The 288,358-nt window shown below is 47.1% G+C and overlaps 7 protein-coding genes across 16 annotated transcripts; 4 read left to right on the top strand and 3 right to left on the bottom strand.

Annotated features, from left to right (window-relative positions):
- The first annotated feature begins 115,563 nt into the window (after positions 1–115,563).
- Positions 115,564–181,334, top strand: USP24 (ubiquitin specific peptidase 24). Of its 3 annotated transcripts, XM_072128702.1 has the most exons (68): positions 115,564–115,970; positions 129,461–129,626; positions 130,146–130,213; positions 131,052–131,195; positions 131,274–131,396; positions 131,857–131,892; positions 132,049–132,114; positions 132,474–132,539; positions 133,137–133,211; positions 134,510–134,668; positions 135,625–135,739; positions 135,824–135,927; positions 136,371–136,478; positions 138,060–138,155; positions 138,230–138,391; positions 138,572–138,679; positions 138,775–138,924; positions 139,099–139,230; positions 140,457–140,568; positions 140,697–140,773; positions 141,138–141,278; positions 141,360–141,413; positions 141,571–141,686; positions 141,875–141,941; positions 142,152–142,262; positions 142,982–143,080; positions 146,019–146,189; positions 146,302–146,387; positions 146,478–146,571; positions 146,659–146,808; positions 148,918–149,015; positions 149,144–149,239; positions 149,693–149,921; positions 150,001–150,163; positions 150,294–150,449; positions 151,506–151,576; positions 155,024–155,184; positions 155,298–155,359; positions 155,894–156,085; positions 156,171–156,288; positions 158,748–158,892; positions 159,021–159,140; positions 163,823–163,948; positions 164,240–164,338; positions 164,434–164,516; positions 164,922–165,063; positions 166,621–166,740; positions 166,824–167,041; positions 167,134–167,258; positions 167,345–167,486; positions 167,739–167,886; positions 168,182–168,277; positions 168,706–168,809; positions 168,931–169,044; positions 169,234–169,330; positions 169,420–169,536; positions 170,124–170,216; positions 170,302–170,404; positions 170,481–170,590; positions 170,671–170,784; positions 173,888–173,953; positions 174,045–174,108; positions 175,223–175,301; positions 176,022–176,097; positions 176,329–176,415; positions 176,508–176,618; positions 177,944–178,012; positions 179,860–181,334. In XM_072128702.1, the coding sequence occupies exons 1-67, from the start codon at positions 115,725–115,727 to the stop codon at positions 178,004–178,006; spliced, it is 7,710 nt and encodes a 2,569-aa protein (XP_071984803.1). In that variant the 5' UTR covers positions 115,564–115,724; the 3' UTR covers positions 178,007–178,012; positions 179,860–181,334. The 3 variants fall into 3 exon arrangements, with proteins under 3 accessions (XP_071984803.1, XP_071984804.1, XP_071984802.1); XM_072128703.1 differs by having other exon boundaries at positions 115,565–115,970; positions 146,662–146,808; positions 177,944–181,334; XM_072128701.1 differs by having other exon boundaries at positions 115,565–115,970; positions 177,944–181,334.
- Positions 181,335–181,493: 159 nt separating this feature from the next.
- PIF1 (PIF1 5'-to-3' DNA helicase) lies at positions 181,494–200,565 on the bottom strand. Of its 2 annotated transcripts, none has more exons than XM_072128706.1 (13): positions 199,779–200,565; positions 188,486–189,059; positions 187,312–187,441; positions 187,072–187,197; positions 185,745–185,898; positions 185,549–185,663; positions 185,233–185,339; positions 184,354–184,493; positions 184,043–184,149; positions 183,008–183,095; positions 182,730–182,875; positions 182,462–182,653; positions 181,494–181,632 (listed from the first exon to the last, which is right to left on the bottom strand). In XM_072128706.1, the coding sequence occupies exons 2-13, from the start codon at positions 189,053–189,055 to the stop codon at positions 181,591–181,593; spliced, it is 1,917 nt and encodes a 638-aa protein (XP_071984807.1). In that variant the 5' UTR covers positions 189,056–189,059; positions 199,779–200,565; the 3' UTR covers positions 181,494–181,590. The 2 variants fall into 2 exon arrangements, with proteins under 2 accessions (XP_071984807.1, XP_071984806.1); XM_072128705.1 differs by having other exon boundaries at positions 199,963–200,565.
- Positions 200,428–207,742, top strand: CFAP144 (cilia and flagella associated protein 144). Of its 3 annotated transcripts, XM_072128709.1 has the most exons (5): positions 200,428–200,734; positions 200,970–201,029; positions 203,504–203,607; positions 203,913–204,071; positions 207,607–207,742. In XM_072128709.1, exons 1-4 carry the CDS (start codon positions 200,572–200,574, stop codon positions 204,024–204,026), a joined length of 441 nt encoding a protein of 146 aa, XP_071984810.1. In that variant the 5' UTR covers positions 200,428–200,571; the 3' UTR covers positions 204,027–204,071; positions 207,607–207,742. The 3 variants fall into 3 exon arrangements, with proteins under 3 accessions (XP_071984810.1, XP_071984809.1, XP_071984811.1); XM_072128708.1 differs by lacking the exon at positions 207,607–207,742 and having other exon boundaries at positions 200,430–200,734; positions 203,913–204,196; XM_072128710.1 differs by lacking the exon at positions 207,607–207,742 and having other exon boundaries at positions 200,467–200,707; positions 203,913–204,196.
- Positions 204,761–215,992, bottom strand: EBNA1BP2 (EBNA1 binding protein 2). Its single transcript, XM_072128707.1, has 10 exons — positions 215,858–215,992; positions 213,949–214,030; positions 213,442–213,525; positions 211,243–211,406; positions 209,680–209,803; positions 209,370–209,459; positions 208,501–208,576; positions 207,908–207,989; positions 207,578–207,743; positions 204,761–204,972 (listed from the first exon to the last, which is right to left on the bottom strand). Exons 2-10 carry the CDS (start codon positions 214,015–214,017, stop codon positions 204,922–204,924), a joined length of 906 nt encoding a protein of 301 aa, XP_071984808.1. The 5' UTR covers positions 214,018–214,030; positions 215,858–215,992; the 3' UTR covers positions 204,761–204,921.
- On the top strand, positions 215,942–237,739 carry CFAP57 (cilia and flagella associated protein 57). Its single transcript, XM_072128704.1, has 23 exons — positions 215,942–216,037; positions 216,474–216,653; positions 218,298–218,614; positions 218,734–219,026; positions 220,510–220,669; positions 220,763–220,915; positions 221,122–221,261; positions 222,381–222,546; positions 222,733–222,846; positions 223,449–223,661; positions 224,298–224,471; positions 224,800–224,961; positions 225,803–225,958; positions 226,182–226,275; positions 226,561–226,751; positions 226,860–227,033; positions 227,662–227,820; positions 228,325–228,468; positions 229,162–229,278; positions 230,144–230,278; positions 230,877–231,020; positions 232,706–232,841; positions 237,511–237,739. The coding sequence occupies exons 2-23, from the start codon at positions 216,497–216,499 to the stop codon at positions 237,696–237,698; spliced, it is 3,687 nt and encodes a 1,228-aa protein (XP_071984805.1). The 5' UTR covers positions 215,942–216,037; positions 216,474–216,496; the 3' UTR covers positions 237,699–237,739.
- Positions 237,740–254,890: 17,151 nt separating this feature from the next.
- On the top strand, positions 254,891–270,215 carry TMEM125 (transmembrane protein 125). 3 transcript variants are annotated; one of them, XM_072126637.1, is made up of 3 exons: positions 254,891–254,935; positions 260,838–261,029; positions 264,847–270,215. In XM_072126637.1, the coding sequence occupies exon 3, from the start codon at positions 265,238–265,240 to the stop codon at positions 265,892–265,894; it is 657 nt and encodes a 218-aa protein (XP_071982738.1). In that variant the 5' UTR covers positions 254,891–254,935; positions 260,838–261,029; positions 264,847–265,237; the 3' UTR covers positions 265,895–270,215. The 3 variants fall into 3 exon arrangements, with proteins under 3 accessions (XP_071982738.1, XP_071982739.1, XP_071982740.1); XM_072126638.1 differs by having other exon boundaries at positions 260,838–261,044; XM_072126639.1 differs by lacking the exons at positions 254,891–254,935; positions 260,838–261,029 and adding an exon at positions 262,690–262,933.
- Positions 270,216–272,453: 2,238 nt separating this feature from the next.
- On the bottom strand, positions 272,454–285,961 carry C10H1orf210 (chromosome 10 C1orf210 homolog). 3 transcript variants are annotated; one of them, XM_072127666.1, is made up of 6 exons: positions 285,829–285,869; positions 284,189–284,247; positions 281,805–281,898; positions 281,231–281,699; positions 278,721–278,849; positions 272,454–273,867 (listed from the first exon to the last, which is right to left on the bottom strand). In XM_072127666.1, the coding sequence occupies exons 3-6, from the start codon at positions 281,811–281,813 to the stop codon at positions 273,545–273,547; spliced, it is 930 nt and encodes a 309-aa protein (XP_071983767.1). In that variant the 5' UTR covers positions 281,814–281,898; positions 284,189–284,247; positions 285,829–285,869; the 3' UTR covers positions 272,454–273,544. The 3 variants fall into 3 exon arrangements, with proteins under 3 accessions (XP_071983767.1, XP_071983765.1, XP_071983766.1); XM_072127664.1 differs by lacking the exon at positions 281,805–281,898 and having other exon boundaries at positions 284,144–284,247; positions 285,829–285,961; XM_072127665.1 differs by lacking the exon at positions 281,805–281,898 and having other exon boundaries at positions 285,829–285,961.
- Positions 285,962–288,358: the final 2,397 nt, after the last annotated feature.

The following is a 288,358-nucleotide window of genomic DNA, read 5'->3' as shown; positions in this document are numbered from 1 at the left end:
ACTATAATACTGCCCCCTATGTACAGGAATATAACTACTATAATACTGCCCCCTATGTACAGGAATATAACTACTATAATACTGCCTCCTATGTACAAGAATATAACTACTATAATACTGCCCCCTATGTACAGGAATATAACTACTATAATACTGCCCCCTATGTACAAGAATATAACTACTATAATACTGCCCCCTATGTACAGGAATATAACTACTATAATACTGCCCCCTATGTACAAGAATATAACTACTATAATACTGCCCCCTATGTACAGGAATATAACTACTATAATACTTCCCCCTATGTACAGGAATATAACTACTATAATACTGTCCGCTATGTACAATAATATAACTCCTATAATACTGCCCCCTATGTACAGGAATATAACTACTATAATACTGCCCCCTATGTACAAGAATATAACTACTATAACACTGCCCCCTATGTACAAGAATATAACTACTATAATACTGCCCCCTATGTACAAGAATATAACTACTATAATACTGTCCCCTATGTACAAGAATATAACTACTATAATACTGCCCCCTATGTACAAGAATATAACTACTATAATACTACCCCCTATGTACAAGAATATATCTACTATAATACTGCTCCCTATGTACAAGAATATAACTACTATAATACTGCTCCCTATGTACAAGAATATAACTACTATAATACTGCCCCCTATGTACAAGAATATAACTACTATAATACTGCCCCCTATGTACAAGAATATAACTACTATAATAATGCCCCCTATGTACAAGAATACAACTACTATAATACTGCCCCCTATGTACAAGAATATAACTACTATAATACTGCCCCCTATGTACAAGAATATAACTTCCATAATACACTGGCTTCTCCTTGTTTTTGGCATTTTTACTATTCATGGCTGACATTATAGCGGTGCCTTTTTAGTCCTGCTAATAACTACTATAATACTGCCCCATAGTGAAGACCATATAATACCTAAAGTAACAGAATCTTCTCCTATCTATACAGAATGTAACTTCTATAGCTGTATGACAGTCCTTGCTATTTAGTACAGTATGTTTGCTATATGAGTCTTGTCTGAATGATTACATTAATAAATGGGCCTCTAGTAGTGACATGCACGTCTCTGGTTGCTCCTCAAGTGACGCACATATGTAACATGTAGTTATCGCTGCTCAATAAAAACAATCCCTGATTCTCCACATAATTACACTCAGTAAATACAATAATACTGTCACATCCATCCCACAGCGACACTTACTCCAGTTTACACTGCAGAAGCGACTGATATCCTGATAAGTACAAACATATGGAGCACGTACACATCTGCAGGACTAAAAAGGCACCGCTATAATGTCAGCCATGAATAGTAAAAATGCCAAAAACAAGGAGAAGCCAGTGTATTATGGAAGTTATATCCCTGTACATAGGGGGCAGTATTATAGTAGTTATATTCTTGTACATAGGGAGCAGTATTATAGTAGTTATATTCCTGTACATAGGGGGCAGTATTATAGTAGTTATATTCTTGTACATAGGGGGCAGTATTATAGTAGTTATATTCCTGTACATAGGGGGCAGTATTATAGTAGTTATATTCTTGTACATAGGGGGCTGTATTATAGTAGTTATATTCTTGTACATAGGGGGCAGTATTATAGTAGTTATATTCTTGTACATAGGGGGCAGTATTATAGTAGTTATATTCCTGTACATAGGGGGCAGTATTATAGTAGTTATATTCTTGTACATAGGGGGCTGTATTATAGTAGTTATATTCTTGTACATAGGGGGCAGTATTATAATAGTTATATTCTTATACATAGGGGGCAGTATTATAGTAGTTATATTCTTATACATAGGGGGCAGTATTATAGTAGTTATATTCTTGTACATAGGGGGCAGTATTATAGTAGTTATATTCTTATACATAGGGGGCAGTATTATAGTAGTTATATTCTTGTACATAGGGGGCAGTATAATAGTAGTTATATTCCTGTACATAGGGGGCAGTATTATAGTAGTTATATTCCTGTACATAGGGGGCAGTATTATAGTAGTTATATTCTTGTACATAGGGAGCAGTATTATAGTAGTTATATTCTTGTACATAGGGGGCAGTATTATAGTAGTTATATTCTTGTACATAGGGGGCAGTATTATAGTATTTATATTCTTGTACATAGGGAGCAGTATTATAATAGTTATATTCTTGTACATAGGGGGCAGTATTATAGTATTTATATTCTTGTACATAGGGAGCAGTATTATAGTAGTTATATTCTTGTACATAGGGGGCAGTATTATAGTAGTTATATTCTTGTACATAGGGGGCAGTATTATAGTAGTTATATTCCTGTACATAGGGGGCAGTATTATAGTAGTTATATTCTTGTACATAGGGGGCAGTATTATAGTAGTTATATTCTTGTACATAGGGGGCTGTATTATAGTAGTTATATTCCTGTACATAGGGGGCTGTATTATAGTAGTTATATTCTTGTACATAGGGAGCAGTATTATAGTAGTTATATTCTTGTACATAGGGGGCAGTATTAAAGTATTTATATTCTTGTACATAGGGGGCTGTATTATAGTAGTTATATTCCTGTACATAGGGGGCAGTATTATAGTAGTTATATTCCTGTACATAGGGGGCAGTATTATAGTAGTTATATTCCTGTACATAGGGGGCAGTATTATAGTAGTTATATTCTTGTACATAGAGGGCAGTATTATAGTAGTTATATTCTTGTACATAGGGGGCAATATTATAGTAGTTATATTCCTGTACATAGGGGGCAGTATTATAGTAGTTATATTCCTGTACATAGGGGGCAGTATTATAGTAGTTATATTCCTGTACATAGGGGGCAGTATTATAGTAGTTATATTCTTGTACATAGGGGGCAGTATTATAGTAGTTTTGTATTTGTACTTAGGTGAAATATTCTATTAGTTGAGATACATTTTGGAGTTGGATGTTGGGGATCTAGCATTCTGTGTGCTGTTTATGGCAGTGTGTGTAACCCTCCTGTAACATGATAGCGCTGCGGTACAGTGATCCTTCTGTGATCTGCCATGTGTGCGCAGCAGACGCCTCATTATCGTAATGTAACAATCTTTCTTCTTTGTAGTAAATTGTTTCAGGATTTATTAATGTGCTGGAGCGTCCACATATTCCTGTAAAGGAGAGGACGACTATGTGCAGTATCAGCAGCAGAGAATGTTCTAGATCACCAGATGATACATTGTACACACTGTGCACAGATCCTACTGTTCTGGTATCTGATAATACTGTCGGGGGAGGGGGAACTGTTTTGAGACTATAAACACCCACTTTTCTGACATCAATAATTGATTTCTCAAAATAGATTTTTAAAAACTTCTTGGAAAACATTTTAATATGGCAAATTTTGTTAAAAATTTCTCTACTGGTTTCCTTTAATATGTAACTTATTTTATTGTGTCATCATTGCTGGATCTTCTTTAACACAAGGGTTCAAATCCCCTTTACAGAGACAGAGCTTCATTATAACATTGTCTGTCACCAATAGGGGGAGCTCAGGAGCTAACTGTGTAATCATAGAGTTCTACATATAAACTGTCTGCAGGATGCTTGTGAGCTCCCCCTAGCACAAACAGATGGAACTGCAATCATTTTTACGGCTCGGCAGAGGATTTATAACTCTGTCTTATAATCAAAGTCCAGTCTGCAATACACTCATGAGCTCCCCCTAGTGGTGGCTCTAGGAAATAGAGCTTTATTATTTGGCTGTAGGATTAATTAGCTCCCATCACTAAGAACAAGTTGATTTTTGCTGTGGAAAAACACATTGGGGCAGATTTACTTACCCGCCCCATTAGCGATCCAGCGGCGCGTTCTCTGCGCTGGATTCGGGTCCGGCCGGGATTCATCAAGGTAGTTCCTCCGACGTCCACCAGGTGGTGCTGCTGCACTGAAGAGCAGCGGAACGCACTGGAGTACACCGAGCCGGGCTGAGTGAAGGTAAGTAAGTGCCGAGCGACCAATTTCTTTTTAAAAATGCAGCGGTTTTTCCGAATCCGTCGGGTTTTCGTTCGGCCACGCCCCCCGATTTCCATCGTGTGCATGGCAGTGCCGATGTGCCAAAATCCGATCACGTGCGCCAAAATCCCGGGGCAATTCAGGGGAAATCGTCGCAAATCGGAAATATTCGGGTAACACGTCGGGAAAACGCGAATCGGGCCCTTAGTAAATGACCCCCATTATTTGTAAAAATTTTATTTTTTTGGGGGGATTTTATAAACAGGTTTTTTTTTAACTTGCTGTGAATTTTTGGTACACCGCTGCCATTTGTTGTCATTTTTAAGTTTATTTACTTTTGGGGGAGGGGGGATTAAGAATGAAGAATGTATTAGAAATTTCTCCAATGATGTGTGAGATGCAGCACCCCTAGTGCATGTAAGCAGTATTACACCTCATTTCTGAAATATCTCAGCACAAAGTCACAACTGATCCAGTTTGACAGCTAAGTTTTAATTTGGCTCAGCGGGGGGTAATCCTCCCATTTACAGGACACCCAGAGGTCACCGCAGGTCAGCCGCAGCGCCTCAACTTGACTATGACCTTGCCGGGGCCCTGCCTGATGCATCTGGAATGAATTTTGGTTTCAAGTGCAATAAATAGGAATCCTGAGCAGAAGATGATGGAGGTGGCGCTGCCTGCGAGGAGGGTGACCCATCGGGCCGGGTTCTTACCCCAGCGCCTGGAGGTAACGGCAGGAAGGAAGGAGAAGCCTTAGGACAAAAAACTTCCAGCGAGTTAGATAGAAATAATCTAAAAATGACAAAAAAGTCTGCACATTGATACAATGTAACAAAAATGATATATTTTGGAAATGTGAAAATTGAAACATTTTAGTGGATGTTTTGCACCGTTTTCTGATACATCTTCGTAGGTCGCTGGTGAATCTGTTATCAAGTGTGACCATACAGACCTTTGTGTATGTTGTTAGTAGCAGCAGGACTGTGATATATGGATTTCTATTTCCTGATTGTAGCTTCTCCAAGTGCATTGGGGTTGTGTCCTCACACTGCTGTGCTCTGTGCAGTCAGTGTCAGGTATTGTCACTGGAAAGATGTGTGTAAAATATGGATTTATGTAGCAAGTTGGATACTACAGCAGATACTCAAAGCAGAGGGAAGAAGCAATGGAGCTGCTCAATGCAGAGAGCTAAGAGCACAGCAGTGTGAGGGCATAACTCTGGGGTACAACAAATATATATAACAATTGCTGCTGTGCAATCTCTTACAGGTGATGGGGTCTCAGCCGCAGAACATCTTTGATGCACTTATCATAGTGGAAAATATTATGGGGGAACCTTGAATCCAAAATTTATTAAAAAATTCTACATATTGGGGGTCATTTACTAAGGGCCCGATTCACGTTTTCCTGACACGTTACCCGAATATTTCTGATTTGCGCTGATTTTCCCTGTATTGCCCCGGGTTTTTGGCGCATGCGATCGGATTGTGGCGCATCGGCGCCGGCATGCACGCAACGGAAATCGGGGGTGTGGGCGAACGAAAACCCGATGGATTCAGAAAAACCGCTGTATTTAAAAAAAAAAAAAAAAAAAGTGTCGCTGGACATGCGCTTACCTTTACCAAGTATAGGATGCTGCACTCCGGCGGACCTCAGGAAACTTCAGCGCATTAGCGACATCTGGTGCGTCGGAGGAACTGCCTTAGTGAATCCCGGCCGGACCCGAATCCACCGCAGAGAACGCACCGCTGGATCGCAAATGGACCGGGTAAGTAAATCTGCCCCATTATAACACATTTTTATGTTGCAAAGGATCAGAGCAAAGCTGGATGAGGGCACTGTAGCCAGTCATAGCTGTGTCACCTAGTCGGTATATAAAGGGTTAAGGTTGGTAGTTTAGAAAGTATCAGAGGCTTTTGAGATTTAATTATTGAGTATTTCAATAACGCGAGCCCCGGGACGTGCAGAGCGGAGCATCGCGGACCCCGATTACTCTCCAGATCTCATTGAGATACAGATCACTTATCACATCCAGCGATCTGAGAGCAGAGCGCAGCCCTTCCCCCGCACCGACACATCTTGATCCATTTATGGCTCCCCCCTCCCCGGCGCTCACGTGAGGTTACGGGGGCAGCCATCTTTTTTTTTTTTCATCACCTTTTAAATCCTCTGTGATTGGAAAGAGCCAATTAATCTGACAATTACTGGCGGCAGTGATGGGAGATTTAGGTTGTGTTATGTTTATGTTGTGTGAAATCAGGAGAGACCACCGAATCATGAGTAATGGGAGACCCTTGATGTGAAACAGAGCCCCCCCCCCTCCCAAATAGGAAACTTAGGAGCAACATAGATCATTGAAGGAAAGAGAAAGTGCTACAAAACAAATATTTATATCATGTCCTATTATGTTATAAAAATAAACACCACATTATTGTAAAGTCCAACATTGTGTCATAATATCAGAATCAAATAATAGTAAGAGATCAGTTTTCCTATTACAGAGCACCAAATCCTCTGCATAGCCACAGAGCGGCATGGTGGCTGAGTGAGTAGCGCTTCTGCCTTGCAGCGCTGGGGTCCTGGGTTCAAGTCCCGCCCAGGTCAACATCTGCAAAGAGTTTGTATGCTCTCTCCATGTTTGCGTGGGTTTCCTCCGGGTCCTCCAGTTTCCTCCCACACTCCAAAAACATACTGTTAAGTTGTTTAGATTGTGAGCCCCATTGGGGACAGGGAATAATTTGTCATGCTTTGTGCAGCGCTGCGTAATCTGTGTGCGCTATATAAATAAACTATTATTATTAATTATAGAGATACAGTTACAGATACAGATACAGTTTCACCTGCCTACAGCAGGGGGAGCTCAGGAGCTTACTGCAGGCTGTTTATGCATTAAATTGTGTATACAGTAAGATCCTCAGCTCCTCCTAGTGGACACAAATTATTACAACACCTCTGCTTTCTGTCTGTAAATAGGAACAATCATTCTTACTTTTTGAGATGGTAAGAACGAGAAAAAAATATTACTACAAAATTGGAATAAAATTTTTTTAATAAATTTGTCTAAATTCTTTGGATTCTCCAGTCAATTCTTTATATGGGTTTAATTTATAAATGGGTTGAATTGAACATGTATATAATAATTCACTTGATTTCATGATAAGTAGTGAAGGGGTTAAGGCAGTGCCCACCATCATCCTCCTGGGGGTCTTCTGCTCTGGTTATTGTGACAGGGCAGAGGTAGTGGAGGGACACTGAGACCCACATTTATCATGGCTGTCCGCAGGTCATAGGGTTATCAGGAGGCTTGTGAGGTCCCACCTGCTTCTGGAAGGAGGCAGCAGATTCTCCCTTACACTTGGACTGGAGCAAAGTTGCTAACGCTTTACCTCCTATGAGGATGTAGAGGCCCCTCACTGGTATCTGTGATGCTAAAGGTAATGATGATGGAGTGGCGCCCCCTAGTTACTTGCTGTGCCGTGCACTACACTGACAATGTTAGGGATCCATAACCCGCCTCGCCTTAGTCCAGACATTCAGGCATGAGGCTGAAACCATGAACTGGACCTTAGACCCTAAACAACAGCACTTTTCACTTTTGGGTTGGGAAACCCCTGGAATGTGTTTAGGTCAGCCCCCCGCCAGCGATGACAAGTCGCCCGTATAGATGATGAGCTCCATGTAAAGATGATCCCTATAAATATTTACGATCATTGTGTTGTGGAATGTGGTGGATACATTGTATCTCTGATGTTCTTGTGAACACAATAACATTCTCGTTGGCAGCGACGCCGATAGACACTGGAACGTAAAAAGTCAAATAAAAACATAATTATGAATGTGGATAAAACTATTGTGAGGTTATGAGGAGGCAGAAGAGCTCCGAGGTCTCGTCTTCACATCCATGTCCCACCTCCTATGCAGCACAATGTGTAGTCCACTGCTGGAAGGACCCCAATAAATCCAGCAGGTTCTGGGTGATCCCATAACAACCCCATCATCAAGATGAGCAGATCCATAGGAGAGGTGTCCCAGCTTAGGACAGAGACAAGTGTATGTCGGGTCATCCGGGCTCCATCATGGGGAGGGGGGAGGTTCCTGGAAATAGTAGGGGGAGAGAGGGTCAAATCTGATGCAGAATTTGCTGTTCTCAGGTTTGAGGTCTGTATCAGACAGGTCTGTGTCCATGTCCTTACCCGTCCCACCACGAGGGATGTCTATGGCTCTCGCTTTGCTCATTACAACAGGAGTTTTAATAAACTTTAAAAGGAAATCTACCATTTATTTTCATGCATTATGAATCAAACATACACTGATGCAGAAACATATCTTGTTTAATCCCTGATCTGAGTGGTTTTGCTCAAAAAACAATTATATAATTATGATAATGAGGCTCTGTTACTACTCTGGCAGCTCTGGCGCTTCTCCTCTTTCCCTAATTATGTACTGCTCCAGAAAATGCTGTATTCGCTGTGTTGTCCCTGACAGGCAGAAGTAATTAAACGCTGCACCATCCCCCAGCTGCTGTGTATGAGTCATCCAGCTCAGGTTGATTAGTCCTGTCTTGACAGTTCAGGAAGCTCTGTGTAATGTGTTCACCATTCTGCACCTAGCTTTCACAAGTTTCTGAATTTTATAATAGTTTTTTGAGCAAAACCACTCAGGGATTAAACAAGATATGTTTCTGCATCAGTGTAGTTACAGCAGTCTCAAGGTATGTTTGGTTCACAATGCATAAAACAAATGGTAGATTTCCTTTAAGGAAAACAAAAGCCAAGAGCATCAAACAAAACAAAGATATTTGGCCCTAAAAAGGGCCCTATTCTGCCAATTGTCGGGGGTCCCGTGACCGGTGACCCAAACTCATCACCAGTACAGATCTCTCTCTACTGTCCTGATAGTTTGTTACAGAGTATCAGGTCTGGTAACATGTATCTGTATGTAGAATGGATTCAACTGTAACAAATGCTCAGCTCGTAAAAGTCCAGGTTGTTACAGGTTTTTCTTGTCTGGATGGAACAGCAATATTCTCATTTCTTTCTAGAAAGCCGATGCCCTGTGACAAGTGGATATGTGAGAGGATGTGGCGCACGGATCGTATGTGACCGCGTATCGCGTGGAGGAGAACCAGTGATGTCCTGATGGGGATCTTGTTGTTGTGCTGACAGATGATGTTGTGTCTCCCCTGGTGATAACATTATCAGGACTCATTGTTATTACATGATATATTTATAGTACAATGTATCAGTAGCGGGGTACATCATGTCCTCCCCGGTGACCTGCACCCCTGGACCTGATGGATGGAGCTGCTCATTCTCTGAATCTCTGCAGGTAAACACTTGTGTCAGACAGAATTTCCTTCCTCCAGGGTGGGAGCCTCGTAGGGATCACCAGGTCCACCCTTCCTGCCCCGACATTCCTGTCCTGTATCAAGCAGTAATAAGATGTGATGGAGCGGAGGAGGACGCCCCCATCTGAGCTAAAAATAGAAGTGCAAGCTCTTCACATCTTAAAGCTACAGCGAGTCCAGAGAAAAGCTCTGCCCCATATTCTGTATTTTCAGGGGAGCCCTAAGAACTGGGGGCCCCCCGTGTCATTTATAGTTTATAATATGGACTCCCAGGACACTGAGTTGAAAAATGGAATCATCTCATTGTAATAATTCATTATGGAAACAGACTCCAGGCTGCGGCACATTCTCTGCTACAGAACTACATCTCCCAGTGTGAATTCTGGCAGGGCATGCTGGGAGTTGTAGTTTTTCAGTAGCTGTAGAGGCACAGCTGGCAGAGACCCCTGATACAGCCTATCCATAGCAGAGGAAATAATGGAGGCGGTCAGGCCACGGCCTCTGGGACCACCAATGATAATAAGAGCAGGGGTCCTATTTTGGTGCAGCCCCTCCATTCAGTATATGAAGCAATGACACATATGTTACAAGCTCTTCTGATTGTTCAGGGGTACAAGGGACCCCAGTCCTTTCTACAGGTGAACAGAGAAATGCTTGTAAACTCATGAACCCGGGAGCTCAGGATGTTCATTGTCCTAGCGCTGCACTCATGCAATTTCTATAAGTGACTACATCATCGTATAGTCACTTCTGGCCAATACTGCGGCCAAACAACCCAGTCCAAACCTGACACACAGACTGGTAGCAAACAAAGGGGCTCATTTACTAAGGGTCCGAACGACGCACTTTCGTCGAGTTTCCAGAATATTTCCGATTTGCGCTGAACTGCCCTGGGATTTTGGGGCATCAGCGCCGGCTTTCACAGGACAGAAATCGGGGTGGCGTGGCTGTCGGACAACCCGATGGATTTGGAAAAACCTCAGAATTTAAAAAAGAATTTGTGTCGCAAAATCAGCACTTACATGCTCCGGGAAGAAGCAGGTGAACTCCGGCGGACCTCAGCGCAGCAGCGACACCTGCTGGATATCGGGCGCACAAACCTTAGTGAATCCCGGCAGACCCGAATCAGCGTCGGACAACGCGCCACGGGATCGCGACTGGACCGGGTAAGTAAATGTGCCCCAATGTGAGGAGACCATAAGCAGGCAGGTTAACCCCTTGGGTGCCAGGTGCAATATGTTAATATAGGGATCACATCAGAATTACTTAATTATAATCATTCTATTTATACTCCACCAGTGATAAGTGGGACCCTGGTCCTTGTCTCATGGTCCCATCAATAATCAGGCACACAGCCTGGATGCAGGGGAGAGGATAAAGCCCCTTTAAATCTTCCATTACTGAGATAGTTACCAGCGATATTTCTCAGAATTCCGAATTTCACATTATTCCGTGTGTTTTTCCAATTAAACCCTCCGATCCTAGGTAAACATTCCGCTTCCAAGCCAGAAAATATTTTTTCTGGAAGAGGCCGCTGCTGGTCTATTAGAGTTTTATTGCAGTTCCTTCTTTAATCGAATTATAACCAATGGAAGATCTGGAACACCTAAAATCAGACAATAGATGAGGGCAGGGAAAGTATGCGCCCCCCTCCGAGGCCACAGCGGTCACAGCTAGGGAGGGGCACGAAAATAGAATTTTCAGAAATAACCTGAATTTTATTCTATTTTTGTCGCTGTAATTATATCTGAAGATAAAGGACAAGATCAGGAAAAGTTTAAGATAGATAAGTTTAAAGGAGCCTCAGTATACACAGAGTAACATGGTAAAATCCGACTACCAGCATCCACCACTAGGTGGAGAGCAAGAGCCCACTGCATACTGTGATATCAGAGTACAATGTACTACAGTGAGTCCCCCTAGTGGTGGCTGCAGGCAGCGGATAATAATTTACCTCTATAGATATTTGGAGCTTTGTGTGAGGAAAATTGAGATCTATCCCTTATGCTGAAATATTAAAGTGTTAACTGGTTCTGACAATGTGTCATAACAAATGTATTTACTGATAATGTTTCAAAACCTTTTCAGAACGTTATATAGGATAATATAATAGCCCACTTCATGTGGACAAAATATGGATGTTAAAGGATATCTACCACCAGGATGAAGGACAGTAAACCAAGCACTGACATACTGGTGTGTGCCCCCTCTGGCAGGATCTGCTTTTTTTATATCTTCTTATTTCCTGTTTTTTTACGAAAAAACGCTTCTACAATTATGCAAACAAGCCTAAGGAGCTCCAGACTCTATAGGTGATAATGGAGCCTGGAGCCCCTAAGGCTAATTTGCATAATTTTTAAAGGGAATAAGAAAATAAAAGAAGAGCAGATCCTGCCAGAGGAGTCACACACCAGTATGTCAGTGTGCTTGGTTTACAATCCATCATCCTGGTGATAGATGTCCTTTGAGGGTGCGGTCACACGTTGCGTTTACCGCATACGTTTAAAAACGCATTGGAATAGCTGAAGAGTGATTTGCCTAATTAAACATCTGTTAACACTTGCGTTTACAAAGCGCTAATGTTAACGCATGCGTTGACAATGTGTTAACGGTTGGGTTTTGTAAACACACATTTTTTGTTTTTTTTTAAATGCGGCGGTTTTTCCGAATCCGTCAGGTTTTCGTGCGGCCACGCCCCCCGATTTCCGTCACGTGCATGCCAGCGCCGATGCGCCACAATCCGATCGCGTGCGCCAAAATCCCGGGGCAATTCAGGGAAAATCGTCGCAAATCGGAAATATTCGGGTAACACGTCAGGAAAACGCGAATCGGGCCCTTAGTAAATGACCCCCACAGTGTTTACTATGTGTAATAGGTGGGAGCTTTGACCACGTGAGCTTGCAATCAAAAGGGGATAAAAAAAGGATTAGGAAATTATAAGGAAATGGAAGAACTAAAAGAAGACACTCATTACTTTCTTTTCCTAGTCCGCTCTCTTGATGGCAGCTATTGCATTTGCATCCCGTTGTAGTCAGACAGTTGTAGTCAGAGGGGAGGGGTGTACAGACACATCTTTTTGCGTGAATACAAAAAAACATTAAAGGGAATGTCTGACCAAAAAAAAACAAAGCCCTCACTGATCCCTTGCTGCTCCAGTTCTCATACTGGTCTTGGACCTTTAAGCCCCCCTAATCCAATCACTGGCCCCAACCGTGACCCAAAACCAGAGACCAGTGATGGAGGGTACCAAAGGGAAATTGAAAGGATATTGTTCTGTGGGCAGGACTCGGTTTCTCTATTTATTCCTATGAGAATCTCAATGTGCGGCTGATTAGGGTCTGCTCTCCATAACTGGCCGTTAGAGAGTCGCCCCCTGCTGGATCATCTTCTGTAAGAGTCTGAAGTTATTATCATGGATTTTGCTGTTGTCTCAGGTTTCCACGATGATAACAGGATTGTAACTTGTCAGTGATATCTCAGTTTTTAGGATATATAGAAGTCTGTGCCTTACACTTTCTTCATACTAGATTCCCCACAACCAACTACTGCTGCATCAGGGTCTGGAGGGTCAAATTTACATATTTAAAGAGACAGTGCCCACATATAATAAAAATGGTGCCCATAAGAGCAGAGGAGGGAGCGGCCCGATCAGTTATAAGAAGAGGGTTTATGGAGATTGAAACCCAATCCAGCAGGACCCTCTATGACCCGATATTCCTGGGGTAACAATCCTACATGCAGGAAGGAATACGGACACAAAACTCCAAAACTTTCTCATGTGAAGCCAGAAATGACTTACAAGAAACTTTCTCCTCTGTTACGGCATCTGCTATAAATTATCTAACTATAAGTCATAAAATAAGAACTGAATAACAATGAAAAAACGTATAAAATAAAAATGATAAAATAATCATAATAATAAATAACAACAATTATAATAATATTGATAATAACAATGTATCTCTGCTCGTCCTTTGTAGCAAATTTGCAAATGTTACAAAATGACCTAAAGTGAAGACTAAGAAAAGAGAATCTATAAAAAGCCTCCAAGCCCCGGGGGGACGCCCGCACCCACCTCAGCCACAAAACACTTTACAAGAATTTTTTTGTTCCTAATTTTTAAACCAGCCGGATCCCTCCTATGGAATGCTGGGACGGAAGCCACAGAGAGAGGAGAACGTGTGAGGTAGTGGGAGAGAATGTAAGAAACAATGGAAGGAAGTAATGAGGAAAATGACCATAAAAGATGAGAAAACCTCAGAAACATCTGAAAGTATTATAGTAGTTATATTCCTGTACATAGGGGCAGTATTATAGTAGTTATATTCTTGTACATAGGGGGCAGTATTATAGTAGTTATATTCCTGTACATACGGGGCAGTATTATAGTAGTTATTGTCTTGTACATAGGGGCAGTATTATAGTAGTTATATTCTTGTACATAGGGAGCAGTATTATAGTAGTTATATTCTTGTACATAGGGGGCAGTATTATAGTAGTTATATTCTTGTACATAGGGGGCAGTATTATAGTAGTTATATTCCTGTACATAGGGAGCAGTATTATAGTAGTTATATTCCTGTACATAGGGAGCAGTATTATAGTAGTTATATTTCTGTACATAGGGGGCAGTATTATAGTAGTTATATTCCTGTACATAGGGGGTAGTATTATAGTAGTTATATTCTTGTACATAGGGAGCAGTATTATAGTAGTTATATTCTTGTACATAGGGGGCAGTATTATAGTAGTTATATTCCTGTACATAGGGAGCAGTATTATAGTAGTTATATTCCTGTACATAGGGGCAGTATTATAGTAGTTATATTCTTGTACATAGGGGGCAGTATTATAGTAGTTATGTTCTTGTACATAGGGGGCAGTATTATAGTAGTTATATTCTTGTACATAGGGGGCAGTATTATAGTAGTTATATTCTTGTACATAGGGGGCAGTATTATAGTAGTTATATTCCTGTACATAGGGGCAGTATTATAGTAGTTATATTCTTGTACATAGGGGGCAGTATTATAGTAGTTATATTCTTGTACATAGGGGGCAGTATTATAGTAGTTATATTCTTGTACATAGGGGGCAGTATTATAGTAGTTATATTCTTGTACATAGGGGGCAGTATTATAGTAGTTATGTTCTTGTACATAGGGGGCAGTATTATAGTAGTTATATTCCTGTACATAGGGGCAGTATTATAGTAGTTATATTCTTGTACATAGGGGGCAGTATTATAGTAGTTATATTCTTGTACATAGGGGGCAGTATTATAGTAGTTATGTTCTTGTACATAGGGGGCAGTATTATAGTAGTTATATTCTTGTACATAGCGGGCAGTATTATAGTAGTTATATTCTTGTACATAGCGGGCAGTATTATAGTAGTTATATTCTTGTACATAGGGGGCAGTATTATAGTAGTTATATTCTTGTACATAGCGGGCAGTATTATAGTAGTTATATTCTTGTACATAGCGGGCAGTATTATAGTAGTTATATTCTTGTACATAGGGGGCAGTATTATAGTAGTTATATTCTTGTACATAGGGGGCAGTATTATAGTAGTTATATTCTTGTACATAGGGGGCAGTATTATAGTAGTTATATTCCTGTACATAGGGAGCAGTATTATAGTAGTTATATTCTTGTACATAGGGGCAGTATTATAGTAGTTATATTCTTGTACATAGGGGGCGGTATTATAGTAGTTATATTCTTGTACATAGGGGGCGGTATTATAGTAGTTATATTCTTGTACATAGGGGGCAGTATTATAGTAGTTATATCCTTGTACATAGGGGCAGTATTATAGTAATTATATTCCTGTACATAGGGGGCAGTACTATAGTAGTTATATTCCTGTACATAGGGAGCAGTATTATAGAAGTTATATTCTTGTACATAGGGGGCAGTATTATAGTAGTTATATTCCTGTACATAGGGAGCAGTATTATAGTAGTTATATTCCTGTACACAGGGGGCAGTATTATAGTAGTTATATTCTTGTACATAGGGGGCAGTATTATAGTAGTTATATTCATGTACATAGGGGACAGTATTATAGTAGCTATTTTCCTGTACATAGGGGGCAGTATTATAGTAGTTATATTCTTGTACATAGGGGGCAGTATTATAGCAGTTATATTCTTGTACATAGAGGGTAGTATTATAGTAGTTATATTCTTGTACATAGGGGGCAGTATTATAGCAGTTATATTCTTGTACATAGAGGGCAGTATTATAGTAGTTATATTCTTGTACATAGGGGGCAGTATTATAGTAGTTATATTCTTGTACATAGGGGGCAGTATTATAGCAGTTATATTCTTGTACATAGGGGGCATCATTATAGTAGTTATATTCTTGTACATAGGGGGCAGTATTATAGTAGTTATATTCTTGTACATAGGGGGCAGTATTATAGTAGTTATATCCCTGTACATAGGGGGCAGTATTATAGTAGTTATATTCTTGTACATAGGGGGCAGTATTATAGTAGTTATATTCTTGTACATAAAGGGCAGTATTATAGTAGTTATATTCTTGTACATAGGGGGCATCATTATAGTAGTTATATTCTTGTACATAGGGGGCAGTATTATAGTAGTTATATTCTTGTACATAGGGGGCAGTATTATAGTAGTTATATTCTTGTACATAGGGGGCAGTATTATAGTAGTTATATTCTTGTACATAGGGGGCAGTATTATAGTAGTTATATCCCTGTACATAGGGGGCTGTATTATAGTAGTTATATTCTTGTACATAGGGGGCATCATTATAGTAGTTATATTCTTGTACATAGGAGGCAGTATTATAGTAGTTATATTCCTGTACATAGGGGGTAGTATTATAGTAGTTATATTCTTGTACATAGGGGGCAGTATTATAGTAGTTATATTCTTGTACATAGGGGGCAGTATTATAGTAGTTATATTCTTGTACATAGGGGGCAGTATTATAGTAGTTATATTCTTGTACATAGGGACAGTATTATAGTAGTTATATATTCTAATACATACAGGTAAGTAGTTGGACCTGAAGGCCATGTGTAATCTGGTTGGTAACCTTTATATAATGTAGATATATTTCCCCGCACAGGATTGAGCTCTGAACCTACAATTTTATTGGTATTTTTGTTTTGCTTCCATCTGTTGGGACATCTTGTTGTTATCTTTCTCTGACCACAGATAATGAGTGTCTCTCACTGAGCAGAATTCTTGGCTCCGTCACTTGGCATCTTCTCTGCCTCCGAAGTCCAAGTAGAACAGATAGGAAAATCAGAAGCAGATGAGAAAATGCCTTAAAATGGAGATGTGTCCCGCTGCGTTGCGCTATATATGGCTCTCGTCTCCTCGCAGCCTCTGGTGTAGTTATTAGAACATGTTTAGATTTTACACTAAACTTTGGCAGCAGGAATGTAGGTGCACGAGGCTGCGCCAGGTCTGCGCTGCCTGGGACAATGTCTCCTGGCTCAGGGCTCGGCTATTGTTCATAGATACAACCACAGAAACTGGGAGAGACATTGCCCTATTAATGTCTTATTTTTCCATGAACAAGAATTAACTTTTATTGTTGAACAAATAAATAAACATTTATTATTATACTGTATTCCTGCAATCACATCAGAAGAAAGAGGATAGGAGTAGTAGTACTGTGCTGCGTCCATGTATACACGATAGGGGTAATAGTAATGTGCAGTAGCCTTATGTAGAATAGGTGTAGTAGTGGTGTCTAATAGTCTAGTGTAGGATATTATTTTTTTATTATTATCATGATGGCGGCACCCACTCCGTTGACGCTGGCGTCCATTAATGTCGCCAGCATTAAGTCTGATGCGGCTAGATTTGCGGCCTTTGATTTTCTCGGCCGCGTTGAAGCAGACATTTTATTTTTGCAGGAGACCAGGCTGCCAGATTTGGCGGCCGTGTTTAAAGCTAAGAGGGAATGGAGACACGGGCCTTCCTATTGGTCTCTTGCGGCCGAGCCGTATAGCGGAGTGGCGGTCCTTTTTACCGCGCCGGTAGAATGCCGACGAGTTATTGAGTTAGAAATGGGGAGGTGCCTGATCCTGGATGTCCTCATGAAGGGACAAGAACTTCGCCTAATTAACATCTATGGTCCCCAGTCCAAGTGGGACAGGAAGTGTCTCTTTATGAGGATCAAGCCCTACCTATTTACAAGTCGGCAGGTGGTCTTTGGAGGGGACTTCAATGCTGTCACGAGGTCCCAGGATAGGGGAGGTTCCAGAGACAAGCTGACTTATGATAGCGTCGCTCTTAATAGCATAGCTAGTGAGGCTCGCCTGGTGGATGTCCACATCCGGCACACCCCAGGCCACGCGGGGTTCACCTATTATAGGGGTAGCTGCAGGTCTAGAATAGACAGGTTTTATTTAAAGGAGGAAGCCATTTCTTCAGCAGTGTCCGTTGTTGAGGTGGAGTTCTCCAACCACTGTCTAATTTTGTTTTCTCTGAATGTTACAGAGACCCCCCGGATGGGAAGAGGCTACTGGAAGCTCAATTCGTCTCTCCTGGAGGAAGCGGAGATAAGACAATCCTTTGAGGACTTTCTTCAGAGCCAGGTACCATTGCTGGGCCTTTGTAGCAGTAAGTCAGAGTGGTGGGAGATGCTCAAAAAAGGGTGGCGAGATTCTTCCGCCAGCTCTCGAGCCTCAGGAGCCTGGACAGGTACCGCCTGTATCAGGGCCTGAGGAGGAAACTCGAGCACCTCGTCTCGACTGGAGGTAGTCGTGAGGACATCTCCAGAGTGAAATCCTTGCTGAAGAGGTGTCAGTACGATAGACACGCATCTTTGGTTTTTGAGAGGGATTACGGGAAATACCGCTTGCCCGACCCTTACAGAAACTGCAAGATGTCAGTGAATGGTAAAGTTGTCACAGGACTGGTTGACAGTACGGGATCCCTGAAAAGGTCCAGATCAGGGATTCTGGAGGTCGTCAGATCCTTCTACTCGCACCTCTTGGGCAGGAAGGATCTAGATCGGGATGTGATGTCGGCTTTCCTGGCTGAAACTGTCCCTGAGCCAGGAGTAGACCCCTCTCTTGATGTTTTGACAGAGATGATCAGGGAAGAGGAAGTCAGCCGGGCGATTGAAGGGCTCGCCCTCAAGAAATCGCCAGGTCCGGATGGCTTAACATCTGAGTTCTATAAGACCTTTAAGGACGCCTTGGTTCCCCTCTTGACTGAGGTATTCAATGAGTGTCTTTCCTCGGGCGCTCTGCCGAAGTCAATGAGGAGGTCAGCCCTGATCATCCTGTCAAAGGGTAAGGACCGATCTCATATTGAGAACTGGCGTCCCATAGCGCTTCTCAATACGGACAGAAAGGTTTTGGCAAAGGTGCTGTTTAATCGGCTGGTGCAGTTTGCTCCCCGGCTCCTTTCTGGGACCCAGCACTGCTCTGTTCCAGGCCGCAGTACATTTAGTGCTGTGCTTTGTGTTCGGGAGGCAGTGGAACAGGGCAGGGCTGGTAACTGGAAGGGGTACTTGCTGTCCTTGGATCAGGCAAAAGCGTTTGATCGGGTTAACCACGAGTACCTCTGGTCTGTCCTTCTGAGGTATGGCCTGCCGGGTGGGTTTGTCAATTGGCTGAAACGGTTGGATTGGCCGCTCTTTTGAGGTTGGGTCTGGTGTTCGCCAGGGTTGTCCTCTGAGCCCACTTTTATACGTGTTCGCGATTGACCCATTCCTTAGGAGGGTCGATCGTGGGCCGTTGGTGGGAGTCGGGATGGACCGGGCAGCACCGGAAGCCACTCTTAGAGTGGTAGCGTATGCCGATGACGTCACTGTTTTTGTGTCCTCGAGAGGGGAGACGCAATGGGTGATGTCAGAGGTTGACCGCTTCTCAGATCAACCGGGATAAGTGTGAGAGTCTCTGGCTGGGAGAGGGAGGTCCAGGCTTTGATCTCCCGGACACTCTTTCAGGACCCCAGGACTCTGCCAAAGTTCTCGGCATCGAATTTGGCCAGGGGGATTACCCCATGCAAAACTGGGACGGCAGGCTTAAGATCGCCGCTCAGAGGGTGGACCAGTGGAAGGGTTGGTCTATGACCCTCAGAGAAAGGGTCAATCTGATCAAAACCTACCTGCTCCCATTGCTGATATATCTGGGCAGTGTGTGCATGTTGCCAGAACCCCTCTGGACTCAGGTCTACAGTCTGTTCTTCCAGCTGTTATGGGGGAATAGGCTGAACCTAATCAAGAGGGAGTGTAGTTAAGAACAGAACCAGGGTCACGACGGGAAATCTCAATAATAGTGCAAGGCATAAGACACAGCTTTCTCTAAGGCACGAAGATCCGACAGGGTGTGATGGAAGACGCAGGTTTAAAAAGCCTTCAGGGGAAATGGCCAGCGGCTGTTAACAGTGCGCTGGCCCTCTAAATTTCCTGAAGCCGCTGCACGCACCCCCTAGGAGACGGGGGCGCACGCACGGGCCGCGGACGAGAATCTGGAATGGGGACAGGTGAGTGGTGCCGGCGCTGCGCCAGTGGTCACCTGGGGGACACGCATGAGCCTACTACGGGAGCACCCTTGACAGTCGGCTCCAGGTTTCAGTAGGCCCCTGGGTGACAGAGCCTCAGTGGGCCCCTTTGCAGTGCTCTCGGCGGCATTAAAATTTCAGTAACTAAAACAGCCCCTCATGGTTATTTTATAAACAGTCTCCCTCTCACTCTCAAGAATTCCTTATGTGCGCCCCCCGGCTGCTCTGTGCCCCGGCACTTGCCCAGGAATGCCCAGTGCTGGCGCCGGCCCTGGTTGCAGGTCATACATCTCCCATTGAATGATCAGAAAACTGAACGAAATGTGTATTTTTATTGATGGGAAAATAATGAAGAGTTACAAATAATATGAAACTATTTCTGAGTTTTGGATCTTATAACGTCTCTTAGATTAGATAAGTGACTGTTCCATCGTTGATCCTGAATACCAGGAAGATTCGCTGATGGTGAAGGAGAGAACCCACTGGGAATTTCAAAGCCAAACTAATGACTACATCAAGCGTCTCTTCCCCATCCAAGCCTGAGTCATCGCAGTCACAGATAAGTCACAGATAAGTCACAGATAAGTCACAGATAAGTCTCCCTGTCATGTTACAGATGGAGGACGAGACGCTGGGGACAGAAGATGCCAATTTCCCAACGTGTTGATCTGTTTTTCAGCTCCTCCAAGACGGGACAACGAGTTGTAGATAGTAAATTCATCATAACAACACAAACAGAAAATATCTATTATATTATCAGGTTGGGGAAACATTGGTCACATGACTCCCCCCCCCCCTCCGCACCTGAATTCTTCTTCTTGTGATGTTTCTACCCTTGATCTGCATCTTGTAGGTTCTGTGACTCTGATATTCCCTGTTACTGTATGGTGTCTATAGAGCAGCAGCTCAGATAGATGGATAGATAGATAGATGTGCAATGTTTGTATGTGCTGTTATGTAATTCAAGGGTTAATTTATACTCAGTTTGTTCTAACTTGTAAACATATTGGGGCTTATTTACTTTCGTCGGATTTTGGAAATTTTCGGGCTTTGCGCCGCTGTGACAGGTATTTAGAAGGGGATTGTGTCGCACGCGATCGGATTTCGGCCCATGCGACAGAAATCGGGGGCGTGGCCGTCGGATGATCCGACTGATTCGGACTGAGAGCAGAATTTAAGATTGAAATTGTGTTGCAAGACAATGCCCTTACATGGACAGCGGTGAACTCCGGCAGAACTGAGCGGGGAAGCGACAGATGCAGGAAATCTTTGTGAATTGCGTCGGAGTGCATGATCATCGGACACACCGTAATTCGGGAACTCCGTCGGCCGGGTAAGTAAATGTGCCCCATTGTATCCTCCCTATGGTGTGTCATTGTTTGGTAGCTCAGAAACGTAACTAATGACCAGGATGATATAAGGACCTGATCTGCAGCTCTGAGTCATGAGTAAGTCTGTGGAGATAGGGTGTCTTCAAAAACTATTCAGACATTGCTGAGCTGCTCATGCAGCAGAGCTAAACAGGCTCCAAGGGAGAGCAGCCAGCCTAGCTGACCCGCAGGCACTATCTACAATGCTATGCCCCCCAGCCCCACCCTGATGGCCCAGACAGGGGAGGACAAGGTCTAATTTAGCATAAAACCAACGTGACAATGGCTGTGAGGCCTCTACCCAGTCAGACCCTCTGGTCCGAACCACCTAATAGCACCTCTCCACTGATGGTCCCACAGGGCAGGGCCGCATCTGCCATGAGGCAGGATAAAGGTACAGACTTGCCTATCAGGAAATAATTTGCTTTGACGCCTTAAAGCCACTGATGCAAATGATGAGCGGCGTAGCACTGACCGGTCACTTGTGTCACCCTGTACGACACAGGTCGGCGTCCTCAAAATGATAGCAATGAAGAACACCACACACAGCGCCGTACAACGAAGTATGAAAAGTTATTAGCGTCAGAAGATGGAAAGACAAATTTTTTTTGTACACAGTGGGGCACATTTACTTACCTGTCCGACAAGTGCTTTGTCCGACGATCATGCACTCTGCCTCGATTCACTAAGATCGTGCACCGATATCCTGCATGTGTCACTTCCCCACTCAGGTCCCTGGAGTTCACCTTCTTCTTCCTGGTGCATGTAAGTGCATTGTCCGTGTATAATGCGCTGTGCGGGGAGTCACTAAGATCCTGCACCCGATATCCTGCATGTGTTGCTTCCCCGCTCAGGTCCCCGGAGTTCACCTTCTTCTTCCTGGTGCATGTAAGTGCATTGTCCGTGTATAATGCGCTGTGCGGGGAGTCACTAAGATCGTGCGCCCCATATCCTGCATGTGTCGCTTCCCCGCTCAGGTCCCCGGAGTTCACCTTCTTCTTCCTGGTACATGTAAGTGCATTATCCGTGTATAATGTGCTGTGTAGGGGGTCACTAAGATCGTGCACCCGATATCCTGCATGTGTCGCTTCCCCGCTCAGGTCCCCGGAGTTCACCTTCTTCTTCCTGGTGCATGTAAGTGCATTGTCCGTGTATAATGCGCTGTGCGGGGAGTCACTAAGATCGTGCGCCCGATATCCTGCATGTGTCGCTTCCCCGCTCAGGTCCCTGGAGTTCACCTTCTTCTTCCTGGTGCAGGTAAGTGCATTGTCCGTGTATAATGCACTGTGCGGGGAGTCACTAAGATCGTGCGCCCGATATCCTGCATGTGTCGCTTCCCCGCTCAGGTCCCTGGAGTTCACCTTCTTCTTCCTGGTGCATGTAAGTGCATTGTCTTGCAACACAATTTGAATCTTAAATCCCGCACTCAGCCCGAATCAGTCGGATCCTCCCACAGCACACACAAGTATTTCACTTTCAATTCAATGGGGCACATTTACTTACCCAGTCCCTCGGAGTTCCCAAAAGTGCATTGTCCATCCGGAATGCACTCTGCTGCGATTCACTTAGATCGTGCGAATCCACATTATTTGATGTGAGGTGCAATTTTAAGATTTCATAGTTTCATAGTTTCTACGGTTGAAAAAAGACACTTGTCCATCAAGTTCAACCAAGGAAGGGAAGGGATTGGATGAGGAAGGGATTTAGGGGAAACAATTCTAAATAACATAACCATCAATGTTATTTAGGTGTAAAAAGGCATCTAGATCCTTCTTGAAGCTCTCTGCTGTCCCTGCTGTGACCAGCGCCTGAGGCAGGCTATTCCACAGATTGGCAGTTCTCATAGTAAAGAAGCCCTGTCGCCTCCGGTGATTAAACCTTGATTTCTCCAAACGGAGACAGTGCCCCCTCGTCTTTTGATTTGATCTAATCTGAAACAACTTACCACCATATTTTTTGTATGGACCATTCATATATTTAAATAAATTAATCATGTCCCCTCGTAGTCGTCTCTTTTCCAGACTAAATAAATCTAGTTGTTTTAATCTTTCCTCATAACTGAGACCCTCCATACCCCTTATCATTTTTGTGGCTCTACGTTGAACCCTCTCCAGCTCCAGGGCATCCTTTTTATGGACCGGTGCCCAGAACTGGACAGCATATTCCAGGTGTGGCCGAACCAGTGCCTTGTATAGTGGTAATATTACATCCCTATCACGAGAGTCCATACCACTTTTGATACATGACAAGATCCTACTGGCTTTAGAGGCAGCTGATTGACATTGCATGCTGTTATTTAATTTATGATCTACTAGTACCCCCAGGTCCTTCTCAACAAGGGACTCTCCCAGATTTACTCCCCCAAGGACATATTTTGCCTTTGGATTATTAGCCCCCAGGTGCATAACCTTACATTTATCCACATTAAACCTCATTTGCCAAGTGGATGACCAAACATTCAGTTTGTCCAAGTCACCCTGCAGCCTATGAACATCCTCCATAGACTGTATTACACTACACAGCTTGGTGTCATCTGCAAAAATAGACACAGTGCTATTAATACCTACCTCTATATCATTAATAAATATATTAAATAGTAATGGGCCAAGCACAGAACCCTGGGGTACACCACTCATAACTGGTGACCATTCCGAGTAGGAATCATTGACCACAACTCTCTGGATACGATCCTTCAGCCAGTTTTCAATCCAATTGCAAATGATTTCTGCCAAACCAATAGTCCTAATTTTACCCATCAGGCGTCTATGTGGGACAGTGTCAAATGCCTTTGCAAAGTCCAAGAACACAATATCCACAGCTGCTCCTCCATCCAGGCACCTGCTCACCTCTTCATAGAAGCAGATAAGGTTAGTCTGACAACTTCTATTCTTAGTAAACCCATGCTGGCTGTCACTTATTATACTATTTGATGTCACATACTCCAGTATGTAGTCTTTTACTAACCCTTCCAATACTTTCCCCACAATGGAAGTTAAGCTTACAGGCCTGTAATTGCCTGGCGAAGTTCTAGAGCCCTTTTTATATATTGGCACCACATTTGCCTTGCGCCAGTCACTTGGCACCACACCAGACATTACGGAATCCCTGAAGATTTTAGCCAGCGGTACAGCAATAACAGAACTGAGTTCTTTAAGAACTCTGGGGTGTAACCCATCTGGTCCAGGAGCTTTGTACACATTGATTTTATTGAGCTTAGATTGGATAATGTCTACATTTAGCCAGTCTAGTATATTACAGGATCCATGACCCGCACTGACACCACCCAAGTCAGAAGTTCTCTCTTCTATTGTATAAACGGAGCTAAAAAACCTATTAAGTATCTCCGCCTTCTCCTGGTCTCCAGTCACCGATGCCCCATTTTCAGAATAAAGGGGTCCAACCTGTTGTGACCCATTTTTTTTTGCATTGATATACCTAAAAAATTTCTTGGGATTTGTTTTGCTATCTTTAGCCACCTGTCTTTCATTTTGTATTTTGGCTGATTTGATTTCTTTTTTACAGATTTTGGTAAGTTTTTTGTAAGTATTGAAAGCCTCTGGTGACCCGTCAGATTTATATTTTTTAAATGCCCTCTTTTTCTCATTAATTGCCCTTTTAACTGTAGGTGTAAGCCACGCGGGGTGTAATCTCGCCCGTCTATACTTGTTACCTATTGGAATAAATTTAGAAGTATAAAAACCCAGGATAGATTTGAATTTCTCCCATGTAACATTAGTATCACCATGTGACAGTATCTGATCCCAGTCTATATCCTGTATTGCAGCCCTGAATTTTTGGAAATTAGCCCTCTTAAAATTCAAAGTTTTCGATTTTCCCACCTGTTTCTGCTTTTTAAAGTTTAAGAGGAAAATAATTATATTATGATCGCTGTTCCCAAGGGGTTCCCGGATACTGACATTTTGGACAATCTCCTCATTGTTAGAAATCACAAGGTCCAACAATGCGTCACCTCTTGTGGGATCTTCTACAAGCTGCACCATAAAATTATCGTGAAGAATGTTCATAAAATGTCTCCCCTTCATAGATGAAGACGAGCCCTGACCCCAATTTATATTTGGAAAGTTAAAGTCTCCCATTATCACTACGGTCCCCTCCTGTGCAGCCCGCTCCATCTGTTTATATAGGTGACCCTCTATTTCATCAGAGATGTTAGGGGGTCTATAAATTACACCAAAAATAATTTTCTCAAAGCTCTCTTGGCTTTGAATTTCAACCCACAAAGTTTCAGCCTCCTCACACTCTGAGACCACTGACTCATTCACAATCGCTTTTACCCCTTTTACCCACGTAACCTAGAAGTTGCCCTGGTGGGTTTTTCTCCTGGGCTGAAGCTGCAGGTGGAGAGCAATCAGTGTCTGCAGGGCTCAGCCGCTCACCCACCGCTGCCTGTTACTGGATCCTGTAACTGGAGGCTGTTACTGTGGGATACAGCCCCCTGATGTAATGACCAGGGCCGCCCCCGGGTGGCGCTGCTGTGCACTGACCCCAAGCTGTAGAGTTGTTACACTTCGCTACATACTTACATTTCATTTATCATGATGTGAGGGGGTATTTATTTTAGATCTCGCCCCTCCCATGATTTTATGTATGGGGGTGGCAGAGGTTGCGCTCGTGGGGTGTCAGCAGGGTCTCCCCTCCGTGTCACGGCTGGGAGCAGGTACCAGGGTCAGCAGCTGTAGTTATTGGCCATGGACCAAGTATTTGGTGAGGTGGCCCCTCCAGCCCAATGCGAGGACCTGGTGGGGGATCCTTCATCATGGCAGCATCGTGTTTATTCTTATCACAAGTATGTGGGGGGGTGGGGGTCCGCACAGTGGGATACGTCTCGGGGTACCCGGACTCCACCGCAAACTGCAAAAGAGATTCTCTAATTCCTTAGTAAGTGAAAAGTTTACAAATATTCTCAAACTCCATGTCAGGGGCCAATGGGGGCAGAGAGCCGACTGTGACATGTGACAGGCTTAGATACACCAGAAGACAGTATCACAGAAGAGAATGAGATACACAGCTCAGCAGACAGTATCACACATGATAGGATTAGATACACAGCTCAGCAGACAGTATCACACAAGATAGGATTAGATACACAGCTCAGCAGACAGTATCACACAGGATAAGATTAGATACACAGCTCAGCAGACAGTATCACACAGGATAAGATTAGATACACAGCTCAGCAGACAGTATCACACAGGATAGGATTAGATACACAGCTCAGCAGACAGTATCACACATGATAAAATTAGATACACAGCTCAACAGACAGTATCACACAGGATAGGATTAGATACACAGCTCAGCAGACAGTATCACACAGGATAGTATTAGATACACAGCTCAGCAGACAGTATTACACATGATAGGATTAGATACACGGCTCAGCAGACAGTATCACACAGGATGGGATTAGATACACAGCTCAGCAGACAGTATCACACAGGATAGGATTAGATACACAGCTCAGCAGACAGTATCACACAGGATGGGATTAGATACACAGCTCAGCAGACAGTATCACACAGGGTAGGATTAGATACACAGCACAGCAGACAGTATCAGACAGGATAGGATTAGATACACAGCTCAGCAGACAGTATCACACATGATAAAATTAGATACACAGCTAAGCAGACAGTATCACACATGATAGGATTAGATACACAGCTCAACAGACAGTATCACACAGGATAGGATTAGATACACAGCTCAGGAGACAGTATTACACATGATAGGATTAGATACACAGCTCAGCAGACAGTATCACACAGGGTAGGATTAGATACACAGCTCAGCAGACAGTATCACACAGGATGGGATTAGATACACAGCTCAGCAGACAGTATCACACAGGGTAGGATTAGATACACAGCTCAGCAGACAGTATCACACAGGATGGGATTAGATACACAGCTCAGCAGTCAGTATCACACAGGATGGGATTAGATACACAGCTCAGCAGACAGTATCGCCCAGGATAGGATTAGATACACAGCTCAGCAGACTGTATCACACAGGATGGGATTAGATACACAGCTCAGCAGTCAGTATCACACAGGATGGGATTAGATACACAGCTCAGCAGACAGTATCACATAATTAGATATATCACTGGTTTATTTAAATAAATTTGCATATTTTTATTGTTAATTTTGCTACAAAGTGTCGCTCTCTCCCTGATCTCTAGGATAACATTTCATCTGATGGAATTTTTGAGACTTGAATTGAATTGACTTTGTAAATGACACAGAGATCTCTATAAAGGGGAACCGCGTCGCCACAGCCCGGAGACCTTCCAAAAATAACAGCCCCCCCCCCCCCACCATGGAGATGGAAAGATCCGCACACGAGCCCCTGGAAATAGAAGCTACTTTGAAAAATTGTGATTTGAGCTCAGCATCACTTTCTCAAATTGCGGCGATCATTAAAGGCGCGGTGATTATCTGCACCTGTGTAATCCCGCTATAATATATGACCCGGGGCCAGATACATGACAGCAGTAACTCAATACAACACCCAAAGTATATAACACCGCCCTCCCCATGGAGAAAAAGTATACAATACTACAACCAGAGGCAGAGGGGGGGGCATATAGATGATAACACAGATGTAATAGGCACCAGCACTAAATACATGGGGACAGGACAAACATAGGAAATGTATAACATGTCACCATAGGACTAGCAGGAAACTGGAGGGGCAGTATTATAGTAGTTATATTCCTGTACATAGGGGGCAGTATTATAGTAGTTATATTCCTGTACATAGGGGGCAGTATTATAGTAGTTATATTCTTGTACATAGGGGGCAGTATTATAGTAGTTATATTCTTGTACATAGGGGGCAGTATTATAGTAGTTATATTCCTGTACATAGGGGGCAGTATTATAGTAGTTATATTCCTGTACATAGGGGCAGTATTATAGTAGTTATATTCCTGTACATAGGGGGCAGTATTATAGTAGTTATATTCTTGTACATAGGGGGCAGTATTATAGTAGTTATATTCTTGTACATAGGGGGCAGTATTATAGTAGTTATATTCCTGTACATAGGGGGCAGTATTATAGTAGTTATATTCCTGTACATAGGGGGCAGTATTATAGTAGTTATATTCTTGTACATAGGGTGCAGTATTATAGTAGTTATATTCTTGTACATAGGAGGCAGTATTATAGTAGTTACATTCCTGTACATAGGGGCAGTATTATAGTAGTTATATTCTTGTACATAGGGGGCAGTATTATAGTAGTTATATTCTTGTACATAGGGGGCAGTATTATAGTAGTTATATTCCTGTACATAGGGGGCAGTATTATAGTAGTTATATTCCTGTACATAGGGGGCAGTATTATAGTAGTTATATTCCTGTACATAGGGGACAGTATTATAGTAGTTATATTCCTGTACATAGGGGGCAGTATTATAGTAGTTATATTCCTGTACATAGGGGGCAGTATTATAGTAGTTATATTCTTGTACATAGGGGGCAGTATTATAGTAGTTATATTCTTGTACATAGGGGGCAGTATTATAGTAGTTATATTCTTGTACATAGGGGGCAGTATTATAGTAGTTATATTCTTGTACATAGGGGGCAGTATTATAGTAGTTATATTCCTGTACATAGGGGCAGTATTATAGTAGTTATATTCTTGTACATAGAGGGCAGTATTATAGTAGTTATATTCTTGTACATAGGGGGCAGTATTATAGTAGTTATATTCCTGTACATAGGGGGCAGTATTATAGTAGTTATATTCCTGTACATAGGGGGCAGTATTATAGTAGTTATATTCCTGTACATAGGGGACAGTATTATAGTAGTTATATTCTTGTACATAGGGGGCAGTATTAAAGTAGTAATATTCCTGTACATAGGGGGCAGTATTATAGTAGTTATATTCCTGTACATAGGGGACAGTATTATAGTAGTTATATTCTTGTACATAGGGGGCAGTATTAAAGTAGTTATATTCCTGTACATAGGGGACAGTATTATAGTAGTTATATTCCTGTACATAGGGGGCAGTATCACAGTAGTTATATTCCTGTACATATTGGGCAGTATTATAGTATTTATATTCCTGTACATAGGGGGCAGTATTATAGTAGTCATATTCCTGTACATAGGGGACAGTATTATAGTAGTTATATTCTTGTACATAGGGGGCAGTATTATAGCAGTTATATTCTTGTACATAGGGGGCAGTATTATAGTAGTTATATTCTTGTACATAGGGGGCAGTATTATAGTATTTATATTCTTGTACATAGGGGGCAGTATTATGGTAGTTATATTCTTGTACATAGGGGGCAGTATTATAGTAGTTATATTCCTGTATATAGGGGCAGTAGTTATATTCCTGTACATAGGGGGCAGTATTATAGTAGTTATATTCCTGTACATAGGGGGCAGTATTATAGTAGTTATATTCTTGTACATAGGGGGCAGTATTATAGTAGTTATATTCCTGTACATAGGGGGCAGTATTATAGTAGTTATATTCTTGTACATAGGGGGCAGTATTATAGTAGTTATATTCCTGTACATAGGGGGCAGTATTATAGTAGTTATAGTCTTGTACATAGGGGGCAGTATTATAGTAGTTATATTCCTGTACATAGGGGGCAGTATTATAGTAGTTATATTCTTGTACATAGGGGGCAGTATTATAGTAGTTATATTCTTGTACATAGAGGGCAGCATTATAGTAGTTATATACTTGTACATAGGGGGCAGTATTATAGTAGTTATATTCCTGTACATAGGGAGCAGTATTATAGTAGTTATATTCCTGTACATAGGGGGCAGTATTATAGTAGTTATATTCCTGTACATAGGGGGCAGTATTATAGTAGTTATATTCTTGTACATAGGGGGCAGTATTATAGTAGTTATATTCCTGTACATAGGGGGCAGTATTATAGTAGTTATATTCCTGTACATAGGGGGCAGTATTATAGTAGTTATATTCTTGTACATAGGGGGCAGTATTATAGTAGTTATATTCCTGTACATAGGGGCAGTATTATAGTAGTTATATTCTTGTACATAGGGGGCAGTATTACAGTAGTTATATTCCTGTACATAGGGGGCAGTATTATAGTAGTTATATTCTTGTACATAAGGGGCAGTATTATAGTAGTTATATTCCTGTACATAGGGGCAGTATTATAGTAGTTATATTCCTGTACATAGGGGACAGTATTATAGTAGTTATATTCTTGTACATAGGGGGCAGTATTATAGTAGTTATATTCCTGTACATAGGGGGCAGTATTATAGTAGTTATATTCTTGTACATAGGGGGCAGTATTATAACAGTCATAATATTGTATATTATGATATATTTTTCATTACTTTCCTTTAAATTTTTACATTTTGGTGGGTGAATTATGTGACAGAGATTTCTTTGTCTTCGTTCCCATCTGCTTTATGTTTGCATTGAATTCTCTTTTCTCAGTCGTCTTTGAGTATAAAGTGTTTGAATCTTTACAAATAAAATCCGTATAATAATATACAGTGTCAGGGGCGGTGATGAAACTACTGATCTGTTTTGGTGAATTCTCTTCTATCTTTGCATAGATAAGGACATGGGGGTTTTGTCAGTAATGTTCCCCCTGAGTCTCTTTCCTTCGATCCCTTTAGGGTGTGAACGCAATCCAAGAAAAACATACTGTACAGTCATTCGGGATCCCAGCACACGCAATTTGTGACTTGGTGTTCCCTTCTTCAGGCACTGACCCCCCTCCCCCTAGTGTTTGCCCCCCCAGCTGCTGGCATTTAGCAGGACCCATCAGGAAATAATTATGACAAGCAGTAATGTATACGAGCTAATTACTGAGCTTCTCCCCATCAGTCATTGCAGCGCAGCTCCGATTGGGATCCCGATAAGATACAACATCACAACCTCCAAAAGCCTCAAGTATGTAGTAATGGCGCAGGTCTCCCAGGCATTAGACGCTCTATAGCGCTCAGTATCTGACACTCGGGGTTACACACCAGAAATATGCTGCAAGTAAATGGTTTGTGGTACAAGGTTCAAAGAGCAAATGTTTGTGCTGAAAGACGGATGAAAGTGGAGCAGCCAAGAAAATGACTCCCAATATCACACTCCTCAAAGACTGAGAAAGGAAAGTGCTAGGTAATATGGCCGAGTGACAGAGCACAGCAATAAAGGAGATTTATAGGATGTGGACTCCAGATGAAAATGAGACGGTCACGCTGGAGGCAGAGGATGAAAACATTATAAAGTCTACGAAAACGGAGAGAACTTTGCAATTGCTTCACATAAAACTGCTCCCATGTGAAAGAATATAACTACTATAATACTGCCCCCATGTACAAGAATATAACTACTATAATACTGCCCCCTATCTACAAGAATATAACTACTATAATACTGCCCCTATGTACAAGAATATAACTACTATAATACTGCCCCCTATGTACAAGAATATAATTACTATAATACTGCCCCCTATGTACAGAAATATAACTACTATAATACTGCCCCCTATGTACAAGAATATAACTACTATAATACTGCCCCCTATGTACAGGAATATAACTACTATAATACTGCCTCCTATGTACAGGAATATAACTACTATAATACCGCCCCCTATGTACAAGAATATAACTACTATAATACTGCCCCCTATGTACAGGAATATAACTACTATAATACTGCCCCCTATGTACAGGGATATAACTACTATAATACTGCCCCCTATGTACTAGAATATAACTACTATAATACTGCTCCCTATGTACAGGAATATAACTACTATAATACTGCCCCCTATGTACTAGAATATAACTACTATAATACTGCCCCTATGTACAGGAATATAACTACTATAATACTGACCCTATGTACAAGAATATAACTACTATAATACTGCCCCCTATGTACAAGAATATAACTACTATAATACTGCCCCCTATGTACAAGAATATAACTACTATAATACTGCCCCCTATGTACAAGAATATAACTACTATAATACTGCCCCCTATGTACAGGAATATAACTACTATAATACTGCCCCCTATGTACAGGAATATAACTACTATAATACTGCCCCCCATGTACAGGAATATAACTACTATAATACTGCCTCTATGTACAGGAATATAACTACTATAATACTGCCCCCTATGTACAGGAATATAACTACTATAATACTGCCTCTATGTACAGGAATATAACTACTATAATACTGCCCCCTATGTACAGGAATATAACTACTATAATACTGTCCCCTATGTACAGGAATATAACTACTATAATACTGCCTCTATGTACAGGAATATAACTACTATAATACTGCCCCCTATGTACAGGAATATAACTACTATAATACTGCCCCCTATGTACAGGAATATAACTACTATAATACTGCCCCCTATGTACAAGAATATAACTACTATAATACTGCCCCCTATGTACAGGAATATAACTACTATAATACTGCCCCCTATGTACAGGAATATAACTACTATAATACTGGCCCCTATGTACAGGAATATAACTACTATAATACTGCCCCCTATGTACAGGTATATAACTCCTATAATACTGCACCCTATGTACAGGAATATAACTACTATAATACTGCCCCCTATGTACAAGAATATAACTACTATAATACTGCCCCCTATGTACAGGAATATAACTACTATAATACTGCTCCCTATGTACAGTGTGCTGTGTTTCTTTTGTCTGCCTGCCTCTGTGTCCATATCCTAGCATGTGGGCTAGTGATGTTTTTAACTTTGTTGAAAAAAACCTTTTTGGAATACTTTTTTAAGAAGTCGTTTTACCCTTGGACATTCTTGTATGGCTGCCGGATTCCCGACCTTTTTTCCTTCGTTTTCCTTTCATCATGAAGCTTATCACTGTGGACTGCCGGACCAGTGAGTGGGAACATTCCGTGCACCTGGCCTGATCTCACGTCGAGCACAAGCTGCTGCTACATTTGGGTGAGCCGATACCACTACTTTTTTCTCTCTTTTTTCCCTATAACTACTATAATACTGCCCCCTATGTACAAGAATATAATTACTATAATAACACAGGACACTGCACATAGTACACAATGCACATAGTACACACTACACATAGTACACACTGCACATAGTACACACTACACAGGACACTGCACATAGTACACACTACACAGGACACTGCACATAGTACACAGGTAACTGCACATAGTACACAGGACACTGCACATAGTACACAATGCACATAGTACACACTACACATAGTACACACTACACATAGTACGCACTACACAGGACACTGCACATAGTACACACTGCAAATAGTACACACACTACACATAGTACACACTGCACATAGTACACACTACACAGGACACTGCACATAGTACACACTACACAGGACACTGCACATAGTACACACTACACATAGTACACAGGACACTGCACATAGTACACAATGCACATAGTACACACTACACATAGTACACACTACACATAGTACACACTACACATAGTACACACTGCACATAGTACACAGGACACTGCACATAGTACACACTGCACATAGTACACACTGCACATAGTACACCCTGCACTGCTATGATGATGAATGTGCTGCAGTGTCTCACCTCAGCCCTGGACCATCCATGGTGTTTTCCTGTTGTCTTCAGATACTTGTCCTCCTGCCGATGTGGAGGCTCTGACACACCACATGTGCCCCCCATTACTGTGATTTGTGGGGTCTTGGGTAGATCATTATTATGATATTATTGGAACCAGCTGTGTCAGTAAAGAGATGGAGATCCATGAGCAGATAAATTATGTCATCCAGTCCTAACCTCTGGTGTCCACCAGGGACTTACCTCCGCTGCCCTCCCCTGGCTGTAAACATCTCAAAATGTAACTACAATAGGTTAGAAGCTTTCCAGATCTCCATCCATCACTGGGGGGCGCGTCATTCTGGTGCTAGCCGATCCTGAACGCTCTGCTCTGAGGCGCCGATCTCTGACCTTTCAGCTGGTATCTGTGGAGTTCAATGTCCCTGCAGCGCTCCCACAGGGCAAGTGAGGTATTACACCGTGTCCATTCACAGCAATATGCAATGACAGGATCCCACATCATGTCATTAGGCTTCATGAAAGTCATGCTTGATGTTAAGGGGGGGCTTCTTTCAAAGTAGCAAAAAGAATTGTGGTTTCCCTTGTACATCCTGGAAAACCTATTTCTATATTTCCCAGAATCCCCTAGTGGAGCATCAATGGCTGTAAGTCTCCACACACCTGCAAGGCGGCCTTAGCTTCTTCATGCTCCGAGAGGTTAATAATGTATGGAGAGGCTTTTCATATAGATGTGGGGTTTGCTGCATATTGCAGCAAACACTCACCTTTAACACCTGCGATCGGTGCTATCACCAATCACGGGTGTCAACCCTCTGATTGCCACGTGATGGTGGAACGTGGGCGCTGCCATCTTTGTTTTGATTGTCACTCCCCGCGATGTCATCGGGGAGCAGCGACCAATTGCCATGGTAGTCTTTGTATGACTCGAGGCTGCAGATTCGTTACAATGTGCCAGTGGCAAAGCCCTATATACTGCTATACTGCAGTTTGGCAGTATATGGTAGAATCAATCAGACAACCTAGGGTTAAAGCACCCTAGAGGCTCTAAAAAATAGTAAAAAAAAAAATGTAATCAAAATTTGAAAAATGTATATAAACTTTTTGTTGGTCTAAACTGTGGGCCAGAAATTTGGGCACACGGGCGATTTCCCCAAGCCACGCCCCTTTCTCATGAGGCCATTCCGTTTTTCCGATGACCACGCCCTCTTAGTCGGACAAGTCGAAAAAGTGCCAGTGTGTAGTGTGCAGGGGGCGCCAGATTCAGGATTTGTGGTGCACGTTCTTCATGAATCTGGCGCCCCCGGTAGAGTGCACCTCTATTTTTGGTGCACATTTAAAATTGTCAGACGCCCCTTTATGTGCAGAATTTTGCGCCATGTCGGGTATAGTGCAGCCGCAAAATTTATAAATATACGGGCGAGTAGTTTACACTGAAAAGAACATGTAAAGTTCAGCATAGGAGTGACTGATGTCAGGGCATTTACTGCCCCCTACAGGGGTAAATCTAGGGGAGCAGACTCTATGCCATTTACTGCCCCCTACAGGAGTAAATCTAGGGGAGCAGACTCTATGCCATTTACTGCCCCCTACAGGGGTAAATCTAGGGGAGCAGACTCTATGCCATTTACTGCCCCCTACAGGGGTAAATCTAGGGGAGCAGACTCTATGCCATTTACTGCCCCCTACAGGGGTAAATCTAGGGGAGCAGACTCTATGCTTAGTAAGCTGCCAGGGGGCCCATTGGTCACATAAGGCACATGGAGGTTCTCGTGGTCACATTATGAGCACTACAATCCATTGATGCCCCTGGCCGGGGCATTAGCCTGGGGTCAGTAGCTTGTACTGTAATGTGTGTTATCCCATAGATCTGATACAGATTGTTCCCAGCTCCCGGCAGTGACGTCCATCGCCGCACATCGTGTTCCTCTCCGTCACATTTTATTGTAGATTAGAAACTAGAAGTAATCACATTACAGTCAAAGCCAGCGCCCCCCGGAGGATTGTGCCTGCGACACCGCGGATTACACAAGAACCTCCAGGTCCAACATATCAAAGAGACCGGAGAAAAGACAAAATCACCGCAACGGGAACACGAGAGACGGAACCACAGCCAAAACCTAAGTCATAAAACTGAATCTTCATATCAAGACCCTGACATTGAGCTGCTCCACATCCCCTCCCCCAGCGCTGAGATAAAGCTTTAGCAGGGGCTCCAGGAAGCCCCCAGAATCAAGGGGAGAAGAGCAGGACTGGGGTGCACACCTCAAGTGCATTAGGAGAAGTTGTATTTCTGGAATATAAATCCTTATCTCACAGTCCTGCTGCTACTAACAATTACTAACTTTACATCTCCAGGGACAATACATAAGACTGGCTGCAGAGAGCACAGAGCACAGCAGTGTGAGGTCTGACTACACATCTCTCCATGGACAGTACATAACACTGGCTGCAGAGAGCACAGAGCACAGCAGTGTGAGGTCTGATTACACATCTCTCCATGGACAGTACATAACACTGGCTGCAGAGAGCACAGAGCACAGCAGTGTGAGGTCTGATTACACATCTCTCCAGGGACAATACATAACACTGGCTGCAGAGAGCACAGAGCACAGCAGTGTGAGGTCTGATTACACATCCCTCCAGGGACAATACATAACACTGGCTGCAGAGAGCACAGAGCACAGCAGTGTGAGTGCACTTGGAGAAGCTTCAATCCTTGAATATAAATCCATATATCACAGTCCTGCTGCTACTAACAACATACACAAAGGTCTGGTTACACATCTCTCCAGGAACAATACATGGTCACATGTGGACAGATGCAGGAGATTTGAGGAGGAAAGATTTGGGGAATATCATGTGATGATTTAGATGAGAGATCACTAGGCCATCCAGCAACATTGTAACAAATCTATCATTCCATTTATGGTTGTGCTCCAGGCATCACCAGGGTCCCAAGGCCCCCCATGTTGTCATATAATAGTGATGTTGCTGTCATCATCACAGTCAACCCGCAATGGTTGTCACATGTCACAACTATCCCATCACTGAGTAATTGTATTATTAACAGGCGATAGATGATTGACAGAGAGCCTAACAATATTCTTTTTACCTCTAGTGTCACCCTCATCATCATAGACTGTAAGCTCTTGTGTCACCCCCTCATCATCATAGACTGTAAGCTCTTGTGTCACCCCCTCAACCTCATAGACTGTAAGCTCTTATATCACCCCCTCATCCTCATAGACTGTAAGCTCTTGTGTCACCCCCTCATCCTCATAGACTGTAAGCTCTTGTATCACCCCCTCATCCTCATAGACTGTAAGCTCTTGTGTCTCCCCCTCATCCTCATAGACTGTAAGCTCTTGTGTCACCCCTTCATCCTCATAGACTGTAAGCTCTTGTGTCTCCCCTTCATCCTCATAGACTGTAAGCTCTTGTGTCACCCCTCATCCTCATAGACTGTAAGCTCTTGTGTCTCCCCTTCATCCTCATAGACTGTAAGCTCTTGTGTCACCCCCTCATCCTCATAGTCTGTAAGCTCTTGTGTCCCCCCTCATCCTCATAGACTGTAAGCTCTTGTGTCTCCCCTTCATCCTCATAAACTGTAAGCTCTTGTGTCCCCCCCTCATCCTCATAGACTGTAAGCTCCTGTGTCCCCCCTCATCCTCATAGACTGTAAGCTCTTGTGTCTCCCCTTCATCCTCATAAACTGTAAGCTCTTGTGTCCCCCCTCATCCTCATAGACTGTAAGCTTTTGTGTCACCCCCTCATCCTCATAGACTGTAAGCTCTTGTGTCACCTCCTCATCCTCATAGACTGTAAGCTCTTGTGTCCCCCCTCATCCTCATAGACTGTAAGCTCTTGTGTCACCCCTCATCCTCATAGACTGTAAGCTCTTGTGTCACCTCCTCATCCTCATAGACTGTAAGCTCTTGTGTCACCCCCTCATCCTCATAGACTGTAAGCTCTTGTGTCGCTACCTCATTCACATAGACTGTAAGCTCTTGTGTCACCCCCTCATCCTCATAGACTGTAAGCTCTTGTGTCACCCCCTCATCCTCATAGACTGTAAGCTCTTGTGTCACCCCCTCATTCACATAGACTGTAAGCTCTTGTGTCACCCCCTCATCCTCATAGACTGTAAGCTCTTGTGTCACCCCCTCATCCTCATAGACTGTAAGCTGTTGTGTCCCCCCTTCATCCTCATAGACTGTAAGTTCTTGTGTCACCCCTCATCCTCATAGACTGTAATCTCTTGTGTCTCCCCTTCATCCTCATAGACTGTAAGCTCTTGTGTCACCCCCTCATCCTCATAGACTGTAAGCTCTTGCGAGCAGGGACCTCAGTCCTTTTGTTAAATATGACTGTTTGTGCTCTATCATGTCCTCTATGATTTGTAAAGCGCTACAGAATATGATGGAGATTATATATCAATAGAGATTATAATTATTATGTTTCTGGCTCCACCTAGTGCCCATTTATGAATATAACGTGTATCCAGGGACACACAGCTTCTACCTCTCCCTCCGCTAATATATATATATATATTTAATAAAACAGGAGTAAAACATCAGAATGTAATCCCTGATCCACAGGAACGTCATAAAATACATGGAAGAATATTTTATATCAGAGCAACCAATTATATCCATAGTAACAGACTACAAACAATCTTTATGTAGTCAGATCAGGTGTCATGTGTTACTCAGAGATTCACTGTTCATAATATCCTACAGGAAAAAAAAGAAATACACAGGTCTCCAGGGACAATACCCAACACTGGCTGCAGAGAGCACAGAGCACAGCAGTGTGAGGTCTGATTACACATCTCTCCAGGGACAATACATAACACTGGCTGCAGAGAGCACAGAGCACAGCAGTGTGAGGTCTGATTACACATCTCTCCAGGGACAGTACATAACACTGGCTGCAGTGAGCACAGAGCACAGCAGTGTGATGTCTGATTACACATCTCTCCAGGGACAATACCCAACACTGGCTGCAGAGAGCACAGAGCACAGCAGTGTGAGGTCTGATTACACTTCTCTCCAGGGACAATACATAACACTGGCTGCAGAGAGCATAGAGCACAGCAGTGTGAGGTCTGATTACACATCTCTCCAGGGACAATACATAACACTGGCTGCAGAGAGCACAGAGCACAGCAGTGTGAGGTCTGATTACACATCACTCCAGGGACAATACATAACACTGGCTGCAGAGAGCACAGAGCACAGCAGTGTGAGGTCTGATTACACATCTCTCCAGGGACAATACATAACACTGGCTGCACAGAGCACAGCAGTGTGAGGATACAACCCCAGTGCCCTTGCAGAAACTACAATCCTGAAATATAAATTGATCTATCACAATCCTGCTGCTACTAACAACATACACAAAGGTCTGATTACACATCTCTCCAGGGACAATACATAACACTGGCTGCACAGAGCTCAGCAGTGTAAGGCAAGCCTCCAGTGCACTTGGAGAAGCTACAATCCTGGAATATAAAGCCATACTTAACAGTCCTGCTGCTACTAATAAAACGCACAAAGGTCTGATTACACATCTCTCCAGGGACAATGACTATCACTGGCTGCAGAGAGCACAGAGCACAGCAGTGTGAGGACCCACTCCCAGTGCACTTGGAGAAGCTACAATCTTGGAATATAAATTGATCTATCACATTTCTGCTGCTACTAACAAAGGTCTGATTACACATCTCTCCCGGGACAGTACATAACACTGGCTGCAGAGAGCACAGAGCACAGCAGTGTGAGGTCTGATTACACATCTCTCCCGGGACAGTACATAACACTGGCTTCATGACATCCGTTACAGAAAGGCAAATATGCAATCCTAAATAAAACAAATCCTCAGCTGTGAGAAGTAATCAATTGCTTTCATTTGCAATTATCAGATTCCAGTCACTGACAGCAAGCAGTGTTCTTGAATGCGGTGATACACAGCCTATTATTAATGCAAGACCCCCATCCCCGATGATTGAGCGCTGTATACATTAGAACAGCAAACTCCTCGCAGCTCATTTCTGGTTTCTATAAGCAAATCAGATTCCTGTCAGCACATCAGACACATAAACAAACTGGGGGGAGGTCTGGGGGTCCCCCCCTGCGGAGAGATGTGGTCCGGGTCATCATTAGTGTAATGTGTAAATCCGGGGGGTCATCCAGCTTGTGCTTACTGGTTACAAGAAGTAGATGAAATCTGTGCGATGCTCTGCAGAGGTCAGGTCCTCAGTCTTCCCGGGATCCCCCCAGCGGCTGCGGAGCCCCCATTAATCTCTATTAGATTGAGAGTATTTACTGTCCTGTACAATACACAGGGAATGGTTCCAATTACATCTGCTCCAAGTCCTCATCACTAAGTGGAGCAGAGGTTATGGGGGGTGTAGTATGAGGAGCCAGCACAGCGCTCAGCTCTGCTACATCGCACAGTGTGGTGTCAGAGGAGAGGCTACGGTGAAGCACAGCGCTCAGCACTGCTACATCGCACAGTGTGGTGTCAGAGGAGAGGCTATGGTGAAGCACAGCGCTCAGCTCTGCTACATTGCACAGTGTGGTGTCAGAGGAGAGGCTATGGTGAAGCACAGCGCTCAGCTCTGCTGCATCGCACAGTGTGGTGTCAGAGGAGAGGCTATGGTGAAGCACAGCGCTCAGCTCTGCTGCATCGCACAGTGTGGTGTCAGAGGAGAGGCTATGGTGAAGCACAGCGCTCAGCTCTGCTACATCGCACAGTGTGGTGTCAGAGGAGAGGCTATGGTGAAGCACAGCACTCAGCTCTGCTACATCGCACAGTGTGGTGTCAGAGGAGAGGCTATGGTGAAGCACAGCGCTCAGCTCTGCTACATCGCACAGTGTGGTGTCAGAGGAGAGGCTATGGTGAAGCACAGCACTCAGCTCTGCTGCATCGCACAGTGTGGTGTCAGAGGAGAGGCTATGGTGAAGCACAGCGCTCAGCTCTGCTGCATCGCACAGTGTGGTGTCAGAGGAGAGGCTATGGTGAAGCACAGCGCTCAGCTCTGCTGCATCGCACAGTGTGGTGTCAGAGGAGAGGCTATGGTGAGGCACAGCGCTCAGCTCTGCTACATCGCACAGTGTGGTGTCAGAGGAGAGGCTATGGTGAGGCACAGCGCTCAGCTCTGCTACATCGCACAGTGTGGTGTCAGAGGAGAGGCTATGGTGAAGCACAGCGCTCAGCTCTGCTGCATCGCACAGTGTGGTGTCAGAGGAGAGACTATGGTGAAGCACAGCGCTCAGCTCTGCTGCATCGCACAGTGTGGTGTCAGAGGAGAGGCTATGGTGAAGCACAGCGCTCAGCTCTGCTACATCGCACAGTGTGGTGTCAGAGGAGAGGCTATGGTGAAGCACAGCGCTCAGCTCTGCTACATCGCACAGTGTGGTGTCAGAGGAGAGGCTATGGTGAAGCACAGCGCTCAGCTCTGCTGCATCGCACAGTGTGGTGTCAGAGGAGAGGCTATGGTGAAGCACAGCGCTCAGCTCTGCTGCATCGCACAGTGTGGTGTCAGAGGAGAGGCTATGGTGAAGCACAGCACTCAGCTCTGCTACATCGCACAGTGTGGTGTCAGAGGAGAGGCTATGGTGAAGCACAGCGCTCAGCCCTGCTACATCGCACAGTGTGGTGTCAGAAGAGAGGCTATGGTGAAGCACAGCGCTCAGCTCTGCTACAACGCACAGTGGGGCTCATTTACTAAGGGTCAGTTGGATGTCAGTTGGGTTTCCCGACGATTTCCATTTTGCCCCGGGATTTTGGCGCATTGGCGCCAGCTTGCACTCGACAGAAATCGGGGGGCCGGCCGTCAGACAACCCGACAGATTCAGACAACAAGCAGGATTTTAGATTTAGAAATGTGTCGCAAGACACGCAGTTACAAGCACCGGGAAGAAGCAGGTGAACTCTGGCGGACCTCGGAGTGGAAGCGACGGATGCAGGAACTCGGGCACACGATCTTAGTGAATCACTGCAGACCCGAATCCTCATCGGACAGCGCAGCGCGGGATCACGACAGGACCGGGTAAGTAAATCTGCCCCATTGGGGGTCATTTACTAAGGGCCCGATTCGCGGTTTCCCGTCGTGTTACCCAAATATTTCCGATTTGCGCCGATTCTCCCTGAATTGCCCCGGGATTTTGGCGCACGCGATCAGATTGTGGCGCATCGGCGCTGGCATGCACGCGACGGAAATCGGGGGGGCGTGACCGAACGATAACCCGACGGATTCGGAAAAACCGCCGCATTTAAAACAAAAACTCTGTCGCAGAGCTTGCACTTACCTTCGCTCAGCCCGAGCCGGTGAACTCCTGCGCGTTCCGATGCTTTTCAGCTCAGCAGCGCCACCTGGTGGACGGCGGAGGAACTACCTTAATAAATCCTGGCCAGACCCGAATCCAGCGCAGAGAACGCGCCACTGGATCGCAAATGGACCGGGTAAGTAAATCTGCCCCAATGTGTTATCACAGGAGTCTACAATGTATCCAGTATAAGCGAAACATCCAGCACTGCTACATCGCGGGATATGAAAGGCTATGGAAGAAATGTATCCATGTGATTGTCACAAGTCGATACAAAGTCGATGACTCTGGAGAATGGAGAGCGCTGTACGGGGGGGCAGGGGTTGGAGAGCTGAGCATGTATTTAGGCTGATGACCCCGGCTGCTGCAGAACATCGCTCTGCTCCTCACATTTCATACATTGAAGCTTAATGTAACATCTATTTTCCTTTAATATCCCTCCTCCCACTGGACCCCTGCAGAATATTTATTTAGCAGCCAATGAAAACATGGACCCTGTGGAGCACCTCAGTGTAGCAGAGCGCCCCCTCATGGGTGACCGGGGGTCTGCAGGTCAGTGCATGGTGCACCTGGAGAAACAGCCCCGCAGGTCACACATTCTGTATGTACAGGAAGCTTCTCCTCCATATGTAAGTGGCTGCTCCATGGAGGGTCCTGGCAGCGGGGGTCCCCTTAACCCTTGTTGGACCTTTGATTGAAGTTATTCTTTGATTTGACATTTATAACCATAATACTGAATGTTTCCTATGGCTCTTCTGAGAAAGAGAGGGACAGCGAGCCCAGAACCCTTCTGCAGGAGAGGAGATTGGAGAAGCCAACCCTTGGTTCTGCTTGTATTGTAATTGAATTTCTTCAGTACTTCAGGATTTACTTCCCATTGGGTTGCACCACGACATCCCTTCCCTTCCTTTCCCAATAGCAGCAGCAGGTGGTGACACCTCGACAATGTCCGGAGAACCAAGTGTAGCCTTGAGGTCACCCCTAACCCTAACCCTGGCACTGCACTTCCTGATCTATTCTCTCTATTTACCGCTTCCTCTCCCACCGTGTATCTTCTCTACTTCCTTCATTCTTCCCTCTTTTCATTCCTCATTTCTCTCTTCCTCCGCCCTCCTATCCATATTCCTTACACTTGTTCTTTCCTTACTTCTTTCTTTCTTACTCCCTTCATCATTTCTTGATCGCTGTCTATAATGTTATTTGTACCAGAACCTGTGGAGTTCTATGTCTTTGCCTCCATCACTTCTTTCTTTTCTTCCTTCCATCCATCCATTATTTTCTATTTTCCATGTTTTTCCATCATTCCCCTCCATTCCTTCCTCGTTCCATTCTTGCCTCCTTCCTCCGTGGTGACTCTTCTAAAGGTTCCTCTAGATCAGTGGTGGCGAACCTATGGCACGGGTGCCAGAGGTGGCACTCAGAGCCCTTTCTGCGGGCACTCAGGCCATCACCCCAGGACAGAGATCACCTGCAGTACCAGACAACGTAAGAGATTCTGGGCTCAGCGCTATTTTAAAGTGACACTTCATTGGCTGTTTTGAACTGCAGGAACTGTGAGAAGGTTTTGACAGAACTGCATTATATGTAGGGTCCTCCTACTGCACCCACCATTCTTCCTGTACAGAGACCCTGGAGAGAAGCTATAATGAGAGTCTGAAATTGCCCTTCTTTTTTCAACTGTATTGACGGCCGATACGATTGGAAGATGTGGAGGAACAGGTAGCAATAAGTTACTGCTTAAAATTCCATGGTGGCACTTCACAGTAAATAAGTGGATTTTGGTTGTAGTTTGGGCACTCTGTCTCCAAAAGTTTAGCCATCACTGACCTAGATGTTGTGGACCTCCTCAGGTTCTGCTCGCACAGTCTCATGTCTATGGAGATCCATTAGGCGAATCCTCCCCCCACTCCGGTCCCCCCAGTCATGACCAGTGATCCCTGGAGATCCTGTCATCTAGAATATTCCATTACAGAGAATTAGAAGTCTCTTCTCTGTGAACTTTTTGAAGCCCTGGTGATGTTTTTCCATTTTTGAGTATTTTACATACATTTTCCAGAATTGCTCTTTTTTTCTTATAACTCTTGTTTATTGGAGACTCCAGCGTTTCCACGGCTCAGAGATCACAGGCGGCCGCCCCCCTCCCCCTCCCTCCTGTCATTTACTAAATCCACATGTTGCGTTTTAAGTCTAAATTACATTAGTTTGTGGTTGAATAATCGGACAGTTTATGGCTCATGTTATGGCTGAACCTTCCCGGCACCTGAACCGCGGACACGAGACGTAGGAGCAACAGGTCTGAAAATATGTCTCAGATCTTCTCTGTGATCAGCGAGTACATCCTGCAGCCCCGTCCTCATGTCCAGACCCGGAGTACAGTCTATGACCCGCCAAGAACCAGCAGACCCGGAGTACAGTCTATGACCCTCCAAGAACCACAGACCCGGAGTACAGTCTATGACCCTCCAAGAAACAGCAGACCCAGAGTACAGTCTATGACCCGCCAAGAACCAGCAGACCCGGTGTACAGTCTATGACCCTCAAAGAACCAGCAGACCCGGAGTACAGTCTATGACCCTCCAAGAACCAGCAGACCCGGAGTACAGTCTATGACCCTCCAAGAACCAGCAGACCCGGAGTACAGTCTATGACCCGCCAAGAACCCACAGACCCGGAGTACAGTCTATGACCCACCAAGAACCAGCAGACCCGGTGTACAGTCTATGACCCCCCAAGAACCAGCAGACCCGGTGTACAGTCTATGACCCCCCAAGAACCAGCAGACCCGGTGTACAGTCTATGACCCCCCAAGAACCAGCAGACCCGGTGTACAGTCTATGACCCCCCAAGAACCAGCAGACCCGGTGTACAGTCTATGACCCCCCAAGAACCAGCAGACCCGGAGTACAGTCTATGACCCACTAAGAACCAGCAGACCCAGAGTACAGTCTATGACCCGCCAAGAACCAGCAGACCCGTTGTACAGTCTATGACCCTCCAAGAACCCACAGACCCGGTGTACAGTCTATGACCCACCAAGAACCAGCAGACCCGGTGTACAGTCTATGACCCCCCAAGAACCAGCAGACCCGGAGTACAGTCTATGACCCACCAAGAACCAGCAGACCCGGAGTACAGTCTATGACCCGCCAAGAACCAGCAGACCCGGAGTACAGTCTATGACCCGCCAAGAACCAGCAGACCGGGAGTACAGTCTATGACCCGCCAAGAACCCACAGACCCGGAGTACAGTCTATGACCCGCCAAGAACCAGCAGACCGGGAGTACAGTCTATGACCCGCCAAGAACCCACAGACCCGGAGTACAGTCTATGACCCACCAAGAACCAGCAGACCCGGAGTACAGTCTATGACCCGCCAAGAACCCACAGACCCGGAGTACAGTCTATGACCCACCAAGAACCAGCAGACCCGGTGTACAGTCTATGACCCGCCAAGAACCAGCAGACCCGGAGTACAGTCTATGACCCACCAAGAACCAGCAGACCCAGAGTACAGTCTATGACCTGCCAAGAACCAGCAGACCCAGAGTACAGTCTATGCCCCGCCAAGAACCCACAAACCCGGAGTACAGTCTATGACCCACCAAGAACCAGCAGACCCGGAGTACAGTCTATGACCCACCAAGAACCAGCAGACCCAGAGTACAGTCTATGACCCGCCAAGAACCAGCAGACCCGGTGTACAGTCTATGACCCTCCAAGAACCCACAGACCCGGAGTACAGTCTATGACCCACCAAGAACCCACAGACCAGGAGTACAGTCTATGATCCACCAAGAACCAGCAGACCCGGTGTACAGTCTATGACCCCCCAAGAACCAGCAGACCCAGAGTACAGTCTATGACCCACCAAGAACCAGCAGACCCAGAGTACAGTCTATGACCCCCCAAGAACCAGCAGACCCGGAGTACAGTCTATGACCCACCAAGAACCAGCAGACCCGGAGTACAGTCGATGACCCGCTAAGAACCCACAGACCCGGAGTACAGTCTATGACCCGCCAAGAACCAGCAGACCCGGAGTACAGTCTATGACCCGCCAAGAACCAGCAGACCCGGTGTACAGTCTATGACCCGCCAAGAACCACCAGACCCGGTGTACAGTCTATGACCCCCCAAGAACCAGCAGACCCAGAGTACAGTCTATGACCCCCAAAGAACCAGCAGACCCGGAGTACAGTCTATGACCCGCCAAGAACCCACAGACCCGGAGTACAGTCTATGACCCGCCAAGAACCAGCAGACCCGGAGTACAGTCTATGACCCGCCAAGAACCAGCAGACCCGGTGTACAGTCTATGACCCGCCAAGAACCACCAGACCCGGTGTACAGTCTATGACCCCCCAAGAACCAGCAGACCCAGAGTACAGTCTATGACCCCCAAAGAACCAGCAGACCTAGTACAGTTTATGACCCCCCAGAACCCACCACCCCATATCCTCCCCCTCCAGCAATGTCTCAGGTCTTCTCTGTGATCAGTGAGTACATCCTTCAGCCTAGTCCTTATGTCCAGACCCGGAGTACAGTCTATGACCTGCCAAGAACCCACCACAACCCCATGTCTTCCCCCTTCCAGCAATGTGCAACACCCCTACCAAAGCGCATGGCAGAGGAGTAGTTGCGAATAAGCCCCTTGTACCATTTAGTACATACAGAGGTAATATGCAGCGGTAGCTACTGCCTGGATAGGCAAGGGTTAATATTGATTTGACTGTTAATGTTATCATCCAATGATATGCCTCAATGCACTTAATTGTGAACTGAAGTGTGATTGGGGAGTGAGCCACCACCTGACCAGAGGAAGTAACAAAACCTCTGGACAGGAAGAGGCCACCTCTCTTAGGAACCAGCTTCTGACAGAGGAGCATCGTCTCTTAGAGCACATGCTCTTACTACAGGCCTCCTAGGCCTCAGCTCTCACTATAGAGCTACAGAGTGTCAGTCCACCTTCAGGGCTGATACTGAACATTACCCAGGATTAACAGCTGCAGCTTCCAGCATTGGACACAGCTCCATCCCAGCCTGCCCCTGCATCCAGGCTGGTGACCCAACTCCTGAGGTTCCCTCTCCAAGATCACTCCAGTAATCTGCCTTTGTACAGAATCGTTTGGCCTGTTGCTGCTGTTGGTTCGAATAAAGAACTGTAAGTTACTTTTACGCACAACATTGCCTCTGTCTGGTCCCTGCTACGGCTGTATCACCACCAAGGGCGCCCCATCTATCATCCAGGGACTCATACTACAGACTCTAAGGGCTGCCCCAGGGAGAAACAGTACCACAGCCTCTCCCTCATCTAATTTCTTGCACACACCACCCGCTGGAGGCCTGCCAGGCTGTAGGACAGCCCGCCGGTCCCCATACCAAGCACCGCTACACTAGCATGCCTAGGTCGCAACCGCCAGCCACTCCGGTATTCCGGGCCCCGGGTGTCTCCAGGCCCCAAGAAAAGGCAAGGCCCCGGTGGGGGATGTTGCAAATGTCTCAGATCTTCTCTGTGAGCAGTCAGTACATTCTGCAGCCCAGTCCTCATGTCCAGACCCAGTCTATGACCACCCAGAACCCACCACAACCCCATGTCCTCCCCCTCCAGCAATATCTAGGATCTTCTTTGTGAGCAGTCAGTACATCCTGCTGCTCCGTCCTCGATGTCCAGACCCGGGGTACAGTCTATGCCCTGCCAAGAACCCACAGACCCAGAGTACAGTGTATGACCCCCCAGAACCCACCACAACCCCATGTCCTCCCTCTCCAGCAATGTCTCAGATCTTCTCTGTGAGCAGTCAGTACATCCTGCAGCCCAGTCCTCATGTCCAGACCCGGAGTACAGTCTATGACCCCCCCAGAACCCACCACAACCCCATGTCCTTAATGTGAGTTTTTAAACCTTCCCCGGGAGCAGCCAGTACAGCTGTTAACCCTTACCCTGACCTCCAATAACAATGGAATAATCTAACACTACAGAGATGACTCTGGTGACCCTGAAAATGTGTCTCGGATCTTCCCTCTGAGCAGTCAGTAGGTCCTGCACCTTTGTGTACAGGCCAAGTCCCCTTACGACCCCCCTCCCCATATTCTCTAACGACAATGGAATAATCTAGCAAATAGAGAGGACTCTGCTGACCTTACCCTCTGGTGAGAAAGGAAGGAACTACTTACCTATTTTTCACTCCGCTGACCCTGACCTCTAATGCTGGAATAATCTGACCACATTGGGACTTCTCTGACTCCCCACAATCCGGTCTATGAGTGTAGGGTTATCTACTGGAAGTCCTAATTGCCCCTCGCAGGAAGGGTTGGCCTTGGCTACAAGGGAGCTAGGTCGCCCCTAGGCTGAAGATGTCTGACTGAGTGCCAAAGGTCACAGTTTGCCAAGTCCGAGCCAATAACCGGCAACAGACAAGGTCCTAGTCAGATCTGAGGACTGTACAGGATTCTGATTCTGGTCCAGCGTCTCAGGTGTCCAACAGCTGAAAGAAGGAGTCAGGACAATCTTAAAGGGATTTTCTAGGAATCTAGGGGCCTGGGGTGTGAAAATGAAGAAGGCAGACTTACCCTGCTATGGCTCCTGATTCTTGCATTGCTCCAGTACTTCTGGGTCACAGGTTCAGCCAATGAGTGGCTTCCTCAGACCGCGTGACCTCGGTACTGTTTTCCAGGGGACTTCACTTCCTTTGTTGTCCCCTTGTCCCAGGAGGCCACTCCTACATGACACCGGATCTGCAGAGAGATCACAAGAAGGATTGTTCATGGAACCATGGAAATGAGAACCAAAATGGCCGCCTACATGTGTTGTCACCTCTCTACTTCTTGCTCTTCTAACCAGGGAGACAAACCGCTCTTGTTAATATATTTTTCATGGAACATCCCTTTAAGTGAAGTTTTGCAGTAAATGCACTTTGTGGCTGACTTTTCATCGCGTTCAGTTGACGGTTAGGCGCCCACTTAGAGGGAATTCTTCGCAGCCCGTGTGTGCGGATACATCCAGCCATTCCCATGAGGTCAGCCAGTGTGCGGTTATCCTTGGAAAACATCTCCTGCCTTTGGTTGGTAAGAAAAAGAAAATACAAGGATTGCGGTTCCAGAAAATACAAAAATCACCTTCATGTGTAAATGTTCTCAGAGAAATTGCAGGTTCATTTCGTGGCTTAGACGACGCGACCGTCTGGGTCAACTCTCGTTTAAATAAGTTACAATTTGCAATATGTTAAAGGGATTTTCCTCAAAGGCAACCGGTCATCCGAATCCATCCTGATAAACCCGGGACATTACTCATAGATCCGGGCACCGGGACTGTGGTACCTTCTTATATTTGTTATCCATGGTCTCCTTCCTTATAAAATCAACTTTTAAAATTATGCCAATGAGCCTCAGGGACTACCCTAGCCCCTCTGTGATCTGGCTTTACAGACTGTTACACTGTCTCACACAAATGTTGAGGAAGCAGGGGGAGGGTGAGACAGTGTAGCAGCCTGTAAAGTCAGATTACACAGAGGCTATGGTACCCCTCAGGCTTATAAGCATAATTTTAAAATTTGATTTTAGAAGTAAGGAGGTCATTGACCACAGTCACCAGGCCCGGCTCCAGCACCCGGCTAACCCGGGCAAGTGCCGGGGCCCCGGGGTACTGGAGGGGCCCACGGATCTCCCCGGGTCAGCAGGACATCTGCCCCGCTGCCCGGGAGATTCCTTTCCTCTCTCATTGCGATCTGTGTCCTCCGGACACAGATCGCAATGAGAGCATTTGCACTCACTGCTGAAGGCTGAAGGACCTTTGATGATGTCATGGTCACATGACATGCCGGGGAAAGCAGTAACAACACGGAGAGAGCTGCATCAGGTGAGGGGGAGACATGACAGGGGCCAGGGAGGGGGTCAGTGTGTATACAGAAGGGGTCAGTGTGTATACAGGAGGAGGGCAGTGTGTATACAGGAGGGGGGCAGTGTGTATACAGGAGGAGGGCAGTGTGTATACAGGAGGGGGGCAGTGTGTATACAGGAGGAGGGGGGCAGTGTGTATACAGGAGGGGGTCAGTGTGTATACAGGAGGGGGTCAGTGTGTATACAGGAGGGGAGGCAGTGTGTATACAGGAGGAGGGCAGTGTGTATACAGGAGGGGGGCAGTGTGTATACAGGAGGAGGGGGTCAGTGTGTATACAGGAGGGGAGGCAGTGTGTATACAGGAGGAGGGGGGCAGTGTGTATACAGGAGGAGGGCAGTGTGTATACAGGAGGGGGGCAGTGTGTATACAGCAGGAGGAGGGGGGGCAGTGTGTATACAGCAGGAGGAGGGGGTGCAGTGTGTATACAGCAGGAGGGGGGGGCAGTGTGTATACAGGAGGAGGGGGGCAGTGTGTATACAGGAGGAGGGCAGTGTGTATACAGGAGGGGGGCAGTGTGTATACAGGAGGGGTTCAGTGTGTATACAGGAGGGGGGCAGTGTGTATACAGGAGGAGGGTCAGTGTGTATACAGGAGGAGGGTCAGTGTGGATACAGGAGGAGGGTCAGTGTGTATACAGGAGGGGGGGCAGTGTGTATACAGGAGGGGTTCAGTGTGTATACAGGAGGGGGGGCAGTGTGTATACAGGAGGAGGGGGGCAGTGTGTATACAGGAGGAGGGGGGCAGTGTGTATACAGGAGGAGGGGGGCAGTGTGTGTGTATACAGGAGGGGGGCAGTGTGTATACAGGAGGGGGGGCAGTGTGTATACAGGAGGGGTTCAGTGTGTATACAGGAGGGGGGGCAGTGTGTATACAGGAGGAGGGGGGCAGTGTGTATACAGGAGGAGGGGGGCAGTGTGTATACAGGAGGAGGGGGCAGTGTGTGTGTATACAGGAGGGGGGCAGTGTGTATACAGGAGGGGGCAGTGTGTATACAGGGGGAGGGGAGGAATGTGTACACGGGGATGGGGGGGGCAGTGTGACTACTGGAGGGCGGCCCATAAAGGGGCCCACTAGGGCTCTGTCGCCCAGGGGCCCACTAAAACCTGGAGCCGGCCCTGACAGTCACAAGCTGTGGAGCAGCTATATGCAGAGAGGTCAACAGTGTGAGGACACAGCCCAGTGCACTTGCATAATATACAATCCTGGAATATAAATCCTTATATCATAGTCCTGCTGCTACTAACAACATACATAAAGGTCTGATTACACATTTCTCCAGGGACAATACATAACACTGGCTGCAGAGAGCACAGCAGTGTGAGGACACGCCCCTAGTGAACTTGGAAAAGCTACAATCCTGAAATATAAATCCATGTATCACAGTTCTGCTGCTATTAACAACATACATAAAGGTCTGATTACACATCTCTCCAGGGACAACACATGACACTGGCTGCAGAGAGCACAGCAGGGTGAGGACACACCCCAAGTGCACTTGGTGAAGCTACAATCCTGGAACATAAATTAATATTTTACAGTCCTGCTGCTACTTACAACATACATAAAGGTCCGAATACAAAACTTCCCAGATAATAATGCAGAACACTGGTGGCATTTCACTGCAGAGAGCTAAGTGCCCAGCAGTGTGAGAACCTGTTTAGGAGAAGCATTATGGTTACTACTACCTGGTGTATATGTGGTTTATGCCCCAGGACACACAGTGCACCCAGTGGACTCTGAATCTGTCTGCAGCTCTGGAGGTGACTAGAGCATAATTCCAAGCGAGAGAAGAAAACAGCGATCAGCACTTTTGCAGCTTTAGAATTTCCCTTGGATTAGATTTTGCTTCTACATTTGATATAATCCCATTTTCTTCCCCCGCTGACATGGAGACGTTTCCTACAGTCTGAGCCATTATGGAGAATTACATGTAATGATGGAGTCCTGACCCCAGAACTCTGCACGATCACAGCCCGCACCCCGCGCTCTGCTATTTATCTATCACTCCCACGGCCATATAGTGCACTCCATGTTACCTGCCAGACTGCACCGCAATAACATGTCACAGGGGCCATGCCCTGATCCCCTCTCCGGAGAGCCTCCTCCAAGACTGAGCAAGATCCTCTGCAGAAACCAGGGGTTAATATAAGCATGTGTGAAACAGCGCCACAACTGTGCAATGGTGGTGTTTGGTACTGCAGCTCATTTTCAATAACAGGTTCTGAGTACAAACTACAACACGACACATATCTCAAAGACAGCGCCGCACCTCTTCATAGGTCATGTCTGGTATTGCAGCTCAGGCAGTGGAAATGAGCTGCAATACCAGACACGACCTATGAAGAGGGGCAGCGCTTTTTTTTTAGATATGTTTTGTGTTGTATTTTCTGTTTAGTTCTTACTCAGAACCTGCCCCGACCCCTATCTAAATCCTACTGATTGTAATTGTAATACGTTATATTGATGAAGAATTAATAATATATGTAATAAAAAAGTGAAATAATACAAAATCATCTACATCATACAGGAAAGTCTTTACGACAGCTCCCTGGCATTGAGCAGCACACTGGATGGATTCATCAGGGATCTTTCACAACAGTTTTTTGGGGTAAAGGATGAACAATCCGGTGCAGCACGGTGGCTTAGCTTTGCAGCGCTGGGGACCTGGGTTCAAGTCCTAGGGTCAATATCTGCAAAGAGTTTGTATGTTCTCTCCGTGTTTGCATGGGTTTCCTCCGGTTTCCTCCCACACTCCAAAACATACCGGTAGGTGGATTAGATTGTGAGCCCCATGGGGACAGAGACTGATCTGCCAGGCTCTGTGCAGCGCTGGGTAATCTGTGTGCGCTGCAAAGAGTTTGTATGTTCTCTCCGTGTTTGCGTGGGTTTCTTCTGGGTCCTCCGGTTTCCTCCCACACTCCAAAAACATACTGGTAGGTGGATTAGATTGTGAGCCCCATGAGGGCAAGGACAGCTCTGTGCAGTGCTGCGTAATCTGTGTGCGGTATGTAAATAAAGGATTTATTATTATTATTAGTGATGAGCGCAGTAGAAAACTTCCAAAAGCTGGGAAATAAAGATTAAACCCCATGGGGCAGGTTACATGTTCCGCAGTGAATAGAAAGAGGGATGCAAAAGTCTTTATCCTCAGCCACAAACTGAAGGTTATTTTAATAATATTTTCCGTAAAAGAGAGACAAAAAGTATCAAGTATTTGTGAAGTAGAAAGAAAATGATATAAACAAATAAAAAAAAGATACAAATGTATCAGCCTCCCCCTTTACTCTGAGAGCGCAAAGCAAAATCCAGCATAAAATGTAGAAGTCTCAGGGTATAAAGAGAGAGAATCTAGAGGTCAGTTATTCTCAGTATAATGATACATGATCTGCACAGGCTACAGAGAACATTAGTGAACAAACAGCATCATGAAAACCAAGCTCAATCCCAAAATAGATAGATACATAGGAGATAGATAGATAGATAGATAGATAGATAGATAGGAGATAGATAGATAGATAGATAGATAGATATGAGATAGATAGATAGGAGATAGATAGATAGATAGATAGATAGATAGATAGAAATGAGATAGATAGATATGAGATAGATAGATAGATAGATAGATAGATAGATAGATAGGAGATATATATATGAGATAGATAGGAGATAGATAGATAGATAGATAGATAGGAGATAGATAGATAGATAGATAGATAGATAGATAGATAGATATGAGATAGATAGATAGATAGATAGATAGGAGATAGATAGATAGATAGATAGATAGATAAATAGATAGGAGATAGATAGATAAATAGGAGATAAATAGATAGATAGATAGATAGATAGATAGATAGATAGATAGATTGGAGATAGATAGATAGATAGATAGGAGATAGATAGATAGATAGATAGATAGATATGAGATAGATAGATAGATAGATAGATAGGAGATAGATAGATAGATAGATAGATAGATAGGAGATATATATATGAGATAGATAGGAGATAGATAGATAGATAGATAGATAGGAGATAGATAGATAGATAGATAGATATGAGATAGATAGATAGATAGATAGATAGATAGATAGGAGATAGATAGATAGATAGATAAATAGATAGGAGATAGATAGATAAATAGGAGATAAATAGATAGATAGATAGATAGATTGATAGATAGATAGGAGATAGATAGATAGATAGATAGATAGGAGATAGATAGATAGATAGATAGATAGATAGGAGATAGATATGAGATAGATAGATAGGAGATAGATAGATAGATAGATATGAGATAGATAGATAGATAGATAGATAGATAGATAGATAGATATGAGATAGATAGATAGATAGATAGGAGATAGATAGGAGATAGATAAATAGATAGGAGATAGATAGATAGATAGATAGATAGGAGATAGATAGATAGATAGATAGATAGATAGATAGGAGATAGATATGAGATAGATAGGAGATAGATAGATAGATAGATAGATAGGAGATAGATAGATAGATATGAGATAGATAGATAGATAGATAGATAGATAGATAGATAGGAGATAGATAGATAGGAGATAGATAGATAGATAGATAGGAGATAGATAGATAGATATGAGATAGATAGATAGATAGATAGATAGATAGATAGATAGATAGATAGGAGATAGATAGATAGGAGATAGATAGATAGATATGAGCTAGATAGGAGATAGATAGATAGAGGATAGATAGATAGATAGATAGATAGATAGATAGATAGATAGGAGATAGATAGATAGATAGATAAATAGATAGATAGGAGATAGATAGATAGATAGATAGATATGAGATAGATAGATAGATAGATAGATAGATAGGAGATAGATAGATAGATAGATAGATAGATAGATAGATAGATAGGAGATAGATAGATAGATATGAGATAGATAGATAGATAGATAGATAGATAGATAGATAGGAGATAGATAGATAGATAGATATGAGATAGATAGATAGATAGATAGATAGATAGATATGAGCTAGATAGGAGATAGATAGATAGATAGATAGATAGATAGATAGTAGATAGATAGATAGAGGATAGATAGATAGATAGATAGATAGATAGATAGGAGATAGATAGATAGATATGAGATAGATAGATAGATAGATAGGAGATAGATAGATAGATAGATAGATAGATAGATAGATAGATAGATAGATAGATAGATAGATAGATAGAGTCCAGGAAGAAATTCCCACATGAAGGTGAAACAAGTGGAGATTCTTTATTCCATGATGAGACGCTTGTCTTGTTTTTTCAAGGTAAATAGATAGAAAATAGACGTATATAATATGGCTGGAAACATTGATAGATAGTAGATAACATATAGAACTTTAGAAGATGTTTTCTTTTCAATTACAATGGATTTTTCCAGGATCTATTGCTGATTTTGTATAAATAGCGCTTTGATGATCGAATGAAATTCTATCCTGCGGCACCAGAAATATCTGGGCTTGGAATGATCCATTATTTACATTCTGCTGACTTGTGTATGTTCAGAGGGTGAGGTGCGAAAAGCGGCCTGTGCTCAACTGACTTTTCTAGAGCCAATCCTAAATCTGGAGTCAATCAGTAGCGCGGCCTCAAAGCTTCACTACATCTAGAATAACCAACGTGAGATCCTGAGCAAACTACAACTGTATGTGTCCTAGAGACGCCTCTAATCCAACACAGGTGGAGACTCTATAAAGAACCGATTGTGTGTTATTACCGACCGATATAGAGAGATATTTCTATAATCCTATTAGATGTGAGATCATGTTATATCACGAAAGAAAGAAAGACAGATGCACACGACAAACGTGTTTCCACAGGAACTGTCTTTGTCAAGGTCAGACCTACTATAACTACTATAATACTGCCCCCTATGTACAAGAATATAACTACTATAATACTGCCCCCTATGTACAAGAATATAACTACTATAATACTGCCCCCTATGTACAAGAATATAACTACTATAATACTGCCCCATATGTACAGGAATATAACTACAATAATACTGCCTCCTATGTACAAGAATATAACTACTATAATACTGCCCCTATGTACAAGAATATAACTACTATAATACTGCTCCTATGTACAAGAATATCACTACTATAATACTGCCCCCTATGTACAAGAATATAACTACTATAATACTGCCCCCTTTGTACAGGGATATAACTACTATAATACTGCCCCCTATGTACAGGAATATAACTACTATAATACTGCCCCCCTATGTACAGGAATATAACTACTATAATACTAGACATTGCTGTATACATTAGACACTTTGCTGCACATTTATTTAAGTGTCTGCACCAGTTTTCTCTAGAACGTGTAAACTGCCTGTACCTGTATTTATAAGATGTCTGCGTCTGTTTTGTGTTGCGGCTGTTACTGCTTAGTCGGAGTTTGTGCCACATTTATTACTGATGGCACCACAATTCTGCAGCATGAACAAAGTGCAGCAAAAAAAGTGGAGCCCACTTCCCGAGCAGTGCAGGGGGGGCACTAGTATAATGTAATCTGGCGCCCCCTGCACACTCCACAGGTAACTGCACCCAGTACGGACTGCTGTAGTTCTGGTAAAGGTGCGCAGTATGGCGGTGCACAGTATGGTGGTGCATAGTATGGCGGTGCGCAGTATGGCGGTGCACAGTATGGCGGTGCACAGTATGGCGGTGCGCAGTATGGCGGTGCGCAGTATGGCGGTGGGGTGCACTATTGTACAGTATGTGATGTGGATTGCAGGTTGCACATATGTTCCCCCCGCTATATAAGTTTATGATGTTTTTGCGGCTGCTGGATGGGGATTTGTTACCTCTGGCAGTGATGTTATTTTACGGGAAGGATTTACAAGCGCTGGTTCAGCAGTGTCTCTTCCTGGGGTTCCGCTCCCTGCACCCCACTTCTACAATTATCAGCAGAATAAATAAATGAATGGAGGGATCGTCCTGATACATGAGGCTGCTGCACCGGGGGGACCAGATGTTCTAGACTGCGCTCCGGAACACGGCGCTGCACAGGATCTGCCCCCAGTACAATCAGCCCCAGTGTCCACCACCTCCTGCTGCTCCCAGTCTTATCTACAATGTATGTGAGGCCATGGCCTGGGATATCAGCGAGGCACAGGACGCCTCATACCTCTTAGCGAGCCACAGGATGCCTCATACCTCTCAGCGAGGCGCAGAATAGCTCATACCTCTCAGCGAGGCTCAGGACACCTCATACCTCTCAGTGAGGCTCAGGACACCTCATACCTCTCAGCGAGGCGCAGGAGACCTTATACCTCTCAGCGAGGTTTAGGACACCTCATACCTCTTAGCGAGGCGCAGGATGCCTCATACCTCTCAGTGAGGCTCAGGACACCTCATACCTCTTAGCGAGCCACAGGACACCTCATACCTCTTAGAGAGGCGCAGAATACCTCATACCTCTCAGCGAGGCACAGGACACCTCATACCTCTTAGCAAGGCGCAGGACGCCTCATAGCTCTCAGTGAGGCTCAGGGCGCCTCATACCTCTCAGCAAGGTGCAGGACTGGAATAATTTTATTATACCTGTATTAAGTTACACTATTATAATATATAATTTTTTATAATTTATCATCATATACTGATTATTTTAGTAGAATTATTTAGCATATAATAATATATTTATTTAAAGTGTTATCATTTGTTTATTTTATTCTATATTATTTTGTGGCAAATTATTTTATTTTGTATTTTATTTGAATCATTTTATTTTAGATTTTTGTATTTTATTGTAGTCTATTCGCATATTTTATACCTTATTACACTACTTTATGTGACTTTATGCTGGATGTTTATGTATTTATATTACATTTTCTATTTTCTTTTCTATTTTGGATGAATATATCTCATCATTTTAGATTATTTTCTGACATTATGTGATGGAATATTACACTTTTCTATACAGTAATAACACAATTGTTATGCTGGAGAATTTCTTGCCCCTCCTCAGACCTATGCAGGGGTCCCTGAAGCTCTGACATGTGTTTCTCTTCTTGTCTTGGTTTACGTTGAATTCCCGTAATATCTAAACTACCAGCGAACTGGAACATTGGCCACTCATGTAGATGCATGGATAGAACAACGCTGCCCCCTAGTGGCTACATAAACATGGAACGCTACTTGGAATATTTAAAAAGATATAGGGGCTGATTTAAGGGTCTGCGGACTGCACAGAAAATGAGCCCCATAAAGTTGACTGCTTTCAGACATGACCTTTAAAAGATTTCATTTCTATCATGTGAAGTGGGTCCACGCCCCTTTAAGGCGGCCTTGTATGGGGTATTCTTATCAGTGCTCCTGGTGGAAGAGAAGATGTCCCAGGCTATTTTGCATAAAAATAAAAATGTAGTTTTCGGAGACTTAAAAAAAACAATGGGGCAGATTTACTTACCCGGCCCATTCGCGATCCAGCGGCGCGTTCTCTGCACTGGATTCGGGTCCGGCCGGGATTCATCAAAGCAGTTCCTCCGCCGTCCACCAGGTGGCGCTGCTGCGCTGAAGTCCGCTGGAATGCCTCGAAATACACCGGCCCATCCAGGATGAAGGTGAGTGAAATTTTCGCGACACAATTTTTTTTTTAAATGCGGCGGTTTTTCTGAATCCGTCGGGTTTTCGTTCGGCCATGCCCCCCGATTTCTGTCGCGCGCATGCCGGCGCCGATGCGCCACAATTCGATCGCGTGCGCCAAAAACCCGGGGCAATTCAGGTACAATCGGTGCAAAACGGAAATATTCGGGTAACACGTCGGGAAAACGCGAATCGGGCCCTTAGTAAATGACCCCCAATATCTTCCACTAAACTCTTAGATTACATACATTTTATGTTCACCTTAGGAATCTGGAGGGGATTCTACACCAGGTCTTGGTTTCATGTTTGGATGACCACCACTAGAGGGCATGTACTAAAGCTGCACAAGAGACTGGCCCACATTTACTAAGAACAGTGCAGTATGTACTATGTGCAGTTCCATGTGTATAGTGCAGGGGGCGCCAGATTCAGGGTTTCTGGCACATGTTCTTCATGAATCTGGCGCCCCCTGCACTGCTCTGACAGAGGGCACCACTTTTTTTTGGTGCACCTCTAACATGGGGCGTGCAACAAAATTCTGTCGGACTTTGCATGATAAATGTGGCTGAGCACCGGAACGCCCCTTGCAATGCAGATATTATTTGTCACGTCGGGTACAGTGCAGCCGCGCCACAAATGTGTCTACGCACTTTTCCACTTTATTAGAAAAACTTGTTTAAAAACAATGAAGACGTCTCATAACAAAAAGAATCTGACGCGTTTCGAACTACAGGCAGTCCCCGGGTTACATACAAGATAGGGACTGTAGGATTGTTCTTAAGCTGAATTTGTATGTAAGTCGGAACTGTATATTTTATCATTGCAATCCCAGCCAGAACTTTTTTAGTCTCTGTGACAATTGGATTTTAAAAATGTTGATCGTCCTTTCTCCCTTCTGTAAGGCCTGCAGGAGGCGCCGTTGCAAAAAGCCGTCCCCAGAGCCCAAAGACGAGGATGATGGAACCCTACGTCCCCCAGCAGCGACACCGGCATAGCTCTTAATAGGGGCCGCCACTGGGGGAGCAGTCAGACTTTCCCTGTTTTCGGGTTTTGCACAGCTGTGACAGATGTTTAACAGGGGATTGTGTTGCACGTGATCAGATTTTGGCGCAGCTGCGCTGCTTTTATGCAACAGAAATCGGGGGGGGGGGCAGCCGTTGGACGATCCGACTGATTCGAACTGAGCGCTGGATTTAACTTTCAAATTGTGTTTCATCCAATGCACTTACATGCACCAGGAAGAAGAAGGTGAACTCCGGGGACCTGAGCGGGGAAGCGACACATGCAGGATATCGGGTGCACGATCTTAGTGAATCGCGGCACAGGGCATTATAAACTCACCGGCCACTTTATTAGGTACACCTGTCCAACTGCTCGTTAACACTTAATTTCTAATCAGCCAATCACATGGCGGCAGCTCAGTGCATTTAGGCATGTAGACATGGTCAAGACAATCTCCTGCAGTTCTCCCGAGCATCAGTATGGGGAAGAAAGGTGATTTGAGGCCTTTGAACGTGGCATGGTTGTTGGTACCAGAAGGGCTGGTCTGAGTATTTCAGAAACTGCTGATGTACTGGGATTTTCACGCACAACCATCTCTAGGGTTTACAGAGAATGGTCTGAAAAAGAAAAAACATCCAGTGAGCGGCAGTTCTGTGGGCGGAAATGCCTTGTTGATGCCAGAGGTCAGAGGAGAATGGGCAGACTGGTTCCAGCTGATAGAAAGGCAACAGTGACTCAAATCGCCACCCGTTACAACCAAGGTAGGCAGAAGAGCATCTCTGAACGCACAGTACGTCCAACTTTGAGGCAGATGGGCTACAGCAGCAGAAGACCACACCGGGTGCCACTCCTTTCAGCTAAGAACAGGAAACTGAGGCTACAATTTGCACAAGCTCATCGAAATTGGACAGTAGAAGATTGGAAAAACGTTGCCTGGTCTGATGAGTCTCGAGTTCTGCTGCGACATTCGGATGGTAGGGTCAGAATTTGGCGTCAACAACATGAAAGCATGGATCCATCCTGCCTTGTATCAGCGGCTCAGGCTGGTGGTGGTGGTGTCATGGATCCATCCTGCCTTGTATCAGCGGCTCAGGCTGGTGGTGGTGTCATGGATCCATCCTGCCTTGTATCAGCGGCTCAGGCTGGTGGTGGTGGTGTCATGGATCCATCCTGCCTTGTATCAGCGGCTCAGGCTGGTGGTGGTGGTGTCATGGATCCATCCTGCCTTGTATCAGCGGCTCAGGCTGGTGGTGGTGGTGTCATGGATCCATCCTGCCTTGTATCAGCGGGTCAGGCTGGTGGTGGTGGTGTCATGGTGTCTTTGGGCCCCTTGGTACAACGCCACAGCCTACCTGAGTATTGTTGCTGACCATGTCCATCCCTTTATGACCACAATGTACCCTGTAACATCTGATGGCTACTTTCAGCAGGATAATGCGCCATGTCATAAAGCTGGAATCATCTCAGACTGGTTTCTTGAACATGACAATGAGGTCACTGGACACAAATGGCTCCACAGTCACCAGATCTCAATCCAATAGAGCATCTTTGGGATGTGGTGGAACGGGAGATTCACATCATGGATGTGCAGCCGACAAATCTGCGGCAACTGTGTGATGCCATCATGTCAATATGGACCAAAATCTCTGAGGAGCTTCCAGCACCTTGTTGTATCTATGCCACGAAGAATTGAGGCAGTTCTGAAGGCAAAAGGGGGTCCAACCCGTTACTAGCATGGTGGACCTAATAAAGTGGCCGGTGAGTGTACATGGACAATGCACTTTCTGTGAACTGCTCCGGACTGGTAAGTAAATGAGCCCCAATGTTTTGCCTCCAGCCTGTGACATGTATAGATTCCTGGAATATATTGGGCTCCTGCTGGGGGATCAGCGGTTGTGATGCAGCTGGACAAATAGAAACATCTCCTTTCTTCGGTGTCCCTCAGTGAGAGGCGGCAGATATGACGCAGGGCACCTGAGCTACACATACAAATACAGGGGCGCCCACCCTGATATACAGAGTGCTCCCCTCATGTACTTACCTCCTTCCAAGAGCAGGTTCCAAGTCCTCTCCTCAAACACTCTGTGCTGCTGATAAACCTGTTCTTTGCCATATTTTTCTTTACAGAAAGTGATTTCAGCTCATGTGACTACAGGATTAAACCCTAGATGTTGGGGGTCTTCATGACGTCTTCCATGTGTTTGTGCTAATGTCCTGGGGGTCCGGGCCAAGAAGCAGATCTGCTGCCAAGCCTATTGTCTGGGGTCCTGGATGATCCTTGGAAGGTCCTGCCAGGAGAGGCGGTGGCTCTGTGATCAGGGTGAGACGTTACCAGGTTGTGTTCAGAGGGGAGACTCTCAGTGGGGGCCCCACAACCTGAGGACGATGTGTGGTGGACAGATGAGAAGACACAGGATAATTAGTCTGAATCATAGGGACCCCGCCAAGCACAGAGCGGGGGGCTACAATAACAACACGTTTATCAAAACAGCATGTGACTCCGCCGCCCCCAGAGGGACATTTGCATTGAAAATTTGGGGCAAAAGGATCGTTTTACCGTTTCCACATTGTGCACTTGGCCGTGACTTTGAATAACCAAGATCTGGACCGCGCTCTGTTGTCCTGGGCACCGACACAAAGTAACAAAAACAACCTCTATGTTAACTCTTTATCTGCAAAAATGTGTATCTGTGTATCATCTAAATGACAGCATCCGAAGACCAGCAAAGGTTGAGATATCCTATAGGGGGCGACACTGAGGTCATAACAATTTCCTGGCAGCAGCTGTCCATGAAAGGGAAACTTACAATACAGACTGCAGCCAGTGTTATGTATTGTCCCTGGAGAGATTTGTAATCAGACCTCACACTGCTGTGCTCTGTGCTCTCTGCAGCCAGTGTTATGTATTGTCCCTGGAGAGATGTTTAATCAGACCTCACACTGCTGTGCTCTGTGCTCTCTGCAGCCAGCGTTATGTATTGTCCCTGGGGAGATGTGTAATCAGACCTCACACTGCTGTGCTCTGTGCTCTCTGCAGCCAGTGTTATGTATTGTCCCTGGAGAGATGTGTAATCAGACCTCACACTGCTGTGCTCTGTGCTCTCTGCAGCCAGTGTCATGTATTGTCCCTGGAGAGATGTGTAATCAGACCTCACACTGCTGTGCTCTGTGCTCTCTACAGCCAGTGTTATGTATTGTCCCTGGAGAGATGTGTAATCAGACCTCACACTGCTGTGTTCTGTGCGCTCTGCAGCCAGTGTTATGTATTGTCCCTGGAGAGATGTGTAATCAGACCTCACACTGCTGTGCCCTGTGCTCTCTGCAGCCAGTGTTATGTATTGTCCATGGAGAGATGTGTAATCATACCTCACACTGCTGTGCTCTGTGCTCTCTACAGCCAGTGTTATGTATTGTCCCTGGAGAGATGTGTAATCAGACCTCACACTGCTGTGCTCTGTGCTCTCTGCAGCCAGTGTTATGTATTGTCCCTGGAGAGATGTGTAATCAGACCTCACACTGCTGTGCTCTGTGCTCTCTGCAGCCAGTGTTATGTATTGTCCCTGGAGAGATGTGTAATCAGACCTCACACTGCTGTGCTCTGTGCTCTCTGCAGCCAGTGTTATGCATTGTCCCTGGAGAGATGTGTAATCAGACCTCACACTGCTGTGCTCTGTACTCTCTGCAGCCAGTCTTATGTATTCTCCCTGGAGAGATGTGTAATAACACCTCACACTGCTGTGCTCTGTGCTCTATGCAGCCAGTGTTATGTATTGTCCCTGGAGAGATGTGTAATCAGACCTCACACTGCTGTGCTCTGTGCTCTCTGCAGCCAGTGTTATGTATTGCCCCTGGAGAGATGTGTAATCAGACCTCACACTGCTGTGCTCTGTGCTCTCTGCAGCCAGTGTTATGTACTGTCCCTGGAGAGATGTGTAATCAGACCTTTGTGTATGTTGTTAGTAGCAACAGGACTGTGAAATATGGATTCATATTCCAGGATTGTATCTTCTCCTTGTATACTGAGCGCATGTCCTCACAGTCCTGCTGCTACTAACAACATACACCAAGGTGTGATTACACACAGCGACATTACATAACACTGGTTGCAGAGAGCACAGAGCACAGCTGTATAAGGACCCCCCCCCCCCCCCAGAACTCAGCATCATGAGATACAAAGTTTCAGTCTCTACACTGTACACAGCCCATAGTCCGCCAGATGCTGCTACCTGCCAGCGCCCGCAGCCCCCGCATCCATCTCAGTAATAATCCGTCTCTTCCTGTGTCCTGGCTCTGGCAGATCTTCAATCTCTCTGACTTTATCTCCATCTTCCGCCGGTATCTCCAGCCTCAGAGTGACGGAAAGCAGAGCGCAGCGCCATCCGGCCGGGCAGCAGCGATGCTGCAGTGAAACTCCTCTGGGCCCTGAACATCTGCTCTGCTGACCGTATACCGGGGGTTCCTCTTGGTGGAGAATGTCCACTCTTACCTTTGGGTCTTGAGGCAAAATTATTTATCTAGTTTCCACAAATTTTAGGACTTCAGTGAGAGAGGAGAGATAGCAGAACAAACAGAGGCTGCTGGAGATAATAGGAAGTGTCTATCTCACCCCAAGTGATTTGTTACTATCAGTGCAGGTTAGTACTGAGAGACAGAGAGATATGGAGCAGATTCTCCTCTTCTTTCTGTGTGCAGAGTAGCCATAGAGAGTGAAGATAATCAGGCGATACCATTTTTGATATATTTGATGGGGAGCCTTCGAGAATACCAGCTCTCTTCATCAGACATGATGTTAGTGTGCAACACCCCTGCCAATGCATGGGATGGGTCGGTGTTGCAAGGATGCCCTTCTCTATGCCAGTAGCTGCCTGGTAAGGCAAGGGTTAATGTGTGAAATGTTATTAACCAATTATTTCCTTTTGTGGAAGCTGATTGGAGAGTGATGCCACCTGACCAGGGGAGTATAAAAACCGCCGGGAGCACATGGTCAGTCTGGTCTGAAGCACATGTCAGCAAAGTAAGCGGAGGAGTGTGCTGCACCTGCCAGCGTCATAATACCAGGAAGAAGAGGTGTCTCAGGCCAATGCCTGACACCCTGGGCAAGTCAGGAGGCTAAGCCCCAAAACAGAGGTCCACCATCTCAGTGGGGGCCCCACAACCTGGGGACGATGTGTGGTGGACAGATGAGAAGACACAGGATAATTAGTGTGACCATAGCGTGCCCTAGGCCGCACTAGCCAGCCACTATTGGACTATTCTGAAGTGGCTTCTCTAAGCCTGGACCAAAATCCTATTGAGCATCTTTGGAAAGAGCTGAAACCCTTCACACCCCGGAGACTGGAGCAGCTGATGAGGAGAGGCACCCAAATCCCTGCTGAGAGGGAATGATGAAGAGAAGTCTGATTGCAACAATTGTCTCAAAAGGTTCTGCAACAAATTATTAAAGCGTAACTGTAAAGTTACTGATAAAAATAGTGTTAGCACAGCCGGAGAGAGACTTTGATAACAATTCCAATGATACCTGTATCCTGCTGCTGGCTTCTTCCTAGCCTGAGATATAGCCTGGTATATATAACGTTATTTCTTATTAGATCAGAATCAGCTATTCCTGAAGTGGGCGGGGACTTCCTGGTTGTGACATCAGCTCAAGGCACTGAAGCCAGAACAGGACATCATGTTTTTAATTGGCTGATCTGAAGCATGTAACGGGTCACATGTTTGTGACATCACTGAAGGTCTTTTGCCAGAACACTAAGGACTTTCAAATGATGCAGGAGAGAATGTTTGTAATTGGACGACCTGGAGCATGTGATGAGTCACATGCTTGTGACATCACTAACTGTCCTCCAGTCCCTTCTAACAAGCCTCCTGACGTCTTTTGCTGTTCTATATGGTTTCCCATGGTTACCAGATAGCAGGACAAATAGAGGTTAGCCTGGGGGGCAAGATAAAACCTCTGCTAGCAGCTAAACACCTGTAGATAGCTAATTAGAGTAAATTAGAGAATTGCTTATTTTTGCAAATGTTTTTATACTTTACAGTTGTACTTTATGTTAAGGGAACCATCATTTCTGTCCAGGCCCATATAAATCATAAATGATGATAGTGAATGTTAAACTTCAAGATGGAAGCTTTGACTCACCTAATGAAGCCTACGGTAGTCTGATTGTGTCCATGTATATGAGATGCTGCCATGACTCCACCAGTGACCATCTTTCGTAGTCTAACTTAAAGCTCCCATGCCCCCATGCTTTACACAGCAGTCCTGTAGCTTTAAATTCATCTTAGAATAGAATTCACAAACATGTCTTCTAGATAGGAAAGTCATTTCCCGGGGATCAGCCATTGTTATTTTCAACTTTCAACAAAAAGTTAAAACTTTATTTGGAAACCAATTTTAGCCTTCTCCAAAATCCAGTTGTTTCACATTCATAGTTGAACATTCCGGAGCTGGAAACAATGTATCTCTTTGTTACCTTGGATGACCTGGAGACAATAACTGAATAATCCTTCTATTGTGTCTGCCTTGGATTATCGTTTATTAACTCCCCCCCCCCCTTGTGTTTTCTCATTAGTTTCGGAGCACAGAGGAGCAGTGTTAAAATGTTGGTAAAACACGTGGATCCCTGCGCTGACCTCACTACCGGGATCCGGAACGTTCCACTGATATTTGCTTCTCGGAAGATGCTTCATTTGCCAAACTGTTTCCTTGTATTCCTGGACAGATACTCACAACATCCCCCTCCATCCCCATCCCTGTTCACACTTTCTAGAGGGGAAAAATACATTGGGGGATATTTACTTACCCGGTCCAACGAATTCCCTGAAAGTGCATTGTCCGTGTATAATGCGCTGTGCCGCAATTCACTAAGATCGTGCGCCCGATATCCTGCATGTGTCGCTTCCCCGCTCAGGTCCCCGGAGTTCACCTTCTTCTTCCTGGTGCATGTAAGTGCATTGTCCGTGTATAATGCGCTGTGCCGCAATTCACTAAGATCGTGCGCCCGATATCCTGCATGTGTCGCTTCCCCGCTCAGGTCCCCGGAGTTCACCTTCTTCTTCCTGGTGCATGTAAGTGCATTGTCCTTGTATAATGTGCTGTGCGGGGAGTCACTAAGATCGTGCACCCGATATCCTGCATGTGTCACTTCCCCGCTCAGGTCCCTGGAGTTCACCTTCTTCTTCCTGGTGCATGTAAGTGCATTGTCCGTGTATAATGCGCTGTGCGGGGAGTCACTAAGATCCTGTGCCCGATATCCTGCATGTGTCACTTCCCCACTCAGGTCCCCGGAGTTCACCTTCTTCTTCCTGGTGCATGTAAGTGCATTGTCTGTGTATAATGCGCTGTGCGGAGAGTCACTAAGATCGTGCGCCCGATATCCTGCATGTGTCGCTTCCCCGCTCAGGTCCCTGGAGTTCACCTTCTTCTTCCTGGTGCATGTAAGTGCATTGTCCGTGTATAATGCGCTGTGTGGGGAGTCACTAAGATCGTGCGCCCGATATCCTGCATGTGTCGCTTCCCCGCTCAGGTCCCCGGAGTTCACCTTCTTCTTCCTGGTGCATGTAAGTGCATTGTCCGTGTATAATGCGCTGTGCAGGGAGTCACTAAGATCCTTCTCCCGATATCCTGCATGTATCGCTTCCCCGCTCAGGTCCCTGGAGTTCACCTTCTTCTTCCTGGTGCATGTAAGTGCATTGTCCGTGTATAATGCGCTGTGCGGGGAGTCACTAAGATCCTGTGCCCGATATCCTGCATGTGTCGCTTCCCCACTCAGGTCCCCGGAGTTCACCTTCTTCTTCCTGGTGCATGTAAGTGCATTGTCTGTGTATAATGCGCTGTGCGGAGAGTCACTAAGATCGTGCGCCCGATATCCTGCATGTGTCGCTTCCCCGCTCAGGTCCCTGGAGTTCACCATCTTCTTCCTGGTGCATGTAAGTGCATTGTCCGTGTATAATGCGCTGTGTGGGGAGTCACTAAGATCCTTCTCCCGATATCCTGCATGTGTCGCTTCCCCGCTTAGGTCCCTGGAGTTCACCTTCTTCTTCCTGGTGCATGTAAGTGCATTGTCCGTGTATAATGTGCTGTGCGGGGAGTCACTAAGATCCTGCACCCGATATCCTGCATGTATCGCTTCCCCGCTCAGGTCCCTGGAGTTCACCTTCTTCTTCCTGGTGCATGTAAGTGCATTGTCTTGCGACACAAATTTAAATTAAAATTCTGCGCTCAGTCCAAATCAGTCAGATTGTCCGACGGCCGCCCCCTGGTGTCTGTCGCATCGAAGCATCGCAGCTGCACCACAATCCGATCGGCTGCTACACAATCCCAGCGCGAACCCTTTTTACATACCTGTCACAGCTGCGCAAATCCTGAAAACAGCGAACAGTCTGACGAATGTGCGCTCCACGAGCCTTAGTAAATAAGCCCCATTGTCCGCGCTGTACCTTTAAATAATTTAACAAGAACAAACAGGTCTCATTGTCTAACCCAATGGTCCAGATCTATTATTGTGGCTGCGCCAGTTTTCTGTTGCACTTTGCCCTGAATGTCTTTGTATCTTGGATGTATTTAAGAATTGTCTGCACTGCGTCTAATGTGTAGTGTGCGGAAGATTATTGACTGCTGGCACACAGATTCCATTAATCTGGCGCTCTCCCTTCATGCGCCAAACCTGCTTATATTGAGCGCACCAGTTTTTTCTGCTTCACTCAGTTTAACGGGTGTGAGCCACAATTACATTGCACTTTGGACATAACTGTGGCACCCGTTGCGAATCGGCACCAGAACGCCCCTTTATGTGCACAGTTTTGTGTTACAGCAGACACAACAGCAACACAAAACTGGCACAAACACTTCATTAATAGACGTGCAAGCAAGTACAAGCACATGTACTTGTGTAAATCACACCAATCCTGGGTCAATGGGTTGACATGTTGGTTATTAATAGGCATTCCGAAACTATGGATGTCATGGAATATGTGAAAACTTTTAGGAATCTATAGGCTTCCACAAAGAGATTCTTCCAGGCTAACGAAAACTGATGTATGGATTGTATGAGGTAGAGCAGCCTAGAATATGGGGCAGCACTAGAGAAGCCTCATAGATGGGAAAAGGAAATAATGTAAGTGCAATCTGTAATTTTCATAACCGAGATCATGAGCCGGCTATAAGAAGAGATGTGAGAAGGTAAAGCAAGGTGGAGAGCATTGCCGCATCACTTATTGTAATAACTTCCCAGGGGACATTCGTTGCCTGAAGAGATGACAGTCAGCAATCCGCAGCTACTTTCATGTAGGATGATTTATCAGGACATATTTCTCCAGTTGCCTCAGTGTTTGGAGTAGTGATGTCTGACTGCGTCAATGGCCCTTTAACGGCGGGAGAGGGGGTCTGTGAGGAGGAGGCGGGGGCTGAAGCTTTCATCCATTGCCTGATTGCAGGATGCAGAGGTCTGTAGTTTATTGTGCAGAAGATAACTTGTAGCAGCGTCACAGACTGAAGGTCCAGCAGAACAGGTCGCCATAAATACGTAGTCTGGGGGGAGGGGCCACCATGTGTCAAAGGTCACTGAAAATACAGAAGACTGTTACACCACAAAGTCAGGATGGCTTCTTGTTCTAGCAACCTGCAGACTATTACTCTAGGGATCCGCTGCGTGGCTTCTTACAGAGATGGATCCAAAATCTCTGCTTTGCCAGGATGCACTTTATTTCCACCATTGTGAATAAAGATCCAGTTTCTCTCCCTGTTTGTCTTTGCCGTCTTCATTCCTGTTCTTGTCATTATTTGCCTATTAATAATTCTAATATTAATAAAGCCAATGGGGCACATTTACTTACCCGGTCTTGTTGCGATCCCCGATCTGGACTGTCTGACGAGGATGAAGTCCAGTGTGAATCACCAAGATTGTGCGGCCAATATCCTGCATGTGTCACTTCCCCGCTCAGGTCCCCGGAGTTCACCTTCTTCTTCCCGGTGCATGTAAGTGCATTGTCCGTGTATAATGCGCTGTGCAAGGAGTCACTAAGATCGTGCGGCCGATATCCTGCATGTGTCACTTCCCCGCTCAGGTCCCCGGAGTTCACCTTCTTCTTCCTGGTGCATCTAAGTGCATTGTCTTGCGACACAATTTGAATTTTAAATTCCTGCACTTACTTCGAATAAGTTGGGTTGTGCGACGACCGCCCCCTCCCCATTTGTTTTGCATGAAAGTCGATGCGATTGCGCCAAAATCAGATCGTGTGCGCCAAAAACCCCTGTTAAATAGTTGTGTGGAGTGGGGTCTAACGATAATGATTTGTAAGCATCCAATGAAAGCATTGAAATTGAAACAAAGAGATAGGGATGCCCAAAGTATATAACAATTTGTAAATATTTATTGAAAAATAAAGTGCGTATATTTAAAAACAATTAAAAATGCACAGATTGTGCAAAAACAGACCAGTAAGTCCTGTGCCTAATTCATATCGGCTATACACATCATCAACAATATATAGTGGTAATAAAAAGTGTATACATAGATACTAAATATGCAATCCACTAGTGTGGTATAAATTTCAAAAGTTGTATAGTAAGTTATATCATAATTACCTATATAGCATAGATATAAAAGCCGGGCACCGGGACCTGGAGAAGTCCCCACGCGTTTCGCCTGTTAACCAGGCTTCCTCAGGGGTTAAAAACCCCTGTTAAATGCGGCGGAAATAGTCGGGAAACAAATCACTGAGAATACAGCCTATCCCTCACTAGAGAGCAGTGGTGACATCACTGAGAATACAGCCTATCCATCACTAGAGAGCAGCGGTGCCATCACTGAGAATACAGCCTATCCATCACTAGAGAGCAGCGGTGACATCACTGAGAATACAGCCTATCCATCACTAGAGAGCAGCGGTGCCATCACTGAGAATACAGCCTATCCATCACTAGAGAGCAGCGGTGCCATCACTGAGAATACAGCCTATCCATCACTAGAGAGCAGCGGTGCCATCACTGAGAATACAGCCTATCCATCACTAGAGAGTAGCGGTGCCATCAGTGAGAATACAGCCTATCCATCACTAGAGAGCAGCGGTGACATCACTGAGAATACAGCCTATCCATCACTAGAGAGCAGCGGTGCCATCACTGAGAATACAGCCTATCCATCACTAGAGAGCAGCGGTGACATCACTGAGAATACAGCCTATCCATCACTAGAGAGCAGCGGTGCCATCACTGAGAATACAGCCTATCCATCACTAGAGAGCAGCGGTGACATCACTGAGAATACAGCCTATCCATCACTAGAGAGCAGCGGTGCCATCACTGAGAATACAGCCTATCCATCACTAGAGAGCAGCGGTGCCATCACTGAGAATACAGCCTATCCATCACTAGAGAGCAGCGGTGCCATCACTGAGAATACAGCCTATCCATCACTAGAGAGCAGCAGTGCCATCACTGAGAATACAGCCTATCCATCACTAGAGAGCAGCGGTGCCATCACTGAGAACACAGCCTATCCATCACTAGAGAGCAGCGGTGCCATCACTGAGAATACAGCCTATCCATCACTAGAGAGCAGCGGTACCATCACTGAGAATACAGCCTATCCCTCACTAGAGAGCAGCGGTGCCATCACTGAGAATACAGCCTATCCATCACTAGGGAGCAGCGGTGACATCACTGAGAATACAGCCTATCCATCACTAGAGAGCAGCGGTGCCATCACTGAGAATACAGCCTATCCATCACTAGAGAGCAGCGGTGCCATCACTGAGAATACAGCCTATCCATCACTAGAGAGCAGCGGTGCCATCACTGAGAATACAGCCTATCCATCACTAGAGAGCAGCGGTGTCATCACTGAGAATACAGCCTATCCATCACTAGAGAGCAGCGGTGTCATCACTGAGAATACAGCCTATCCATCACTAGAGAGCAGCGGTGCCATCACTGAGAATACAGCTTATCCATCACTAGAGAGCAGCGGTGCCATCACTGAGAATACAGCTTATCCATCACTAGAGAGCAGCGGTGCCATCACTGAGAATACAGCTTATCCATCACTAGAGAGCAGCGGTACCATCACTGAGAATACAGCCTATCCATCACTAGAGAGCAGCGGTGCCATCACTGAGAATACAGCCTATCCATCACTAGAGAGCAGCGGTGCCATCACTGAGAATACAGCCTATCCATCACTAGAGAGCAGCGGTGCCATCACTGAGAATACAGCCTATCCATCACTAGAGAGCAGCGGTGCCATCACTGAGAATACAGCCTATCCATCACTAGAGAGCAGCGGTGCCATCACTGAGAATACAGCCTATCCATCACTAGAGAGCAGCGGTGCCATCACTGAGAATACAGCCTATCCATCACTAGAGAGCAGCGGTGCCATCACTGAGAATACAGCCTATCCATCACTAGAGAGCAGCGGTGCCATCACTGAGAATACAGCCTATCCATCACTAGAGAGCAGCGGTGCCATCACTGAGAATGCAGCCTATCCATCACTAGAGAGCAGCGGTGCCATCACTGAGAATACAGCCTATCCATCACTAGAGAGCAGCGGTGCCATCACTGAGAATACAGCCTATCCATCACTAGAGAGCAGCGGTGACATCACTGAGAATACAGCCTATCCATCACTAGAGAGCAGCGGTGCCATCACTGAGAATACAGCCTATCCATCACTAGAGAGCAGCGGTGCCATCTCTGAGAATACAGCCTATCCATCACTGGAGAGCAGCGGTGCCATCACTGAGAATACAGCCTATCCATCACTAGAGAGCAGCGGTGCCATCACTGAGAATACAGCCTATCCATCACTAGAGAGCAACGGTGCCATCACTGAGAATACAGCCTATCCATCACTAGAGAGCAGCGGTGCCATCACTGAGAATACAGCCTATCCATCACTAGAGAGCAGCAGTGCCATCACTGAGAATACAGCCTATCCATCACTAGAGAGCAGCAGTGCCATCACTGAGAATACAGCCTATCCATCACTAGAGAGCAGCAGTGCCATCACTGAGAATACAGCCTATCCATCACTAGAGAGCAGCAGTGCCATCACTGAGAATACAGCCTATCCATCACTAGAGAGCAGCGGTGCCATCACTGAGAATACAGCCTATCCATCACTAGAGAGCAGCGGTGCCATCACTGAGAATACAGCCTATCCATCACTAGAGAGCAGCGGTGCCATCACTGAGAATACAGCTTATCCATCACTAGAGAGCAGCGGTGCCATCACTGAGAATACAGCCTATCCATCACTAGAGAGCAGCGGTGCCATCACTGAGAACACAGCCTATCCATCACTAGAGAGCAGCGGTGCCATCACTGAGAACACAGCCTATCCATCACTAGAGAGCAGCGGTACCATCACTGAGAACACAGCCTATCCATCACTAGAGAGCAGCGGTGCCATCACTGAGAATACAGCCTATCCATCACTAGAGAGCAGCGGTGCCATCACTGAGAATACAGCCTATCCATCACTAGAGAGCAGCGGTGCCATCACTGAGAACACAGCCTATCCATCACTAAAGAGCAGCTGTGCCATCACTGAGAATACAGCCTATCCATCACTAGAGAGCAGCTGTGCCATCACTGAGAATACAGCCTATCCATCACAAGAGAGCAGCGGTGCCATCACTGAGAATACAGCCTATCCATCACTAGAGAGCAGCGGTGCCATCACTGAGAATACAGCCTATCCATCACTAGAGAGCAGCGGTGCCATCACTGAGAATACAGCCTATCCATCACTAGAGAGCAGCGGTGCCATCACTGAGAATACAGCCTATCCATCACTAGAGAGCAGCGGTGCCATCATTGAGAATACAGCCTATCCATCACTAGAGAGCAGCGGTGCCATCATTGAGAATACAGCCTATCCATCACTAGAGAGCAGCGGTGCCATCACTGAGAATACAGCCTATCCATCACTAGAGAGCAGCGGTGACATCACTGAGAATACAGCCTATCCATCACTGGAGAGCAGCGGTGCCATCACTGAGAATACAGCCTATCCATCACTAGAGAGCAGCGGTACCATCACTGAGAATACAGCCTATCCATCACTAGAGAGCAGCGGTACCATCACTGAGAATACAGCCTATCCATCACTAGAGAGCAGCGGTGCCATCACTGAGAATACAGCCTATCCATCACTAGAGAGCAGCGGTGCCATCACTGAGAATACAGCCTATCCATCACTAGAGAGCAGCGGTGCCATCACTGAGAATACAGCCTATCCATCACTAGAGAGCAGCGGTGCCATCACTGAGAATACAGCCTATCCATCACTAGAGAGCAGCGGTGCCATCACTGAGAATACAGCCTATCCATCACTAGAGAGCAGCGGTGCCATCACTGAGAATACAGCCTATCCATCACTAGAGAGCAGCGGTGCCATCACTGAGAATACAGCCTATCCATCACTAGAGAGCAGCGGTGCCATCACTGAGAATACAGACTATCCATCACTAGAGAGCAGCGGTGCCATCACTGAGAATACAGCCTATCCATCACTAGAGAGCAGCGGTGCCATCACTGAGAATACAGCCTATCCATCACTAGAGAGCAGCGGTGCCATCACTTAGAATACAGCCTATCCATCACTAGAGAGCAGCGGTGCCATCACTGAGAATACAGCCTATCCATCACTAGAGAGCAGCGGTGCCATCACTGAGAATACAGCCTATCCATCACTAGAGAGCAGCGGTGCCATCACTGAGAATACAGCCTATCCATCACTGGAGAGCAGCGGTGCCATCACTGAGAATACAGCCTATCCATCACTAGAGAGCAGCGGTGCCATCACTGAGAATACAGCCTATCCATCACTAAAGAGCAGCGGTGCCATCACTGAGAATACAGCCTATCCATCACTAGAGAGCAGCAGTGCCATCACTGAGAATACAGCCTATCCATCACTAGAGAGCAGCGTTACCATCACTGAGAATACAGCCTATCCATCACTAGAGAGCAGCGGTGCCATCACTGAGAATACAGCCTATCCATCACTAGAGAGCAGCGGTACCATCACTGAGAATACAGTCTATCCATCACTAGAGAGCAGCGGTGCCATCACTGAGAATACAGCCTATCCATCACTAGAGAGCAGCGATGACATCACTGAGAATACAGCCTATCCATCACTAGAGAGCAGCGGTGACATCACTGAGAATACAGCCTATCCATCACTAGAGAGCAGCGGTGACATCACTGAGAATACAGCCTATCCATCACTAGAGAGCAGCGGTGCCATCACTGAGAATACAGCCTATCCATCACTAGAGAGCAGCGGTGACATCACTGAGAATACAGCCTATCCATCACTAGAGAGCAGCGGGGCCATCACTGAGGATACAGCCTATCCATCACTAGAGAGCAGCGGTGCCATCACTGAGAATACAGCCTATCCATCACTAGAGAGCAGCGGTGCCATCACTGAGAATACAGCCTATCCATCACTAGAGAGCAGCAGCCCCATCACTGAGAATACAGCCTATCCATCACTAGAGAGCAGCGGTGACATCACTGAGAATACAGCCTATCCATCACTAGAGAGCAGCGGTGACATCACTGAGAATACAGCCTATCCATCACTAGAGAGCAGCGGTGCCATCACTGAGAATACAGCCTATCCATCACTATCTTGTTAACTTCGAGTTTGTTGCCATAATCGAAAAAAGCAACAACAATGTTTATGAAATGTTTCGGTTTAAACTCATTAGAGCTTCAAAGTGATTCCCTTCTGGAAAAATGACAATATCCCAGATTTCCATATTTTGGAATCCAATATCCTCTAACGATGCAATTATCCAGAGATTGTGTCACATTGCAGTCCGGGCGCATCCTCACCCCAGCATCTGTTTATCCTATATGGCTACAAATGTCTCCAGGCTGCGAAGCCTCTTCCTGACTTTGGTAATTAACTTCTTACCAACTGCCAAGAGAACATAATCCGCTATAAGGCCTCATCTCTGCCCAAGAGCTTACAATCCATGTCACCGTGCCCAGAACAAGAACATCAGAAATTTCCAGGCATTGTTCAAATTAAGAAGTAAACTAATTACAGACCACACAGAAATCAGCAGAGAACATTCAGAGACCAAACCAGGAGGTTTAGCAGGTCCATAAGATGTCACTTTGCCTACAAGACTAGTACTATAACCTGACACAGAGTTTGCACTGGGGCCTATTACGGTAGCTTAAATAGCTTATTATACTAGTTATATTCTTGTACATAGGGGGCAGTATTATAGTAGTTATATTCTTGTACATAGGGGGGCAGTATTATAGTAGTTATATTCTTATACATAGGGGGCAGTATTATAGAAGTTATATTCCTGTACATAGGGGGCAGTATTATAGTAGTTATATTCTTGTACATAGGGGGCAGTATTATAGTAGTTATATTCTTGTACATAGGGGGCAGTATTATAGTAGTTATATTCTTGTACATAGGGGGCAGTATTATAGTAGTTATATTCTTGTACATAGGGGGAAGTATTATAGTAGTTATATTCTTGTACATAGAGGGCAGTATTATAGTAGTTATATTCTTGTACATAGGGGCAGTATTATAGTAGTTATATTCTTGTACATAGGGGCAGTATTATAGTAGTTATATTCTTGTACATAGGGGGCAGTATTATAGTAGTTATATTCCTGTACATAGGGGGCATTATTATAGTAGTTATATTCTTGCACATAGGGGGCAGTATTATATTAGTTATATTCTTGTACATAGGGGGCAGTATTATAGTAGTTATATTCTTGTACATAGGGGGCAGTATTATAGCAGTTATATTCTTGTACATAGGGGGCAGTATTATAGTAGTTATATTCTTGTACTTAGGGGGCAGTATTATATTAGTTATATTCTTGTACATAGGGGGCAGTATTATATTAGTTATATTCCTGTACATAGAGGACAGTATTATAGTAGTTATATTCCTGTACATAGGGGGCAGTATAATAGCAGTGATATTCTTGTACATAGGGGGCAGTATTATAGTAGTTATATTCCTGTACATAGGGGGCAGTATTATAGTAGTTATATTCTTGTACATAGGGGGCAGTATTATAGTAGTTATATTCCTGTACATAGGGGGCAGTATTATAGTAGTTATATCCTTGTACATAGGGGGCAGTATTATAGTACTTATATTCCTGTACATAGGGGGCAGTATTATAGTAGTTATATTCTTGTACATAGGGGCAGTATTATAGTAGTTATATTCCTGTACATAGGGGGCAGTATTATAGTAGTTATATTCCTGTACATAGGGGGCAGTATTATAGTAGTTATATTCCTGTACATAGGGGGCAGTATTAAAGTAGTTCTATTCCTGTACATAGGGGGCAGTATTATAGTAGTTATATTCTTGTACATAGGGGGCAGTATTATAGTAGTTATATTCCTGTACATAGGGGGCAGTATTATAGTAGTTATATTCCTGTACATAGGGGGCAGAATTATAGTAGTTATATTCCTGTACATAGGGGGCAGTATTATAGTATTTATATTCCTGTACATAGGGGGCAGTATTATAGTAGTTATATTCCTGTACATAGGGGGCAGTATTATAGTAGTTATTTTCTTGTACATAGGGGGCAGTATTATAGTAGTTATGTTCCTGTACATAGGGGGCAGTATTATAGTAGTTATATTCTTGTACATAGGGAGCAGTATTATAGTAGTTATATTCCTGTACATAGGGGGCAGTATTATAGCAGTTATATTCGTGTACATAGGGGGCAGTATTATAGTAGTTATATTCCGGTACATAGGGGACAGTATTATAGTAGTTATATTCTTGTACATAGGGGGCAGTATTATAGTAGTTATATTCTTGTACATAGGGGGCAGTATTATAGCAGTTATATTCGTGTACATAGGGGGCAGTATTATAGTAGTTATATTCCGGTACATAGGGGACAGTATTATAGTAGTTATATTCTTGTACATAGGGGGCAGTATTATAGTAGTTATATTCCTGTACATAGGGGGCAGTATAATAGCAGTGATATTCTTGTACATAGGGGGCAGTATTATAGTAGTTATATTCCTGTACATAGGGGGCAGTATTATAGTAGTTATATTCTTGTACATAGGGGGCAGTATTATAGTAGTTATATTCCTGTACATAGGGGGCAGTATTATAGTAGTTATATCCTTGTACATAGGGGGCAGTATTATAGTAGTTATATTCCTGTACATAGGGGGCAGTATTATAGTAGTTATATTCCTGTACATAGGGGGCAGTATTATAGTAGTTATCTTCCTGTACATAGGGGACAGTATTAAAGTAGTTATATTCCTGTACATAGGGGGCAGTATTATAGTAGTTATATTCTTGTACATAGGGGGCAGTATTATAGTAGTTATATTCTTGTACATAGGGGACAGTATTATAGTAGTTATATTCCTGTACATAGGGGGCAGTATTATAGTAGTTATATTCTTGTACATAGGGGACAGTATTATAGTAGTTATATTCCTGTACATAGGGGGCAGTATTATAGTAGTTATATTCTTGTACATAGGGGGCAATATTATAGGAGTTATATTCCTGTACATAGGGGGCAGTATTATAGAAGCTATATTCTTGTACATAGGGCGCAATATTATAGTAGTTATATTCTTGTACATAGGGGGCAGTATTATAGTAGTTATATTCCTCTACATAGGGGGCAGTATTATAGTAGTTATATTCTTGTACATAGGGGGCAGTATTATAGTAGTTATATTCTTGTATATAGGGGGCAATATTATAGTAGTTATATTCTTGTACATAGAGGGCAGTATTATAGTAGTTATATTCTTGTACATAGGGGGCAGTATTATAGTAGTTATATTCTTGTACATAGGGGGCAGTATTATAGTAGTTATATTCTTGTACATAGGGGGGCAGTATTATAGTAGTTATATTCTTGTACATAGGGGGCAGTATTATAGTAGTTATATTCTTGTACATAGGGGGAAGTATTATAGTAGTTATATTCCTGTACATAGGGGGCAGTATTATAGTAGTTATATTCTTGTATGTAGGGGGCAGTATTATAGTAGTTATATTCCTCTACATAGGGGGCAGTATTATAGTAGTTATATTCTTGTACATAGGGGGCAGTATTATTGTAGTTATATTCCTCTACATAGGGGGCAGTATTATAGTAGTTATATTCTTGTACATAGGGGGCAGTATTATTGTAGTTATATTCTTGTACATAGGGGGCAGTATTATAGTAGTTATATTCTTGTATATAGGGGGCAATATTATAGTAGTTATATTCTTGTACATAGAGGGAAGTATTATAGTAGTTATATTCTTGTACATAGGGGGCAGTATTATAGTAGTTATATTCTTGTATATAGGGGGCAATATTATAGTAGTTATATTCTTGTACATAGAGGGCAGTATTATAGTAGTTATATTCTTGTACATAGGGGGCAGTATTATAGTAGTTATATTCCTGTACATAGGGGGCAGTATTATAGTAGTTATATTCCTGTACATAGGGACAGTATTATAGTAGTTATATTCCTGTACATAGGGGGCAGTATTATAGTAGTTATATTCTTGTATGTAGGGGGCAGTATTATAGTAGTTACCGTATATGCCGGCGTATAAGACGACTGGGCGTATAAGACGACCCCCAACTTCTGCCCTAAAAATATAGAATTTGGTATATACTCACTGTATAAGACTACCCCTCTCCCAAATAGGTGGCAGTATTATAGTAGTTATATTCTTGTATATAGGGTGCAGTATTATAGTAGTTATATTCTTGTACATAGGGGGCAGTATTATAGTAGTTATATCCTTGTACATAGGTGGCAGTATTATAGTAGTTATATCCTTGTACATAGGTGGCAGTATTATAGTAGTTATATCCTTGTACATAGGTGGCAGTATTATAGTAGTTATATTCTTGTACATAGAGGGCAGTATTATAGTAGTTATATTCTTGTACATAGGTGGCAGTATTATAGTAGTTATATCCTTGTACATAGGTGGCAGTATTATAGTAGTTATATTCTTGTACATAGGGGGCAGTATTATAGTAGTTATATTCTTGTACATAGGGGGCAGTATTATAGTAGTTATATTCCTGTACATAGAGGGCAGTATTATAGTAGTTATATTCTTGTACATAGGGGCAGTATTATAGTAGTTATATTCTTGTACATAGGGGGCAGTATTATAGTAGTTATATTCTTGTACATAGGGGGCAGTATTATAGTAGTTATATCCTTGTACATAGGTGGCAGTATTATAGTAGTTATATCCTTGTACATAGGTGGCAGTATTATAGTAGTTATTTCCTTGTACATAGGTGGCAGTATTATAGTAGTTATATTCTTGTACATAGAGGGCAGTATTATAGTAGTTATATTCTTGTACATAGGTGGCAGTATTATAGTAGTTATATCCTTGTACATAGGTGGCAGTATTATAGTAGTTATATTCTTGTACATAGGGGGCAGTATTGTAGTAGTTATATTCTTGTACATAGGGGGCAGTATTATAGTAGTTATATTCTTGTACATAGGGGGCAGTATTATAGTAGTTATATTCTTGTACATAGGGGGCAGTATTATAGTAGTTATATTCTTGTACATAGGGGGCAGTATTATAGTAGTTATATTCCTGTACATAGAGGGCAGTATTATAGTAGTTATATTCTTGTACATAGGGGCAGTATTATAGTAGTTATATTCTTGTACATAGGGGGCAGTATTATAGTAGTTATATTCTTGTACATAGGGGGCAGTATTATAGTAGTTATATCCTTGTACATAGGTGGCAGTATTATAGTAGTTATATCCTTGTACATAGGTGGCAGTATTATAGTAGTTATATTCCTGTACATAGGGGGCAGTATTATAGTAGTTATATTCCTGTACATAGGGAGCAGTATTATAGTAGTTATATTCTTGTACATAGGGGGCAGTATTATAGTAGTTATATTCCTGTACATAGGGGGCAGTATTATAGTAGTTATATTCCTGTACATAGGGGGCAGTATTATAGTAGTTATATTCTTGTACATAGGGGGCAGTATTATAATAGTTATATCCCTGTACATAGGAGGCAGTATTATAGTAGTTATATTCTTGTACATAGGGGGCAGTATTATAGTAGTTATATTCTTGTACATAGGGGGCAGTATTATAGTAGTTATATTCTTGTACATAGGTGGCAGTATTATAGTAGTTATTTCCTTGTACATAGGTGGCAGTATTATAGTAGTTATATTCTTGTACATAGAGGGCAGTATTATAGTAGTTATATTCTTGTACATAGGTGGCAGTATTATAGTAGTTATATCCTTGTACATAGGTGGCAGTATTATAGTAGTTATATTCTTGTACATAGGGGGCAGTATTATAGTAGTTATATTCTTGTACATAGGGGGCAGTATTATAGTAGTTATATTCTTGTACATAGGGGGCAGTATTATAGTAGTTATATTCTTGTACATAGGGGGCAGTATTATAGTAGTTATATTCTTGTACATAGGGGGCAGTATTATAGTAGTTATATTCTTGTACATAGGGGGAAGTATTATAGTAGTTATATTCCTGTACATAGGGGGCAGTATTATAGTAGTTATATTCTTGTACATAGGGGGCAGTATTATAGTAGTTATATTCTTGTACATAGGGGGCAGTATTATAGTAGTTATATTCTTGTACATTTTGGGAACTTTTATACTACTGTTTGTTACATGTTGCTTAGTTGGTGGATCTGACATTCTATGAGGGACTCTTCTGGTTTGCGTCATGTCAGTCCCTCCATAAATCTATACATTGGCAGGATACATGTTTGTACACACAGAACAGTCTGTTTCCATTCATTGCCCCGGCAGCTCATATGTTCTGGTCAGTTTCTTCTTAGATCTATGGATCCCGCTTGCTGCAGACTGACACCTATCAGATTGTGTTATCTGCCTGCATTTATACAGCAGAGATTTATAATCCGGGGGGCTCTGGACATGGGGGGGGGGGTAGCTCCAGGGTCCAGATGGTTGGAATGAGTCTTGTGTTCTGTACATAAGAAGCAGAAGCATGGAATGACTTATTGATCTGGGAGATCAGAGCGGGTTTGGGCAGGGGATGTGATATCTTCTGGATACCATTAGGGATATCAGCGAGACCCTCGGGGAGAGCCCCCTCTGAGGCCGAGCCATCACTATGTATTGCTGTGAGTAATACATTTATGAGAAGTCCAATGGCTTCACTGCAATAAAGAAGATTTGTTTTGTGCCACATGTTACTTAATATGTAGCAGATCATGTTCTGCTCATGTAACGTTCACCAGGCGCCCCCCCCCCCCCTCGCTGCCACCATCCTAAACCCCCCGTGACCCTCCTGCACCTACACTTTATGTTCCTCTTCTCTCATATTCTAGAAGCTTTATTGCTGTTTGTGATTTAAAATATGCAACAAAATACAACACAGCTGAGATCTGTTACAATGTATTAGTTCAGGTGATGCTTATCAATCTTAGAGGGGCTCTCCAGGAATACTAAGATAATACTGAATTATTTCAGAAATAGCGAAACATCTGTCCACAGGTTGTCTATGGTACTGCAACGTATTCTGGACATCCCCTATAACAGTGATGGGGAACCTTTTGGAGTCTGAGTGCCCAAACTTCAACCAAAAGCCACTTATTTATTGCAAAGTGCCAGCGCAGCACTTTAAGCAGTAATGTATTTCTCCTTGTTCTTTGACAACTTTCAATTGTTCAGCCTCCTAAAGACACCAACGCAGTTGAAAGGAGGAGAGCAAATTCATCTATCATTGTAGAAAGACTCTGTAGCAGTGATGGCGAACCTTTTGGAGACAGAGTGCCCAAACTACAACCAAAATCCACTTATTTTCCGGTGAAGTGCCAACGTGGAATTTTAAGCAGTAACTTATTCCTACCTGTTCTTTCACATCGTTCAATTGTATCGCCCCCCCCCCCCCCTGAGGCCACCAATGCAGTTGAAAGAAGGAGGGTAAATTCAGACTCTCATTGTAGCTTCTCTCCAGGGTCTTTCTGTAGAGGAAAAATTGTTGGTCCAGTAGGATGAGCTTCAAAGATAATGCAGTTCTGTCAACACCTTCTCACTTTTCCCACAGTTCCTAACAGCTAATGAAGTGTTGCTTTAAAAAAGCACTGAGAGAAGTATCTCTGAAGTTACCCGGGACTTGGTGGATTTGGTCCTATTTGGTGAACTCTGTCCTGGGGTGACGGTCTGGGTGCCCACAGAGAGGGCTCAGAGTGCCGCCTCTGACACCAGTGCCATAGGTTCGCCACCACTGCCCTATAACCTTCTCTGGATCACACATTGTTTCCTGTCACTGAAAGCAAGGAGAGTTTTCTAGCTCTGAGTCCATCAGCGATCACATGTCTGGTCTACAGTCTGCTATACACATTGGGGCTCATTTACTAAGGGCCCCGTGGAGCGCACTTTCATCGGACATCCCAGCAAATTCCCTTTAGCGCCGCTGGGACAGGGATTTAAAAGGAGTTTTTGGCGCACGCGATCGGATTTTGACGCAATTGTGCCGGATTTCATGAAACAGATATCGGGGGCGAGCCAGGGGGACAATCCAACGGATTGGGACAAACCGCGGGATTTAACTTCAAAATTGTGCTGCAAGTCATGCACTTACATACACCGGGAAGAAGATGGTGAACTCCGGGGACCTGAGCGGGGAAGCCACACATGCAGGATATTGGGCACACAATATGAGTGAAACGCCGCACAGTTCATTTCGGATGGACAATGCACCTTCGGGAATTCCGATAGGCCGCGATTCATGAAGATTGTGCGCCTGATATCCTGTATGTGTCTCAGGTCCACCGTCTTCTTCCCGGTGCATGTAAGTGCTTGGATTGCGACACAATTTTTAGGTTAAATCACGCGGTTTGTCCGAATCCGTCGGATCATCTGTCGCCCCGCCCCCGATTTGTGTTGCATGAAAGCCAGCACAATTGCGCCAAAATCCAATTGTGTGCGACACAATCCTCTTTTAGATCCCAGTCCCAGCGGTGCAAAATGTAATTCGTTGGGATGTCTGACAAAAGTGCGCTCCCGGGGGCCCTTAGTAAATAAGCCCCATTGATCAACATATGTTGCATATTACTGATTTATATTTTATTATTATCCTGTATATTTTAAATATTTTTCTAATTATTATAACTATTATTATTTGTAGCTATTATTAGTCGCCCTTCCGGCTCCCTCTAGTGGATGTCGATTATACAACTTTTCTCTATATTAAATGGAAACAAATATTTGCCTTACCCTATATATATATATTGTAGTAACATTTGGATACATTTTTGGTTCTACTGATGGGATGTGACATCACTTGCAGTGTTTCCTTTACAGAAGGCGCCTGTACTGACCATGTGACCCTTTCTGTGAGTGATGTTTAAAGAAAAGTGGCTGCAGCCCCTGGCGTTGTCCAGGATAGTAAATTACTAGACCTGGCGGACTTTTCTGCTATAGTGAATACTCCTTGCCCAAAGGGATGGGAAAGAAGCCGAACTGGCGGAGAAAACACATAGAAGAGTCTATGACGTTCCCTGAGTCATAGGGAGCGGATGCACAAAATTTGGTGATGGTAAACGCGAAGAAACTAATTCCTTTAGCGGACATAGATACATACACACACAAACATACACAAACATTCATACATACATTTATACACACAAATACATACATACACATACACACATTTATACGTACATACATTCATACACACTTTCATACATACATACATAGACACATACATTCATACATACATACACACATACATACATTCAAACATACATTCATACATACATACACATACACACTTTCATACATACATACATAGACACATACATTCATACATACACAAATACATACATACACACTTTCATACATACATACATACATAGACACATACATTCATACACACATACATCATACATTCACACATACATACACATATACATACAAACAGTACATACACACACACACACTTCCATACACTCCGCTTTATATATTAGATGGAGGATGGGAGTGATAGTAGATGCCTGTATACAATATAAGGGTGTAATATAACACACTGACAGCTCCTGTAGTGACAGTTTCTCTATGACACTTCTCTTCCTCCGACATCCATCATTCTGTGTTAGGCTCGGAATGCCCCCCCCCCACACACACACACACACACATGTTTTATTACTCCATTCTTGAAAAGCCCAAAAATTTGAAACAAACTTTTCTTCCAGGTTCATACAATATAAAACTGTTTCTGCTTCTGACCCGTAACAGGCGGCAGGGGCCCCGCAGAGCCCGGGAGTCGCGCTGCATCACTGGCTTTAATTAAAGGCACATTGCCCGAGGAGGATATGGCCCTGTGTTATCTACATATGGAGGGGCAGCAGGTGAGGGGGGTGTGGAGCCCCTCCCCAGCCTCATGTACCACGTCAGTGTTTTTTTCTTCTCCATCTTTGGATGCCTGGACACATGCAGTGGTCCCTCCAGAAACGCTGGACCCGGCCATGTGCTTCCCAGTAACATCCCCTCAGGTAGAAGACAAACTGTTCCAGGGGAAACTCCTAACCCCCCACAGATTATATATATTGGGTCCCCCCTATTTATGGTTGTATAAACTGGATGTGAGGAGCTCCTCCTAGTGGTGGCTGTACAAACTGTAAGTAGTAAACTTCCACTAGTGGTAGTTGGATAATGTTAAGAGTTCCCCCAGTGATGGCTATAAAGTCTGTATGTAGTGAGCTCCCCCTAGTGGTGGTGTATAATGTGTATGTAGTGATCTCCTCCTAGTGGTGGCTGTATAATCTGTATGTAGTGAGCTCCCCCTAGTGGTGGTGTATAATCTGTATGTAGTGAGCTCCCCCTAGTGGTGGTGTATAATGTGTATGTAGTGATCTCCTCCTAGTGGTGGCTGTATAATCTGTATGTAGTGAGCTCCCCCTAGTGGTGGTGTAAAGTCTGTATGTAGTGACCTCCCCCTAGTGGTGGTGTATAATCTGTATGTAGTGATCTCCCCCTAGTGGTGGTGTATAATCTGTATGTAGTGATCTCCCCCTAGTGGTGGTGTATAATCTGTATGTAGTGATCTCCCCCTAGTGGCGGTGTATAATCTGTATGTAGTGATCTCCCCCTAGTGGTGGCTGTAAAATATGTATGTAGTGATCTCCCCCTAGTGGTGGTGTATAATCTGTATGTAGTGAGCTCCTCCTAGTGGTGGTGTATAATCTGAATGTAGTGATCTCCCCCTAGTGGTGGTGTATAATCTGTATGTAGTGATCTCCTCCTAGTGGTGGTGTATAATCTGTATGTAGTGAGCTTCTCCTAGTGGTGGTATATAATCTGTATGTAGTGAGCTCCCCCTAGTGGTGGTGTATAATGTGTATGTAGTGAGCTCCCCCTAGTGGTGGTGTAAAGTCTGTATGTAGTGACCTCCCCCTAGTGGTGGTGTATAATCTGTATGTAGTGAGCTCCCCCTAGTGGTGGTGTATAATCTGTATGTAGTGATCTCCCCCTAGTGGTGGTGTATAATATGCATGTAGTGATCTCCCCCTAGTGGTGGTGTATTATCTGTATGTAGTGATCTTCCCCTAGTGGTGATGTATAATCTGTATGTAGTGATCTCCCCCTAGTGGTGGTGTATTATCTGCATGTAGTGATCTCCCCCTAGTGGTGATGTATAATCTGTATGTAGTGATCTCCCCCTAGTGGTGGTGTATTATCTGCATGTAGTGTTCTCCCCCTAGTGGTGGTGTATTATCTGTATGTAGTGATCTCCCCCTAGTGGTGGTGTATAATGTGTATGTAGAGATCTCCTCCTAGTGGTGGTGTATAATCTGTATGTAGTGATCTCCTCCTAGTGGTGGCTGTATAATCTGTATGTAGTGATCTCCCCCTAGTGGTGGTGTATAATGTGTATGTAGTGATCTCCTCCTAGTGGTGGAGTATAATCTGTATGTAGTGAGCGCCCCCTAGTGGTGGAGTATAATCTGTATGTAGTGAGCATCCCCTAGTGATGGTGTATAATCTGTATGTAGTGAGCTCCCCCTAGTGGTGGTGTATAATCTGTATGTAGTGATCTCCCCCTAGTGGTGGTGTATAATCTGTATGTAGTGATCTCCCCCTAGTGGTGGTGTATAATCTGTATGTAGTGATCTCCCCCTTGTGGTGGTCTACAATCTGTATGTAGTTATCTCCTCCTAGTGGTGACTGTATAATCTGTATGTAGTGAGCTCCTCCTAGTGGTGGTGTATAATCTGTATGTAGTGAGCTCCCCCTAGTGGTGGCTGTATAATCTGTATGTAGTGAGCTCCTCCTAGTGGTGGTGTATAATCTGTGTGTAGTGATCTCCTCCTAGTGGTGGTGTAAATTCTGTATGTTGTGAGCTCCCCCTAGTGGTGGCTGTATAATCTGTATGTAGTGATCTCCCCCTAGTGGTGGTGTATAATCTGTATGTAGAGATCACCTCTTAGTGGTGGTGTATAATGTGTATGTAGTGATCTCCCCCTAGTGGTGGTGTATAATCTGTATGTAGTGAGCTCCCTCTAGTGGTGGTGTATAATGTGTATGTAGTGATCTCCTCCTAGTGGTGGAGTATAATCTGTATGTAGTGAGCGCCCCCTAGTGGTGGAGTATAATCTGTATGTAGTGAGCATCCCCTAGTGATGGTGTATAATCTGTATGTAGTGAGCTCCCCCTAGTGGTGGTGTATAATCTGTATGTAGTGATCTCCCCCTAGTGGTGGTGTATAATCTGTATGTAGTGAGCTCCTCCTAGTGGTGGTGTATAATCTGTATGTAGTGAGCTCCCCCTAGTGGTGGCTGTATAATCTGTATGTAGTGAGCTCCTCCTAGTGGTGGTGTATAATCTGTATGTAGTGAGCTCCCCCTAGTGGTGGCTGTATAATCTGTATGTAGTGAGCTCCTCCTAGTGGTGGTGTATAATCTGTATGTTGTGAGCTCCCCCTAGTGGTGGCTGTATAATCTGTATGTAGTGATTTCCCCCTAGTGGTGGTGTATAATCTGTATGTAGAGATCACCTCCTAGTGGTGGTGTATAATCTGTATGTAGTGATCTCCTCCTAGTGGTGGAGTATAATCTGTATGTAGTGAGTGCCCCCTAGTGGTGGAGTATAATCTGTATGTAGTGAGCTTCCCCCAGTGGTGGTGTATAATCTGTATGTAGTGAGCCCCCCCCCCCCCTAGTGGTGATGTATAATCTGTATGTAGTGATCTCCTCCTAGTGGTGGTGTATAATCTGTATGTAGTGATCTCCCCCTAGTGGTGGCTGTATAATCTGTATGTAGTCATCTCCTCCTAGTGGTGATGTATAATCTGTATGTAGTGATCTCCTCCTAGTGGTGGTGTATAATCTGTATGTAGTGAGCTCCCCCTAGTGGTGGTGTATAATCTGTATGCAGTGAGTTCCCCCTAGTGGTGGTGTATAATCTGTATGTAGTGATCTCCCCCTAGTGGTGGTGTATAATCTGTATGTAGTGATCTGCTCCTAGTGGTGGTGTATAATCTTTATGTAGTGAGCTCCCCCTAGTGGTGGTGTATAATCTGTATGTAGTGAGCTCCTCCTAGTGGTGGTGTATAATCTGTATGTAGTGAGCTCACCCTAGTGGTGGTGTATAATCTGTATGTAGTGATCTCCCCCTAGTGGTGGTGTATAATCTGTATGTAGTGATCTCCTCCTAGTGGTGGTGTATAATCTGTATGTAGTGAGCTCCCCCCTAGTGATGGTGTATAATCTGTATGTAGTGACCTCCCCCTAGTGGTGGTGTATAATCTGTATGTAGTGAGCTCCCTCTAGTGGTGGTATATATTCTGTAAGTAGTGATCTCCCCCTAGTGGTGGCTGTATAATCTGTATGTAGTGATCTCCCCCTAGTGGTGGTGTATAATCTGTATGTAGTGATCTCCCCCTAGTGGTGGTGTATAATCTGTATGTAGTGAGCTCCCCCTAGTGGTGGTGTATAATCTGTATGTAGTGATCTCCTCCTAGTGGTGGTGTATAATCTGTATGTAGTGAGCTCCCCCTAGTGGTGGTGTATAATCTGTATGTAGTGATCTCCTCCTAGTGGTGGTGTATAATCTGTATGTAGTGAGCTCCCCCTAGTGGTGGTGTATAATCTGTATGTAGTGAGCTCCTCCTAGTGGTGGTGTATAATCTGTATGTAGTGAGCTCACCCTAGTGGTGGTGTATAATCTGTATGTCGTGATCTCCCCCTAGTGGTGGTGTATAATCTGTATGTAGTGATCTCCTCCTAGTGGTGGTGTATAATCTGTATGTAGTGATCTCCCCCTAGTGGTGGCTGTATAATCTGTATGTAGTGATCTCCCCCTAGTGGTGGTGTATAATCTGTATGTAGTGATCTCCCCCTAGTGGTGGTGAATAATATGTATGTAGTGATCTCCTCCTAGTGGTGGTGTATAATCTGTATGTAGTGATCTCCTCCTAGTGGTGGTGTATAATCTATGTAGTGAGCTCCTCCTAGTGGTGGTGTATAATCTGTATGTAGTGATCTCCCCCTAGTGGTGGTGAATAATATGTATGTAGTGATCTCCTCCTAGTGGTGGTGTATAATGTGTATGTAGTGATCTCCCCCTAGTGGTGGTGAATAATATGTATGTAGTGATCTCCTCCTAGTGGTGGTGTATAATCTGTATGTAGTGATCTCCTCCTAGTGGTGGTGTATAATCTGTATGTAGTGAGCTCCTCCTAGTGGTGGTGTATAATATGTATGTAGTGAGCTCCTCCTAGTGGTGGTGTATAATCTGTACGTAGTGATCTCCTCCTAGTGGTGATGTATAATCTGTATGTAGTGAGCTCCCCCTAGTGGTGGTGTATAATCTGTATGTAGTGAGCTCCTCCTAGTGGTGGTGTATAATGTGTATGTAGTGAGCTCCCCCTAGTGGTGGTGTATAATCTGTATGTAGTGATCTCCCCCTAGTGGTGGTGTATAATCTGTATGTAGTGATCTCCTCCTAGTGGTGGTGTATAATCTGTATGTAGTGATCTCCCCCTAGTGGTGGTGTATAATCTGTATGTAGTGAGCTCCTCCTAGTGGTGGTGTATAATGTGTATGTAGTGAGCTCCCCCTAGTGGTGGTGTATAATCTGTATGTAGTGAGCTCCTCCTAGTGGTGGCTGTACAATGTGTATGTAGTGAGCTCCCCCTAGTGGTGGTGTATAATCTGTATGTAGTGATCTCCCCCTAGTGGTGGTGTATAATCTGTATGTAGTGAGCTCCTCCTAGTGGTGGTGTATAATCTGTATGTAGTGAGCTCCCCCTAGTGGTGGCTGTATAATCTGTATGTAGTGAGCTCCTCCTAGTGGTGGTGTATAATCTGTATGTAGTGAGCTCCCCCTAGTGGTGGCTGTATAATCTGTATGTAGTGAGCTCCTCCTAGTGGTGGTGTATAATCTGTATGTTGTGAGCTCCCCCTAGTGGTGGCTGTATAATCTGTATGTAGTGATTTCCCCCTAGTGGTGGTGTATAATCTGTATGTAGAGATCACCTCCTAGTGGTGGTGTATAATCTGTATGTAGTGATCTCCTCCTAGTGGTGGAGTATAATCTGTATGTAGTGAGTGCCCCCTAGTGGTGGAGTATAATCTGTATGTAGTGAGCTTCCCCCAGTGGTGGTGTATAATCTGTATGTAGTGAGCCCCCCCCCCCCCCTAGTGGTGATGTATAATCTGTATGTAGTGATCTCCTCCTAGTGGTGGTGTATAATCTGTATGTAGTGATCTCCCCCTAGTGGTGGCTGTATAATCTGTATGTAGTCATCTCCTCCTAGTGGTGATGTATAATCTGTATGTAGTGATCTCCTCCTAGTGGTGGTGTATAATCTGTATGTAGTGAGCTCCCCCTAGTGGTGGTGTATAATCTGTATGCAGTGAGTTCCCCCTAGTGGTGGTGTATAATCTGTATGTAGTGATCTCCCCCTAGTGGTGGTGTATAATCTGTATGTAGTGATCTGCTCCTAGTGGTGGTGTATAATCTTTATGTAGTGAGCTCCCCCTAGTGGTGGTGTATAATCTGTATGTAGTGAGCTCCTCCTAGTGGTGGTGTATAATCTGTATGTAGTGAGCTCACCCTAGTGGTGGTGTATAATCTGTATGTAGTGATCTCCCCCTAGTGGTGGTGTATAATCTGTATGTAGTGATCTCCTCCTAGTGGTGGTGTATAATCTGTATGTAGTGAGCTCCCCCCTAGTGATGGTGTATAATCTGTATGTAGTGACCTCCCCCTAGTGGTGGTGTATAATCTGTATGTAGTGAGCTCCCTCTAGTGGTGGTATATATTCTGTAAGTAGTGATCTCCCCCTAGTGGTGGCTGTATAATCTGTATGTAGTGATCTCCCCCTAGTGGTGGTGTATAATCTGTATGTAGTGATCTCCCCCTAGTGGTGGTGTATAATCTGTATGTAGTGAGCTCCCCCTAGTGGTGGTGTATAATCTGTATGTAGTGATCTCCTCCTAGTGGTGGTGTATAATCTGTATGTAGTGAGCTCCCCCTAGTGGTGGTGTATAATCTGTATGTAGTGATCTCCTCCTAGTGGTGGTGTATAATCTGTATGTAGTGAGCTCCCCCTAGTGGTGGTGTATAATCTGTATGTAGTGAGCTCCTCCTAGTGGTGGTGTATAATCTGTATGTAGTGAGCTCACCCTAGTGGTGGTGTATAATCTGTATGTCGTGATCTCCCCCTAGTGGTGGTGTATAATCTGTATGTAGTGATCTCCTCCTAGTGGTGGTGTATAATCTGTATGTAGTGATCTCCCCCTAGTGGTGGCTGTATAATCTGTATGTAGTGATCTCCCCCTAGTGGTGGTGTATAATCTGTATGTAGTGATCTCCCCCTAGTGGTGGTGAATAATATGTATGTAGTGATCTCCTCCTAGTGGTGGTGTATAATCTGTATGTAGTGATCTCCTCCTAGTGGTGGTGTATAATCTGTATGTAGTGAGCTCCTCCTAGTGGTGGTGTATAATCTGTATGTAGTGATCTCCCCCTAGTGGTGGTGAATAATATGTATGTAGTGATCTCCTCCTAGTGGTGGTGTATAATGTGTATGTAGTGATCTCCCCCTAGTGGTGGTGAATAATATGTATGTAGTGATCTCCTCCTAGTGGTGGTGTATAATCTGTATGTAGTGATCTCCTCCTAGTGGTGGTGTATAATCTGTATGTAGTGAGCTCCTCCTAGTGGTGGTGTATAATATGTATGTAGTGAGCTCCTCCTAGTGGTGGTGTATAATCTGTACGTAGTGATCTCCTCCTAGTGGTGATGTATAATCTGTATGTAGTGAGCTCCCCCTAGTGGTGGTGTATAATCTGTATGTAGTGAGCTCCTCCTAGTGGTGGTGTATAATGTGTATGTAGTGAGCTCCCCCTAGTGGTGGTGTATAATCTGTATGTAGTGATCTCCCCCTAGTGGTGGTGTATAATCTGTATGTAGTGATCTCCTCCTAGTGGTGGTGTATAATCTGTATGTAGTGATCTCCCCCTAGTGGTGGTGTATAATCTGTATGTAGTGAGCTCCTCCTAGTGGTGGTGTATAATGTGTATGTAGTGAGCTCCCCCTAGTGGTGGTGTATAATCTGTATGTAGTGAGCTCCTCCTAGTGGTGGCTGTACAATGTGTATGTAGTGAGCTCCCCCTAGTGGTGGTGTATAATCTGTATGTAGTGATCTCCTCCTAGTGGTGGTGGTGTATAATCTGTATGTAGTGAGCTCCCCCTAGTGGTGGTGTATAATCTGTATGTAGTGAGCTCCCCCTAGTGGTGGTGTATAATCTGTATGTAGTGAGCTCCCCCTAGTGGTGGTGTATAATCTGTATGTAGTGATCTCCCCCTAGTGGTGGTGTATAATCTGTATGTAGTGAGCTCCCCCTAGTGGTGGTGTATAATCTGTATGTAGTGAGCTCCCCCTAGTGGTGGTGTATAATCTGTATGTAGTGAGCTCCCCCTAGTGGTGGTGTATAATCTGTATCTAAATCTATTTACCCAGGTTTGGATACATAGCCATTTTGCAGAAGGATATAAACTATCCTTAATTTAGGATTTTTCCTTGCATTTCACATTTTGCTGAATGTGCACTAATGCCCCCAGGCACAGATTGTCTCAACATGAGGCCAGGGGTATGGGGTAGACTTCGCTGGTATTGTGTTATTTCCCAGAATCTCCTGGCATTCGTATAATCTGCAGAGCGGCCGCCGTGTACTGGAATCCCCCGGCTCTTCTTACTGGAATCAGGAATAGTAGAATCCTAGAAGAGGAATGTGCCTCAGTGACGACGCTCCTTTCTTGTAGGTTCTGTGCACATGAGCTACTTTATTATGGTCATAAATAGAAACTGGAGCGCAGTAGTAGAGTCTTCATATGCTGGGAGCTGCTAATGGAGCCGGCAGCATCTGTATATGTGTGAGCACAGGGAGATGTGGAGGCTGATTCTGAATGTTCTGATTCTGAACCTTTACTTATTTTGCAGGGTACAGATTTTCACCTATGTAGAGACTATCTTTAAGTGTAGCTTTGTGTAGCTCTGTGCTCTCATTTGCATTTCTATGCCTAATTCTAGAGAGAACTGTGCAGCCATGTCAAGAACTACACAGTTCTCTCTATCCCCTCCCTGTATGTCCAAGGCAACCAAGTTTGCTAGCATTAAGCTCATCAATCTCTTAGACTATGTAGTATATTAATAATAACCGTGTAATTACTAGGGATTACTACTACCATTTACTACTGCCCCTGACCACCAGGGATGTAGATCGTGTTCCTCACTCACCCAGGTGTCCATGCTGTCTGCCTGTTTGTGTGTTGGTAGATTGGGACTCCTGTTCTGTGACTCTGTCTCAATCTTAAATCTCTTCCCCCCCCCGGTGACTCGGATCAGTGGTTGCGGAGTGACGATACGTTGTTTACACATCATCCGAACGCGGCGTCCATCAGATACGAGTAATTGGAAACAGAGCAGAGAACAATGTATCACCCAATGATCCTCAGAACATGTGCTGCCGGAAAACAAGCTGCATCCCATAAACATCATCCTTCCTCTGGGGGTCCTGATGGACCGCACTACCGTTACGCAATGCGGCCCGTGACGCTCAAGCGCTGCCACGGAGGCCTCTCTGGCCGTTACATCCCGCTCACAGGGGAGGCCTCCTACCTGGTACACGGGGCTAATGCTGTTATATCATGGCCGCTATGAGACCTCAACCCAAAGTAAAACCAGGTGTCACCTCTCTTCATTCATCCCCGACAGAGACCGAAACATTGGAACAAACTGTACGGGAGGATCTGAGCAACTTTCTCCTTACTTTCTGACTTTATAATTTACATCACAAGGTTATAATGTGCCCCGTCTTACAGGGATTGCTGAGGGTCTGGCAGGTTGTTACATTGCATCAGTGCAGATAAATTGTATCAATAGGACTCCTAGACTGGACACAATTGAATATTACAGGACATGCAGGCCCTTTGATTGGGATAATGGTTGCACATATTTGGAAATGTATTAATTCATTTTCTGGAGATATTCTGGAGGAACAGAACATTGCAGGGGACAAGGGAGGAGAAAAGGGACAAGTGTTACATCTCCCTGTGCTCAGGAGCCTGAGGGTAACATCTCCATGTGCTCAGGAGCCTGAGGGTAACATCTCCTTGTGCTCAGGAGCCCGAGGGTAACATCTCCTTGTGCTCAGGAGCCCGAGGGTAACATCTCCCTGTGCTCAGGAGCCCGAGGGTAACATCTCCCTGTGCTCAGGAGCCCGAGGGTAACATCTCCATGTGCTCAGGAGCCCGAGGGTAACATCTCCATGTGCTCAGGAGCCCGAGGGTAACATCTCCATGTGCTCAGGAGCCCGAGGGTAACATCTCCTTGTGCTCAGGAGCCCGAGGGTAACATCTCCTTGTGCTCAGGAGCCCGAGGGTAACATCTCCCTGTGCTCAGGAGCCCGAGGGTAACATCTCCCTGTGCTCAGGAGCCCGAGGGTAACATCTCCATGTGCTCAGGAGCCTGAGGGTAACATCTCCCTGTGCTCAGGAGCCTGAGGGTAACATCTCCATGTGCTCAGGAGCCCGAGGGTAACATCTCCATGTGCTCAGGAGCCCGAGGGTAACATCTCCATGTGCTCAGGAGCCCGAGGGTAACATCTCCCTGTGCTCAGGAGCCTGAGGGTAACATCTCCATGTGCTCAGGAGCCTGAGGGTAACATCTCCCTGTGCTCAGGAGCCTGAGGGTAACATCTCCATGTGCTCAGGAGCCCGAGGGTAACATCTCCCTGTGCTCAGGAGCCCGAGGGTAACATCTCCATGTGCTCAGGAGCCCGAGGGTAACATCTCCCTGTGCTCAGGAGCCTGAGGGTAACATCTCCATGTGCTCAGGAGCCTGAGGGTAACATCTCCCTGTGCTCAGGAGCCCGAGGGTAACATCTCCCTGTGCTCAGGAGCCTGAGGGTAACATCTCCCTGTGCTCAGGAGCCTGAGGGTAACATCTCCATGTGCTCAGGAGCCTGAGGGTAACATCTCCATGTGCTCAGGAGCCTGAGGGTAACATCTCCATGTGCTCAGGAGCCCGAGGGTAACATCTCCCTGTGCTCAGGAGCCCGAGGGTAACATCTCCCTGTGCTCAGGAGCCCGAGGGTAACATCTCCCTGTGCTCAGGAGCCCGAGGGTAACATCTCCCTGTGCTCAGGAGCCCGAGGGTAACATCTCCCTGTGCTCAGGAGCCCGAGGGTAACATCTCCCTGTGCTCAGGAGCCCGGGGGTAACATCTCCCTGTGCTCAGGAGCCTGAGGGTAACATCTCCCTGTGCTCAGGAGCCTGAGGGTAACATCTCCCTGTGCTCAGGGTCCTGGGGGTAACATCTACTTATACTCAGGAGCCCAGGAGTAACATTCCCTGTGCTCAGGGGCCTGAGGGTAACTTTCCATGTGCTCAGGTGCCCGGGGGTAAAATCTTCATGTGCTCAAGACCGTGAGGGTAACATCTCCATGTGCTCAGGGGCCTGGGGGTCACATCTCTTGCAGTTACATCACCTTTTGCTCAGGGGCCCCAAGGGTTACGTCTCCCTGTCCTGAGGGTAACATCTCTTGCGGTTCCATCTCCCTGTGCTCAGGATTTACATTCCAGTCTCACCTGAACACTGAGCCTCCTATGACGCCCTCTAGCCCCCCGGACCCCCATAATCCTAATTCTTTGTAACTTTCTGTCTTTGGTTTGCATGCAGCACAGCACATTCATGTCAGTTCCCCAGGATCCAGCCGCTGGCCCCCGGCCCATACCCCAAGGCAATTCCCAGTCTGTGTTTATTAGTTGCACAATAATTGGATTTTCTTCCATGTTTGGATCCCCAGAAGTCTGTGGTGTGAAGCCGCGCACATTTCGCTCTTCATATCAGGGAGTTGGCAGAAGCTGTGACGAGTGAAGGCGTCTTATAAGGAAGGTTTCCCTCATTGTAGGGGCGGCCGCCACACCCAGGGCTAATTTGCTGATGAAATGAGAAGCTTCGTAGCAGAACCTTTGATTTGGACTTTTATTTCCAGTAAGACGTCAGGAACGGCGCGGTGCGGAGCCAGAGGAGGTAATATCCTAGTGGAGGTCCATGCGGGGGGCGCACTGGACACAGCGAGGGGGATACATTGTAACTATATCATATAATAACACAATATAATCCACCGCTTCCAGGGATCACGTGTAGCGGGGAAATGAAATGGAACCAGAACCTTTAATGGGTTTTCCAGTTTCATGTAATAAACTTCAATTTACATAAAGTGAATTAAATCTCTTCTGAATTTCCCAAATGTTTTGTATAAACCTGAAACTTCTGTGTCAGAGCTACAGGACCCTGCAAAGGGGAACAGGAACCTGGTACCACTGTCCACGACTTCCGAAAATCATCCTACTGGGCGGTACAAAGAATCGGAGAAGCTGTGTCGCCAGACTGGGTCAGAGCTTCAGGAGGTGGAACTGGACCTGACACTGCAGGCCATGGCTGAGGACAAAGATGGACGAGTCACCAGAGACTCTGGAGGGTTCAGCAAGATGAATGGAGGAAGTCAACTACAACATTCCCCTCCAACACGGCCTTGGAAGAAAATCTCAGACTTTTATACCCAATTCTTACAGCAGGAACTTTGCTCTTCTCCAATTTTACTGTATAATAAAACTTTTTGCAACTATTTAACATAAAGACACTACTACTCTGCTACACTACTACTACTACTACACTACTACTCTGCTACACTACTACTACTACTACACTACTACTACTACTACACTACTACTACTCTGCTACACTACTACACTACTACTCTACTACACTACTACTCTGCTACACTACTACTCTGCTACACTACTACTACTACTACTACTACTACACTACTACTCTGCTACGCTGCTACTACTACAGTACTACTCTACTATACTACTACTACTACTCTGCTACACTATTACTACTACTCTGCTACGCTACTACTACTACACTGCTACACTACTACTACTCCTCTGCTACACTACTACTACTACACTACTACTCTGCTACACTACTACTCTGCTACACTACTACTACACTACTACTACTACAGTACTACTCTACTATACTACTACTACTCTGCTACACTACTACTACTACTCTGCTACACTACTACTACTACTCTGCTACACTACTACTACTACTCTGCTACGCTACTACTACTACTCTGCTACACTACTACTACTCCTCTGCTACACTACTACTACTACTCTGCTACACTACTACTACTACACTACTAACCAGCTACACTACTACACTACTACTCTGCTACACTACTACTACACTACTACTCCTACTCTGCTACACTACTACTACTACTCTGCTACACTACTACTACTACATTACTACTCTGCTACGCTACTACTACTACACTACTACTCTGCTACACCACTACTACTACTACTACTCTGCTACACCACTACTACTACATTACTACTCTGCTACGCTACTACTACTACATTACTACTCTGCTACGCTACTACTACTCTGCTACACCACTACTACTACATTACTACTCTGCTACGCTACTACTACTACACTACTACTCTGCTACGCTACTACTACTACACCACTACTACTACTCTGCTACACTACTACTACTACACTACTACTCTGCTACACTACTACTACTACATTACTACTCTGCTACGCTACTACTACTACATTACTACTCTGCTACACCACTACTACTACTACTACTCTGCTACACTACTACTACTACATTACTACTCTGCTACACCACTACTACTACTACTACTCTGCTACACTACTACTACTACTACATTACTACTCTGCTACGCTACTACTACTACACTACTACTCTGCTACCCCACTACTACTACTATTCTGCTACACTACTACTACTACACTACTACTCTGCTACACCACTACTACTACTACTCTGCTACACCACTACTACACTAGTACTTTGCTACACTACTACTACACTACTATTACTACACTACTATTACTACACTACTACTACTACTACTACTACTACTACTACTACTACTACTACTACTACTACTACTACTACTACTACACTACTTCTCCGATATCTAATACCAAGCCATGCAGCTGGGTGATAAGGACGGTTTATTTGTCGTTCTATTCACTGACAGCTAGCAGAGGTAACAAAATGAAGTATATAATATTTAGCCAGAGTCAAAGGAGACCCCCGGGGTCCCGGACCAGATCCTATAGACAATCACCATGGTTTTCCACTATGGGTTGACTATATTTGTTCCTGTTTTTCACCTCACAGTTCTGTGCCCCCCCCCCCCAATATCCTAAAACTTTATAGGCCACAGAACCCAATAGCAGGATCACAGATACATAATATTTCATATGTTCCCAATTTAAACAACAGATGAATGGAATTAATATGCAGCCCCCACAATGTACAGGCAGCTAATGAGGCCAGAACCAGAAGATTATGGGCCCCAGGGGCTCCATGACCACATCCATCTACCTGTAGTGAAGCCTTGGTGGCCCCCATCCTGCTCTCTCTCTATGGGCCCCAGGGGATCCATGACCACATCCATCTACCTGTAGTGAAGCCTTGGTGCCCCCATCCTGCTCTCTCTCTATGGGCCGCAGGGGCTCCATGACCACATTCATCTACCTGTAGTGAAGCCTTGGTGCCCCCATCCTGCTCTCTATGGCCCCAGGGGCTCCATGACCACCACCATCTACCTGTAGTGAAGACTCGGTGCCCCCCATCCTGCTCTCTCTCTATGGGCCCCAGGGGCTCCATGACCACATCCATCTACCTGTAGTGAAGACTCGGTGCCCCCCATCCTGCTCTCTCTCTATGGGCCCAGGGGCTCCATGACCACCACTATCTACCTGTAGTGAAGCCTTGGTGCCCCCCATCCTGCTCTCTATGGCCCCAGGGGCTCCATGACCACATCCATCTACCTGTAGTGAAGCCTTGGTGCCCCCCATCCTGCTCTCTATGGCCCCAGGGGCTCCATGACCACATCCATCTACCTGTAGTGAAGCCTCGGTGCCCCCCATCCTGCTCTCTTTATGGGCCCCAGGGGCTCCATGACCACATCCATCTACCTGTAGTGAAGCCTTGGTGGCCCCCATCCTGCTCTCTCTCTATGGCCCCAGGGGCTCCATGACCACATCCATCTACCTGTAGTGAAGCCCCGGTGCCCCCCATCCTGCTCTCTCTCTACAGGCCCCAGGGGCTCCATGACCACATCCATCTACCTGTAGTGAAGCCTTGGTGCCCCCCATCCTGCTCTCTATGGCCCCAGGGGCTCCATGACCACCACCATCTACCTGTAGTGAAGCCTTGGTGCCCCCATCCTGCTCTCTCTCTATGGCCCCAGGGGCTCCATGACCACATCCATCTACCTGTAGTGAAGCCCCGGTGCCCCCCATCCTGCTCTCTCTCTATGGGCCCCAGGGGCTCCACGACCACATCCATCTACCTGTAGTGAAGCCCCGGTGCCCCCCATCCTGCTCTCTCTCTATGGGCCCCAGGGGCTCCACGACCACATCCATCTACCTGTAGTGAAGCCCCGGTGCCCCCCATCCTGCTCTCTCTCTATGGGCCCCAGGGGCTCCATGTCTCTCTAACTGGGGTCATTTCAGCTTCGATGACTATTACATTTACAACCCTGCATCTAATTTAGAATAAGCAAAATGCTGGAGCACAAGCTAAAACATCACAGAGTAAGAGCGCCACCTGTCTGCAAATACTGCAAAATCCATGTTTGGTTTGTGGAGATTCAGTGCAGAAACAAGATGTGTAAAAACATGGAAACCATCAGTAAGCAGGTGTCAGCTGTAGACAGATCTCATGCAAAACAATTGCACGGTCTAATTAAATCTGAATGCAGATGATCTCATCACATGCACTAATTAGAATTGATCATTATATTGTTTAGTCATATGTTAATGAGCTTGGCTGCAGGAGATAGAAAAAGGTTAAAAAGCCAATTAAAACCTTAATTTGCCACCAGACAAAGTTCTAGAGACACAATTATGATTGGCAGAACAGTTAACAGCAAATTGTTGGTTGTTTCCAGGTTGGGGAAGTTTATGTAGAATAGTCCTGGAAATCCCATTATAAAACTGCTGCATCTCTGGAGCTCGGGGTTCTTCCTTACCTTTCTCACCAAGGCTCTTCTTCCACAATTGCTTAGTTTGGCTGGACAGCCAGGTCGAGGAAGATTTGTGGTCGTCCCAAACTTCTACCATGTAAGGATTATGGAGGCCACTGTGCTCTTAGGAACCTTGAGAGCTGTAAAAATTCTTTTGTAGCCTTGGCCAGATCTGCGCCTTACCACAATTCTGTCTCTGAAAGGTAACGCCTGATTTCTGCACTCTTCTTCTGCTCTCCATGGCTATCAGAAGAATGGAACTGAAAACCCGGCTTAATAAGTTTGCACTGCCTAATGTGTTTAAAATGCTGTGAATTTTTTGTTTCATGCAAAACATTGGGGCAGATTTACCCCAGTCCATTCCCGATCCAGCGGCGCGTTCTCTGCCGCAGTTCCTCCGACATCCACCAGGTGTCGCTGCTGCACTGAAGTCCGCATAGGTCCGCCGGAGTTCACGATCCATTGCTGGGTGAAGGTAAGCGCGTGCCCAGCGACACTTTTTTTTTAAAAAATGCGGCGGTTTCTCCGAATCCGTCAGGTTTTCGGTCAGCCACGCTCCCCCCCCCCCCCCCGATTTCCGTTGCGTGCATGCCGGCGCCGATGCGCCACAATCCAATTGCGTGCGCCCAAAACTCGGGGAAATTCAGGAAAACAAATCGGCACAAATCGGAAATATTCGGGTAACACGTCGGGAAAACGCGAATCGGACCTCCATTATGTCTGACGAAGAAAACTAATATTCTAGAAAGCTCACCCTCAAATATACTCAGTTAGCGTCAAAAAGGTATCGCCTGAGTTCTTCACTCTTCTGCTGCTCTCCATGGCTAACACGGTACAAGTGTACACTTTGAGCTCCTTGGGCAGTTGCTTAGACCTCCTGATTCTCATGTGCTCCGACATGCACTGTGAGCTGTGAAGTCTTATATATACAGGTCTTTGCCTTTCCTAATCAAGTCCAATCAGTTTAATTAAACACAGCTGAACTCCAATGAAGGAGTAGAACCATCTCAAGGAGGATCAGAAGGAAATGGATAGCATGTGAGTTACTGTTAATATGAGTGTCATAGCAAAGGGGCTGAATACTTATGATTATGTGATATTTTAGTTTTTACTGTTACAGGGATCAAAGGGGTTTTCCCACGAGCATAAGTTAGGCCTTATCCTGCGGCGATTGGCAATTTTCGTCAGCTCCATAGAGATTAATGGAGCAGAACAGTCATGCGCGTGCGTCTGCTCAATTACGCTGATGGAGCAACAAGGGGTCAGACCAGGGGACGCCATCAAACCCTTTGTTTTCATGCTCTAAGGGGGTCTCATCACTGAGGCCCCCACTGATTAGCAAGTTAGGCCCTATCCTCTGAATCACCATCAGCTGCTTTCTCTGTACCATAAGACCTCTACAACACCATCAGCTGACCCGCGTCCCCAGGTCATAAAACCTCTGCAGCACCATCAGCTGTTCCCTCCATGCCATAACACCTCTGCAGCACCATCAGCTGCTCCCTCCGTGCTGTAAGACCTCTGCAGCACCATCAGCTGATCCCCCCATGCCACAACACCTCTGCAGCACCATCAGCTGATCCCCCCATGCCATAACACCTCTGCAGCACCATCAGCTGATCCCCCCATGCCATAACACCTCTGCAGCACCATCAGCTGCTCCCTCCGTGCTGTAAGACCTCTGCAGCACCATCAGCTGTTCCCTCCATGTTATAACACCTCTGCAGCGCCAACAGCTGATCTCTTCATCTTATAACACCTCTGCAGCGCCATCAGCTGATTCCCCATGCCATAATACCTGTGCAGCATAATCAGCTGATCCCTCCATACCTTAACACTTCTGCAGCGCCATCAGCTGGTCCCTCCACGCCATAACACCTGATCAGCTGATCTCTCTATGCCATATCACATGATCAGCTGATCCCTCCATGCCATAACATTGTTGCAGTGCCATCAGCTGATCCCTTCATGCTTTAACACCTCTGCAGCTCGATCAGATGATGCCTCCATTCCATAACACCTCTGCAGTGCCATCAGCTGGTCCCTTCATGCTATAACACCTCTGCAGCACCATTATCTGATCACTCTGTGCCATAACATCATTGCAGTGCCATCAGCTGATCCCTTCATGCTATAACACCTCTGCAGCTGGATCAGATGATCCCTCCATGCCATAACACACAATTCATTAATCTGGCGCACCCTGCAGAGTGCAGCTTGTCTCGTTTTTGATAAGTCTGGCCTGTTGTCTGTAAAGTTGGGTCTATATATTGACGGAGGCCTGTAGATGATATGAGTGTCAGCTCCTGGGCTCACACCTCATCACTAGTGATACCACATCTATTGTACACATGACGCTCTCCAGAGAAGGCGCCACATGGTGACTTCCTACATTCCTCAGATTCCCAGTAAGACATAGGCCGGAGTCCCCGGAGCCTCCATCAGGACGTTCCTGGAATCGGCAGGAGGTGACGCTGTCATGTCAGTAATTGCCGGCGCTTGTGACATGAGACGCCTGCAGGAACCTGAGCTGTCAGCATGAAAATATGGAGGATTCTCTATGTGAATATATATATATATATATGTGTCTCCAGCGCTTGACCTGCGACACGCGATTTAGTAAATTGCTTGTAATTCCAGGAGAGACGCGTTTCAGGTCCCTGGTCATGGGACATCACACTCCATACTACCAGGCACGGCTGTGCTTCTGGAGCCTGGGGGGCTTCTTTCCACTTGGGAAGGGCTTGTTGTTCTCTGAATACAACTCCAGGAGTGGAGTGAAAATGGGCACAAAGGCAGTGCCAGGGGTAATAGCAGGAGAGGAGGAAGGGTGGCTGGAGAGGAGGGGGGGTCATGGAGAATTGCACTGAGGCCCAAAAACCCCAAACTATATTCAGGGTTTATGGAAAGTTGAGTAACACTGAGGAGCTAAAACATACAGATCATCTTCTCTGGTGACTTAACAGTGTGTGCCCCCTATATGTCATAAGCAGTATGTAACATCCAAAGTCTTCCTCTGTCCACAGAGCGAGGCTTAGGAGGCGTTTATTTTCCTTTGTGTGTGAACTGTGGCCTAGGTTGATGCTGTTTTGGGATTGGTTGAGCCGCACCCAGTTCTCTGCAGTTCAGCCCTGCCCAGCAAGGGTTACTAGAGTGATGCACGGCCAATCCATTCAGCTGCTGGGGACGGCATCCAGGAACTCCTTTATACACACGCCCAGTCCCGTTACACCATGCTGGTCCTACAAATCTCATTATACCTTTCCTTATTGCTTATTGTTATTGCTTTGCTATTTGGTGTATCCGACCTCTACTGCGTTTACTTGACCTCCCTGTAGTGACGAAATTCTGTACCCTTTTGGTTTTGACAAGGTTCTGTCTGACTCCGCTTGTTTTTCTGTATTTCTGAGTCCTAGTGTGAACACTGTTCTGTCTCTTACCTCTTGTGACATGTCCATCCATCAGCTGCCAGGGGAAGTAAGTTTTCCCTGTTGTCTAATTGTGGTTGCGTCGTTTTTTGCAACCCTCTAGTGGTGGTGTATAATCTGTATGTAGTGATCTCCTCCTAGTGGTGGTGTATAATCTGTATGTAGTGATCTCCTCCTAGTGGTGTATAATCTGTATGTAGTGATCTCCTCCTAGTGGTGTATAATCTGTATGTAGTGATCTCCTCCTAGTGGTGTATAATCTGTATGTAGTGAGCTCCCCCTAGTGGTGGTGTATAATCTGTATGTAGTGAGCTCCCCCTAGTGGTGGTGTATAATCTGTATGTAGTGAGCTCCCCCTAGTGGTGGTGTATAATCTGTATGTAGTGATCTCCCCCTAGTGGTGGTGTATAATCTGTATGTAGTGATCTCCTCCTAGTGGTGGTGTATAATCTGTATGTAGTGATCTCCTCCTAGTGGTGGTGTATAATCTGTATGTAGTGATCTCCTCCTAGTGGTGTATAATCTGTATGTAGTGATCTCCTCCTAGTGGTGTATAATCTGTATGTAGTGAGCTCCCCCTAGTGGTGGTGTATAATCTGTATGTAGTGAGCTCCCCCTAGTGGTGGTGTATAATCTGTATGTAGTGAGCTCCCCCTAGTGGTGGTGTATAATCTGTATGTAGTGAGCTCCCCCTAGTGGTGGTGTATAATCTGTATGTAGTGATCTCCTCCTAGTGGTGGTGTATAATCTGTATGTAGTGAGCTCCCCCTAGTGGTGGTGTATAATCTGTATGTAGTGATCTCCCCCTAGTGGTGGTGTATAATCTGTATGTAGTGATCTCCCCCTAGTGGTGGTGTATAATCTGTATGTAGTGATCTCCCCCTAGTGGTGGTGTATAATCTGTATGTAGTGATCTCCCCCTAGTGGTGGTGTATAATCTTTATGTAGTGATCTCCCCCTAGTGGTGGTGTATAATCTGTATGTAGTGATCTCCCCCTAGTGGTGGTGTATAATCTGTATGTAGTGATCTCCCCCTAGTGGTGGTGTATAATCTTTATGTAGTGAGCTCCCCCTAGTGGTGGTGTATAATGTGTATGTAGTGATCTCCCCCCTAGTGGTGGTGTATAATCTGTATGTAGTGATCTCCTCCTAGTGGTGGTGTATAATGTGTATGTAGTGATCTCCCCCTAGTGGTGATGTATAATGTGTATGTAGTGATCTCCTCCTAGTGGTGGTGTATAATCTGTATGTAGTGATCTCCTCCTAGTGGTGGTGTATAATCTGTATTTAGTGATCTCCCCCTAGTGGTGGTTTATAATCTGTATGTAGTGATCTCCCCCTAGTGGTGGTGTATAATCTGTATGTAGTGATCTCCCCCCTAGTGATGGTGAATAATCTGTATGTAGTGATCTCCTCCAAGTGGTGGTGTATAATCTGTATGTAGTGAGCTACCCCTAGTGGTGGTGTATAATCTGTATGTAGTGATCTCCTCCTAGTGGTGGTGTATAATCTGTATGTAGTGATCTCCCCCTAGTGGTGGTGTATAATCTGTATGTAGTGATCTCCTCCTAGTGGTGGTGTATAATCTGTATGTAGTGATCTCCCCCTAGTGGTGGTGTATAATCTGTATGTAGTGATCTCCTCCTAGTGGTGGTGTATAATCTGTATGTAGTGATCTCCCCCTAGTGGTGGTGTATAATGTGTATGTAGTGATCTCCTCCTAGTGGCGGTGTATAATCTGTATGTAGTGAGCTCCCCCTAGTGGCGGTGTATAATCTGTATGTAGTGATCTCCCCCTAGTGGTAGAGTATAATGTGTATGTAGTGATCTCCTCCTAGTGGTGATGAATAATGTGTATGTAGTGATCTCCCCCTAGTGGTGGTGTATAATGTGTATGTAGTGATCTCCCCCTAGTGGTGGTGTATAATGTGTATGTAGTGACCTCCTCCTAGTGGTGGCTGTATAATGTGTATGTAGCGATCTCCTCCTAGTGGTGGTGTATAATCTGTATGTAGTGAGCTCCCCCTAGTGGTGGTGTATAATCTGTATGTAGTGAGCTCCCCCTAGTGGTGGTGTATAATCTGTATGTAGTGATCTCCCCCTAGTGGTGGCTGTATAATCTGTATGTAGTGAGCTCCCCCTAGTGGTGGTGTATAATCTGTATGTAGTGAGCTCCCCCTAGTGGTGGCTGTATAATCTGTATGTAGTGAGCTCCCCCTAGTGGTGGCTGTATAATCTGTATGTAGTGAGCTCCCCCTAGTGGTGGCTGTATAATGTGTATGTAGTGAGCTCCCCCTAGTGGTGGCTGTATAATGTATATGTAGTGAGCTCCCCCTAGTGGTGGCTGTATAATGTGTATGTAGTGATCTCCCCCTAGTGGTGGTGTATAATGTGTATGTAGTGATCTCCTCCTAGTGGTGGTGTATAATGTGTATGTAGTGATCTCCTCCTAGTGGTGGTGTATAATCTGTGTGTAGTGATCTCCCTCTAGTGGTGGTGTATAATCTGTATGTAGTGATCTCCCCCTAGTGGTGGTGTATAATCTGTATGTAGTGATCTCCCCCTAGTGGTGGCTGTATAATCTGTATGTAGTGAGCTCCCCCTAGTGGTGGCTGTATAATGTGTATGTAGTGAGCTCCCCCTAGTGGTGGCTGTATAATGTGTATGTAGTGAGCTCCTCCTAGTGGTGGTGTATAATCTGTATGTAGTAAACTCCCCCTAGTGGTGGTGTATAATCTGTATGTAGTGATCTCCTCCTAGTGGTGGTGTATAATGTGTATGTAGTGAGCTCCCCCTAGTGGTGGTGTATAATGTGTATGTAGTGATCTCCCCCTAGTGGTGGTGTATAATCTGTATGTAGTGATCTCCCCCTAGTGGTGGTGTATAATCTGTATGTAGTGATCTCCCCCTAGTGGTGGTGTATAATCTGTATGTAGTGAGCTCCCCCTAGTGGTGGTGTATAATCTGTATGTCGTGATCTCCCCCTAGTGGTGGCTGTATAATCTGTATGTAGTGAGCTCCCCCTAGTGGTGACTGCATGTACACAGAATCCCCTTTATACATCTAAAACTGTATGAAGACTACACATTGGAGCAGTACAGAACCAGAGCCCTATTCATCATGGGTTTGGGTATGGTACCTCCTATGCAATGAATGCCTCAGTCTATTATTTTCTCCTCTGCACTTTTTGAAGGTCAGAAGGTCTGGGTCACGTCCATTTTGTTTTCGGAAGCCAAGTGATTTCCAAAACCAACATGGGCCATTGGCGTGGGCGGTCCATTTTATCTTTGCCCCGGAACCAGGATATATTTCTAGGAAGGAGCGAGAAGATAAAGTCTCTAATTTGTCAGTGATATCCGAAGCCAAAGCTCATAGCGGACTGTGTAATAAGTGAGAAGTGTCTCTTTCATGTGTCGGCCAACATTGTGCGCAAACTGACACACTGTCACGACACAGCGCGAGCACAGCCACCGCTTCCTGTCCAGCGTCAGATAACATAGACTCAGACGCAGGAGGACCCGCTGGATCCGGCAGCGACTGGTGAAACTTTATTTATTCAGGAAACTTAAGATAAAGTTTATCACAAATGAACGATTCCAACACGACAGGAGCGCAGTACAACGAGCAGGACCATGAGGTGAGCGCCAGAGAGGAGGGGGGAAGACAAGTCACAGCGTGGGAAGAGGAAACATCACACTCATTACTAATAAGGATACAGAGCATGCCGCTATAACCTGGGGATCTCCTGTATATAATGATATATGTACAGCCGGTATAACCTGGGGATCTCCTGTATATAATGATATATGTACAGCCGGTATAACCTGGGGATCTCCTGTATATAATGATATATGTACAGCCGGTATAACCTGGGGATCTCCTGTATATAATGATATATGTACAGCCGGTATAACCTGGGGATCTCCTGTATATAATGATACATGTACAGCCGGTATAACCTGGGGATCTCCTGTATATAATGATACATGTACAGCCGGTATAACCTGGGGATCTCCTGTATATAATGATATATGTACAGCCGGTATAACCTGGGGATCTCCTGTATATAATGATATATGTACAGCCGGTATAACCTGGGGATCTCCTGTATATAATGATATATGTACAGCCGGTATAACCCGGGAATCTCCTGTATATAATGATATATGTACAGCTGGTATAACCTGGGGATCTCCTGTATATAATGATATATGTACAGCCGCTATAACCTGGGTATATCCTGTATATAATGATATATGTACAGCCGGTATAACCTGGAGATCTCCTGTATATAGTGATATATGTACAGCCGGTATAACCTGGGGATCTCCTGTATATAGTGATATATGTACAGCCGGTATAACCTGGGGATCTCCTGTATATAATGATATATGTACAGCCGCTATAACCTGGGTATATCCTGTATATAATGATATATGTACAGCCGGTATAACCTGGAGATCTCCTGTATATAATGATATATGTACAGCCGGTATAACCTGGGGATCTCCTGTATATAGTGATATATGTACAGCCGGTATAACCTGGGGATCTCCTGTATATAATGATATAAGTATAGCCGGTATAACCTGGGGATCTCCTGTATATAATGATATATGTACAGCCGGTATAACCTGGGGCTCTCCTGTATATAGTGATATATGTACAGCTGGTATAACCTGGGGATCTCCTGTATATAATGATATAAGTATAGCCGGTATAACCTGGGGATCTCCTGTATATAATGATATATGTACAGCTGGTATAACCTGGGGATCTCCTGTATATAATGATATATGTACAGCCGGTATAACCTGGGGATCTCCTGTATATAATGATATATGTACAGCCGGTATAACCTGGGGATCTCCTGTATATAATGATATATGTACAGCCGGTATAACCTGGGGATCTCCTGTATATAATGATATATGTACAGCCGGTATAACCTGGGGATCTCCTGTATATAATGATATATGTACAGCCGGTATAACCTGGGGATCTCCTGTATATAATGATATATGTACAGCCGGTATAACCTGGGGATCTCCTGTATATAATGATATATGTACAGCCGGTATAACCTGGGGATCTCCTGTATATAATGATATATGTACAGCCGGTATAACCTGGGGATCTCCTGTATATAATGATATATGTACAGCCGGTATAACCTGGGGATCTCCTGTATATAATGATATATGTACAGCCGGTATAACCTGGGGATCTCCTGTATATAATGATATATGTACAGCCGGTATAACCTGGGGATCTCCTGTATATAATGATATATGTACAGCCGGTATAACCTGGGGATCTCCTGTATATAATGATATATGTACAGCCGGTATAACCTGGGGATCTCCTGTATATAATGATATATGTACAGCCGGTATAACCTGGGGATCTCCTGTATATAATGATATATGTACAGCCGGTATAACCTGGGGATCTCCTGTATATAATGATATATGTACAGCCGGTATAACCTGGGGATCTCCTGTATATAATGATATATGTACAGCCGGTATAACCTGGGGGTCTCCTGTATATAATGATATATGTACAGCCGGTATAACCTGGGGGTCTCCTGTATATAATGATATATGTACAGCCGGTATAACCTGGGGGTCTCCTGTATATAATGATATATGTACAGCCGGTATAACCTGGGGATCTCCTGTATATAATGATATATGTACAGCCGGTATAACCTGGGGATCTCCTGTATATAATGATATATGTACAGCCGGTATAACCTGGGGATCTCCTGTATATAATGATATATGTACAGCCGGTATAACCTGGAGATCTCCTGTATATAATGATATATGTACAGCCGGTATAACCTGGGGATCTCCTGTATATAATGATATATGTACAGCCGGTATAACCTGGGGATCTCCTGTATATAATGATATATGTACAGCCGGTATAACCTGGGGATCTCCTGTATATAATGATATATGTACAGCCGGTATAACCTGGGGGTCTCCTGTATATAATGATATATGTACAGCCGGTATAACCTGGGGATCTCCTGTATATAATGATATATGTACAGCCGGTATAACCTGGGGGTCTCCTGTATATAATGATATATGTACAGCCGGTATAACCTGGGGATCTCCTGTATATAATGATATATGTGCAGCCGGTATAACCTGGGGATCTCCTGTATATAATGATATATGTGCAGCCGGTATAACCTGGGGATCTCCTGTATATAATGATATATGTGCAGCCGGTATAACCTGGGGATCTCCTGTATATAATGATATATGTACAGCCGGTATAACCTGGGGATCTCCTGTATATAATGATATATGTACAGCCGGTATAACCTGGGGATCTCCTGTATATAATGATATATGTACAGCCGGTATAACCTGGGGATCTCCTGTATATAATGATATATGTACAGCCGGTATAACCTGGGGATCTCCTGTATATAATGATATATGTACAGCCGGTATAACCTGGGGATCTCCTGTATATAATGATATATGTACAGCCGGTATAACCTGGGGATCTCCTGTATATAATGATATATGTACAGCCGGTATAACCTGGGGATCTCCTGTATATAATGATATATGTACAGCCGGTATAACCTGGGGATCTCCTGTATATAATGATATATGTACAGTCGGTATAACCTGGGGATCTCCTGTATATAATGATATATGTACAGCCGGTATAACCTGGGGATCTCCTGTATATAATGATATATGTACAGCCGGTATAACCTGGGGATCTCCTGTATATAATGATATATGTACAGCCGGTATAACCTGGGGATCTCCTGTATATAATGATATATGTACAGCCGGTATAACCTGGGGATCTCCTGTATATAATGATATATGTACAGCCGGTATAACCTGGGGATCTCCTGTATATAATGATATATGTACAGCCGGTATAACCTGGGGATCTCCTGTATATAATGATATATGTACAGCCGGTATAACCTGGGGATCTCCTGTATATAATGATATATGTACAGCCGGTATAACCTGGGGATCTCCTGTATATAATGATATATGTACAGCCGGTATAACCTGGGGATCTCCTGTATATAATGATATATGTACAGCCGGTATAACCTGGGGATCTCCTGTATATAATTATATATGTACTGCCGTTATAACCTGGGGATCTCCTGTATATAATGATATATGTACAGCCGGTATAACCTGGGGATCTCCTGTATATAATGATATATATACAGCCGCTATAACCTGGGGATCTCCTGTATATAATGATATATGTACAGCCGGTATAACCTGGGGATCTCCTGTATATAATGATATATGTACAGCCGGTATAACCTGGGGATCTCCTGTATATAATGATATATGTACAGCCGCTATAACTTGGGGATCTCCTGTATATAATGATATATGTACAGCCGGTATAACCTGGGGATCTCCTGTATATAATGATATATGTACAGCCGGTATAACCTGGGGATCTCCTGTATATAATGATATATGTACAGCCGGTATAACCTGGGGATCCCCGGTATATAATGATATATGTACAGCCGGTATAACCTGGGGATCTCCTGTATATAATGATATATGTACAGCCGGTATAACCTGGGGATCTCCTGTATATAATGATATATGTACAGCCGCTATAACCTGGGGATCTCCTGTATATAATGATATATGTACAGCTGGTATAACCTGGGGGTCTGATATTTCTATACAGTGAGACTATGTATGGCTGCTGACATGTCGGGGCTTCTTTCTGTGCTCTGCGTGCTCTGGATGTCTATGGTAAGTAGTGGAGGACATAAGGACATTGTTCTGTGTTGCTCCTGATGCCAGAGATGATGCTCAGGACTCGCTGGGTCTGGTCCAGAGCTGCTGAAAAGTGAAGAAGAGATTCTCTTTGTCATGGAGTCTCGTCCTTAATTAAACTAAAGCTTCATGAAAAAGTTCTCTGTCTGATTAACTCCTTCCCGGCTAAACCAACTAAGCTGCGTTCACACGTTCTGTGTGGATTGATGGCTCATGCGACATCCCACCCCAACAGCCACACTGCCCCCCCCCCAGCAGCCCCACTGCCCCCAGCAGTCATATTGCCCCCCCAGCAGCAGCCACACTGCCCCCAGCTGTCATATTGCCCCCCAGAAGCAGCCGCCACACTGCCCCCAGCTGTCATATTGCCCCCAGCAGCCACAATGCCACCCCCCAGCAATCACAGTACCCCAGTAGCCATAGTGCCTCCCCAGCAGTCACACTCCACCCCATTAGTCAGTGCCCCCAGTACCCACTGCATTCCTGTCCAAAAACTGCCTCCATTATCTACAGCAACTCCAGTAGCCACAGGCGGGCCGGATAACGCCAGAGCCGGGCCGGATAACGCCAGAGCCGGGCCGGATAACGCCAGAGCCGGGCCGGATAACGCCAGAGCCGGGCCGGATAACGCCAGAGCCGGGCCGGATAACGCCAGAGCCGGGCCGGATAACGCCAGAGCCGGGCCGGATAACGCCAGAGCCGGGCCGGATAACGCAAGAGCCGGGCCGGATATCACAAGAGCAGGATAACACAAGGGCGCAGGGCCGTAAAACACAAGAGCCGGGCCGATAATAGAAGGCCGTGGGTCAAATAACATAAGATCCGGCCTGGATAACACAAGGTCACGGGCCGGATAACATAAGGTCACGGGCCGGATAACATAAGGTCACGGGCCGGATAACATAAGGTCACGGGCCGGATAACATAAGGTCACGGGCCGGATAACATAAGGTCACGGGCCGGATAACATAAGGTCACGGGCCGGATAACATAAGATCCAGCCTGGATAACACAAGGTCACGGGCCGGATAACACAAGGTCACGGGCCGGATAACATAAGAGCCGGCCTGGATAACACAAGGTCACGTGCCGGATAACACAAGGTCACGGCCCGGATAACATAAGAGCCGGCCTGGATAACACAAGGTCACGTGCCGGATAACACAAGGTCACGGCCCGGATAACACAAGGTCATGGGCCGGATTTGGCCCCCATGCCCTATTCTGTAAATAATCAATGTTGGTATACTTTTATAAACTTTATAAAGCCCACCCCTGTATACAGACCAGGCACAATGTCATAGGCCTTTAAAGCTGCAAAATATATGACCCCCCCCCCCGAAGACCACATCACAATACGATTTTGGGTGGTCACTTTGAAGAGGTTTTTGTTGCGAGGTTTTTTTCAAGACATTGGGGGAGATGTATCAGGACTTCATTCCCCCCATTGTGTATGTGAAGTTTTCTGTAGCTGCACGCTGCCCCCTGGTGTGTGGCCTAAGAACTGACAGATTCTTATCTCTATCTGTAACTATATGTATTTATCTAAGTCAGCAGGTACCGGAGGGGGCGCAGCCATATTGTTCCCGATATGAAACATTAGTCCGGAGAAGAGGCTGGTGAGGCTTATGTCATGGCGAGATGCAAAGCCTCCTGCTCGCTGTCACACTATAAAAAGCGTGGGTAAAAATCCAGTCATGTGATGTTATACAGGCACAAAGCACGTTAAAACCCTAGTGTCACACAGGTGCACCCCCTGTTATATGCCTCGTCATGTGATGTCACACAGGTGCACCCCCTGTTATATGCCTGGTGATGTTATGTCACACAGGTGCACCCCCTGTTATATGCCTCGTCATGTTATGTCACACAGGTGCACCCCCTGTTATATGCCTGGTGATGTTATGTCACACAGGTGCACCCCCTGTTATATGCCTGGTGATGTTATGTCACACAGGTGCACCCCCTGTTATATGCCTGGTGATGTTATGTCACACAGGTGTACCCCCTGTTATATGCCTGGTGATGTTATGTCACACAGGTGCACCCCCTGTTATATGCCTGGTGATGTTATGTCACACAGGTGCACCCCCTGTTATATGCCTGGTGATGTTATGTCACACAGGTGCACCCCCTGTTATATGCCTGGTGATGTTATGTCACACAGGTGCACCCCCTGTTATATGCCTGGTGATGTTATGTCACACAGGTGCACCCCCTGTTATATGCCTGGTGATGTGATGTCACACAGGTGCACCCCCTGTTATATGCCTGGTGATGTGATGTCACACAGGTGCACCCCCTGTTATATGCCTGGTGATGTGATGTCACACAGGTGCACCCCCTGTTATATGCCTGGTGATGTGATGTCACACAGGTGCACCCCCTGTTATATGCCTGGTGATGTGATGTCACACAGGTGCACCCCCTGTTATATGCCTGGTGATGTGATGTCACACAGGTGCACCCCCTGTTATATGCCTGGTGATGTGATGTCACACAGGTGCACCCCCTGTTATATGCCTGGTGATGTGATGTCACACAGGTGCACCCCCTGTTATATGCCTGGTGATGTGATGTCACACAGGTGCACGGCTTATTATATCCCTAGTAATGCAGTGTCACACAGGTGAATGGCTCATAAGTAACCAGAGCTGTGTCTTATAACAAGCCATGGACCTGTGTGACATCACATGACCAGGGATATAACGAGCCGTGCACCTGTGTGACATCACATGACCAGGGATATAACAAGCCATGCACCTGTGTGACATCACATGACCAGGGATATAACGAGCCGTGCACTTGTGTGACATCATATAACTGGGGACATAACTAGCCGTGCACCTGTGTGACATCACATGACCAGGGATATAACGAACCGTGCACCTGTGTGACATCACATGACCAGGGATATAACGAACCGTGCACCTGTGTGACATCACATAACCCAGGATATAACTAGCCATGCACCTGTGTGACATCACATAACCCAGGATATGTGATGAGCTGTGTACCTAAGTGACATCACATGACCAGAGATTTAGCGAGCTGTGCACCTGTGTGACATCATAAGACCAGAGACCTGGGTTATAACTGGCCATCATAGGACTGGCCCCCTAATCTGTGTCACATGGAAGCCATCGCAGCTGCACCAATAAAAAATGGTTGCATGCGACACAATTGCAGCGCACCCACTACTGAAATATCTGTGCAAGTCATTTTAACATTAAAGAACGGGCACAGTCCAGAACTTGCATTGCACTCTGACGCACTACAATCATTTTTTTCACGCATTTAAATCTCGGCATGTGACGCGCATGAAAAACGCACCATACAAGTCTATGGAGATGCACCAAAAACGCATCGCACTCTGAGACACAGGCAAGTGCAATGCGTGAGATAAAAACACATTGAAAACACACGTGAAAAACTGAGACACTGAACAAACTCTGATGCAAAATGTCAGTTTTTCACTGACCAAACACTGATCAGACTCTGACGTGATCTGCAACAGGGCCTCAGTTGTTTTCTCTTAACTTGGGGTGTGTCCTCACACTGCTGTGCTCTGTGCAGCTCCATAATAGACCCTCACCTTTGGTTGCCTATTGTAGCTCTTACTCAGAGTAGAAGGAAGATGCCGTGAAGCTGCCAATGCCATTCGCAACATGGCGGTCACTTGAGGCTCAGAAAGCTTCCAGGGAATTACGCCAGCCACAACATGGCCGCAAATAAGATCCGGCTCGGGGGTCACGTGCCACCGCCCGACCTCCGGAAGAGAAAACATTGTTCCAGCCACAACATGGCCATCCGGTTCTGAGAGGTCATGTGACCGGTCAGGTGACACATCCGTCCCCGCCCTCGCTTCCAGCCGAGTGTGGGCGTGTCCGGGGCGGACAGTCCGGGCTGCCAGTCAACATGGCGGCGCACAGGAGCTCTGCCGTGAGGCTCAGGGCGTGATCCCCGGTGTGAGGAGCGGGCGGCAGCATGGAGACCGAGGAGGAGCAGCACATGACCACGCTGCTCTGCATGGGCTTCTCCGACCCGGGCGCCATCCGCAAGGCCCTGCGCCTGGCCAAGAACGACATCAACGAGGCGGTGGCCCTGCTGACTAACGAGCGGCCCGGCCTGGACTACGGCTACGAGCCCATGGACAGCGGCTCCCGGGGAGACGGCAGCAGGAGCTCAGGCTTCGACCCCCCGCCCGCCTACCATGAGGTGGTGGAGCCCGAGGTGAGAGCTGTCACCCCGCCGCCATGTGTGTGACAGGAGGGGGTCACCCGAGGGAGGGGGGTGACAGGAGGGGGTCACCCCAGGGAGGGGGGTGACAGGAGGGGGTCACCCGAGGGAGGGAGGTGACAGGAGGGGGTCACCCGAGGGAGGGGGTCACCCGAGGGAGGGAGGTGACAGGAGGGGGTCACCCGAGGGAGGGAGGTGACAGGAGGGGGTCACCCGAGGGAGGGAGGTGACAGGAGGGGGTCACCCGAAGGAGGGGGGTGACAGGAGGGGGTCACCCGAGGGAGGTGACAGGAGGGGGTCACCCGAGGGAGGGAGGTGACAGGAGGGGGTCACCCGAGGGAGGGGGGTGACAGGAGGGGGTCACCCGAGGGAGGGAGGTGACAGGAGGGGGTCACCCGAGGGAGGGAGGTGACAGGAGGGGGTCACCCGAGGGAGGGGGGTGACAGGAGGGGGTCACCCGAGGGAGGGAGGTGACAGGAGGGGGTCACCCGAGGGAGGGAGGTGACAGGAGGGGGTCACCCGAGGGAGGGAGGTGACAGGAGGGGGTCACCCGAGGGAGGGAGGTGACAGGAGGGGGTCACCCGAGGGAGGGAGGTGACAGGAGGGGGTCACCCGAGGGAGGGAGGTGACAGGAGGGGGTCACCCGAGGGAGGGAGGTGACAGGAGGGGGTCACCCGAGGGAGGGAGGTGACAGGAGGGGGTCACCCGAGGGAGGGAGGTGACAGGAGGGGGTCACCCGAGGGAGGCGGGGTGACAGGAGGGGGTGGCCCCAGGGGGGGAGGCGGGGTGACAGGAGGGGGTGGCCCCAGGGGGGGAGGCGGGGTGACAGGAGGGGGTGGCCCCAGGGGGGGAGGCGGGGTGACAGGAGGGGGTGGCCCCAGGGGGGGAGGCGGGGTGACAGGAGGGGGTGGCCCCAGGGGGGAGGCGGGGTGACAGGAGGGGGTGGCCCCAGGGGGGGAGGCGGGGTGACAGGAGGGGGTGGCCCCAGGGGGGGAGGCGGGGTGACAGGAGGGGGTGGCCCCAGGGGGGGAGGCGGGGTGACAGGAGGGGGTGGCCCCAGGGGGGGAGGCGGGATGACAGGAGGGGGTGGCCCCAGGGGGGGAGGCGGGGTGACAGGAGGGGGTGGCCCCAGGGGGGGAGGCGGGGTGACAGGAGGGGGTGGCCCCAGGGGGGGAGGCGGGGTGACAGGAGGGGGTGGCCCCAGGGGGGGAGGCGGGATGACAGGAGGGGGTGGCCCCAGGGGGGGAGGCGGGATATCTTTATAGTAAAATTCAGCCCCTGGTGCAGTACAGTCATTTCCTCCCCTCCGGCACCACAGTCTATGGGGTCTTCCCCAGATCTTGCGCTATTACACCACATCAGACGTTTACCACAGACCCCTAGAGGGGGGAGACAGTCAGCTGGGAGGTCTGTTCATCTGCGGTCATGTGACCTGGCGGCGTCCTGAGATACATGTGATGTCGGTGTGACATGAGGTGATGACCACGGGGTCAGGATGGTCTCTAGAGCTCATCACTTGTCTCCCTGCGGTCAGCCTTTACCTAGCATAGAACTGGCTGACAGCAGAGAACAATAGATTGCATTCTGCTGCATTGTACAGAGCTGAGGTTTTGTTTCTGTGTTCTGTAGAAGATGCTGATGCTGCGGGGGCTGTCCACGTGTTACATGTATGTGCAGAGCCGATCATAGAGACATTTAAAGGTCACATCGCCCCCTGTGTGTCCTGTCAGGGTGTAATGGAATCTTCACATTTTATTCAGGAAGCAGGCAGCTCAGGATGAGCCTTAGGCTGAAAAATAAGGACTGAACTGTAATGAAAGGTTTGAGAGATATGTTGATATGTGACGTGTCCTCAGCCATGTGATGCTTGTGGTGCTCAGACTGTGGGGTGTCTGCGCCTCCGCAGCTTGTACTCCCCGAGACGCCTCCACTCCCGGGGGCAGAGGTAGAGGCTCCTCCTCTGTGGTGGCCTGTGCCTGCTGGAGGCTCCTCCTCTGTGGTGGCCTGTGCCTGCTGGAGGCTCCTCCTCTGTGGTGGCCTGTGCCTGCTGGAGGCTCCTCCTCTGTGGTGGCCTGTGCCTGCTGGAGGCTCCTCCTCTGTGGTGGCCTGTGCCTGCTGGAGGCTCCTCCTCTGTGGTGGCCTGTGCCTGCTGGAGGCTCCTCCTCTGTGGTGGCCTGTGCCTGCTGGAGGCTCCTCCTCTGTGGTGGCCTGTGCCTGCTGGAGGCTCCTCCTCTGTGGTGGCCTGTGCCTGCTGGAGGCTCCTCCTCTGTGGTGGCCTGTGCCTGCTGGAGGCTCCTCCTCTGTGGTGGCCTGTGCCTGCTGGAGGCTCCTCCTCTGTGGTGGCCTGTGCCTGCTGGAGGCTCCTCCTCTGTGGTGGCCTGTGCCTGCTGGAGGCTCCTCCTCTGTGGTGGCCTGTGCCTGCTGGGGGCTCCTCCTCTGTGGTGGCCTGTGCCTGCTGGGGGCTCCTCCTCTGTGGTGGCCTGTGCCTGCCGGGGGCTCCTCCTCTGTGGTGGCCTGTGCCTGCCGGGGGCTCCTCCTCTGTGGCGGCCCCTGCCTGCCGGGGGCTCCTCCTCTGTGGCGGCCCCTGCCTGCCGGGGGCTCCTCCTCTGCGGCGGCCCCTGCCTGCCGGGGGATCCTCCTCTGCGGCGGCCCCTGCCTGCCGGGGGATCCTCCTCTGCGGCGGCCCCTGCCTGCCGGGGGATCCTCCTCTGCGGCGGCCCCTGCCTGCCGGGGGCTCCTCCTCTGCGGCGGCCCCTGCCTGCCGGGGGCTCCTCCTCTGCGGCGGCCCCTGCCTGCCGGGGGCTCCTCCTCTGCGGCGGCCCCTGCCTGCCGGGGGCTCCTCCTCTGCGGCGGCCCCTGCCTGCCGGGGGCTCCTCCTCTGCGGCGGCCCCTGCCTGCCGGGGGCTCCTCCTCTGCGGCGGCCCCTGCCTGCCGGGGGATCCTCCTCTGCGGCGGCCCCTGCCTGCCGGGGGATCCTCCTCTGCGGCGGCCCCTGCCTGCCGGGGGATCCTCCTCTGCGGCGGCCCCTGCCTGCCGGGGGATCCTCCTCTGCGGCGGCCCCTGCCTGCCGGGGGATCCTCCTCTGCGGCGGCCCCTGCCTGCCGGGGGATCCTCCTCTGCGGCGGCCCCTGCCTGCCGGGGGATCCTCCTCTGCGGCGGCCCCTGCCTGCCGGGGGATCCTCCTCTGCGGCGGCCCCTGCCTGCCGGGGGATCCTCCTCTGCGGCGGCCCCTGCCTGCCGGGGGATCCTCCTCTGCGGCGGCCCCTGCCTGCCGGGGGATCCTCCTCTGCGGCGGCCCCTGCCTGCCGGGGGATCCTCCTCTGCGGCGGCCCCTGCCTGCCGGGGGATCCTCCTCTGCGGCGGCCCCTGCCTGCCGGGGGATCCTCCTCTGCGGCGGCCCCTGCCTGCCGGGGGATCCTCCTCTGCGGCGGCCCCTGCCTGCCGGGGGATCCTCCTCTGCGGCGGCCCCTGCCTGCCGGGGGATCCTCCTCTGCGGCGGCCCCTGCCTGCCGGGGGATCCTCCTCTGCGGCGGCCCCTGCCTGCCGGGGGATCCTCCTCTGCGGCGGCCCCTGCCTGCCGGGGGATCCTCCTCTGCGGCGGCCCCTGCCTGCCGGGGGATCCTCCTCTGCGGCGGCCCCTGCCTGCCGGGGGATCCTCCTCTGCGGCGGCCCCTGCCTGCCGGGGGATCCTCCTCTGCGGCGGCCCCTGCCTGCCGGGGGATCCTCCTCTGCGGCGGCCCCTGCCTGCCGGGGGATCCTCCTCTGCGGCGGCCCCTGCCTGCCGGGGGATCCTCCTCTGCGGCGGCCCCTGCCTGCCGGGGGATCCTCCTCTGCGGCGGCCCCTGCCTGCCGGGGGATCCTCCTCTGCGGCGGCCCCTGCCTGCCGGGGGCTCCTCCTCTGCGGCGGCCCCTGCCTGCCGGGGGCTCCTCCTCTGCGGCGGCCCCTGCCTGCCGGGGGCTCCTCCTCTGCGGCGGCCCCTGCCTGCCGGGGGCTCCTCCTCTGCGGCGGCCCCTGCCTGCCGGGGGCTCCTCCTCTGCGGCGGCCCCTGCCTGCCGGGGGCTCCTCCTCTGCGGCGGCCCCTGCCTGCCGGGGGCTCCTCCTCTGCGGCGGCCCCTGCCTGCCGGGGGCTCCTCCTCTGCGGCGGCCCCTGCCTGCCGGGGGCTCCTCCTCTGCGGCGGCCCCTGCCTGCCGGGGGCTCCTCCTCTGCGGCGGCCCCTGCCTGCCGGGGGCTCCTCCTCTGCGGCGGCCCCTGCCTGCCGGGGGCTCCTCCTCTGCGGCGGCCCCTGCCTGCCGGGGGCTCCTCCTCTGCGGCGGCCCCTGCCTGCCGGGGGCTCCTCCTCTGCGGCGGCCCCTGCCTGCCGGGGGCTCCTCCTCTGCGGCGGCCCCTGCCTGCCGGGGGCTCCTCCTCTGCGGCGGCCCCTGCCTGCCGGGGGCTCCTCCTCTGCGGCGGCCCCTGCCTGCCGGGGGCTCCTCCTCTGCGGCGGCCCCTGCCTGCCGGGGGCTCCTCCTCTGCGGCGGCCCCTGCCTGCCGGGGGCTCCTCCTCTGCGGCGGCCCCTGCCTGCCGGGGGCTCCTCCTCTGCGGCGGCCCCTGCCTGCCGGGGGCTCCTCCTCTGCGGCGGCCCCTGCCTGCCGGGGGCTCCTCCTCTGCGGCGGCCCCTGCCTGCCGGGGGCTCCTCCTCTGCGGCGGCCCCTGCCTGCCGGGGGCTCCTCCTCTGCGGCGGCCCCTGCCTGCCGGGGGCTCCTCCTCTGCGGCGGCCCCTGCCTGCCGGGGGCTCCTCCTCTGCGGCGGCCCCTGCCTGCCGGGGGCTCCTCCTCTGCGGCGGCCCCTGCCTGCCGGGGGCTCCTCCTCTGCGGCGGCCCCTGCCTGCCGGGGGCTCCTCCTCTGCGGCGGCCCCTGCCTGCCGGGGGCTCCTCCTCTGGTTGCCATGGGCAACTAGAAATATTCTGACATTCAGACAGCTTGATAAATCTGCCCCATTGTATTTTCTAGAGCAGATACATTGTAGCGAGCTGTCAGCAGAGCAGTGTGTATGACACTGGATACATTGTAACGACTCCTCAGCTGATTTGTGGTCTATGAGGGATGAGTCTCGGGACACGTGTTGTATTATTATGTTTTGGCTTTTCCTGTAAGGCCTCGGAGTCTCTAGTTTGGGCTTCTCCCCTGTGATTTGTCTCTGCAGATGATCCCTCCCGGGGGACGTTGTCTGACGCAAGGACGTGTCACTATCTGTCGCTGCAGAGACGTCTCCTCTGTGGTTACTGCTTATAGTCTCAGTACTGGAGCCGCAGCCGCCCTGAAGGAGGCACCAGGAGACCCCCGCACCCTGTCACATGTGTATTACACCTGAATTATAGGGGAGGGAATGAATCCTGTATTACCCCTGACTACTGGTAGCTCCCCCTAGTGGCGGCTTTAATGGTGTTTTTCAGATTAATAACATTGATAACTGATCTATGGATGAAGTCCTGGGCATCAGATTAACATCAAGCCCCACAGATAATGGAAGCAGACAGCGCCGTTCCCTGTGTAGTGGCTGAACTGAGTCACTTACCTCCTATTCATAGATATAAAGCTGATTTGCATTAACTAGCTCTGTCCACTACACAGAGAACGGCGCTGTCTGCTTTCTGTTCCATTCTCTATGTATCAGCTACAAGAACATCTGATCCTTGGAATACGTCATCATCAGTATTTTTAGTTTGGACAACCCCTTTAAGATGATCCTGTTGCACATTCGTGTTGCCACTATGGGGTGCGGAGTTGTATGTGCGGCTCCGCTGTATGATGTCTGTTGCCGTCCCGCCTGGGACTCCATGTATCGTCTCTCGGGAATCTTCTCAGCCTCGTGTGAAGCGACTGAGCAGAGAACTTGATCCTTTTAACTTTTACTAAACATCTCTGGTTTATAAAAGAAAAAAAAGATTCCTTATTTTTGCAATATTGGGGTCAGGATCCAGCTGCCCCCTAATCCTGAATGTAAAACTGCAATGTAGAGACGACCCAGATAGTCCTGAACTTGGTTTAACGTAATAAAAGCTGGAGTGTGCACTCATAGTTCTCTATAGCCCCCGGGCCTGCACTCCCAGCATCATAACCCTCTATAGCCACAGGACCAGTAATGTCATGTATGTACACAGTGACTGCACCAGCAGCAGAATAGTGAGTGCAGCTCTGGAGTATAATACAGGATGTAACTCAGGATCAGTACAGGATAAGTAATGTCATGTATGTACACAGTGACTGCACCAGCAGCAGAATAGTGAGTGCAGCTCTGGAGTATAATACAGGATGTAACTCAGGATCAGTACAGGATAAGTAATGTCATGTATGTACACAGAGACTGCACCAGCAGCAGAATAGTGAGTGCAGCTCTGGAGTATAATACAGGATGTAACTCAGGATCAGTACAGGATAAGTAATGTCATGTATGTACACAGTGACTGCACCAGCAGCAGAATAGTGAGTGCAGCTCTGGGGTATAATACAGGATGTAACTCAGGATCAGTACAGGATAAGTAATGTCATGTATGTACACAGAGACTGCACCAGCAGCAGAATAGTGAGTGCAGCTCTGGAGTATAATACAGGATGTAACTCAGGGTCAGTACAGGGTAAGTAATGTCATGTATGTGCACAGTGACTGCACCAGCAGCAGAATAGTGAGTGCAGCTCTGGGATATAATACAGGATGTAACTCAGGATCAGTACAGGATAAGTAATGTCATGTATGTACACAGTGACTGCACCAGCAGCAGAATAGTGAGTGCAGCTCTGGGGTATAATACAGGATGTAACTCAGGATCAGTACAGGATAAGTAATGTCATTATTGTACACAGTGACTGCACCAGCAGCAGAATAGTGAGTGCAGCTCTGGAGTATAATACAGGATGTAACTCAGGATCAGTACAGGATAAGTAATGTCATGTATGTACACAGTGACTGCACCAGCAGCAGAATAGTGAGTGCAGCTCTGGGGTATAATACAGGATGTAACTCAGGATCAGTACAGGATAAGTAATGTCATGTATGTACACAGAGACTGCACCAGCAGCAGAATAGTGAGTGCAGCTCTGCGGTATGATACAGGATGTAACTCAGGATCAGTACAGGATAAGTAATGTCATGTATGTACACAGTGACTGCTCCAGCAGCAGAATAGTGAGTGCAGCTCTGGGGTATAATACAGGATGTAACTCAGGATCAGTACAGGATAAGTAATGTCATGTATGTACACAGTGACTGCACCAGCAGCAGAATAGTGAGTGCAGCTCTGGGGTATAATACAGGATGTAACTCAGGATCAGTACAGGATAAGTAATGCCATGTATGTACACAGTGACTGCACCAGCAGCAGAATAGTGAGTGCAGCTCTGGAGTATAATACAGGATGTAACTCAGGATCAGTACAGGATAAGTAATGTCATGTATGTACACAGTGACTGCACCAGCAGCAGAATAATGAGTGCAGCTCTGGGGTATAATACATGATGTAACTCAGGATCAGTACAGGATAAATAATGTCATGTATGTACACAGTGACTGCACCAGCAGCAGAATAGTGAGCGCAGCTCTGGAGTATAATACAGGATGTAACTCAGGATCAGTACAGGATAAATAATGTCATGTATGTACACAGTGACTGCACCAGCAGCAGAATAGTGAGTGCAGCTCTGGAGTATAATACAGGATGTAACTCAGGATCAGTACAGGATAAGTAATGTCATGTATGTACACAGAGACTGCACCAGCAGCAGAATAGTGAGTGCAGCTCTGGAGTATAATACAGGATGTAACTCAGGATCAGTACAGGATAAGTAATGTCATGTATGTACACAGTGACTGCACCAGCAGCAGAATAGTGAGTGCAGCTCTGGGGTATAATACAGGATGTAACTCAGGATCAGTACAGGATAAGTAACGCCATGTATGTACACAGTGACTGCACCAGCAGCAGAATAGTGAGTGCAGCTCTGGGGTATAATACAGGATGTAACTCAGGATCAGTACAGGATAAGTAATGTCATGTATGTACACAGTGACTACACAGCAGCAGAATAGTGAGTGCAGCTCTGGGGTATAATACAGGATGTAACTCAGGATCAGTACAGGATAAGTTATGTCACGTATGTACACAGTGACTGCACCAGCAGCAGAATAGTGAGTGCAGCTCTGGAGTATAATACAGGATGTAACTCAGGATCAGTACAGGATAAGTAATGTCATTATTGTACACAGTGACTGCACCAGCAGCAGAATAGTGAGCGCAGCTCTGGAGTATAATACATGATGTAACTCAGGATCAGTACAGGATAAGTAATGTCATGTATGTACACAGTGACTACACAGCAGCAGAATAGTGAGTGCAGCTCTGGGGTATAATACAGGATGTAACTCAGGATCAGTACAGGATAAGTTATGTCATGTATGTACACAGTGACTGCACCAGCAGCAGAATAGTGAGTGCAGCTCTGGAGTATAATACAGGATGTAACTCAGGATCAGTACAGGATAAGTAATGTCATGTATGTACACAGTGACTGCACCAGCAGCAGAATAGTGAGCGCAGCTCTGGAGTATAATACAGGATGTAACTCAGGATCAGTACAGGATAAGTAATGTCATGTATGTACACAGTGACTGCACCAGCAGCAGAATAGTGAGTGCTGCTCTGGAGTATAATACAGGATGTAACTCAGGATCAGTACAGGATAAGTAATGTCATGTATGTGTACAGTGACTGCAGCAGAATATTGAGTGCAGCTCTGGGGTATAATACAGGATGTAACTCAGGATCAGTACAGGATAAGTAATGTCATGTATGTACACAGTGACTGCACCAGCAGCAGAATAGTGAGTGCAGCTCTGGGGTATAATACAGGATGTAACTCAGGATCAGTACAGGATAAGTAATGTCATGTATGTGTACAGTGACTGCACCAGCAGCAGAATAGTGAGTGCAGCTCTGGGGTATAATACAGGATGTAACTCAGGATCAGTACAGGATAAGTAATGTCATGTATGTACACAGTGACTGCACCAGCAGCAGAATAGTGAGTGCAGCTCTGGAGTATAATACAGGATGTAACTCAGGGTCAGTACAGGATAAGTAATGTCATGTATGTACACAGTGACTGCACCAGCAGCAGAATAGTGAGTGCAGCTCTGGGGTATAATACAGGATGTAACTCAGGATCAGTACAGGATAAGTAATGTCATGTATATACATAGTGACTGCACCAGCAGCAGAATAGTGAGTGCAGCTCTGGGGTATAATACAGGATGTAACTCAGGGTCAGTACAGGATAAGTAATGTCATGTATGTACACAGTGACTGCAACAGCAGCAGAATAGTGAGTGCAGCTCTGGAGTATAATACAGGATGTAACTCAGGGTCAGTACAGGATAAGTAATGTCATGTATGTACACAGTGACTGCACCAGCAGCAGAATAGTGAGTGCAGCTCTGGGGTATAATACAGGATGTAACTCAGGATCAGTGCAGCATAAGTAATGTCATGTATGTACAGTGACTGCACCAGCAGCAGAATAGTGAGTGCAGCTCTGGAGTATAATACAGGATGTAACTCGGGGTCAGTACAGGATAAGTAATGTCATGTATGTACACAGTGACTGCACCAGCAGCAGAATAGTGAGTGCAGCTCTGGAGTATAATACAGGATGTAACTCAGGGTCAGTACAGGATAAGTAATGTCATGTATGTACACAGTGAGTCGGATCATGTTAGATGTTTGTTAAGGGTCGGCAGATGCATCATGTGATCCTTCAGACTGCAGCCAGTGTTATGTATTGTCCCTGGAGAGATGTGTAATCACACCTTTGTGTATGTTGTTAGTAGCAGCAGGATTGTGATATATGGAATTATATTCCAGGATTATAGTTTCTCCAAGTGCACTGGGGTAGTGTCCTCACACTGCTGTGGCCTTTGCGCTGAGCTTCGCACAACTCTTCCTGTGTGTTACAGAGACTGCAGTGTATGTCCCATAGTTCCCACTCATAGTAAGTGATGGTCACGGGTGCGATGCTCTGCAGATGTATCCCTGGTTTTTCTGGGGTTTGGAATACTTGTTGTAGTCGAAGTCACTATAGAGACGGATGGTAAATACTGTGACTTCTGCTTCTCATTTCTGTATAAAGAATCTCCAGGAGGTGAAAGTTATTCCCCCAAAATTCTAGAATTTGGGCTGAGACCCATCTGTCATGTGAACACATCCCGGAGGCCGGACAGAGGAGACGCATCGCTCTCTCACCGCAGACTTCCTGTTATGTTACTTCTCATTTATGATGATCAAATGAAAGGCAGAGGAAGAAACTGCACAATGATATCTGTAGAGTATCCAGCCCCGGAGTGTGCGGACTCACTATTCTCCTAGTGGAGTCACTGAGTACATACATGACATTACTTATCCTGTACTGATCCTGAGTTACATCCTGTATTATACACCAGAGCTGCACTCACTATTCTGCTGCTGGTGCAGTCACTGTGTACATACATGACATTACTTATCCTGTACTGATCCTGAGTTACATCCTGTATTATACCCCAGAGCTGCACTCACTATTCTGCTGCTGGTGCAGTCACTATGTACATACATGACATTACTTATCCTGTACTGATCCTGAGTTACATCCTGTATTATACTCCAGAGCTGCACTCACTATTCTGCTGCTGGTGCAGTCACTATGTACATACATGACATTACTCATCCTGTACTGATCCTGAGTTACATCCAGTATTATACTCCAGAGCTGCACTCACTATTCTGCTGCTGGTGCAGTCACTGTGTACATACATGACATTACTTATCCTGTACTGATCCTGAGTTACATCCTGTATTATACCCCAGAGCTGCACTCACTATTCTGCTGCTGGTGCAGTCACTATGTACATACATGACATTACTTATACTGTACTGATCCTGAGTTACATCCTGTATTATACTCCAGAGCTGCACTCACTATTCTGCTGCTTGTGCAGTCACTATGTACATACATGACATTACTCATCCTGTACTGATCCTGAGTTACATCCTGTATTATACCCCAGAGCTGCACTCACTATTCTGCTGCTGGTGCAGTCACTATGTACATACATGACATTACTTATCCTGTACTGATCCTGAGTTACATCCTGTATTATACCGCAGAGCTGCACTCACTATTCTGCTGCTGGTGCAGTCACTGTGTACATACATGACATTACTTATCCTGTACTGACCCTGAGTTACATCCTGTATTATACCCCAGAGCTGCACTCACTATTCTGCTGCTGGTGCAGTCACTGTGTACATACATGACATTACTTATCCTGTACTGATCCTGAGTTACATCCTGTATTATACCCCAGAGCTGCACTCACTATTCTGCTGCTGGTGCAGTCACTGTGTACATACATGACATTACTTATCCTGTACTGATCCTGAGTTACATCCTGTATTATACCCCACAGCTGCACTCACTATTCTGCTGCTGGTGCAGTCACTGTGTACATACATGACATTACTTATCCTGTACTGATCCTGAGTTACATCCTGTATTATACCCCAGAGCTGCACTCACTATCTGCTGCTGGTGCAGTCACTGGGTACATACATGACATTACTTATCCTGTACTGATCCTGAGTTACATCCTGTATTATACCCCAGAGCTGCACTCACTATTCTGCTGGTGCAGTCACTGTGTACATACATGACATTACTTATCCTGTACTGATCCTGAGTTACATCCTGTATTATACCCCAGAGCTGCACTCACTTTTCTGCTGCTGGTGCAGTGGGGGCGACCTCCTCCTCCTGGTCTCTGTATATGATATATTTGGGATGTGACATGTGAGACTGTTGTGTAATCTTCTCTTCTCTCCAGAGTAAACATTGCACAGTCTCTGGACACAGCAGTTTGATCACATTAAGGGATTGTCCTCTTATATTAAGGTTTGGGGCCCGGGGACCTCTGATACCAGACTGATGTTAATGGGGTATCCCGGACACGTACATGTATATGTGATCATGTTGTAGTAGACATTATAGATGTGTTGCTGTTATTGCTCAGGTGATGTCAGTCTTTACTGTGGATGTCGCATTCTGTTCATTATCGTTATAAGCAGCTGTAGGTTTGATAATGGATGATTGGGGTGAGTGAGCGGACGTCCTGGATGATGTGATAGAATACGCTCTTTGTGGCGTTGTAGTTAGCGCCCGGTCTGTGTCGCTCTCCCGCGGTTCGGCGACTTGTTACACTGCGTCTCTGTTCCTCCAGCTGTGCGGACGGATGAATCAATGGGCTCAGTGTGAATGAGACATCGGATAAATCCGCCTGTCAGTGCCCGGAGGAGCAGTGGATGTCACCTGCAGCCGCCCAATGGATAATGCAGGCATTTGTATGTGTGTTACGTGCATTGCGCCCCCCTCTGTGATAAACAGCAGCTCCCATACCTGGGGGGTTATCCAGCTTTCCTAGGTTCCTGACCTTTCTCCAATGTGCCTTTTGTGTGGACAGGACTGTGGGAAAGCTGGGTGAGCTTGTCCTCAAGAATTACTGTCTGTCTTTGGCCTACTCCCACAGTCCTGCTGCCTTCCCGTTCTGGAGTCTGGGAAAGCTGGGTGAGCAACGGCTCAGATGCATATTGTCCCAGGCGTTGATCTGCAGGTCCAGTGTATGGTGCAGCCGTGCAGGCTATAGTGGTGTAGTGTACAAAGCACCAAAGGGGCGCTGCAGCAGCTTCATTATTAGGATCATCGCGGTGTCTCCGCTAGTCTTAAAAGGTATCACAGAGGTCATTGCTTTATAATTTTATTCCCCTCAATTCGTTTCCCTTCGCTCTCCCCCCAGACAAAGCTCCTGTGTGCGGCCTCATTCACACACAATGTCCCAGAATAAATCCTGCGCCGCTGCCAAAATCCTGAGCACATCCCAAATCATGTGATGGCATCGGACCTTCGGATCAGGGAGGGGGCAGCGTCACATCGCTGGGTCTCTTATTTACCCCTCTGTCTTACAGGAGGTGACTCCTTGCACCTCCCAGGGGTGTTTTCCAGGATTCCTGTAACATTACTGTCCTGAGATGTTACTGCACTTTGTAGATTTGGATCTGTTTTGTGATACATTCAGTAACCTTGACAGTAGAATCAGGGAGTGAACGTCACAAAATCTTTGCAAGAATAATCCCCGAAATCTAACCAATTCTCTGAGAGCAAGACGTGATGCGTATCATAGATGTCAGTGCCTCTGATCCGTGTCAGTGAATAGAAACGTCCTGCTGTTGTATACGGTCACACAGAACATTGTGTCCATAGGTGAGGCCATCGTTACAATGTATCAGGCAATAGAAACATTACGAGATTGTATCAATCTGATGGACGGCACAGATTATACTGGGATTTTTTGAATAATGGTTTCATTTTAATAAGCTTTTTTTTTTTTTTTTTTCTTTTTTAATTCTTTAAAATTTTGTTAATTTTAGAAAAACGATGAGAATGGAAACTGCTCTGGAGAAAGCATCGAGTTCCCCACCACAAACCTGTACGAGCTGGAGAGCCGGGTGCTGACCGACCACTGGTCCATCCCCTACAAGAGAGAGGAGTCCCTGGGCAAGTGCTTGATCGCCTCCACGTATCTGGCCAAGCTCGGTAGGTTAACCTCTTAATGACCGGGCTGTATCGCTAACATTATGACATTGGTACCTTTACACGGAGTCCATAGTTTGGCTGTGGGGTTGAGTCTTCATGTATCCGACAGGGAGCTGGAATAATCTCGGTGGCCACCGTCCAGCACCTAAAAATAACATATCTTGTGTCCCATGAGGAGCAGCTGCGGTGTCTGTGACCCTGTGTATGGCGGCCTGTTTGTGCACTACAACACCCAGCATCTACATTGCACTTGGGTCACTCCAGTTTGGATTTCTCTGTTGTAAGGTGCAGTCTGGGGTCTCCCTGTGGCTGTACACTCCAGTATAAGACCACGTTATTGGCAGTGCTGTGTAAGGCTAGGCATACATAGAGAAGGTGATGGAGCAGGATAGCAGAGATACAAACGCACGGTACCAGTCACTAAAATGTAATGTATCATGGGACCCACTGACATCATACATAGGAGTGATGTCATCCTGCTCTATAACACATCATATGATGACCTCCTTCTCTCTACAGGTCTGTCAGACTCTGATGAAAACTGCAAGAGGTTCATGGAGAGATGTATGCCCGAGGCTTTTAAGAAGGTAAATGTTGTAGCTGGAGGCTCCTGCGGATTCTCAGGCATTTGGTTCTGCTTTGCTGCATTGGATCTGTCTACAGGGAGGTTCCTATAATCTAGAAAACCTGATGGATTATTGTAAGATATTATTTGAATGGACATAATTCCCCTTTCCACAGGATCTTGGATTAATGTCTGATCATGTGGGGTCCTATCGCCAAGACTCGCCCCAAACAAACCAGAACCGTACAATGTAAGTGGCCCTATACTGCCCTATACTAGACTCAGCGTTTGGGTTTGGCCATCCGACCCGGACAAATTGCCGATTTGGTTAGTTGCTTGGGCATCGATTTCTTGGATTGTTCGGCTGCCAATCGAGCAACATGTCCGGGTCATGCGGCCCAACTGTAACATGGGCTCACCTCCACCCTGTACTACTTCCATGATTGCATAGATACTATAGAGGGACTCCAGAGTGAGCTGATCCTACAAGTCTTTAGTATAGGAAAGGTTAATGGAGTACAGTATCTTTTCTGCCCATCATAGGAAGGTCTTGGATACCGGACCCCATGTGATCAAACATTTATCATCTGTCCGGCACTTTTTAAGAATAATCCAGTTCGGTCCAGTTTGGGATCAGTTGCTGGATTCCCCCGTTTTATTCATTAGCCGTGCCTATTGTTCTCCAGAACTAGAGCCGATCTTGCTAATGACTGACGGCTCTGGAGCCAGCTGGGTACAGGACCCTCTGTAATCTGTAGTATGTGGACAGGGCTCGTCCTGCATGTGTGACAATCTATGACCTTACAGCCGGGGTCCTGCGCTCAGTCTGAAGGCTCTGACTTTCCTCTGGTTTCTCGCAGCTGCTGACATCCAGTGCTGTCCACAAATGGGGAACGGAGATCCACGAGGGGATCTACAACATGCTGATGCTGCTGGTGGATCTAGTAGCAGAACGGATCAAACAAGATCCCATCCCCACCGGGCTCCTGGGGGTCCTCACTGTGGTAGGTTTTCTGGCCTTGTTTGGGAGATGCAGGGAGCTACACGGATAGTTCTGGATAAATAATGATCTTGTGTTCCAGGCCTTTAACCCCGACAATGAATATCATTTCAAGAATCGGATGAAGATGTGTCAGAAGAACTGGACCGATGTCTTTGGAGAGGGAAACACCTACGCCGTGTCCCCGGCCAGCGCCTTGCAGAAGGTATGGCTTATAGAAGGAACAGTATACAATATATACAATCCTACGGTACCACATCCTTTGTACTGTGAAATATATTCAAGATTATATAATGTGTGCAAAATCATAATGTATCCAGTACAATACAACACAATGTATACAATCCCTACAATATCATATAATGTATACAGTTCATTATATCGGCGGGCACACGTTCATGTGAATATAGCCTTATACTATATACATGATGGTGCCCGGGAGAGGAGGACCCTCTTCATAGCGATGTATGCTATACATGCGCCAATTGCCGACCTATGGGGGATGTATGTACAACGTGTGAATGTGGCCTTATACATACGATACCATATAATGTAAACAGTGCAATATTATACAATGTATTATAAACCATATACGATATGATGTAACACAATATATATATAATATACAGCCCAGGTCATTGTACCATTCTCTTGTGTCGTTACAGGAGCCGCACGGCTGGCTGGTGGACCTCGTGAATAGGGTAAGGACACAATCTTATGCTTTAACTTATTTGAAGGGATCCTACCTGGCAATGTGAGGATGAGAGTTGTCTCCTCGTGCTGGGGGGCAGGATACATGCCTGGAGCCATACTTGAGCACTTGCTGATGTTGTGTCCGGTTATTCTTGTTTCTGCAGTTCGGAGAACTTGGCGGTCTCACAGCAATTCAGGCGAAACTGAACGCTGATGAAATCGAACTGGCGGTAAATCTATTTACTTAATTCTAAATGGCATTGTGATCAAATTTTCTAATATCACAGAATTTTACAAAACCTCTTCTTGTTGTCAGTAAAAAAATGTCCTGCTGCTTCTTGTAACCTGCAGTGATACATTGTAACAGTGCAGTGGACATTTATAGATGGACTAGTTGTATGAAAGGGGTTGGTCTAAGACTCCGTGTTATCCTCATTTCCGCAGAGAGATCAAATGCAAATTGTTGGGGCTGACTTGTGTGGGTCAAGCTGTTTGATGGCAGAGGGGACATGATGCACCCCTGGGTGACGACCACTGCCGGGGATTCTTCTTGTGATAAAATGTGATTTTCTGTTCTTTACTGTTCTAGGAAGTGTCAGCATTGGTTCAACCTCTTGGCGTATGTGCAGAATACCTCAATTCCTCTACTGTACAGGTAAGTGGCCGCTAAAAATCTCTGACATGAGACTCCTTTTCCAGTACTAGAAGTTCGATTAGTAGGGTCTGGCTGCCGTTATGCAGGGGCCACAGCTATCCTGAAAGAACAATGTTCTGCCCCTCTAATGAAAATCGCTGTGTTCTCTCCTTTTTTTTTATACCCCACATACATAATTTTATGCTGCTTTTGCACTGTTTTCTACCTCTCTAAATGCAGCCTGCAGTATAAAGCATGGAGGTTCTCATCCTGATTGATGTGTAAAACACTAAGGTAAAGCTTACATTTAAATTGCAATTGTGTGAAAGGGTTTGTCCCATTGAAAGATACATAAGGATACACTGAGGGAAGACCAAAAGCTCCTAATTACTCCCTGGCAGCAGTCCACATGTGTGCCCAGCTCTCCATTCACTCTACAGGGATAGTCATGACTTTGTGCTGCCCCATAATGTGAGTAGCTACTAGTCTCCTGACCCCTAGCGATCTGTTATATAGTGTATAGGTATGACCTCCATACTTTACACTACAGGCTACGCTCGCTATGATATGTCTGTGTGCATCTACTCTGTGACATGTGCCTTATGTCCTCCCCCTCAGCCAATGCTGGATCGGGTGATACACAACATGATCAAATACGTACAGAACGTGGAGGAGAAGGACCTCAAGGACAAGGTGAGGTTATGTGCATCTCGCTGGGAATTCTAGTTTACATTCCTAGAATAAGAACCTTTTATAGAAAGCAGCTCACACAGCTGATGGGTTGTTGCAGTGTGTCAGAGCTGGAGATGGAGACCATTATTAGTAGTGATACATAGTAACCAGGTATCTATAGAGCAGAATTGTTTAGCTCTGTTTGTCCAAATACTTGTAACACACTACTTAAAATGACCTGATCAAATGTTCATATTATTATAAATCATCTTTAAAAACTCTTTACTAGAATTCATCCAGTAAGTAACATTGTAACAGAGGTGCTACCCTATTATCTATTAGAAAAATTACTTTAATACTTAAAGGGAAGCAATCTGGAGTTTTGAAAAATGAAAAACTGCTGATAATGTTGAGATATGAGTAATAAGACCTTGGTGTATGTTGTTAGTAGCAGCAGAACTGTAATGCACTGGGTGTGTGTCCTCACACTGCTGTGCTCTGTGCTCACTGCAGCCAGTGTTGGTTATTGTCACTGGAGAGATGTGTAATCAGACCTTCATGTATGTTGTTAGTAGCAGCAGGACGGCATACGGTATTTATGGATTTATATTTTCGGATTGTAGCTTCTCCAAGTGTCCTGGGAACATGTCCTCACACTGCAATGCAATGGATAGAGTGCTGTGAAGAAGTTCAGTGCCGAGTGCGCAGAGCAGTGTGAGGACATGTTTTACTTGGAGAAGGAGAAGCTACAATCGTGGAATATAAATCCATATATCACAGTCCTGCTGCTACTAATGACAAACACAAAGGTCTCATTACTCATCTCTCCAGGGACATTACCTAACATTGTCTGCTCACAGCAGTGTGAAAACATGCCCCCAGTGCGCTTGGTGAGGCTACAATCCAGGAATATTAATCTATATAGGACTGTCCTGCTGCTACTAACATCGAGTCTGATTACACATCACTTCAGGGACAGTACATAACACTGGCTGCAGTCTGGATGGATTCCCTTTCAGTTTTGTTTTTGTCATTGGAAATCACCTAACACTTGACTATTGGGAAATCTCCTGATTGTTATCTTATTGCACCGTACTGTCTGCACTATTATTAGTACCTGTGAGGCCTGCAGGTCCTCTGTTATGACATAATCTGGGTGATTATATGTGAATTATGCGGCCGGGCTATGGCTCCTCGGTGTCTTGACCCTAATCATGGCTGGATCTCTGTGCAGGGACTTGTATAATGTGTAGGAGGTTGTATGTCTGTAGTTTTAGGGTGCGTTGTCTGACACATTGTCCTTGGCTCTTCCCCCGCAGCGGCTGGTCAGTATCCCCGAGCTCCTCTCTGCCATTAAATTACTGTGCATGCGTTTCCAGCCAGACCTGGTGAACGTGGTGGACGACCTCAGGCTGGACATCTTACTGCGAATGCTCAAGTCTCCTCACTTCAGCGCAAAGATGAACTCTCTGAAAGAAGTAAGTGACCCCCATGTCCCTGCCATTAACCAGGACTTGCATGATCTCTGAGGCCCCATTCACACATTGCAATTTGAAACACTTTACAACAGCGGAGGAGAGGAGATTTGCCAAATTACATAATTGTTGACACATGCGGTAACGTTGCGTTTACATTGCGTTTTGTAAGAGCAAATGTTAACAGTAATGTAATTCGGCATATCACCCCTCCCCTGCTGCTGTAACGCTTTTCAAAATACAACGCGTGAACGTGGCCTTAGTGATGCCTGAATATTCCATGTCCACCGTATGACGTCCTACACTTGATTTGCTTCAAACTACGTAACGTTCTAGTGCAAAGAAGGAAATCACCTGCTTATATGTCTCATTTCTCTGCCATCACAGCTGTTACTTTGTGTCAGTCTATGCAATGACATTTGCTATTCACATTATCTATCCTGATACATTGTAACAAGCCGATCAGATGACAAGTTGTAGCTTCATGATGTAAAAAGCAACAAAGTTCGTGAAAAAAAATAAACAAGAAAACAAAAATGTATCTAAATGAGATTCCCAGGGCTAAATTATTGATGACTTGCCTTGAGGATTATATCATCCGTCGCAGATTATTGCAATACCTAGATAAGCCACTTCACAATGGAGGGCGCTCTGTTTGGTGAGGAGTCAGTGAAGAGACTTCTACAATCCTAAAATGAGACTGCACACCAAACATAGTGTAAAAAACGGGTGGGTGCTTTATTTACCCAAGTGCAACTTTTCGGACCCTATTCAGGAGCCTTTCTCAAGCAATGTAATAAAGCCAACATTCCATATATAGAGACAACATGATTAATCATGTGATCATATCAGGTGCATATGTACATCAGAATTACACTCTAAAACAGTCAGGTGTCCTTCAGTAGGTGACTGCCTGTATGTATTTTCATCTATTATACATTTCTAAATTTCTGTTTCAGGTAACCAAATTGATTGAGGACAGCACTTTATCCAAATCTGTGAAGAACGCCATAGACACAGACCGGCTACTAGACTGGCTGGTGGAGAACTCTGTCCTGTCAATAGCACTGGAAGGTGTGTACCGCATCCACTATGTGCACAGCTGGACTTTCGTTACAGTGTAGTAACATATACAGTCTTATCGTTCTCTCCCCACAGGTAACATCGACCAAGCACAGTACTGTGACCGCATAAAGGGAATCATTGAACTGCTGGGCAGTAAATTGTCCTTAGATGAACTTTCCAAAATATGGAACATTCAGGTAATAGTGTTTTTGATTGATTGTCATATACTACAACAAAGTGAAGAAGTCCTTCTTGCCTGGGATTTATCAGATGTTCCACCAAAGTTTCTGGGCTTCAGGTTCCAGACCTACAAACTCAAAGCAAAATTGAATACTGCTCTAAGAAATTCCAATTAACAATCGCAAAATGTATTCAAAAACTTCTTAAACCATGGACAGAAGTTCACATTCAGCAAGTAACTAATCTACCCTTTATTCCCATGTTTTGGTTTTAACTTTTTTCTATGTTTTCAAAAGATTTTAAATCCATTTCACTATTTTTTTTTTTTATTGGAGTTTCTAGGAGTTGTATTTAATCTACCTTTTTGAGGGTTTTTTTTAATGAATATCCTGTGAAAAGTAGATAAGTGTTTGATTATGGAGGTAATATATCGATCTATATCTTTCTTCTCTTGGAGCAGTCGGGACAGTCATCCACTGTGATCGAGAATATCCACACAATCATCGCTGCAGCAGCGGCAAAGTTCAGCTCGGAGCAACTCAACCATTTGTTTCAGCTTATTCAGAAGGTAATGTGTCCCAAGGTATAGTACATGGCTCCACCAGTGTCACTGCTGTCATGTATACATGAGGCCTGATACATGCTATAGGACATGGAACCACCGGTGTCAGTGCTGTCATGTATACATGAGGCCTGATACATGCTATAGGACATGGCTTCACCAGTGTCACTGCCATGTATACATGAGGCCTGATACATGCTATAGGACATGGCTTCACCAGTGTCACTGCCATGTATACATGAGGCCTGATACATGCTATAGGACATGGAACCACCAGTGTCAGTGCTGTCATGTATACATGAGGCCTGATACATGCTATAGGACATGGCTCCACCAGTGTCAGTGCTGTCGTGTATACATAAGGCCTGATACAGGCTATAGGACATGGCTCCACCAGTGTCAGTGCTGTCGTGTATACATGAGGACTGATACACATTATAGGACATGGCTCCACCAGTGTCAGTGCTGTCGTGTATACATGAGGCCTGATACATGCTATAGGACATGGCTCCACCAGTGTCACTGCCATGTATACATGAGGCCTGATACATGCTATAGGACATGGCTCCACCAGTGTCAGTGCTGTCGTGTATACATGAGGACTGATACACATTATAGGACATGGCTCCACCAGTGTCAGTGCTGTCGTGTATACATGAGGACTGATACACATTATAGGACATGGCTCCACCAGTGTCAGTGCTGTCGTGTATACATGAGGCCTGATGCACATTATAGGACATGGCTCCACCAGTGTGACTGCTGCCATATATACATGAGGTCTGATACATGCTATAGGACATGGCTCCACCAGTGTCACTGCTGCCATATATACATGAGGCCTGATGCATGCTATAGGACATGGCTCCACCAGTGTCAGTGCTGTCATGTATACATGAGGCCTGATGCATGCTATAGGACATGGCTCCACCAGTGTGACTGCTGCCATATATACATGAGGCCTGATGCATGCTATAGGACATGGCTCCACCAGTGTGACTGCTGCCATATATACATGAGGTCTGATACATGCTATAGGACATGGCTCCACCAGTGTCAGTGCTGTCGTGTATACATGAGGCCTGATGCATGCTATAGGACATGGCTCCACCAGTGTCAGTGCTGTCGTGTATACATGAGGCCTGATGCATGCTATAGGACTTGGCTCCACCAGTGTCACTGCTGTCATGTATACATGAGGCCTGATGCATGCTATAGGACATGGCTCCACCAGTGTCACTGCTGTCGTGTATACATGAGGCCTGATACATGCTATAGGACATGGCTCCACCAGTGTCACTGCCATGTATACATGAGGCCTGATACATGCTATAGGACATGGCTCCACCAGTGTCACTGCTGTCGTGTATACATGAGGCCTGATACATGCTATAGGACATGGCTCCACCAGTGTTGGTGCTGTCATGTATACATGAGGCCTGATACACGCTGTTTATATCACATTATGGTTTGACAATGATATGTTATGAGTTACCCGCGTGTAGTGAGCCCCATTGGTGCCAGACATTTTGTTTTTACCTTGTATAGTGTTTTCCATTCATATCTGTGAACCTTTCCTTTACTCAGAGTTGGGAGACAGAGGCGGACCGGGTTCGGCAGAAGTTATTGAGCCTCATAGGCCGTATCGGAAGAGAAGCTCGTAACGAGACCACGACCGGAAAGGTGACCGTCCAGAGCTAATAAGATGCACTCTAATGATAGCGGTGGCCGCACAACTCACCCCAATCTTCTTACAGGTACTAGAAGTCCTATGGGATCTCGCCCACCTGCCCAACTTACCATCAAACCTAATCCAACAAGCCTTAGAGGAGCACCTGACAATCCTTAGTGACGCCTATGCAGTGAAAGAGACCGTCAAGAAGAGTTACATCATAAAGTGCATAGAGGACATCAAGAAGGTGAGAGATGGAGGGAAACGTCATTGATCAGGGAAGCAGCGGGCACCTACATTGCTGTGCCATCTGTACGTAGTGGTCGCTGCCTATTCAATAAGCTGAGCCCTTGAATGTGCTCATGTCCACCTTCATACCCAGTACATGAGAAGTCCCTACTCAAGGATTTTCTCTTCTCCATTGCAGTCATCTCAGCACAACAACCCGCAGGTGGTGTGGGTGGTGCCCGCCTTACGCCAGCTCCACGAGATAACTCGCTCTTTCAACAAGCAAACCTATCAAAAGCAAGACAAGGTACATCAAATTTTTTTTTAAAAAATCCTAAAATCATTGTTGCAATCTAAATGTATCGGAATGTTTCCATTGATTCTGCCTGTTCCCATTTCCAGAGCATCATCCAGGACCTGAAGAAGAATTTTGAGATTGTGAAGTTGGTGACGGCGAGTTTGGTTGCGTGCCACCGCTTGGCGGTCTCCTCTGTTGGCCCTGGTGGGCTGGCTGGATCCTCTCTGGTTGACGGCAGATACACTTACCGGGAGGTATCTGACACTGAACGTCCTACTGCAGGGAAAAAATGCAGATTATTATATATATATTTCAGGAAATTCTCTTACATACATAACCTATAACATCCCTCGCTGCATGTACTAACTAATCTAGAAAGTGTTTTTTGTCAGAAAAAAAAATAATACCCTGACTGTTGACTATTGCAGTATTTGGAGGCTCATCTGAAATTCCTGGCGTTTTTCCTACAAGAAGCCACCCTGTACCTGGGCTGGAGCCGCGCCAAAGAGATCTGGGAATGTCTGGTAACGGGACACGACGTCTGTGAGCTGGATCGGGAGGTAAGTCCTTTCTATGGACTTCATGCAGTCATTTATCTCCTGGCCATGATCCATCATCCCCACTGATTTAGAAGCTTGGACCAAAAAGTAAAATGAAATGAAATAAAAGTCTCAAAAAGTAATAGAAGTAATAAAGTGGTGATAAATGCCCCCCCCCCCAAATATATCTGGTGATAATTACTTTAACCCCATCACAACAGCCGTACAGCTATATACGTCCTATTTGCACTTAAGACTTGAAGACTGCGGTCACTTTACAGTTATATCACTTGAATTGTGGCCCCTACAAACACACTTCTGGCGTCCTATTAGAGCTAGAGATATATCCACGGTGATTGTTATATACAACCTTATATACCCAACTATAAGTTTAACAGTGGGTATCTCTGGTTTTGTGTTGGCTATATGCACAGTTCTTATTTGATATTAAAGGGAAAATTCTCCTCTGTATTGGGACACCAGAAGTGTGTTTCTAGGTGCCAGGATTCAGGAGATATAACTGTCTGAGCTGTAGAAGACACTCTGCAAAAATACATGCACCCTCTGCTCCTGTCTCTGAACCTGTGAAAGGGTGACATCTTGACATTCATTATCATCGTTCAGGAAGGTCTGCACACATTGCCATTCAAACACAGGCACATTCACCAAACACCGCACACCCCCAGCCTCCCCTCCAACACCTAAAGAGCTGGCGCTGCAGGTTCAATCCAGCGAGACCAAATCTAAGGGCACTTGCGATGCAAGTAAAAGGTCTGAAACAGGGGGATATATATATTTATTCATCAGTTATAGCCAACTAGATAAAGGGGGAACCTTCACATCTTTCCAGGTCACAACAATTTTACGAGCACAAAAAAGGGCAAATCTGTAGAAGGCCCTGATAATAATAATAATTCCTTTATTTATATAGCGCACACAGATTACGCAGCGCTGCATAGAGTTTGCCAAATCAGTCCCTCTCCCCAATGGGGCTCACAATCTAATCAACCTACTAGTGGGTTTTGGAGTGTGGGAGGAAACCCACGTAAACACAGAGAGAACATACAAACTCTTTGCAGATGTTGACCCTGGGAATTGAACCCAGGTCCCCAGTGCAAGGCTGTAATGCTAACCACGGAGCCACCGTGCTGCCCCATTAGGGGTCACCTGTGCCCCAGGTCGTTGCCTTTCCAATAGGCGCCCATTGTATTGCACTGTGTACTGATGCGGATGATATTGTCTTCTAGATGTGTTTCGAGTGGTTCACGAAGGGGCAGCACGACCTCGAGAGCGACGTCCAGCAGCAACTTTTTAAGGAGAAAATCCTGAAGTTGGAGTCTTATGAGATCACAATGAATGGTACGAGGATCTAAGGGGAGGTGTTAATGCTGGATTGTAGGACTGTACATAGACATGTAATGAAGCTATAAGCAGACATAATAGATTCTTCTAGTAACTCGCATATCTTCTTGTTTGTGACTTTTCAGGTTTCAATCTGTTTAAGACGTTCTTTGAGAATGTGAATCTCTGCGATCATCGACTGAAGCGGCAAGGCACCCAGCTGGTGAGCGCTGCGGACATCTCCAGTACCCTGCACCCTCTGGGGGGGGGTCTCAATAATTCAGGTCCAGACACTTGCCTTATAGAAAAATCTCTGCTCTGAGTGAGTGCTGTAGTATTCAACCAGAAGCCTGCTACAGCTTTTACTCAGTTTGCTCAGAGCACAGCAGTGTGAGGACACGCATCCGGCATATAAGAAGGTTGTATTTGAGGAGATGTATAAAATTCACACTTTCTAAGAAGTCAATCGATCCTAGTTATAGATAGGCAGCGATTGATATAGATAGACCAGACATTTAGTACACCCATCACCCTCGTGTATATTTCTCTGGGTCACGTCCCTTTAATATTTCCCACTCTTGTGACAGCACGTGGAGAAGCTGGAGTTGATCGGCATGGATTTTATTTGGAAAGTTGCAGTGGAGTCTCCTGATGAAGAGATTGCCAATGAAGCCATACAGCTGATCATCAACTACAGCTACATCAACCTCAACCCCAGGCTGAAGAAGGTGAGTGGCCGCAGGGTTCAGGAGGGTTCACCCATGTCACCCCATAGGACTGTATCACATGGAGGTCACTTTGTGTTGCAGGATTCTGTCTCTTTGCACAAGAAGTTTATTGCAGATTGTTACACGCGGTTAGAGGTAAGAACATTTCTGACCTTGCATTGAATAAAGGCATTTTGATAAAGGGTTAACCACAGCAGCACAGATTATTTCAGTAGAGGTGTCTGGTTGGACCTGAGTTTTAAGCTGCACATTATTAAGTCATTAAAAAGTGATTTCTCCATCTGTCCCTTAGGCTGCAAGTTCTGCCCTGGGAGGTCCCACCCTGACCCATGCCGTCACCCGAGCCACGAAAATGCTGACTGCTACCGCCATGCCATCCGTGGCCACCTCTGTACAGTCCCCGTATAGGTGAGCATTCACACAGGGGACTTTATAACCAGTCCAGCCCCCTCCGGATGAGCATCATGCAAGGTTTTACTTATTCTTTCTGGTTTTTCTTGTTCACTCTTTGATTTATGCCCTTTTTGCTGATCTTTTTGGGCATTTTGTGTCTAGGTTTTACCATTAACCCACATTTTACTCCTCCTTTGCGGCAGGTCGACCAAATTGGTCATAATTGAGAGGCTACTTTTGCTGGCGGAGCGCTATGTGATCACTATAGAGGTAATTGTGACCTGTGAGCTAACACCATAGGGGGGCGCTGTACAGACCTCACCCTGTGCTTTACTGTAATGCAGAAATATTACTGTAGTGATAGAATCTCCTCAATGAGGTTTGGCTTTGTTCATTATTGCGGCTGCATGTCCCTCCGTAGTCGATCTTGCATGTATAATCCTTGCACAATCGTAGTCTATCATCTCCTCTCTCCCGCAGGACCTCTACTCGGTCCCCAGAACTATTCTACCTCACGGTGCCTCTTTTCACGGACATCTCTTAACGCTTAACCTTACTTACGAATCTACCAAAGATACCTTCACCATTGAGGTAAGTAACTCCCTCCTGTATGGGATTCATATTAAAGGGATTTCTTCTCCAAACACACCGTTTTATCCTGCTCCTAGGTTGAGGCAAAATACATGTTATGTACAAGATCGGTTCTGTAGGTTTGTTCTTAAGTTGAATTTCTGTGCAAGTCGGAACTGTATATTTTATTATTGTAACTCCATCCAAATTTTTTTGTTGGCCTTTGGGAGAATTGGATTTTAAAAATGTTGGGTTGTCATAAGGATAAACAATAAATCTTAATTACAGACTCCTCTGTTAACTGTTACAGCTTATTACTGTAGCCTTGGAGTAAAGTACAGTAAATTAGCAACATCCAGAGGTCCGTTTGTAACTAGGGGTCGTATGTAAGTCGGTTAAGTCAGGAACCACCTGTATGGGTGTCAGACATCCTCAAACGCTGGTGACCTGTCATTAAGAAACATAACATCATAATGAAAAGTGAGGAGCCCAGAGAACCCCTTTAAGACAAACTCGTTGTGTGTAGTCCCCCAATCTGTATCCTCATAATGAGGTCTTACGGCTCAGCACTTGGAAAAATGAAATAGATTATAGATTTGGCACGGTTCTTCCAAACAGCCCCCACCAGTCCACCACTTGGTGGTGTTGCATCTCATTCCCATATGTATGGGGGGGGTAGAAGTGTTTCTGGGAATAGATCACTGTTGATCTGTGTAATGAACTTCTCTTTTGTGTACTAGGCCCACAGCAATGAGACGATAGGAAGCGTCCGCTGGAAGATCGCCCGGCATCTGAACTGTCCTGTGGAAAATATGCAAATATTTGCTAATGAGAGTTTGGTGAGTAATGGCGGTCTTTGTGTGTCACCCCCATAGTGCCAGGGAAGCGACGGGAGCACAGTACCCCCATAGTGCCAGGAAGGCGACGGGAGCATGGACAACTCTTCCGCACATGGGGGTTGATGAACCTCCTATCCTATTCTACGTTTTGAGTAAAAGACACAGTAGCAATCTGCAGACTACACACTTACAACTAACAACATGCTCGACAAAGGCCGAGTGTCATGTTATGTGTGCATGTATTTCTGAGTGCTGCTGCTTTTTCCACCATCGTATCTTCCACGACCCATGCAACTAGGATCTTTCTACTGTGGGCACCCACCACAATGTAAGCAAGCCCAGATTGGGCAACTTTTATTAGTAATAATAATTCCTTTATTTATATAGCGCACACAGATTACGAAGCGCTGCACAAAGCCAAATCGGTCCCTGTCCCCAATGGGGCTCACAATCTAATCAGCTACCAGTATGTTTTGGAGTGTGGGAAGAAACTGGAGAACCCGGAGGAAACCCAAGCAAACACAGAACATACAAACTCTTTGCAGATGTTGACCTTAGGACTTGAACCCAGGTCCCCAGCCCTGCAAGGCTGTAATGCTAACCACTGAGCCACCATGCATTTGGATGATGTTTCAAACTTTGTTTTGCTAACCAACAACATGAATCACTTGGTGCCACTGGCTTTAGTCACTTTAGAGTCTGGATGAGGCTGCTGCTGACTAATCAGCTGCAATTACTCTCCTTGTGCGCCGAGATCTGGAGGCCAACCTTGCCGAGATCTATAATTTGTCATATAAAATCCTCCCATGCTCTGTATCTGCAGACTGTGAAGTTCGTTGGCGTCTGCAGCTTAGGTGCCGCTGCGGGGAATCCTCTAACCAGTGTTGTATTTTGATAACGCGCGTTACATAGACCAGTGATTTTCAACCTTTTTTGAGCCGCGGCACACTTTTTATACTTAGAAAATCCTGGGGCACACCACCAACCAAAATAGCACAAAATGACACTAAAACAGTCATAAAAGGCCTCCCTTTACTAATAAAAAGCCCCTGGCTGCCTCCCTTTACTAATAAAAAGCCCCTGGCTGCCTCCCTTTACTAATAAAAAGCCCCTGGCTGCCTCCCTTTACTAATAAAAAGCCCCTGGCGGCCTCCCTTTACTAATAAAAAGGCCCTAGCTGCCTCCCTTTACTAATAAAAAGCCCCTGGCTGCCTCCCTTTACTAATAAAAAGCCCCTGGCTGCCTCCCTTTACTAATAAAAAGCCCCTGGCTGCCTCCCTTTACTAATAAAAAGCCCCTGGCTGCCTCCCTTTACTAATAAAAAGGCCCTGGCTGCCTCCCTTTACTAATAAAAAGGCCCTAGCTGCCTCCCTTTACTAATAAAAAGCCCCTGGCTGCCTCCCTTTACTAATAAAAAGGCCCTAGATGCCTCCCTTTACTAATAAAAAAGCCCCTGGCTGCCTCCCTTTACTAATAAAAAGCCCCTGGCTGCCTCCCTTTACTAATAAAAAGCCCCTAGATGCCTCCCTTTACTAATAAAAAAGCCCCTGGCTGCCTCCCTTTACTAATAAAAAGCCCCTGGCTGCCTCCCTTTACTAATAAAAAGCCCCTTGCGGCCTCCCTTTACTAATAAAAAGCCCCTGGCTGCCTCCCTTTACTAATAAAAAGCCCCTGGCTGCCTCCCTTTACTAATAAAAAGCCCCTAGATGCCTCCCTTTACTAATAAAAAAGCCCCTGGCTGCCTCCCTTTACTAATAAAAAGCCCCTGGCTGCCTCCCTTTACTAATAAAAAGCCCCTGGCTGCCTCCCTTTACTAATAAAAAGCCCCTGGCTGCCTCCCTTTACTAATAAAAAGGCCCTGGCTGCCTCCCTTTACTAATAAAAAGGCCCTAGCTGCCTCCCTTTACTAATAAAAAGCCCCTGGCTGCCTCCCTTTACTAATAAAAAGGCCCTAGATGCCTCCCTTTACTAATAAAAAAGCCCCTGGCTGCCTCCCTTTACTAATAAAAAGCCCCTGGCTGCCTCCCTTTACTAATAAAAAGCCCCTAGATGCCTCCCTTTACTAATAAAAAAGCCCCTGGCTGCCTCCCTTTACTAATAAAAAGCCCCTGGCTGCCTCCCTTTACTAATAAAAAGCCCCTTGCGGCCTCCCTTTACTAATAAAAAGCCCCTGGCTGCCTCCCTTTACTAATAAAAAGCCCCTGGCTGCCTCCCTTTACTAATAAAAAGCCCCTAGATGCCTCCCTTTACTAATAAAAAGCCCCTTGCGGCCTCCCTTTACTAATAAAAAGCCCCTGGCTGCCTCCCTTTACTAATAAAAAGCCCCTAGCTGCCTCCCTTTACTAATAAAAAGCCCCTGGCGGCCTCCCTTTACTAATAAAAAGCCCCTGGCTGCCTCCCTTTACTAATAAAAAGGCCCTGGCTGCCTCCCTTTACTAATAAAAAGGCCCTAGAGGCCCCCCTTAACAAATAAAAAGCCCCAGCCTACCTTTACTAATAAAAAAAAAAAACCCTAGCTGCCTTCCTTATACAAATAATAACCCTATATACTTACCCTTGATGTCTTCTTGACGTCTCCTTCACTCCTAATGGCGATCCGCTCACCTTCTGTAGCTCCTGCACCGTGCGCCTCTGGTCACGTGACTTACGCGACCTGACGTCAGGTCGCGTCAGTCACGTGACATGGGCCGCGCGGTACAGGAGCTACAGAAGACGGGCGGATCGCCGACGTGGGACTTGGAGGTAAGTATGGGGCAGAAATACGGGGGCGCGGCGGCAGCTCGACACCGGGGCAGCCTAGTTCGGGCAACTTTCCCCCGCGGCACACTCAACCTTGTGTCGCGGCACACTAGTGTGCCGCGGCACACAGGTTGAAAATCACTGACATAGACGACTTCCCTCTCATGTCTTCACTAACATAGTGTCTACTCTGCTGCAGTTGACAGTGAATAAAGACCAGAAGCTTCTCCATCAGTTGGGATTTTCGGATGACCAGTCGCTTACCGTGAAGACGACGGGGAGCGGGACCCCATCCGGGAGCTCGGCAGAGACCTCCTCGGCCTCCAGCAGCAGCAGCGCCGGCTTCAGCTCCTCCTATGTGATGGAGCAGGTATGAAGACCTAGAGCCACTGTAGTCCTATATTATGGGCCATTCATGTACTTGTTCATACTGAAGTGTGGAGGAAACCCTTTAAGACCTTCTCCCCTGTTCTCATTATCAGGAGAAGTCCCTCCCCGGAGTGGTGATGGCGTTAGTCTGCAATGTGTTTGACATGCTCTATCAACTCGCCAACCTGGAAGAGCCAAGGTAATTGTCTCCATTATGTCCGTCTTCCTTCAATACCCCAAATCTTACAGATGTAGTAGATGGGTGTGAGCTCCTGTCCTGTCTCTGCAGGATCACTCTGAGGGTGCGGAAACTTCTCCTGTTGATTCCTACAGATCCAGCAGTGCAGGAGGCATTGGATCAGCTGGACTCCCTGGGCAGGAAGGTAGGTGCCGCTTGTGTTATCTGCTGGCCGTTTGCTTCTGTCCTCTTGTCATCTGTTCCCCACAATGATATTAATTGTGTCACTCAGAAGACACTTCTGTCAGAGTCCCAGCCCTCAAAATCCCCATCAATGTCCTCTAAACACCATCACCAGCCCAGCGCCAGCTCCATCCTGGAAAGTCTGTTCAGGTCGTCCGCTCCCGGGATGTCCACCTTCCGGGTGCTCTACAATCTGGAGGTAAGGACGTACATCACCTCAAATACACAGAATATCTTGCTATCCCCTCTACACATAATGTACTTTGTTTTTCCAAAAATAAGCCCTAGTTACAAACCACCCTATCTTATGAACCGTAGCACCTATCAATAGAGTTCTGATGTACTTTTAACCCCTTAACGACTTGGCCTGTTTTAGTTTTTTCACTTCCATTTTTCACTCCCCACCTTCAAAAATCTATAACTTTTTTTTATTTTTCCACATAAAGAGCTGTGTTATGGCTTATTTTCTGCGTAACAAATTGCACTTCGTAGTGACGGTATTTAATATTCCATGGCGTGTACTGGGAAGCGGGAAAAAAATTCCGAATGCAGTGAAAATGGTGGAAAAACACATTTGCAACGTTTTCTTGTGGGCTTGGATTTTACAGCTTTCACTGTGTGCCCCAAATGACAGGTCTACTTTATTCTTTGGGTTGCTACGATTACGTGGTACCAAATTTGTATAGGTTTTATAATGTTTTCATACATTAAAAAAAGTTTAAAAAATTAAAACCTCCTGTACAAAAAATTTTTTTTTTGATTTTGCCATCTTCTGGCGGCAATAACTTTTTCATACTTTGGTGTACAGAGCTGTGGGTGGTGTCATTCTTTGCGACTTTTGATGGCGTTTTCATTGCTATCATATTTAGGACTGTGCGACCTTTTGATCACTTTTTATAAATTTTTTTATATTTTCCAAAATGGCAAAAAATTTCATTTTTGACTTTGGACGCTATTTTCTATTACGGGGTTAAACGCAGTGAAAAACCGTTATTATATTTTGATCGGACATTTTCGGACACGGCGATACCTGATGCGTTTATGATTTTTACTGTTTATTAATATTTATATCAGTTCTAGGGAAAGGGGGGTGATTTGAATTTTTAGGGTTTTTTATTATAATTTTTTTTTTAAATGTTTTTTACTTTTTCTTTTACTATTTTTCAGACTCCCTAGGGTACTTAAACCCTAGGTTGTCTGATCGATCCTATCGTATACTGCCATACTACAGTATGGCAGTATATCTGGATTTTACTCCTCATTTATTACAATGTGCTGATAGCACATTGTAATGAATGGGTTAAAACGAGACAGCTTCGGGCCTTCGTGAGACCCGAAGCTGTCATGGCAACGGATCACCGCTCCCCGTGACGTCATCGCTTTTTGAAGCCTCCGGCAGCATTGCTAACACCGATCTTACAGGCCCGCGAGCCCTCTCCATGCACCGGGACCCGGCGTGCGTCGGGAAGGGGTTAAAGAGAATCTCCCTTTTACATTATTTTTATAGGTACAAGAGAACCAGAGATACCTACTGTTACAGTCAGGAGTGTGATTTTCATATAAAGCTCCAACTCTAGCTTTAATTTTGATATATCTGTGTTTGTGGCACCTAGAAAGCGATATTAATGGGGAGATTCTCCTCTTCAAAATTACACCGAAACTGTGTTTCCAGGTGCCATTGTTCAGAAGATACTGCCTATATAGCAGGGGAGAGGGAGCTGACTGCTGCAGCATGTGTTACATGCAGAGGGGCTCATATGTACAATATGGTCAATTAGACATGAGACACTAGGGCCAGTTATTCTACTATCAATAGTCACATGGAATTCAGGAACAAAACATGATACCCTCTCTTTAAGTGTCTGTGCAATGCCTAATGATAGATCCCTGCAGACACTGAACAAGCAGGGAGTACTTGAAAGTCTATTAGTATATTGCACATAGTAACCCAGTGTATCAGAGCTGGGTATGGAGAGATATACAATGGGCAGCCATGACCGGACAGATGACATGGCTGCAGTGTGAGCTGTAATACATACTAGGGCAGTGTACAAAGCAGAGAGATAGGCTAAGACCAGGTGACGGGGAGGACACAATCTTTTTACTTTCTATATATTATAGATTTAAATTTCAGTGCATTGGGGAAAGAACTTGGGGATGTGGAGAAACCTCCTGACCCTGCATGTAGATGGTTTCTAACTACTGATGGGAGATCAATTGTAAACTGTTACAGCTCCCTCTGCAGGACGCTGGGAGCGTGTCCTATGCTCATCTTTCACTTTGTGACTTGTGTTTTCTGCCGATGCAGGTTCTCAGCTCCAAATTGATGCCAACTGCAGACGACGAGATGGCGAGAAACTGCGCCAAGTCATTCTGTGAAAACTTCCTGAAAGCCGGAGGCCTGAGGTCAGCCATTGCTGTGTACTTGTAGCGCTGAGCCAATCGGCGTCCATGGGTTATTAAAGGGATTTCTAATCTTATTTTAATTTTTGAATTTTTTTTTTTAATTCTCTCCCACTGTCGCAATTCCTTAGTCTGGTGGTAAACGTTATGCAAAGAGATTCGATCCCATCTGAGGTGGACTATGAGACGCGACAAGGGGTCTACTCCATCTGTCTGCAGCTCGCCAGGTCTGTGCATAACCTGCATTAAAGGGATGGTGTCATTAATGAGATTTATCCCCTATCCACAGCACAGGGGAGAAGTATCAGATTTCAGGGGTCTCGGCTATTGGACCCAAAGCAATTGGCAGAACGGGGGATTGCGCTGTTCCCTTTATCTGCTCCATACTGCTGCTATCTGCCGATCTGGAAGTCTCCTAGAAGTCAGCGGAGCTTCGTCCTATGCACCATTGACCTCTATCGGACGTCCATTCAGTTGACAGGATGGGCAAAACCTTGTAGTATGAATCAGATATGGGGAACATGTAATTCCGGCAGCCGAGACCCCCCGCGATCTGAAATGTTATCCCCCCCATATGCTGTGGTTAGGGGACAGATATCATTAATGACACAATCCCCTTAATTAAGTGTTAACCATTGTTGGTGAATCCTCTTATTGTGAAGGATTTCCCTCTCTCTCAGGTTTTTGCTGGTGGGACAGACTATGCCGGCCGCATTTGATGATGACGTGACAAAGGACGGAGTGGAGGGGTTGTCATCCAGACCTTTCCGCAATGCAGGACGTCAGTCTAGCCGGCAGATGTCCCTTTGTGGGACCCCAGAGAAGTCTTCACATCGCCAGCTGTCAGTCTCGGACCGGTCCTCTATCAGGGTGGAGGAGATTATTCCTGCTGCTAGAGTCGCTATTCAGGTGATTCCCGATTCTCGGAGCCATGTCGGGTATGTGGGGGATTGTATCATTCCTTACTGATGGCCTTTATACCTTCCAGACTATGGAGGTCGGTGACTTCACTCTCACTGTGGCCTGCTTCATGCGGCTATCCTGGGCCGCGGCCGCCGGGAGGTTGGATCTTGTGGGCAGCAACCAACCAATCAAAGAGAGTAACAATAGTCTGTTCCCCGCCGGACTCCGCGGCCGACTCAGCAGCTCAGGTAACGGGCAGTGGGAATGTCTCCTATAAGATGTATATCATATGAAATTGTATAGAAAATGTACATAAAAGACATGTATGATGTGAATAGCATGTATTACTACAGGGGTCTTCACTTCTTGTCCTTGCAGGAAGTAACTGCAGCTCCGGCAGTGAGGGAGAAGCCACATCACTACACGCCTGGATCTGCGTCCGGCAGCAGTCTGTGTCCACCAAAGATGCCATTATCGCTGGAGAGGCCTTATCACTTCTGGTCACGTGTCTGCAGCTCCGCAGCCAGCAGCTGGGTATGTACACCACCATAATATGTTCTTATGGGGGGCGTAGTCACAGAGCAAACAGATTGGCCATGCTGACCCCTGAGCACTGCTGGCTATGATAGAAAGGTGTCAGGACACACAGGACATGGCAGCTCGCTGTGTATGGGGGGTGTAGTCACAGAGGGGTCAGAGCGCCCATGCTCACCCCTGACCACTGCTGGCTATGATAGAAAGGTGTCAGGACACACAGGACATGGCAGCTCGCTGTGTATGGGGGGTGTAGTCACAGAGGGGTCAGAGCGTCCATGCTGACCCCTGACCACTGCTGGCTATGATAGAAAGGTGTCAGGACACACAGGACATGGCAGCTCGCTGTGTATGAGGGGTGTAGTCACAGAGGGGTCAGAGCGCCCATGCTGACCCCTGACCACTGCTGGCTATGATAGAAAGGTGTCAGGACACAGGGCATGGCAGCTCGCTGTGTATGGGGGTGTATTCACAGAGGGGTCAGAGCACCCATGCTGCCCCCTGACCACTGCTGGCTATGATAGAAAGGTGTCAGGACACACAGGACATGGCAGCTCGCTGTGTATGGGGGGTGTAGTCACAGAGGGGTCAGAGCACCCATGCTGACCCCTGACCACTGCTGGCTATGATAGAAAGGTGTCAGGACACACAGGACATGGCTGCTCGCTGTGTATAGGGGGTGTAGTCACAGAGGGGTCAGAGCACCCATGCTGATCCCTGACCACTGCTGGCTATGATAGAAAGGTGTCAGGACACAGGACATGGCAGCTCGCTGTGTATGGGGGGTGTAGTCACAGAGTGGTCAGAGCGCCCATGCTGACCCCTGACCACTGCTGGCTATGATAGAAAGGTGTCAGGACACACAGGACATGGCAGCTCGCTGTGTATGGGGGGTGTAGTCACAGAGGGATCAGAGCGCCCATGCTGACCCCTGACCACTGTTGGCTATGATAGAAAGGTGTCAGGACACACAGTCACTATAGACAATTTGGCTTCTCCTTGCAGATTGCTCGGCCCCGGTCGCTGCTTTTCTTATTCTTTTCTCTCTTGTTGCAGGATCTTTCTACAATCTGCCTTCAGTTACAGACTTCATTATCGATATTCTCCTGGGATCCCTCAGTTCGGAGGTAAGTGACACTGGTTATTGATGGTAAATATAATGGACTCCCACATGATGCACAAAGTATGTGTGACTGACTTTGGAGTTATTTTTTGGAAATTAAAACGTAGCTTTTATTTCACATAAATAAAAGAATTGAGGACAAAACTGTGATTATAGACATACAACATAAATGTGATTGCTTTGTTAGTTTTTCCTTAAGTAGGTGCATAGACTGTGCGTGCTAGTGTATCCTACTTTAATTGTTGCATCTCTTTTTGCAGCATTACTAACAGCAATTCTAAAAATGTTTTATACAGCACTGTGGTGATTTTGAATACAGTGTTATATCACCACTCAGTGTTTCTGGCAGAGTGACTAAAGCAGTACTAGATCTGAACTGCTGCTTCTTTACTGATATTCTTTTCGGAGTGACTAGATGGTATTGTTGTCTACCTTTGGCTTATTGCGACTGTACTTGAGCTACTGGTGAAGGTTGGCTTGAGCGATTTGTGCTACTTTTTTGTAGCCCTTCTACCATTGAGCTATATTAGTCTTGTCTGCTGCCTATCTGGTAGTACCATTCACACACATACTCCTAGCTGTTCAGCTAATTAATAGAAGCTACGATTTAGCCCTATCACTGCCATTCACACTGAATTGACCCTAGGACCCAACGCGTTTCGTTTTGCCAGAACTCATCAGGGGTCTTTAAGGAGAGGCACGAAAAACTAGGGTATAGATTATGCAGACGGATGTGCTGTGTGCACGCCCGGCATGTTGTTAGCCGCGGCGCGCGCCACATCTGTCCTCCTTTCAAATCAGATCCTGGGCTCGTCACCGCCGGCGAGCCTCCCTGAGTAGCCAATCAACTGGCAGCGCGTCATCCATGACGCAATGTTTGAGTCAGGCTGGCTTGACCAATCAGCGCCTAGTAGGCGGTATCTGTGTGGAAAAGGGGACCGCCCCCTGCCTATTCCGTACTGTACTGCCGGCAGAGGGTATGTATACAATATGCTGTTTTTGCGAACAGGATTAGGTAAGTATTTACAATCAATATTAGCAGTCCTCGTATGTTCAGATGCGACTGTGTGTGGAAACCTTAACCCGGCAGGTCTGCTGTTTTCCGCAGTGTTCGTGTTGTTTCTAGGGTCCACATATGTCACATCTGTCGGGCACTGTCTTTGATTGCAACGTGTACTGGGTTCTAATCCCTAAAGTATAGATCTCTCCTTTCCACATTCTACAGGATTGGGGGAGTAACTGGTCTGCCTCCAACCTATACCCTGTGTTTATGGCCAATATTCTAAAAAGTGTTTATGTGGATTGAGATTGGATATCTCTGTACGGACCTTCATCAGTGTGTACAAGGTGCTAGTCCTATACGGCTTATCCTAATTCAATTTGAAATGTGACATATGTGGACCCTAGAAACAACATGAACACTGCGGAAAACAGCAGACCTGCCGGGTTAAGGTTTCCACACACAGTCGCATCTGAACATACGAGGACTGCTAATATTGATTGTAAATACTTACCTAATCCTGTTCGCAAAAACAGCATATTGTATACATACCCTCTGCCGGCAGTACAGTACGGAATAGGCAGGGGGCGGTCCCCTTTTCCACACAGATACCGCCTACTAGGCGCTGATTGGTCAAGCCAGCCTGACTCAAACATTGCGTCATGGATGACGCGCTGCCAGTTGATTGGCTACTCAGGGAGGCTCGCCGGCGGTGACGAGCCCAGGATCTGATTTGAAAGGAGGACAGATGTGGCGCGCGCCGCGGCTAACAACATGCCGGGCGTGCACACAGCACATCCGTCTGCATAATCTATACCCTAGTTTTTCGTGCCTCTCCTTAAAGACCCCTGATGAGTTCTGGCAAAACGAAACGCGTTGGGTCCTAGGGTCAATTCAGTGTGAATGGCAGTGATAGGGCTAAATCGTAGCTTCTATTAATTAGCTGAACAGCTAGGAGTATGTGTGTGAATGGTACTACCAGATAGGCAGCAGACAAGACTAATATAGCTCAATGGTAGAAGGGCTACAAAAAAGTAGCACAAATCGCTCAAGCCAACCTTCACCAGTAGCTCAAGTACAGTCGCAATAAGCCAAAGGTAGACAACAATACCATCTAGTCACTCCGAAAAGAATATCAGTAAAGAAGCAGCAGTTCAGATCTAGTACTGCTTTAGTCACTCTGCCAGAAACACTGAGTGGTGATATAACACTGTATTCAAAATCACCACAGTGCTGTATAAAACATTTTTAGAATTGCTGTTAGTAATGCTGCAAAAAGAGATGCAACAATTAAAGTAGGATACACTAGCACGCACAGTCTATGCACCTACTTAAGGAAAAACTAACAAAGCAATCACATTTATGTTGTATGTCTATAATCACAGTTTTGTCCTCAATTCTTTTATTTATGTGAAATAAAAGCTACGTTTTAATTTCCAAAAAATAACTCCAAAGTCAGTGAATCTAGTTAAATTGAAGGAGCTATTGGTTAAATGAGACACCGCTAAACAATTTTTCAGTGAAAAAAGTATGTGTGACCATAATAATAATCTTCATATAGCGCCATCTTATTCCGTAGCTTTACAAATCATAGGGGACTTATGCAAATGTATCACATTACAAACAGTCATATGGAACCGTAGGAGTGAGGGCCCTGATCACAAGAGCTGACAATTTATGAGGATGAGGGGTGACACAAGAGCTTACAGTCTATGAGGATGAGGGGGTGACACAAGAGCTTACAGTCTATGAGGATGAGGGGGTGACACAAGAGCTTACAGTCTATGAGGATGAGGGGGTGACACAAGAGCTTACAGTCTATGAGGATGAGGGGGTGACACAAGAGCTTACAGTCTATGAGGATGAGGGGGTGACACAAGAGCTTACAGTCTATGAGGATGAGGGGGTGACACAAGAGCTTACAGTCTATGAGGATGAGGGGGTGACACAAGAGCTTACAGTCTGAGGATGAGTGGGGTGAGACAAGAGCTTACAGTCTATTAGGATGAGTGGGGTGACACAAGAGCTTACAGTCTGTGAGGATGAGGGGGTGACACAAGAGCTTACAGTCTATGAGGATGAGGGGGTGAGACAAGAGCTTACAGTCTATTAGGATGAGTGGGGTGACACAAGAGCTTACAGTCTGTGAGGATGAGGGGGTGACACAAGAGCTTACAGTCTATGAGGATGAGAGGGTGACACAAGAGCTTACAGTCTATGAGGATGAGGGGTGACACAAGAGCTTACAGTCTGTAAGGATGAGGGGTGACACAAGAGCTTACAGTCTATGAGGATAAGGGGGTGACACAGGAACTTACAGTCTATGAGGATGAGGAGGTGACACAAGAGCTTACAGTCTATGAGGATGAGGGGTGACACAAGAGCTTACAGTCTATGAGGATGAGGAGGTGACACAAGAGCTTACAGTCTGAGATGGTGTTATATCCACAGATCAGACGCGTGGCCTGTGACCAGCTGTACACCCTGAGTCAGACGGACACCTCCGCGTACCCTGAAGTCCAGAAGCCCAACCTCTTCCTGCTGAACGTCATCCTGTCGGCACAGCTCCCACTCTGGTCGCCCACCAGCATAATGAGAGGCATCAATCAGAGGTAAACACCCGAACACTACATCTCCCATAATGCACTATAATCTGATCTTCTGCCCTTTTGCTTTTGCTTCCTCTGTGACAGAGGTGATCCTCACCATTGTCCCTCTGTTCCAGGTTGTTGGCGCAGTGCACGGAGTATTTTGATCTACGATGTCAGCTCCTCGATGACCTAACAAGTAGGTCCTGCCCTCTTTGTTGTGTTAATACTTGTATGTAACCTGGAGTTAAGTTCACAGGGTTTCCCACCTCTGGGATATTGACATCACCAATCTGATGGGATTGGGTCTCCAACATCAGATCATTCCAGAATAACAGAACACCAAGCCGGAAGTCCAGCTCCATCCTCTGTGTATTGGCCTGAATCGGCTGTGGGGTCAGACCACCAAAGCCCCCTATAAACCCCTTTACATTTCTTTATTGGATTTGGATACATGTTCATAATATCTCCTTGATGCTTTCACATGGAAACCCTTAATATTGCATAAGCAGCGCTCCAATCACTTCTGAGGGGCTGCTAGGTCCCATGGATGTAGATGGGGTTTCCGGTCTATGGTCTTGACTTCTGGGGGGTCCCAGTGTTGAGACCTCCCAAAAAAACTTGTCCTACCACATCATGGATATGGGATAACACTTACGGATAAGCAGCCATTGCACTGTAACACCTCACATTGTGCAGACACAATCTCTTATGAGGGTTCCCTTCTCCTCAGCCTCTGAGATGGAGCAGCTGAGCATCAGCCCGGCCACCATGCTGGAGGATGAGATCATGTGGTTGGACAACTTTGAGCCAAACCGCACAGCAGAGTGTGAGACCAGCGAGGTGGACAACGTGTGGCTGGCCGGTCACCTCCGGCTCATCAAGACCCTCCTGTCCCTGTGCGGGGGAGAGAAGGAAATGCTGGGTGAGTGCAAAACTACAGGTACCAGCAGCCTAAGTACTGCTGATAGGTGCCCCCTCTATATCATCACCGTGTGGATGTCTTACAGGACCTTCCCTTATAAAACAGCTGCTGGATGATTTCCTCTTCCGTGCCTCAAGGATCATTTTGAACAGCAACTCCCCTGCTGGAAGTGGAGCTCTGAGCCAGCAGGACTTCCATCCCAAGTAAGATATACACTCTATTATTATTATATTACCGCCCCCTATGTGCAAGAATATAACTACTATAATACTACCCCCTAGGTACAAGAATATAACTGCTATAATACTGCCCCCTATGTACAAGAATATAACTACTATAATACTGCCCCCTATGTACAAGAATATAACTACTATAATACTGCCCCCTATGTACAAGAATATAACTACTATAATACTGCCCCCTATGTACAAGGATATAACTGCTATAATACTGCCCCCTATGTACAAGAATATAACTACTATAATACTGCTCCCTATGTACAAGAATATAACTACTATAATACTGCCCCTATGTACAGGAATATAACTACTATAATACTGCCCCCTATGTACAGGAATATAACTACTATAATACTGCCCCCTATGTACAAGAATATAACTTATATAATACTGCCTCCTATGTACAAGAATATAACTACTATAATACTACCCCCAATGTACAGGAGTATAACTACTATAATACTGCCCCCTATGCACAGGAATATAACTACTATAATACTGCCCCCTATGTACAAGAATATAACTACTATAATACTGCCCCCTATGTACAGGAGTATAACTACTATAATACTGCCCCCTATGCACAGGAATATAACTACTATAATACTGCCCCCTATGCACAGGAATATAACTACTATAATACTGCCCCCTATGTACAAGAATATAACTACTATAATACTGCCCCCTATGTACAAGAATATAACTACTATAATACTGCCCCCTATGTACAAGAATATAACTACTATAATACTGCCCCCTATGTACAAGAATATAACTACTATAATACTGCCCCCTATGTACAAGAATATAACTACTATAATACTGTCCCCTATGTACAAGAATATAACTACTATAACACTGTCCCCTATGTACAAGAATATAACTACTATAACACTGCCCCCCTATGTACAAGAATATAACTACTATAATACTGCCCCCTATGTACAGGAAAATAACTACTATAATACTGCCCTCTATGTACAAGAATATAACTACTGTAATACTGCCCCCTATGTACAGGAAAATAACTACTATAATACTGCCCTCTATGTACAAGAATATAACTACTATAATACTGCCCCCTATGTACAGGAAAATAACTGCTATAATACTGCCCCCTATGTACAGGAATATAACTACTATAATACTGCCCCTATGTACAAGAATATAACAACTATAATACTGCCCCCTATGTACAAGAATATAACAACTATAATACTGCCCCCTATGTACAAGAATATAACTACTATAATACTGCCCCTATGTACAAGAATATAACTACTATAATACTGCCCCCTATGCACAGGAATATAACTACTATAATACTGCCCCCTATGCACAGGAATATAACTACTATAATACTGCCCCCTATGCACAGGAATATAACTACTATAATACTGCCCCCTATGCACAGGAATATAACTACTATTATACTGCCCCCTATGTACAAGAATATAACTACTATAATACTGCCCCCTATGTACAGGAATATAACTACTATAATACTGCCCCCAATGTACAGGATATAACTACTATAATACTGCCCCCTATGTACAGGAATATAACTACTATAATACTGCCCCCTATGTACAAGAATATAACTACTATAATACTGCCCCCTAAGTACAAGAATATAACTACTATAATACTGCCCCCTATGTACAAGAATATAACTACTATAATACTGCCCCCTATGTACAAGAATATAACTACTATAATACTGCCTCCTATGTACAAGAATATAACTACTATAATACTGCCCCCTATGTACAAGAATATAACTACTATAATACTGCCCCCTATGTACAGGAATATAACTACTATAATACTGCCCCCTAAGTACAAGAATATAACTACTATAATACTGCCCCCTATGTACAAGAATATAACTACTATAATACTGCCCCCTATGTACAAGAATATAACTACTATAATACTGCCCCCTATGTACAAGAATATAACTACTATAATACTGCCTCCTATGTACAGGAATATAACTACTATAATACTGCCCCCTATGTACAAGAATATAACTACTATAATACTGCCCCCTATGTACAAGAATATAACTACTATAATACTGCCCCCTATGTACAAGAATATAACTACTATAATACTGCCCCCTATGTACAGGAATATAACTACTATAATACTGCCCCCTATGTACAGGAATATAACTACTATAATACTGCCCCCTATGTACAAGAATATAACTACTATAATACTGTCCCCTATGTACAGGAATATAACTACTATAATACTGCCCCCTATGTACAGGAATATAACTACTATAATACTGCCCCCTATGTACAAGAATATAACTACTATAATACTGCCCCCTATGTACAGGAATATAACTACTATAATACTGCCCCCTATGTACAAGAATATAACTACTATAATACTGCCCCCTGTGGCTCCAGGTGCAGCTCTGTGAATAGTCGGTTGGCGGCGTACGAGGTCCTGGTGATGCTCGCGGACAGTTCTGTCACTAATCTCCAGCTGATCACCAAGGAATTGCTCTCTATGCACCATCAGCCTGACCCGGCGCTCTCCAAGGAGTTTGATGTGAGTATGGAGGTGCAGCAGATCTGGCGGCTATCACCGTCACATGAGGATGTTAATGGATGGTCTATTAATGGATTATTATGCTACTATATTATTATAATCCTGGTGTTCCTTTTTTTCCTCTCCAGTTTCTGCCCCCTGTAGACAGCAGGTCCAACTCCGGTTTTGTCGGCCTCAAGAATGGAGGAGCCACCTGTTACATGAACGCCGTCTTTCAGCAGCTCTACATGCAGCCAGGTCTTCCCGAGGTCCGGTAATCGCTTATAATCTGTATTATAATCTCTTGTCCTGGTTCTGAGGCTCCCTCTAGTGGTGGCTGCAGGCAGCGTATAATTGTGCATCTATGCGTCAGAAAATCGCATAATTATTTAAAACAAATTGGCCTATGTCCCTCAGACGAGTGTTGGAGATGTGGACAAACAGAGGGAACTCTCTCCCATATTTTCTGGTTTTGCCCACGGATTAGGCCATTTTGGGAAAAGGTGGAGGAATACATCAATAAACTTATCCCAACGCATGTAACACTAACCCCAGAATCGGTACTCCTCTGGCTTCCTAATACCACATGGAATCCAAGGAAGTCACACCTAGCTACTATCATGGTACAGGTGGCTAAATTGCTGATCCCCCTGAATTGGCTTCAAAAAAGTGCTCCCACAAAAGATCAGTGGCTAGACAAAATTGACCAATTTTACACGTTAGAAGAATTGGCAAGCTGGGCAGAGAGGAGACATGATCGATTTAGGAAATCACATAATTAAGGCTGCATTCACACTAAAGTATGGGGGACGTATATACGGCTGATATACGTCCCCCATAGGCAGCAATGGGCGCACGGCACCCTACGGGAGCGGTACCGTTCCGTACCCGGGAAAAAGATAGGACCTGTCCTATCTTTTCCCGTAATACGGGGCCGTGCGCCATAGGTTCCTATGGAGAGGGGCGGGGGTTAGCTGAGCTCACCTCCTCCTCCTCTCCCCGTGCACTGCCGTTGCCCGCTACGGTATGGTACGGGCGGGCAACGGCAGTGTGAATATAGCCTAACTTGCATAGTTTGGTGCCACATACGTCCAGAGAGTTTATAAGTGAACGTGTAAGGTGAAGGGTAATGATCACAGGTAGTTACCCAAGCAAAATGCAATTCTCTTTACTGCCCCTGTCTCCAGGGCTCAGTGTTATTGATGTCTAAAACTGCCAGAGGGTGGAGGAGACCTGTTGCTGACAATATATCAGTCAGAGGGAGAAGGAGAGGGATAGGGAGTTACTGTTAACTATACAACTGCCATAGAGTAGAGAAGAAGGGAAGCAACTAATAAATAATACAAATAACAGAGGAAACTTGTTGTTCATGTAGTGGTCACAGTACAGCTTCCAGGAGGCACTAGAGTCTCACTGGTCACTTACTGGGGACGGTATAGAGGAGCCAAGAGCAGAAGGCGCACGACAAGACTGGATAATGGTTCCAAATAGGTTTTCCTTTTTATTGAATCGTCAAGGGTACACAGAGGATACACAACGCGTTTCGGGGAACTGTGGTCCCCTTTTTCAAGTGGATAAAAAAATCAGTCGCTGGAGAGATACATGGGCGCTCCAGTCCATGAAAAGGATTTTGTGAATTGTGAGCAGAATGCTACATATTTATTCTATATATAGTGCAGATCAGCAGTGGTTCTGAGGGGGGAGATTATTGTATACTAGTATAATCTGTACATGGTAGCGGGTCATAGCCTTGTAGACATTGTGCAGGGAGTTGATTTTGAGATGAGACACAGATGGTTAAGCTTCTTGCCCCCCCCCTGTCACCTGTGCTGCCCCTACATACATCATACCTACGTATATTAGTCACCTGTGCTGCCCCTACATACATCATACCTACGTATATTAGTCACCTGTGCTGCCCCTACATACATCATACCTACGTATATTAGTCACCTGTGCTGCCCCTACATACATCATACCTACGTATATTAGTCACCTGTGCTGCCCCTACATACATCATACCTACGTATATTAGTCACCTGTGCTGCCCCTACATACATCATACCTACGTATATTAGTCACCTGTGCTGCCCCTACATACATCATACCTACGTATATTAGTCACCTGTGCTGCCCCTACATACATCATACCTACGTATATTAGTCACCTGTGCTGCCCCTACATACATCATACCTACGTATATTAGTCACCTGTGCTGCCCCTACATACATCATACCTACGTATATTAGTCACCTGTGCTGCCCCTACATACATCATACCTACGTATATTAGTCACCTGTGCTGCCCCTACATACATCATACCTACGTATATTAGTCACCTGTGCTGCCCCTACATACATCATACCTACGTATATTAGTCACCTGTGCTGCCCCTACATACATCATACCTACGTATATTAGTCACCTGTGCTGCCCCTACATACATCATACCTACGTATATTAGTCACCTGTGCTGCCCCTACATACATCATACCTACGTATATTAGTCACCTGTGCTGCCCCTACATACATCATACCTACGTATATTAGTCACCTGTGCTGCCCCTACATACATCATACCTACGTATATTAGTCACCTGTGCTGCCCCTACATACATCATACCTACGTATATTAGTCACCTGTGCTGCCCCTACATACATCATACCTACGTATATTAGTCACCTGTGCTGCCCCTACATACATCATACCTACGTATATTAGTCACCTGTGCTGCCCCTACATACATCATACCTACGTATATTAGTCACCTGTGCTGCCCCTACATACATCATACCTACGTATATTAGTCACCTGTGCTGCCCCTACATACATCATACCTACGTATATTAGTCACCTGTGCTGCCCCTACATACATCATACCTACGTATATTAGTCACCTGTGCTGCCCCTACATACATCATACCTACGTATATTAGTCACCTGTGCTGCCCCTACATACATCATACCTACGTATATTAGTCACCTGTGCTGCCCCTACATACATCATACCTACGTATATTAGTCGCCTGTGCTGCCCCTACATACATCATACCTACGTATATTAGTCGCCTGTGCTGCCCCTACATACATCATACCTACGTATATTAGTCGCCTGTGCTGCCCCTACATACATCATACCTACGTATATTAGTCGCCTGTGCTGCCCCTACATACATCATACCTACGTATATTAGTCGCCTGTGCTGCCCCTACATACATCATACCTACGTATATTAGTCGCCTGTGCTGCCCCTACATACATCATACCTACGTATATTAGTCGCCTGTGCTGCCCCTACATACATCATACCTACGTATATTAGTCGCCTGTGCTGCCCCTACATACATCATACCTACGTATATTAGTCGCCTGTGCTGCCCCTACATACATCATACCTACGTATATTAGTCGCCTGTGCTGCCCCTACATACATCATACCTACGTATATTAGTCACCTGTGCTGCCCCTACATACATCATACCTACGTATATTAGTCACCTGTGCTGCCCCTACATACATCATACCTACGTATATTAGTCACCTGTGCTGCCCCTACATACATCATACCTACGTATATTAGTCACCTGCGCTGCCCCTACATACATCATACCTACGTATATTAGTCACCTGCGCTGCCCCTACATACATCATACCTACGTATATTAGTCACCTGCGCTGCCCCTACATACATCATACCTACGTATATTAGTCGCCTGCGCTGCCCCTACATACATCATACCTACGTATATTAGTCACCTGCGCTGCCCCTACATACATCATACCTACGTATATTAGTCACCTGTGCTGCCCCTACATACATCATACCTACGTATATTAGTCACCTGCGCTGCCCCTACATACATCATACCTACGTATATTAGTCACCTGCGCTGCCCCTACATACATCATACCTACGTATATTAGTCACCTGCGCTGCCCCTACATACATCATACCTACGTATATTAGTCACCTGTGCTGCCCCTACATACATCATACCTACGTATATTAGTCACCTGCGCTGCCCCTACATACATCATACCTACGTATATTAGTCACCTGCGCTGCCCCTACATACATCATACCTACGTATATTAGTCACCTGTGCTGCCCCTACATCAGTGATGGGCAACCTTTTGAACTTGGTGTGTCAAAATTCGCCAAAAAACCATCCATAACTCGGGTGGTGTGTCACCTTTAAAAAAAAAAAAAAACCTTATTTTGTGATATTTAGAGTTTAAATAACAAATACGTATAGTTATTTAACTTACCTGCTTAGTGACTTCTTTGTTAATTGGTCAGTTGGTTTCTTTTGTTGGTCTTGCTGTTATATAACTTGTGTGGGGTGCCATGAACTAAGATAAGTGAGAGGGAGGGGGAATTCTTCCAGTGATGGGGAGCCTGTGGCAGTCCAGCAACAGCTAGTTTTAAGGACATTTTTGTCCTGAGAAGTGCCCCCCAAAGCAGTGTACATCACAGCCCAGCCCGGCAGAGCTCAACTCAATAAATTAACTTACCTAACTGGCACAGGCTCCAATGACACCACGGACCTCCGTTACTCCTCTTCAGGCCGCTTCAGCTTCTGTGTAGATGTTCCCGCGCAGGCACAGCATAGGTTTCGTCTTTGCAAGCTGGGACTGCTCCACTCTGGAGTCATTGCGCGGCCTCCGCAGAGCAGGACTAGAGGACAGGAGCAGCAGCTACGATCTCTCTGACTGAGATGCAGCCGCTCACTGCAGACCACATCACCGACCGACGGCCTGACCGACCCCAGGAAACTGCACTACAGCAATTTTTCTCCAGCAGCCGTGTGTCACTGAAAATGGCTACGTGTGTCAGTGCTGACACGCGTGTCATAGGTTGGCCATCACTGCCCTACATACATCATACCTACGTATATTAGTCACCTGCGCGCCTATCAGCCTGACCTCTGCCTGTTCTCTCCTCCAGGCCCTGCTCTCCATGGAGGATGAGACTGATAATCCTGACGACAGCGTCTTCTACCAGGTCCAGTCCTTGTTCGGCCATTTAATGGAAAGCAAACTGCAGTACTACGTCCCGGAGAACTTCTGGAAGGTAAGTACAGACACATTGCCGGTGCTGGTGAGCAAGGGGGCGTCCGGGAGATTTAAAGGGAGTGTCTGGAGGTTGTCTGCACCACACCTGACCTTGGTTTGTGCCGGTATTACAACTCTGCTGCACCGGTCTCTACGCTGCTGAGCTGCACTGAGTTTTATTGGCGCGGTTTTTGGGAGAAGGCAGCCATGTTTTTAAACCTCTGGACAACCCCCTTCTCTGCGCCATTCACTGGTCTCATGTTTGTCTCGGATTATTGTGATTATTCTGATCATTGCTGCGCAATCCTAGATCTTCAAGATGTGGAACAAAGAGCTGTACGTGCGGGAGCAGCAGGACGCTTACGAGTTCTTCACCAGCCTCATAGACCAGATGGACGAATACCTAAAGGTACTGGACACGACCGCAGAACATCCGTCACTTGTGGAAACTTTCTGCTAATAATATTATGAATTAAATTATATTGTGTTAATCCTGATCTCCAGAAAATGGGACGAGATCAGCTCTTCAAGAACACCTTCCAAGGGATCTACTCCGACCAAAAGATCTGTAAGGATTGTCCCCACAGGTGAGGGCTGCTGTATTACACACGTGAACCCCCCGTAACCTGCTGTGTGATGCACATCAATGAGGCTTCTGCACCAGGACACTGGCATAGAAGCCCTGAAATAATCACAAATGCTAGCATGAGGGGGCGTGGCCGGCAGGGGAGGGGGCGTGGCCGGCAGGGGAGGGGGCGTGGCCGGTGGGATGGTGGGCCGGCGTGGTGTGTTCCTATCCCTGCACTGGCGCACAAGAAACTTTTCATATATGCGAAAAGTCACCGTCTACACTTATTTCTACGCCAGGTAGACTCACTTGATGTATCCGGCTGTGCCCGGAGGCTCGCAGGGCTCATACGCCATAAACGCTCATTTTTACATTGAACTCTGGAACCTCCTCATCCTTACTGTCTTATTCATATCTTTTTCAGGTACGAGCGGGAGGAAGCATTTATGGCTCTGAATTTAGGTGTCACCTCCTGCCAGAGTCTGGAAATTTCTCTTGATCAGTTTGTGAGGGGAGAAGTTCTGGAGGGGAGCAACGCGTATTACTGTGAGAAGTGTAAGGAGAAGGTGAGAGCTGATGTAATGCAGAAATCTACATGAGAGATCACACATTTATATTCATTTCTGAAATATGCAATGACTCCACGCTTCTTCCTTTTACTCCAGAGCTGCACTCACTATTCTGCTGCTGGTGCAGTCACTGTGTACATACATGACATTACTTATCCTGTACTGATCCTGAGTTACATCCTGTGTTATACCCCAGAGCTGCACTCACTATTCTGCTGCTGGTGCAGTCACTGTGTACATACATGACATTACTTATCCTGTACTGATCCTGAGTTACATCCTGTATTATACCCCAGAGCTGCACTCACTATTCTGCTGCTGGTGCAGTCACTGTGTACATACATGACATTACTTATCCTGTACTGATCCTGAGTTACATCCTGTATTATACTCCAGAGCTGCACTCACTATTCTGCTGCTGGTGCAGTCACTGTGTACATACATGACATTACTTATCCTGTACTGACCCTGAGTTACATCCTGTATTATACTCCAGAGCTGAACTCACTATTCTGCTTCTGGTGCAGTCACTGTGTACATACATGACATTACTTATCCTGTACTGATCCTGAGTTACATCCTGTATTATACCCCAGAGCTGCACTCACTATTCTGCTGCTGGTGCAGTCACTGTGTACATACATGACATTACTTATCCTGTACTGATCCTGAGTTACATCCTGTATTATACTCCAGAGCTGCACTCACTATTCTGCTGCTGGTGCAGTCACTGTGTACATACATGACATTACTTATCCTGTACTGACCCTGAGTTACATCCTGTATTATACTCCAGAGCTGAACTCACTATTCTGCTTCTGGTGCAGTCACTGTATACATACATGACATTACTTATCCTGTACTGATCCTGAGTTACATCCTGTATTATACCCCAGAGCTACACTCACTATTCTGCTGCTGGTGCAGTCACCGTGTACATACATGACATTACTTATCCTGTACTGACCCTGAGTTACATCCTGTATTATACACCAGAGCTGCACTCACTATTCTGCTGCTGGTGCAGTCACTGTGTACATACATGACATTACTTATCCTGTACTGATCCTGAGTTACATCCTGTATTATACCCCAGAGCTGCACTCACTATTCTTCTGCTGGTGCAGTCACTGTGCACATACATGACATTACTTATCCTGTACTGATCCTGAGTTACACCCTGTATTATACCCCAGAGCTGCACTCACTATTCTGCTGCTGGTGCAGTCACTGTGTACATACATGGCATTACTTATCCTGTACTGATCCTGAGTTACATCCTGTATTATACCCCAGAGCTGCACTCACTATTCTGCTGCTGGTGCAGTCACTATGTACATACATGACATTACTTATCCTGTACTGATCCTGAGTTACATCCTGTATTATACTCCAGAGCTACACTCACTATTCTGCTGCTGGTGCAGTCACTGTGTGCATACATGACATTACTTATCCTGTACTGATCCTGAGTTACATCCTGTATTATACCCCAGAGCTGCATTCACTATTCTACTTGTAGGTCGAATTTATTTTGCTTGACATTTCTTCCAGAGAACGACAGTGAAGAGGACGTGTATCAAGTCTCTGCCCAGTGTACTCGTCATACATCTCATGAGGTTTGGATTTGACTGGGAGAGCGGCCGCTCCATTAAGTACGATGAGCAGATCAAGGTAGGCGGCTATTAAGCTATTGCAGTGGGTTTAGTTAAAGTTGAGGGAGGGTGATGACCGGACCCTCTTCTTATGTTCTTTAGTTCCCCTGGATGCTGAACATGGAGCCGTATACAGTCTCCGGCATGGCCCGTCAGGACTCCTCCTCGGAGGTAGGAGACAACGGGAGACACACAGACCCAGGCGGAGGATCTCCCCGAAAGAAAGTGGCACCGACTGAGAACTACGAGCTGGTGGGTGTGATAGTGCACAGCGGTCAGGCTCATGCCGGTCACTACTACTCCTTCATCAAAGACCGCAGGTAACTCGGCACTAGAGCCATGAAGGACGCAGAACCTCCGGCCGCCTCGTTATTGTCTCATTATCGTCTCATTATCTTGTGTTCTGGTCCAGGAGCTGCGGTAAGAGCAAGTGGTACAAGTTCAACGACACGGTGGTGGAGGAGTTTGAGCTGAACGATGAGACCATTGAGTATGAATGCTTCGGCGGAGAGTACAGACCCAAAGTCTACGATCAGTGTGAGTCTACGGCCTCTGCACCAATTCTTCACAGGCAGAGGGGATCGGTATACTGACCCTTAACCTTTGACCTCTCATCTTCACAGCCAACCCATACCCAGACGTGCGCCGCCGCTACTGGAACGCCTACATGCTCTTCTACCAGCGAGTGTCTGACCAGAACTCTCCAGTTCTACCCAAGAAGAGCAGAGTCAGCGTTGTACGCCAGGAGGCCGAGGACCTCACTCTGTGAGTATATATATATCTATCCTCCTGCAGCTTCATATATCCCCAGCATAGTGTTTATTATAGGGTACATACTGGGGGAACCCAGGCTGCAAATCTTTGCTCTTTCCCTTATGCTTAGTAAAGTTGTGAAGTGTATAGTAATTAGAGTGTAAGCTCCTGGGCACAGGGACTGATGTGTCATCTACATAGATGTATCCTATAATATTTGGTGACATGAAGTTTCTTATGTGACTGATTATCCCCCTTTTCTAGATCTGCACCGTCCTCCCCTGACATCTCACCCCAGTCCTCCCCTCGCCCTCACCGAACCAATGACCGTCTGTCTATATTAACCAAACTGGTGAGAAAAGGGGAGAAGAAGGGGCTGTTTGTGGAGAAGATGCCGCTCAGGATCTACCAGGTACAGATATGGAGCGTTCCTGGGGTGACGAGGAGCTGAATACATTCAGTGCATGTCCTGTAGTTGTGTCTGACGCCCATGACAGCTGTTGCGTTACATTTGCGTGATAGCACTTCTGCCTTGCAGCGCTGCGGACCTGGATTCGAATCCCACCCAGGTCTGCAAAGAGTTTGTATGTTCTCTCCATGTTTGCGCGGGTTTCCTCTGGGACCTCCGGTGCTTAGATGCTTTGTGCAGCGCTGCGTAATCTGTAGGCGCTATATAAATAAAGGAATTATTAAATTATTATTTGCAGATGGTGAGAGATGAAAATCTGAGGTTTATGAAGAATCGGGACGTCTATAACAGCGACTACTTCAGTTTTGTGCTCTCTCTGGCGTCGGTGAATGCAGTAAGTAGATGCTTTTTAATGAGGACATGGCATCTTTTACTTAAAGGGGTGCCCCAGGATTTAGAACTCCTCACCTGTCCATTTGATGGGTGATGGGTTTCGCTGAGGTTCTGGGGCCTGCACCCCCTATCGATGACCTGTGTGAAGCTGCTGTGGTCGATTGTCCTGTACGTTCATCTCATGGCCTGTCCACAGCTCCATCACATTCACATCAATGGAGCTAAGCTGCAGTACCAGGCTCGGCCTCTGTGCAATGTAAGGAGTCAAGAGCCATGGTGACCGAAGGATCCGAGGCTGCAACATTTTGTCTCAGCTGATGATCCAGAGTTTCACGTGTCTTTCCCAAGGAGAAGGAATCCTTGATTATCCCTTTAAATAAGTTTGCCAGTAGGTAATGTGGTTCATGTTTTCTTTTCCATCCTTTGTAGACAAAGCTGAAGCATCCGAGCTACCCCTCAATGGCCAGAGTCAGTGCACAACTCGCCATCCAGTTCCTCTTCCACACTTACCTGCGGACGAAGAGGAAACTCAGGTAAGAGATCAGCCGTGAAAGGAAACAAGAACATTTCCATTCACTGACAGCAAGCGGAAAGAAGCCATTAGCTTGTCGTTTACATTGCTCTCATTTTCTATTATGTGTGTATTCTTTGCAGGGTTGACACTGAGGAATGGATAGCCACCATCGAGGCCTTGGTATCCAAGAGCTGTGAAGCCTGTCAGTGGCTGGTGGAATATTTTGTTGGATCGGAAGGCAGAGAACTTGTCAAGTTAGTTTTCCTGAATTTTTTTCTAAGCGTCAAACTCTTCTCCACTGGGGGGCGCTCAGGAGCTGACTGTATACTTAGACTATAGCATTGTATAAGGGACCTACTGTGAGCTCCTGAGGCGCCCCCTAGTGGTGGCTGTTACTCACATGTATCTATAGGCCAGCAATATCCATTCTTTATTCCTGACAGGGTCTTCCTCCTGGAGTGTTGTGTCCGCGAGGTGAGATGTGCCGTTGCCACTATTCTAGAAAAGACACTAGATGGCGCTTTACTTCACAAAGACAAGGTAAAGAGTGTTGTAGAATGCACACAGGAGGGGGGAAGGTTCATAAGACCCTAAGCTCCACCCTAATGTCTGTCTGTGTGATACCCCAGGTGAATGGAGTCCACCTGCTGATCGAGATGCTGCTCAGTCTCCTGGACAAGGACGTCCCAGAGAATTGCAAGAATTGCGCTCAGTACTTCTTCCTATTCAACAACTTTGTGCAAAAGGTACTTTATGTTGTGTCTCAGAACAGACCTCGCCATTGGCCCTAAGGACTGATGGACATTGAGCGTCCTGATATCACCTTTAAAGGGAACCTGTCAGTTAAACTTACCCAAACTAACTAAACATATATTTGAATATTTATATTATTCAGCAGTACAACTATCCCTATATTGTTCCTCCCCATGCTTGAAAAGTTATACAGTCCGTTCATAAAGTTAACGCATCATCTATATATATTCCTAGCTACATCCCCCCTCCTCCCTCTCAAATTCTCTTCAGCGAGTCATACAGCCATCCTCTCTCTGATTCCTGGGCAGACAAGCCGAACGTGTAACTGAGTAGGAAGTACATGAATATCCCGAAGACGGCTCAGAGTAAAGGCCATAATCGGTCTCGAGTGGGGTCATTCGCATAGCTGGTGAATCAAATTTATAGACAGACTGTTGAACTTTACAGGCATAGGGAGGAACAATATAGGGATAGTTGTATTGCTGTATAATAGCGGTTTTCAAATGTTTGTTTAGTTATTTTAGCTGATAGGTTCCCTGTAAATCTGCCTATAAGTGTAATCTCTATCTCCCCCCTACAGCAAGGAGCGCAGGCTGTGGAGCTCCTCCTAAAATACTCAGCGCTGCGACACTTCATCAACTTCCTGCTCGGCCCAAACCGCAAGAACAACCAGGTATCCGCATACGTGTCTCCATACTGTATAGTCCTGCACATATATACGGGAGGATTGTCGTACTACACATCACATCTCTCTGCAGAATCGGCGCTGGAGCCCGGCACAAGCTCGAGAGTTCGGCTTCTTGCACAATACGATCGCCCTGCTGGTTCTACATTCGGATATCTCCCCGCATCGGACTGTAGGTAATGGATGTTCAAGACACAAGCTCAATCTACACTTCTGTTATGTTCTATGATAAATAACTATAACTCCCATCAGCTCCAGCGATGACCAGGCCTCCGCTCAGCGCTCGGGCTCCTCTGCTGCCGCTTCACTCAGAAGTGGAAACCTTGATGTTTCTGCAGGAGGGAAAGCCGTACCTGCTGGAGGTAGGTGGCCACCTGTGTGGGTGTCGGGGTTATCCTCTGTGTTTTGGGGGTTAATAGTCAGGTCTCACTTCCTCCTGTAGGTGATGTTTGCGATGCGAGAGCTTCCCGGATCCCTCTCTGTTCTCATTGACATGCTGGTGTACTGCTGCTTCTGTAACGAGAGATTCTCACTCACCGTCCTCAACTTCATCAAGGTAAGTGACACAATACACTGGGGGCAGCTCCTGGGATATACACAGAGATAATACACACAGTGATGTCACAGTACAGGGATAATACACACAGTGATGTCACAGTACAGGGATAATACACACAGCGATGTCACAGTACAGGGATAATACACACAGTGATGTCACAGTACAGGGATAATACACACAGTGATGTCACAGTACAGAGATAATACACACAGTGATGTCACAGTACAGAGATAATACACACAGTGATGTCACAGTACAGGGATTATACACACAGTGATGTCACAGTACAGGGATAATACACACAGTGATGTCACAGTACAGGGATAATACACACAGTGATGTCACAGTACAGGGATAATACACACAGTGATGTCACAGTACAGAGATAATACACACAGTGATGTCACAGTACAGGATAATACACACAGTGATGTCACAGTACAGGGATAATACACACAGTGATGTCACAGTACAGGGATACTACACACAGTGATGTCACAGTACAGGGATAATACACACAGTGATGTCACAGTACAGGGAGAATACACACAGTGATGTCACAGTACAGGGAGAATACACACAGTGATGTCACAGTACAAGGATAATACACACAGTGATGTCACAGTACAGAGATAATACACACAGTGATGTCACAGTACAGAGATGATACACACAGTGATGTCACAGTACAGGGATATTACACACAGTGATGTCACAGTACAGGGATATTACACGCAGTGATGTCACAGTACAGGGATATTACACGCAGTGATGTCACAGTACAGGGATAATACACACAGGGAAGTCACAGTACAGAGATACTACACGCAGTGATGTCACAGTACAGGGATAATACACACAGTGATGTCACAGTACAGGGATAATACACACAGTGATGTCACAGTACAGGGATAATACACACAGTGATGTCACAGTACAAGGATAATACACACAGTGATGTCACAGTACAGGGATAATACACACAGTGATGTCACAGTACAAGGATAATACACACAGCGATGTCACAGTACAGGGATAATACACACAGCGATGTCACAGTACAGGGATAATACACACAGCGATGTCACAGTACAGGGATAATACACACAGTGATGTCACAGTACAGGGATAATACACACAGTGATGTCACAGTACAGGGATACTACACACAGTGATGTCACAGTACAGGGATAATACACACAGTGATGTCACAGTACAGGGAGAATACACACAGTGATGTCACAGTACAAGGATAATACACACAGCGATGTCACAGTACAGGGATAATACACACAGCGATGTCACAGTACAGGGATAATACACACAGCGATGTCACAGTACAGGGATAATACACACAGTGATGTCACAGTACAGGAATAATACACACAGTGATGTCACAGTACAGGGATAATACACACAGTGATGTCACAGTACAGGGATAATACACACAGTGATGTCACAGTACAGGGATAATACACACAGTGATGTCACAGTACAGGGGATAATACACACAGTGATGTCACAGTACAGGGGATAATACACACAGGGATGTCACAGTACAGGGATAATACACACAGGGATGTCACAGTACAGGGATAATACACACAGGGATGTCACAGTACAGGGAGAATACACACAGTGATGGCACAGTACAGGGAGAATACACACAGTGATGGCACAGTACAGGGATAATACACACAGCGATGTCACAGTACTGGAATAATACACACAGTAATGTCACAGTACAGAGATAATACACACACCGATGTCACAGTACAGGGATAATACACACACCGATGTCACAGTACTGGAATAATACACACAGTAATGTCACAGTACAGAGATAATACACACACCGATGTCACAGTACAGGGATAATACACACAGTGATGTCACAGTACAGGGATAATACACACACTGATGTCACAGTACAGGGATAATACACACAGTGATGTCACAGTACAGGGATAATACACACAGTGATGTCACAGTACAGGGATAATACACACACTGATGTCACAGTACAGGGATAATACACACAGGGATGTCACAGTACAGGGAGAATACACACAGTGATGTCACAGTACAAGGATAATACACACAGTGATGTCACAGTACAGGGATAATACACACAGCGATGTCACAGTACAGGGATAATACACACAGTGATGTCACAGTACAGGGATAATACACACAGTGATGTCACAGTACAGGGATAATACACACAGTGATGTCACAGTACAGGGATAATACACACAGTGATGTCACAGTACAGGGATAATACACACAGTGATGTCACAGTACAGGAATAATACACACAGTGATGTCACAGTACAGGGATAATACACACAGTGATGTCACAGTACAGGGATAATACACACAGTGATGTCACAGTACAGGGATAATACACACAGTGATGTCACAGTACAGGGGATAATACACACAGGGATGTCACAGTACAGGGATAATACACACAGGGATGTCACAGTACAGGGATAATACACACAGGGATGTCACAGTACAGGGAGAATACACACAGTGATGGCACAGTACAGGGAGAATACACACAGTGATGGCACAGTACAGGGATAATACACACAGCGATGTCACAGTACTGGAATAATACACACAGTAATGTCACAGTACAGAGATAATACACACATCGATGTCACAGTACAGGGATAATACACACACCGATGTCACAGTACTGGAATAATACACACAGTAATGTCACAGTACAGAGATAATACACACACCGATGTCACAGTACAGGGATAATACACACAGTGATGTCACAGTACAGGGATAATACACACACTGATGTCACAGTACAGGGATAATACACACAGTGATGTCACAGTACAGGGATAATACACACAGTGATGTCACAGTACAGGGATAATACACACAGTGATGTCACAGTACAGGGATAATACACACAGTGATGTCACAGTACAGGGATTATACACACAGTGATGTCACAGTACAGGGATAATACACACAGTGATGTCACAGTACAGGGGTAATACACACAGGGATGTCACAGTACAGAGATAATACACACAGTGATGTTATTTTATCCCTTTTTATCTTTGTACAGAATCAGCTGGAATCTGCTCCCCCTCATGAGCTCAAGAACATGTTCACTCTCCTCCATGAGATCCTGGTATGTGATCTCTGGGGGATTGATAATCTCTATGGATCCTCGTTCTTCTGTTTGTACATTTGCATTAATCTCCTGGCATTCTCCTCTTTAGGTTGTTGAAGATCCCATCCAGCTGCAGAGGCTGAAGTTTGCATTTGAGTCTGATGGATTGCTGGGTGAGTCTGGTGGATTGCTGGGTGAGTCTGGCGGATTGCTGGGTGAGTCTGATGGATTGCTGGGTGAGTCTGGTGGATTGCTGGGTGAGTCTGGTGGATTGCTGGGTGAGTCTGGTGGATTGCTGGGCGAGTCTGGTGGATTGCTGGGTGAGTCTGGCGGATTGCTGGGTGAGTCTGATGGATTGCTGGGTGAGTCTGGTGGATTGCTGGGCGAGTCTGGTGGATTGCTGGGTGAGTCTGATGGATTGCTGGGTGAGTCTGGCGGATTGCTGGGTGAGTCTGGCGGATTGCTGGGTGAGTCTGATGGATTGCTGGGTGAGTCTGGTGGATTGCTGGGCGAGTCTGGTGGATTGCTGGGCGAGTCTGGTGGATTGCTGGGCGAGTCTGGTGGATTGCTGGGTGAGTCTGATGGATTGCTGGGTGAGTCTGGCGGATTGCTGGGTGAGTCTGGCGGATTGCTGGGTGAGTCTGATGGATTGCTGGGTGAGTCTGGTGGATTGCTGGGCGAGTCTGGTGGATTGCTGGGTGAGTCTGATGGATTGCTGGGCGAGTCTGGTGGATTGCTGGGTGAGTCTGGTGGATTGCTGGGTGAGTCTGGTGGATTGCTGGGTGAGTCTGGTGGATTGCTGGGTGAGTCTGGTGGATTGCTGGGTGAGTCTGGTGGATTGCTGGGCGAGTCTGGTGGATTGCTGGGCGAGTCTGGTGGATTGCTGGGCGAGTCTGGTGGATTGCTGGGCGAGTCTGGTGGATTGCTGGGCGAGTCTGGTGGATTGCTGGGCGAGTCTGGTGGATTGCTGGGCGAGTCTGGTGGGCTGCTGGGCGAGTCTGGTGGGCTGCTGGGCGAGTCTGGTGGGCTGCTGGGCGAGTCTGGTGGGCTGCTGGGTGAGTCTGGTGGGCTGCTGGGTGAGTCTGGCGGGTTGCTGGGGGGGGCGGGTCTGGCGGGTTGCTGGGTGAGTCTGGCGGGTTGCTGGGGGGGGCGGGTCTGGCGGGTTGCTGGGGGGGGCGGGTCTGGCGGGTTGCTGGGGGGGGGGGCGATCTGGCGGGTTGCTGGGGGGCGAGTCTGGTCTGGCGGATTTGTACTTTGGTTTCTCATGTCTTTCTCCTTTTCCTTCAGCGTTGATGCATCACAGCAACCACATAGACAGCAGCCGCTGCTACCAGTGTGTCAAGTTCCTGGTAACTTTAGCCCAAAAGTAAGTCAGTCCTGGATTGTAAGCTCTTTGGGGGACTCTCGCGCTCATCATACATACAATAGTCTTCTGTGAGGGGCAGATACATAAACGGATGATCAGCATCTTGTCCCTTCGTGTGATGCGCCTGCAGACCCCCCTGAAACGTGCAAAGGCAGATACAGGCAACCACAGTAATGGGGGACATCATGAGGCGATGATTTTGTGATGGAGGAGCAGGATTGGCCATTAATCTCCCTCTGCCCCAGTGCACTTACCCTCTGCCCCAGTGCACTTACCCTCTGCCCCAGTGCACTTACCCTCTGCCCCAGTGCACTTACCCTCTGCCCCAGTGCACTTACCCTCTGCCCCAGTGCACTTACCCCCTAAATCTCATATCCATAAGGTGATCTGTGCATTGCTTATGGTTATAGTCAGAGCCTGTCTCTGCTCCTCTTAGAGGCCCCCACCCCAGTGTTATTGGTTGGAGGGACATTTTGGATTGGATAGAGACCCCTTTTCCTATGTAGGGGCTCTCTGGTTTATATGCGACATCTGATGACTCTGCTGCTTCTACATGGTGACGATAATGTTCTTAAAGGGGAAATCCATTACAAGCCTAAACCCTGGAGAGTCCTCCCCATCCTGAGTCTCCATGTGTAGAATGCAGGAGCCCCCCAGGTCCTGTGCCCTGAGGGTCCGTCTCCCTTCATTGGTTCTCTCCTTGTGTGTCTCTGGTGACAGGTGTCCTGCTGCTAAGGAATATTTCAAGGAGAACTCTCAGCATTGGAGCTGGGCCGTGCAGTGGTTACAGAAGAAGGTGGGTAGTAGTCATCATCCGTCTTCTAAGGAGGAGATTGTACAAGACTATTTTCCTGTGCTGATACATTGTAACAAACTGCCAGAGCATTGTCTCAACTGGATACAAATGTAACAAGAACGCAGCTGTGTGATCAGGGCTATGCTGGGACATGCTGCATGTAGTTATTATGGTTCGGTTCACTGACGGCAAGCAGAGTGTTTAATCCTTTACTGTGTTTCCCTGTTTCAGATGTCGGAGCACTGCTGGGCGCCGCAGAGCAACGTGTCCAACGAGACCTCCACAGCCAAAACCTTCCAGCGGACCATCTCTGCACAGGTGGGGCAGATCCGGGGGGCAGATCCCGGTGGTGGGTGCGTGGGTCACATGGTCTATGTGTGCATTACACTTACTGAGCCCCATCTCCGCAGGACACCTTGGCCTACGCCACCGCGCTGCTGAACGAGAAGGACCAGTCTGGGAGCAGCAACGGCTCGGAGAGCAGCCCAGCCAATGAGAATGGAGACAGGAGTATGCAGCAGGTGTGCAGTGTGGGGGATTGGGCAGGAACATCCCCTTTAATTTAACCCCTTGCCACACTCTGACTTTATAGCACTAGGGCCTCAGTGCTCTTATGACAAGGTGACTCTGCAGATTGGGCCGCTGTTTACTGATGGAAAAGAAGTTCTCTATTATTCTGGAAGCTACAAGATCTGTATAAGTCAGGGGCCTCTGCATAGAGCCTTTATATAGCTTCTATGCAAGCTTCTGGCTGTACAGAATTCAGTCAGAGGGTGTGTATAGATGTACATGGAGAAAGCACAGAGCACAGCAGTGTGAGGACACGCCCCTAGTGCACTTGGAGAAACTACAATCCTGCACTAGAAATTCATATATTTCAGTCCTGCTGCTACTACAACATACAACAAAGGTCTGATTACACATCTCTCCAGGGACTATACATAACACTGGCTGCAGAGAGCACAGAGCACAGCAGTGTGAGGTCTGATTACACATCTCTCCAGGGACAATACATAACACTGGCTGCAGAGTGCACAGAGCACAGCTGTGTGAGGACAAGCCCCACTGCACTAGGAGAAGCTACAATGCTGGAATATAAATCCATATATCACAGATCCTGTTGCTACTAACAAAATACACAAAAGTGTGATTACACATCTCTCCTGGGACAATACATAGCACTGGCTGCAGAGAGCACAGCAGTGTGAGGTCTGATTACACATCTCTCCTGGGACAATACATAACACTGGCTGCAGAGAGCACAGAGCACAGCAGTGTGAGGTCTGATTACACATCTCTCCTGGGACAATACATAGCACTGGCTGCAGAGAGCACAGCAGTGTGAGGTCTGATTACACATCTCTCCTGGGACAATACATAACACTGGCTGCAGAGAGCACAGAGCACAGCAGTGTGAGGTCTGATTACACATCTCTCCAGGGACAATACATAACACTGGCTGCAGAGAGCACAGAGCACAGCAGTGTGAGGTCTGATTACACATCTCTCCAGGGACAATACATAACACTGGCTGCAGAGAGCACAGAGCACAGCAGTGTGAGGTCTGATTACACATCTCTCCAGGGACAATACATAACACTGGCTGCAGAGAGCACAGAGCACAGCAGTGTGAGGTCTGATTACATATCTCTACAGGGACAATACATAACACTGGCTGCAGAGAGCACAGAGCACAGCAGTGTGAGGTCTGATTACACATCTCTCCAGGGACAATACATAACACTGGCTGCAGAGAGCACAGAGCACAGCAGTGTGAGGAAACCTCCCGTACACTTGGAGAAGGGCAGTTTCTGACACTTTTCTTCTTTTTTTGGTTTCTGTGAAGGGCCCTGACTCTCCAATGATTCTTGGAGACTCAAAAAGTGACCTTGAGGACGTCGACCCTTGAATCCAGGTAAAGGAGCCGATTCTCTTCACGCTGTGAAAACCAACGCACTTTGAAGACCACAAGAGTCTCATGTGGAGTCGCAGGTCTCCCAGGGGCCCGGGGCCCTCAGTGCAGCAATCTCTCTCTCTATCCGCCAAGGTCATCCCTGGAACTGTCTGCAACAAGGAGAACTTTAATCGTATTGCTGCAAAAACACAAAAAAACAACGGATACAAAGTATTTTTCTCAGAATTTTATTGAAAAAGCGGCAAGTGGCTGAAAAAAAAACTTTTTATTTTTTTGTTTTGTTTTAGGTTGGTGAGCATTAAAGGAGTGAATGTAAAGTCGTGGCTTTTCTGTAATGCTGCCCACATTTTTTTTTTTCCCCCACCCCCAAATTTTTTTGGTTTTATACAAAGTGTAAGAAAAATTAAACAGAAAACCTTGAGCCGCGTCCGGCAACTTTTTAATCTTTCGATCTTTAGGAATATTAAAATGATGTATAAATACGGAGAAGAGACGGAGAAACTTGTACAAATTGGGGATCGATCTTTTAACGGGAAAATATTGACACTTTGTATTTAATGTCTCCTATAATTTATATAGTGCCATAGGAAGCGGCGCACGGCCCCAGCGCCTAATGGGTCACCTGAAGTGTAGCTGGTACCTGGTCCACAGCGGAGGTAACCAATCGGAAGCCTGGGCTACTATTGTGGGAGGAGCCAATCACATTGCGGGCCCCATATTTAAAGGGATTTTTTTTTTTTTTAGCACTAATGACATCGATAGGATGAGGGATAAGTGACTAATTGCCAGAACTGTCGGCATTTATGAGAACAAGGGCCTTCTGGATCGCTGGGGGTCCCACTGCCAGCAATCCACAGAAGTGTCCCATGTAAGTGGGAAGCTGGTGCACATGTATGACCATAATCACTGAGGGTCCCGATGGTGGGATTCTGGTAGACATGCTCAGTCTGCACGCCATGGGCTTCACATGATCACTGGAGGTCCACGTTGTGGGACCCCCCCCCAGCTATCATGCATAAGCAAGTTCCCTATTGGCATTGAGCACTAATACTCATTCACATGGGGCACTTCAGAGGGTTTGTGGTCAGGCAGTCTCCTGTAGTGCGGCTCCTAGTAGTCGGACCCCCAGCGATCAGTCACTCAAGTGCCCCGGTGTGAACAGAGCACTGATCATCATGCTATTCTCATGGGTCACTTGCACCATTTTCATGACTGCTGGAGGTCCTTGTGGATGGACCTTTAAATTCAGTCATGAGAAAGGGGTAAGGGACTCTGCTGCAGTGCCCTACGTGCATGGAGCCCCCTAGTGATGGGACCCCCAGGAATCGGTCACTTATCTCCCATCCTGTAGATTCTTGTGCTCTTTGTCATTACTACAAAACCCCTTTAATTTCCTAATGGCCTGGGGGGAGTATTACACCACCTCTGCTTGCTGTGTATAACATCCTCCTGCTGGGTACAGGACCAGAAACACTTCTAAACAAAGCGCAAAAAATAATCCTGGAGTCCGTGTAAGATGCTTTGTGTAACATTGAACTGTTCATTGTATAGACGCCAAATGTTTTAAAAAGATTTTTTGTAATTTTTGGTTTGTACATTTTTTTTGATGATGGAGACCTTTTCTGCGGCTTTTGTATCATGTGACTTGCAGATGGCGGTACGACACCTCCCCGTGTTACTCCGCATGGCAGATTTGTTTAACATTTTGTCCTGAGGATAAAGAATTTACAAAAATTTTTTTGGTCCTTTCCCTTCCCCCCCCCACCCCAGCAGGGTCTGTTCACCCCCCTCAGGGGCTGCGCATGCGCGGTGCCAGCGTCTAACACCTTTATATTCTCCTTTTACAGAATATAACAAAGACAATGCAGCAACTTCACCTCCAGCCGCAGCAGGACAGCGACGTCTCCTCTAGGCCCCCAGCGGTGATTCCTGCAGATCTGTATGTAAATATCTACATGGGGGATGAAGAGCGCAGGACACACAGACAGCCATGGGGGGCAGCACGCTCTTAAAGGGACACAGGAGAGTCTGCCCATTGGCCCACCCTCAGCCTGCGCTCCATTCACTTCTATGGAACCTCCTGGATGGTCGTTCTATAGAGGGAATGGAGAGCAGGTGCATTGTGTCGCTTCCTACTAAGCATTTCCTGAGGATCGATACTCCACCGGACGTCATTTATTATAACTCAATACATTGTTGCAATATAGAGTTGTAGTAATTATGCTAATCAGTCTGAGGTGCTCGGCTACATCACCGGAGAGCTTGATTATAATGTATTCACTGTCCTGCCTATCCACAGTGCATAGAGCGGGGACTTGTATCGTAACATGGGAGCGAATATATTGTGTAAGGCTCTCTGGTGAAGCAGCCTGCTCAGACTGATTAGCATAATTTTTTATAAGTGTGAACATTGCTATTGCAGCAATGTAGAGAGTTACAATAAGTCTGGAGGAGCACAGGTCCCCAGGCACTGCATAGCACATGTCTGTTAGTAAAAGGGATGGTAGATCCTTTGAAGTGGTTGTCTGTGGGTTTGGATACTATGTGGCTCTATTCATTTCTATCACCTGAGCTGCAGTACCAGGACGAGCCACTGTCAGGTGTGGCGCTGTTTTCAAATTCGTGGACAACCCGTTTTAAAGGGTTCTTGTATTGACTCCACTGGTCGGGTGTGTGAAAGGTTTGTGGTTTCCTCCTTGTTTACCCCGCACAGTGCCATATGTGCTGGAGCTGCTGCAGAACTGTGTGCAGTACCAGACATGGCCACTATACAACATAGAGCTGATCCATGACTTACAACTCACCAGCCGAGGGGGAAACTGCAACTCCCACCATCCTCCATTCACTGCACTCCCCCATGTTCAGATTATTTATCACTTCTCTCCTTGCAGGACTCTTCCCCATAGACAGCCTAGAATCATCTTGGTAATTGCCGTATAAGCAACTGCATAGAGTGGAGCTGTGTGGAAGTTGCTGCTTTGTCTGTGTTTGTTCTGATCCAACATAATATGTAGTTCACCTTCCCACCACACAGGCTGGGGGCGCTGTTAATATGACCTGCACAGGACTCTGGTGACCTCCATCTTTCTGCCTTGTTAATGATTTGCTCCAATATAACTGGAATCAGTCCGACTCCCCCGACCAGATCATTGTGTAAAGACTCCGGGTTGTAGGGGGCGTCCGATGATGAGCGGGAACCGCACAGAAGACTTTATATGTTTTGTGCCAATTGATTTTCATTTGTGTTGTATATTTTATTTTTGATTTGTTGCACTGAGATTTTAATTTTTAGGTCTTTTCCCAATAAATGCACCGAATTCTACACCTCTGACTGCAGTGTAATGGAGACCGTAACATGTTACAGGGGATGTGGTAGCAGGGTCAGGGATGTCACAATCCATGATCAAGAGCAAATCACCTCCAGATACAAGGTACAAAATGTTCGCCCTACTAGAGATAGACAGGAGAACAAGTGTAAAGAATCGTAAAAAAAAGCTTTAATTAAATAAAAAGTGCTGAGGTTTTTTTGCACAATATTTACAGTATATACAAAAAGGGGAACATAACGAATAGTGACATTAACTGTTCTCCTTCTCCACCAGGTAAGGATCCAAACACGTCTGAAAAAAAAACAAATAAAATGTAAGATTCCAACCCCCTATGTACAGGAATATAACTGCTATAATACTGCCCCCTATGTACAGGAATATAACTACTATAATACTGCCCCCTATGTACAAGAATATAACTACTATAATACTGCCCCCTGTGTACAAGGATATAACTACTATAATACTGCCCCCTGTGTACAAGAATATAACTACTATAATACTGCCCCCTGTGTACAAGAATATAACTACTATAATACTGCCCCCTATGTACAGGAATATAACTACTATAATACTGTCCCCTATGTACAAGAATATAACTACTATAATACTGCCCCTATGTACAAGAATATAACTACTATAATACTGCCCCCTATGTACAGGAATATAACTACTATAATACTGCCCCCTATGTACAAGAATATAACTACTATAATACTGCCCCCTGTGTACAAGAATATAACTACTATAATACTGCCCCCTGTGTACAAGAATATAACTACTATAATACTGCCCCCTATGTACAAGAATATAACTACTATAATACTGTCCCTATGTACAAGAATATAACTACTATAATACTGTCCCTATGTACAAGAATATAACTACTATAATACTGCCCCCTATGTACAAGAATATAACTACTATAATCCTGCCCCCTGTGTACAAGAATATAGCTACTATAATACTGCCCCTATGTACAAGAATATAACTACTATAATACTGCCCCCTATGTACAAGAATATAACTACTATAATACTGCCCCCTATGTACAGGAATATAACTACTATAATACTGCCCCTATGTACAAGAATATAACTATAATACTGCCTCCTCTCACCTGGTACATTGCTCGCTCCTTCCTTAGTCGGGCGTAGAACTGGAGAACGTAGTGATTTGCATTTACCGCCTTGGGATCGAAGTCCATGACTCTGAGCCCCTCGAGGTTGCGGGCTCGGGATAGCGCTACATAGGCCTGGCCGCACTCAAACACTCGTGATAGTGATATCTCCACACAGTCCAGCGTCATCCCCTGTGGCACAGGAAGAGGCGGAGTAACGTGTGGCCATTGTGGTCAAACACTCCCCTGGTAGTGGGGGGCTACTTACCTGACTCTTGTGTATGGAGATGGCCCACGCCAGCTTCAGCGGTAACTGCTGGCGGCTCAGGAAGACGCCACCTTGACCCTTAATGACCCATCGCTCCGGCTTCATGACCTCCGTGGCTCCACACAGGAAGCGAACCTTGGGCAGAGCTGAGGAGAAGACGAGTCGTTACAATGTATATACACAGCTCTCAGGATACATTGTAGCTATAGCTGTGGCCCCTCCCTCCACCGCCTGAACCCCAGTTTCCATATTGTATCCTCTTGTATACAGTCACTTACGTCTTCCTGTTCCTTCAAACCCTACGACAACTCCTCGCGCTCCGTTCACCAACCCGCGCCCCACATCCAGGTTCTTGGTCAGCATCACCTGGCCGGACACCAAAAGGAATTAGAGCAGAAAGTACCTCGAATGGTTAACTCCACTGCTTACATCCCATGATCATATTCTACTCCGGTCACATCCAAAGCTGCAGTCACTCAATTTCTCTTGGATTTAGCCATTACTTCTTGCTGGCACCCCCTGATGGTTCTGTTTATGTGTAGGGCGTGGGGACTGGAGACTTATAACCACCTCATCCCCTAAAATCTGCGGTGCATTAGGGAATGTCAGCAGGACAGACATATGATAAATCATCTCTGTTCTATTCCTGATTTCAATATTTAGGCCAGTGACTCATATAGAACTCACATGCTGTCTATGTCCTTCTGATCCTCCATGAGATGGTTCTACTCCTTCATTGGAGTCCAGTTGTGATAATTAAGCCAATTGGACTTTATTAGGGAAGGCGCACACCTGTCTATATAACACCTCACATTGCATGTCACAGCACATGAGAATCATGAGGTCTAAGGAACTGCCCAAGGAGCTCCGAGGCAGAATTGTGGCAAGGCACAGATCTGGCCAAGGTTACAAAAGGATTTTTTGACAGGACCACAGGGGGTAATGGAAGGAGAGATGAAGGCGACAAGTACGGAGATATCCTAGATAAAACCTCTTCCAGATGCTCTGGACTTCGGATTGGGCCGAACCTTCCAACAAGACAATGACCCTAAGCCCACAGCTAAAGTAACACAGCAGAGGCTTCAGAACATCTCTGTGATTTCAGGTTTTCTTGTTTAATAAATTAGCAAAAATATCTACATTTCTGGTTTTTGATCTTACCGATTGGCTGCAGAAAGGGGCCTGAACGCTTTTTATACCCTCTGTACCAAAGGCAGTGGAAATTAAATTGCAGCTTCGGTTGTAAATAGAGCAGAATAAGTTCTGATCAGATATCAGCGCCCGAGACTGTACCGCCAGGAGCTACCACTCACCTGCGCCCCCTTCTTCAGCAGGATCTGCTCCCCCACAGGACACTGAGCGTTCACCGTCTTCACCAGCATCGGGTCACTGTCCAGGGCGTCGTACTTGTGCATCTCCCCTGCAGAACATCTTGTGTCAGTGCAGCCGCGTAATAAGAAGCCTCCCCCCTTCTTCTTAAAGGGAGTGGAAACTTTTAGAACTTTTATCAAGGTTACAATACATCTTATACTCGTGTCCACAGCTCTGATGCAAACTGCATGTCTCCATGGTAACAGACTACAATCCCTGTGTCCTGTAGTCCTCTCCTCCCACCCACTCATACCTGGCAGCTGCTGTAGCCTCCGGTCATTGGTCAGGTCCACGTCGTCCTTGTGGGTGCACAGACGCGTTGCCAGGATCCCGTCCCGCTCAATTTTGTGATTACCAGTCAGGAGCAGCTCCCGAGTCACCTCCTCAGTGCACCTGCAGGGAACAGAACAGGACAGCATCAAATCCAGTGTCCAACATTACCAGGACACATCAGCAGTAACTACAAGTCCCAGCATGCAAAGCAACATCACTAGGGGGGGAAACAGATATTACAGGGATTAACACTGATGTCTGTATTAAACCAGAAGCAACAGCTTTTATCAGAACCTAAAAGGCCTATGTAGCAGCAAGAGAATCAAGAGCACAGCAGTGTGAGGACACAACCACACTACAATCCTGAAATATAAGTCCATATATCACAGTCCTGCTGCTACTAACAACATACACAAAGGTCTGATTACACATCTCTCCAGGGACAATACACAACACTGGCTGCAGAGAGCACAGAGCACAGCAGTGTGAGGTCTGATTACACATCTCTCCAGGGGCAGTATATAACACTGGCCGCAGAGAGCACAGCAGTGTGAGGTCTGATTGCTCATCTCCCCAGGGACAATGCATAACACTGGCTGCAGAGAGCACAGAGCACAGCAGTGTGAGGTCTGATTACACATCTCTCCAGGGACAATACATAACACTGGCCGCAGAGAGCACAGGGCACAGCAGTGTGAGGTCTGATTACACATCTCTCCAGGGACAATACATAACACTGGCTGCAGAGAGCACAGAGCACAGCAGTGAGGTCTGATTACACATCACTCCTGCGACAACACACATTGGCAGCAGTGTGTATGGTCACTCCTGCTGACAGGTTCCTCATTTCCAGTCTTACCTTCCCAGCCGGATCTGCTGCAGCAGTGAGATGAACTTCTTGTCCGTCTGTCTCCGCACCTCCGTCAGCTCCATGTTCAGGTGGATGCATCTCCTCCAGCTTTTAGCCTGTGCGGAGCAGAAGATGTGAGAAGCTGCTGGGGGGGGGCAGGGGCGTGGCCTATGGAATCTTCACACAAGATGTTGCCACATAAAGCCCCAAATGTCACATTTATTAACCTTGCACACAAGACATTGTGGACCACAATGCATCACTCTGGCATCATGCCATCCGGCCTGCGTGTCACGTATCACTGAAACTAGAATGCGATTCCCACCTGGAAGCAGAACTTGGTTTGGTTTGAGGCCTGTGTCACCGGCGGAAGCTGCAGAAAGTCCCCACAAACAATGAGCTGGATCCCACCGAAGGGTTCGTCTCGCCTGCGAACTGCCCTGTAAGGGGTAACATAGCAGGTAAGTGATCAGCTCCGCCCCCACCTCCCCTCCCCCGCAGATCACAGCCGCCATCTTTACCTGGCCACAGCCTCCAGCTTGTCAAAGAACTCCCCTTCTACCATGGAGACCTCATCTATGATCAGGTGCCGGCAGCTTATCCAGTGCTGGCGGACCCCCGGCCTCATGGCCAACTCTATACACTGCTCCAGCGGAGCCTTCCCAGAGCCGATCCCTGATTGCAACAAGAATTACCAATTAGGTGGGATTCTCCAAAACCACAAGGGGGAAAGAGATGTGTATGTAGTGAGCTCCCCCTAGTGGTGGTGTATAATCTGTATGTAGTAATCTCCCTCTAGTGGTGGTGTATAATGTGTATGTAGTGATCTCCCCCTAGTGCTGGTGTATAATCTGTACGTAGTGATCTCCCCCTAGTGGTGGTGTAAAATCTGTATGTAGTGATCTCCCCCTAGTGGTGGTGTATAATCTGTATGTAGTGATCTCCCCCTAGTGGTGGTGTATAATCTGTATGTAGTGATCTCCCCCTAGTGGTGGTGTATACTCTGTATGTAGTGATCTCCTCCTAGTGGTGACTGTATAATCTGTATGTAGTGATCTCCTCCTAGTGGTGGTGTATAATGTGTATGTAGTGAGCTCCCCCTAGTGGTGGTGTATAATCTGTATGTAGTGATCTCCTCCTAGTGGTGGTGTATAATGTGTATGTAGTGAGCTCCCCCTAGTGGTGGTGTATAATCTGTATGTAGTGAGCTCCCCCTAGTGGTGGTGTATAATCTGTATGTAGTGAGCTCCTCCTAGTGGTGGTGTATAATGTGTATGCAGTGATCTCCCCCTAGTGGTGGTGTATAATCTGTATGTAGTGATCTCCTCCTAGTGGTGGTGTATAATCTGTATGTAGTGAGCTCCCCCTAGTGGTGGTGTATAATCTGTATGTAGTGAACTCCCCCTAGTGGTGGTGTATAATCTGTATGTAGTGAGCTCCCCCTAGTGGTGACTGTATAATATGTATGTAGTGAGCTCCCCCTAGTGGTGGTGTATAATCTGTATGTAGTGAGCTCCCCCTAGTGGTGGTGTATAATCTGTATGTAGTGAGCTCCTCCTACTGGTGGTGTATAATGTGTATGTAGTGAGCTCCCTCTAGTGGTGGCTGTATAATCTGTATGTAGTGAGCTCCCCCTAGTGGTGGTGTATAATCTGTATGTAGTGAGCTCCCCCTAGTGGTGGTGTATAATCTGTATGTAGTGATCTCCCCCTAGCGGTGGTGTATAATCTGTATGTAGTGATCTCCCCCTAGTGGTGGTGTATAATCTGTATATAGTGAGCTCCCCCTAGTGGTGGTGTATAATCTGTATATACGGCTATTTTTGGTTCACATGGTTATATTCCTCACCTGCGAAGGCATGTAGTGTGGTGCCCCCTATATGGCAGGCGGCTACCCCTGTACTCGCTGTGGCATAAGTGCTTTTTGGCGGGAGAGCCCCAATAATCCTCTTCAGGAGAAAAGATTTTCCGGTGCCTGGAAGGAGAAGAGCAGCGACTTTACACTGTGCATATGATGCCTGGGGCCTCCATGCTCTACACTGCAGGCTGGATGGAGGGTCACATGGTGACGCCATTCTCTCTTGCCCACCTGCACTTCCTGTAAAGAACACGTTCTTCCCGCTGAGGACGGTACCGAGAACCGTAGACTGTTCTGTCGAGAGCTGCAGCTGCTGTGGCATGGACAGCGCCGGCTTCTTACTGGGGCGAAGCTCAGAAATCTAGAAACCAAAAATATGAGATTTTGTAAAAAGTGCAGAAAAACACCAAGATACAACCAGTCCTCACATCAGAGGCCTAAAGAGTAAGTAACATTCCCAGAAAAAGGTCTATGCAGTCACTGAACAAGCAGGACATGCTGGGAGATTACACACCAGGGTAATAATGAATGCAGCTCTAATATAAGACTTCAGAGAATGGAGAATCCAACTCTGGGGTATAATACAGGATGTAACTCAGGATCAGTACAGGATAAGTAATGTCATGTATGTACACAGTGACTACACCAGCAGCAGAATAGTGAGTGCAGCTCTGGGGTATAATACAGGATGTAACTCAGGATCAGTACAGGATAAGTAATGTCATGTATGTACACAGTGACTGCACCAGCAGCAGAATAGTGAGTGCAGCTCTGGGGTATAATACAGAATGTAACTCAGGATCAGTACAGGATAAGTAATGTCATGTATGTACACAGTGACTGCACCAGCAGCAGAATAGTGAGTGCAGCTCTGGAGTATAATACAGGATGTAACTCAGGATCAGTACAGGATAAGTAATGTCATGTATGTACACAGTGACTGCACCAGCAGCAGAATAGTGAGTGCAGCTCTGGAGTATAATACAGGATGTAACTCAGGATCAGTACAGGATAAGTAATGTCATGTATGTACACAGTGACTGCACCAGCAGCAGAATAGTGAGTGCAGCTCTGGGGTATAATACAGGATGTAACTCAGGATCAGTACAGGATAACTAATGTCATGTATGTACACAGTGACTGCACCAGCAGCAGAATAGCGAGAGCAGCTCTGGGGTATAATACTGGATGTAACTCAGGATCAGTACAGGATAAGTAATGTCATGTATGTACACAGTGACTGCACCAGCAGCAGAATAGTGAGTACAGCTCTGGAGTATAATACAGGATGTAACTCAGGATCAGTAAAGGATAAGTAATGTCATGTATGTACACAGTGACTGCACCAGCAGCAGAATAGTGAGTGCAGCTCTCGAGTATAATACTGCTCAGTCCTATCACTCACCAGGGTGTTCTCGGATGACACCGTCCTCGGCCGCTTCTGCTGACATCTGTTGGTGGCGTTTGGTGCCCGGTTGCTGAGCCCTTTGCCCTTTAGGGGGGTCTGTTGACCATTGACCTTTGCTCGCATCTCATTTGCTTGCTCCACGTCTTTCTTCTGGACGGGGCTGATGGTCTCAAACATCCGTGGGAGTCCTGACAGGAGGCGCATGCGCTCGTTCACCGGCTTCTCGCTCTTCCCGGCCTCGTGCTTGATCATCAGGGTCTTCATGAAATGCTTGAGCTGGTCGGAGGGGCAGTTGGAGATCAGCAGTTGGATGTTGTCGGGTCGGATGACGATGGAGCTTTTCCCCTCACGGATGAAGCGGGTGAAGATCTGGATCTGCTTCAGGATGAAGTTCTGGGGTAACTTCCCATCGCTGACCTTCAGCACCAGCTCCCGGAACTCGTTACGCCCCAGGGAGGTGAAGGCGTTGCGGATGACCTTCCGTTTCGTCGCTTGTCCGGACGCGTTGAGATATTCTATGGTGACGCTGCTCTGGATCTCTGGGGACAAGTGATTGGCCAGATTCATCTTCCTGAGAAGAGAAAGTCATTACATTATCGGATCCCTGCATCCATCCAGCAAATGAGCGCAGGAGTCTCCTCTGTCCCTCAGACACTTTATAAAGGATTCAACAAAAACTTACAAAATTGTATTTTGACAAATGATTGGTTATCGAGAATCTTTAGAGACTGATCCATCTCTACAATATATTGGGGGGAGGAGGGGGATGTATGTGCAGGACTGATCCTTCATCACAGGATATACAATTCATGCGCATATATACAGCACATCCACATCATCAGTAACAAATGTATATAATAATGTATAGAAATGTAGGCAGAGGACCTCACCCCAGAATCACCAGCACAACCAATACACATGTACAGAGTGCTCTGGTGGATCATAATGTAGGCAGTTTAGGTGGTAGCCCAGGGCCTAAACCTTCTAGGGGGCTGAGAAGGGCCTTTACCCATGAAATCCTCATACATATATGTTCCTGCTCCTAATAAACATGTACACAAAAGCCATTTCAGGACCTTTAAAGAACCTGCAAAGGTCCAGAAACCGCAGATTGAAAGCAGCAGAAGGGACACGTCCTCCATTCCACAAGTAGCTAATTCTAGTCCCATGTGTAGGAAGTGATTCCAGACTTGTAGGGGCCATAATATTCATACAGAGCAGGGTCCATGACAGGCTAAGGCTATATTCACACTGCCGTTGCCCTCCCGTACCGTACCGTAGCGGGCAACGGCAGTGTACGGGGAGAGGAGGAGGAGGTGAGCGCAACCTATGGCGCACGGCGCCGTATTACGGGAAAAGATAGGACAGGGCCTATCTTTTTCCCGGGTACGGAACAGTACGGTGCCGCACGTGTGCGGCACCGCACCACTCCCGTAGGGTGCCGTGCGCCCATAGGAGTGTATGGGGGACGTATATTGGCCGTATATACGTCGGCCGTATATACATCCTCCATACGTTCGTGTGAATGTAGCCTTAGGCTACATACACACTGCTGTTGCCCGCCGGTAGCGCGCGGGGGGAGGAGGAGGAGGTGAGCGCCACTCACCCCCGCCCCGCTCCACAGGAACATATGGCGCATGGCGCCGTAACACGGGAAAAGATAGGCCATGTCCTATCTTTTCCCAGGCTACGTAGCGGTACTGCACATGTGCGGCACCGTACCACTCCTGTACGGTGCCGTGAGCCCATAGAAGTGTATGGGGGACATATATAGGCCGTATATACGTCCCCTATACATGTGTGTGAATGTAGCCTTAATCTGCCCCTGGCTGAGATCGCAGCATCTGATACTTTTTTGGAAGGTATTGGATACATATGTAACTAACCTGCGGCTTGTGAGGTCCGTGTCCATGGAACACCAGACAGCCGGATGATCCCCAGTGGTTGGATAATGAGTAAAGATGCTACAACAATGGTGTCCGTGTATCTTATCCAACTAGTGAATGTAAGAGGCGACTGCAGTGAAGCAGCGGCCGGTGACCTCACTATAGGTACAGGTGGAGGGGGAAGGACAATACAACTTGTAGCAGATCCTCCAGTAGAAGTGGTGAAGCTTCACCCTGAGGAATTGATAAACTCTCCGCCTTCTCCCTCCTCCAGATGTTTACAATTACTAATTACCAATTAGCGCTCCTATCCATGAGATAAATAGTCGCCTTCATGTCCCTCAGCTAGAGAAGTCATATATATTCTATAACAACAAAGAAACGCGTCATGTTCCTTTGTCGTTACCTGTGACCTTACGCTGCAGGTCATAGGTTCTCAGCGGCGCTGGTCCTACGTTTTTTGATTCTAGGTTCTATAAGCTACTAACACAAAACTCTCAGGATTTTCTTATTCTTATTGGATAAAGCCACAGAAATAAACGAGTCCGATCCTTTGTATCAGGAATTACTTCTAATAATAAATAATTATACATTTTAGTAACATCTCAGTTTCCAAACTGGTTAAAAATATATTATTCACTAAATGGACTGTACAATGTTACAGATTCAGTTAAAAAGTGAACAGTTCAATTTCACAATTCAAACACTGAAGATGTTGTATCCCGGTCTCAGATCCATCGTCTCTCTGCTCCTCACATTTGTTTTATATAATTGCCCCCCCCCCTCCGATTCCGTTTCTCGATTCCATACATTTGCATTCCTGTAATGGCACCTTTGTGTTTCTGTTTATAGTGACGCCATAGTGGGCGTCCGTCATTGTTTTTGAATATTTCTTAAATGCGCTTTAAATTTTTTATTTTTTTTTTTAAATCAGATATTTTAGTTTTTTTCTCCCCTTTTCCAACAAAAGAGGAGAACAGGCTGCATGATAATTTGTCTCTGCATATAAAAAAGGAAAAAGCAGTGACACTCAGCGGTCGGATGAAAGATAAGTGAACTTTAATTGTTCCATGTGGCAGTGTGGGGTCGGACGCAAACTACAGCAGGCGACGGGCCATTTTTTGTGATTACGCACTCTCTCAAGCCCAAGTTTGTCTCTGCGCATGCGCGATAAGTACTGAGAGCGACTTGACGTTAAGGCTCTCTGCACAAGACGGAGGCGTGCATAAGAAGACGGAGGCGTGCATAAGAAGACGGAGGCGTGCATAAGAAGACGGAGGCGTGCATAAGAAGACGGAGGCGTGCATAAGAAGACGGAGGCGTGCATAAGAAGACGGAGGCGTGCATAAGAAGACGGAGGCGTGCATAAGAAGACGGAGGCGTGCATAAGAAGACGGAGGCGTGCATAAGAAGACGGAGGCGTGCATAAGAAGACGGAGGCGTGCATAAGAAGACGGAGGCGTGCATAATTAACGTTCGGAAGGAAACGAAAGCCAGTGACATAGGGGTAGCACTGAAGGCTCATTTGCATATGTGAGTAAATAATTTTTTAGCTAAACTAAAGGTTGCTGTCCCTAACCAAAGTATGCACCATAATTTCATCATGCCAGCAGTGGTAGATTTCCTTTCATTTGTCTGTATTAATGTTACTGGCAGATACTTCACCCACAGCCTGGTGCTCAATACTGCCTGAACATTGTTGTTCCAAATCTACATTGTGGGGAACCCAATCTCTCGAAAATGGATTTCTTTTATCATTGAAAGTTTCCTCCTCCTTTAGTGTCATTCAGTCTATGCTATGGCTAGAGAGTAACTCTGGATGGTCTTTGTAAGGTCTGAATTTTTTGAACAGTGATAGAATTTGTTCGTTAATAGAGATGAGCGAACATGCTCGTCCGAGCTTGATGCTCGGTCGAGCATTAGGGTACTCGAAACTGCTCGTTACTCGGACGAATACTTCGCCCGCTCGAGAAAATGGCAGCTCCCGCCGTTTTGCTTTTTGGCGGCCAGAAACAGAGCCAATCACAAGCCAGGAGACTCTGCACTCCACCCAGCATGACGTGGTACCCTTACACGTCGATAGCAGTGGTTGGCTGGCCAGATCAGGTGACCCTGGGATAGACTAGCCGCTGGCCGCGCTGCTCGGATCATTCTGTCTCTGGATGCCGCTAGGGAGAGAGCTGCTGCTGCTGCAGGGAAAGCGTTAGGCTGTTCTATTAGCTTACTGTTAGGCAGGAGTGATTCTCAAAGAACCCAACAGCCCTTCTTAGGGCTACAATAACGTTCTACTTTTTTTATTTTAATTTGCATCTTTTACCATTTTGTGAGGAATTAGCAGGGGGACTTGCTACCGTTGTGTTTAGCTCTTAGTGGCACACATATCCATAGCAAAGACCGAAGTGGGAAAATTCAGTAGGGGTTGGATTTCTATTAGGCAATAACTCAGTGTCATCTCATCTGGCATAGTAGTGTGCTTCCTTTGATACTTGGCTAGAAAATAGCCATAGGAGAATACAAACAGCTTCTTGAAGCCTACAGTAGCGTTCTATATATTTGATTTCTGGTTGATCTGCTGGTGGCTGTACTTTCTGCAGTGCATGTACTTGCCAATTCTGAGCAATTTGTAGTGGGACTTGCGACCGCTGTGTTCTGCGCTTAGTGACGCACATATCCATAGCAAAGGCCGAAGTGGGAAAATTCAGTAGGGGTTGGATTTCTATTAGGCAATAACTCAGTGTCATCTCATCTGGCATAGTAGTGTGCTTCCTTTGATACTTGGCTAGAAAATAGCCATAGCAATAGGATAGGATTGTTTGGTTTTAAAAACTCAAAAAAAAACAAAAAACACAAAAAAAAAAAAAAGTAAAAAAAAAAAAATAAAGTTATAACTCTCATTTTAAAAATGTTTAACCCGAGGGCTAGGGGTAGAGGACGAGGGCGGGGACGTGGGCGTCCAACTACTGCAGGGGTCAGAGGCCGTGGTCCTGGGCGGGGTGAGACACCACCTGCTGATGAGGGAGCAGGGGAACGCCGCAGAGCTACACTCCCTAGGTTCATGTCTGAAGTTACTGGGACTCGTGGTAGAGCACTGTTGAGGCCAGAACAGTGCGAACAGGTGATATCGTGGATTGCTGACAATGCTTCGAGCAATTTGTCCACCACCAGTCAGTCTTCCACGCAGTCCACCCATGTCACCGAAATCCCCACTCCTCCAGCTCCTGCACCTCAGCCTCCTCCCCCCCAGTCTGCCCCCTCCCAGGAAAATTTGGCATTTGAACCGGCATACTCTGAGGAACTGTTTTCTGGACCCTTCCCACAGTCACAAACCACTTGTCCGGTTGCTGCTGAGCAATTTTCCGATGCCCAGGTTTTCCACCAGTCACAGTCTGTGGGTGATGATGACCTTCTTGACGTAGTGGAAGTGTGTAAAGAGGTGTCCGACGATGAGGAGACACGGTTGTCAGACAGTGGGGAAGTTGTTGTCAGGGCAGGAAGTCCGAGGGGGGAGCAGACTGAGGGATCGGAGGATGATGAGGTGACAGACCCAAGCTGGGTTGAGAGGCCGGGTGAACACAGTGCTTCTGAGACGGAGGAGAGTCCTCGACCAGAACAGGTTGGAAGAGGCAGTGGTGGGGCCAGACGGAGAGGCAGGGCCAGAGCTGGTGCATCAGCGCCACTGTCAACTAGTGAAGCTCCCGTGGTGAGGGCTCTTGCGGCGAGGGCTAGATCTTCAGAAGTGTGGAGGTTCTTTAAGGAAACACCGGATGACCGACGGACTGTGGTGTGCAACCTTTGCCAAACCAGGATCAGCAGGGGTTCCACCACTACTAGCTTAACTACCACCAGTATGCGCAGGCATATGAATGCTAAGCACCCCACTCAGTGGCAACAAGCCCGTTCACCTCCGGCCGTGCACACCACTGCTCCTTCCCCTGTGTCAGCTGATAGTCAGCCCCCTGCCCAGGACCCTGGCACAAAAACCCCATCGTCGCCTCCACGATCCTCCACAGCATCCACCAGCGTTCAGCTCTCCATACCCCAGACGCTGGAGCGGAAACGCAAATATAGTGCAACCCACCCGCACGCCCAAGCCCTTAATGTGCACATCTCCAGATTGCTTAGCCTGGAGATGCTGCCCTATAGGCTAGTAGAGACCCAGGCCTTTCGCAACCTCATGGCGGCGGCCGCCCCTCGGTATTCGGTCCCCAGCCGCCACTACTTTTCCCGATGTGCCGTCCCAGCCCTGCACCAGCACGTGTCAGACAACATCATCCGTGCCCTGACCAACGCCGTTTCTGACAAGGTCCACCTGACCACGGACACGTGGACGAGTGCTGCCGGGCAGGGCCACTATATATCGCTGACGGCACATTGGGTTAACTTGGTGGAGGCTGGGACCGAGTCTGACCCTGGGGCTGCTCATATACTGCCGACGCCGAGGATTGCGGGGCCTACCTCGGTCCAGGTGTTTCAGGCCTACTATGCCTCCTCCTCCTCCCACCCCTCCTCCACCTCCTCCTCCGAACTACCAGCCGTGGGCACGGCGCCATCAGTCGGTAGCTCTAGGCACAGCAGCAGTGCCGTCGCTAAGCGACAGCAGGCGGTGCTCAAACTGCTGAGCCTAGGCGACAAAAGGCACACCGCCCAAGAGCTATTACAGGGCATCACGGCGCAGACTGATCTGTGGCTGGCACCGCTGAACCTCAAGCCGGGAATGGTTGTGTGTGACAACGGCCGTAACCTGGTGGCGGCTCTGCAACTCGGCAGACTGACACATGTGCCATGCCTGGCCCATGTGTTAAATCTGATAGTGCAGCGTTTCCTCAAGACATACCCCAATCTGTCTGATTTGCTCACGAAGGTGCGCCGCATCTGTGCGCATTTCAGGAAGTCCAGCCCAGATGCTGCCACTCTCAGGGCAGCGCAGCGCCGCCTCCAACTGCCCGCTCACCGACTGTTGTGCGACGTGCCCACGAGGTGGAATTCAACACTGACCATGTTATCCAGAGTTTACCAGCAGCGCAGAGCGATTGTAGACTGCCAGATGTCAACTTCCACCAGAACTGGTAGTCAGGTCAGTCAGCTTCCTCAAGTCTACAATGAGGAGTGGACGTGGATGTCTGATATCTGTCAGGTGCTGAGTAACTTTGAGGAGTCAACACAGATGGTCAGTGGCGATGCCGCCATCATCAGCCTCACCATCCCGCTGCTTGGCCTGTTGAAAAACTCTCTGGTCAGCATGAAGTCGGAAGCTTTGCGCTCGTCACAAGAGACGGGGGAAGAATATTCCCTTGTTGATAGCCAAAGCACCCTGAGGTCTGTTTCTCAGCGCATATCGGAGGAGGTGGAGGTGGAGGAGGATGAGGAGGAAGAGGAGGAGAATGTTGGCGAGACACAAGAGGGGACCATTGTTGAGTCCTTCACTGTTCAGCGTGTATGGGCAGAAGAAGAGGAGTTGGAGGAGTTGGAGGAGGAGGAAATGGACAGTCAGGCCAGTGAGGGGAGTGAATTCTTACGCGTTGGTACTCTGGCGCATATGGCAGATTTCATGCTAGGCTGCCTATCCCGTGACCCTCGCGTTCAAAGAATTTATTCCAGCACCGATTACTGGGTGTTCACTCTCCTGGACCCACGGTACAAGCAAAATCTTCCCACTCTCATCCCTGGAGAGGAAAGGAGTGTGAGAATGCATGAATACCAGCAGGCCCTGGTGCACAAGCTGAAACAGTATTTCCCTTCTGACAGCGCTAGCGGCAGAGTGCGTAGTTCTGCGGGACAAGTAGCGAGGGAGAGTAGGCGAGCAGGCAGCTTGTCCAGCACTGGCAAGGGTACGCTTTACAAGGCTTTTGCCAGCTTTATGTCACCCCAGCAAGACACTGTCACCTGTCCCCAGTCTCGGCAGAGTAGGGCTGATCTTTACAGAAAGATGGTGAGGGAGTACGTAGCTGACCATACCATCGTCCTAAATGATCACACAGCTCCCTACAACTACTGGGTTTCAAAGCTGGACATGTGGCACGAACTGGCGCTGTACGCCTTGGAGGTTCTTGCCTGCCCTGCCGCTAGCGTCTTGTCCGAGCGGGTTTTCAGTGCAGCTGGTGGCATCATCACCGATAAGCGTACACGCCTGTCGACTGACAGCGCTGACAGGCTGACGCTTATTAAAATGAATAAAGGCTGGATTTCTCAGAATTTCCAATCTCCACCAGGTGAAGGAAGCTCAACCTGAATAATTGATCCACTCCTCCTCCTCATTTTCCTCCTTCTCCTCCTCTTTGTACAGTAAAGCAGAGGAAAATGGCTATTTTTTGACAGGGCCCACTGGCTCTTGCTATAGTACTTCATGCATTTAATTTTTCTGGAGGGCCACCTACCCGGTCCTCTGTTTTAAAAAATTTTTGGGACTGCCACATACAGGCACTCAATCTATTCCATTTTTCTGGAGGGCCACCTACCCGGTCCTCTGTTTTAAAAAATTTTTGGGACTGCCACATACAGGCACTCAATCTATTCCATTTTACTGCAGGGCCACCTACCTGCTCCTCTGGTTTGAACAATTTTTGGGACTGCCACATACAGGCACTCAATCTATTCCATTTTACTGCAGGGCCACCTACCTGCTCCTCTGGTTTGAACAATTTTTGGGACTGCCACATACAGGCACTCAATCTATTCCATTTTACTGGAGGGCCACCTACCTGCTCCTCTGGTTTGAAACATTTTTGGGACTGCCACATACAGGCACTCAATCTATCCCATTTTACTGGAGGGCCACCTACCTGCTCCTCTGGTTTGAAAAATGTTTGGGACTGCCACATACAGGCACTATCCAAATTAAATTGTCTCCATAGCAGCCTCCACACGTTGTCTCCATTGCTACCTCCAAAAGTCGTCCATATAGCTGCCTCCATACATCGTCCCTTTATCAAACGAGGTGTGTCAGGCAGAAATTTGGGTTGTTTTCATGGATTCCACATCAAAGTTGTTAACTTTGTCGCCACCCTGCTGTGTTATCCACAAAATATACTGGCAAACTTTTACCATTTAGGGATATTATTTCAGCGCTTCTTGCGCATCTGTTTACATTCCCCTCACCCGCCATATCCTAAACTTATAAGAACGCTACTACACTTGATCTTATACAAAAGGTTCTTAGAAGTGCTGTTTGGGGAGTAGCCTAGAGACAGGGGCTTGGATTGGCGAAAGCTCGCCTGGCAGCGGAACGCCAGCTCCATGCGCATCATGCGCTTCTTGCGCATCTGTTTACATTCCCCTCACCCGCCATATCCCAAACTTATAAGAACGCTACTACACTTAACTTGGTGCAGGCTGGGACCGAGTCTGACCCTGGGGCTGGTCATATACTGCCGACGCAGAGAATTGCGGGGCCTACCTCGGTCCAGGTCTCAAAGGCCTACTATACCTCCTCCCACCCCTCCTCCACCTCCTCCGAATTACCATCCGTGGGCATGGCGCCATCAGTCGGTAGCTCTAGGCACAGCAGCAGTGCCGTCGCTAAGCGACAGCAGGCGGTGCTGAAACTGCTGAGCCTAGGCGATAAAAGGCACACCGCCCAAGAGCTATTACAGGGCATTCCACATCAAAGTTGTTAACTTTGTCGCCACCCTGCTGTGTAATCCCCAAAATATACTTGCAAACTTTTACCATTTAGGGATATTATTTCAGCGCTTCTTGCGCATCTGTTTACATTCCCCTCACCCGCCATATCCTAAACTTATAAGAACGCTACTACACTTGATCTTATACAAAAGGTTCTTAGAAGTGCTGTTTGGGGAGTAGCCTATAGACAGGGGCTTGGATTGGCGAAAGCTCGCCTGGCAGCGGAGCGCCAGCTCCATGCCAAGATCCAACTAACATAGTTTTAACTGCAGCACCTTTAATCTACTACTAGTTCACTGCCTCCATACATGGTCCCCTTATCAAACGAGCTGTGTCAGGCAGAATTTTGGGTTGTTTTCATGGCTTCCATGTTAACTTTGTCGCCACCCTGCTGTGTAATCCACAAAATATACTGGCAAACTTTTATCATGTACCGATATTATTTGAGCGCTTCTTGCTCACCTCCTTTGGTTCCTCTCTGCCACCCATTGGTTTGAAGCCTGAGTCCATTTAGGGTATGTCGCCATGCCACTCTCTAGCCTGCTGCCGCTGCCTCTGCATGCCGTCCCCTATAGTGTCAGGGTCAATTATTGGATGTTTTAGATGCTATCTAGCTTCATTCTGTCACTCTGTCATGGCCATGCTGTTGCCCATAATTTTGGCATAATGGTGCGATTATGCAGCCTCAGAGGCATCCATGCATGCTGCCCCTGCTGTTTCCTGTCCATTTCCGTGGTGTTTCCATCCTTTTCTGAGGTTCCCAGGTGTTTGGCCAAGCTTCCCTGTGCAGAGCCTTGGTCCCCTTGAAAAATGCTCGAGTCTCCCATTGACTTCAATGGGGTTCGTTATTCGAGACGAGCACTCGAGCATCGGGAAAAGTTCGTCTCGAATAACGAGTACCCGAGCATTTTAGTGTTCGCTCATCTCTATTCGTTAACTTTCATTAATTGTACAAGTCTTTTATCAATGATACAACCTACCGTCTGTTTTGAAACTACATGTATTGTCCTACCCCTCTACCTGTACCTATAGGACAGTGGCGGCGAACCTATGGCACGGGTGCCAGAGGTGGCACTCGGAGCTTTATCTTTGGGCACCCAAGCCATCAACATAGCACCAGACATAGAACTCAAAGAATCATCCTGCAGTCCCAAGTGACTCAAGAAATGCTGCTCTCAGTGATATTTTAATTCAACACTTTCATGATTGCTTGGGACTGCTGGAAGAGGTAGAACATGTGGAAAGGGGAGGATTATCTTTAAGGCTCCTCTAGGACCCACATTTGTTCCTGTACAGGGGGACCATGGCAAGATGCAACAACATTAGTCCAAATTTGCCCTTCTTCTTTAAACTGTTTTATTGTCCTCAAGAGGCCGATATAATTGAAAGTTGTGGTAGAACAGGTGGCAATAAATTACTACTTAAATTGGCATGCTGGCACTCTGCAATAAATAAGTGTGTTTTGGTTGTAGTTTGGGCACCCAGTCTTTAAAAGGTTCCCCATCACTGCTATAGGACATCACTGGCATCGGCTTCACTGCATCCACTAATTGGATAAGATACATAGGGCACATTTTAAAGTATTGTAGCATCTTTACTCACCCGCCAAGGAGTTCATCCAAACCATTGAGGGTCATCCTCCCTATGCAGCCCATACAGCACAGATACAATGTATCATGCTCCCCTCCAGCCCATATACCACAGATAGAAAGTATACAGAGAGGACAGGATACATCTTCTCTCTGCTACATAAAGGATCTATGGGAACAACAGATCAGATTTACCTTGTCGCTGTGTATGAGGCTCCTAGGATCCTGCTCTCTCCCCGGTTCTGTCCTCCCTGGTGCGGGCTCCCCGGCTACGTCCTTCTCTTCCTCCCCGGTTCCAGTTCCAGCCTCCTCCCCGGTCCTTCTCTTTCTCCCCCCGGTCCTTCTCTTCCTCCCCCCGGTTCTAGCTCCTGTCTCCTACCCGGCTCCTGCGCTTGTCCTCGGTTCTGTCTTCTCTTCTGTCTCTGATCCCAAACACACGAAACAGATTCGAATTTGCCGGCGCATGGGAATCAGCCAATCAGAGGAGGGACATTTAAAGAACGAGCCAATCGCGCTCCAGTGACGTCACGACAGCAGAGCCGTTAGCGCTAAGCAGCCAGATTGTTTGGTCACGTGATTCCCCGCGGCGTCCATCTTTGTTTCGGGTAATCCCTGACTCCCTTCCTATACAACTACTGGCAAAGTATATTCTGATTCCCTGTGGATAAAGGCGGCGACCGGATCAGATTCCTTCATCCAATATCTGATCCACCGTCATAACATGAATATATGAGCTGGAAATTAATTTGGTTACTGTAGGTGATAATGCGATTTTCTTTGTCAATGACAGGAGTTTTGTAGAAAGTGATAACTACACAGAGACATGAGAACCTGTCCTGATCCCGAAATATCTGTGAGTCACTATCAGGCATCTCTTCGGGCAGACTGGCGGGGCCTCGGTGCATGCAGGCGCCGCGCGGACACCCTGGAGGGGCCTGATCGGTTTCCCTGGTAACAGGACGCACAATCACCGCAGCGATCCCGAAAGATGGCGGCGACCGGACAACGGGAGAAACCCCCGCGGGACGAGGTGTCCCTGAACGCCATCCACCGGGAGACGATCCGCAAGGAGAACCGCAGTCAGAAGCTGGTGACCGAGTACAGCATCAACCCGCACCGCAAGAGTAACGTATCCTGTTCACACCTGTGCCGTATTATGATAATAATAACGTGATCGGCTGGATGTGGTGACCGATTATCTAGGAAGACGACAACCAATCCTGTCACGTGACCAAGGCTTTGCTTGATAACAAAGCCATATGACGTCATCCCTGACTGATGATGTCACAGTGTGACGCAGGAATATTTTGTCACGTGGGAGGAGTTATGGATGAGGGCGGAGCATGTGGTGTCACCATCCTGATTCTTCTCTGTCTCCTCCCTTAGTGCACGCGGTGACCGGGAAGCCGATGGCGTGGCACGAGAACCAGGCCGAGAGCGCAGACGGTACGAGGGATTGTCCATCATCATTATACTCGTGTCTTATTACAGGAGGAGGGTCATGATCCGCACTCGTACTGGAGCTCCAATGCTACGAGGACCGTAGTGCGGCGCCAGACAGTGTGTAGTGGTTGTGCTGGTTACTGCAGCGCCAGACAGTGCGTAGTGGTTGTGCTGGTTACTGCAGCTTCCCTGCTGGTAGATGATTACTATTTACTTATATGTTGGAATTCCCACGTTTTGGATTAAAATATGATTTTAAAATATTCAAATGAGCCTGAAGTGCTCTGCAGAGCACCCCCGGGATCTGCCATAATGAAATATTTTCAACCCCCAGCCCAACTGGCACCAACTACAGAGCGATCAGTGAGCCGGTGACATCCCGGTCTGTGAATCTCCTGAATGTCCGTGCTGGACGGGCCGGGGGAGTGAATAAATGACACCAGGGTGGAGCCCAGAGGTGCTCTACAGAGCACTTCAGGCTTATTTGCATATTTTAAAAATGTATTTTTCTCCAAAATACGGTTATTCTGAGAAATAACGATCTAAGATCACTCCAAAGAGATGGGGAGGTGAGTAGTTATCATCCGCCACCGGGGAATCTCATGGTACATGTCCTGTAAATACACTGCGCAGACACATAAAGGCGACGCAGTATAACTCACGGTCCACGACTTCTGTCCAGTTATGGACCATCACCGATTGTGAATTCATTTCTCCAACTCTTGTGCAAATGGAACTGACAACAGGTAGAAGTGATCCCCTATAAAAGAGGTTCTGTAGGTGGTGACCACAGACAACTTTTCTGCTGTTTGGGTCACTGTTCCCTTCTGCCATTGCTTTCCCTTACAGGTAGCAGGAGGCAGTTTCTACAGCCCAGGGAAGATGCTCAGGCAGAAGAGATCCCTCGGGGTGGGTTCCCATGTGACGTTTTTAAACGCATCCAAAATGCAAGTGGGAGGGGTTTGGCCGCTTGAGTTTTGGATGCGTATAAAAATATGACAACAAAATGCAGAGGCGTTGTAGAAAAGTCATACAGGCATGTGGAGGCCACACACACTACTGACCTCATCAAGAGCATACAGAGGCATTGTAGAAAGGTCATACAGGTATGTGCAGGCCACACACACTACTGACCTCATCAAGAGCATACAGAGGCGTTGTAGAAGGTCATACAGGCACATGGAGGCCACACACACTACTGACCTCATTAGGAGCTCACCGAGGTGTTCTAGGGAGGTCATACTGACACGTGGAGGCCACACACACTACTGCCTAGTTAGAGCAATGCAAACATGTTGTAAGGAGGTCATACAGGTATATGGAGGCCACACACTACTGACCTCATCAAGAGCATACAGAGGCATTGTTGAAAGGTCATACAGGCATGTGGAGGCCACACACAATATTGACCTCATCAGGAGCATGCTGTTGTATTGGAGGGAGGTCATACTGGCATGTGGAGGCCACACTCAATACAGATCCTCATCAGGTGCATGGCGAGGTGTTGTAGGGAGATCATACTGACACGTGGAAGCCACGCACACTACTGACCTCATTAGGAGCATGCCGAGAGGTCATACAGGCACATGGAGGCCACACAGACTATTTCCTCCCCTGAGCTCCAGGATGTGGGATCTTTATCGGCTGCGTTTATGTTTTGAGCCGTGTACAATCAGTTTAGTTTATTAAGCAGCTTCATAAGTTCATGTCTTTTTCGGCAAGTGCAATGGTGGTGTGTTTTCACACTGCTGTGCTCTGTGGTCTCTGCTGTAGTGGATTTTAGAAACAATACTTACAATATTATTTAGTGCCCAGGACAATGAGAGCTCTGAGCGCACAGCAGTGTGAGGAGACACAGCCCTAGTGCATTGTCTCAAGGTTAGATCTGTGTAATCAGACCTTTCTGTTTGTATGTTAGTAGCAGCAGGACTGTGACATATGGATTTATATTCAGGGATTTTAGCTTCTCCACTACTGTTCTCTGTGCTCCCTGCAGCCAAAGTTATGTATTTTCCTTGGACAGATGTGTAATCAGACCTTCGTGAATGTTATTAGCAGCAGGACTGTTATATAAGGATTTATATTCCAGGATTGGAGCTCATTCAAGTGCCCTGGGGGCGTGTCCTCACACTGCTGTGCTCTGTGCATTGAGCATCTTCACAGAGAAAGGGTTAAAAAACTGTAGCAGGCTTCAGGTTCAATCCTACAGTAGTCTCTAGAACAGAATGGTTGAGGCTGTAAAGTAACTAAAGTCAGAAAGCTAAAAGCACGGCAGTGTAAAGACTTGGTAAAGCTACAATCCTGGAATATAAATGAATAGATCACAGTCCTGCTGCTACTAACAACATACAAAGGTCTCATGAAACATCTCTCCGGGGACAATACATATCACTGCAGTCCGCATGGTCACACCTGCTGACAGGTTTCCTTTCATATAAACTTCTCTCGATGATAACACCTTCTGACTCTTCCCACAGAAAACTTCCTGACCATCATCCATCACACGGCTCTAGAACCGACCAAAAAATACACAGAACCGCAAACTACAAGCCAAGAGATCGGCTGGATGACGCAGCCCCTGGTGAGTCCTCAGTGCGGCCACTAGGAGGCAGCGGACAGGAGGGTCACACATTCACTTGTGTCTCCCCCTACAGGTCAGGGTGCAAACAAAGCTGCTCCAGCGCCAGCACAGGAATCTCCAGAAACCTTTATCTTCTTTACTCAAGTATAAAATCTGTGGCCGATGTATCATGGGGAAAGTTTTGGGCATCGTGTTTCATCCTCACAGCCCAAACGTGTCCCTACAACATTCCTGTGGAGGTGCAGGAGTAGCTCTGTACGGTGGGACTTCCCATGGGGGTGACCTGGATTATCTTCTTCCTACAGATCAGTGTGGACCGGACCGACCGGAGGCTGAACCATCATCGCCACAAAACGGAGATCACCACATACATGGAGGCCGCCTGGAGGATGAAGGAGCAGAGCGTCAACCTGCAGTGACGACGAGGGGTCCGCACGTTACCCCCAAACATGGACACATTCATTGTAAGAGGCTGGGGGGACCCCAAAGGACGTCTGAGACTTGTAGTCCTCCAGCATCAGCCATAATGGATGCAGATCTGTGTCTATTCCATAGAAATCGACTGTAATAAAGATACTGCTGAAAGACACCACCAGCCCCACACTGGTCACATGGCAGGAGCGGCCCCCACACTGGTCACATGGCAGGAGCGGCCCCCACACTGGTCACATGGCAGGAGCGGCCCCCACACTGGTCACATGGCAGGAGCGGCCCCCACACTGGTCACATGGCAGGAGCGGCCCCCACACTGGTCACATGGCAGGAGCGGCCCCCACACTGGTCACATGGCAGGAGCGGCCCCCACACTGGTCACATGGCAGGAGCGGCCCCCACACTGTACAGGAAGGGGGGTACATAATAGGCGAAAACCTGCAGAGGGTGAGGGGAAAGGCAGAGGTCTTTATGAAGTGCAGAGCAGGGGTCCCACCAATTACATCCATGCGCGTGGGGGTCAGATTTCTCAGGGTTAATCCGATACCACACAGACCACAGGATTCCTGGGTGAAAGGCTTTAATAGAATAACAGGGCAGAGATGCAGTGTAAAGCATGGAGGACACAGCAGCTCACAGATATCTCAGCAGCTCTCTGTCAGCTGCCGGGTGCCCTCCAGACATGTGCCCCTGCGCTTACACCCGAGATCTGAAGCCGCTGTGGATCCACTTGGGTTATTTAATAGAACCATAAAACTTATTCCATATAAAACACGATGGGAGCGAAGGAAACATAACCACAAGATGTCATATACAGAGTCTCTGACAACACACAGCGCCCCCCGGAGGAGGAGATCACAATGTCCCAAGTCACATCAGTCTCTATCTTCCTTTACTCTTCTGTTTCTGCCGAACCATCTTACCGGGACGTCTCTGGAAAAATAAAATATATTAAAGTGAAACTGCAGAAAAAAATTAAGTGTAACAAAATCATGTAAGGTAGGAAAAAGGAGCGCAGCTCTGGAGTATAATACAGGATGTAACTCAGGATCAGTACAGGATAAGTAATGTCATGTATGTACACAGTGACTGCACCAGCAGCAGAATAGTGAGTGCAGCTCTGGGGTATAATGCAGGATGTAACTCAGGATCAGTACAGGATAAGTAATGTCATGTATGTACACAGTGACTGCACCAGCAGCAGAATAGTGAGTGCAGCTCTGGAGTATAATACAGGATGTAACTCAGGATCAGTACAGGATAAGTAATGTCATGTATGTACACAGTGACTGCACCAGCAGCAGAATAGTGAGTGCAGCTCTGGGGTATAATACAGGATGTAACTCAGGATCAGTACAGGATAAGTAATGTCATGTATGTACACAGTGACTGCACCAGCAGAATAATAGTGAGTGCAGCTCTGGGGTATAATACAGGATGTAACTCAGGATCAGTACAGGATAAGTAATGCCATGTATGTACACAGTGACTGCACCAGCAGCAGAATAGTGAGTGCAGCTCTGGGGTATAATACAGGATGTAACTCAGGATCAGTACAGGATAAGTAATGTCATGTATGTACACAGTGACTGCACCAGCAGAATAATAGTGAGTGCAGCTCTGGGGTATAATACAGGATGTAACTCAGGATCAGTACAGGATAAGTAATGTCATGTATGTACACAGTGACTGCACCAGCAGCAGAATAGTGAGTGCAGCTCTGGGGTATAATACAGGATGTAACTCAGGATCAGTACAGGATAAGTAATGTCATGTATGTACACAGTGACTGCACCAGCAGCAGAATAGTGAGTGCAGCTCTGGGGTATAATACAGGATGTAACTCAGGATTAGTACCGGATAAGTAATGTCATGTATGTACACAGTGACTGCACCAGCAGCAGAATAGTGAGTGCAGCTCTGGGGTATAATACAGGATGTAACTCAGGATCAGTACAGGATAAGTAACGTCATGTATGTACACAGTGACTGCACCAGCAGCAGAATAGTGAGTGCAGCTCTGGTGTATAATACAGGATGTAACTCAGGATCAGTACAGGATAAGTAACGTCATGTATGTACACAGTGACTGCACCAGCAGCAGAATAGTGAGTGCAGCTCTGGGGTATAATACAGGATGTAACTCAGGATCAGTACAGGATCAGTCATGTATGTACACAGTGACTGCACCAGCAGCAGAATAGTGAGTGCGGCTCTGGAGTATAATACAGGATGTAACTCAGGATCAGTACAGGATAAGTAACGTCATGTATATACACAGTGACTGCACCAGCAGCAGAATAGTGAGTGCAGCTCTGGGGTATAATACAGGATGTAACTCAGGATCAGTACAGGATAAGTAATGTCATGTATGTACACAGTGACTGCACCAGCAGCAGAATAGTGAGTGCGGCTCTGGAGTATAATACAGGATGTAACTCAGGATCAGTACAGGATAAGTAATGTCATGTATGTACACAGTGACTGCACCAGCAGCAGAATAGTGAGTGCAGCTCTGGAGTATAATACAGGATGTAACTCAGGATTAGTACCGGATAAGTAATGTCATGTATGTACACAGTGACTGCACCAGCAGCAGAATAGTGAGTGCAGCTCTGGGGTATAATACAGGATGTAATTCAGGATCAGTACAGGATAAGTAATGTCATGTATGTACACAGTGACTGCACCAGCAGCAGAATAGTGAGCGCAGCTCTGGAGTATAATACAGGATGTAACTCAGGATCAGTACAGGATAAGTAATGTCATGTATGTACACAGTGACTGCACCAGCAGCAGAATAGTGAGTGCAGCTCTGGTGTATAATACAGGATGTAACTCAGGATCAGTACAGGATAAGTAATGTCATGTATGTACACAGTGACTGCACCAGCAGCAGAATAGTGAGTGCGGCTCTGGAGTATAATACAGGATGTAACTCAGGGTCAGTACAGGATAAGTAATGTCATGTATGTACACAGTGACTGCACCAGCAGCAGAATAGTGAGTGCAGCTCTGGAGTATAATACAGGATGTAACTCAGGATCAGTACAGGATAAGTAATGTCATGTATGTACACAGTGACTGCACCAGCAGCAGAATAGTGAGTGCAGCTCTGGGGTATAATACAGGATGTAACTCAGGATCAGTACAGGATAAGTAATGTCATGTATGTACACAGTGACTGCACCAGCAGCAGAATAGTGAGTGCAGCTCTGGGGTATAATACAGGATGTAACTCAGGATCAGTACAGGATAAGTAATTTCATGTATGTACACAGTGACTGCACCAGCAGCAGAATAGTGAGTGCAGCTCTGGGGTATAATACAGGATGTAACTCAGGATCAGTACAGGATAAGTAATGTCATGTATGTACACAGTGACTGCACCAGCAGCAGAATAGTGAGTGCAGCCCTGGAGTATAATACAGGATGTAACTCAGGATCAGTACAGGATAAGTAATGTCATGTATGTACACAGTGACTGCACCAGCAGCAGAATAGTGAGTGCAGCTCTGGAGTAACAGCTTCTACTTACATTTGCTTTCTTGGCTCCCTTGTTCCCAGGTCTGGATTTTCCATGTGCTACTTTTGCCCGGAATCCTGAGACATCGTTACAACTGTCCCTCGTGTTCATCTTTGATCCTTTCTTCTTTCCACCAAAACCAAACTTCTGGTCTTTGTATTTCCTCTTGGCATTGGGTCTTTGTTTGGAGGCAAAAAACAAACTATTATTAATCAGACAATTGTATTTCTTACGTACACTGAGGGAGAAGCAGAACATGACAGTATACGGGGAGCAGAGATCTGTGGGGTCTGCAGCCCCCTGACATGAGGGATGTGGCTACACCCTGCTCCGGGCACTTACCCTCTCTTAGCTTTGGGGTTTCCTCCTCCTCCCGACTTCTGAGGTTCGTCACCCTCCAGAAAATCCAACTTATCAGACAGACCTGCAGGACGGAACAACAAACGTCAGGAATCTTCCATAAAAAATATAGAAAACTAAGTAACCTCCTCTTTAAGAATAAAATTCTGGGTTTATTTTTCTGTTAAGATGCTCCAATATCTAATTTTCTGCAGCCACCACTAGAGGGAGCTCATGGCGCACACTGTTATACAGATCCCAACAGACTCAGTGATCCCTATGTATATCTGTAGCCACTAGAAGGGGGAAGCACGGAGACGATCCAGAGCATCAGCTCAGTAACCGTATAATCAGCAAGGAACAAGCCTAGGGGTCAGGAGGACCCTCACGTTACACTGCCAGACCCCTGTCTCTATGGTGACCCCCCGGGTGTCATGTAAGTGAATGGAGGCTGAGCTGCAGTAAGACGGCTCGGCCACTGCACAGAGAATGGTGCTGTTGTTCCAGCTGTGCTCTCAGTATGAGCAGATTGTTGGACCCTCAGTGATTTGATACATCAGGGCAGAATATGACCCCCCCCCCCCCCGGCCCTTTACCTTTCTGATACTTCTTGATCTGATTCATCATATTGGATTTCTCCTTCTGTCTCTTCTGCAAAACTTCCACTTGCACCTGAAGAGAAAAGCAACAAACATTCAGTGATGGGGGACAGGGGACCACGAGGGACAGGGGGAGGCCCGCACCACAAGGGACAGCGGACCACGAGGGACAGGGGGAGGCGCGGACCACGAAGGACAGCGGACCACGAGGGACGGAGGAGGCCCGCACCCCCGGGGACAACGGACCACGAGGGACAGGGGGGAGGCCCGCACCCCCGGAGACAGCGGACCACGAGGGACAGGGGGGAGGCCCGGACCCCCGGAGACAGCGGACCACGAGGGACAGGGGGGAGGCCCGGACCCCCGGAGACAGCGGACCACGAGGGACAGGGGGGAGGCCCGGACCCCCGGAGACAGCGGACCACGAGGGACAGGGGGGAGGCCCGGACCCCCGGAGACAGCGGACCACGAGGGACAGGGGGAGGCCCGGACCCCCGGAGACAGCGGACCACAAGGGACAGGGGGGAGGCCCGGACCCCCGGAGACAGCGGACCACGAGGGACAGGGGGGAAGCCCGCACCACAGGGGAAGGCGCACCGCCAGGGACAGGGGGCGCCCCGAACCACAGGGGACAGCGGACCACGAGGGACAGGGGGGAGGCCCGCACCCCCGGGGACAGCGCACTACCAGGGACAGGGGTGAAGCCGGCACCACAGAGGACAGCACACCACCAGGGACAGGGGAGGCCCCCACCTCGGGGGACGGGCCCGCACTACATGGGACAGCGCACCGCCAATGACGTGGAACAGAGAGGGGTCCCGCACCCCCAGTGACGGGGCAGCAGGGGTCACTGTACGACCTCTCACCTTCTTCCCGTATTTCTTCAGCGCTCGCAGCTGTTTGGCTTTTTCCGATTTCTCCATTGAAATCTGTTTTTCTTGTAGTTTCTTTCGGACCTAAAAACCCAAAAAGTGAAATCATCAGGACACAACATGGAGGAGTCAGGATTAGGTTTTATGGAGTTTTCTTTGCTTGTGTATAAGATCATCATATCCCAACATTGAGGGTCTATACACAGAAAGCCAAAAAACGTATAAACTTCCCAACCCCAGGAGGAGACCCCACCCCCGCGCCCTCACACAAGAGGGGACCCCCCGCCCAAGAGGAGACACCAACCTTCTGCATCTGTTGGTCAGATTTGGCCATTTCTGCAAAATAATCATCAGGACGTTTGGTAGCGACTTTAAATTTCTTTAGAAGTGGAAGAGCGAGAAGCACAGAAGCCTGAGCCTGCCGATAACTGAGGAGGAGGAGGAGGAGAGGATGCATGAGGAAGTGTATGATGTGCCACCCTGATACCCCAAATATATACACTGCACATAGAATTATTCCACAAGACCAGCATACCCCAGAGCTGCACTCACTATTCTGCTGCTGGTGCAGTCACTGTGTACATACATGATATTACTTATCCTGTACTGATCCTGAGTTACATCCTGTATTATACTCCAGAGCTGCACTCACTATTCTGCTGCTGGTGCAGTCACTGTGTACATACATGACATTACTTATCCTGTACTGATCCTGAGTTACATCCTGTATTATACTCCAGAGCTGCACTCACTATTCTGCTGCTGGTGCAGTCACTGTGTACATACATGACATTACTTATCCTGTACTGATCCTGAGTTACATCCTGTATTATACTCCAGAGCTGCACTCACTATTCTGCTGGTGCAGTCACTGTGTACATACATGACATTACTTATCCTGTACTGATCCTGAGTTACATCCTGTATTATACTCCAGAGCTGCACTCACTATTCTGCTGCTGGTGCAGTCACTGTGTACATACATGACATTACTTATCCTGTACTGATCCTGAGTTACATCCTGTATTATACTCCAGAGCTGCACTCACTATTCTGCTGCTGGTGCAGTCACTGTGTACATATATGACATTACTTATCCTGTACTGATCCTGAGTTACATCCTGTATTATACTCCAGAGCTGCACTCACTATTCTGCTGCTGGTGCAGTCACTGTGTACATACATGACATTACTTATCCTGTACTGATCCTGAGTTACATCCTGTATTATACTCCAGAGCTGCTCTCACTACAGGCGGTCCCCTACTTAAGAACACTCGACTTACATACGACCCATAGTTACAAACGGACCTCTGGATATTGGTAATTTCTTGTACTTTAGTCCTAGGCTACAATAATCAGCTGTAACAGTTATCACAGGCGTCTGTAATGAAGCTTTAGTGTTAATCCTGATTCTTATGACAGCCCAACATTTTTAAAATCCAAGTGTCACAGAGACCAAATAAGTTCTGTCTGGGATTACAATGATAAAATATACAGTTCCGACTTACATACAAACTCAACTTAAGAACAAACCTACAGACCCTATCTTGTATGTAACCCGGGGACTGCCTGTATTCTGAACGTTGTGGAGCTGAAGTCTATGAGTATTCTCAGCTTCTTCCTGTTGTGATCTATATTCTGTCCTCTTTGCACTTTGCTCTATTACATACAATCTGCAGAATGCCCCAAACTAACCCACTCCCATCCTGCAGCGGCCACAGCTGTAAGTGTCCTATGCGCAGTGATTATCTCAGCAGTGAGTCGCTGTATGCAAGCACATTGTAACTTTACAAACACACAAGCAGAAGGACCGGATTGGACAGATATGAATTCTGAATGTCTGCTCTGGAGGGACTTTCACTTACAAGACCATCTCTCTCTTGAAATCGTCCTCTGCGTCCACTTCCCCCTCCGGAGCTGCGCTCCCGTTCTGCAGCACTGGGTCGGGTGCAGGGGCAGTTGTCACATCCAGACGTTCGACCCAAGGAAGATCCTTCTTCAGATCCTTCAGACTTTGCTGCAGTCCCCTCTATAGCGGAAATAAGTGTTACCCCTGCTGGTCCCTGTGGTCCTGTGTGTGTGTATGTAGAGCAGTTCTGCTGGTCCCTGTGGTCCTGTGTGTGTGTATGTAGAGCAGTCCTGCTGGTCCCTGTGGTCCTGTGTGTGTGTATGTAGAGCAGTCCTGCTGGTCCTTGTGGTCCTGTGTGTGTGTATGTAGAGCAGTCCTGCTGGTCCCTGTGGTCCTGTGTGTGTATGTAGAGCAGTCCTGCTGGTCCCTGTGTGTGTATGTAGAGCAGTCCTGCTGGTCCCTGTGATCATGTGTGTGTATGTAGAGCAGTCCTTCTGGTCCTGTGTGTGTGTAGAGCAGTCCTGTTGGTCCCTGTGGTCCTGTGTGTGTATGTAGAGCAGTCCTGCTGGTCCCTGTGGTCCTGTGTGTGTATGTAGAGCAGTCCTGCTGGTCCCTGTGGTCCTGTGTGTGTATGTAGAGCAGTCCTGCTGGTCCCTGTGGTCCTGTGTGTGTATGTAGAGAAGTCCTGCTGGTCCCTGTGGTCCTGTGTGTGTATGTAGAGAAGTCCTGCTGGTCCCTGTGGTCCTGTGTGTGTATATGTAGAGAAGTCCTGCTGGTCCCTGTGGTCCTGTGTGTGTATATGTAGAGAAGTCCTGCTGGTCCCTGTGGTCCTGTGTGTGTATGTAGAGAAGTCCTGCTGGTCCCTGTGGTCCTGTGTGTGTATGTAGAGAAGTCCTGCTGGTCCCTGTGGTCCTGTGTGTGTATGTAGAGAAGTCCTGCTGGTCCCTGTGGTCCTGTGTGTGTATGTAGAGCAGTCCTGCTGGTCCCTGTGATCCTGTGTGTGTATGTAGAGCAGTCCTGCTGGTCCCTGTGATCATGTGTGTGTATGTAGAGCAGTCCTGCTGGTCCCTGTGATCATGTGTGTGTATGTAGAGCAGTCCTGCTGGTCCCTGTGATCATGTGTGTGTATGTAGAGCAGTCCTGCTGGTCCCTGTGATCATGTGTGTGTATGTAGAGCAGTCCTTCTGGTCCCTGTGATCATGTGTGTGTATGTAGAGCAGACCTGCTGGTCCCTGTGATCATGTGTGTGTATGTAGAGCAGTCCTGCTGGTCCCTGTGATCATGTGTGTGTATGTAGAGCAGTCCTTCTGGTCCCTGTGATCATGTGTGTGTATGTAGAGCAGTCCTTCTGGTCCCTGTGATCATGTGTGTGTATGTAGAGCAGTCCTGCTGGTCCCTGTGATCATGTGTGTATGTAGAGCAGTCCTTCTGGTCCTGTGTGTGTATGTAGAGCAGTCCTGGTGGTCCCTGTGATCATGTGTGTGTGTATGTAGAGCAGTCCTGCTGGTCCCTGTGGTCCTGTGTGTGTATGTAGAGCAGTCCTGCTGGTCCCTGTAATCCTGTGTGTATGTAGAGAAGTCCTGCTGGTCCCTGTGGTCCTGTGTGTGTATGTAGAGCAGTCCTGCTGGTCCCTGTGGTCCTGTGTGTGTATGTAGAGAAGTCCTGCTGGTCCCTGTGGTCCTGTGTGTGTATGTAGAGAAGTCCTGCTGGTCCCTGTGATCATGTGTGTGTATGTAGAGCAGTCCTTCTGGTCCCTGTGATCATGTGTGTGTATGTAGAGCAGTCCTTCTGGTCCCTGTGATCATGTGTGTGTATGTAGAGCAGTCCTTCTGGTCCCTGTGATCATGTGTGTGTATGTAGAGCAGTCCTTCTGGTCCCTGTGATCATGTGTGTGTATGTAGAGCAGTCCTTCTGGTCCCTGTGATCATGTGTGTGTATGTAGAGCAGTCCTTCTGGTCCCTGTGATCATGTGTGTGTATGTAGAGCAGTCCTTCTGGTCCCTGTGATCATGTGTGTGTATGTAGAGCAGTCCTGCTGGTCCCTGTGATCATGTGTGTGTATGTAGAGCAGTCCTTCTGGTCCTGTGTGTGTGTATGTAGAGCAGTCCTGCTGGTCCCTGTGATCATGTGTGTGTTTGTGGAGCAGTCCTTCTGGTCCTGTGTGTGTGTGTATGTAGAGCAGTCCTGGTGGTCCCTGTGTTGTCCTCTGTACTCACCACATCATTAGCCGTTTTCTTCTTCTCGTCCAGCACCACGTTGAGTCCAGGCTTCAGCTTCCCCTGACTGAAAGCTTCTTGTAGCTACAAGACACAGAGAGGTTTGTATCATATCAGATAAGTGCAGCAGAATGAAGGGGATAACGACAGCCACAAGGGGGCAGCGACCTATGAGGTCATGGGCTTGAACTCCAGGTGTTCTATGACTCCCACTGCCCCCAAGTAAGGGATAGACAAGATCCAAGCCACCCCTCAGCCTGATCCTGACTACATCATAGCCGGCAGTAGTCAGGGGCGGTTCTGACCCCATCACATTTTGCCCCCTGTCACAGTTGCTCAGATTCTTACTCTTGTTCCTTCTCCTGCTTCTCACAAGCTCTTAATATATCCTCCCTCCCTTCCCGCCAGGAGCCATTGCCCCAGATGACCAGCGCCACCCCCTGCGGGTGACTGCTGTGGTCCAGTGATGGGTGTGGATACTTTCCACTCAGACGTCTCCCCTCTCACCTCTTTGTCAGTAAGTTCTGTGGGATCCAAATCTGAGTCTGAGGTGCTGTCCTCCTCATGGTCCGACATTGTGATTCTGATCCTATTTCCAAAGCAAAGAGAATGTGTTAAAAATTAGTGAAATCTACTGCAACAGTAAGTGCGGTGGATCCATCATGTGACTCTTGTGATGTGTGGCTGTGAGCAGTGAGTGCAGTGTATCAGACACCCCGAGTTTCCATCATGTGACGCGGGGCTGTGAGCAGTCAGTGCGGTGGATCAGACATCATGTGACGCGGGGCTGTGAGCAGTCAGTGCGGTGTATCAGACATCATGTGACGCGGGGCTGTGAGCAGTCAGTGCGGTGTATCAGACATCACGTGACGCGGGGCTGTGAGCAGTCAGTGCGGTGTATCAGACATCACGTGACGCGGGGCTGTGAGCAGTCAGTGCGGTGTATCAGACATCATGTGACGCGGGGCTGTGAGCAGTCAGTGCGGTGTATCCGACATCATATGACGTGTGGCTGTGAGCAGTCAGTGCGGTGTATCAGACATCATGTGACGTGTGGCTATGAGCAGTCAGTGCGGTGTATCCGACATCATGTGACGTGTGGCTGTGAGCAGTCAGTGCGGTGTATCAGACATCATGTGACGTGTGGCTATGAGCAGTCAGTGCGGTGTATCAGACATCATGTGACGTGTGGCTATGAGCAGTCAGTGCGGTGTATCCGACATCATGTGACGTGTGGCTATGAGCAGTCAGTGCGGTGGATCAGACATCATGTGACGCGCGGCTGTGAGCAGTCAGTGCGGTGTATCAGACATCATGTGACGCGGGGCTGTGAGCAGTCAGTGCGGTGTATCAGACATCACGTGACGCGGGGCTGTGAGCAGTCAGTGCGGTGTATCAGACATCACGTGACGCGGGGCTGTGAGCAGTCAGTGCGGTGTATCAGACATCATGTGACGCGGGGCTGTGAGCAGTCAGTGCGGTGTATCCGACATCATATGACGTGTGGCTGTGAGCAGTCAGTGCGGTGTATCAGACATCATGTGACGTGTGGCTATGAGCAGTCAGTGCGGTGTATCCGACATCATGTGACGTGTGGCTGTGAGCAGTCAGTGCGGTGTATCAGACATCATGTGACGTGTGGCTATGAGCAGTCAGTGCGGTGTATCAGACATCATGTGACGTGTGGCTATGAGCAGTCAGTGCGGTGTATCCGACATCATGTGACGTGTGGCTATGAGCAGTCAGTGCGGTGGATCAGACATCATGTGACGCGCGGCTGTGAGCAGTCAGTGCGGTGGATCAGACATCATGTGACGCGCGGCTGTGAGCAGTCAGTGCGGTGGATCAGACATCATGTGACGTGTGGCTGTGAGCAGTCAGTGCGGTGTATCAGGCATCACGTGACGTGTGGCTGTGAGCAGTCAGTGCAGTGTATCAGGCATCATGTGACGTGTGGCTGTGAGCGGTCAGTGCGGTGTATCAGGCATCACGTGACGTGTGGCTGTGAGCAGTCAGTGCAGTGTATCAGGCATCACGTGACGCGGGGCTGTGAGCAGTCAGTGCGGTGGATCAGGCATCATGTGACGTGTGGCTGTGAGCGGTCAGTGCGGTGTATCAGACATCATGTGACGTGTGGCCGTTAGCAGTCAGTGCGGTGCATCAGATTTAAGGTCATTATAAGCTTCTTATACATTTTTCACTAAACCTCATGTTTTTGATGGATTTGATAAACTAACTATGATAACATTGGCAATGCACTTGGCGACCACATTTCTGTCTCAGTGCTCGTCACCGTCAGGGCACAAATACAACCCTCCAAAAATGTCATCCGCTACCTCTCCCCCTTCTATACCCTCTGCAGAGGACTGTACACACGGCGCGTCTTCCTATGAAGCACGACCCGCACTGCACTCACCTAACCCTCCGCTCCACACGTGTAACCAAACGGAAGTGGTGAAACGCTTCACTTCCGCTGACGTCACCATCCCGCGACGGGAACTACATATCCCATCATGCCCCGCGGCTGCCCAGGGATCCGCGCGGCGCAGCGTCCTGTCTCTATGGTAACGGAGGTACACAGCCAGGAGAGAAGCGGGTGAGTACGGAGGGTCCTGTCACCTTCCTGCAGATTATATTATATTATATCTGACTGTGATATAATCTGTATATTATATTATATTGTACTGTGCTATAATCTGTATATTATAACTGGAATTATTGGTTCTCTATTAATAAATAATAATAATAATGACCGTGACATCCGTGTTTTCCTCTGGCGCCATCGCCCAGGGGGTCATTTTGGAGAATGTCGCTTTTTCTTTTTTGTTTTTGCAGCAAATACTTTTTTTATGACTTAAGTAGTTTTATTACAGCGAAAAATTAAATGCAGCCATTTTTTTCTGTCTAATAATTATTCCCATCTGGTTGTATTTCGTGGCTGCGGTTCTGGTCCGGGGGTCACATGACTGTGGCGAGACGTGATCTCTTCTTCCTGTATCATCCCCTGATCTGGTTGTGTTCTCCTCCCGCAGGTCGTCCCTCGCCTTCCGCCATCATGTCGGTGATCGTGGCGCAGTCTCATCACATCTTCGGTCTCCGACCTAAAGTCGCCAACAATATCTGTTACTTTGATGAGCAGACGGTGATATTCCCGTCCGGAAACAACTGTATAAAGTATAACGTGGATCAGAGATGGCAGAGGTTCATTCCAGGTAAGAGCAGAGGCTGGAAGGAGAGTTAGAGGGGAACTCCAGCAGATATCTGAGGAATACAGAAAATGAGGCGTGACATGATGTGAGGATCATGTGAGGATCCAAGGTCATAAGTTTTTGTGGTCTTCTGTACCCTGTAGGAGGTTATACGTCTTGGTGGTCTTCTGCACCCTGTAGAAGGTCCTACTTCTTGGTAGTCCTCTGTACCCTGTAGGAGGTCATACGTCTTGGTGGTCATCTGTACCCGGTAGGACAATGGTGGCGAACCTAAGGCATGGGGGCAAGAGGTGGCACTCAGAGACCTTTCTGTGGGCACCCAGGCCTGCACCATGTAGCAGATCATACGTCTTAGTGGTCCTCTCTACCCTGTTGGAGGTCATACGTCTTGGTGGTCCTCTGTACCCTGTTGGAGGTCATACGTCTTGGTGGTCCTCTGTACCCTGTTGGAGGTCATACGTCTTGGTGGTCTTCTGTACCCTGTAGGAGGTCCTACGTCTTGGTGGTCCTCTGTACCCTGTAGGAGGTCCTACATCTTGGTGGTCCTCTGTACCCTGTAGGAGGTCGTACGTCTTGGTGGTCCTCTGTACCCTGTAGGAGGTCATACGTCTTGGTGGTCCTCTGTACCCTGTAGGAGGTCATACGTCTTGGTGGTCCTCTGTACCCTGTAGGAGGTCATACGTCTTGGTGGTCCTCTGTACCCTGTAGGAGGTCGTACGTCTTGGTGGTCCTCTGTACCCTGTAGGAGGTCGTACGTCTTGGTGGTCCTCTGTACCCTGTAGGAGGTCATACGTCTTGGTGGTCCTCTGTACCCTGTAGGAGGTCATACGTCTTGGTGGTCCTCTGTACCCTGTAGGAGGTCGTACGTCTTGGTGGTCCTCTGTACCCTGTAGGAGGTCGTACGTCTTGGTGGTCCTCTGTACCCTGTAGGAGGTCGTACGTCTTGGTGGTCCTCTGTACCCTGTAGGAGGTCGTACGTCTTGGTGGTCCTCTGTACCCTGTAGGAGGTCATACGTCTTGGTGGTCCTCTGTACCCTGTAGGAGGTCATACGTCTTGGTAGTCCTCTGTACCCTGTAGGAGGTCATACGTCTTGGTGGTCCTCTGTACCCTGTAGGAGGTCATACGTCTTGGTGGTCCTCTGTACCCTGTAGGAGGTCATACGTCTTGGTGGTCCTCTGTAGGAGGTCATACGTCTTGGTGGTCCTCTGTACCCTGTAGGAGGTCATACGTCTTGGTGGTCCTCTGTACCCTGTAGGAGGTCATACGTCTTGGTGGTCCTCTGTACCCTGTAGGAGGTCATACGTCTTGGTGGTCCTCTGTACCCGGTAGGAGGTCATACGTCTTGGTGGTCTTCTGTAGCCTGTAGGAGGTCATACGTCTTGGTGGTCTTCTGTACCCTGTAGGAGGTCATACGTCTTGGTGGTCTTCTGCACCCTGTAGGAGGTCATACGTCTTGGTGGTCCTCTGTACCCTGTTGGAGGTCGTACGTCTTGGTGGTCTTCTGCACCCTGTAGGAGGTCCTACGTCTTGGTAGTCCTCTGTACCCTGTAGGAGGTCATACGTCTTGGTGGTCTTCTGCACTCTGTAGAAGGTCATACTTCTGGAGCATACACAGAGACATGACAATCTTTTCTCCTTGTCTCCAGGCTCAGAGAAGAGTCAGGGCATGCAGGCGTTAGCAATCAGCCCCAACCGCCGCTACCTCGCCATGTCCGAAAAAGCCTCTGACAAGGCTACAATCACCATCTATGACTTGGCGTCCATGCCATTCAAGAAGCGCAAGGTCCTGAGCGCCTCTGACTTCACCGCACACGAATTTGTCAGCATCGCCTTCTCACCGGACTCCAAGTACCTGGTGGCTCTGAGTGGGGGTCCTGAGTGGCAGATCATCTTCTGGATGTGGGAGAAGCAAAAAGAGATGGCGACCGTGAGGGCGGACAGTCAGAACAGCCCCATTTACCAGGTAAATCCCCCTTGTAGACCACCATTGATTTACTCCAATACATTATAGGGGGCGGGGGTCCTCTTTAGACAATAGCTTAGTGTCATGGAGACTTACAGATTTCGTTCTTGATATTCTAGGTGACCTTTAACCCCCACGACAACTCCCAGATCTGTGTCAGTGGACACGGGGTCTTTAAAATTTTCCGCTATGTGGACGGGCATCTGAAACAGACAAACTTTCAAAAAGTGGAGGCTCATAACTTCCTGAGCCACGCGTGGCTGTCCGAAGACCGAGTCATCTGCGGGACGGACACGGGGAAGCTTTATCTGTGGGTGTCTGGAGAGATGCGCTGGGAATACAGCATCGGGGGAAGGGCCGACGCCCAACATCAGACGTCCAACAAAAGACGGGCGTCCTCTGAAGACGGGCGGTGAGTGAAGACACGTCCATTACTGGGGCATCTAACCCTAAAAGGAGTCTCCCACCTCCAAAATTGCCCTACGTGTAAGAACAGCATCGTGTAGGGCACCCACCATACTGGGGAGGTTCCTTATGGCTCTGTTTTATGGTGGAGAAGCCATGGGAATCTCAATCTCCCCGCCAATTTTGGAGCTTCTACAACTCACACGCCACTATGTGTCGGGCGGAGGGCAGGCCGGGGCGTGAATGCCTGACATGTCACATTTACAACAAACTGCAAGTTCAGATCTGGTCTAAAGATGGGAACCTGTGGAGTCTGCGCCTATATTTGCGCCTTTTAGTGTATATGGGCGACGGACCGCTGGAGGAGGGAGTTTTAAGACTGGCATTATAAACTCCAGTCCTAGTGAATCTCCCCCACTGTTACTGTGTCCCAGTGATCTCTCATTATAGAGAATATTTAGATTTTAAATTATGCTAATCAGGTTCTCAGTGTACCAGGGGTGGGGCCATGCCAGGTGGTGCACCATTTCCCTTTTACTATGCTCCTGGTTACTCAGCAGCGCCCCTTTACATAACATTTAATATATTTTGTGGCACTGAAAACCTAATTTGAATAAAAATTTTCTGTTAAAGGAAATCTACCAGAAAATCCATCCTGATAAACCAGGGGCATTGGGATCTTCTTATATTTGTTATCCATGGCCTTCTTTCTTCTGAAATCAACTTTTAAAATTATGCTAATGAGTCAGAAGGGCTCTGGGGTTACCACAGCCCCTCAGTGTTGTAGCTTCAGACTGTTAAACTGTCCCCCTGTTCCCTAACCACTCCTCCTCCTGCCTGATGTAACCTCACAGTGAGAGGGGAGAAGTGATCCTGTACAGTGTAACAGGCTGTGAAGCTGCAGCATTGAGGGGCACTGGTAACGCGCCCAGAGCCCTTCTGGCTCAATAGAATAACTAAAATAAGTAGATTTTAGAAGGAAGGAGGCCATAGATAACAAATATAAGAAGATTCCCACAGTCCTGGTTTTTGGATCTATGAGTAATGTCCCTGGTTTATCAGGATGGATTTTCATGGTAGATTTTCTTCAAAACAGGGAAAGCTGATAAAGCGCTGGTTTTAGTTGTGATGTCGTTTGGGAGCTGATAGGTTCCCTCTACACAGGGTGTCCATCAGTCCTCCAATATTAGAGGAGATCTGCTGTAACGCATCTTGGCTGTGAGAACTGTGGATACATTCAGTAGTTTTCTCTCAATCTAAACATCTGGTGGTAACCAGGGGGAGGGAGGCTTAAAGGGATAGTCCATCCTATGACTGCCATCAGATGTATAGCATCCAGTGGGGAGAGTCACATCAGCCGGAGCTCCTGACATCAGTGTGGACTCCATGATCTTAGAATATTGTAGTAATTCTGAAGAAGCTCTGACTGCAGATAACACAACCTGTCCCTGTGCTCATACATGACTTGTATCCTCTCTGTTACCCTGTAGCGCCCCCTCTGCACGGGGCAGCTCCGCGTCCTCCTCCATAAACATCAATTCCATTTTGGCCTATTCTAAAGGATTCCTGTGCTCGGGGGGCCCCGGCACCACCTGCATGTTCGAGAAAGCGGAAGATGGAGAATTCTACAAGCGAGGCCGCAATATAAGGGTAAGGATGGAGGAGCAGCGGTCAGTGTGGAGGTCATGTGACCAGTATGGAGGTCATGTGACCGCACATATATAATACATATATATCCCGCAGATCCCACAAGATAAGAACAGTACTGAAGGGGGGGTCCCTGAGCAGCAGGAGGTCCTGTGTATGTGCCTGAGCCCCTCCGAGGAGACGGTCATCGTCAGTACTGATAGGGGTCAGATCTACAGCATCGCCCTGTCCTCAGCCGACATCACTAAGGTGAGAGGTCACTGCTCGGGGAATGATGAGCCTGAGGCTGCGCTGCTGAGACCCTGCACCCTGATAGATCTTCTACATCAAACAGAAGAAGATATTGATGAGGATTTAGGTCATCCCTGTCATGTGCTCAATGTTCCCATCTAGGTCCTGGGGATCTGGAGATTTCACCCGTCCAATAAATCACATTTCCTCTTCCTTCCCTGCAGGGGGACGACGTTCACTTTGAGTTCCTGACTGAGCCTTGGCACTCATCCGCCATCACAGGACTGAGCGTCTGTATCCGCAAACCACTGATAGCCACCTGCGCGCTGGACCGCTCTGTCCGCATCTGGAACTACGAGAACAAGTACTGACTCTGCTGGTGCAGTCACTGTGTACATACATGACATTACTTATCCTGTACTGATCCTGAGTTACATCCTGTATTATATCCCAGAGCTGCACTCACTATTCTGCTGCTGGTGCAGTCACTGTGTACATACATGACATTACTTATCCTGTACTGATCCTGAGTTACATCCTGTATTATACTCCAGAGCAGCACTCACTATTCTGCTGCTGGTGCAGTCACTTTGTACATACATGACATTACTTATCCTGTACTGATCCTGAGTTACATCCTGTATTATACTCCAGAGCTGCACTCACTATTCTGCTGCTGGTGCAGTCACTTTGTACATACATGACATTACTTATCCTGTACTGATCCTGAGTTACATCCTGTATTATACCCCAGAGCTGCACTCACTATTCTGCTGCTGGTGCAGTCACTGTGTACATACATGACATTACTTATCCTGTACTGATCCTGAGTTACATCCTGTATTATACCCCATAGCTGCACTCACTATTCTGCTGCTGGTGCAGTCACTGTGTACATACATGACATTACTTATCCTGTACTGATCCTGAGTTACATCCTGTATTATACCCCAGAGCTGCACTCACTATTCTGCAGGTGCAGTCACTGTGTACATACATGACATTACTTATCCTGTATTGATCCTGAGTTACATCCTGTATTATACCCCATAGCTGCACTCACTATTCTGCTGCTGGTGCAGTCACTGTGTACATACATGACATTACTTATCCTGTACTGATCCTGAGTTACATCCTGTATTATACTCCAGAGCTGCACTCACTATTCTGCTGCTGGTGCAGTCACTGTGTACATACATGACATTACTTATCCTGTACTGATCCTGAGTTACATCCTGTATTATACTCCAGAGCTGCACTCACTATTCTGCTGCTGGTACAGTCACTGTGTACATACACGACATTACTTATCCTGTACTGATCCTGAGTTACATCCTGTATTATACCCCAGAGCTGCACTCACTATTCTGCTGCTGGTGCAGTCACTGTGTACATACATGACATTACTTATCCTGTATTATATCCCAGAGCTGCACTCACTATTCCCTTTCTGGCTGTGATGGTTGTGTCCTGTTGTTGGCAGTTCTCTGGATCTGTATAAGGAGTTCCAGGAGGAGGCGTTCAGTATCTCTCTTCATCCCTTTGGACTGTATGTGCTGGTTGGATTCTCGGATAAGCTGCGGCTGATGAATCTGCTTATAGATGATATGCGGCCATTCAAAGAATTCACAGTGCGCGGGTGTAAGGAGGTGATGTATATTCTCCGGTTCTTATATCTGCACACAAGTTATTAGTGGACACAAAGTAAATGACAGTTCTGTTACTTTGTGTCGGCCATCTGTCCATTGCTTTAGAGGTGACTGTGCGGCTCGGAGGGTTGTGGTCATAGCCCCATCACATACACAGGTCCTTGTGTGACTTCTCTTTTGTTACAGTGTGTCTTCAGTCATGGAGGACACCTCTTTGCGGCTGTGAACGGCAATGTCATCCACATCTACTCCACAACAACCTTTGAGAATGTCGTCAATCTTAAAGGTCACAATGGAAAGGTAAGTCTGTTATTTGGGGTTTCCAAGATAAAGATATAAGATCTATTCACCGCAGGGTTAACCTACCTCCTAAATGCATGGCTCGGGGAACCTGTCAGCCGGTGCGACCATACAGACTGCAGCCAGTGCTATGTATTGTCCCTGGAAACCTCTTTGCATGTTGTTAGCAGCAGCCAGCAGGACAGTGATATATGGATTTATATTCCAGGATTGTAGCTTCTCCAAGGGCTTGGAGGTGTTTCCTCACACTTCTGAGATCTGTGCAGCCAGTGCTATGTATTGTCCCTGGAGAGATGTGTAATCAGACCTTTGTGTATGTTGTTAGTAGCAGCAGGACTGTGATATATGGATTTTTTGCATTGTGCTTTTTTGCGTTGAGCTGATCAATAAACCCTCCTCACTGCTCCATGTGAAAGCTTTTTGAGGCTATTAGTGATTACTTCAGCAGTGCAGAGAGCTAACAGCACAGCAGTGTGAGGACGCCCCCAGGTGCCCTGAAATCTATCCCCAGTTATCAGAGACCCTGAGAAGGATGGTAAATATAACCCCCACCCCTTTACATAGTGAGGTGCCATGATGTGTCCTATGTCTCCTGGGCTCAGGTGCGCTCGGTGGCCTGGAGTGCTGATGACAGTAAGCTGGTGTCCTGCGGCCTGGACGGAGCCGTCTACGAGTGGAACTCACTGACCGGTAAGAGGGAGTCCGAGTGTGTCCTGAAGTCCTGCAACTACAGCTGCGTGGCCCTGTCCCCCGACTCCAAGACCATCTTTGCTGTTGGTTCTGACCAGACGCTGAAGGAGATCAGTGACTCGCAGGTAGAGACCCCCAATGTCTGTGTAATTCAGGGGAGATGCATGGACCTTAAAGCACATGCTTATAATTTCAGGTTGTTCCCTATCAACACAATAGGGGATAACTTGCGGATTGGTGGGGGGGGGCTACCAGTGAATGGGATCCCCTCATCTTGCTTGTACATGTGCAGCCATTCACTTCTATGGGACTGATGTAGAAATCTAGAAATAACCTTGCCCTGTACTTGACTATCTGTGGCACGGACATGCGCACCCTGCTGCTCTATAACTTGGGGTACACCTGGGACCCCCTAATCATCTGGCTATCTCCAGCCTGAGCCATAGATCATCTAAGGAAAAGGTAAAAATAACTGATATGATGAAGACCCAACTTTCCTGCAGCCCAGAGTATCGGTAATTACAGAGAACACAACAGCCTCTCCATCCGGGATCTGGGAAAGCTGGGTGACGCACTCACAGTAATATAAATGTAAAATGTGTGCAGTCGTGAGCGCCCCCCCTGTGTTATTCTCAGTAACTGCATTCATACTCGCCCCCTGGTGGCAAAGCTGCAGATAGCGAGACTGAGGAAGATTCCGCACCGGTGACCACTGGATAAAGGACAATATTCTTGTTATGTGATGTGTGTATCTCCCGTAGATAATAACAGAAGCGCCGTCCTTCGATGTGACGTACACGGCGGTCGCCATCTCACATTCCGGGCGCATGGTCTTCACCGGCACATCTACCGGGACCGTGCGCTCCATGAAGTATCCGCTACCTCTCCATAGGGAATACAACGAGTACCAGGCACACGCGGGGCCTGTCACCAGGGTAAGAGCTGAATATTCTGCCCCCGTTATTACTGTGAAGCCGTGACCACAGGTCATGTACTCAGATGTAGCTGTGGCTTGTGCTGCACATTAAGGAGTTAAATGTTGGACAATCTGCATAGGGCTCATTTTTCTGTGCAGAATTTTACGGCTACACATGGGTCAGGTCCTCGCTGCATCTACATCATATATTGTAGATTTCTGCAGATCCACAGTAACGGAACTCCTGGTGTTAATATTTGGACTGTCCCCCTGATTATTTCTTCTATAACTTGTGAGCGGATATCAGTCCCTCCCAGGGTGACATAAGCTTTGCCCCCTTCCTGCAGCTGGTGGTGACATACGATGACCAGAATCTCCTGTCCATCTCCGAAGATGGATGTCTTATGGTCTGGAAGATTTCTGACAAGGAGAGCCGAGGCCTGAAGCGGGATAAAGAATTGACGTATGCGGAGGAGGTGCTCATCACCAAGTCTGACCTGGAGGAGAAGGTGAGGACTGACCTCTAGACCACAGACACAAGGTGTATCTATATCCAGGTCGGTGGAGATGATGAGAGTTATACATCAATGGAGGCTAACAGGTAAAACCAACAGTATTAGAGGCTGTTCACATTCGGTCACATGGAGCCTTGAAAGTCGGGGTTCAGTGTGGACTTTTAAGCCATTTTAGGATAAGTGACTGGAGGAGGATGCATATGTTTTGGTCTGATTGATGCTTTTTGTACAATCTGAATGACCTGTGCATCAATCCTGTGCACAATGGTATAAATGGACCCCGTGAGGTTCCTCATCTTTCCTGTGGGGGGCGCTGCAGTAGAATTTAATGTCTAATTGTAACAAATAACAGATTGCGGAGAACATAGCTGGGAGCCTCCTCTACAAGCAGTGAAGATACTTACAATGTCTCACCTAGAGACTCGGCAGAACTGGACTGGTAATGACTACAATGTTCTGCCTCACAAGTCTAGGCCTCGTTTCTGGATCTCCTTGTATTAAAGGGCTGCGTGGACAGTGGTGGACATCTCCTTTAAGGGGTTATTACCATCTGCATCTGCTGTGTAATCCACGTAAATCTTATATGCAGTGGATTTGCTGCAGGTTTCCCATCAGATGTCAGTGATTACCTGGAATCAGTGTTGCGGTCCAGTCACTTTCTCTCCCTGCACAGCGCCACCCGGACCGCCGGCACCAGCAATGTGGTCGTGTGAATGGGATCACATGCAGTTCCCTATATATATAAAAAAAACAAAAAACCAATGCGACTTTTTGGCAACAAAAAGTTAGGAAAATCCTGATCACCCTCCCCCATTGTTTGTATCTCTGACAATAGAACCAGGTGATGCTGGAGCTGAAGACTCGTGTGGAGGAGCTGAAGATGGAGAGCGAGTATCAGCTGCGACTGAAGGACATGAACTACAACGAGAAGCTGAAGGAGCTGACCGAGAAATTCATCCAGGAAATGGAGGTTCTGAAGACAACCAATCAGGTAAGAGATGTGTGAACTGCACCCACAACCCCCATCATCCAGAGGCGCCCACTCACGTATCACTACCATCCCCATCATCTGGTGGCACCTAGAGGACACTCACGTATCACTACCACCCCCATCATCTGGTGGCACCCGGAGAACACTCACGTATCACTACAACCCCCATCATCTGGTAGCACCGAGAGGACATTGACGTATCTCTACCACTCCCATCATTCAGGTACTGAAAGCTGAAGCTGAGAGACAGGAACTGAAACATCAAGAGGAGCTCGCGGAGGTGATCGAGAAGCAATCGCGGGAGCTGCAGGACCTTGGTACTGGACCCACTGTAGATCTGTCATCTTGTCTGCATTTATAAATCCCAAAAGCTAAACCCCCTTATCATAAAGCGATAGAGTATCTTAGCAATATGTGGGCACCAGATAGGACTACCCCTTTATACTTTGTCAGTGCCTAAGGTAAGCGTCCTTCAGACCCTAGTGAATAGGACTCTATAGGATGGATCTTTACCAGTCTGATCCCTCGTCGAGCTTAGACTCTAGTGGGAGGATGGGGCTTGTAGTAGTCATTTGTCCAATGTCGTGTTTTATTCCCATCAGAGACGGCCAATAACCAGAAGCTTCTGCTGGAGTATGAGAAGTACCAGGAGCTGCAGGTGAAGTCCCAGCGCATGCAGGAGGACGACGAGCGGCAGCTCCATGAACTGGAGGAGAGTAAGAGCCAGGCCCTGGAGGAACTGACCGAGCACTACGAGGCCAAAGTACACGAGAAGACGTCTCAGCTGCAGCAGGTGAGGGCTGGAACACAAGCCGTCCTAGTGTGAGTGCCCGCTCCAGTGTCCTCTGGTCTCCAGGGCGAGTAATGGGAAATGTTTCACGTGTGGGTTTTTTTTTCTCAGGCTCAGGATGAAGCGCGTCAGCAGCTGAGAGAATTTGAAGAAACAAAGAAGCAGATCGAAGAGGACGCAGACCGAGAGATCCAGGACATCAAGATAAAGTATGAGCGGCGCCTGCGGGAGGAGCGGGAGGTGTCACTGCGGCTCAAGGGGGAGAGCGGAATCATGAGGAAAAAGGTAAAATTCCTGGATAAAGGGACGCCCCCACAGCCAGGACATAACCGGTAACTCATAGACGTCATTCATTTTATGCTGTTATTCAGGCTGCTGTTATTTTGGGTCAGACATGTGACTTGTCTGTGCTGCAGACTCCTCAGCTCTCAGCCCCCACCTTTGTGCTCCTGTACACAAAGGTAGGGGATGAGGAGTTTGCAGCACAGACATGTAACCGGTTGTTTTTTGAAATACATTCAAACCAAAGCCCAACCCCTGGAACTACACCGAGGATTCTGTCAGGGTACAAGGTAAGTAATAACACACAATTATATTGTAATGCAAATGCTTAGAGAAAGCAGAGAGGCAGATTTGCACTGCAAGTGTAATGGGCTTTTGCAACCTGTCTTTAGTGAAAATGGGGTCCCTGGTGACAGGTTCCCTTTAATTTTTGGGCATCTATGGGGTTAAACCGTCAGGATCAGCTGTAAGTTACTGCATAGCACTATTACGTCATGTCAGGGGAGGCTTTCCCCTGTGTGTTTATTAGAGGTATATGCTGTGATAAACTCCCCCCCCATGTGTACAGTATATGTATATAGTGTCATATGACCCCCCATGCATGTAATCACCTAACACTTCTGCCCTATAGTTCAGCAGTCTCCAGAAAGACATTGAAGAACGCACGGCCGACATCGAGAGGATGAAGACGGAGGAGCAGAAGCTGCAGGGAGTCATCAAGTCTCTGGATAAAGACATCCAGGGGCTGAAGAGAGAGATTCAGGAGAGGGATGAGACCATACAGGACAAGGTGATCCGAGTGTTATTGCATTAGCTATGGACATGGCTAGAGGTGCAGGGCCCGTGTGTTAGAATGATTGTCACCCTGGGTGGGTTTTCAGCCTCAGAAGGGTTAAGGATTAACACAATGATAAGTTACGGTCTGACCCCTGGGACCACCAGCGATCACACATGCACATTGTCACTCCATCCATCCTCTATGGCACTACCAGGGATAGCAGATTCATGACCTTTCACCCCATCGCGACAGGAGAAGGGGATCCCCTGTTCATGTGATTGGTGAAGGTCCCAGCAGTCGGACCTCCAGCAGTTTTGGGCCAATCATTGTTAGCTTGCAAGTAACTTCATTAAATTCTTAGATTCCAAATTTCTTAGCACCTGTGCAGGCCAATATGTCTCCATGGTAACAGACAACAAATAAACACTGTGTAGTCTGACCCTATAGGCGTGCTTATTTCCTGCTGATAGACCACATAGAGACGATCACGCGACTCCCAACCTCTTGTCTCTCCAGGAGAAGAGAATCTATGATCTGAAGAAGAAGAACCAGGAGCTGGAGAAGTTCAAATTCGTTCTGGATTATAAAATCAAGGAACTGAAGAAGCAGATCGAGCCGCGGGAAAACGAGATCAAAGAGATGAAGGAGCAGATCCAGGAGGTGACCCGACCGTCCTGCCCGTCCCCCATAGGAAGGATTCACATGTGCAGATTGTTCTGTTTAGGCATTGACAGGAGCGGATCATAAGATACGACTTGTCTCTGTTGTCCACTCCTCTGTCAGGTTAATAAACTGCATGTGTGAATACAGCCTGAAAGGGCGTTTATCACTATGGACCCTTATAAGTTTCTGACCTGTCAGGGATCACAGGTATCAGTGGTTTCTCATTTTTAGGCACCTGTTCCCATGATCCAGCGGCCGGGTCCCCAGTTATCAGACACTTATCCTTTTCTTGGGGCTCCTCTATGCCTCCCCAGCTTAGGAACAGGTGTGGCTGCACTGATGGCATCCTTATACCCTGCATATTATGTGGATACTAATATTATGTTTGCACTCTATGGCGGTATTATATGTGTTGTATGAGAAAGACTTGTGACTACAATAGAAAGTGGGATCCACTGCACTTGGGTTTGGTAGGTTGGAGATACCGGGCCATCTATGTTAGGTTGGGGGTGTGAATCTGCATTGGAGAAGAGTTTTGGGGTTATTTAGTATGATCCCCTCTTCTCTGCCCACCCTGTATTATTCTGGGCTGATCCCGTCACATTGTACAGTGATCCAACACCTCAGCTGTATAACATCAGATTGTAGCGTCACATCTTCTGACCGGTTACTCTTGTGTCTGTGTCTCAGATGGAGGCCGAGCTGGAGCGCTTCCATAAGCAGAACACACAACTGGACCTGAACATCACAGAACTGAAGCAGAAGCTGAAAGCCACCGAGAGGGAGATGCAGAAGGAGAGGCAGAAGGTGAGACCAGGCTACTATAGAGAGGACGAGCTAGGGGCCCCAGAGAGGACGAGCCGTGGGCCACAGAGAGGATGGGCCGAGGGCCACAGAGAGGACGAGCGGGGGGCCCCAGAGAGGAAGTGTTGGGGCTATAGAGAGGATGAACCGGGTTATAGAGAGGACGAGCCGGGGGCCCCGGGAGAGGAATAGCCGGGGGCCCTGGGAGAGGACGAGCCGGGGGCCCCGGGAGAGGAGGAGCCGGGGGCCACAGAGAGGAGGAGCCGGGGGCCACAGAGAGGAGGAGCCGGGGGCCACAGAGAGGAGGAGCCGGGGGCCACAGAGAGGAGGAGCCGGGGGCCACAGAGAGGAGGAGCCGGGGGCCACAGAGAGGAAGTGTTGGGGCTATAGAGCGGATGAACCGGGTTATAGAGAGGACGAGCTGGGGGCCACAGAGAGGGCGAGTCGGGGGCCCCAGAGAGGGCGAGTCGGGGGCCACAGAGAGGACGAGTCGGGGGCCACAGAGAGGACGAGTCGGGGGCCACAGAGAGGATGAGCTGGTGGCCAAATAGAGGATGAAGCAGTGCAACCATAGAGAGGATGATCTGGGGCTAGAGAGGACGAGCCGGGGGCCAACGAGAGAACGAGCCGGGGGCCAAAGATAGGACACACAGGGGACCACAAAGAGGACGAGCCTGGGGCCACAGAGAGGATGAGACGGGGGCCACAGAGAGAGCGAGCCGGGGGCCACAGAGACGACTCAAATATAAAGTAAAGTTGTCCAGACATTTGCGCAACCGGCAACAGGTTTTAAGAGCAACTGGTGACCTCATGATGAGGGGGTTAACCTGTGAATACATGAGATGATGTGGATCTGTCCTGTCTGCAGGTGCGGGATGTTGAGGCTGTGGTGAAACGTTTCAAGACTGATCTGCACAACTGCGTCGGGTTCATCCAGGAGCCCAAAAAACTGAAAGACAACATCCGGGAGCTGTACTCCAAATACGTGCAGGAGAGCGACGCAGTGAGTGTACAAATGGACCTATGTCTAAAAGGGCCTGTATATACTGTATATACCTTCTGTATAGAGGGCTGTATATATCTCCTGTATAGGGCCTGTATATACCTCTTGTATAGGGGGCTGTATACAGCTCCCAATACAAGAGGTGTATACAGCCCCCTATACAAGAGGTATATACAGGCCCTATACAGGATCTATCCAATATCTGTATTGGAAGCTGTATACACCTCTTGTATAGGGGGCTGTATATACCTCTTGCATAGGGGGCTATATATACCTTCTGTATAGGGAGCTGTATATACTTCCTGGATAGGGGCTGTATACACCTCTTGTATAGGGGGGCTGTATATACCTTCTGTATAGGGAGCTGTATATACTTCCTGGATAGGGGCTGTATACACCTCTTGTATAGGGAGCTATATATACCTCATGGATAGGGGGCTGTATATACTTCCTGGATAGGGGTTGTATATACCTTCTGTATAGGGGGTATTATATATCTCCTGTATAGGAAGCTGTATATACCCTCTGTATAGGGGCTGTATATACCTCCCCTTCTCTATTATAGATTGAATGGTATTTAATGTATTTGTCCTTTCAGGCAGAAATTGTGGGGATAGACGCGGACATCCAGCGGGAATACGCCCGGCAGCGGGAGCACCTGGAGCGCAGCCTCAGCACCTTACAGAAGAAGCTGGTGAAGGACACGGAGATCCACCGGGCCGACAACGTGCGCGTCATGCAGGTGCAGGCGGGTCTGGGGTCTTCAGAGAGGTCTGAGGGGAAACAGCAGCCTAACATAGATTCTTCTACAGATGTGCCCCCCTATACTTTCTCTACCCCCCCCCCCCCCCACATTGCAGCCGCAGCTCAGCCATCGTATTGCTAAAAAACACTTAGACTTCATCTCCTGCACACACTGCAGCATGTGGCCACGGTCACCAGGGGGCGCTCCATGTGCCACATTGATCTAACTGACCACAGTGTAAGGTCTGTCACTGCAGCATGTGGCCACGGTCACCAGGGGGCGCTCCATGTGCCACAGTGATCTAACTGACCACAGTGTAAGGTCTGTCACTGCAGCAGGTGGCCACGGTCACCAGGGGGCGCTCCATGTGCCACATTGATCTAACTGACCACAGTGTAAGGTCTGTCACTGCAGCATGCGGCCACGGTCACCAGGGGGCGCTCCATGTGCCACATTGATCTAACTGACCACAGTGTAAGGTCTGTCACTGCAGCATGCGGCCACGGTCACCAGGGGGCGCTCCATGTGCCACATTGATCTAACTGACCACAGTGTAAGGTCTGTCACTGCAGCATGCGGCCACGGTCACCAGGGGGCGCTCCATGTGCCACATTGATCTAACTGACCACAGTGTAAGGTCTGTCACTGCAGCATGCGGCCACGGTCACCAGGGGGCGCTCCATGTGCCACATTGATCTAACTGACCACAGTGTAAGGTCTGTCACTGCAGCATGGGGCCTCGGCCATCGGTGGGGGCGCTTGCTGTATACCACTAGAACGTTCATGCCTCTCCTGAGCCTGCGCCTCTCCTGAGCCTGCGCCTCTCCTGAGCCTGCGCCTCTCCTCAGTCCGCGCCTCTCCTCAGTCCGCGCCTCTCCTCAGTCCGCGCCTCTCCTCAGTCCGCGCCTCTCCTCAGTCCGCGCCTCTCCTCAGTCCGCGCCTCTCCTCAGTCCGCGCCTCTCCTCAGTCCGCGCCTCTCCTCAGTCCGCGCCTCTCCTCAGTCCGCGCCTCTCCTCAGTCCGCGCCTCTCCTCAGTCCGCGCCTCTCCTCAGTCCGCGCCTCTCCTCAGTCCGCGCCTCTCCTCAGTCCGCGCCTCTCCTCAGTCCGCGCCTCTCCTCAGTCCGCGCCTCTCCTCAGGGCGCGCCTCTCCTCAGGGCGCGCCTCTCCTCAGGGCGCGCCTCTCCTCAGGGCGCGCCTCTCTTTAGGGCGCGCCTCTCTTTAGGGCGCGCCTCTCTTTAGGGCGCGCCTCTCTTTAGGGCGCGCCTCTCTTTAGGGCGCGCCTCTCTTTAGGGCGCGCCTCTCTTTAGGGCGCGCCTCTCTTTAGGGCGCGCCTCTCTTTAGGGCGCGCCTCTCTTTAGGGCGCGCCTCTCTTTAGGGCGCGCCTCTCTTTAGGGTGCGCCTCTCTTTAGGGTGCGCCTCTCTTTAGGGTGCGCCTCTCTTTAGGGTGCGCCTCTCCTGTGCCTGCGCCTCTCCTGTGCCTGCGCCTCTCCTGAGCCTGCGCCTCTCCTGAGCCTGCGCCTCTCCTGAGCCTGCGCCTCTCTTTAGGGTGCGCCTCTCCTGAGCCTGCGCCTCTCTTTAGGGTGCGCCTCTCCTGAGCCTGCGCCTCTCCTGAGCCTGCGCCCCTCTTTAGTCTGCGCCTCTCTTTAGGGTGCGCCTCTCTTTATCACCTCTATCTCCTGCAGGAAAATGTGACATTGATTAAGGAGATTAATGAGTTACGTCGGGAGCTGAAGGTCAGTCGTACAAAGGTCCACGACCTGGAGGTGGCACTTGGGGTAGAAAGGAAAAATCGGAGGAGCAGCCCGGCCGAATCCAAAGGTAACGCTCCCCCTGTCACACAGCACGGACCCCCAAATACACATCCAGCTGTGATACAGGGGCCCGAAGAGCAGTGCGGTGGGTGCGAGTGGAGTATAATACAGTAGGGAGTAGCTGTGCTGCTGCTGTGGGTGTGAGTGGAGTATAATACAGTAGGGAGTAGCTGTGCTGCTGCGGTGGGTGCGAGTGGAGTACAATACCGTAGGGAGTAGCTGTGCTGCTGCGGTGGGTGTGAGTGGAGTACAATACAGTAGGGAGTGTCTGTGCTGCTGCTGTGGATGTGAGTGGAGTATAATACAGTAGGGAGTAGCTGTGCTGCTGCTGTGGATGTGAGTGGAGTATAATACAGTAGGGAGTATCTGTGCTGCTGCTGCGGGTGTGAGTGGAGTATAATACAGTAGGGAGTAGCTGTGCTGCTGCTGCGGGTGTGAGTGGAGTATAATACAGTAGGGAGTAGCTGTGCTGCTGCTGCGGGTGTGAGTGGAGTATAATACAGTAGGGAGTATCTGTGCTGCTGCTGTGGGTGTGAGTGGAGTATAATACAGTAGGGAGTAGCTGTGCTGCTGCTGTGGGTGTGAGTGGAGTATAATACAGTAGGGAGTAGCTGTGCTGCTGCTGCGGGTGTGAGTGGAGTATAATACAGTAGGGAGTATCTGTGCTGCTGTGGGTGTGAGTGGAGTATAATACAGTAGGGAGTAGCTGTGCTGCTGCTGTGGGTGTGAGTGGAGTATAATACAGTAGGGAGTGGATGTGCTGCTGCTGTGGGTGTGAGTGGAGTATAATACAGTAGGGAGTGGATGTGCTGTGGATGTGAGTGGAGTACAATACAGTAGGGAGTAGCTGTGCTGCTGCTGTGGATGTGTGTGTAGTATAATACAGTAGGGAGTAGCTGTGCTGCTGCTGTGGATGTGTGTGTAGTATAATACAGTAGGGAGTAGCTGTGCTGCTGCTGTGGATGTGAGTGGAGTACAATACAGTAGGGAGTAGCTGTGCTGCTGCTGTGGATGTGAGTGGAGTACAATACAGTAGGGAGTAGCTGTGCTGCTGCTGTGGATGTGTGTGGAGTATAATACAGTAGGGAGTGGATGTGCTACTGCTGCTGATGTGAGTGGAGTATAATACAGTAGGGAGTAGCTGTGCTGCTGCTGTGGGTGTGAGTGGAGTATAATACAGTAGGGAGTAGCTGTGCTGCTGCTGTGGGTGTGAGTGGAGTATAATACAGTAGGGAGTAGCTGTGCTGCTGCTGTGGGTGTGAGTGGAGTATAATACAGTAGGGAGTAGCTGTGCTGCTGCTGTGGGTGTGAGTGGAGTATAATACAGTAGGGAGTAGCTGTGCTGCTGCGGTGGGTGTGAGTGGAGTACAATACAGTAGGGAGTGTCTGTGCTGCTGCTGTGGATGTGAGTGGAGTATAATACAGTAGGGAGTAGCTGTGCTGCTGCTGTGGATGTGAGTGGAGTATAATACAGTAGGGAGTATCTGTGCTGCTGCTGTGGGTGTGAGTGGAGTATAATACAGTAGGGAGTGGATGTGCTGCTGCTTTGGATGTGAGTGGAGTATAATACAGTAGGGAGTGGATGTGCTGCTGCTGTGGATGTAAGTGGAGTATAATACAGTAGGGAGTAGCTGTGCTGCTGCTGTGGGTGTGAGCGGAGTATAATACATTAGGGAGTAGCTGTGCTGCTGCTGTGGGTGTGAGCGGAGTATAATACAGTAGGGAGTAGCTGTGCTGCTGCTGTGGATGTGAGTGGAGTATAATACAGTAGGGAGTAGCTGTGCTGCTGCTGTGGGTGTGAGTGTAGTATAATACAGTAGGGAGTAGCTGTGCTGCTGCTGTGGATGTGAGTGGAGTATAATACAGTAGGGAGTGGATGTGCTGCTGCTGTGGATGTGAGTGGAGTATAATACAGTAGGGAGTAGCTGTGCTGCTGCTGTGGATGTGAGTGGAGTATAATACAGTAGGGAGTAGCTGTGCTGCTTTGGATGTGAGTGGAGTATAATACAGTAGGCACTAGCTGTGCTGCCGTGGATGTGAGTGGAGTATAATACAGTAGGGAGTAGCTGTGCTGCTGCTGATGTGAGTGGAGTATAATACAGTAGGGAGTGGATGTGCTGCTGCTGTGGATGTGAGTGGAGTATAATACAGTAGGGAGTAGCTGTGCTGCTGCTGTGGATGTGAGTGGAGTATAATACAGTAGGGAGTAGCTGTGCTGCTGCTGTGGATGTGTGTGTAGTATAATACAGTAGGGAGTAGCTGTGCTGCTGCTGCGGGTGTGAGTGGAGTATAATACAGTAGGGAGTATCTGTGCTGCTGTGGGTGTGAGTGGAGTATAATACAGTAGGGAGTAGCTGTGCTGCTGCTGTGGATGTGAGTGGAGTACAATACAGTAGGGAGTGGATGTGCTGCTGCTGTGGGTGTGAGTGGAGTATAATACAGTAGGGAGTGGATGTGCTGTGGATGTGAGTGGAGTACAATACAGTAGGGAGTAGCTGTGCTGCTGCTGTGGATGTGTGTGTAGTATAATACAGTAGGGAGTAGCTGTGCTGCTGCTGTGGATGTGTGTGTAGTATAATACAGTAGGGAGTAGCTGTGCTGCTGCTGTGGATGTGAGTGGAGTACAATACAGTAGGGAGTAGCTGTGCTGCTGCTGTGGATGTGAGTGGAGTACAATACAGTAGGGAGTAGCTGTGCTGCTGCTGTGGATGTGTGTGGAGTATAATACAGTAGGGAGTGGATGTGCTACTGCTGCTGATGTGAGTGGAGTATAATACAGTAGGGAGTAGCTGTGCTGCTGCTGTGGATGTGAGTGGAGTACAATACAGTAGGGAGTAGCTGTGCTGCTGCTGTGGATGTGAGTGGAGTACAATACAGTAGGGAGTAGCTGTGCTGCTGCTGTGGGTGTGAGTGGAGTATAATACAGTAGGGAGTAGCTGTGCTGCTGCTGTGGGTGTGAGCGGAGTATAATACAGTAGGGAGTAGCTGTGCTGCTGCTGTGGATGTGAGTGGAGTATAATACAGTAGGGAGTAGCTGTGCTGCTGCTGTGGGTGTGAGTTGAGTATAATACAGTAGGGAGTAGCTGTGCTGCTGCTTTGGATGTGAGTGGAGTATAATACAGTAGGGAGTGGATGTGCTGCTGCTGTGGATGTAAGTGGAGTATAATACAGTAGGGAGTAGCTGTGCTGCTGCTGTGGGTGTGAGCGGAGTATAATACATTAGGGAGTAGCTGTGCTGCTGCTGTGGGTGTGAGCGGAGTATAATACAGTAGGGAGTAGCTGTGCTGCTGCTGTGGATGTGAGTGGAGTATAATACAGTAGGGAGTAGCTGTGCTGCTGCTGTGGGTGTGAGTGTAGTATAATACAGTAGGGAGTAGCTGTGCTGCTGCTGTGGATGTGAGTGGAGTATAATACAGTAGGGAGTGGATGTGCTGCTGCTGTGGATGTGAGTGGAGTATAATACAGTAGGGAGTAGCTGTGCTGCTGCTGTGGATGTGAGTGGAGTATAATACAGTAGGGAGTAGCTGTGCTGCTTTGGATGTGAGTGGAGTATAATACAGTAGGCACTAGCTGTGCTGCCGTGGATGTGAGTGGAGTATAATACAGTAGGGAGTAGCTGTGCTGCTGCTGCTGATGTGAGTGGAGTATAATACAGTAGGGAGTGGATGTGCTGCTGCTGTGGATGTGAGTGGAGTATAATACAGTAGGGAGTAGCTGTGCTGCTGCTGTGGATGTGAGTGGAGTATAATACAGTAGGGAGTAGCTGTGCTGCTGCTGTGGATGTGTGTGTAGTATAATACAGTAGGGAGTAGCTGTGCTGCTGCTGTGGGTGTGAGTGGAGTATAATACAGTAGGGAGTAGCTTTGCTGCTGTGGGTGTGAGTGGAGTATAATACAGTAGGGAGTAGCTGTGCTGCTGCTGTGGATGTGAGTGGAGTATAATACAGTAGGGAGTAGCTGTGCTGCTGCTGTGGATGTGAGTGGAGTATAGTACAGTAGGGAGTAGCTGTGCTGCTGCTGTGGATGTGAGTGGAGTATAATACAGTAGGGAGTGGATGTGCTGCTGCTTTGGATGTGAGTGGAGTATAATACAGTAGGGAGTAGCTGTGCTGCTGCTGTGGGTGTGAGTGGAGTATAATACAGTAGGGAGTAGCTGTGCTGCTGCTGTGGGTGTGAGTGGAGTATAATACAGTAGGGAGTAGCTGTGCTGCTGCTGTGGGTGTGAGTGGAGTATAATACAGTAGGGAGTAGCTGTGCTGCTGCTGTGGATGTGAGTGGAGTATAATACAGTAGGGAGTGGATGTGCTGCTGCTTTGGATGTGAGTGGAGTATAATACAGTAGGGAGTAGCTGTGCTGCTGCTGTGGGTGTGAGTGGAGTATAATACAGTAGGGAGTGGATGTGCTGCTGCAGTGGATGTTTGTGTAGTATAATACAGTAGGGAGTAGCTGTGCTGCTGCTTTGGATGTGAGTGGAGTATAATACAGTAGGGAGTAGCTGTGCTGCTGCTGTGGGTGTGAGTGGAGTATAATACAGTAGGGAGTAGCTGTGCTGCTGCTGTGGGTGCGAGTGGAGTATAATACAGTAGGGAGTAGCTGTGCTGCTGCTTTGGATGTGAGTGGAGCACACTGTATCCTATCATGTACAGACATCAGACACGTCGTGTTCCCTATCACAGGCTCCTTTGTCGGGGGGGAGCAGCTTTCCTCCGGGGTCCTGCGGCTAAATATCGAGGAAGAAACAGCAAGAATCATCGAAATGCAGAAACTGGAGATCAAGCGTCTGCGCGACCTGCTGCAGTGTCAGGACCTGACAGCCGGGATCAGACCGACATCCGTGGGGAGATTACCCTCACTCACCACCTGAGCGCTCAGACAGCACTAACCAATAAACCATAAGTACCCCAACATCCTGACCCCATATTATTACCCTATAACCCATCAGTACCCCAATATCCTGACCCCCCATTATTACCCTATAACCCATCAGTACCCCAACATCCTGACCCCATATTATTACCCTGTAACCCATCAGTACCCCAACATCCTGACCCCACATTATTACCCTGTAACCCATCAGTACCCCAACATCCTGACCCCACATTATTACCCTGTAACCCATCAGTACCCCAACATCCTGACCCCACACTATTACCCTATAACCCATCAGTACCCCATCACCCTGACCCCACACTATTACCCTATAACCCATCAGTATCCCATCACCCTGACCCCACATTATTACCCTATAACCCATCAGTATCCCAACATCCTGACCCCACACTATTACCCTATAACCCATCAGTATCCCATCACCCTGACCCCACACTATTACCCTATAACCCATCAGTACCCCAACATCTTGACCCCACACTATTACCCTATAACCCATCAGTACCCCAACATCCTGACCCCACACTATTACCCTATAACCCATCAGTACCCCATCACCCTGACCCCACACTATTACCCTATAACCCATCAGTACCCCATCACCCTGACCCCACACTATTACCCTATAACCCATCAGTACCCCAACATCCTGACCCCACACTATTACCCTATAACCCATCAGTACCCCATCACCCTGACCCCACACTATTACCCTATAACCCATCAGTACCCCATCACCCTGACCCCACACTATTACCCTATAACCCATCAGTACCCCAACATCTTGACCCCACACTATTACCCTATAACCCATCAGTACCCCAACATCCTGACCCCACACTATTACCCTATAACCCATCAGTACCCCATCACCCTGACCCCACACTATTACCCTATAACCCATCAGTACCCCATCACCCTGACCCCACACTATTACCCTATAACCCATCAGTACCCCAACATCCTGACCCCACACTATTACCCTCTAACCCATCAGTACCCCATCATCCTGACCCCACACTATTACCCTCTAACCCATCAGTACCCCAACATCCTGACCCCACACTATTACCCTCTAACCCATCAGTACCCCATCACCCTGACCCCACACTATTACCCTATAACCTATCAGTACCCCAACATCCTGACCCCACACTATTACCCTATAACCCATCAGTACCCCAACATCCTGACCCCACACTATTACCCTATAACCCATCAGTACCCCAACATCCTGACCCCACACTATTACCCTATAACCCATCAGTACCCCAACATCCTGACCCCACACTATTACCCTATAACCCATCAGTACCCCATCACCCTGACCCCACACTATTACCCTATAACCCATCAGTACCCCATCACCCTGACCCCACATTATTACCCTATAACCCATCAGTACCCCAACATCCTGACCCCACACTATTACCCTATAACCCATCAGTACCCCATCACCCTGACCCCACATTATTACCCTATAACCCATCAGTACCCCAACATCCTGACCCCACACTATTACCCTATAACCCATCAGTACCCCATCACCCTGACCCCACATTATTACCCTATAACCCATCAGTACCCCAACATCCTGACCCCATATTATTACCCTATAACCCATCAGTACCCCAACATCCTGACCCCACACTATTACCCTATAACCCATCAGTACCCCAACATCCTGACCCCACACTATTACCCTATAACCCATCAGTACCCCAACATCCTGACCCCACACTATTACCCTATAACCCATCAGTACCCCATCACCCTGACCCCACACTATTACCCTATAACCCATCAGTACCCCATCACCCTGACCCCACACTATTACCCTATAACCCATCAGTACCCCAACATCCTGACCCCACACTATTACCCTATAACCCATCAATGACCCATCATGCATCTCTCTGATGTTCACTTGTCTTATCCCAAAGTCGTCTGTGACTAAGGGAATAGGAGGCCCGGGGCTTCCTATTTCACTGCAATTCACAATGGACATCTCCCACCAGGAAGAAGGATCGTACACCAAGCACTCCGGGCTCCTTAGGTGTTATGGAGCCTGGAGCCCCTCAGATTTGCATAATGTTTAAAGCCCTTTTTCTTAAAAAACATGGGCAGTAGAAACTTAAAGAGCAGATCCTGGGAGCACACAGCAGTATGTCAGGTGCTTGGTTTACAATCCTTCATCCTGGTGGTAGTTCTCTAAAGAGGTCATCCACCGTCAGCATAACGAGCCGTGCACCTGTGTGACATCACATGATCAGGGATATAAGGAGCAGTGCACCTGTGTGACATCACATGACCAGGGATATAACGAGCCGTGCACCTGTGTGACATCACATGATCAGGGATATAACGAGCCGTGCACCTGTGTGACATCACATGATCAGGGATATAACGAGTGGTGCACCTGTGTGACATCACATGATCTGGGATATATATCGAGCGGTGCACCTGTGTGACATCACATGATCAGAGATATAACGAGCGGTGCACCTGTGTGACATCACATGATCAGAGATATAACGAGAGGTGCACCTGTGTGACATCACATGATGAGGGATATAACGAGCCGTGCACCTGTGTGACATCACATGATCAGGGATATAACGAGCCGTGCACCTGTGTGACATCACATGATCAGGGATATAACGAGCCGTGCACCTGTGTGACATCACATGATCAGGGATATAACGAGCCGTGCACCTGTGTGACATCACATTATCAGGGATATAACGAGCGGTGCACCTGTGTGACATCACATGATCAGGGATATAAGGAGCAGTGCACCTGTGTGACATCACATGATCAGGGATATAACGAGCCGTGCACTTGTGTGACATCACATGATCAGGGATATAACGAGCCGTGCACCTGTGTGACATCACATGATCAGGGATATAACGAGTGGTGCACCTGTGTGACATCACATGATCAGGAATATAACGAGCGGTGCACCTGTGTGACATCACATGATCAGAAATATAAGGAGCAGTGCACCTGTGTGACATCACATGATCAGAGATATAACGAGCCGTGCACCTGTGTGACATCACATGATCAGGGATATAAGGAGCAGTGCACCTGTGTGACATCACATGATCAGGGATATAACGAGCCGTGCACCTGTGTGACAACCCATGATCAGGGATATAACGAGCCGTGCACCTGTGTGACATCACATGATCAGGGATATAACGAGCCATGCACTTGTGTGACATCACATGATCAGGGATATAACGAGCCGTGCACCTGTGTGACATCACATGATCAGGGATATAACGAGTGGTGCACCTGTGTGACATCACATGATCAGGAATATAACGAGCGGTGCACCTGTGTGACATCACATGATCAGGGATATAAGGAGCAGTGCACCTGTGTGACATCACATGATCAGGGATATAATAGCCACTGGAAGTAAACAATGAAGCTTCTTATAGAACCGACAGCAAGCAGAGATCTAGAGAACTGTGAGGAAGTGTTACAGAAAGTATATTGGAAAATTGTAGAACATTTCATTACACAAACAGTAACAAAACCCAAATAAACGCCCCGTGATCGTGCAGAGGATTTGTATGAAGTGAGACTCTGCTGTCAGTCAGCGCGGGGTAATCTGATGGCGGCAGCGCGGATTTAGCACGGACAATGCTCTTTGATGTTCCCTGATGATATCGGCCTCATCTCACACTCAGAGGAAGCGCGGCACTGGACGAGAGACTCCCAGACTGGACGTTCCCATCAGCCCCTCCCCCACTGACAGGACGTGACCCCAGGCATCACAGGCATCATAATGGTTACAATCCTGGAATATTAATCCAAATATTACAGTCCTGCTGCTACTAACAACATGTACAAAGGTCTGATTACACTTCTCTCCAGGGACAATACATGACACTGACTGCAGAGAGCACAGAGCACAGCAGTGTGAGGTCTGATTACACATCTCTCCAGGGACAATATATAACTCTGGCAGCAGAGAGCACAGAGCACAGCAGTGTGAGGTCTGATTACACATCTCTCCAGGGACAATACATAACACTGACTGCAGAGAGCACAGAGCACAGCAGTGTGAGGTCTGATTACACATCTCTCCAGGGACAATACATAACACTGGCTGCAGAGAGCACAGAGCACAGCAGTGTGAGGTCTGATTACACATCTCTCCAGGGACACTACATAACACTGGCTGCAGAGAGCACAGAGCACAGCAGTGTGAGGTCTGATTACACATCTCTCCAGGGACAATACATAACACTGGCTGCACAGAGCACAGAGCCCAGCAGTGTGAGGTCTGATTACACATCTCTCCAGGGACAATACATAACACTGGCTGCAGAGAGCACAGAGCACAGCAGTGTGAGGTCTGATTACTCATCTCTCCAGGGACTATACATAACACTGGCTGCACAGAGCACAGAGCCCAGCAGTGTGAGGTCTGATTACACATCTCTCCAGGGACAATACATAACACTGGCTGCAGAGAGCACAGAGCACAGCAGTGTGAGGTCTGATTACACATCTCTCCAGGGACAATACATAACACTGGCTGCAGAGAGCACAGAGCACAGCAGTGTGAGGTCTGATTACACATCTCTCCAGGGACAATACATAACACTGGCTGCAGAGAGCACAGAGCACAGCAGTGTGAGGTCTGATTACACATCTCTCCAGGGACAATACATAACACTGGCTGCAGAGAGCACAGAGCACAGCAGTGTGAGGTCTGATTACACATCTCTCCAGGGACAATACATAACACTGGCTGCAGAGAGCACAGAGCACAGCAGTGTGAGGTCTGATTACACATCTCTCCAGGGACAATACATAACACTGGCTGCAGAGAGCACAGAGCACAGCAGTGTGAGGTATGATTACACATCTCTCCAGGGACAATACATAACACTGGCTGCAGAGAGCACAGAGCACAGCAGTGTGAGGTCTGATTACACATCTCTCCAGGGACAATACACAACAATGGCTGTACAGAGCACAGAGCACAGCAGTGTGAGGTCTGATTACACATATCTCCAGGGAAAGTATATAATACTGGCTGCAGAGAGCACAGAGCACAGCAGTGTGAGGTCTGATTACACATCTCTCCAGGGACAATACATAACACTGGCTGCAGAGAGCACAGCAGTGTGATGTCTGATTACACATCTCTCCAGGGAAAGTATATAACACTGGCTGCAGAGAGCACAGAGCACAGCAGTGTGAGGTCTGATTACACATCTCTCCAGGGACAATACATAACACTGGCTACAGAGAGCACAGAGCACAGCAGTGTGAGGTCTGATTACACATCTCTCCAGGGACAGTACATAACACTTGCTGCAGAGAGCACAGAGCACAGCAGTGTGAGGTCTGATTACACATCTCTCCAGGGACAATACATAACACTGGTTGCAGAAAGCACAGAGCACAGCAGTGTGAGGTCTGATTACACATCTCTCCAGGGACAAAACATAACACTGGCTGCAGAGAGCACAGAGCACAGCAGTGTGAGGTCTGATTACACATCTCTCCAGGGACAATACATAACACTGGCTGCAGAGAGCACCGAGCACAGCAGTGTGAGGTCTGATTACACATCTCTCCAGGGAAAGTATATAATACTGGCTGCAGAGAGCACAGAGCACAGCAGTGTGAGGTCTGATTACACATCTCTCCAGGGACAATACATAACACTGGCTACAGAGAGCACAGAGCACAGCAGTGTGAGGTCTGATTACACATCTCTCCAGGGACAGTACATAACACTGGCTGCAGAGAGCACAGAGCACAGCAGTGTGAGGTCTGATTACACATCTCTCCTGGGACAATACATAACACTGGTTGCAGAAAGCACAGAGCACAGCAGTGTGAGGTCTGATTACACATCTCTCCAGGGACAATACATAACACTGGCTGCAGAGAGCACAGAGCACAGCAGTGTTAGGTATCATTACACATCTCTCCAGGGACAATACATAACACTGGCTGCACAGAGCACAGCAGTGTGAGGTCTGATTACACATCTCTCCAGGGACAATACATAACACTGGCTGCAGAGAGCACAGCAGTGTGATGTCTGATTACACATCTCTCCAGGGACAGTACATAACACTGACTGCAGAGAGCAGAGAGCACAGAGCACAGCAGTGTGAGGTCTGATTACACATCTCTCCAGGGACAATACATAACACTGGCTGCAGAGAGCACAGCAGTGTGAGGTCTGATTACACATCTCTCCAGGGACAATACATAACACTGGCTGCAGTGAGCACAGAGCACAGCAGTGTGAGGACACATCCCTAGTGCACTCGGAGAAGCTACAATCCTGAATATTAATCCATATATCACAGTCCTGCTGCTACTAACCAGATACATAAAGGTTTGATTACACATCTCTCCAGGGACAATACATAACACTGGCTGCAGAGAGAACTCTGGAGCAGCCAGGGTCTGGACCCTGGAGCCGTGTCTTACACTCCTCCGTTATATGTAGTGGTGCTGATCCTGCGCTTATGATGGACGCGAGACTGTACAATGCAGTGTATGCGCCCGGCTGTGCCCGCACACAATGGGGGATTGTGAGGACAATGCCCACTCTGTGGAGAAGGTGCCAGGAGTCCCCGGCAGAAGATGCGTCACTGCACTAGGATCACAGTCCTGTCCTCCTTATATGGGGGGGATAAGATGTAGGGGATCAGGGTATACAGGGGAGCAAGTCATAGTGCACCCTCATACACTGCCAGTCATACTGTACCCTCATACACTGCCAGTCATAGTGCACCCCTCATACACTGCCAGTCATAGTGTACCCCTCATACACTGCCAGTCATAGTGTACCCTCATACACTGCCAGTCATAGTGTACCCTCATACACTGCCAGTCATAGTGTACCCCTCATACACTGCCAGTCATAGTGCACCCCTCATACACTGCCAGTCATAGTGCACCCCTCATACACTGCCAGTCATAGTGCACCCCTCATACACTGCCAGTCATAGTGTACCCCTCATACACTGCCAGTCATAGTGCACCCTCATACACTGCCAGTCATAGTGCACCCTCATACACTGCCAGTCATAGTGCACCCCTCATACACTGCCAGTCATAGTGCACCCCTCATACACTGCCAGTCATAGTGTACCCTCATACACTGCCAGTCATAGTGCACCCCTCATACACTGCCAGTCATAGTGCACCCCTCATACACTGCCAGTCATAGTGCACCCCTCATACACTGCCAGTCATAGTGCACCCCTCATACACTGCCAGTCATAGTGCACCCCTCATACACTGCCAGTCATAGTGCACCCCTCATACACTGCCAGTCATAGTGCACCCCTCATACACTGCCAGTCATAGTGCACCCCTCATACACTGCCAGTCATACTGTACCCCTCATACACTGCCAGTCATAGTGTACCCCTCATACACTGCCAGTCATAGTGTACCCCTCATACACTGCCAGTCATAGTGTACCCCTCATACACTGCCAGTCATAGTGTACCCCTCATACACTGCCAGTCATAGTGTACCCCTCATACACTGCCAGTCATAGTGCACCCTCATACACTGCCAGTCATAGTGTACCCCTCATACACTGCCAGTCATAGTGTACCCTCATACACTGCCAGTCATACTGTACCCTCATACACTGCCAGTCATACTGTACCCCTCATACACTGCCAGTCATAGTGTACCCCTCATACACTGCCAGTCATAGTGTACCCCTCATACACTGCCAGTCATAGTGTACCCCTCATACACTGCCAGTCATAGTGCACCCTCATACACTGCCAGTCATAGTGTACCCCTCATACACTGCCAGTCATAGTGTACCCCTCATACACTGCCAGTCATAGTGCACCCTCATACACTGCCAGTCATAGTGTACCCCTCATACACTGCCAGTCATAGTGTACCCCTCATACACTGCCAGTCATAGTGCACCCCTCATACACTGCCAGTCATAGTGCACCCTCATACACTGCCAGTCATAGTGCACCCCTCATACACTGCCAGTCATAGTGTACCCCTCATACACTGCCAGTCATAGTGCACCCCTCATACACTGCCAGTCATAGTGTACCCCTCATACACTGCCAGTCATAGTGCACCCCTCATACACTGCCAGTCATAGTGCACCCCTCATACACTGCCAGTCATACTGTACCCCTCATACACTGCCAGTCATACTGTACCCCTCATACACTGCCAGTCATAGTGCACCCCTCATACACTGCCAGTCATAGTGTACCCTCATACACTGCCAGTCATAGTGTACCCTCATACACTGCCAGTCATACTGTACCCCTCATACACTGCCAGTCATAGTGTACCCCTCATACACTGCCAGTCATAGTCTACCCCTCATACACTGCCAGTCATACTGTACCCTCATACACTGCCAGTCATAGTGTACCCTCATACACTGCCAGTCATAGTGTACCCTCATACACTGCCAGTCATAGTGTACCCTCATACACTGCCAGTCATACTGTACCCCTCATACACTGCCAGTCATAGTGTACCCCTCATACACTGCCAGTCATAGTGTACCCTCATACACTGCCAGTCATAGTGTACCCTCATACACTGCCAGTCATACTGTACCCCTCATACACTGCCAGTCATACTGTACCCCTCATACACTGCCAGTCATAGTGTACCCCTCATACACTGCCAGTCATAGTGTACCCTCATACACTGCCAGTCATAGTGTACCCTCATACACTGCCAGTCATACTGTACCCCTCATACACTGCCAGTCATAGTGCACCCTCATACACTGCCAGTCATAGTGTACCCTCATACACTGCCAGTCATAGTGTACCCTCATACACTGCCAGTCATAGTGTACCCTCATACACTGCCAGTCATAGTGTACCCTCATACACTGCCAGTCATAGTGTACCCCTCATACACTGCCAGTCATAGTGTACCCTCATACACTGCCAGTCATAGTGTACCCCTCATACACTGCCAGTCATAGTGCACCCCTCATACACTGCCAGTCATAGTGCACCCCTCATACACTGCCAGTCATAGTGCACCCCTCATACACTGCCAGTCATAGTGCACCCCTCATACACTGCCAGTCATAGTGTACCCCTCATACACTGCCAGTCATAGTGTACCCCTCATACACTGCCAGTCATAGTGCACCCCTCATACACTGCCAGTCATAGTGCACCCCTCATACACTGCCAGTCATACTGTACCCCTCATACACTGCCAGTCATAGTGCACCCCTCATACACTGCCAGTCATAGTGTACCCTCATACACTGCCAGTCATAGTGTACCCTCATACACTGCCAGTCATAGTGTACCCCTCATACACTGCCAGTCATAGTGTACCCCTCATACACTGCCAGTCATAGTGTACCCCTCATACACTGCCAGTCATAGTGTACCCCTCATACACTGCCAGTCATACTGTACCCCTCATACACTGCCAGTCATAGTGCACCCCTCATACACTGCCAGTCATAGTGTACCCCTCATACACTGCCAGTCATAGTGTACCCCTCATACACTGCCAGTCATAGTGTACCCCTCATACACTGCCAGTCATAGTGTATGTGAGGCATAGGCTTTTCAATGCACAATCAGGCTTTGCTTGATGAAAATAATCCAAAGGAGTTTATTTTGAAAAGTCCATATATAACATAACAGGTTCAATAAACACGCGGCTCTTGTAGTTCCACAGACCAGCAGAAGGCAAAACACAAATCTCCACAATCATAATCCCCCAGATTGCTGGTCAGTGACACCTTTTATACAATTGACATACCCACAATTCTCTGCAGCTTCCCCTATAAAACACCAGAGCTGCTGCTGGCCTGCCTCTTATAAGGTCAGAGCAGACCCACCATGCTGCAGGTAAGTAGAACATAACATTTATTACATAATTTTACATTGTAACAGCACATTCCCTGGTTTTGGTACACAGCTCCCAGGTGGTGATACTAGACAGAAGAGAATAGAGCATTAGGTGGCCGGCCTAATGAGAGAAGTAGAATAAGAAATCATTCACACAGAAGTTACCAACCAGGAAACTAATGTACCACAACCAGAGTTACAGAAAACCAGTTTTTAATACTATAAAAAAACATGCGTCTTCTTCACATACCTCCCACCTCAAGAGGAAGCTTGTCCTTCCTCAGACATCTTCACTTCAGCACCAAACCTTGATAAATGATCTGCGTTTTGGTGCCACTTCCCTGATCGATGTTCTATCTTAAACTTAAACGGCTGCAATGCTAAATACCACCTTGTTATTCTAGCATTTTTGTCTTTCATTGTGTGGATCCAGGTTAGCGGATGATGATCAGTTACTAAAGTAAATTCTCTCCCTAGTAAATAATAGCGTAATGCTTCCAAAGCCCATTTAATCGCTAGCCCTTCTTTCTCAATAGTTGAGTACCTTTGTTCTCTTGGAAAGAGTTTTCTACTTAAATAGAGAATTGGGTGCTCCTCGCCATTAATCTCTTGGCTTAGGACTGCACCAAGTCCAACCTCTGATGCATCTGTCTGTACGGTGAATGGTTTGGCAAAGTCTGGGCTCTGCAAGACTGGCTCTTTACACAAAATGTCCTTTATTTGCGTAAAAGCCCGGTCACACTCTTCTGTCCACACCACTGCCTCTCTCTTGTTCTTTTTGGTCAAATCTGTTAAAGGAGCAACTATGGAAGCAAATTCGGGAATAAACCGTCTATAATAACCGGCAAGACCTATAAAGGATCTGACTTCTTTTTTAGTGGTTGGTACACTAGCTGATTGAATGGCTTGGACTTTTGAGATTTCAGCCTGTACCTTCCCATTACCCACAATAAATCCAAGGTAATTTGTTTCCTGAAATCCCAAAGAACATTTACGTGGATTAATTGTGAAGCCTGCATTCTTAATTTCAGCTATGACCTTTCCTAAGTGATACAAATGGTCTTTCCATGATCTACTGAATATGACAACATCATCCAGATATGCCGCACTGTATTCCACATGATCCCTCAAAAGAATGTCCATAGCTCTCTGAAATGTGGCAGGAGCACCATGGAGACCAAATGGCATGGTTTTGAATTGGTACAAACCACTAGGCATCGCAAAAGCAGTTTTTTCTTTTGATTTGTCATCAAGTGGAATTTGCCAATAACCCTTGCATAAATCTAAGGTGGAAATATATTTAGCATTTCCCAGTTTTTCAAGCAGATCATCAACGCGAGGCATTGGGTAACTGTCAAAAGTAGATATAGTATTAATTTTGCGAATATCTATGCAAAACCTTATTGTCCCATCTTTTTTCCCAACCATCACTACAGGTGAAGACCAAGGACTTTTGGATGGTTCAATAACTCCTAGTTTTAGCATTTCCTGCACTTCATTTTCTGCTTTGCACTTTAATTTTTCTGGTAGCCGGTAAGGCTTCTGTCTGACTGGAGCATGGTCCCCAGTGTTTATTTCATGATGAACAAAGGACACACAGCCTGGCTTACTTCCAAACACATGTGAACTTGACCTAATAAGGTTTCTCAAGCCACATTGTTGCTCCTTAGATAACTCTGGATTCAGAGTTACCTCTGACCAATCTGCACAATTTTTAAACCAATCATATACCTCTTCAGACATATTCTGTGAGGACTCGGTGACAATGTTACAAGCAGTGTTAGCTTCTGGGCCATTCTCTGGTTCTAGCCACTGTTTCAGTAAGTTGACATGGTAAACCTTGCTGCTATGTTTTTTATCTGGGGTTTCAATTTCAAAGTCAACTGGACCTGTCTGTCTGATGACTCTGTAAGGCCCTTGCCATCGTGCCAACAACTTATTTTCACTGCTAGGAAGCAAAAGAAGAACCTTATCACCAACCCTAATTGACTTATTTCTGGAATGTTGATCATACCATTTCTTTTGATAGCTTTTGGCTTTGTGTACATTATCATGGGCTACCTTCATCAATTGTTGCAGTCTCTCTCTCATTTGTAAAACATATTCAATAACATTTTTCTGATAACCATGGTTACCTTCCCAAACCTCTTTGATAACATCCAAGAGTCCCCTTGGTCGTCTCCCATATAACAATTCAAATGGGCTAAACCCAGTGGACTCTTGTGGTACCTCACGATAGGCAAATAACAGAAAAGGTAACCATCTATCCCATTGTTTTGGGTCATTGTGTACAAATTTCCTAAGCATTTTCTTCAAGGTTTGGTTATACCGCTCAGTCAGCCCATCTGTCTGTGGGTGGTAAGGAGTAGTTCTGAGAGGCTGAATACCAAGAAGTTGATATACTTCAGACAGCAAAGAAGAGGTAAAATTACTACCCTGATCAGTCAAAATACACTTAGGTAAACCAACCCTGCTAAAGACATTCAGAATTTCTTCAGCAACCCTCTTAGCAGTTACTGTACGCATAGGAATGGCTTCAGGGTACTTGGTACTGTAATCTACAATGGTAAGAATAAAGCGGTTACCTTTGGAACTCTTCTCTAATGGACCAATAATATCCATGCCAACTGTATGAAATGGTTCATCAACTACTGGCAAGGGTATAAGCTGTGCTTTGGGAGGTACAGAAGCAGTGTATTGGCATACAGGGCACTTACGACAGTAATCGGTTATTGCATCATAAACACCAGGCCAATAAAATCGATACAGTACCCTGGCCAATGTCTTCTTATAACCCATGTGACCAGCAATAGGAACGTTATGAGCCAGGTTCAAAATATGTGATCTGAATCTTTCTGGCACAACCAACTGTTTGACTTGTTCTCCTGTCTTTGGGTGATTACACACTCTATACAGAATATTATTTTCAACTAGAAAAAAGGGTGTAGCAGGCTGTTTACCACTTTTTTCAACCTCTTTACAGTTTTTTAAACCTAGCTCATATAACGGCTTAATGCCAGTGTCCTGTTTCTGCCGCAATGCAATATCAGTGTCCCAGAGTTCAACATTTTTATACTTGCCATCCTGGGAAAGTCTCTTCCTGAAGACCTGTTCTGGAACACGCTGACGTTTTAATGATGGTGGCTCCATGATGTCCTCATGAAACGGGAAGATGTCCTCCAAAGTCTCTGCTCTGTCTTGCACCTTTGCTTGAGCTCTAGTAGTCACAGCAGACAAATGATGTTCTCCTAATAGCAAGTCATCAAATCCAGGTGTAATTCTACCAAGAATCACCGGAACTTGTAGTTTAGGAACAACAACTGCTGGCATAGAGAAACATTTTCCATCCACCTGTAGTTCAACATTCGATGTTGAGTAATTTTTTGTATCTCCATGAACACAGGTAATCGGTACTTTGGGAAAGTCCATCTTACTGGTTATCAAATTCTCTTTTACCAGGCTTAACTTACTTCCAGAATCCAGCAAGGCATCCACAGCCTGTCCGTTAATTTGAACTGGCCGGATAAAGTCACTGAAGGCGGAAAAAGATGTAGATGCTTGGCTTTTAATGCTCTTCCTTGGGCAAAATTTGGCTACATGACCCTTACCCTGACAGATATAGCACATTCTGTCACTGGAAGCAGTTTTCATTGGTGTGCTAGCTTCTTGTCCTCCACCTCCAGAGATCATGTGTGACTTCCTGGATTGCCCAATTGCAGATTTCTGTATGTCTCTTTTTGCAAGTAGAAAGTCATCTGCCAATGAAATAGCTTTTTTTGCATCTTTGGGTCTATGTTTTTGAACCCAGGCATGAACATCAGCTGGAAGAATGTGTAGAAACTGTTCAAGTACAATAACTTCACTGATCTGTTGAACAGTTCTGGTTTCTGGCTTCATCCATTTTGAGTATAGGTCTTGCAGGCGGGTGAAGACTTCTCTTGGACTATCAGTGAGACAATACTTGAGCTCTCGGAACCTCTGTCTGTAGGTTTCCTCACTGACGTCATATCGCCTCAAAATAGTCTCTTTAACCAGGTCATAGTTATTAGCATCACGTATGTCCATGTGGCTATACGCCAGCTGGGCTTGTCCAGTAAGATATGGGGCTAATCTTACCACCCACTGTTCCTTAGGCCACTGACATGTGCTTGCAATCCTTTCGAATGTCGTCAAATATGCCTCAATATCATCTTGTGGAGTAAGTTTTGTCATATGAGGGTCTTTCCAAGGAGACACGGTCACATGTGCAGGATGAGGAGGTGAAACAGCTTGCCGTTCCAATGTTAATGCCTGCAACAGTTCCCTCCAGCGTTCATCCTGACGTTGCAATTCTTCACGGTTTCTCCTGATCTCCTCCATTTGCCTTTTTTCTGCTTCAATCTGCTGCACAGTTAACCATTTCATCAGGTCAGCAATGTTCTCAGGTAAAGTCTTTTCAGGAGGTTTGGTCACACCTGGAGTTAATGAAGCAGCAGCAGCTCCCTGGACCTCTGATTCCTCCTCTTTCTCTGCAGACGGCCTGATTTTAGATCTAGCACCTGGATTTTCCATCTTGCTGGACTTACTTGCAGAAACTCGCTTTACAGGCACAGTTTCTTTTGGTTTAATGCGCCAGGAACGAGTCTTGTACATAACACCTCTGTTTCTTTAAATAGGAGTACTTGGAGCAATACTCAAATGGAATCCCACTTCTGACACCATATGTGAGGCATAGGCTTTTCAATGCACAATCAGGCTTTGCTTGATGAAAATAATCCAAAGGAGTTTATTTTGAAAAGTCCATATATAACATAACAGGTTCAATAAACACGCGGCTCTTGTAGTTCCACAGACCAGCAGAAGGCAAAACACAAATCTCCACAATCATAATCCCCCAGATTGCTGGTCAGTGACACCTTTTATACAATTGACATACCCACAATTCTCTGCAGCTTCCCCTATAAAACACCAGAGCTGCTGCTGGCCTGCCTCTTATAAGGTCAGAGCAGACCCACCATGCTGCAGGTAAGTAGAACATAACATTTATTACATAATTTTACATTGTAACAGCACATTCCCTGGTTTTGGTACACAGCTCCCAGGTGGTGATACTAGACAGAAGAGAATAGAGCATTAGGTGGCCGGCCTAATGAGAGAAGTAGAATAAGAAATCATTCACACAGAAGTTACCAACCAGGAAACTAATGTACCACAACCAGAGTTACAGAAAACCAGTTTTTAATACTATAAAAAAACATTGGTCTTCTTCACATACCCCTCATACACTGCCAGTCATAGTGTACCCTCATACACTGCCAGTCATAGTGTACCCTCATACACTGCCAGTCATAGTGCACCCCTCATACACTGCCAGTCATACTGTACCCCTCATACACTGCCAGTCATACTGCACCCCTCATACACTGCCAGTCATAGTGCACCCCTCATACACTGCCAGTCATAGTGTACCCTCATACACTGCCAGTCATAGTGTACCCTCATACACTGCCAGTCATAGTGTACCCTCATACACTGCCAGTCATACTGTACCCCTCATACACTGCCAGTCATAGTGTACCCCTCATACACTGCCAGTCATAGTCTACCCCTCATACACTGCCAGTCATACTGTACCCTCATACACTGCCAGTCATAGTGTACCCTCATACACTGCCAGTCATACTGTACCCTCATACACTGCCAGTCATAGTGTACCCTCATACACTGCCAGTCATAGTGTACCCTCATACACTGCCAGTCATAGTGTACCCTCATACACTGCCAGTCATACTGTACCCCTCATACACTGCCAGTCATAGTGTACCCTCATACACTGCCAGTCATAGTGTACCCTCATACACTGCCAGTCATACTGTACCCCTCATACACTGCCAGTCATAGTGCACCCTCATACACTGCCAGTCATAGTGTACCCTCATACACTGCCAGTCATAGTGTACCCTCATACACTGCCAGTCATAGTGTACCCTCATACACTGCCAGTCATACTGTACCCCTCATACACTGCCAGTCATAGTGTACCCTCATACACTGCCAGTCATAGTGTACCCTCATACACTGCCAGTCATAGTGTACCCCTCATACACTGCCAGTCATAGTGCACCCCTCATACACTGCCAGTCATAGTGCACCCCTCATACACTGCCAGTCATACTGTACCCCTCATACACTGCCAGTCATAGTGCACCCCTCATACACTGCCAGTCATAGTGCACCCCTCATACACTGCCAGTCATAGTGCACCCCTCATACACTGCCAGTCATACTGTACCCCTCATACACTGCCAGTCATAGTGCACCCCTCATACACTGCCAGTCATAGTGCACCCCTCATACACTGCCAGTCATACTGTACCCCTCATACACTGCCAGTCATACTGTACCCCTCATACACTGCCAGTCATAGTGTACCCTCATACACTGCCAGTCATAGTGTACCCTCATACACTGCCAGTCATAGTGTACCCCTCATACACTGCCAGTCATAGTGCACCCCTCATACACTGCCAGTCATAGTGCACCCCTCATACACTGCCAGTCATAGTGCACCCCTCATACACTGCCAGTCATACTGTACCCCTCATACACTGCCAGTCATAGTGTACCCCTCATACACTGCCAGTCATAGTGTACCCCTCATACACTGCCAGTCATAGTGCACCCCTCATACACTGCCAGTCATAGTGCACCCCTCATACACTGCCAGTCATACTGTACCCCTCATACACTGCCAGTCATAGTGCACCCCTCATACACTGCCAGTCATAGTGTACCCTCATACACTGCCAGTCATAGTGTACCCTCATACACTGCCAGTCATAGTGTACCCCTCATACACTGCCAGTCATAGTGTACCCCTCATACACTGCCAGTCATACTGTACCCCTCATACACTGCCAGTCATAGTGCACCCCTCATACACTGCCAGTCATAGTGTACCCCTCATACACTGCCAGTCATAGTGTACCCCTCATACACTGCCAGTCATAGTGTACCCCTCATACACTGCCAGTCATAGTGTATGTGAGGCATAGGCTTTTCAATGCACAATCAGGCTTTGCTTGATGAAAATAATCCAAAGGAGTTTATTTTGAAAAGTCCATATATAACATAACAGGTTCAATAAACACGCGGCTCTTGTAGTTCCACAGACCAGCAGAAGGCAAAACACAAATCTCCACAATCATAATCCCCCAGATTGCTGGTCAGTGACACCTTTTATACAATTGACATACCCACAATTCTCTGCAGCTTCCCCTATAAAACACCAGAGCTGCTGCTGGCCTGCCTCTTATAAGGTCAGAGCAGACCCACCATGCTGCAGGTAAGTAGAACATAACATTTATTACATAATTTTACATTGTAACAGCACATTCCCTGGTTTTGGTACACAGCTCCCAGGTGGTGATACTAGACAGAAGAGAATAGAGCATTAGGTGGCCGGCCTAATGAGAGAAGTAGAATAAGAAATCATTCACACAGAAGTTACCAACCAGGAAACTAATGTACCACAACCAGAGTTACAGAAAACCAGTTTTTAATACTATAAAAAAACATTGGTCTTCTTCACATACCCCTCATACACTGCCAGTCATAGTGTACCCCTCATACACTGCCAGTCATAGTGTACCCCTCATACACTGCCAGTCATAGTGTACCCCTCATACACTGCCAGTCATAGTGTACCCTCATACACTGCCAGTCATAGTGTACCCTCATACACTGCCAGTCATAGTGTACCCCTCATACACTGCCAGTCATAGTGTACCCCTCATACACTGCCAGTCATAGTGTACCCCTCATACACTGCCAGTCATAGTGTACCCCTCATACACTGCCAGTCATACTGTACCCCTCATACACTGCCAGTCATACTGTACCCTCATACACTGCCAGTCATAGTGTACCCCTCATACACTGTCAGTCATAGTGTACCATCATACACTGCCAGTCATACTGTACCCCTCATACACTGCCAGTCATACTGTACCCCTCATACACTGCCAGTCATAGTGTACCCCTCATACACTGCCAGTCATAGTGTACCCTCATACACTGCCAGTCATAGTGTACCCCTCATACACTGCCAGTCATAGTGTACCCCTCATACACTGCCAGTCATAGTGTACCCCTCATACACTGCCAGTCATAGTGTACCCTTCATACACTGCCAGTCATAGTGCACCCCTCATACACTGCCAGTCATAGTGCACCCCTCATACACTGCCAGTCATAGTGTACCCTCATACACTGCCAGTCATAGTGCACCCCTCATACACTGCCAGTCATAGTGTACCCCTCATACACTGCCAGTCATAGTGTACCCTTCATACACTGCCAGTCATAGTGCACCCCTCATACACTGCCAGTCATAGTGCACCCCTCATACACTGCCAGTCATAGTGTACCCCTCATACACTGCCAGTCATAGTGCACCCTCATACACTGCCAGTCATAGTGTACCCCTCATACACTGCCAGTCATAGTGCACCCTCATACACTGCCAGTCATAGTGTACCCCTCATACACTGCCAGTCATAGTGTACCCCTCATACACTGCCAGTCATAGTGTACCCTCATACACTGCCAGTCATAGTGTACCCTCATACACTGCCAGTCATAGTGTACCCTCATACACTGCCAGTCATAGTGTACCCCTCATACACTGCCAGTCATAGTGCACCCTCATACACTGCCAGTCATAGTGCACCCTCATACACTGCCAGTCATAGTGTACCCCTCATACACTGCCAGTCATAGTGCACCCCTCATACACTGCCAGTCATAGTCTACCCCTCATACATTGCCAGTCATAGTGCACCTCTCATACACTGCCAGTCATAGTGTACCCTCATACACTGCCAGTCATAGTCTACCCCTCATACACTGCCAGTCATAGTGCACCCTCATACACTGCCAGTCATAGTGCACCCTCATACACTGCCAGTCATAGTGCACCCTCATACACTGCCAGTCATAGTGTACCCTCATACACTGCCAGTCATACTGTACCCCTCATACACTGCCAGTCATAGTGTACCCTCATACACTGCCAGTCATAGTGTACCCTCATACACTGCCAGTCATAGTGCACCCCTCATACACTGCCAGTCATAGTGTACCCCTCATACACTGCCAGTCATAGTGTACCCCTCATACACTGCCAGTCATAGTGTACCCCTCATACACTGCCAGTCATAGTGCACCCCTCATACACTGCCAGTCATAGTGTACCCCTCATACACTGCCAGTCATAGTGCACCCTCATACACTGCCAGTCATAGTGTACCCCACATACACTGCCAGTCATAGTGCACCCTCATACACTGCCAGTCATAGTGTACCCCTCATACACTGCCAGTCATAGTGTACCCCTCATACACTGCCAGTCATAGTGTACCCTCATACACTGCCAGTCATAGTGTACCCCTCATACACTGCCAGTCATAGTGCACCCTCATACACTGCCAGTCATACTGTACCCCTCATACACTGCCAGTCATAGTGTACCCCTCATACACTGCCAGTCATAGTGCACCCTCATACACTGCCAGTCATAGTGTACCCCTCATACACTGCCAGTCATAGTGTACCCTCATACACTGCCAGTCATAGTGTACCCTCATACACTGCCAGTCATAGTGCACCCTCATACACTGCCAGTCATAGTGTACCCCTCATACACTGCCAGTCATAGTGCACCCTCATACACTGCCAGTCATAGTGCACCCTCATACACTGCCAGTCATAGTGTACCCCTCATACACTGCCAGTCATAGTGTACCCTCATACACTGCCAGTCATAGTGCACCCTCATACACTGCCAGTCATAGTGTACCCCTCATACACTGCCAGTCATAGTGTACCCCTCATACACTGCCAGTCATAGTGTACCCCTCATACACTGCCAGTCATAGTGTACCCTCATACACTGCCAGTCATAGTGTACCCCTCATACACTGCCAGTCATAGTGTACCCCTCATACACTGCCAGTCATAGTGCACCCTCATACACTGCCAGTCATAGTGTACCCCTCATACACTGCCAGTCATAGTGCACCCCTCATACACTGCCAGTCATAGTCTACCCCTCATACATTGCCAGTCATAGTGCACCTCTCATACACTGCCAGTCATAGTGTACCCTCATACACTGCCAGTCATAGTCTACCCCTCATACACTGCCAGTCATAGTGCACCCTCATACACTGCCAGTCATAGTGCACCCTCATACACTGCCAGTCATAGTGTACCCTCATACACTGCCAGTCATAGTGTACCCTCATACACTGCCAGTCATAGTGTACCCCTCATACACTGCCAGTCATAGTGCACCCCTCATACACTGCCAGTCATAGTGTACCCCTCATACACTGCCAGTCATAGTGCACCCCTCATACACTGCCAGTCATAGTGTACCCCTCATACACTGCCAGTCATAGTGTACCCCTCATACACTGCCAGTCATAGTGTATCCCTCATACACTGCCAGTCATAGTGCACCCCTCATACACTGCCAGTCATAGTGCACCCTCATACACTGCCAGTCATAGTGTACCCCTCATACACTGCCAGTCATAGTGCACCCCTCATACACTGCCAGTCATAGTGTACCCTCATACACTGCCAGTCATAGTCTACCCCTCATACACTGCCAGTCATAGTGCACCCTCATACACTGCCAGTCATAGTGCACCCTCATACACTGCCAGTCATAGTGTACCCCTCATACACTGCCAGTCATAGTGTACCCCTCATACACTGCCAGTCATAGTGCACCCCTCATACACTGCCAGTCATAGTGCACCCTCATACACTGCCAGTCATAGTGTACCCCTCATACACTGCCAGTCATAGTGTACCCCTCATACACTGCCAGTCATAGTGTACCCTCATACACTGCCAGTCATAGTGTACCCTCATACACTCCCAGTCATACTGTACCCTCATACACTGCCAGTCATAGTGTACCCCTCATACACTGCCAGTCATAGTGTACCCCTCATACACTGCCAATCATAGTGTACCCCTCATACACTGCCAATCATAGTGTACCCCTCATACACTGCCAGTCATAGTGCACCCCTCATACACTGCCAGTCATAGTGTACCCCTCATACACTGCCAGTCATAGTGTACCCTCATACACTGCCAGTCATAGTGTACCCCTCATACACTGCCAGTCATACTGTACCCCTCATACACTGCCAGTCATAGTGTACCCCTCATACACTGCCAGTCATAGTGTACCCCTCATACACTCCCAGTCATACTGTACCCTCATACACTGCCAGTCATAGTGTACCCTCATACACTGCCAGTCATAGTGCACCCTCATACACTGCCAGTCATAGTGCACCCTCATACACTGCCAGTCATAGCGTACCCCTCATACACTGCCAGTCATAGTGCACCCTCATACACTGCCAGTCATAGTGCACCCTCATACACTGCCAGTCATAGTGTACCCCTCATACACTGCCAGTCATAGTGTACCCTCATACACTCCCAGTCATACTGTACCCTCATACACTCCCAGTCATAGTGCACCCTCATACACTGCCAGTCATAGTGTACCCCTCATACACTGCCAGTCATAGTGTACCCCTCATACACTGCCAGTCATAGTGTACCCCTCATACACTGCCAGTCATAGTGTACCCCTCATACACTGCCAGTCATAGTGTACCCTCATACACTGCCAGTCATAGTGCACCCTCATACACTGCCAGTCATACTGTACCCCTCATACACTGCCAGTCATAGTGCACCCCTCATACACTGCCAGTCATACTGTACCCTCATACACTGCCAGTCATAGTGTACCCTCATACACTGCCAGTCATAGTGTACCCCTCATACACTGCCAGTCATAGTGCACCCCTCATACACTGCCAGTCATAGTGCACCCCTCATACACTGCCAGTCATAGTGTACCCTCATACACTGCCAGTCATAGTGTACCCTCATACACTGCCAGTCATAGTGCACCCTCATACACTGCCAGTCATACTGTACCCCTCATACACTGCCAGTCATAGTGCACCCCTCATACACTGCCAGTCATACTGTACCCTCATACACTGCCAGTCATAGTGTACCCTCATACACTGCCAGTCATAGTGTACCCCTCATACACTGCCAGTCATAGTGCACCCCTCATACACTGCCAGTCATAGTGCACCCCTCATACACTGCCAGTCATAGTGTACCCTCATACACTGCCAGTCATAGTGTACCCTGGCACTGCCATGGCTCCCCCTGATATGTCCCCCTGACATTACTCAGGTTTTGGCTCACGTCTGCCCTCTGTACCACAGCGGAGCCAACAGCTCCCAGGATGTCCACACTATACCAGTCGCCCAACTATGGATCTAATACTTCTCACAGATGAGGATTTGTTACAATTGTATCCAGCATAGATTCGTTATTCCTGTGTTAGGAGACTGCAGAAGCACACATCTCTCATCATGATATTAGTGCATGTAAAATTCCTCAGTCTGGGGTCCCCACTACCAAACCATCAGCTCTGGGAAATATTAGGTAAGGGCAAAGGGGAATTTCAGTTTCAGGATCATTGACAGCAAGCAGAGATAGTAAGAATCAAAACACAAAGTAAATTAGCAATACATAAGACTGGCTGCAGAGAGCACAGAGCACAGCAGTGTGAGGTCTGATTACACATCTCTCCAGGGACAATACATAACACTGGCTGCAGAGAGCACAGAGCACAGCAGTGTGAGGTTTGATTCCACATCTCTCCAGGGACAATACATAACACTGGCTGCAGAGAGCACAGAGCACAGCTGTGTGAGGTCTGATTACACCTCTCTTCAGGGGCAGTACATAACACTGGCTGCAGAGAGCACAGAGCAGAGCAGTGTGAGGTCTGATTACACATCTCTCCAGGGACAATACATAACACTAGCTGCAGAGAGCACAGAGCACAGCAGTGTGAGGTCTGATTACACATCTCTCCAGGGACAATACATAACACTGGCTGCAGAGAGCACAGAGCACAGCAGTGTGAGGTCTGATTACACATCTCTCCAGGGACAATACATAACACTGGCTGCAGAGAGCACAGAGCACAGCAGTGTGAGGTCTGATTACACCTCTCTTCAGGGACAATACATAACACTGGCTGCAGTCTGGGTGACTCCTGCTGACAGGTTCCCCTGGTCAGGTACAGAAGTGACAGGTACAATGTATCCGTGTCGCTGCAGCAGGTGGAGACTCACCTGGAATGTCCCCGCCCTCCCGGTCACCGCGGCGGCAGCCAATCAGCGCGGAGGAGGAAGAGATACAGTTACCACCTGCGCATAATAACCAGGAGCAGGAATCCTGTAAGACGGGACAGGACGGGGAGGAGGAGGCGGCCCCCATACATCCCCGGAGACCCCGGTGTAGACCCTCAGGTGAGGCTGGAACAGGTATTTAACCCATTCAGGCTCTGACAGGAGGGAAGCAGCGGGGACAGTGACTCCGGGCCCCGGCACCTGTGGGGTCTCTAGGATGGGAGGGCAGTGCCCGGGTGCCATGAGACCTTCCCAGTAGGAAATAGGCTGTACAAGTACAATTGGACCCCAATAATACCAGGCAGCCCGGATATCCGTGATATACATGTGACTTGTATAAGTTTCTAGGAAAGCTGGGTGACTACCAATAGAGGATATAAGGATGTATATACTGTGCTGCTCGGAATGAGGGAAAGCTGGGTGACTAATACAGGATATAAGGATGTATATACTGTGCTCCTCAGAATGAGGGAAAGCTGGGTGACTAATACAGGATATAAGGATGTATATACTGTGCTCCTCAGAATGAGGGAAAGCTGGGTGACTAATACAGGATATAAGGATGTATATACTGTGCTGATCAGAATGAGGGAAAGCTGGGTAACTACCACAGGGTATAAGGATGTGTTTACTGTATATACTGTGCTCCTCAGAATGAGGGAAAGCTGGGTGACTAATACAGGATATAAGGATGTATATACTGTGCTGATCAGAATGAGGGAAAGCTGGGTAACTACCACAGGGTATAAGGATGTGTTTACTGTATATACTGTGCTGCTGCTTATAATAAGGGAAAGCTGGGTGTCTACCACAGGGTATAAAGATGAATATATACTGTATATATACTGAGAGAAAGCTGGGTGACTACTAATAGAGGATATAAGAATGTATATACTCTGTTGCTCGGAATGCGGGAAAGCTGGGTGGGAAAAGGCAGTAAACACCAGGGAGCGGCGGAGATGATGATGATAATGACTTACAGATAATATGGAATAAGGAACGGTCCTAAGTCCAGAGTGCGGCCCGGACAGTACACAGGATTATCAGCCCCGGGCGCTGAGCCTCGCCCCTTTATATTAACAGAATCGCTTAATTATAAGGAATTGTATTGATAATTTGTTAAAGTTCATCAAGAAGATCCAATATAAGACTGAGTGACATTTATTCATTCTGACCTGGAAACCCGAGAACTCCTAATCCTAACAGATGGTGACCCCCCCCCCCCCCCATAGTTCTCTGCTATGAACCCCAATCTATACGCTCTGACCTCTTATATTCCATGATACAATGCGGCAGATTTATAATTGTGATGATGAACGTGTCCAGTTCTACTTCTAGACCTGTTTTAGTTGCCCTCATTAATTTTTTTGCCGGCCGGCCACACCCCCTTTCCTGAGACCACACCCCTTTGTGGGTTTTTTTTAGTGCAAATCCTTCAGGCGCAGGTGAGTAATGAAAGGAAATAAAAATCAAAATCAAAAGTGATCTGTGAGTAGACGTGGACCCCCCGGGGGGCCCGCATGTGACACCCATCATGTATGTGCCGCCTCCCTCCGTTCAGTGTCTCAGGTGACATCTACAGGTGAGCGCTGGATGATGGTGACGCCGCTCAGTGTTTATTTGTTTCCTCGTTCCACTGACGACTTCCTTACCTGGGCGACTCCTGGGGCTCAGCGTCTCACCCAAACATTATATTACAACGTAGCAGAACTTTTCCTAATCCAATGTGGAAACAAACTCTCTCTTAAAGGGATGAAGTCCCCGCAGTCCTAGAGCCATCTGCAGTGTAATCTATTGCTCGCTGTTATCAGCCAGTCCAGGCAGGGAGGGTGGACAATAAGTAGAAGCTTCCTGCTGCGGGCACTGGGATGTGAAGGGTTACAGGCGGCTCCTCCTCTGGCAGTAACTTGGTGACAGGGAGAGAAGAAAGTGTCAAGAGTCACAATGAGAGGGACATAATGTCAGCGCTGCCCCCCGAGCCTCAGCGTGCACTGAGCCCCCCATACCCTGCCGCCAGGGGGGAGGTAAGTACATGGGGGATGGGGGGAGTGACTGTGACAAGTGTTCCCTGTGTGTGGCCGGCACCGCCTCCCGCCAGGTGATGTATATGTATATACCCACTGCCGGGCTGACACTGCTGATACATATATAATGGGGTCTGCTGCTATAAAGGAAAGATCAGCAGCGTTTTATCTGTGAATATTTGTAATTGTCTACTGGTGCATGTATGAGAGGGTATGTGTGAGTGTATTATGTATGTGTGTATTATGTATGTATGTAGACTGTGTCTATTTGATTGTATATATGTGTTGTGTATGTATGTGTGTATTATGGGTGTCAATAGAATGTGTCTATGTGAGTGTATGTGTGTATTGTGTGTGTCAGTAAGTGTATGTATGTGTGTATTAGGTGTGTCAGTGAGTGTATGTATGTGTGTATTATGTGTGTCAGTGTATGTATGTGTGTACTATGTGTGTCAGTAAGTGTTGTGTGTATGTATGTGTGTACTATGTGTGTCAGTAAGTGTTGTGTGTATGTATGTGTGTCAATAAGTGTATGTATGTGTGTATCATGTGTGTAAGTAGGCTGTGTCTATGTGAGTGTATGTACATCAGTAGACGGTGTCTATGTCAGTGTATGTATGTGTGTCAGTAAGTGTATGTATGTGTGTATTGTGTGTGTCAGTGTATGTATGTGTGTATTATGTGTGTCAGTAGGCTGTGTCTATGTGAGTGTATGTACATCAGTAGACGGTGTCTATGTCAGTGTATGTATGTGTGTCAGTAAGTGTATGTATGTGTGTATGTATGTGTGTCAGTAAGTGTTGTGTGTATTATGTGTGTCAATAAGTGTATGTATGTGTGTATTATGTGTGTCAGTAGGCTGTGTCTATGTGAGTGTATGTACATCAGTAGACGGTGTCTATGTCAGTGTATGTATGTGTGTCAGTAAGTGTATGTATGTGTGTATGTATGTGTGTCAGTAAGTGTATGTATGTGTGTATGTATGTGTGTCAGTAAGTGTTGTGTGTATTGTGTGTGTCAGTGTATGTATGTGTGTATTATGTGTGTCAGTAGGCTGTGTCTATGTGAGTGTATGTACATCAGTAGAAGGTGTCTATGTCAGTGTGTGTATTATGTGTGTCAGTAGGCTGTGTCTATGTGAGTGTATGTACATCAGTAGACGGTGTCTATGTCAGTGTATGTATGTGTGTCAGTAAGTGTATGTATGTGTGTATTATGTGTGTCAGTAAGTGTTGTGTGTATTATGTGTGTCAATAAGTGTATGTATGTGTGTATTATGTGTGTCAGTGTATGTATGTGTGTCAGTAGGCTGTGTCTATGTGAGTGTATGTACATCAGTAGACGGTGTCTATGTCAGTGTATGTATGTATGTATTATGTGTGTCAGTAGACGGTGTCTATGTGTATGTATGTACATTTATTATTCTGTCTGCGCCAGTTTTCTACCGTAGTTTGCACTTACACACTTAAACTGCGCATGTATTTATGAAGTCCGTCGGAGTGCACTGAAGTTCACCAAGCTATGCTGGGTGCAGGTAAGTGTGTGTCATGCGACACATTTTTAAAATAAAATACGTCAGTTTTTCCGAATCCGTCGGCTTTCCGACGGCCACACCCCCCGATTTCCGTTGATGTGACACAATCCGATCGCATGCGCCAAAAACCCGAAGCAATTCAGGGAAAATCGGCACAAATCGGTAAAATTCAGGTAACCCGACGTTAAAACACGATTCAGGCCCCCATTTTGTTTATGGATGTATTGTATACAAAGATTTTTCGGAAGATTTTTCGTGATGATTCCTAGTCCCAGCACATCACCCATGTCTGTGCCGTATGACTGACCGTATGGCGGTGGTACATGATTGTTGTTTGTCCTTCCATGAAATACTAACTCCCTGATGTTTTGTCCTTTAGGTCACGCGTCACTTTGAAGAGTAAGAGGAGACCCCACTTATGGTCATCAGAGAAGTAGACGTTCTTGTAGGCAGCAGGAAGGATTTGAAGGAGCTTTTATCCCCTATGACGTTGACTTCCAGATGTCCATCAGCGAGACGTCTTGCTGTCCTTTGTTCTCCTGTGTCCCTCGGCCGGGTCTCTTGTATAGGCGGTCGGTCTCTTTTATAGAGTCTCCCATAAATCTCCTGGATCTTTCATCATGACACGTCCTGCGGTTCTGGTGTCAATGAACTTTGCTCCGTAGCCTTGTGTCCATCATCTTCTTCATCATGGCTGTAACCCTGGAGAACAATCCTTGACCTTCTGCCCCTACTCGAAGTCTTTGACCTTTGGTTCTCCTGTGGTCATCATGTCTTCTATTGATGAGTTGCCACCACCGAGGGCTTCACCCAACCAAGAACACATCCAAAATGAAGCTTTGGAGGAGCACACGGAGCTGTGGTGGTCTCGGGAGCCAGTCAAGTCCATAGTTTGCTACAGTTTTTCCGTGATCCTGATTTTGGCCTGCGGAATTGGAGGGATTGTCCTCCTCTCCTCTACCACCAGTCAGTCGGGAGAATGGAGATTGGCTGTAGGGGTCACGCTTTGTATACTGGCCCTTCTGGTTTTACTGAAGCAACTTCTGAGCTCGGCCATCCAGGACATGCAATGTTTGACCAGACGTGACCACATTAACATGCTGAAGAGTGGTGGGATGTCGGACACGCTGGTTTTCCTTATAAGCTCCATAATTATCCTCGCGTGCGGCATCGTCCTGCTTATTCTGTCTTTTGCTGGAGAGACTCCCGGATTCCCTCCCTTCCTGGTCACCATGCACAGCGTTGGGGTGTCACTAGTCGTTGTGGGATCATTGCTCCTCTTTGGGGTCGTCGTATTCATCCTGCTGCTTGTTTGCAGATCTTGTTTTCCTAATCGGTTCCATCCACGTAACATGTGGGTTTTCTCCATCTCTGGACAATTACATCAACGGCAGAACACCACCTCAAGTCTGGCCAACCTCATCTGAGCCCCCTCCTACGCCAAAGCCACAAATGGAGCTGAGCTCTTCTGCATTTAACCAAATTCTGTGGACCTGAGCCAAAATTTTCATGATTATAGAATGATAACGTCTTGGTGAGATCTTGGTGGGGAAGTAATGGTGTTGAGGTCATGGTGGTGACTTGATGTCATAGTGAGGTCATGATATGGTTATGATGATGTCAAGATGAGAACTTGAAAGGGTCATGATGTCATTGGTTTAGGACAGTGGTGGCGAACCTATGGCACGGGTGCCAGAGGTGGCACTCAGAGCCCTTTCTGTGGGCACACAGGCCTTCACCCCAACACAGAGTTTACCAAACTGGACTTAAAGCTTCCTCCTGCAGTCCAATACAGCCCAGGAGATGCCAAGCTCAGCGCTATTTTAAAGCAACATCCTTGGCTGCCAGGACTAAAGGAGGAACAAGAAGGTGTGGATAGAGACGGATTATGATTGGAGCTCCTGCTCTGGGTCCCCTGATTCTTCCTCTTCAGGGGACCCTGGAGGGAAGCTACAATCCAAATTTCTCCATCATCTTTCTATTGTATTGGTGAACTCAGGACGCCAATGCGATTAAAACCTGTGATACAGCAGAGATCAATAGGTTACTGCTTAAATTGTCATGTTGGCACTGTGCGACGTATAAGTGGGTGTTAGGTGTAGTTTGGGCACTCTGTCTCCAAAAGGTTCTCCATCACTGGTTTAGGATGAAATCATGATGAGCACGTGATTAGGTCATGATGATGTCATGGTGGGGTCATCGTGAGGACAGAATTAGGCCATGATACTGTTATGTTGTAGTGATGATAGAGTCATTGTGAGGACCTGATAGGGTCATCGTGATGTCATTCTGGGGTCTTGATGAGGACATGAAGGTCCTTGATACTTGAAGGATCCGGCTGCACCATGTGATCTTTGTACCTGATTTTAGACTCGATTTGGTCAAAAATTCTACATTTGGATGTTTCTAAATCTTTAACCCCATGACTTATTAACAGCAAGAAAAACACTGGTGTTCTTCAGAAGTAACTTGTGTAGAAAATTCTAAAGTTCCATCTTGGACCTACAGCTGTTGAGTATCAGGTCCTGTACTCTGCTCACATCCACAGCGATGTCAGTCATGTGACCTACGAGCTCTGACCATGTCATCACGACATCTCCACGTTACCACGATATCCCAATATTATGATGTCATCTGAGCTCCTACAATGGGCTGCTCTTCTGACTTGAATTTAGCTGCTTTGGTTGTGACTAGAGAGAAACGCTATATACATAGTTACTGATCACTTCAGATTAAGCTGCGAAATGAAACAAATGTAAAACTTATGGACAACGGTAAGTTCCCTAAATTTGGAGTTGTCCTCCTCGTAGTGTCCTCTATTGTCCCCTCGGTCCTTGACCCTTTCCTTTCCATCTTTCACATGAAGTCACAATGGGGCAATCACTGAGAACAAAAAGAGGCGATTGTAGCGCACACAATGCATGCTGGGAAACCGTAATCAACCACAGACAGAGGAGCCGCCGATACAATGTAACAGAAATAAGACAGATGTGATACAGAGTTTCCTTTGTAGATGGAAGATTTGTGAGGCCCCCGGGAGCGCAGGCGTCTATAGTACTGCACGTATGCAGATACGGAGAGCGTCAACTGCCCATTACAAATACCCGGCCGCACACAGTCATGTGCATGAGGCCTTCATCTGTAAGGGATAAAGAGAGATTCATCTCCCCACAGCGCCCCCGCAGGAGGAAGTCAGCATTACACAATGTCCACTGAAATCAGTGAGTTAGTTGTCCACGCTTGTAGCACGTCCTCTTAGTGGTCATCACTATGAAGCAGCAAGATGCAGCGCCCCCACAGGAGGAATGAAGTATTGCATGATTCCTATGGATTGCAATTACTTTGGATAGCTGGGTCCTCCAGAGAGAGTAAAGGAGGACCACCCTTCATTATCACAGTGATACAGAATGGCCCCTGTTTAATAAGTGGGCCCCATGTATCACACAGAACCCCTTATTTGGGGCCCACTGGCTGCATTAAGGGGATTGCAGTACAGTAGTAGGCGGACATTGGGGGTGGAGGATGGATGTGCGGATGTCACTACTGATGATAGCCTTAAGAGAGCACCCACCCCCTGGTCAGCACCCATCCCCCTGGTCAGCACCCATCCCCCCACACAGGGTGACATTGTCTGCTGACTTGTGGTGTCACATAACATCTGATGATGATGAGTTTTCTTTAGGAAACCTTCTCCCTTTCTCTTGTCACAGTATATCATGGATCAGAAATCATCAGATCATTATCATCATGGATCAGAACCACAATCAGATCCTCTGGTTTCACATTTGCGTCTCCTTTAAAATCTCTTTTGTAAAATAATGATTTTGCAACTTGAGAAGACATAGCCACCAACTCATGTAATAACGTGACTGGGCCCTACCAGGGTGTGACGTCCCATTTAGAAGAATCAACTAACAGAACCCCTTAAAGGGGCGCTCCAGTCCCAGCTGATTCATCAAATTCTTGTGCATGAGCAGGACCCCAGGGTTCTAGGAATACAATGACATTGGGGCACATTTACTAAGGGTCCGCGGACTGTGTTGGGTTTCCCGACTATTTCCAATTTGCATCGCATTTAACGGGTTTTTGGCGCATGCGATCGGATTTTCATGCCAACACAAATCGGTGGGGGCGGCCGTCGGACAACCCGACTGATTCAGACTAAACGCGGGATTTAAAATTCAAATTGTGTCGCAAGACAATGCACTTACATGCATCGGGAAGAAGAAGGTGAACTCCGGGGACCTGCGCGGGGAAGCGACACATGCAGGATATCGGGTGCACAATCTTAGTGAATCGCACCGGACTTCAGGATCCGGATCGGGGATCGCGACAGGACCGAGTAAGTAAATGTGCCCCAGTGAGTCCTGCTCCTCCCCTCAGGCCCCGCACAAGGTATTACTCAATGACTTAGCTGTGAGTGGAGTGTCCCTTTAAGTTTCCAAGTCCTGGATCCTGTTTATAGGTAAATCTATATAGAATGTGTTCAGTAACTTTCTATATAGTTTGTCTTGTGTTTTATCAACTTTTACTCCAGTCACAACCGGAGCTGCATTCAAAGTTTTGCTGGCTTATTTTTTTTTGTCTGTAAGCTGCAGACATATCATGTGTGAGCGCTCCGCTGTGGTGCATTGTGGGGGATGTCATGGTTCTATCTGTGCATATTACATGTGTGGAGTGTAGATATCGGATCAGTGGTGCTGATTATCTATGGAGCTTAGATACACAGATAAAAATCCATCCCACCCAATCCGTGTTACCCCCGATACTAGGGCGACACTAGATCTGCAGATTACAAAGTCCGTACAGAAATGTCTGTCTAATAAATACTAATAAATATATAAGTCAGAAGAACTATGGATGCAGCTCTGGGTGTGACTGGAGATCAAATAATAGACAGCTCTGAAGTACATAATATTATAAAATACCAGAACTTTGGATGCAGCTCTGAATGTAACTAGAGTAGAAGTAACGATATGATATCAGCACTGTAGACACAGCTTTGGGGAATAAGTCAGGATATAGCAGAACTGTGGATGCAGCTCTGGGTGTGACTGGAGATAAAATAATGGACAGCTCTCTGGTATATGGCATCATTGGATGCAGCTCTGGATGTGGGTGGACTATAAGTGATGATATAATAGCAGAACTGTGAATAAAGCTCTGGAATATATGTAATGATTTGTCAGAACTGTAAATGCAGCTCTGGATGTGACTAGAGGATGATATTACAGCAGAACAGGGACCAAAGCTCTGTCGTATAATTCGTGATTTAGCAGAACGCAGCTCTGGGGGTTACTAGAGAATTATAAATTATAACATCACAGTCATATACAAAGCTCTAGAGTATAAGTCAGGACCTAGCAGAAGAGTGAATGCAGCTCTGGATGTGACTGGAGAATAATAAATGGAAAAAGCACAAAGTTATTTTTAACATTGTATCCAGATAGAAGATCGTGTTCATGATTTCACAGACATGTAGATATATAGGGTATTAGAGATGATCGATGCTGACGGGATCAGCCACAGATCGCACCCACCATGTACCTGCAGGACCTCCCCCGGCTGCTGCGGGGCCCCTGTACATCACCCCAGCAGGCGCTGGCCCTACCCCTGAGGCATCTGAGATGCTGATATCTGAAGACGTGGTACATATAGAATATATTTTTACAGGTAAATGATTATTTAATGAGAAGCTAATATATATATAAATATGTGACCCGGTAATAAATACGATGATTCCACCTCCGCGACGCTTAGGTTTCTTCTGTCTCTCGCATTGATCCTTTATTCCATTTTTATGAGCTGAATTGTTCACTAATTATAAAGATTCTGACTGGTCCATGATTCTGATACAAAGTTCCAAAACCTCTGCATACACAAACAGGAAGATGCGGGTCAGTGGTAGACACCATGTGGCCCTGGACCAGACTGAAGATAGGGGCCCGCAATATGGAGGCTGAAGTTACAAAACACCCATGATAAAAAGATCTGATCATCACTGCTGTATGTGTAACAGGAGGTCCAGTAATGACAACTACAGAGTCGAGTCGAGTTATCAGGACATGTAGCTGCATCTTTAAGGGGATCATGACACTAGTTGAGAGCAGACGATGACCCCTGGCCAATCACAGCTCCGGCTCCTGTGTCGCCCTGTGGAGTAGCTCCGGCTCCTGTGCCCGCATGTGCAGTAGCTCCGGTTCTTGTGCCGGCATGTGCAGTAGCTCCGGCTCCTGTGCCCTCATGTGCAGTAGCTCCAGCTCCTGTGCCCTCATGTGCAGTAGCTCCAGCTCCTGTGCCCTCATGTGCAGTAGCTCCGGTCCTGTGCCCTCATGTGCAGTAGCTCCGGCTCCTGTGCCCTCATGTGCAGTAGCTCCGGTCCTGTGCCCTCATGTGCAGTAGCTCCGGCTCCTGTGCCCTCATGTGCAGTAGCTCCGGCTCCTGTGCCCTCATGTGCAGTAGCTCCGGCTCCTGTGCCAGCATGTGCAGTAGCTCCGGCCCCCGTGCCCGCATGTGCAGTAGCTCCGGTCCTGTGCCCTCATGTGCAGTAGCTCCGGCTCCTGTGCCCTCATGTGCAGTAGCTCCGGTTCCTGTGCCGGCATGTGCAGTAGCTCCGGCCCCCGTGCCCGCATGTGCAGTAGCTCCGGTCCTGTGCCCTCATGTGCAGTAGCTCCGGCTCCTGTGCCCTCATGTGCAGTAGCTCCGGTTCCTGTGCCGGCATGTGCAGTAGCTCCAGCTCCTGTGCCCTCATGTGCAGTAGCTCCAGCTCCTGTGCCCTCATGTGCAGTAGCTCCGGTCCTGTGCCCTCATGTGCAGTAGCTCCGGCTCCTGTGCCCTCATGTGCAGTAGCTCCGGTTCCTGTGCCGGCATGTGCAGTAGCTCCAGCTCCTGTGCCCTCATGTGCAGTAGCTCCAGCTCCTGTGCCCTCATGTGCAGTAGCTCCGGTCCTGTGCCCTCATGTGCAGTAGCTCCGGCTCCTGTGCCCTCATGTGCAGTAGCTCCAGCTCCTGTGCCCTCATGTGCAGTAGCTCCGGTCCTGTGCCCTCATGTGCAGTAGCTCCGGCTCCTGTGCCCTCATGTGCAGTAGCTCCCGCTCCTGTGCCCTCATGTGCAGTAGCTCCGGTCCTGTGCCCTCATGTGCAGTAGCTCCGGCTCCTGTGCCCTCATGTGCAGTAGCTCCGGTTCCTGTGCCCTCATGTGCAGTAGCTTTTATATAACTTAAACAAAAAAGAGAGAAGGCCACAGCATCCAATATGATGAAAAAGGTTAAACCTTTATTCACAAAGGCATAGAAAAAACTGCAACGTTTCGATTCACCATGAATCTTTGTCAAGCATGATGAATCGAAACGCTGCACTTTTTTCTATGCCTGTGTGAATAAAGGTTTAACCTTTTTTCATCATATTGGATGCTGTGGCCTTCTCCCTGGGCTGCGTGCATCAAACAAAACAGCTTTTGGTAATTACATGGGTTGCTGTTTTTTTTTGTTTTTTTTTATACTCACAGATACACTTGTGTGCAGGTTATCAGGAGACAGCAGCAGCTTTATTCAGTGTGAAGGGGTCTCTACTACTCCAGCCACCCTCCCCCTCCTTCCCGACTACAGAGGAAGTTACAGCAGTGATGGCAGGAAACACTGAAGATCAGGAAGAGGAGGGGCCAGCAGCAGACTGGTAGCTGCACATTAGTGATGGGATGGTAGCCACATGGAGATAGTGGCAGAGCTGCACTTCTGTAGATGATGATGAGCTACTGTCAGGAGCCCCTCCAGAAGCTTAGGGCCCTGGACAATTAACCAGGGTGTGTGCACGCTGCTGCGACTTACCTGTTGGTGTCACTATATGGTGGCTCAGGGTGCTGCTCCATCCCCCTTGCTTTACACTGCAGCTCAACCTCTCAGCCTGTGGCTGCTCTGTACAAGCACAGACTCCTCATGAGATCAGCGTAGAAGAGTGGAAACTACAAGAACTTTAGAAACATATAAGAAAATTTGGATATTTTTAATAATAAGTGAAATGACCTTGAGATAAAAGTGAAATTGGATTTGGAGATTTGGTTGTGACTGGAGTGTGGGTGTGATTGGAGCATTTGGAGTGTTGACTATTTCTGAAGTCAAGAATCCTCCTTCTGTCCTTCATAGGTGACAAGGGAATCTGTCAGCAGGTTTGACCTTGCAGACACTGGAGGTCCCCACACTGCTGTGCTCTGTGCTACTAGCATTCAGCTGCTCCCCAGCCCATCACTTTTTTCCCTAGCAAAAGCTGCAGCAGGCTCCTGGTAGTGTACTTTAGTGCCTGGTTGAGAGCACAGCAGTGTGAGGACACATCCCCAGTGCACTTACTTACAATCCTGGAATATACATTTATTTTTTACAGTCCTGCTGATAATAACATCGCACATAAAGGTATGATTATCAATCTCTACAGGGACACCAGCTAATACTGGCTGCAGAGAGCACAGAGCACAGCAGTGTGAGGATACTCCCAATGCACCTGGAGAAGCTACAATCCTGGAAAATAAATCCATATATCACAGTCCTGCTGCTACTAACAACATACACAAAGGTCTGATTACACATCTCTCCAGGGACAGTACATAACACCATCTGCAGAGAGCACAGAGCACAGCAGTGTGAGGTCTGATTACACATCTCTCCAGGACAATACATAACACTATCTGCAGAGAGCACAGAGCACAGCAGTGTGAGGTCTGATTACACATCTCTCCAGGGACAGTACATAACACTATCTGCAGAGAGCACAGAGCACAGCAGTGTGAGGTCTGATTACACATCTCTCCAGGGACAATACATAACACTGGCCGCATGGTCACACCTGCTGACAGGTTCCTTTCAGATGTAATGTCTAGATCCAGTCTATACATCTGCAGACAGTGGACTCAACATCAGAAATACTGTTGCAGCCATCAAGGGGCCAACGTATGGCACTAAGTCCACCTGAGCCTCTAGAAGATGGTTGGACCACCGGGTCGGTCGCTTTCTTACACTTTTCGACCCTTGTCTCCTTCATTGTAACTTCAGGAAGTGCAATTAGCTTGAAGTCACGGCTACTCAAGCCTCAGAGCTCCTCAGGTGGGATTGGGCTGTCGTCATCGTCCAGCTCCTCTCTATGGTCCCCGGAGTGGATGTAATTGTCCTCTATGAACCCGTCCTCGTCATCCTGGGGTGGGAGGGGGACACCCGGCAGCTCGCTCTGGGACTCAGTGATCCATTCATTGTCAGGCAGCGGGCGATGGCGATAACTGCGGAAATATCGATGGAAGAGCTTGCACTTGGCCGCCAGGGCGATGAAGAGGGACAGGGCGGCCGCTACCAGCACAAAGCCCACCAGGTACGGCCAACTCCTGCCCTGCGAGGGTCCTGGGGGCGGCAGGGAAGTAGCTGCGGACAAAGAGAACAGGAATATCAATGTGGATTCCCCACATAGACTGTAAGTCACAATAACAAACAGCTACAACTACACATCCCGGGGGAGGAGACATTTACTTCACAGAAGATTTTTTGCCATTTTCTAACCTGAGAAGCCTCCTGACCCCAATATTAGACGACCCCCACTTCTGTATAGTGTATATCCCTAGAGAAGAGAGTCAGCCTGAAGTCAGCTTGTCTTCTGTACAAAGTGTTTGTGCATGGGCGGAGTCTGTCTGGTTCTAGCCCCGCCCCCGAAGAGTATTGTGCGAGCCCCCCCATCTCTCTCCCTGGGATGTTTCCATCATCTGATACATTACATAGAAAGAATATTACAATATGGCAGCGCCGGAACCAATCCCCAACTACAGTGGTTACAAGAAGTATTCAGCCCCGGTGATTAGTATTCAGCCCCCGGTGATAAGTATTCAGCCCCGGTGATTAGTATTCAGCCCCCGGTGATAAGTATTCAGCCCCCGGTGATTAGTATTCAGTCCCCGGTGATAAGTATTCAGCCCCCGGTGATTAGTATTCAGTCCCCGGTGATAAGTATTCAGCCCCCGGTGATAAGTATTCAGTCCCCGGTGATTAGTATTCAGTCCCCGGTGATAAGTATTCAGCCCCTGGTGATAAGTATTCAGCCCCCGGTGATAAGTATTCAGTCCCCGGTGATTAGTATTCAGTCCCCGGTGATAAGTATTCAGCCCCTGGTGATAAGTATTCAGCCCCTGGTGATAAGTATTCAGCCCCCGGTGATGAGTATTCAGCCCCTGGTGATAAGTATTCAGCCCCTGGTGATAAGTTTTCAGCCCCTGGGGATAAGTATTCAGCCCCTGGTGATAAGTATTCAGCCCCCGGTGATAAGTATTCAGCCCCCGGTGATAAGTATTCAGCCCCCGGTGATAAGTATTCAGCCCCCGGTGATAAGTATTCAGCCCCTGGTGATTAGTATTCAGCCCCCGGTGATAAGTATTCAGCCCCCGGTGATAAGTATTCGGCCCCCGGTGATAAGTATTCAGCCCCTGGTGATTAGTATTCAGCCCCCGGTGATAAGTATTCAGCCCCCAGTGATGAGTATTCGGCCCCCGGTGATAAGTATTCGGCCCCCGGTGATAAGTATTCAGCCCCAGGTGATAAGTATTCAGCCCCCGGTGATAAGTATTCAGCCCCCGGTGATAAGTATTCAGCCCCCGGTGATAAGTATTCAGCCCCCGGTGATAAGTATTCAGCCCCCGGTGATAAGTATTCAGCTCCTGGTGATAAGTATTCAGCCCCCGGTGATAAGTATTCAGCCCCGGTGATTAGTATTCAGCCCCCGGTGATAAGTATTCAGCCCCCGGTGATTAGTATTCAGTCCCCGGTGATAAGTATTCAGCCCCCGGTGATTAGTATTCAGTCCCCGGTGATAAGTATTCAGCCCCCGGTGATAAGTATTCAGTCCCCGGTGATTAGTATTCAGTCCCCGGTGATAAGTATTCAGCCCCTGGTGATAAGTATTCAGCCCCTGGTGATAAGTATTCAGTCCCCGGTGATTAGTATTCAGTCCCCGGTGATAAGTATTCAGCCCCTGGTGATAAGTATTCAGCCCCCGGTGATAAGTATTCAGCCCCCGGTGATTAGTATTCAGCCCCCGGTGATAAGTATTCAGCCCCCGGTGATAAGTATTCAGCCCCCGGTGATAAGTATTCAGCCCCCGGTGATAAGTATTCAGCCCCCGGTGATAAGTATTCAGCCCTCGGTGATAAGTATTCAGCCCCCGGTGATAAGTATTCAGCTCCTGGTGATAAGTATTCAGCCCCTGGTGATAAGTATTCAGCCCCTGGTGATTAGTATTCAGTCCCCGGTGATAAGTATTCAGCCCCTGGTGATAAGTATTCAGCTCCTGGTGATAAGTATTCAGCCCCCGGTGATAAGTATTCAGCCCCCGGTGATAAGTATTCAGCTCCTGGTGATAAGTATTCATCCCCTGGTGATAAGTATTCAGCCCCTGGTGATAAGTATTCAGCTCCTGGTGATAAGTATTCAGCCCCCGGTGATAAGTATTCAGCCCCCGGTGATAAGTATTCAGCCCCTGGTGATAAGTATTCAGCCCCCGGTGATAAGTATTCAGCCCCTGGTGATAAGTATTCAGCCCCCGGTGATAAGTATTCAGCCCCTGGGGATAAGTATTCAGCCCCCGGTGATGAGTATTCAGCCCCCGGTGATGAGTATTCAGCCCCCGGTGATAAGTATTCAGTCCCCGGTGATAAGTATTCAGCCCCCGGTGATAAGTATTCAGCCCCCGGTGATAAGTATTCAGCCCCTGGGGATATTATTCAGCCCCCGGTGATTAGTATTCAGCCCCCGGTGATAAGTATTCAGCCCCCGGTGATAAGTATTCAGCCCCCGGTGATTAGTATTCACCCCCTGGTGATAAGTATTCAGCCCCTGGGGATATTATTCAGCCCCCGGTGATTAGTATTCAGCCCCCGGTGATGAGTATTCAGCCCCCGGTGATAAGTATTCAGCCCCCGGTGATGAGTATTCAGCCCCCGGTGATAAGTATTCAGTCCCCGGTGATAAGTATTCAGCCCCCGGTGATAAGTATTCAGCCCCCGGTGATAAGTATTCAGCCCCTGGGGATATTATTCAGCCCCCGGTGATTAGTATTCAGCCCCCGGTGATAAGTATTCAGCCCCCGGTGATAAGTATTCATCCCCCGGTGATAAGTATTCAGCCCCCGGAGATGAGTATTCGGCCCCCGGTGATAAGTATTCAGCCCCCGGTGATGAGTATTCAGCCCCCGGTGATAAGTATTCAGCCCCCAGTGATGAGTATTCGGCCCCCGGTGATAAGTATTCAGCCCCCGGTGATAAGTATTCAGCCCCCGGTGATAAGTATTCAGCCCCCGGTGATAAGTATTCAGCCCCCGGTGATAAGTATTCAGCCCCCGGTGATGAGTATTCGGCCCCCGGTGATAAGTATTCAGCCCCCGGTGATAAGTATTCAGCCCCCGGTGATGAGTATTCAGCCCCTGGTGATGAGTATTCAGCCCCCGGTGATAAGTATTCAGCCCCCGGTGATAAGTATTCAGCCCCCGGTGATAAGTATTCAGCCCCCAGTGATGAGTATTCAGTCCCTGGTTATGAGGCGGGTGCTCAGTGAGGAAGACCATGATTGAAGAGTGAAACCTGAGCGGCGGAGGGTGCGCTGGGCGCTGTGTACATTGTTATTATCCTCCCTGTACAAACAAGGAAGCGGCGAGGAGTCAGCGGTGACGGCAGCAAAACATAAAGAAAGAGTCAAACATTACATGACTTATAACAGAATACACAGCACCGCATGACCTCGTATCTCAGCATCTGTATCATCCAGTATCTCAGCATCTGTATCACCCTGTATCTCAGCATCTGTATCACCCAGTATCTCAGCATCTGTATCACCCAGTATCTCAGCATCTGTAACACCCTGTATCTCAGCACCTGGATCACCCTGTATGTAAGAAACTGTATCACCCTGTATCTCAGTACCCGGATCACCCAGTATCTCAGCACCAAGATCACCCAGTATCTAAACATCTGTATCACCCTGTATCTCAGCACCTGGATCGCCCAGTATCTCAGCATCTGTATCACCCTATATCTCAGCATCTGTATCACCCTGTATCTCAGCACCCAGATCACCCAGTATCTAAGCATCTGTATCACCCAGTATCTCAGCAACTAGATCACCCAGTATCTCAGCATCCGTATCAGGCAGTATCTCAGCCCCTGGATCACCCAGTATCTCAGCACCTGTATCACCCTGTATCTCAGCATCTGGATCACCCAGTATCTCAGCATCTGGATCACCCAGTATCTCAGCAACTGGATCATCCTGTATCTCAGCACCTGGATCACCCTGTATCTCAGCACACTGATCACCCAGTATCTCAGCATCTGTATCACCCTGTATCTCAGCACCTGGATCACCCTGTATCTCAGAATCTGTATCACCCAGTATCTCAGCATCTGTATCAGGCAGTATCTCAGCATGTGTATCATCCAGTGTCTCAGCGCCTGGATCACCCAGTATCTAAGCATATGTATCACCCAGTATCTAAGCACCTGGATCACCCTGTATCTCAGCAACTGGATCATCCAGTATCTCAGCATCTGCATCACTCCGTATCTCAGCACCCAGATCACCCAGTATCTCAGCACCTGTATCACCCAGTATCTCAGCATCTGTATCACCCAGTATCTCAGCACCTGGATCACCCAGTATCTCAGCATCTGTATCACCCTGTATCTCAGCACCTGGATCACCCTGTATCTCAGCACACTGATCACCCAGTATCTCAGCATCTGGATCACCCTGTATCTCAGAATCTGTATCACCCAGTATCTCAGCATCTGTATCAGGCAGTATCTCAGCATGTGTATCATCCAGTGTCTCAGCGCCTGGATCACCCAGTATCTAAGCATATGTATCACCCAGTATCTAAGCACCTGGATCATCCAGTATCTCAGCATCTGCATCACTCCGTATCTCAGCACCTGGATCACCCAGTATCTCAGCATCTGTATCACCCTGTATCTCAGCACCTGGATCACCCTGTATCTCAGCATCTGTATCACCCAGTATCTCAGCACCTGGATCACCCAGTATCTCAGCATCTGTATCACCCTGTATCTCAGCACCTGGATCACCCTGTATCTCAGCATCTGTATCACCCAGTATCTCAGCACCTGGATCACCCTGTATCAGCATCATCATTACCACCACTTGTCGGCTGTAATGTACAATGTCACGAAGCTCCAGCGCTATAAATCTGCTCCAGGCAGTATGGAGGCCGGGGCACTTACTGTGGTTGGAGGACGGGCCGGTGTCATTAGCGATGTCACGGCGGTAGCGCTGGATGACCTTGTCCTCGGATTGTACATCCCGTTCCCTCCTCTCCATCAGCTCCGCGCAGGAACAGAAGTCACCGGACACTGGAAGAGAGAGGCATCTGAGGGGTTAATGCTCCATGTCTCACCGGCCTCATTATAAACATAAATATCCTTCCAGGGGTCTCCCCTCTAATGTCGGCCCTTCCTGTAGGTGGGGTCCCACCAATCAACCTTAAGACAAGAGTAGTCACAGCTCCGCCTCTATGCAAATGAGCCCATACTTGTTACTGTATATAGCATACACAGTAATAGGGAATCTGTCATCAGTTTTGACCGTACATATTTTTAAGGATCTCTACTGTCTCCAAGTGCACTTGGAGGGTGTCCTCACACTGCTGCGCTCCCAACTCTCTGCATTTAATTTCTCCACAGCCCGTTCATTAAGCTTAAGTAAAAGCTGTAGCAGGCATGGATGGCGGAATACTACTGCAGTTCTTTGGAGCAAAGGGGGAGCGATTGTTGAAAAACTGAATGCAGAGAGCGCTGAGCACAGCAGTGTGAGGACCCCCCCCCCCCCCCCCCCCCCCCCCCCCCAATGCACCTGGAGAAGCTACAATCCAGGAATAAAAATCCATATATCACAGTCCTGCTGCTGCTAACTTCATACACAAAGGTCTGATTACACATCTCTCCAGGGACTATACATAACAGTAACTGCAGAGAGCACAGAGCACAGCAGTGTGAGGACACAACGAATTTGGAGAAGCTACAATACTGGAATATAAATGCATATAGCACAGTCCTGCTGCTGCTAACTACATACACAAAGTTGTGATTAAACATCTTTCCAAGGACAATACATAGCACTGGCTGCAGAGAGCACAGAAGTGTTAGGACACAAAGTTGTGATTAAACATCTTTCCAAGGACAATACATAGCACTGGCTGCAGAGAGCACAGAGCACAGCAGTGTGAGGTCTGATTACACATCTCTCCAGGGACAATACATAACACTGGCTGCAGAGAGCACAGAGCACAGCAGTGTGAGGTCTGATTACACATCTCTCCAGGACAATACATACACTGGCTGCAGAGAGCACAGAGCACAGCAGTGTGAGGACATCATCCACTTGGAGTATCTACAATCCTGGAATATAAATCCATATGTCACAGTCCTGCTGCTACGAACAACATACACAAAGGTCTGATTACACTCTCTTACATCTCTCCAGGGACAGCAGTACCTAACACTGGCTGCAGTATGGATGGTCACACCTGCTGACAGGTTCCCTTTAAAGGTTAGAGGACTTCAAAGATTTTGTATAGGCGAACCATCAGGAGAGAGGACAGTTTGAGACTTTTACACTTTATTTTTGACAATAAGTCAAATTCTTATCTATGGGGGGACCTGGAAGTCAGTGCTCAGTATCTTACAGCGCCCCCAGAGGAGAAGTGAAGTATTACACAGTTTATTCCCATCAATCATCCCCCACTCAGGGCCGATGTCTGCCGGACGTGACCTTCTTTATTCTTTGTGTTTTATAGGAACATTTCACTCTGACATTTTTACAAGGTTCTGTGACCTTCAGCTTCTTTACACAGCGATGTCACTGCACCTTTAATAGACTCGTATACTGTACACAGCACCCGCTGACAACTGATGTAAACTGGATCATAGGAAGAACCTAAAGTGAACCCATCCCCCCCTACCGGAGGGGAACCTGGAGGTCATGGAAGACAAGTATTTTGATTACAAGAATTTACCAAAATTTGCTATTAAAGTTCCTTGGATTCCACCATTATGGATCAGGCAAGTCCTCCAGAGATGTCACATTGCCTGGTCTCCACCCACGCATAGCACCCACTCATAGCACCCACCCATAGCACCCACCCATAGCACCCACTCATAGCACCCAGTCATAGCACCCACCCATAACACCCACCCATAGCACCCACCCATAACACCCACCCATAGCACCCACTCATAGCACCTACTCATAGCACCCACCCATAGCACCCACTCATAGCACCCAGTCATAGCACCCACCCATAACACCCACCCATAGCACCCACTCATAGCACCCACCCATAACACCCACTCATAGCACCCACCCATAGCACCCAGTCATAGCACCTACCCATAACACCCACCCATAGCACCCACTCATAGCACCCAGTCATAGCACCCACCCATAACACCCAGCCATAGCACCCACTCATAGCACCCACCCATAACACCCACCCATAGCACCCACTCATAGCACCTACTCATAGCACCCACCCATAGCACCCACTCATAGCACCCAGTCATAGCACCCACCCATAACACCCACCCATAGCACCCACTCATAGCACCCACCCATAACACCCACTCATAGCACCCACCCATAGCACCCAGTCATAGCACCTACCCATAACACCCACCCATAGCACCCACCCATAGCACCCACCCATAGCACCCAGTCATAGCACCCTCCCTAATACCTCGATGGCTGGATTTATTAAGTCGTCTCCGGGAGGAGCAATCACAGAAGCTTTTCCTGACCAGGTTCTCCATGAAGAGCCTCATCCTAGGAGATACCACTAGGGAGGTCCTGCTCACATCCAGTCTGCTCAATGCTCTCAGCTCCTGTACATCCAGACTTTGTAATGGATTGTGCCTTAAGATCAATGTCTTAAGGTGGAACAACCCTTTAAAAGCATCGGGGTGTAGTCTGGAGATGTCACAGCGGCTCAAATCCAAGACTCGGAGGTGGGACAAGTCCTTGAAGGTCTCGGGTGGGACAGAGTGCAGGGGGTTCCCGGACAGGTTCAGGTAAAGGAGTTCTGAGAACTTAGCAGGAAATGGTTGTAAGTGATGGATGTGGTTGTCGGATAAGTCCAGGTGTCGGAGATTGTGGGGGAGGGTAGAGGGAACCTGAGTGAGTCCCTGACGTCTGTAGTCCCCATGGTCCTATAAAGGGAACAGAGAAGATTACATCACACCAATCACCTTCTAGGTCTACATTGTGATCACATGATGTCACAGTATTGTGTCTCTACATTGTAACAACATTACCCTCAGCATCCAATCAGGGTCCGACTCCTCCCCATTATATTGTCCAACTCCCCACCCATGAGTAAACGAGTCATGTGACAACAAAGCTCCGCCCCTGAGGAGCAAAATAAATAAAATAGAGGTCACTAATGAGAAATCATCACAATTAGATGAGGGGGAGGGCTAAACCATTAATACATGAGGGGTGACTCATCCATTATTAGATGATGGGGGCTAAACCATTATTAGATGAGGGGTGACTCATCCGTTATTAGATGATGGGGGCTAAAGCATTATTAGATGAGGGGTGACTAAACTATTATTAGATAGGGGTGACTCATCCAGTATAAGATGATAGGGGGCTAAACTATTATTAGATGAGGGGTGACACAACCATTATTACAAGATGGAGGGCTAAACCATTATTAGATGAGGGGTGACTCATCCATTATTAGATGATGGGGGTTAAACCATTATTAGATGAGGGGTGACTAAACTATTATTAGGTGAGGGCTGACACAACCATTATTACAAGATGGAGGGCTAAACCATTATTAGATGAGGGGTGACTCATCCATTATTAGATGATAAGAGGCTAAACCATTATTAGATGAGGTTTCTAATTTTCTACCAGTTTTTCTGGCAATTGTTAAGCCAATCAACATATGTATTTGCCTCCCTATTACCCCCCAGTACAAAATGCAGTGCAGTTTCTTCATTGTGCCAGATTTCCACATCATATTATTATCAGGCTCCTTCTCCTTATGTATTATCCTTTCCCCCGAGTGAGATCACTTGCCAAGCTCCGCCCATGAGGAGCAAAAATAAAAAATAGCCATCCCCACATGCCAGTAGCATCATAAGCTGCAGATATCAGACACATCCCCATGTAGGTGGCTGCAGACCATCTGACTAGTTGTATCAAGGAAGCAAATGTTTGATCTCATCCCCCGGGGGAATATAGAAATATTTACTGCCTGAGAGTGTGAAATGTTGAGTGTTCCAGTAGAATCATGTGCTGCGCCTATAAAACAACCTGAGAAGCAGAGAAACCTGTCTGTAATGTGTGTTTGCAGATTTTACTGCAGTCTCTGAATAAATAGCAAGTTCTGGAGATGGTTGGTTGTGAAACAGTGCCACATCTGTCTATAGGTTGTGTCTGGTATTGCAGAACCAGAAACAACCAATGGTCAGAGGTGGCGCTGTTTCCAGAAGGAAGCAGCTATGTATATACAGCCACATAGGGGTTCAGGGTGGGCGCTGAGCTTGTCCAGAGGCCGGCATCCATGGAAGGGGAGATGTAACGTCTGCTGGGGTGGGATGTCCGGATATAATATTCAGCGCAGGTTGTGAATAATATTAGGGTGAGAGAGGAAAAACAAAGTCACATCTAGGCGTTGGTGAGTCAAGTGTCTTATCAGATGTAGCTGCTACTCTGTAACACTTGGCCTCTCTCCATCTCTGTGCCTTAAATGAACCTGTCAGCAGGATTTATATTCCAGGATTGTAGCTCCTCCAAGTGCAATGGGGCTGTCTCCTCACACTGCTGTGCTCTGTGTTCTCTGCGCCAGTGTTATGTATTGTCCCTGGAGAGATGTGTAATCAGACCTCACACTGCTGTGCTCTGTGCTCTCTGCAGCCAGCGTTATGTATTGTCCCTGGGGAGATGTGTAATCAGACCTCACACTGCTGTGCTCTGTGCTCTCTGCAGCCAGTGTTATGCATTGTCCCTGGAGAGATGTGTAATCAGACCTCACACTGCTGTGCTCTGTGCTCTCTGCAGCCAGCGTTATGTATTGTCCCTGGAGAGATGTGTAATCAGACCTCACACTGCTGTGCTCTGTGCTCTCTGCAGCCAGTGTTATGTATTATACCTGGAGAGATGTGTAATCAGACCTCACACTGCTGTGCTCTGTGCTCTCTGCAGCCAGTGTTATGTATTATACCTGGAGAGATGTGTAATCAGACCTCACACTGCTGTGCTCTGTGCTCTCTGCAGCCAGTGTTATGTATTGTCCCTGGAGAGATGTGTAATCAGACCTTTGTGTATGTTATTAGTAGCAGCAGGACTGTTAAGTATGGCTTTATATTCCAGGATAGTAGCTTCTCCAAGTGCCCTGGGGGAGTGTCCTCACACTGCTGTGCTCTGTGCAGCCAGCGTTAGGCATTGTCCCTGGAGAGATGTGTAATCAGACCTTTGTGTAAGTTATAAGTAGCAGCAGGACTGTGAAATATGGATGTATATTTTAGGACTATACTGGCGGTGTCCTCACACTGCTGTGCTCTGTGCACTGAACTGGTCTGCAGCCCCTCCCCACTGATCTGAATAAAAGCTATAGCAGGTTCATGGATTATCTTACCCTTATAGTTGTTCCCCCCCCAGTCCCTCCTCTATGGGGTCTTACCGCAGACGCTGCCAGGAGGAGGCACAGGAGGTACAGGACCAGCCTCATGCTGAGAGAAGCTGCAAATGAGAAGAGGACATAATCAATGGGGAGATTCTCTGAGAAAAATTCTGCATCTATCCATAGCCTGAAGATCTTGTGATTCTCAGAGCTGAGGATCTGTTACACTTGTATCTAGTCTAGATTTTCCTTTGTTGGGTAAAAACATCAGCAGAGTAAATCCTTCTTCTCTCCTCTATTCCAGCTTAAAGCTCTTACCTGCACTGGTACATTGTAACAAAACCATTAGATGTAAGAACAGGAAACAGGAGCAACACAGATGTTTCCCAGCAACTCGTTACAATGTGTCAGTGCAGCAAAAGTCTGAAGTCAAGGCTACCTCAAAAATTAGACAAATGTAACAAACCCTCAGCTTATTCTCATTGTAACAGGACTGAGCGCCCCAATCAGCCAAGAGAATGAATGTAATGTGAGGAGGCGGAGTCGTGACAGCCCATGTATTATTAAAGGGGAACTCCACCAAGTCCATCAGTGCTGCTCATTGTCACAGTCACAGCCTTTTATTACATTCTGTTCCCGCCACATTTTACCGTAAAATTGTTACATAGCATTTAAAGACTCAGGTTCTGTTGAGATATTTCAGATTTCCTTGGAAAATCTGGGTGACAATTTGTGGAGCTACATTCATAACCCTTACCCAGCTTTCCCAGACTCCTGAATAGTGAAAGAAAACACTAAACATTGATACACCTCCTGCTCTTGGGGTCTGGATGGTGTGGCAGGTATCCAGCTTTCTAAGGTGCAGATATCCCTAAGACACAATATAAATACAGATGGCGACTTTCACATGGTCAATATCTGAAGGCAAAAACAATGGCGCTTCTGTGGATTGAGGCCCTAATGTGTGTTATGGGGTCTGTCCACTGCAGGTGGCGCCCTCTATAGAATGACACATAACATATACAGTATATACATAACAACATGCGCTGGATACAACACAACAGGAGGGGACACATTCCTGGAGCAGGTGCGAACAGCTCACCTGTGCCCCCACTCACCTCTGCGCCCACTCACCTGTTCCCACCTCACCTGTGCATCCACTCACCTGTGCCCCCACTCCCCTGTGCCCCTATAAGCTGTGCCCCTTTCACTTGTGCCTCCCTCACCTGTTCCCCCCTCACCTGTGCCCCCACTAACCTGTGCCCCCAGTCACCTGGGCCCCCATCACCTGTGCCCCCACTAAGCCGTGCCCCAACTCACCTGGGACCCCATCACCTGTGCCCGCACTCACCTGTGATCTCCTCACCTTGGCCCCCACTCATCTATGCCCCCACTCCCCTGTGGCCCCCCTCACCTCGGCTCCTACTAACCTGTGCCCCCACTCACCTGTGATCTCTTCACCTCGGTCCCCACCCATCTGTCCCCCCTCTCACCTGTGCCCCCTCTCACCTGTGCCCCAACTCACCTGTGCCCCTCTCACGTGTCCTTCTCACCCTTTCCCCCATCACTTGTGCCCCCTCATCTGCGCCCCCTTCCCCATGTCCTCCTCACCTGTGCCTCCCTCACCTATGTCCCTATGCCCGGCCTCCTCACCTGTGCCCCCCTCACTTTTGCCCCGCCCCCAATGCCCCCCTCCTCACCTCTATGTGCGGCTCTCAGGTGTGCAGCATGTCCCTGCAGCCTCTCACCACCTTCCCTCACTGTCCTCTTCCTGAAGGTGAGGGGTGGGGACTGGCATCAGGGAGAGGTACAAAGGTGGCAGGACTAGTTAAAGTATAACCTCCCCGAGTATTAGGAAAGACAACACAAGGGGAGGGCTGTTCACCTGCCAAATCCTGGGGCTGTTCCTAATGCAGTGATGGCATCCGGTGCCAGGGCTCACAGTCACATGTACCTGACCCCAGAACAACTAGAGTCAGAAGGCTGCAGCAAAGCCGGGGGTTAAAGGGGATGTCCACCCACCAAAGCACTGCTGTGCTCTGTGCTCTCTGCAGTCAGTGTTATGTATCGTCCCTGGAGAGATGTGTAATTAGACATTTGTGTATATTGTTAGTAGCAGCAGGACTGTGGTATATGGATTTATTGTAGCTTCTCAAGTGCACTTGGGGAGTTTCCTCGCACTGCTGTGCTCTGTGCTCTCTGCATAAACTGTAAGGTATTGTCTGCATGCTCACACCTACGGACAGGTTTCCTATAAACTCTTCACAGCTGAGAGTTTGCGACTATAACATTCAATCTAGACATTTTCATGTTCTAAACATTTGTTACAATGTATTTGTCTGGAGTCCAGTGTGGGTGATATTGTAACAAAGTCTCAGCTGTAGGAAGTCATAGCAGTTTTCAATCTTTGGGTGTTGTTCCCTTATAATGAGCCCCTTTCCCTGCACTTTCCTCTCTTTCATCTTCTCCGCTCTCATCGCTGCGCTCCGGCCTTGATCTGTGACGGTTGTTTCCTGTTTTTAGGAAGTTTGTAGCTTCCAAGACTAAAAAAAGAAATGCAGCACCGCAGAGACATGGAATTACCTGCCGGGAATGACCAGCGGGCGGCGCCATTGTGCAGCCGTGCCGCCTTCACCTGCGGTTGTAGTGTAACATATGCGTCTCACATGATAGGAACAATGCAATGTATCTCGTGCTTTAGGTGCTGAATATTTTGTCTTGTTGGACACAGAGCAGCCGTGACCCAAAACTGGCGCAGACACTTTATAAATACACGTACAAGCAGTTTTCACGTTCTTTTCAGTGCAAAGTCAGAGAGAAAACTGGCGCAAACGCTTTACTAAATGTGGTCTCGTGTAACGTGGGAGGAACATTCACTTTGTTTTGTGGAATAAAATGAATAATTATGTAAATACTTTATATATTTCTTATCTGTAGAATTCTATATATTGATTCTTGCCGACAACTCTGGGGGTCATTTACTAAGGGCCCGATTCGCGTTTTCCCGACGTGTTACCCGAATATTTCCGATTTGCGCCGATTGTACCTGAATTGCCCCGGGATTTTGGCGCACGCGATCGGATTGTGGCGCATCGGCGCCGGCATGCACGCGACGGAAATCGGGGGCGTGGCCGAACGAAAACCCGACGTATTCAGAAAAACCGCCGCATTTAAAAAACGAAAATGTGTCGCTTGGGAAGCGCTTACCTTCACTTGGTCCAGCTCGGTGTGTTCCGGTGCGTTGAGATGATTTTCAGCGCAGCAGCGCCACCTGGTGGATGGCGGAGGAACTACCTTCATAAATCCGCTGGATCGCGTATGGGCCGGGTAAGTAAATCTGCCCCAATGTATTTCTATATATAAATATTATAATATTATATATAATATTACATATTTTCTTATTTTATTTTTAGCTGATTTACTGTAATTCTGTTGTGCAGGGACTTTATATAGACCTGGACGTTGCTGATCAGACGCTGCATCGTGTATAAGACACATGGGAAGTCACTGAAGATCACAGCCGCGAGTCTGCGCAGTCTCATCTATAAGCCATTGTATAGATACAATAATAATTATTATTTATTTATATAGCACTTACAGATTACGCAGCGCTGCACAGAACTGGACAGATCAGTCCCTGTGCCCAATGGGGCTCACAATCTAATCAACCTACCAGTATGTTTTGGAGTGTGGGAGGAAACCAGAGGACCCAGAGAAAACCCACACAAACACAAAAAGAGAACATACAGGGGCAGATTTACTTACCCGGTCCATTCGCGATCCAGCGGCGCGTTCTCTGCGGTGGATTCGGGTCCGGCCGGGATTCATTAAGGCAGTTCCTCCGACGTCCACCAGGTGGCGCTGCTGCGCTGAAGAGCATCGGAACGCACTCAAGTTCACGGTCCATTCCTAGTGAAGGTAAGTGCAAGCTCCGCGTCCCTTTTTTTTTTTTTAAATGCAGCAGTTTTTCCGAATTTGTCGGGTTTTTGTTCGGCCACGCCCCCCGATTTCCGTCGCGTGCATGCCAGCGCCGATGCGCCACAATCCGATCGCGTGCGCCAAAATCCCGGGACAATACAGGGAAAATCGGTGCAAATCGGAAATTTTCGGGTAACACGTTGGGAAAACGCAAATCGGGCCCTTAGTAAATGACCCCCACAAACTCTTTGCAGATGTTTACCTAGATGGGACTTGAACCCAGGACCCCAGCGCAGTAAAATCGCAGGTTTT

The sequence above is a fragment of the Engystomops pustulosus genome, chromosome 10 (assembly GCF_040894005.1).
Source record: "Engystomops pustulosus chromosome 10, aEngPut4.maternal, whole genome shotgun sequence".
NCBI classification, from domain to species: Eukaryota; Metazoa; Chordata; class Amphibia; order Anura; family Leptodactylidae; genus Engystomops; species Engystomops pustulosus.
This window is presented reverse-complemented; position numbering and strand designations above follow the sequence as displayed.

Bases quoted from the DNA above. Each gene is read 5' to 3' on its own strand.
- USP24 (XM_072128702.1), top strand. From the start codon at position 115,725: ATGGAGACCGAGGAGGAGCAGCACATGACCACGCTGCTCTGCATGGGC. The intron at 138,392-138,571 runs GTGAGAGATGGA...TCTCCATTGCAG, and splicing joins GCATAGAGGACATCAAGAAG to TCATCTCAGCACAACAACCC. The intron at 141,942-142,151 runs GTAATTGTGACC...TCTCTCCCGCAG, and splicing joins GCTATGTGATCACTATAGAG to GACCTCTACTCGGTCCCCAG.
- PIF1 (XM_072128705.1), bottom strand. From the start codon at position 200,048: ATGCGCCGGCAAATTCGAATCTGTTTCGTGTGTTTGGGATCAGAGACA. The intron at 185,664-185,744 runs GTAAAGATGGCG...TACCCCTTACAG, and splicing joins AAGCTGGAGGCTGTGGCCAG to GGCAGTTCGCAGGCGAGACG. The intron at 181,633-182,461 runs GTGAGAGGAGGC...TTTTTTTTTCAG, and splicing joins AGGAGCGAGCAATGTACCAG to ACGTGTTTGGATCCTTACCT.
- CFAP144 (XM_072128709.1), top strand. From the start codon at position 200,572: ATGGCGGCGACCGGACAACGGGAGAAACCCCCGCGGGACGAGGTGTCC. The intron at 200,735-200,969 runs GTATTATGATAA...CTCCTCCCTTAG, and splicing joins ATCCTGTTCACACCTGTGCC to TGCACGCGGTGACCGGGAAG. The intron at 203,608-203,912 runs GTGAGTCCTCAG...TTCTTCCTACAG, and splicing joins GCTGGATGACGCAGCCCCTG to ATCAGTGTGGACCGGACCGA.
- EBNA1BP2 (XM_072128707.1), bottom strand. From the start codon at position 214,017: ATGTCGGACCATGAGGAGGACAGCACCTCAGACTCAGATTTGGATCCC. The intron at 207,990-208,500 runs GTAAAGGGCCGG...TCCGTCCTGCAG, and splicing joins GATCAAGAAGTATCAGAAAG to GTCTGTCTGATAAGTTGGAT. The intron at 204,973-207,577 runs GTAAGTAGAAGC...TTATTTTTCCAG, and splicing joins AGGGAGCCAAGAAAGCAAAT to AGACGTCCCGGTAAGATGGT.
- CFAP57 (XM_072128704.1), top strand. From the start codon at position 216,497: ATGTCGGTGATCGTGGCGCAGTCTCATCACATCTTCGGTCTCCGACCT. The intron at 223,662-224,297 runs GTAGAGACCCCC...TATCTCCCGTAG, and splicing joins AGGAGATCAGTGACTCGCAG to ATAATAACAGAAGCGCCGTC. The intron at 227,821-228,324 runs GTGATCCGAGTG...TTGTCTCTCCAG, and splicing joins ATGAGACCATACAGGACAAG to GAGAAGAGAATCTATGATCT.
- TMEM125 (XM_072126637.1), top strand. From the start codon at position 265,238: ATGTCTTCTATTGATGAGTTGCCACCACCGAGGGCTTCACCCAACCAA.
- C10H1orf210 (XM_072127664.1), bottom strand. From the start codon at position 284,236: ATGAGGCTGGTCCTGTACCTCCTGTGCCTCCTCCTGGCAGCGTCTGCG. The intron at 281,700-284,143 runs GTAAGATAATCC...TTCCCTTTATAG, and splicing joins GGGGGGGAACAACTATAAGG to GACCATGGGGACTACAGACG. The intron at 273,868-278,720 runs GTAAGTGCCCCG...CTTTGTCCGCAG, and splicing joins CGGCCCGTCCTCCAACCACA to CTACTTCCCTGCCGCCCCCA.